Here is a 288,358-nt window from a genome sequence, read left to right as displayed (position 1 = left end):
AGACTAGCCGTGCATATGCAACTGAGATAGTTCACACCAATAAACTTGATGGCGTTAGATTATTGCCAAAATGAAAAACATTGTGTCCTTTTATCTTTAGATGACCTGAGTTCAGTCATGATGATTAGCCTAAGCACTACGAGAGATTAAAGAAATCAGAGTCTATAAACATCAAGCTTTGGGTTATTTAAGAGCTAAAACCGTTAAACTGTCAAAACTGTGTGAGTTTCCTCGGTGTCGAGCGGGTTGGCTGAGGGCCACTGGGGCTTTCCATCCACCTCCATCTTTAGAAAAGGGTCTACTCATGGAGCGCCCGTCCACCTCCATCTTTAGAAAAGGGTCTACTCATGGAGCGCCCGTCCACCTCCATCTTTAGAAAAGGGTCTACTCATGGAGCGCCCGCCCACCTCCATCTTTAGAAAAGGGTCTACTCATGGAGCGCCCGCCAATCTCCATCTTTAGAAAAGGGTCTAATCATGGGCGCCTGTCTACTTCCATCTTTAGAAAAGGGTCTAATCATGGGCGCCTGCCCACTTCCATCTTTAGAAAAGGGTCTACTCATGGAGCGCCCGTCCACCTCCATCTTTAGAAAAGGGTCTACTCATGGAGCGCCCGTCCACCTCCATCTTTAGAAAAGGGTCTACTCATGGAGCGCCCGTCCACCTCCATCTTTAGAAAAGGGTCTACTCATGGAGCGCCCGTCCACCTCCATCTTTAGAAAAGGGTCTACTCATGGAGCGCCCGTCCACTTCCATCTTTAGAAAAGGGTCTACTCATGGAGCGCCTGTCCACTTCCATCTTTAGAAAAGGGTATACTTATGGAGCGCCTGTCCACTTCCATCTTTAGAAAAGGGTCTACTCATGGAGCGCCTGTCCACTTCACATGGTTAAACAGTTTTTGAAGATCTTCTTGTTTTCCTATGACTACACGGAAGACACCGCTATACATAGTTGTCCAGCTCTAAGTAGTCCACGCACTACACGGATACAAATAGTTGTTATACCAAAAGATATTTTTAATCTGCATACTTATATCAGTTGCACAAATTCTTTGAAATGACTTATTCTTGCTGTTTCAAACGTCAAGGTGTCTGTGAAGTGGGCAGTGTAAATCAATTTCTGTTTAAATATAAAAATCGTTTGTGCACGATGTTTGATTCTTTGACATAAACAATAATTTTCAAATGTACAGTCAACTGCACGCAGTGCAGCATCAACATTTTTGAATAACCCGGTGCCAATATTTGTGCTTCGTTTGAGCGTGTTTGTGCAAGCATTCGTGCTTCATTGCAGAAGTCAAAAATAATTTCGAAGCACTGCCGACTTTACACGAGCCGTACATTTTCAAAATTTGTAAACAAACCCGCTGCCAATGTTTGTGCTCCATTTTTTTCACGTTAGTAAACGCCATCTTGACGTTTGTGCTCGATTCCTTGACGCTTGACAAATAATTTTCAAAATTACAACCAACTTCATACGAGCAGAGCAACTGAGTTAGTGAGAATTCTCAAATGTTTTAAAAATTCAAAGATAAACAACCAAATAAATACATATTGTCTTTCACCTCACATGCCATTTAAACAAAACAATTTCGGTAACGATACTCTCGACATCTATAGGATTAACCTTAACTTAAAACGAATCAATATATTTTAGACCCTTAAATATTGACCAGCTCTTTGTCTTCCATTTGTTTAAATTGAAAATAAACTAAGAATTCAAGCAATTCATATATTTTATAAAAGTTATGTTACAATTAATCGAGAATATTTTGAGATAATTCACCTGCAATACAGGTCAAGGCGTTTGGTACAATATTATCCTGGGCTTTAATTTTTTTTACTCTTTCGCAGGATTGTGGGGGGGAGGAGGTTAGTGAATTATGTCTTCCTTGCATTGCGTAATACGTATTGTGTAATGTCACACAATAAATGTATTACTGTTAGTATACGATGGCATGTGTTTTCAGAGGGGGATTTGAAGATTTGCCCCCCCCCCCACCAACCATGTAGACTTAACCTTGGTAGGTACAGCGTTGGGTAGACGCGACGTCGCCACGCTAAGCTTGTAATAACACTAAAATAAAATAGGTTGAACTGTCAACATTGAAGTTACGGTTCTTATAGTTGCAGTTATTGTTTTTTTACTATAAAATACGAGATGTCACAGCATTTATAAACTGGTTAATTACTAAAAATCACGAAAAGAACGTCGAAAATTGTTATTTATTACAAGTAATTGTTTCACGTATTTTTAACTTTTGGAATAATTAATTTTTAATTTTTTACCGAAATTTGCCGCTCCTACAATTCTGCCGCCCTGGCTAACCTAACCTAACCTAACCCATGGGCCTAACCTTGGCCCATTCAGCCCATATGTATTTAAAATGTAGTTAAAACCATAAGTGACTTAACATCTGCTGATTCATAGCCTCTTAAACATTAAAATTCTACATTAAATAATGTAATATATAGTTTAAATATAGTGTAGTTCATTAACGGATAAGATCACTATAATTTTGGTTAAAATTAGTAAACCAAATAATCTAGTTGGAAATCTTAAAAAAACAACAATTAGATTGCCTGATAAATATGTAAATTGTTAATCTTCTTATAAAGACTAGATGAGTTTCTGTATATGAATGTCCAAATATAAAAAACTACATATCCTGATATTTTTAACTTTTTGTCAAATCTTACTATTATTAATTTCACACGTTATTCTACGTTACTTAGTTGCTCCAAACAAAGTTTAAGTTGTGACATCGACACATTGTGTCGTTACTAATCTGTTTACAACGGGTGTTCCACAGATGCAAGATCCTACAGTTTACTAATGATCGGTGTAGTTGGTAACGTATCATAACTAACATTACAATTAATGTTACATACATTATTTAAATTTAAGAACTAAAACACACTGGACACAAAATAATAAGCATGATAATGATCTTTCAATATATTATTTAAATATATTCACAAACAATGAGAACTTTTATGTAAATGTAAATCCATTAATAGTAAGTAGAGACACAACAAATGTTATATTTATTACAAATCATCAGAAACGGCGAAAAAGGCTAGACACCAATTTCAATATCTCGTTACATGCAAATTGGTTCAAACTCTGATTTAGGCTATCCGGAAGTTTAATTAATATCATCACTATATCCACCGATCACTACATCACGTTGATGTGATGTGCGTGTGTTTTAGTGTAGTGTGTGGTGTGTTTGGTTAGGTCAGGGAATGTTGGTTTAAATTGGACGCTCTAAAATTTGTATATAAAGTTTGCACAAAAGTCCTTCGCAAACTTCTGGCAAATCTCCAAGTAGTATACCGGAAGAACGAAGTTGCTCACCAGTAAAAGCTTCTGATGTGCTTGTAAACTGGACTTCCCCTATTTTAAATGATATAACAAATAAATATCGGTACTCGGGTTTTTTTGTCTGTAAGAGGCGAACCTCATGTGTAATTTCCATATTTTTTTTGTATGGAAAACCATCATATGTTACACACGTAGGCCTATACCAAAAGAGGTTGCCTTTAAACATGATTGGGTATGAAGTCCTCGTATTTACTGAGAAATTCTCAAGTATCGTGTGTGGAACAGATTCCGTTGTTAGACCGGATAAATATTCCTTATTATGCTCTTTTTCCAAGTGGTCCACTAAATCTTTGACACAACCTTTCCATTCACACTCTTTCATTTTACACGCTGTTGGTCTGAACTGACAAAACCACTCGTGGTCCTGCTGAAACATAATGATAGGACAACCCCTTTCAGTAAAAGGGCATAGTTTAGGTAGGCACTCCAGCAGTTGATTCACCAGAGTGGAAGTTTGCAGAACAAACGCCTTGGCACAAATAGGACATACTGTTATACCGTATCTACAGGTACTGCAGACCCCGTGTCCATTCTGGCAAAGAGTGTGTTGAACATCTAGTGAATCGAAACAGACGGGGCATTCTGTTAACATTTGCAGTTTTCGGACAAAATTTCGTATTTCATCCTGAAAAATACAATATAACAATATTACTACAGTTTTACAGGTGACAATATACAGAGTGTCTCAGATGTCTACAGAGGTTCAGCTTGAGCGGGTTCCTCAATAAATGTGCATTTATTTACATTTGTTTATAACAATTTAAACTCTTCTTCGGACATGATGAGCCGAAGCAGATGGTTCCGTGTTCGAATATCAGAAATTTCATATGCACATTATGTTGTCCACATTTTTAGAGCTCCTTTCATCGTATACGTATGTACAAAGAAAAAACTTAACTACTTATATTCTTTTCAAAATGGTGGTCAAAGGTCTAAAGAAAATGGTGTACTTTTAGCTTTTTATTGCCACCTCTGTGATGTGAACCCATAAAAATATAAATTATGTATCGATATATTTAAAAATAGAAGGTTTCCAATAATACTTTGCATAGCCTTATTTCAAACTTTTTCACCACTGTAATATATTTTTTGAAAATTTAAAAATAGTGATAAGGAGAGTGATTTCTGCCACATCAAATTAAAGACCGTGCAAAACCGAACAATATTCACATTTATAGATTTTTTTACCTCTAACCATTACAACATTGTGGAAAATAAACTATATAGATAACTAGTGGAAGTCTGCAGTAGTCTGGCAATTACCAAAAGCCTGGAAAAGAGACCAAAAATTATACTCAAATATAACAAAAATACTTTCAAACATTTGCTACGTTGACTTCAACAATACGCTTGAATGGGCTGACATTATTATTTCTTATCATTACAACAATGGGTTACAAATTCAATTTAACGCGTTCTTTCAAAACTTAATTTGCCAGTTTGTTGCAAAAATAGTGCCCAGAAAAATTGAATTCAAAGTCCAAAAATGTTTGTACCTAACCAGTGGCGTAGCTACACCCGGTGCGGGAGCTAGTGGTGTCACCCCATCGAAAGTAAAAAGCAATAAATTTTATATGGCAAAGGTCATGGATAATTTATTATTTATAATATTGAAGAAATAGCAAAACAGTAATAACTAAGACAGAAAAGGAATTTGTTAAGGCCATGTCACACTGCCGTGGCGTCGCGTCCGTCCATCCATACATAGTATGAACGTCCGCGTATGCCGCGACGGTCTCGAATCCCGTCAAACTAACTACCAGACACGGGTCCGCGTCCGCGGCCAACGCCACGTCTTTCTAGGAGTTGCTTATGCATTTCAACTACTTTGAATTTGTTTAGTTATACACTGATAGTGGAATTAATAGTTTGTTATAGCTCTAAAAAATTAATCTATTGTTCTGGAGCGTATTCATTAATAATTATTATTATCAAAAATTTTATTTTCATTATTACATGCAGTACTATTTCTATTATGAACTTAGTAATTAGGGCATTTAATACTTTGATATACCTCTTTAAAACTATTGGTTTTTATATATAAGATGCACTTGAAAGAATTATTTTGTAATTTTTGTGTTGGTGTTTTCAGTTTTGTAATAAGTCTTTATGTTTTTAAAATAAGGCGTATTTAATTTTGTTATAGATCAAACATAATATGAAAAATAACAAATAAAATGATTGCATATAAACATGACACCAGATATTCATTAACACTAGAACTGGCGGTCATTTAGGCTGTTTTAGAGCTTCGCGCAAGGGTTTTTTAAACAAATTATTAAAAATATAAAATAAAAGGAGTAGGCAGTGGCAAGAGCGCGCGGTGCCCCGGTGAGGGGGTTGGGGAGGTGCTTTATGCGCATGCGCGAGCCTTCGTAGCATCGCCGACGTCGGCCAAGGATCGCTCCAGCCGCATAGCGCAGCAGACGGTGGCCGACGCGACGAACGTTGCGCCACGTCGGTTATGTCAGTGTGACTTGTCCTATTTGACAACATGGTTAGCGATTATTTTAAAAATCCATCTGCAGATGGACGGACGCGACGCCACGGCAGTGTAACATGGCCTTTATACACTTATAATTACTTCTGTCTAGCTTTGACAGCTGTAAACCCAGCAATAACTTCATAGAAATTTATATTTTGTATTGCCTCGTGTCCGATGGCTAATATACCAAGACTGCTAAGCCGCGATTGGGTCATTGTTGCCCGAAAATAGTTTTTCATTAATTTTAATTTACTGAAACTCCTCTCACATGAAGCCAGGGACAGGCAAACCGTCAGAACAATTATAGTGCTATCATAAGATTTGGAAGAGATTCTGTAAAATCCCATTCTACAATAAACTTTAAAAAATCTAGACACCCAATCTTTTATCACTATAGAATAATACACGTTTAACAATTCACGCCAACCAAACACAACACACTTTACGAAACAAATGAGAAATGTTGCAATTGAAACGTCAAAGATCGCGAGTATGGGACGGGAGACTCTTTTGCGGGAATCCCCGAATTATACGTAGAGCTGAGCTAGTGTTTAGTGGAGGAATCCCCAAAAGAGACATTTTTGTGCTAGCGATTCATTTTTAGTTTGATTGTAGATTGTTCTTAAAGGTGAGAGACCGGGTGGGTGCCACCCCAAAAAAGGTGACACCCGGTGCGGCCCGCCCCCGCCGCCCCTCTTTGCTACGCCACTGAACCTAACGTCAAATGCTCGATGGGCATGCCTAGGTATAGCTGAATCCTGTTGAATCCACAAACATACCGTAACAAGTCTTTCCCATTGAGCCCCCAGCAATGGAATTTCCTAAATTAGCATGTGCATGTCCTCTCGAGGTGTTTTTGTCTTTCAGCAGGGCCCAGAGATAACAGCCAACACAATTATTGGGATCAGGTGATCTAAGACGTCCATTTCCCCCATCCGCTCCCCCTTCTCACCCACCGCGTTAACACTTCCCCTATCATCTAAGCTTTTAGACATTAGCTTTTGGGCATTTTTATATTTTCTTAAAGTAACTTTTACAATGGTGAAAAATGTTTGTAAAATACAGCTATATCTGGTATTGATAGTATACTTCTAACATGACGTATCGAAAAATCATTACTTTTATCACAGGACTGACAATAAAAAAACAAAATTGCTGTTTTATATAAACTATAGATCACCACTCATTTTGAAAATAATAAAGGTAATTAAATTTGTTCTTTCCCAAAACGTTTAGAGTGCAATGGCCTTTAACATTATGTACAACATAAACATAACATATGTTTGTGTTTCAATGTTTTGAGATTCGAAAATGAAACCTTCTGATGTTTGGACAACCATATTTGAAAATATTAAAAAAAATATTTTAGGGTCCAATTAGTGAGAAATACATTTAAATTTTCTACAGTTATCCCTTTGACTACTAGATATCTGAGACGGTCTGGAACACCCTTTATGTGAAAGATCGTGTTGGTAGACATACTTATAAGAACAATTTTAACAAAGAAACAATATTACAAATACACAAATGCATATTTTTAGTACAATAACATTATAACAGTTATATCTAATGTAATATTTGCTTAAATTATTAAAATATAAAATATCTTAAGGGATTAAATTTAAAGATAAATTCTATTTATCGTTATCTTAAAACATCAGAAGCAGTTCACATTCGTTACTAAGAGGAATATTTCATATCTGGCACAATAGCGTACATTTATCTAAAATTTCAAAACCCATCCAAACAGACTTAAATTAAATTAACACATCAGAAACAATCCAATGTCGTTACTAAGAGTTATATTAAATATAATCCAAAAGATTATACGAGAACAGAAAGTACGAGCCTGTACACTGGAACAAATGTTGCGTGAATCTCAAGAGCTGCCACTTTTATTTAATACAAACGTACAACATACGTATTTACCTAATACAACCTGTTCAAATAATTTGTGACGATAGTAATCTTGGATCTGATTCTTTTCTATATCTTGCTATCAATTCGTCCTTTAGACACAGCTGGTTTGTTCTAGCTGCGATTATAACATTTATTATTATTGTTATTTAAAATGTATTAATTTACTCATAATGTGCTTTAGTTTGGGGTTTAGGTTATGGCAAACTATGCAGATTAAGGAACATTTCCCTTCTTCAGAGAAAGATTGGCTCAGCCAGAGTAATATCAAAGCCACACTCGCCGGTTGGCCGGATAAACGAAATCCGATTTCTGTTAGTCTGAGTGCATGGTAACTATCGAACGACTTCAGCTAGACAGTTAACATCTGTTGTGAAACTTTACTTCTACATCGGTATTGGAAATAGCACATATCCTCGAGAGAGCCAGCGAACTCCGTTGTAAAGTAAAAACTGTTTGTATTCATTTGCATTTGCTCACAAAGCTGAGTAAAGATGCGAGAGATTAAAGGTCGGGATTTAATATAACTTAGGACCTTCATGACTTTATTAATGTTGCTTTGAGGTTTTCTGGCATTTCTTTCACTGCCAGTGCTTCTCCATGGGGAAAAAAGTGCATCCATGTAATGTTGGCAGCGACAGACGACGCGAGCAAGAGACCAGTCTCAAACTAACACAATGCTGCCAACCCAAGCCATTTGATGAAATAAAACATGTAACGTATCAATAACATCATGGGCAGTACCATGAAGATCTTTATGCAACACGTCACATATTCATCTTTCAAATCTTAACAAAAGCCAATAAAATGATGTTTGCCTGTTTTATTAATACGTCAATTAATTTTCGACTTTAGAATACGAACTGGCTCGATGATGGTAGATTGTTGTTATCCTAAACTGTAATAGTTAGATTGAAAAGAGAATAGAGGTTACCTTTTTTTAATTGTGGCAACTTCAGCTGTTTTGAAAGAAGAGGGAGAACTCCAGATCGAAGAGATAAGTTTATCAAGTGTCAGCAAATATTTGAGCAACGTTTTACTTTTTACTTTTTTTTAACGCTGACACGTTATTGAAATTAACAAATCATAACAGAGCGTTGGTACACGCACATGTCGAGGATAACAACAACTTTGTTGTCTCTAAAACACGCTTAACAACTAAACCTACTAAAACTAATTATAAAAACTAGCTTTGTTGATTTTTCAGAGCAGATCTGTTGTGAAGTGTATTTTTTAGTTGGTTGGTTTAGCTCGAAAATTACACGCAACATGGTTGTTGTGATGTATATCCCAACGCTTTGGTATGATTCGTTTATTTTCACATAGCGTGTAGTTTATGTGTTAGGTTAGTTATCCACCTGAGGAAATGATCAGATTGCAGATCTCGAAATGTAGCGTTCATGATTTTTTTCTATCACTGAACGATGATATACATGTCCCGAAAAAATCATGTTTCCTTCACGGTCCTTCCATTGTTAAAAGACAAACTTTAAACAAAGAGATGTTGTTGAAGTAATTCAATTAGCATGTGTAGTGTAGAGCTCATCAGCAACCTTTGTGGCATCGTTGGCTTGAATTCTACCAACGGGTAGCTCAATTTTATGCCGTGTAGTAAATTTGTATTGTTTATGACACATGCAGTTTTCGATACTTTTTTTGTCTTGAGCAGTGTTTTGGTGACGTAATCTTTGGCAGTTAAGATCACTGTTCTATAAATTCGTTTATAATTTTTTTTTAAAGGAGTTTGAATTCTTAATTTTTTGGTGCGTATACATATTAATCTCTCTCACTTGAAACAAAGAATCCTTAGGTACTCAATTTGCAATTTTCGATTCCATTATTTGGCTGTATTTTAATGATAGGACAACTTATGTTCAAATGAAAATTAAAATGTTCTTCAAAACGTCTTCAAACTCAACATGATCTTTAAAATTTAGAAACTTCCAACTCTTATTTTGATAGCAGGGAGTTTTAAAGTGCGGTATTTGCGCACACGCGTTCCTTGGTGGTGTACGTTTAAAGTCCAGCTAATTAACTAAAGAAGGCCAGCTAATTCACTTAGGCAGATGAAGCTACAAAATTTAACGTTCTTCTGGCTAGCTGCTATCGGATTCCAAAGTGTACAATTTTCACCAAAAAGATAAAGACATATACAAAGTAACGCGTTTGTGTGAATTGTTATATTATAAAAACTAGCTGGCCACCAATACAAAATTATACAAGTATTAAAGTTTAAGATTATTGTAAAGTTAGACTACGAAATAGGGTTTCTTCTGTCTAGGTTCAATGATGTCAGGATCCATTCCAAGGACATGATGTCTAGAGAGAAAATGTACAGAATCCTTATTATGTGGGGGACTTAACCAATATAGTATAAAGCAGAATTTGAATACGAACTTAGGTTGAAGATGAACTCTAAATAGAATGTCTTCCATGGCATGTTAATTTTAATTATTAGAAATAGAATATGGATAATATTGTGTCAAATTTCAAAGCTAAGTTTCAGTTTTGCAACGAATGCCAAGTATACCTCCCGTATTCGAAATTCCGATCAAATCTTCATTGAACGATAGATAAAACATAAAAATACGAGCTAGATTATTTATGAAAATACAATCCATAACGATAGATTAAGATAATATAGTGTAAGCGTAACAAAAATCTGGATTTTCATAACTTTCTGTAAGAGTGTCAATATTGTGTCATATGATTTAGTAAGGCCATTATAATAACGTTTCATGGTAATCTAGGTATCAGCTGATTTTTTTAAATGTGTGTTTCCCGTGCCTGTACAGTATTATATTAATAAGTGTTTGTGTCACTAGACGGAGCCTGTACACCCACATACAGTACTATTCTGTGCTCTAACCTCTAGTATGTGTCTAGTATCTACGTATTTCAACACACCACTCAAACAACATTAACACACTTTCAACATCAACATCGTCGAACTACACACCAAAAAACCGTGTAAGTAATATATTGGGGACAGCAAGGCAAACTTGGCAGAAAAACGTTCAAGGAACGTCAGTAAAATCCCTCAGTTAGTCATGCAGCATTATAGAACTCACTCATGTCTATGTAGAACTAAATTTTCATGCTAAATTCAAAATCTAAAGGTGTTACATACTAAAATTCTAAATAAAATCTGTACTTAATATTTTGATTTTCTCATGCCAATCCATAAGACTGATGTAAAAATGTTGGCTACGCTCAGCCAAATCCTCTAAAGTGACATGCACCACCATCTAATTCTATGTTGCCTACATAGAAATAAAGCTTCATGCAAAATGTAAACCCCACAGGTCAGATCGTTCTCAATTAATTGTGCAGATAGACAGACATACAGAAACTATATTTTTCAGCCTGTCGAGTGATGGACTTCGCTAACGCTCAGCTGAATAGAGTATTGTAAGCCACATCTAAAAAATTGACTATCGAGGTTTTCTTGGATTCAAATAAATGGTATATTGGTGCAAAGCAATTTGTATTTCATTAAAAGGTATTAAACACGGCTTATGTTAGTCTAATAACACTAAGATTAAAATTGTTAGTAAAGATTTAAAAATAATTAACAATGATACGCACTTTAAATCATACTGACAGCTTTAGAACACTAATGGTTTGATATCAGACTTTAACACTAAATTTATCATTACTCAGTCATGAATCATCAGAATCATTAATTTCAATTTCTACTATTTTAATATTATAATTTAGATACAGTTTATCTTCCAAAAGCCTGTCCAACATGGCATCTGGAATCATAACTCCGGCCTCGCTGCTCTCAAGAGCTAACTTGTCGGCACACGTGTCGGTTATGGACATTGAAGTGCTTGTAAACTCTATGTCTCCTTTATTAAAGGACGTGATGAAAAAGTAGAGGTGTGTGGGTTTTCTTGTCGGTAAATAGTAGAACTTTTGTGTTATAAATTTTCCTGTGGGGTTTCTGTGGAAAATAATCCAAAACAAGTTATTTTTGAAAAGTAACATTTCAGAAGTGGAGTCTTCTGTTTTTGTTACATAAAAACATCCTGACAAATGTACAGGGTTTTGAAAATTATACAAAATTTGATGTTTCTGTTCATAGTGAACAAGTAAATCCTTCACTGAACCTATCCACTTGCAGTTACTATGTCTGCACTCGGTTTGTCTGAACTCACAATATTCTTCGTGTCCTTCCTCAGGCAGAATCGCACTGCAACCTGTACGAATAAAAGGACAAGGTTTAGGAAGACGGTCTAGCAGTTGATTCATCAGAGTAGGTTTAGACAGGACGAACTGTTCCTTACACAGCGGACACATGTTGAGTTTAGACGTGCAAGAACTACAGACGGCGTGTCCATTCCTGCACTGGCTGTGTGCCACATCTAATGGATAGAAACAAACTGGGCATTCTGCTAACTTTTGGAGTTCCAGGAGTCTAATACCCACTTCTCGTAATTTCTCTTCAAGTCCGTCCTGAAAAACCAAGTAATTGTTTCAACCACTCAGCAAGTACTGAGATGTACTGTTAAAGTTGAGTTTTGTTGCATAACTTAAAGCTTGCCCAGAAACATGTGTTGATAAGTTTGACTATCAAGAGGCCGCATGATACCGTGTGTTGTGGAAATAAAAACATGTTTTAACACGTGTTACAAGCTACGAGTACATCACGTCAAGTGAAATGTCAGACTTCGCTGAGGTCGCTTGCACTCTCAGATCTATAGCTCATTTCATTCTCAAGATATACTGCGGTTGGCTATAGTCAGACAACTGTATGGAAAAGAAATGTTTACATCCCCTCGGTAAAAAAGAGAGAAATTGTTTCAGCCTACGGAACAACATTCAACCAAATTCCAAGGTTGCACATGTAACATCATAGAACTCATTCTTGTCTAAATGAATTTTCAGGAAACATTTCAAATCCACAGATACAATCTACAACGTATCCACAGATACGGGTACTACAACGCGAGAGTGCGCTTAACTAAAGTAGTCTTGTCACTAACTATTTTAACATTGACTATTTCCCTTTTTGATAAAAAAGTTTACAATGTTAAAATCTCATATTATTTTGCTAAGTTAGTTTACATATTTATCTATTCTGCTATTACCTCGTTTCCATCATGAATACCCAGAAGACCAATGTAAAATATTCGCTCAGTCAAATCCAATGGAGTGACATGAACCATCATCGAACTCAGTGTTGCCTATATAGAAATGAAGATAATGATGCAACACGAAGCCTATAGGGTGTAAATTACTCTTATCAAACTGCACCCTTCCTACTTGGTCACTAAGTACCGTTACGAAATAAACTTGGTATCAGAATGTTCATCTGAAAGTAACCCATATTTCGCTAACTCTATACATTTGCCATAAAATCACCTGATTTTTAGTTACTAGAGTTTCAAAATTTAATATGGCCACCATTTTCAGACTCACAAATCTGATACATTATATTTCTCAAACAATTTTCAAAACAAGTCCGTATTAGACTAAAAATTTTGTAAAGTTGCATTTTATACTTTTAAAGATTATATTCTTTTCATAAAAGAACACAGACACAGACAGAAGTTAAACTAAGCCAAGATATGACTATACTTACCTATGACATTTCTGACTTATTTTGACCTGAGAAAATGAAATGGTGGTTTGATAGTCATTTCAGGACACTGTATAGGCCACTTCGTTTTCGATGGGCGGAAAGTAAAATTTTTCCATCCCCTCGACTGCTCAGCGGAAAGGAAATACAATTGCAACCTCTAAAAGATCTAATGCCACAACTTACTTGTTAATATTGTACTTATGAACATTTCCTAGAAAGGCGTTTATCATTGATTGCATAACTTCAGAGAGCCATTGTTCGTTTGATAGTGACTGTCGAGTGTCATATTGCTTGTAAGGATATATGATACTATTTAAAGAGAAGTAAAAGGTCACTCTAATTTGGCATAGGAAATAAATAATTCAAACTGAAAGTGCTCCTATAAGCGCAAAAACCTGAAATAAGAACTACTCACAATCATGCATAATCTCTGATACTGAAAAATGTATACCTGATATATGCTGAATGAAACATTTTCTCGGGCTGGATATATCCAGCACTATATCATGATTTTTTACTACTTCTGTTTCAAAAATAGTGGACTCTATTGTATTTACTTTCACTATGAAAACTATGGACTTTGATTTGGGGATTACTCCACATTGGTTTAAAATAGTTCAAGTATTACTGAAATGATGAGAGCTATTCAATCAAATACACAAAATGTTGCAGAGAAATTGCGGGCAAAGCTGTGTTTAAGTGCTTGCATTTATTGATTTATAACAAAGACGAAAAAAGACTTTTTGATGCCCAATATGTGGACTGGTCAGGAGATCACTTATCAATTGTCCGTGGTCAGTTGTCAATGGTAGAAGATTACTGGTCAATTGTTAGTGCTTAGAGATCTCTGGTCAGTTGTCAGTGGTTGGAGGTCACAGGTCAGTTGTCAATGGTTGGATGTCACTAGTCACTTATTGGAGGTCACAGGTCAGTTGTCAATGGTTGGAAGTCTCTGTTAAGTTGTCAGTGGTTGGAGGTGTCTAGTCAGTTTTTAGTGATTGGAGGTCACAGGTCAATTGTTAGAGGTCTCTGGTCAGTTGCCAGTGGTTGGAGGTCTCTGTTCAGTCTTTAGTGATCGGAGGTCACAGGTCAGTTGTCAATGGTTGGAGGTCTGTGGTCAGTGGTTGGAGGTCACTAGTCAGTTGTCAATGGTTGGAGGTCACTAATCAGTTGTCAATGGTTGCAAGTCTCTATTCAATTGTAAATGGTTGGAGCTCTCTGGTCGGTCTTTAATGATTGGAGGTCACAGGTCAATTGTTAGAGGTCTCTGGTCAGTTGCCAGTGGTTGGAGGTCTCTGTTCAGTCTTTAGTGATCGGAGGTCACAGGTCAGTTGTCAATGGTTGGAGGTCTGTGGTCAGTGGTTGGAGGTCACTAGTCAGTTGTCAATTGATGGAAGTCTCTGTTCAGTTATAAGTGGTTGGAGGTCTCTGGTCGGTCTTTAATGATTGGAGGTCACAGGTAAGTTGTCAATGGTTAGAGGTCTCTGGTCAGTTGCTAGTGGTTGGAGGTCTCTGGTCAGTAGTCAATAGTTGGAGGTCACAGGTCAGTTGTCAATGGTTAGAGGTCTCTGGTCAGTTGCTAGTGGTTGGAGGTATTTGGTTAGTTTTTAGTGATTGGAGGTCACAAGTCAGTTGTCAATGGTTAGAGGTCTGTGGTCAGTTGTCTGTGGTCAGTTGTCTGTAGTTGGAGGTCTCTGGCTAGTCTTTAGTGATTGGAGGTCACAGGTCAGTTGTCAATGGTTGGATGTCACTAGTCATTTGTCAATGTTTGGACATCTCTAGTCAGTTGTCAGTGGTTGATTATTGCAAGAATCCTATTATAACGTATATTTTAGTTTTGTTTATTATAGTTAGTTTTAGGTCTATTAAACTCAAGTTTTAGAAGTGCAGCCCCATTTTTGTTCCGGTATGATTCGTCTATTTAAGCTACATTATAGTGATGTGTTAAGTTATTTCTTTACTCAAGAAAGATGTCGGGTAGAAAATATCGAAACGTAGTTTTTCTATCACTGAATTATGGAACACCTCCGTGTTCTATACCCTGTTACCTTCACAAATTTTCCCTTTTGGTAATTTATGTTATGGGATCTGTAAGCCAAGGCCTTAAAATTGGATGTATTGCACAAATTTTTAATTAGTTTCCTCTTAACACTTTGAGACGATGAGAAGGACAGCGGGTTCTGGTTCTACAAAAGAAAGCAATTCGAATTCTTGCGGGACTGACTCCTCAAGACTCATGCCGTCAGGCATTTGGAGAACTAGCGATCTTGACAGCTGTCTCACTCTACATCTGCGAGACCATCTGCTTCACAATAGCTCAGAAACCTGACCAGCTAGGTGACACACACAACTATGACACCAGAAACGCCTGTGACTATGCCCTCCCCACACACCACCTGACCCTATTTGAAAAGAAACCTACATACATGGGGAGAAAACTTTTCAATCAACTTCCAGAGGACCTCAAGAGACGCAGAGATGAGAAGTACTTCAAGACAGCACTCAAGGCCTGGCTGCTGCAGAAACCATATTACACCCTAGAAGAATTTTTAAATACCTGATTGTACAACTAAATTATATTGACACAATTCTGTACTCCATGTATACGAATAAAGATTTCTGTATTCTGTATTCTGTACATAAAAAGAAAGTATGTGTACTCATTATCCAAACAACAAAACTAATGGGTTTTACTCAGCCATAGGCCCAAAAATTGACTGGTGCATTGTATTTTCTGGCTTTGCCTATGTAGAAAACACCTACTCTAAAGCCACGCCTTGGATTAATGCTCAAAAAGCCCATAAGCTGGGGGGGGGGTGGGGGGGGGGGGGGGTGGGGGGGGGGGGGGGTGGGGGGGGGGGGGGGGGGGGGGGGGGGGGGGGGGGGGGGGGGGGGGGGGGGGGGGGGTCTCTGCCCACCACATACTTGCGCAAGCGCTCTCTTTTGGAACATAACAGAATGTAATTTCTGAGTGCTGTTTTCTCGAAGCAAGTGATAATAAACATTCCTCTAGTAATTTTGAATTTTCAGTGATTGACCCCAATATCATTTTTTTCATTTTAGGTTATATAGAACAGTAACTACTAAAAAAATAACATTATTTCGTTTTAGCTTTGATTTTCAATCGGTAGATCAAGAGCTTTCCTTGGTTTAAGAATATTTTACATACGGGCTGCTTTAGGCCTGTGTAATAAGTTCCTCCGCATGAGATACTGTTTGGTGTAATCGATTCCAAGAAACTGGAGAGACAATTGAAAAAGATACGGGGCAGCCTTCCAACATTTATCAAAATTATGTATCTGAATTTTATAGCCATTACTTCTGAAATTAAACAGAGATGAGTTCATTCAAGATACCTTAATAGATGGTTTAACAATCAACTCAAATTCGTGAAGACCTTTATAAAACCACCTTTATCCAATAACCCCAGACAGTTCCCGAAGATGTACAAACTTTTGCTTCTTCTGAAATCTGGAGAATGTAATGTGAAAATTTTATGATTACAAGACAGGGCACCTACTGCTGAGACGTGGCCTTTTTTGATAATCATCATAAAAGTAATGTACAAAAAAATAACATCTTTACAAAGCAATATTTTAGGGCATATATTGCTTATTAAACTGGGAAATATACGCATAGATTAAAGAAACCCTTTTTACAATACACTTACTAACCATTTTGTACTTCTTATAAAGGCAATAGCTAAGAAATATTTTAAGTTGAGACTATACCATTTTTCAAAGAAATTCAATGAATCAATACACAAAACCAAACTTAGAAATTATCTCTTGAAAACAGTAACGTTCATGGGGCAATTAAATAGTTGGTTCATTGAATTTTAAACTGTTCAAGTTTTTCAATTGTATTGTAGTTTTTTGTCTTTTGTTTTGTTTGTCATCATGGTTGGAAATGGTCACCTAAAAACAAATCTATTTCTATATTTTCTTTCTTTTTAGCGCAATTTTAATTGAAAAAGGTCAATAAACTAACATTTTATAATATATGACTTAAAACTTCCCTCCTCTTCTCAACTGAGTATTACAGATTAGTTACAATTACTTGTAAACGTACAACATTTAAGTAATTTTCCATACTTTATTATAATTAGTCTATAAATCTTACTTATTGCCTTACTAATTGTATAATAAATGTTTACAGTCTTAACAAAATATTTTATTAAACCTTTATACACTTTGTTACAACATGTAAACATAGATATTGTGTTTTGGGATATTTTGAGCTGAAGGATTATAAGGTTTAAAGTCATGTTTCCCTCATCTAATAATTTACCCGCATATACAAACTTTGCTCATATTATAGTATATATGCAAACAATAAATAGCAAATAAACTCTTAGTTGTAGGCCTACTTGTTTAGAGTATTGACTCAGATTGAATTCCTTCATTAATTACATAACTTATGTGATTTTATTTGAAGTAATTACTGTAAACAAGTACAAATAAAAGCGTGTTTCTACCCACTTTTTATAATAAGCTATAATGTACGATACGAGGAAACAGATGGCCCGGCACCGGACCGCACGGAGCGTTGAGCTCCAAGCGGTCGCGGCAACTCGTAAACCTAACGTCTCACAAACAATAACTTTCTGGCCAAACCATAAGAGCTAATTAAAAAAGAAAATATGTTCTGAAAACTTCAACTATTCAACAACATTTTCCACCGTTTTTAAACTTGCCTGACCAAAAAAAAAACGGCAACAGTAGCAGCCGACTAACTTTTTTATGTCAAGTTTTAAAATGTAAACATAATTCTCGACTTTATTTAATTATTTAAATTGCAAAACTAAATTTTCTAAACATTTGAATGGTACCAAAGGCATCCATAGCTTATTGACTTCACTCATACAAAGTTTCAAAGTATTTTCTTTATTCTAAGTAGGGTAGATCACGAGTTGATTGAAACGGGAGAACTGAATTTTTTACACTAATCGGAGCGTAGTTTTGAGTTTCTATCCCACGAAAACATGGCGGACCTGGCTTCACCTGCCCCAATGTTGGCAAGATAGGCATAGCCCATCTATTTGGTCTTATTGTAATTTATGTATATACATAACATAACTCAAAGCAAAACATTATTACAAAACCAGGATAATTGGTTTAAATTAGGTTATATGTATCAAGGGTTATTCATATACAAAAAAATCACGTTTGCGCGATCGGTATTTGAGTAACGCCGATCTACAAACGTAAACCCAGAAAATTGCAAATTATAAAAAACTCGAATTAGGTTATCTATGTTCGATCATTACAACAAAAAATGTGATCAGTTGATAACTTACGGCGAGACCAGATTATCGTTCGATTTTCGAACCTGATTCTTTCTTGAAGATTCGAGATTTGGCTTCGACACCACTATTTATTTTCATAATCCCATAAAACTCATTCTTTAAACAAAAAATATCTTTAAACAAGTAATAATGCGTGACTTTTGTGGGACTTCCGTAGACACCCTGCAAGAATAACCGATCAATTTCCCCGCTCTATCTCGAAATTTCCTGACTTCCATATTAAATTCCCGGTATTCCCAATTTTCCCGGTCGCTAGACATCCTGATGATACAGGATACATGGTTCCCTTCAGAAACATCTGATGAAGATGGGTGTAAGCCAGATTGATGAAGGCTTTGTCTCGATCTATAATCAGGACGTAGCTAGCGGGGAGCCAAAGGGGTCCGGATTTCCCCCCCCCCCAATTTTCAATGACTTTTTTAGTAAAGTATTATTATTATTTAAACAATTCAGTATTACTGGCATGTACTGCTGAAAGATCGTTCTCAACAAAGAAACAGGTCAATAACTTTTTAAGGAATAAAATGTGGCCTTACTCTCTGTCCACTACGGGAAAATATCAGTTTGCCCCAAACGTTTCCCTACTTTTTGGTCTATAAAGGAACATGTTAAAATCTGTTGCTGGAGGATATATCAATAAGGATATCTCAGGACTGAGCAGCTGGCTGGTAAACCGACGTTTCTACTCTTTGGAAGAGGTGTAAAGTACAACAAAATTCACATTGAGTGACAGACATCAATAAAGAACCTCAAGACCCTTTTTGAACATTTAATATTGTTTGTATAATCTCTTATTACTTGATACTTGGTAGCCCTTCAGATGTTTCTTAAGCTTCCCAAGCTCAAGATTTCGCACGTACTCCGGAAGGGTATTAAAAAGGTTAAGAGCTGAAGTAGGGAAGCTCCTCTGCGTCACAGCGAGCCTACATCGAGGCACATCCAGCTGGCAGGCCCCACAAGTACGGTGACCATGCACCTGGCTCCTTCTGTAAAATGAATCAATGTTGTCCTGTATGTAAAGGAGGGAGTCAAGGACATACTGGCCATGCACTGCGAGAATTCCCAGATGCTTAAAGATGGGCCTACAGTGATCCAGGTGGCCAGCACTGGCTATCACCCTAACAGCCTTTTTTTGTAGTAGCAGGATGTCGCCGCTAGCGGAAGAATGCCCCCAAAGGAGGAGTCCGTACATTATAAGACTGTGGAAAAGGGGACAGTGGTATGCCATTAGTAAAAACTCCTCAGTCACATTGTATCTCAGTTTGCGGAGCAGGCAGACCACTCTAGACAGTCTTAAGCATACCTTGGAGACGTGAGCATTCCAACTTAGTCTAAAATCCAGCCAGAACCCCAGCAGCTTTACAGCTCCCCCCCGTCTGCCCAAAATCTCCGCGCTTCAGTCTGCAAAGAAGGGTTTTATCATAATTTAATTTTAACTTATTGTCTGCAAACTAAGTCTTGGCAGTACGTAGCAATTCATCAGCCTCCCTAAGTACCACCTCAGGGTCACTAGCTCTTGAGATCAGGGTAGTGTCATCAGCAAATAGAAGTGTACATCCGTTTAAATACAGGTCATTTACCAGGATTAGGAGCAATAAGGGCCCCAGAACGGAACCCTGTGATACTCCGTGCTTCAATTTCCCAAGAGAGACGATCTGGGATCTATTTGTGAGATAGCTGGTAATAGTACTCAAAGCCAAACCTTGGACCCCAAGTGAGTTTAACTTCCTAATGAGGATATCATGAGGCACAATGTCGAACGCCTTGCTAAGGTCACAGAGGGAGAGGGATGTAGTTTCGTTGGCCTCAAAAGCGTCTGAAATTCTTTCCACAAGAGAGAGTAGGGCAGTTGTTGTGGAGCGGCCTCTACGGAAACCATGCTGGGCATCTAGAAGAAGGATATTTGCTTCCAATAAGGAGGTGAGCTGATATTTTATTACAATCTCAATTACCTCAGACATCGCTAGAAGAATCGATATCGGTCGATAGTTGCACATCTGAGCCGCACACAGCCTTTCTTGTAGATTGGCACTGTTCTGGCCACCTTCAGTTTATCCGGAAACATTCCATGCTCAAGACAACCATTTATTACCTGTGAAAGTGGCCTAGCAATAATGTCAATGACTCCCTTTAGAATTGAGCAGGATACGCCATAAACATCTTGGGTCCTAGAATTCCTAAATCTTGAGACAATTTTAACGATTTGACAAGGGCTTACCACATTCCAGTCGACAAGTCTTGGGCGGTCTTGATGATCATGCACTGTGGCGGCCACTGAGTTGGAAGTAACCACTGGAAGATTTAAAATTATTTCCTCCACCGAGTCAACAAAAAAGTTATTAAATTCATCTGGCCCATATTCAGGTAAATCCACAGGTTTCTTGGTACAATGTATATTGATTATGTCCCAAACGGCTTTACAAATGTTAGAGGATGACTTTATCAACTTGACATTGTGCTTCTTTTTAACCTCACTCACCCTTTTTTTTCTATACAACCCATTAACTCTTATATAAGTTCTATAATACTTGTCAGCCTCGTTAGGTACCTTGGTAGATTTATAGAGGTCATATAGAAGTACTACATAGGACTTCAGCCTACGGAGCTCATCATCATACCAAGACCTGTCTCTAAAAACATTTGTATTCCCCACTTTGGACATTTTTGGCCTATTTGTGGTTGAAAGGATAAAACCAAATCAAACTTAAAAACAAAGGTTTCTATTAGAGAATCAAAAGCAGCCACTGGTGTGTTACCTACAATCACTTCGTCGCAATCCACAGATTCCAGCTCCCTACGAAAAAGTGGCAGAAGTTCATCCCCAACTACTCTTTTCCTGAAAATGTACTTGACATGCCAAGAAGGTGAAGGTGGTGTACTTACCAGGCAATTTTCAATTTTCATTGCGACAGCTGCATGATCTGCGACCATGGTATTGACCACTCCAACAGAATAATTCCACGAATCCAGATCCGTTACAATGTGTTTTGTACTAGATTACAAAAAACTTATGTATGACACCATTACTTTTCATCAGAAATATGTAAATGAATAAATGTCTATGGTTTAATTAATCATAACGGTTTATATATTCTTCAACAGCATTACATTTCATGACTTTTCATGGAGCTAACTCAAAATCCAACAATTTGCCATGAACAGTTACCCTAAAAATAAAATAAAATAACACACTGCAACAATACAAAACTTTATTTAATTTTACAATACAAAGCACTAACGTTACAATAAAATAAAATAAAAGAACAAACATGAAAAGTTGTATTATTTTTAAGAAAGTCAACAGCTGTACAGCTATACAACATACTATACACATACGACATAACATTAATTGTTGGACTCCATTGACTTCTTCAACTTCCGATATCTCTCGACGAGGTCCACAGATGGACTTTCGTTTGAAGGAAAGAGGAGTGGCCTCTACGGCTGGCAGTGGAGTTGACACTGTCTCTTTTGGTCCACTTGTCACAAAGCTTACCTCAGAGAGGGGTGACAGATCTTCAATCTGTAATCACACATGCTCAGGTCAGTATTGGGACAACACCAACATTTATAATGTATTCGATACAAAAAGTCTGGCAATGTAAAAAAGATAGACAGTTAAACTAAACACAAATAATTAAATCTGTAAAGCTCAAAATATACAATTCACAATATTAAGGATACGACAAGGAGTGCTCGCACCAAACCACCCTTGGGTAATTTGATAGGTCTAATCTACTGCGGGAGATTACTGTTGGAGTTGGTGGGGTTCCCTAAGAGTCAAAGGTTCTTACCAGCCTAGACATAAGGGTGCCACCCCTGCCTACTTTGAATAGAGGCTTGTTCAGAGCTGTCTTCTCCTTCTTCCGAGGGGACATGACTGAGATTAATGTCCTAAATTCTTCCTTTTGAATCTCGACAGGATGCGGCCCTTACCCCCAACCTTAACCATCCAGCGAATATCCTACCACTCCAGAAGCCTCACAAAGGTCCTTTTAGGACTAGGTGCAATTTGAAGCTTCTTGTTCTATTAGAAGTAAGTTACACAAAAAGATTATAGTAACATTGGATTTAAAAAATGTAATACTACTGTATATTGAAGAAACCAGTGTGTTAACTTTCACAGAGTACTGCCTTGTTTTTAAAATTTAATTAATCTCCATAAAGCATATGTTCAACTATGAGTATGGTAATAAACATCAGAGTGTTGGAGCTTACCTCTTCCAGTTTTCGGCCCCTGTGGGGAGCTGTCCGTACAGAGATTTCCGGCAAGTGAGTGCAGGGGTGGAGGTGGCGGAGACCGTTGAGTGGCGAGGCAATGTTCCTACTTGGCTGGGACGGTGGGGTAATGTAGCCAGGTGGGGGCGGCGGGGCAATGTAGCCAGGTGGGTTGGAATACGGGACTGGGAAATGCTGTGGCGGGTGCTTCGCTTTATGCTGGAAGCTACACCCGGATGCCGGAACCCCTTGGAGGAAGGAGTGTCGAAAATCGACACCTGGGACCTTTTCCACTTGACAGAGCACACAACCCTCCTGTGGCTCTTCTTCTTCCTCACTATATCCGACCACCGCCTTCGTTTATCTTTCCAAACAAAATAAAACACATAATAAATGTAGTTATAATCATTTTCTCACACACTACTACAGGAGCTCGGTCACCAAATGCTTTGCTTATGAAAGATAGACTCAAGTAAATTTCAAATTAATAGCCAAAGCGGAGACTAGGCTGTATGGAGGGTAGTTACTTTATTCTCACCCAAAGTTCTATATAAACATTTACAGTGCGAGAGCAAGCACCATCATAGACCAACACAATGCTATTGATGCACATTTCATGGCTCTTATTGTGTATTGCACAAATTTTCTAAGCAACTCTCTTAAAAAATCTATTGTTAAACAGTTTTAAAAAAACCACTAAGAAAACAAAAATGTCCCAAAAACATATAATGCACATGATGAAAAAACAAAAACACTTTTTTTTTAAACGGTTGGTAAACATTTGCTATAATTCCATTGAGTGCTGTTTAGATATCCAAAATGTATGTATAATCTACCTTCAACCTAATCAAGGAGGACAAACATTTTTATAATAGAAGTTGAGTCCATCATTAGACAGTCCCAGAAATACTGAGTAACTTCAAACTATTACACAAACTAACTGGCTTTTTCAATAGGAACATTACTTTTTTCTGAATACCAAAATATTATTCTACGATTTTTCATACCTTCAGTGCAGCAATATACATTTTAAGTATACCAAATTAATAGGAATCCAGGATAGTGGCTAGATACATCAATATGTAGGCTTATAGTCCTGTATGTTCAAAGAGAATCCTTTATAACCTTATAGATAATCTTTAGAATTATATTTCCTTAAAAAGTAGTTTGTAATAAGTCTTGTAATAATCCGGTGGTGATTAACCCTATCAGTACTACTTATTTTACCTCCTCCTGCACGACATACGAGGGTCGTCCACAAAGTAACCTCCGTTTTGAAATAAAAAATAAACTAGTTGAGATACAAAAATTGTATTATATAAATGTAAAAAACTGCAGCTTTTCTCTACTTTTCTACATATTCAGCATACAAATTCAAGCACTTATCATATCTTTTAACAGTTTTTTAAATTCCATCTTTAAAAAAATCTGCCGCCTGAGAACTAGCCAACATGTTACAGCGTTTTGAAGCTCTTCATCACTTCGCAAACCTCTGAGATGCAAGCCACCGCTTCATGTACGGGAAAAGATGGAAATCACTGGGAGCCAAATCCGGGCTGGAAGGGGGTGGTGGTCAAAAAACGTCCCATTTGAACTTTTTCAAAAGTTCTGTAGTTCTTTGAGCTGTATGAGGGCGGGCGTTGTCATGGACAAACACAACACCAGATGTCAGAAGACCACGACGCTTGTTTTGAATCGCTCGTCGTAGCCGTTTTAAGGTTTCACAGTAAGCTGCAGCTGTAATGGTCGTACCACGCTCCATTAATTTAAACGAGCAAGATGCCCTTAGCATCCCAAAAAACTGTAGCCATCAATTTTCTCGCTGAAAAAGATTGGCGAGCTTTCTTCGGCTTGCTAGGCGAAGCGGTATGACCCCATTGCATTGACGGACTACACTTTCGCTCATAATGTTTGGGCCACACACCGCACTCAATTCACGATGAATTTCAGCTGCTGTGTAACTTTTCGACCACAGAAATCTTATTACACCACGCACTTCACACTTGGCGGGTTTTTCTATCACGGCGCTCATGTTTTTACGTTGTACCAAAAGAAACGCGCGATCGCACGATGCTCCTCCCTTGCACAGCTAGAAGCGTACTGAACGGCTGCGCACACCGATGTGAGAATGGCGGCGCTAACCCCCACTACTTATCGCGCCAGGCCCCAAAACGGCGGTTACTTTATGGACGACCCTCGTATAAGGACTATCCAGAAAGTATTACGTTTCGCTCTGCAGCCGCTAGAGGCAGAAATATTGCTGCAATTTTGATGTCAGGGCATTTTCTCCGTTCAGTGGCTATCCAGCTGTGATAGTGAGAGGTTACTGTCCTTGTTGTTCTACAATAGCAGTTTAAAATGTGTGATGCAATTGAAAATCCCACCAGTTGTGAAGTGCGGTCGGTAATACGGTTTTTGTTGGCTAAGCACAATAAACCAATTGAGATTTATTGCCAACTCCGTGAAGTTTATGGGAATGATGTGATTACTGAAGTGGAGTGAGTCAGTGGTGCATTACGTTTAAAAATGGTCAAACTAATGTGCATGATGATGAACAAAGTAGATATCCAAGTATTGTGACCGATGAATTTATCTCTAAAGTTGATGAGAAGGATTAAAGAAGACTGCCGATTCACAATCACAGAAATCTCACTTAGTTTTTTTCAAGGCGTTTATTACACAACATTGTTACGCAACAGTTAGATTACCATAAATGTTGTGCAAAATGGTAAATCTTAATAGAAACACTTAAAAACTAGCGTATGGCTACTTTAATGACATTTTTGAACACTTACGAAAAAGATAGTAACTCGCTGCTCGATCGAATTATAGGAGAAGAGGCTTGGGTAAAATATGTTATTTATGTAACGAAATTACAGTCTATGGAGTGGGTGCTATGATGACGACGTGGAACTGCGGGAGGGTGTGACTACCTGGTTTGAAGTCTCAGGCAGCAGAATTTTATAATACTGGAATTTAAAAACTAGTTCATCGCTATAAGTGCCTAAATTGTTATTTGCAAAACCATTCTTCATTTAATTTTAATACTAGTTAACTTATTTTAATTAATGTGTAACAACTGATGAGGTTTTCAGTATCAGGCAATAATGTTAAGAGTGTCAATTTTACTGTATACAGTACTGTATATACTTTCATATTTAGCTCAAAATTATTTCACTAATAATACACTGTTATATATTATTGTTATGAGTGTTTTTCATCATCTGACTCCGTAGAAGTTCAACTATTCTATCAATCGCTAGGTAATTGGATACAATGTATTCATCTGTGGCCAGTGGTATAAAGATGATCATGTAACCGTAATGATACCTTTTTTGACAGCTGATGGAGGTTTGCAGGGCGAAATGGGTTTAGCAAACTGAAGTGTAGGGGGGGCTCTCAGGTACTTGAAGTGGTCCGGAGCTTGTTTCTGCTTGATGTATGCATCTATAATATAAAAACAAACTTAACATAAACATTAACACTGATAACTATTTTTTAATTTTTAAGTAACTATTTTAACAAGTTCACAACAACGGCTTAGTTTTGGACTTTCTTATTTGCTGTTGAACTTTTCAATAATAATGGTAAAAAATCGTAATCATTTTTTTCATGCTAAATGTAAAGAATAATGAAGAAAAGTATGTACACTTCGCAATTTTGCACAAAAAATTATTTTTAATATGTTTTTTTCAATGTTTCTCCTTGTATCCCAAAGGGTACATACAAAATTAAAAAAATATGCACCCAGCAGAGTACACGATAGTCTAAGGTCTATATTTAAGCACAGGATCACATTTAATAAACCACCAAGACAGGCAAATAATAGAAACGCAATAAGAAAATGCATCCCCATCGGGCGCACAAAGCAATTTATGAAAGTCCGGTGTGTACCCAATTAGGTACATAATGGCAGTTGTGAAAGATCACGTGTATCCAATGGGATATAGGGTATAAAATACAGGTGCATCGTCAAAGACAAAAAATATGAACTAACCTAAAGCTAAAATACATTTTGTATATTAATTTGCACTTACAACAGATAATTTAATAAACATAAATAAAAAAGATTAAAATATTAAAACCTTTTAAAAATGGGAGTGTGCAGCAGATCAGTTTCAGTTATCAAGCAGGTACTCACCCAAGGAGTAATATGCCTCCTTCACCAGCTTATCCTTTACAGCCTTTAACATTTGTTTTCAATTAAGACACGCAAAATGGAGAGGTATTCCATTAAACATTTTTAAAGGCAAATATGATGGGCTTTTTTCAAATAAGGAGATTATGGTGGGAATAACTGACATTTTGAATTGTTCCTTGTATTAAAGTGGTGTGTGGAAGGTAAACTCATTATACAAGGCAGACCTATCGCACACCAACTTTATGATGTCATAAACATATATTCCTGTTAGTGTCAATACCTCAAACTGTCTAAATAATGGTCGAAAACAAGAACGTTTTTTTTTAGCAATGTTCTAATTATACTCTACTGTGCAACCAATATTTGTTAATAATTTTTTTTGTGCACCCCCGACAACTATTCTGTATCGTAAAAAAAGATTCTATACAGGCATAATATACTGCTTTGCATTTTTTTAAAGATTTGCAGTGTGACAATGCTGAGAGCATAACATAAGAGTACATAATTTATTAACTAATAGTTTATATGGTGATTCCATTTTATGTTTTGATCAAAATGGAGTCCAAGAAATTTGTGGGATTCAACAAAGTTAAGCCCTGATATGTTTGAGTGATTTGATGAATGTTTAATGTGACTCTACACATAACACAGCTATGGTAGGTAGGGTTGATTCAATTGAATGTTGAGTTTAGCTCCAGTTCACCTTCCTATTAGTGCAGCGTCTGGTATCTGACGCTGTCTCAGACTTGACTCCTGGAAATCTGGAGTCATGTTCGTCTCAAGAGATCCAAAGAAAGTCGACAACGAAGAAGCGCAAAACGCAACATTTACATCGCTTTGACATCAGAGGCACAAATAAATAGGTGAAGTGGAAGTCTCATTGTCTCATCAGGTACACAACTGAGTGCACTACGATGTGATAGACACGATCTCTAAGAACGGTGGAGCAATTGAGTTTTCTACACATAATGTAGCTATGGTAGGAATGGTCGATTCAATTGAATCTTCTTTGGATCTCTTCAGACAAACATGACTCCAGGTTCCAAGAGTCAAGTCTGAAATAGCGTCAGATACCAGGCACTGCAACAATAAAAGGAAGGTGTTCATTCCTTTTATTGTTGCATAACCTATTATTTTTCCAAAAGTGTTTAAAAGTCACAGCATGTTGACTTACATACAATGGGTCGCAGTTTGCTGATGACTCTTCTGCTCTGATTGCAACACGTGTCTAAGGCAGCGGTCAGGTTGATAGCCCGCGCCTGCAGTTCACGGTACTGCTTCAGGAGCTCCTGAACTTCGGGGAGCAGTGAGGACGTGGTAGGAGTTTCCGAAACCATGCCCGCCGCCCACGCTTGCCCCGCCTTCAGCACCGCCGCCAGTCTCACATCTCCACTGCTGTTGTACACAGGGGAGGCCACCATCTGTGAGATGTGTCATTTATTTCAAAAAAGTCGGAAAAATTAAAAACATCATCTTTATTTAAAGTTTTAGTTAAAAACAACCAACACATTATGATTGTCACACACAAAATTCATGGAATCTTAAAATTCGTGGGGGGGGACATGAAAATTTTCAGTCATCTCTCACAATTTTTTAACTTTCCTGAAGTAGCATCTTAATTGTTTGTTTTTTGAATAACTTTGATCAAAACTTGACTGAAGTGTCAACAAATACAGAAATTACAATAACAGTAAAATTATAAAATTGTGATTAATAGATATTTTTATCTTTGCTTCAAATGCCTTTTACTTGATTTGAAACATGATAATTAAATTTAACACCCCTAAACAATAACATAATGTCCAATAGCTGATGCCATTTGCAATAGCAAGGAAAGACTGTTGAACTAAATATGCAATTTCGCCTCTATCACACTGTCGCAGATTGAGCCATTACTCAATTCAGACACTAAACAATATCAAAACTACTAATAGATTTGGTTCAAAAGACGAATAATAAATTTACAATTTTTGTATTTTTTGTACAATGCAATGTATATTGTTAACGGCAATTAAATGATTTGACACCAGACATACCTCAGCGAGTGCAGGGGAGATTGCTAGCTTCGTACCGTCCAGACACAGATCCTCGGAAGTCTTGGCAGCTGCTGCCTTCCTCCGCTTGCACTCAGCAGTCAGGTCCCTCAGCTGAACCAGCCGTCCAGCTTGCTTTTTCAGCTCTGCCACTTTCTCGTTTGTCCTCGCGTTCCAATCTGTCACAGGTAACCATTACTATTGGTGAGCCAGTATAATGGAAAGTTAGAGTAAAACCTGTTAGTTGTATTGTTCATTTTTTGTAGGCATTAAAAAAATATTCAAAGGTTCAAGATTCAAAAAGACTTTATTCGTGAAATGCAAATCACGAATAAAGTATGTTTGTATGTTTGTTTGTGTGTTGTATGTTTGTTTTTCATGTACAAGAATAGTGTCAAGTAAAACATAATAAGAATACTGTCAAATAAAAACACAAATTTGCTGTTGAAAATAATGAATAAAGTGCTAGGTTCAGCAGGTAAGAATTATTTCATTTCATTTTTTTAAAGTTTTGTTTACTTTTTTTTAAATCTCATTTAAGCCTCAGCGTCAGCTGTGCCGGCTTCAAAGTGCACTGCTTTTTTATTATTATTATTACATGTGATTGGACCTCTCAGGGATTTGAACCCGTGATTTTGTTTACTTATCACTCTTGGTAGGTTTTTAAAGAACTTATGTCCCATAAAATCAGTTTTCTTTTTGAAAAATTCAAGATTATGTTGTGGGCCATTTCTTTTATGCCTTGTGTTGTATCGATAACTATTAACTAGAATTGGAGTGTTGTTTTCTTCTTGTTTCGCATTAAGAACTGTTTCATAAATATATAAACTGTATACCTTTAAAATTCCATTTTCTGTAAATAATTTCTTAACGGAGTCAGTCTTTTTAAGTCTATCTACGGATAACCCGTAGAGCTCTCTTTTGTGGGACTAGTAACCTATCCAGATTCTTTTTTGTTATTGCACCATATATGCTTATTCCATATAAGTGTGAATGCACTAGAGAAAAATATACGGATCGTAAAGTTTGTAAACTACAAACCCTTGACAATTGTCTCAGTGCATAAATACTGGAAGACATTTTATGAATAATATGGTCAACATGTTTATTCCAGGAAAGGCTTTCATCACTTAACCAAACACAAAGTTCTCAAACACTTTAATCGAAAAATTCAAGGAGCCAGAAAGATCAAGACAAAATGTTGATCAATACCAAACATTTTAAATAGTAGGTCACAGTTTTTCCACTAGACAAGGAACTGAGGAAATCTCTACTGCACTTAAATCTAAAAGGTTTTCTGGGCGGCTTCCAGATTAACAGAATACTCAGGATTGATGTGTGGAGCTGATCCGGAAGGCTAGCCCTATTCCAGACTTTACTAAAGGATAAATTTTCAATTGAAAATAAAAAAGTGACTAAATTTATTTCACCTACAAGTCAATCAAAATGAGGATGAAAGAGTGTTATCTAATCCAACATAACCTCAAAGATGACCTGTTGAGAAAGTAACTTGAGATACTACAACTTCCAGAATCACCATATTGACTATATCAACGTGCTGTATCATTATGTACGATATATATAATTATAGGTGAGCAAGTAGAAATAATCACATTACATTACACCACAACACCGCCACAATAACTCCTTCAAAATTACTGCACCACAAGATCTATTATATTATAGTACATCAACTTGGGACCTTTATACTTAATTGAACTTTGAATTGATCCACGACAAGAGGCACTCTAATGTGGTTATATTAAACGTAACAGAACATTGAAACTGCACACTACCTTCACAACACCACCACAAAAATTGAAAAAAAAAAAAAACTAAAATTATCTGTATTCAAACCAATTAAAACCACCTTTTACAATAAAAAAAATTCTAACCCTTTCCTAGGGGTGAGGTTCAACGAGTGTTTAGACTGGAGTGAGCAAGTTTGCGTAAGATTGAGTCAAGACTAGCAAAGTGTATTTTTGTCTTACGCAATCTCAGAAGGCTAAAAAAACTTGACTCTAATGAAATTGGCCTACATTGCTTGCTCGAGTCACACATCTCTTACTCTATAGTATTGTGAGATGCGTCTAAATCAAAACTACCAAATTTTTGTCTGGTAGAAGAAGGCACTCAGATGTGTCTTTCAAGTGCCTCCTCAGACGCATTGTAAAGATCTTTTTTAAATGGGATTTTACAGTGCCAAGCCTTTACATTTTTGAAGTCTGTTTACATAAAATTTTACACAATGGAATATGTAAACAACACCCATACACAAAACACCAGACATAAAAATGCGTTTTACTGTTTCCCACAGGCTAAACATTTATGAAAAAAAGCCTAAATATGCCAGTTTAAAAATTTGTCAAACACTGCATATTGAAATTCAATCAATTGAAGGGCCAAAGAAATCCAAATACAGTTAACAAATTTTTTCTCGTGAAAAATTGCTGTTATAGTTTAAAAGAAATTTTTGATAAAGCTAACCTAGGTGCCACCATGCCCCTACCATCCTTCCGCAGCCCTAAGGTGGAAAAAAAAATGTCCGCTAAGGCATTTTGACATGTCCAACATCGCTCAGATCAACTTTGCTCTACCAAGTAAGTACCATTTTTAAACAAGACACGACTCAACCAACATTGAGCAAGTTAACTTCTACCACTACTACGAGACCTATCACAAAATAGCTTAACCAACGAAGGTGTCAAATTATTACATAACCAATCAGATCTACTACAAATAGCACCCTCAACATGGTGCTAGGCTTATATTCTTCCATCAATAAATTTGATTTACAGAATAATATGTGATTCTACCTAATGCATTAAACCCCTCGAAGAAAATGTTATTAATTCATGATACTGTAGAGTTTATGTAAAATACCAATTTACCTTTCATTGCATCAGCATTTTCAATATCGATAAGCTGCTCTTTAATCTCATCATCTACGTCTAGACTTGCGACATGGTTCTTCAACTGGTTGGTCGCTACCAGGTTTTTGGAGCACAATTTCTCAACATGGCTTTCTAAATTCCTGGAATAAAACCATAAATCGTCAAGGTTTTAGTTGTGTCAGCAATAGAGTTTATTCAAAAGTTTGATGATTATCATTATTTGCAATTATTTTAACTTCTACGTTAAATATGTGGTTCAATTAAATGAAATATGTCTTTATTATTGAGGTGAAGTTAGGACTTAGTCCTGTCTTCCACTTAACCACTAAACACTTAAAATAATGGTGTAATAAGTAAACTTGAAATTTGGAATCGATAAGAATCACTTCCAGTTCGAAATGTGTTTATCGTGGCTCCCCTTACAAAACCAGAAGGAAAACAAGAAATGTATAAACTTGCATTTCTCTTATCAAAGTGATGTGATTTAGCCACATTACTTGGCTATAAGAACTTCCTCTCATCATTATCGTCTCAATGGTGAGAGAAAACTGTTAATACAACTCTTCTTCAGATTTTCAGGTCTATATCACCGTGTAAGTCAAACATTTCCCAAAAGTGGTGCCACAGCTATTAACAGTCGTATACAGCTGAAAACATTCCCCAGTCAAAAAAAAGGACAGATCTTGTTTTTAACTATAAACTTGATCTATTATTTGTAAAGTAACCCTAAGGGCACAAAAAAATCAGCATTCTTTTAGATTATAAATTTCTTTTTTCAAAGTGGAATTTGTATTCTGTTTCTCGAAAGAAGAAATAATAAACAAAAAAAATTGTTTTAAAAAAAGCTCTACAGGTACTGGTGGTAGTGTTCTAGGCGTATGTGTAAGTGCATAGTACGACTATATCCGCATGCCGTGCCATGATAATCAGACGAAAAGACGATACAACAGTAGCACTGGCAATAGCACAATAATTTACTTTTTGCACGTCATTTATTCTTGTTTGCTTCCCAGTGGCCATAAATTAATACAATATGCATTCTTACACATTCGCGGAACTTCCATGTATGTTGGGAGAGCTGATGATTAAGAGATAGCGCAGGTTCAAATCCGGTCTGTTGGCAGTAGCACTTTTTATCAGTACCATCGACCTCGTACTGTATCGTCTCTCCCCCTTATTCTGTTTGATAAGATCCTCGCACAGGCCAATGGTCCAAGAGGATGGGCAGAATAAGACTTAAAAGGGAATAATAACTAAAATAAAACAGTATAAATATTTCTGTATGCCACGATTAGCGCGATTTCAATGGTATGAACATATTCATAACTAGAAGACGGCACTAACTGCATGAGTGGAAGTGCAGTGTCCAGGTATTCTGTCACTTGCTGCAGATTGCACTGAGCTTCCTGATGAGCGCCTTTCACGATTTTTAACTTCACCATATTGTCCTTTGGCAACTTGGATGGACGAAACTTTGGCAAGAGCTCTTCCATTTCTTGAGGACCTAAAAATAATAAAACAATTTTTAGTTTCAAGTTTGTTTTTGACGATGGAAAAACTTTGAAGGAAAACGGATTTTTTCGGACATTTGCCATCATTCCGTGACATATAAAAACTATGTTTCGAGATCTGCAATCTGATCTCTTCTTCAGGTAAATAACTAACCTAACACATAATTGCAATCTAGATTAAAATAAACCAAATCATACCAGAGCGTTGTGACAGGCATAAGTCAGGAATCACAACCACCATGTTGTGTGTCAACTCCACTAACTCTAAAACATGCACTTAATAAATACAAAACACAACACTAATTATTAAAACTGAACTACAGGATACAGGTCACAATAGGTCTGCATTCACTGACTAATCACCTATTGAAGAAGAGATCAGATTGCAGATCTTGAAACGTAGATTTACTGATATTTTGTATTACTGAACAATGGCAAATGTCTGGGAAAATCCAGTTTCCTTGACAGTTGATTCAATCAATTGATCACGTAATTGCTTAATAAAATCACCAATATTGACTATATTAATGCCACAAAGGCCTTCTAGTCTGAAAATGGTTAATCAAAACATTTGCATTAAGTTACACAATAAATAAAAAACTAAGGAAAGCAAGCTCCAAAGGAAATTTGAGTTATTCTAGCTATTCTAGAAATATAAATTTCTATTAGTATACAAAATTTGATGATAGCAAACTTATGACCCTTTACACTGGCTCAAAGCAACATGAAACTGGCATGTACAATAATGCTTCAGTAACAGAATGGTGATGGTGCACCACTTCCATTTAGACCTACATAACTCATATTATAATGAGGGTTATAGCGGAAATAGTGTCACACATTGTGTCAGTTTTAATAGTATCTCATTCTTGCTGAAAAACTTAGAAAAGTTGATGAGATTGATTTATACGATGCTAAATTTAATGGCAAAATTAACTCATTTGCAGACAACACAGTGCTGTGTTACACTGGGGATGCTTGGGATGAGGTTCAGTTAAACATTAAGTTTGAATCTTCAATATATTCAATGGCAATTTTCAAAAAATAATATAATATTGTCTTGAGAAGACCAAACATTTAAATTTTAGCCTAAGGGGTGAGTCGAAATTCCAAAGTAAAATAGTTTATAATTATGTATTCTGAGAAATTACAAAATTATTTAGAATTTATTTTAGATCCATTGCAGGCATCTAATTGTAATTAGAAGACTGTGTGGACACAGAACATTATTTTTCGCTATTTTGTTACAGCAAGAATAAGACCCTATTGTAACTCTAGAGACTAACACAGACATAGAGTGCATTTGAGAACTTTAAGTAATTCATCATAACAGCCAACATTTTTATACTGACAGTAAAAGATAACTTTTTTATTATTAACTTAATTCTTAAATTTCACTTCATCCAGCTAAGGAGTGGTCGTATTTGATCATCTCTTCGCTGTATGATTGACAATGATCATCTTACGAAAAAAAGAGACTTACTTGACAATCTCGTCAATTCTAACCATACGGCGAAGGAGGACAACTTGTACATGAACTGAAGGAAGTGCAAACCCCCAGGAAAATGCAACCTGGAAGCTTGAATCTCTGGAATATCAGCTTGTGGATATTTCTGGAAACAGAATAAAACCAATTACCTTTTATAAAAAAACTGTGTTTCAACTCTATGTTTTTCATACAAACATATTTACTACTATTATCTATTGTCTACTACTATGATTAATATAGCCAACCAGACTAACCCAAAATAGAGGTTGTACGTTTGAAACGAATATTAAAATTACACATTAAACGTCACTTTCTAGCATTAGCAACCTATACAAAATTGTTCCTGGCTATTTTTGGGAGAATGTGTTGTGTCCCCATTCCATAGACTGCTTTGTATGGGCGGTACTTTGGTACTATCCGGAGACCACCATTTTTTAAACAATTTGTTTCACTGTGGACCTAAAAGTCTATATTATTAGAAAGAACACAACTTATTTTACTTACTGCAAAAATTACAAGTCATTATGACGATCGGTTCTGGTTTTCTGCCTCCCGAAATGAAACGATTTTGGCGAGAACGGGCCACTCTGTCTCTATCTATTGTTTGTTACTAAACTATACATACAGTACATACGTATTAAAAATACAGTATACAAATTTAAAATCAACATTCACGAGCTCTCACATCATCTGAACTTGAATTTAGGTACTATCACAAGGGATGTTCTTTTTTCACCACAAGTGTGGGATAGCGCCGATAGGTAGGCTACTTTCCCGACCTTATGCTGTGACGATCTGGGACGTGATCTGACGTCAGAGAAGTGGGAAGATCTAGGAGATGATATCTAAGGTTGAGGTATCTTAAAATGGTCTTATTTTGCTAAAACTGACAGATCATAAGACTTCAAATGATGAAGGTCTATTAAAATTTGGTTTTTATATATTTAAAACTATGATCTATGTTCTATTCAAAAGGTGTAGACGTATATCGGAAGGTAGGTCGTCCTTGTTTTATCCAAACATAGGTTACATGTAAGACTATTTGTGGTTAGATTAGATTAGATTACTTGTCGTTAGGTTATTAGATTACTGTGTTAAGCTGTGTTAGCTATTGTGTCTCTAATGACTGGTTAATGTAATTAATTTATTACTTTGCCTAGTGAATTTGGTCATTAGGCATTATAACCAAAAACTATACATAATGACTGATTAATCACAACTTCTGTAATACATATTATTAATGTAAAACAATTCTTACTGAATTGATCATTTTGATGAATTTGACGAACTTGTTGCGGAATTCACTCCTCAAGGACTTATCTTCAAGGAGAGGCCATGGAATGGTCTTGTTACATTCCACAGGATCCAGAATCAAGAGCAGTGCGTGTGCCACTTTCTCAAACTTGGACTGATTGGGCTGCCGGAACATTCCCTGGACATATCCCGAATTACACATACTTTGAGACTAATCTACTGCTTCACTCCACAAAAGATTTTTCTCGTTTTGTTTCATTTCATCACTTCTTAACACAATACTGCCAATATGCTATCCATGGAAATAGTGTATGATGGTGTTTTGTTATATTATCATGATGTACGGACTAACTAGTACACATGAGTCACATTTTTTTACATCTTTTGGCCCAAAGGTACAAATTAATTTTAATTTTATCAATTTATGTGTGTAATCAATCCATAACATCTTCAGCATTTACAGGCTAATTGAACTATTGTATTAATGATTTTGTATGCGTGGAAATGTCAATTTACTAATCGAATCTGAGCAAATATCAATCCAACGTTAGACTGAAAACGTTCATAAATCCCAAGTCTGGCCAGAAAATAACTCAGGTTACCAACTGAACATAATAAGGCTGAAAGGAGGGTGAGGGGAACCTCACAGAAATCACCGTCAATCACACATTCAATTTTGCGCTCTCTGACAGTGGATTTTAGTGATGTGATGTGTTGACTAGGGAAGTACTGAGTCTAATGTGCTAGGATCACTACGATCTAATTTGTGATCGAAAATAAAAACAACTGTTTTTAATGTTATAAAACATTGGATCGTGACTTTGTCTACTGTGTATAAAGTTTCTGAATGGTCCAGGTGATTTAAATAAATAGTTGAGCAGATATTAATGATGACGCTCGCTCTAGTACACCAGCAAAATCAGGCAATACAATTGAGCAAAACCTGTGTTTTATAAATAATAAATAAACCAAAATTACTATTTTGACCTACAAATTCTACAATATAGAAAAAAAATCATTTTAGAACCTAATAAAGTCCAACTCGACTATGCTTTGTCTGTCAAGACGGTTTGGGCCAAGCCCAATCCCTACCTTGGGCTCCAAAGCATCAGAATCTAGCATCATTATTTTGTGCTGTGCTGTACATGCAAACAAAAATAGTGTCAATACATCAATTTAAAAGTGCATTTTAATGTACAATTGCAATAACACAAAGTAATTGTAACTTAACAGTGACGATTGTCTCTTATGTAGTAGAAAACTCAGTAAAACATTTTCCCCTAGCAATCCAATGAATTTTTGCTAGTATTATTATTCTTTTTTGATCTGCAGAGATTTATTATGAAATCATTTACAAAAGTAAGTTATTTCAATTATAATAATTTTTTTTAATTTTAACACAAGAACTCTTCCAACAAGTATAGTATTCCCTAAGCAAGAGATGCTCTTTAACCATTCTCCTACAGTTCTTTTATGAATATTGCTAGTAACTTCAAATGGCAAGTTATTTAAAAATTTTTAACCTATGTGGATTGCTTTTTTATTGTAAAAACTCAAATTGTGTTGGGCTAAATTTCACTCTACAATTTCAATTTCAATCATTTTATTGTCGTAGACATGTATTACATGTATGACAAAAGTCAGTAGTACATTATTAATACTTAACATATTTATAAAAATACAATATTTGTATAAAAGTCAAGTTGAATAAGAACTAATTTTACATTAGATAATAAAAGAATACAAATGATTAATAAATTAGAGTTTAGGCTAGAAACTCCCCAACTGAATAAAAACAACCCTCTAATAGGTATTCTTTCAGTTGTTTTTTAAACATTGTTTTTGTTACATTTTTTAAATGACTGAGGAGCCTCCAAAACAACCTAGCCCCTGAATTTTGAGGCAGTCCACCCGCCAGAGCCGAGCGATGTTGGGTTTGTCGCAGGTCTACTCGGGCTCGCGTGTTGTGGTCATGTATAGCAGCTCCATCTACTACATTTGCACAATGAAACCTGATAAATGATGGTCTCGTAAATATACAAAGATGGAAAGGTCAAAATGCTGTGCTCTTTAAAGGCATTTCTGCATGAACTTCTGCGAGATATGCCAGCCACAACACGTACAATTTGTTTCTGTAAAACGAAAACCCTTTTTAGTAAGTACTGAGGTGCCGAGCCCCAAACAAGAAGTCCATACTGCAACCGTGACTCTACCGAACCAAAATATATTAGTTTTAATAACAGAACATGACGATATTTTGCAAACTGGAACATCAGGTAGGACGATGTAAAGAAAGAGGCAGACACAGAGTTTATGTGGGATCGCCAAGTCAAGTCATCGTCCACCTGAAGTCCCAAATATTTTACTGATAATTGGTGTTCTATTTTTTTTCTTTGTTTATTTCAACACATGGAGGCTGAAGATGATTATTTTTTGAAAATTCTGTAAATTGTGTTTTTTCGAAATTAAGATGTAAATTCAGATTGTTTAGAAATTGATCACAATGTCTAGTATTATAGGAGTGGACATTGCTCCAAAGGATTTCAGGTTGTGTTTTAACACAAAACTGTTCTCTCCAGGATACATCGGCTATAAGACTGTTAAAATATCCATAAAATATATTTGTTACATCTGTTTCGTAACTAATGCACTGAAGTAAATTCTTCAGTAGTATAAAAAGGCTGACCTGCAAAATAGTCTTTCAATCTTTTCTTAAACTGTTTAAATCACTTTCAAATTTAATAATAGTTTATAACTTGAATAGAAAATACTGTCCAACGTAAGTCGGCTTTTCTATAAGTTCGATAATTAGCCTCTTTATTATAATCAGAGTTCGATTCCATGCATTATTATAATGATGTGATGCGCTGATTCCTCTCTTTGATTGTTGTGTCATCTTGAAATGTAATACAGTTCGGTATACATACAGTGATGATGCTAAGATCAGCAATTTCATCCTTAACAGTGTCATCCCATTTAAGTTTTAACATAATTCAAAATCTATTGCTTTTTTCTGTGCTACCAATAGGTTACTTGATTCAGATTTCTTTTAGTAAAGGCACCATAAAGGGACATGCCATAAGCTACATTGGACTGAATTAATGAAAAATATATAATCTTAAGTGTTTGTTGATTGCAGATCAGAGACATTTTCCACTGAGCAAAGATTCCATATGAATCTCATTTAACACTTTCTCTTAATATTTAACCTTTCCAGCGTTATTGACGCGGATCCGCGGAGGGCCACTACAAGCTCAAAAACGTCATTGCCGTGGATCCGCGTTTTTTGCATTCTTTATTTTCTTACTGCTATGTTAGTTGAATATTTTGCTGCTAGATGGTTCTAGTAGTCAGGCGACATACAGACGGGTTGCCCCGCCTCGAATTCTGTTACAATGGGAGTGGAGTGGCAGTTGCTTCTAATTGGCCAAACACTGTCTAGCGGGCGTGGCCCCGTGCCTTTCACAAAGTCATTGACGGGAGCTCCCGTCAAGGCATCTAGCCAGTTAGTTAGTGGGAAGCGTCCGGTACACGCATATGTATTTTGGTTATCGCTAATTTTCTGTTGTGTCCTATTATTTTTAAAGTAAATTATTCGTATTATATACAGCAGTTTCCAGTATTTATTTAGTGTTTTTTTACCATTATTCGTATGAATGGCGAATCCAGACGATTCGGAATTTGAAGATTCAGTAATTTTGAGCAATTACTTGGTCAGACCCCAAACTTTTTTCATATTTTACTACGGTCATAAGGATGTTATTAGAAAGCAAAAAACATAATTCAAGCCCCGCAAGGCTGTCCTACAAGTTGCCGAGTGATAAGAAGGTTCAAAGTCCACGCGATAACAGTGGCTTGCGGGAGACGCGCGAAATGCCAGTTGTGACAGCCCGCCACCAAATAAACACTCTTTGTCTACTTTTGTATTTTTCTAATTTTATTGGTTTGTAATATAGTATATGTTTATCTATAAAAACTGTGTTTCATTCCCATACGTACTGAATAAATAAAAAAATATTGGTGACAACTACACTGCTATTCTACGATATTCTCAAAAGTTAAAAATTAGCCTAGGAAATCCAAAAAGGGCTAAACAAATTTTATTCACCGTTACATAACTCTATTTTGACATACAGAAAGGAAAAAAAATTTAACTTTACACATTGGAAAATTTTAAAAAATTGTAACTTTATCAAAGATCAGGTCTAATTTTTCATGACGCTTTTAAAGGGTTAAAATTGAATGCACTTCATTCATGTTTTTTAATCAAGTATTGCCATGTTTTTACTATTAAACTTTAAAAAAATTATTATATTATTTTTTTAATGAATTAATTAAGTTACATTCAACCTATGAGTAAATTTTAGTACTGACCTCTTCAAAATCAATTTTGTGTCCGCTGTCTCGAAGACACTCCAAGTTGATGTGAATTAATTCATGCAGCTTCTCAGCAGTAGCCATGTTTTTTATCTGTGTAACACGCATTAAAAAAGTATTTAAATAGCAGTACTCAGTTTCTTTTAGTCTTCTTTCGAGAGAGTTGTAATTTTAGTTCTTATGTTTGCATGGTTGGCCATAACTACATCTAAGTTTTAAACCAAAACTATAAATGATATACATCTGCCTCTAAAGATGAATTGGAGTGAGCAGAGCAGTGTCGGTTGAAGCTTAACCAACAACCAGTGTTGCCTTCTTTATTATAGATTGCCAGTTTTTTGACAATTTGATGCTATTTTGTTTGTTGAATTTATTTTATTTCTCGATTATTTCTAAGTTTTCGAGCATATTATTCTTGGATAATTAATAGTACGAAATGTTTGCAAGGTTTTGTTTTGTCTAAATTACAAAAATAAAACTAGCCCTTTTTGAAAGGTGTAAAAAAAGTCCCACACAGGCTTGATAATTCCCAAACGATTACAGGTAAAGCAATAAAACTTGGTACATCATTACTGCACCTATAAATCTACTTTTTTAAGTAACTACTTGTTTTTTGTCATGTCAGTGGGATGGCCCGTTAGGAGTCAGAAGAAAATCTTAAACGAAAACTTAGGTCGAGTAATATATCAAATTAAAGGTCTATATTAGTAGAGTATAATGCCGTAAATCTGATTCACATCCAATTTAATGGATGGTCTACAAGGAGTTGGGCAAAATAATTTAATGCAAGCAAAGCTCAAGGTGTACATATTTTTGACATCAACCAAACAAAGCCTCGTAATTTTAACTGACTAAGACAAAGAATACTTCAAAAATATCATATATTCCTCCACTTGCTCTACAAAATTCTGTAAATAGTTTTGATGTACGTCTTTCTAACTTTTAGCTTTCAGAACGTATTTCTGATGGTAAAGAAGTCTTAGGTACTAACTAATAATAAATTAGCTAATCAGTATCCATTTATTATATCAAAAGGTATAATTTTGCAATATCATCTATCTATTAATATTGATATAAAAGCCAGTCTGGTTATCATACTCTACCCATTTTGGTAGCAGGTTATTGAAAAATAAGGGTATTTTTTGTCATCTGGCACTACAAGGCTGGCCTAAGTTTCCCTATTTATTATTGTTATGTATAGGCTAGTAGTTTTATTTTAGTTGTACAGATCTTGTACTTACATTATAAATGAGTTTTCCAACTTGGGAATGAATAATTAAATGAAGGCTACTTTCTTAACCAATACAAAAAGGTTAAGTATAAATAAGTTAACCTATTTTAAAATAACAACAAATTGTATCAATAACAATAAATGCTCTGTTCTGTTCTCAGATTCTATGCTCACTTCACATGATTCAAGGTATCCCGCACACTGTATTTAGCTGTACAGTACTGATTTTATAATAATCTAGGCCTATCGGCTTGTTGTTAGGCCTAATCAACGTCAAATAAAATAAAGTGTTCCATTTCATATAAGTAGACTTATCATAACCACACTACACCACAATAACTGAAAAAGATATGAATTGAAATTGATAGGTTGAAATGATAGAATTGGAGGGATAATTGTTTTTATTTGATCTGCTAAAAGCAGGCTTAGAGTAACTCGTACAGCCTCAAGGTAGCTTGTTATTGGTTTTTGTTTTCAATCACAAGTAGTTGTCTCAAAACCTGGACCATACAATATAAGAAGAAATGTTAGTCACAACAGTTTTGTTCCTATCAATGTGTGTGGGTTAGTATGAGATTTTTGGATACTATGAGTGTTTACGGACTTAAAGATAAAGGGCATCTTTTCGTCAGGGGCTAGGGGCGTTTCTGGCATTTCCTAGACGTAAAAGAAACACTGCGGTAGGAAGAGCCCAGGTTTGAAAGACATCAATGTAAAAATTTATATTTATTGCGCTGTCACATCTATTTATTTGTTGCTCATAATTTCTCTATGTATGTCAATATCTGTATCTTTGGGGATATCTACAAGCGTATTTGTCCATCTTTTTTAATAATATTAGCTACAATTTTAAGACAATATTGCCTAAAGAAAAAAAATTAAATGGGTATTCTAAAATTGAATGGTCCAGAGTTTCATTCTGGGCCCTAGTACACTTTAAGCAAAATGATGTACAGTGTCTGATTTAAAACTGTTTACTAATCTTTACATTTGCATCTAAACCTTAATCGGTTTGTCATAATAATATAGTTGTTATTCCATTTCAAGTGTCGAAACTAAGGAACAGCAATATTACAATTGCTAATAACTTGATTGAAGACTTTAGGAGCAATTAGTAAAAATTTTAAAATATATTGAAAAGTTTATTGACTTTTAGTACTATGCTAATAACTTGTTTATACTAAGTTGCTATATTAAAGGGTTGTTATGTTTTTTTAAATGCTCTTTTTTATACTATTTTGGGCTGATCTAAAGACTTTAATCAGTGGTACATTCATATCTTTTATTATGATACCATCTTCTTTTGAACTTTTTGCTAGTCTATCCATGTACTCATTATAAATAATATCACAATGGCTAGGTACTCAGTGTATACAAACTTCTTTTTTTACTATTTACTATGTCATAAATAATTTCAGATGAATTGTTTTCAACCCATTTTGACCGGCCTTGTTGTATTGAATCAATATCCTTGATGGCTGCTTGAGAGTCTTTGCATATAAGAATTTTGTTCTAATTTAAATGTCTCACATACTTAATATTCCTATAAATTCAACATAATAATTGAGGAAAAAAACTGATTAATTTAAAATTGGATATTTTCGGTTAGAGCTATAACAAGGAATTTCATTTTCTAATAAGCTAAACAGTATACGCCAGTCTGAGAGTGTAAGATGAAAATTCAACACTGATAAATAGAATGTCCAATTCATTTAATTCTTTTAGTCAATTTAAGTTTATATAAAATTTACAAAACTAGTCATATGACAATAAACTAATTCCCGATAGGAACAAGTATGTTAAATCTCGTATTTACTGACTTTTATTATTGAATCATTACAAACAATGCAACTGGAAGTAAAAACCAGATTATTTTGTATATATATTGTTTTACCAATAATAACCAATTAGCTGAAATTCATGCCACATTCACAGTTTCACACGAACTGCGCAGTTAGGCCACGGCCACCTTGAAGTGTTATCACGTGACAGTATCACATACTCAAAGTTGAACATTTTATGTTACAATTGAATATCGTATACAGTCGGCGGTGGCTATCGTTTTGTCAAGATTGGTATCGTTTTGTTTTTCGAAAATTTACAAAATTCGGAGTTCAGTTAATGTTTGGTTTGAAAGTTTATAATCCTGATCATTATCTAGACAAAATCCCCAGTTCAGCAATTGATATTTGATTTATAAACGCTATGTTGTCATTCTAGAGTGTTTTATCGTAGTTGCCAAAACACTAGGTTTCTCTTTTCAGGGAGTGTTTTTGTATTTACTTCGTAATTTAACCTTCAACAGTTGAGTAGGTTTTTCAACGGTTTCATAGGTTCATTTGTTTATGATTTTAGCCGTTGAACTAATTAGTGAAATTGAACATGATACCTTTACTTTTGTATGTTAACTACATTACGATGTGAAATAAATTGTACAAATATCAGATTTCATGCTACACAGCTCTGCTCATCCTTCAAGTATTCCTCAATAATGTCCAGGTTGGTTTTTACAGTATAAAGTGTACTTTATATAAAGTGCCATTATTGTGTTTGATCTTCAGTTAAGAATAAATTTCATACAACCCTTTGATTTCTTGAGCTCATAGAGAATGTTTTCGTCCATCTAACCAAATGTAAGCCTTAGTGTTGACCTAATGTGTAAGTTTATTTAAATTGTAAGGCCACCACCACAATCGAATCATTGATATTCATGATAATCTAAACTACAAAATCCAAAATGTGAAATAGAATTGTGTTATTTAAATATTTTATTTTTCATTTGTTGTTGACTGGTAGGCTAACTTACGGATGTTTGTTTTGATATCAATTAATTATGTGCTTGTTTGTAAGTAATACGTAGCTCCTAGTCATTCATCAGTTTATGCATGTTAGCCACCACTTGTAAATTTTTCATTGTATATTTTTTGATGTATTGGGTTTCTCCCGTTGAAATAAATAAATAAATATTTAGATAAACAGGGCAGAGTACGATAAGCAGACCCGGTTTTTATATCGCTTATTGCAATCATTGATAAATTAATCATAACTAAAATCAAATGATAAGATTGATGTGAGGAAAAATGATATTTAAATAGTAAATAAAAAACGTTTTGTTATTGGTTGATTTTATCTATAGGTAGGCTATAATAATTAAATATTGTTTGAAATTGCTATATAAAAAAACTGAGTCCGCTTATCGCACTGTACCCTATAAACTTAAAGCATAGTGTAATTGGAAGTTTTATTTTTTGTTATACTTATTGTGATTTATCTTTTTTCATTATAATTAATATCTGTATTTATTATAAATTGATTAAACTCTGTAAAAGGTGGCTTTGCCATGGAAAATAAATTAAATTAAAGGGTAGGGTATGATAAGTGGACCCGATTTCTTATATCGAAATTGGCAAACGATATTATATACTTAATCACAACCATCGATATAATTAATCGATACTGATTAATTATTTGGTAATTATCATATAAACGGCCGGAGCGGCAAAATACGAGTTTTGCGTTATTAACTTATTGGAATTGTCCTATAGAACAAAAAAAAATATAAAGGTTTGATGGGGTGGAAATGAGAAATAACGAAGTTGTAAAACATAAAAAATGGAACAACTGTTCACGCTGCGCGGAGTAATATTTCCATGTTGTACATCGACCATTTTGTGACCATGATTCAACCTCGTGATGACGTCATCGAAGGGTCGCCATCTTTGCAAACGTAAATGAAAAATAATAGCCTACTGAAATGAGCAGAATTTTGATCAAAATGAACAATGTTTTTCTTAATTTTGAGCAACAAATGAATTACTTGTTATCGAAATGAGACAAGTGCCTCCAGCCATCAGCGTGGGGCAGCACCGAAAGGTCAATTAAAGAAAACATCCCTCGAGATAGTACCTATCAGTAAAATATAAAATTCTAGAGGGGCTGATCAGAAATATAAATTGAAATGTAATGCAAAGGCAATTATGTAAAGTTAAAAAACTTAATAAATCATGAAAAACTCAAATACAAATATATAGACGGATATTAACAGAGAACACTTACCATTAGTGTGTTGGCGGATATAACTGAGCAGCAGCAACAAAAAAGTGGATTTTTAAAAATTGCAACATTTAAAACTTCTTTTTTTACTAATTTTTCTAATTTTCCTATCGCAACGAAACAACAAAGTCTCCCGGTTTAAAAACAACACGCGACCGCCCGCACGACGAACAAATACACTCATTATTAAAAATTCCATGTTCAATTAAAAAGGAAATAATTTCGTTTCGGTTAAAACGTAAACTCTTTACGTGCCCTACTAAAACACTCCGACACACACAATTCACTAGGGTTGGTCTAGTGCAGCGGTTCCCAAAAGGTGGTCCGCGGACCCCTAGGGGTCCGCAAAGCTCGTTAAGGGGGTCCGCAGCGAGGTGGTATAAAATAAAAATAAAACTTTCTATTAAAAGTTATTCTATAATTTAGATTTTTTTAAAGTGTTAAAATATAACACTAAACAGATATTTTAGGTATGCGAGTAAATACGATCAGCGTAGTTTGTAAGTCCATAATGTGAACTGTGACAAGCTTATAGAGACATCATTACTGGGCGAGTGACGGAGCGATAGTACGAGAGTGAGCGGCGAATGACGCTGATATACATTTCCCCACTCCAGCGAAACCGCTCCTAACCGGTTTGTCAGCCATGGCATTGACCCTGCTCCCCACTACGCGCCGTCGCCGACACTCGCAGTCGCTCACGTGATCTCTCAGAATAGATTCAGTTGTACTGTGTTGTACGTTCAGTGGTACTCAGTGTTGTTGTCTGTTGATAATTGCATTTATGTAACAACAGTTTATTTAATAATAGTTGGTCGGTTTAGTTTAGTGTTTAGTAGCCAAAAGTAACAATGGATCATTGGTTAATTAGTGCCAAATTAAAAAGGCCAATATCTGACGTGGAAAAGGAAGAGCATCCTTCATGTAGTACTGCTATGGTCGATGAAGTGCCCAGCTGTGAACAGCCCTGTACTAGCTTAAGAAGCGTGAGTAAAAAAAATTAGGTACCAGTAAAAAAATAAGAAAAATACAATAATGAATATTTGGAATTAGGTTTTACATATATTGGTACTGAAGATAATCCAAAGCCACAGTGCGTTATTTGTTTAGAAGTTTTGTCAAATGAAGGCATGAAACCTGCTAAATTGCGACGTCCTGAATCTAAAACTAAGTCAGCAGAGTTTTTCAACCTAAGGCTAAACGCGAGATAAAAAAAATCTAAAAATATAATTAAAAAAGGTATTGTAGGTCTAAATGTCAATGAAAATGCAACATTAGCTTCTTGCCAGGTTGCTGAGCTTATTGCAACTTCTGGCAAGGCACACACAATAGCAGAAGAACTTATTATCCCTGCTGCTGTAAAAATGTGCAGAATTGTGCTTGGAGATCAAGCAGCTAAAATGATCAGCCTCAATTCCATTATCGAACAATACAGTTCAAAGGCGAATAACAGATATGTCTGAAAATATCCAATACAATTTATTTATGAAAATATCTAATAGCGACATGTTTGCCTTGCAAATAGATGAAAGCACGGATATATCCAAGAAAGCTACTATGCTAGTTTTTGTCAGATTTATTTTCGAACATCAATGTTATGAAGATTTTTTGTTCTCTTGTGAACTTATGCATACAAAAGGTGAAGATATTTTTAATGCTATTGATAAGTTTTTTCCCAACACAATATTAAGTGGGATAAATGTGTTTCTATTACAAGTGATGGTGCTGGAGCTATGTCTGGCTACAAAACAGGATTATTGGGCATATTACAAAAAGTCGCACCACATGTCCAATGGACTCATTGTTGCATCCACAGGGAAGCACTGGCAGCGAAAAATATGGCAGTAACACTTAAGACTACCTGTGATGAAGTTGTTAAGATAATTAATTTCATTAAATCACGCCCCCTACAATCCAGGCTGTTTGAAGCGTTTATGCAGAGACATGCAGAGTGAGCATATTCAGCTCTTGTTACACACCGAGACTAGGTGGCTCCCTCGGGGAAAGGTACTTGAGCGGTTTTTTGAACTCAGAGATGAGGTTCGTGTTTTTCTCCTGGAAACACAATTTTCTAATCAACTGAACGATTTTAATTGGCTATGTAAGGTTGCTTACCTATCAGATATTTTTGGACACTTAAATGAATTAAATTTAAGTTTGCAAGGATTTTATGTGGATATATTCAGAGTGGAGGACAAGATTGCAGCAATGAAACAAAAATTTGAACTTTGGTCCAGAAGAGTTGAAAAAAAAATCATTTACAAACTTCCGATTACTACTACAAATGTTTTTTTAGAATCTAACCAGGAGCAGTTTATCAGAAAATGTCAGAGAAGAAATATCGGCCAACCTTAAGACTTTAGCAACATCATTGGAAAGAGTATTTTCCAGAACCAGATTCTAAGAACAGTTGGATAAGAGATCCCTTTACTACTATGGACATTGAAGAACTAAATTTAATTGAAAAAGAACAAGACCAACTCATTGATTTATCAAGCAAAGGCACCCTTAAAAAGTACCTACAAAGGACGAAACACTCATGGAGTTTTGGTTGATAGTGCAGCGAGACCACAAGGAGTTAGCTTTTTAAAGCCTTAAAACATTTAATACAATTTTGAACAACATACAAATGTGAACAGGCGTTCTCCACATTATGCTATATGAAAAACAAATATCGGAATCGTCTCAATGTGCATGACGATTTTCGTTTAAAGGTCTCAAACTTGTGACCTGATATGAAAGAAATTTCTGGACAAAAAAGATAGATTTCATCTTTCACACTAGGACTAATCAAAATCATATAAAAAAGTGAAAAAAATCTTTTAAACAATTCATAATATTATAAAATTAAATTGATAACAATTTAAATTATGTAAAATAAAATTATGTAATGTAAAATAAAATTTCCATCTTTTTTAAATTTAATGTGTGCCCACTTATTTGTTTCCTAGCTAGGCAAACGAACGTTTTTGGCATTTCTTTTAATACTTAAAAAAAAAATATTGGACAATAATGTAAACACAAGAGTGCAATAATTACTTTTCAGTTTATGCTGTATCCATCGTTGGTATATATCCAGTAAGTATAAATAATATAAATATATTACAAGTACATTATGATTATATATATATATATATATATATATATAATATATATATATATATATAGGCCTACATATATCCGTTTGTTTAAGTTATTAATAAATTACCCACTTACCATACATTCAAAATTACCTTTAGGGGTCCCCAATGGTTTGAGTTATTTTCAGGGGGGTCCTCAACTCGTTAGAATTTGGGAACCGCTGGTCTAGTGGGTGGATGATTCATGATTGTAACGCATTCACTCATTCCAATCTAGATTATTTAAGTTATATAGTTAAAAAATAATTAATCAGTATCGGTTGATTATATTTCGGTGGTTATGATCAAGTAATATCGTTTGCCAATTTTGATATGAAAAAACCGGGTCCGCTTATCGTACCGCTACCCATTAAAAAATGGCAGTTAATTTTAGAAAACTACACGACATTGGTTTGAAAGATGATAAGACATGTTTTTTCGTGACTTCAACATGTTGGACTTGTACCGAAAAAACACATTATGTGAAATTTGTGGAAAGAAACAACTGTGGGTAGGGTACGATAAGTGGAACCCGGTTTTTTTTATATCAAAGAATGTAGTTATCGATACCTAATATTCGCATCTCAAATCCTAGACTACCAATCAATATAAAAGTATCTATAGTCTTCAATAACAATCATATGTTTTAAATTAAAATATGAATTTAATATTTACAGTGATCAACCAAATAACCGAAATTAGGAAAAACTGAAGATGACCATATTTGCTCCTTTTACAGTTACAGTTGTGGGTAGGGTACGATTAATTACATTAGGTATGGATGATTACATTCTTTGATATAAAAAACCGGGTCCGCTTATCGTACCCTACCCAAATGAAATTCAAACAAAGTAAAGATCATTTGTATGGTATTTGAGTAATAGTCCCAAATACAATGGCGAAGCAAACGTGTTATTTTGTCTCACATAACTTAGTAAAAAATAGTAAAAAGTTTATAGTTTTCTTATAGTTATAGTTACATTTTATTAATGTACATAGCCTACATAGCTTTTTGTTCTTCATTAAATAATAATTCATCATGATTTTTATAAAGACCTGTCAGGTCCTTAGTAAAGTAAGATTGAATAAAATTCAAACAATATATGCTTTTTAGGCTACTAAAAATATTGATATTTTTACATTATTATTTTGTTGTTGTTGTAAAAATATATTTTTATTATTTTAGTTGAAATTTGGGAAGGAGTTAGCACAACTAACAGTGATCAAATAATGGTAGCAATTCTGAGATTTGAAGTTTGAAATAGTATTAGCTTTTTGATGCCCGTGAAACAGTTGTAAGTTTACATTGGTTCAAATGACCATGCAATACCAAATGCAACTCAGCTTCTACCTACCAATGGACGGCTGAACATTTTAAATTTCTCTCACAGTTGTTTGTGTGAAGAGCTTTTGATTTTTTCTCATTTACATATGATAAAAAAAATTCCTCTGTTCAGTCCTGTGAACATAAAAATTACCCTCAATGTAGGAAATAATTTTTTTAATTAAAGATAAATTATTGTTGTTACCATCAGGTAAAAAGCATCAAATATGTAAAAAAAATATAATTTCTTTAAATAGTCTAAGATTTTAACTTTTCTCATTATTTTGTAACATAATTTTTATAATACCTGTACCTTCTAATCTTTGTACTGTTCATTTTCAGTGTATCCCCCAGTAAAATGGGAACAATGGCCGGAGCTGAAAGTGAAAAGTCTGAAAACCTCACCCTCCCCGGTTCTGAGTCAGTGGAGGATGATCCAGGATGAGGAAAACGGAAAACACGATTGATATTCCTGTTTTACAGAATGGTAACTCCTCTCCTCGGCCTGCACTAAAAGAAAGCAGAAAGCCGTTGAGGTTTGTTGATTGTAAGTGAAGTTGTAATTGTTTAATTTGAAGTATGTTAGATATTATTGTTATGTTATTAACACAACATTACAGGGTTATCTTCATATTAGTATAATGAAAAGTCAACTTAAACCCTTTTTTTGAATGTTTTCATTGCCATACACGTGTTTTGGTATTCAACCATCATCAGTGTACATTAACCTCTCTTGAAGTGTTCGCGCTAGCGTATGCATTTATATATTTTGTTTTTATAATTTTTATGCTTAGAAAACTTAAATCTTTTGTAAGCGTTAGATGTGTTGAAAGCTGTTTACTTTGCCCATATTCAAAGTCATTTATCTTACGGAATTATTTGTGTGGGGGCATTTTGGTAATGTAAGAAGACTATTTTTATTACAGAAGAGAGCAGATAGAGTAATGTTTAATGTCAGTAGTAGGACGCACTGTAAGCCATTGTTTAAGCAACTTGGTATTTTAACTATTATTTCTCCTATACATTTTAGACTATTTATTATATATCAAAACTAATTTAGATACAATTCCTACAAATAATTCTATTTATAGTCATTTTACCAGACAAAACAATTTCCTTAGAGTTAAATCAGTGCAATTTACAAACAACTATAAACAGTGTTTGTGAATTTGGTCTGAGGCTTTATAATATGCATAACAATGTTAAAATCGCTTCAATGTAAAACATTTTAAAAATGAAATTAGATCTATTTTATGTAATATTTGTGTATACAATGTCGAAGAATTTGTTAATTTCTTAAAAACAAAAAATGTTTAGGTAGATGTTTGTGTATGTGAACATATTTTATATTTGTATTTTATAGTATGCTGTACGCAAATGATGCTCATGACACTATTCTCTGAAATATTTGTACAGTTTATGAATAAAACAAGTACCATTGAAATTGTAATAAAATTGTTCAAATAATTGATTTTCAGTAAAGATTTTATAACTACAATGGTTTTTTTTATTTGACTTTAAAAATTGTCAACAAACGCCATTTTGGTAAAGAAAATAACACAATTAAAAAAAATGTCCTCTTATTTATTGAAACCATTTTGCGAAATTCGGTTTCTTTAGCTTAACTAGTTTTAGAGATTATTGATTTTTTAATAAAAAATAAAAATGGTGGCTAGCAGCTAAATGAGATTATTTCTCGGCTTATATTTATGACATTTTTTGCTTGGTATGATAAATAATATCACCCACAGAGGTTTGTGACACTTGTGAACCCTTAAAAAAAAAAAAAAAAATAGTGATGAATTTAAATTCTCTGATTTTTTATGATATATATATATTATATATATGATGGCAAAAAAATGAACATTGTTATATCAGTGTGTTATATAACTAATGCAAGTAGAAAAAAATTTCAAATCGTGCTTTTTCATAAAAATATATAAAAAATGTAGTAATATATATAAAGTAAGTAAATATGTATAGTAAATATATAAAGAATGTGTTACAATAAAAATTTGTTTTAGTTCTGAGCTAAACAAAACTTGGTTTTATTTTGCCTATATTCGGCCATCCATGAAGAGTTAACATTAATATTGGAATATCGATTATTTTGGTCAAAATGATTAACAAAGGTTTTTTGTTTTTAGAAATAAAATTTAAAAATTGTCCTTATTAAATGTGACTTATTTTACTTCACAGAAATTTACTTTGTTCTAGATAAAAAATTAAACAGGGGTATTTCTCGAGCGACAGATAACGTGAACCTTGTATCGCAAGTGCGGTGTGAACTCGTCTTGGACAACATTGAACAGGACTTTCTTCATTGAAACAACCTATCCACACATTCACTCTGCCCAACTTCAATGTGTACCCAGGTAATCGGGCAATGTACAGTATATTAGCAGACAGTTTAATTCTACTTCATTCAATTGCTTTGTTCCTTTTTAGATTTTGTTTAAAAGAAAATTTGTGAGAAACAAATTTTTGTGGAGTCTGTAAGAGGAGTGGACTATATCAAAGAAATATAAAAAAAATAATTTAAAATGAATATTTTGGTGTGAGTAGCACTAACTAACCTTCATAGAGACTGGAAGTGGCGGAGAGTGCACCCTTTCATGGAAGCAAGGCTGAAATGAAGAGGCGATGACTAAAAATACTTGCGTTGTAATTCATTGTTCTAAGTCCAATATAAAAATGCAAATAGAAAAATAAATTCCTGACTGATAAGTATGTGAGCGGTAAGTAAGCGTGCTATGCACATGGATAGCGGAACGGGAATAACCGATTTGCATTGATAAGATGTGGGGGGGGGGGGGGGTGGGGGGGGGGGGGGGTGGGGGGGGGGGGGGGTGGGGGGGGGGGGGGGTGGGGGGGGGGGGGGGTGGGGGGGGGGGGGGGTGGGATTATCCTCAGCTCACGCTGTAATGAAGACAGTAGCAGCTACAATATAACAACTTACAGCTTACCTGAGCTCCTTATTTTGGTGTCCGCCTAATCACTTCCGTTATTAGAGACGTGAGATTATCCTCAGCTCACGCTGTAATGAAGACAGTAGCAGCTACAATATAACAACTTAACAGCTTACCTGAGCTCCTTATTTTGGTGTCCGCCTAATCACTTCCGTTATTAGAGACGTGAGATTATCCTCAGCTCACGCTGTAATGAAGACAGTAGCAGCTACAATATAACAACTAACAGCTTACCTGAGCTCCTTATTTTGGTGTCCGCCTAATCACTTCCGTTATTAGAGACGTGAGATTATCCTCAGCTCACGCTGTAATGAAGACAGTAGCAGCTACAATATAACAACTAACAGCTTACCTGAGCTCCTTATTTTGGTGTCCGCCTAATCACTTCAGTTATTAGAGACGTGAGATTATCCTCAGCTCACGCTGTAATGAAGACAGTAGCAGCTACAATATAACAACTAACAGCTTACCTGAGCTCCTTATTCAGGTGTCCGCCTAATCGCTTCCGCTTATTAGAGACGTGGAATTATCCTCATCTCACGATGTAATGAAGACAGTAGCAGCTACAATATAACAACTAACAGCTTACCTGAGCTCCTTATTTTGGTGTCCGCCTAATCACTTCAGTTATTAGAGACGTGAGATTTATCCTCATCTCACGCTGTAATGAAGACAGTAGCAGCTACAATATAACAACTAACAGCTTACCTGAGCTCCTTATTTTGGTGTCCGCCTAATCGCTTCCGTTATTAGAGACGTGAGATTATCCTCAGCTCATCTCACGATGTAATGAAGACAGTAGCAGCTACAATATAACAACTTACAGCTTACCTGAGCTCCTTATTTTGGTGTCCGCCTAATCACTTTAGTTATTAGAGACGTGAGATTATCCTCAGCTCACGCTGTAATGAAGACAGTAGCAGCTACAATATAACAACTTACAGCTTACCTGAGCTCCTTATTCAGGTGTCCGCCTAATCGCTTCCGTTATTAGAGACGTGAGATTATCCTCAGCTCACGCTGTAATGAAGACAGTAGCAGCTACAATATAACAACTTACAGCTTACCTGAGCTCCTTATTCAGGTGTCCGCCTAATCACTTCCGTTATTAGAGACGTGAGATTATCCTCAGCTCACGCTGTAATGAAGACAGTAGCAGCTACAATATAACAACTTACAGCTTACCTGAGCTCCTTATTCAGGTGTCCGCCTAATCACTTCAGTTATTAGAGACGTGAGATTATCCTCAGCTCACGCTGTAATGAAGACAGTAGCAGCTACAATATAACAACTTACAGCTTACCTGAGCTCCTTATTCAGGTGTCCGCCTAATCGCTTCCGTTATTAGAGACGTGGAATTATCCTCATCTCACGATGTAATGAAGACAGTAGCAGCTACAATATAAACAACTAACAGCTTACCTGAGCTCCTTATTTTGGTGTCCGCCTAATCACTTCAGTTATTAGAGACGTGAGATTATCCTCATCTCACGCTGTAATGAAGACAGTAGCAGCTACAATATAACAACTTACAGCTTACCTGAGCTCCTTATTCAGGTGTCCGCCTAATCGCTTCCGTTATTAGAGACGTGAGATTATCCTCAGCTCACGCTGTAATGAAGACAGTAGCAGCTACAATATAACAACTTACAGCTTACCTGAGCTCCTTATTTTGGTGTCCGCCTAATCACTTCCGTTATTAGAGACGTGAGATTATCCTCAGCTCACGCTGTAATGAAGACAGTAGCAGCTACAATATAACAACTTACAGCTTACCTGAGCTCCTTATTCAGGTGTCCGCCTAATCGCTTCCGTTATTAGAGACGTGAGATTATCCTCAGCTCACGCTGTAATGAAGACAGTAGCAGCTACAATATAACAACTTACAGCTTACCTGAGCTCCTTATTCAGGTGTCCGCCTAATCACTTCCGTTATTAGAGACGTGAGATTATCCTCAGCTCACGCTGTAATGAAGACAGTAGCAGCTACAATATAACAACTTACAGCTTACCTGAGCTCCTTATTCAGGTGTCCGCCTAATCACTTCCGTTATTAGAGACGTGAGATTATCCTCAGCTCACGCTGTAATGAAGACAGTAGCAGCTACAATATAACAACTTACAGCTTACCTGAGCTCCTTATTTTGGTGTCCGCCTAATCACTTCCGTTATTAGAGACGTGAGATTATCCTCAGCTCACGCTGTAATGAAGACAGTAGCAGCTACAATATAACAACTTACAGCTTACCTGAGCTCCTTATTTTGGTGTCCGCCTAATCACTTCAGTTATTAGAGACGTGAGATTATCCTCAGCTCACGCTGTAATGAAGACAGTAGCAGCTACAATATAACAACTAACAGCTTACCTGAGCTCCTTATTTTGGTGTCCGCCTAATCACTTCCGTTATTAGAGACGTGAGATTATCCTCAGCTCACGCTGTAATGAAGACAGTAGCAGCTACAATATAACAACTTACAGCTTACCTGAGCTCCTTATTTTGGTGTCCGCCTAATCACTTCCGTTATTAGAGACGTGAGATTATCCTCAGCTCACGCTGTAATGAAGACAGTAGCAGCTACAATATAACAACTTACAGCTTACCTGAGCTCCTTATTTTGGTGTCCGCCTAATCACTTCAGTTATTAGAGACGTGAGATTATCCTCAGCTCACGCTGTAATGAAGACAGTAGCAGCTACAATATAACAACTAACAGCTTACCTGAGCTCCTTATTTTGGTGTCCGCCTAATCACTTCAGTTATTAGAGACGTGAGATTATCCTCAGCTCACGCTGTAATGAAGACAGTAGCAGCTACAATATAACAACTTAACAGCTTACCTGAGCTCCTTATTTTGGTGTCCGCCTAATCACTTCCGTTATTAGAGACGTGAGATTATCCTCAGCTCACGCTGTAATGAAGACAGTAGCAGCTACAATATAACAACTTACAGCTTACCTGAGCTCCTTATTTTGGTGTCCGCCTAATCACTTCCGTTATTAGAGACGTGAGATTATCCTCAGCTCACGCTGTAATGAAGACAGTAGCAGCTACAATATAACAACTTACAGCTTACCTGAGCTCCTTATTTTGGTGTCCGCCTAATCACTTCCGTTATTAGAGACGTGAGATTATCCTCAGCTCACGCTGTAATGAAGACAGTAGCAGCTACAATATAACAACTTACAGCTTACCTGAGCTCCTTATTTTGGTGTCCGCCTAATCACTTCCGTTATTAGAGACGTGAGATTATCCTCAGCTCACGCTGTAATGAAGACAGTAGCAGCTACAATATAACAACTTACAGCTTACCTGAGCTCCTTATTTTGGTGTCCGCCTAATCACTTCCGTTATTAGAGACGTGAGATTATCCTCAGCTCACGCTGTAATGAAGACAGTAGCAGCTACAATATAACAACTAACAGCTTACCTGAGCTCCTTATTTTGGTGTCCGCCTAATCACTTCCGTTATTAGAGACGTGAGATTATCCTCAGCTCACGCTGTAATGAAGACAGTAGCAGCTACAATATAACAACTAACAGCTTACCTGAGCTCCTTATTTTGGTGTCCGCCTAATCACTTCCGTTATTAGAGACGTGAGATTATCCTCAGCTCACGCTGTAATGAAGACAGTAGCAGCTACAATATAACAACTAACAGCTTACCTGAGCTCCTTATTTTGGTGTCCGCCTAATCACTTCCGTTATTAGAGACGTGAGATTATCCTCAGCTCACGCTGTAATGAAGACAGTAGCAGCTACAATATAACAACTAACAGCTTACCTGAGCTCCTTATTCAGGTGTCCGCCTAATCACTTCAGTTATTAGAGACGTGAGATTATCCTCAGCTCACGCTGTAATGAAGACAGTAGCAGCTACAATATAACAACTAACAGCTTACCTGAGCTCCTTATTCAGGTGTCCGCCTAATCGCTTCCGCTGTTAGAGACGTGGAATTATCCTCATCTCACGATGTAATGAAGACAGTAGCAGCTACAATATAACAACTAACAGCTTACCTGAGCTCCTTATTTTGGTGTCCGCCTAATCACTTCAGTTATTAGAGACGTGAGATTATCCTCATCTCACGTTGTAATGAAGACAGTAGCAGCTACAATATAACAACTAACAGCTTACCTGAGCTCCTTATTCAGGTGTCCGCCTAATCGCTTCCGCTGTTAGAGACGTGGAATTATCCTCATCTCACGATGTAATGAAGACAGTAGCAGCTACAATATAACAACTTACAGCTTACCTGAGCTCCTTATTTTGGTGTCCGCCTAATCACTTTAGTTATTAGAGACGTGAGATTATCCTCAGCTCACGCTGTACTGAAGACAGTAGCAGCTACAATATAACAACTTACAGCTTACCTGAGCTCCTTATTCAGGTGTCCGCCTAATCGCTTCCGTTATTAGAGACGTGAGATTATCCTCAGCTCACGCTGTAATGAAGACAGTAGCAGCTACAATATAACAACTAACAGCTTACCTGAGCTCCTTATTCAGGTGTCCGCCTAATCGCTTCCGTTATTACAGACGTGAGATTATCCTCAGCTCACGCTGTAATGAAGACTGTAGCAGCTACAATATAACAACTTACAGCTTACCTGAGCTCCTTATTCAGGTGTCCGCCTAATCACTTCCGTTATTAGAGACGTGAGATTATCCTCAGCTCACGCTGTAATGAAGACAGTAGCAGCTACAATATAACATCTTACAGCTTACCTGAGCTCCTTATTCAGGTGTCCGCCTAATCACTTCCGTTATTAGAGACGTGAGATTATCCTCAGCTCACGCTGTAATGAAGACAGTAGCAGCTACAATATAACAACTTACAGCTTACCTGAGCTCCTTATTCAGGTGTCCGCCTAATCACTTCCGTTATTAGAGACGTGAGATTATCCTCAGCTCACGCTGTAATGAAGACAGTAGCAGCTACAATATAACAACTTAACAGCTTACCTGAGCTCCTTATTTTGGTGTCCGCCTAATCACTTCCGTTATTAGAGACGTGAGATTATCCTCAGCTCACGCTGTAATGAAGACAGTAGCAGCTACAATATAACAACTAACAGCTTACCTGAGCTCCTTATTTTGGTGTCCGCCTAATCACTTCCGTTATTAGAGACGTGAGATTATCCTCAGCTCACGCTGTAATGAAGACAGTAGCAGCTACAATATAACAACTTACAGCTTACCTGAGCTCCTTATTTTGGTGTCCGCCTAATCACTTCAGTTATTAGAGACGTGAGATTATCCTCAGCTCACGCTGTAATGAAGACAGTAGCAGCTACAATATAACAACTTACAGCTTACCTGAGCTCCTTATTTTGGTGTCCGCCTAATCACTTCCGTTATTAGAGACGTGAGATTATCCTCAGCTCACGCTGTAATGAAGACAGTAGCAGCTACAATATAACAACTTACAGCTTACCTGAGCTCCTTATTTTGGTGTCCGCCTAATCACTTCCGTTATTAGAGACGTGAGATTATCCTCAGCTCACGCTGTAATGAAGACAGTAGCAGCTACAATATAACAACTTACAGCTTACCTGAGCTCCTTATTTTGGTGTCCGCCTAATCACTTCCGTTATTAGAGACGTGAGATTATCCTCAGCTCACGCTGTAATGAAGACAGTAGCAGCTACAATATAACAACTTACAGCTTACCTGAGCTCCTTATTTTGGTGTCCGCCTAATCACTTCAGTTATTAGAGACGTGAGATTATCCTCAGCTCACGCTGTAATGAAGACAGTAGCAGCTACAATATAACAACTAACAGCTTACCTGAGCTCCTTATTTTGGTGTCCGCCTAATCACTTCAGTTATTAGAGACGTGAGATTATCCTCAGCTCACGCTGTAATGAAGACAGTAGCAGCTACAATATAACAACTTACAGCTTACCTGAGCTCCTTATTTTGGTGTCCGCCTAATCACTTCCGTTATTAGAGACGTGAGATTATCCTCAGCTCACGCTGTAATGAAGACAGTAGCAGCTACAATATAACAACTTACAGCTTACCTGAGCTCCTTATTTTGGTGTCCGCCTAATCACTTCAGTTATTAGAGACGTGAGATTATCCTCAGCTCACGCTGTAATGAAGACAGTAGCAGCTACAATATAACAACTAACAGCTTACCTGAGCTCCTTATTTTGGTGTCCGCCTAATCACTTCAGTTATTAGAGACGTGAGATTATCCTCAGCTCACGCTGTAATGAAGACAGTAGCAGCTACAATATAACAACTAACAGCTTACCTGAGCTCCTTATTTTGGTGTCCGCCTAATCACTTCCGTTATTAGAGACGTGAGATTATCCTCAGCTCACGCTGTAATGAAGACAGTAGCAGCTACAATATAACAACTTACAGCTTACCTGAGCTCCTTATTTTGGTGTCCGCCTAATCACTTCCGTTATTAGAGACGTGAGATTATCCTCAGCTCACGCTGTAATGAAGACAGTAGCAGCTACAATATAACAACTTACAGCTTACCTGAGCTCCTTATTTTGGTGTCCGCCTAATCACTTCCGTTATTAGAGACGTGAGATTATCCTCAGCTCACGCTGTAATGAAGACAGTAGCAGCTACAATATAACAACTTACAGCTTACCTGAGCTCCTTATTTTGGTGTCCGCCTAATCACTTCCGTTATTAGAGACGTGAGATTATCCTCAGCTCACGCTGTAATGAAGACAGTAGCAGCTACAATATAACAACTTACAGCTTACCTGAGCTCCTTATTTTGGTGTCCGCCTAATCACTTCAGTTATTAGAGACGTGAGATTATCCTCAGCTCACGCTGTAATGAAGACAGTAGCAGCTACAATATAACAACTTACAGCTTACCTGAGCTCTTTATTCAGGTGTCCGCCTAATCGCTTCCGTTATTAGAGACGTGAGATTATCCTCAGCTCACGCTGTAATGAAGACAGTAGCAGCTACAATATAACAACTTACAGCTTACCTGAGCTCCTTATTCAGGTGTCCGCCTAATCGCTTCCGTTATTAGAGACGTGAGATTATCTTCAGCTCACGCTGTAATGAAGACAGTAGCAGCTACAATATAACAACTTACAGCTTACCTGAGCTCCTTATTCAGGTGTCCGCCTAATCGCTTCCGTTATTAGAGACGTGAGATTATCCTCAGCTCACGCTGTAATGAAGACAGTAGCAGCTACAATATAACAACTTACAGCTTACCTGAGCTCCTTATTTTGGTGTCCGCCTAATCACTTCCGTTATTAGAGACGTGAGATTATCCTCAGCTCACGCTGTAATGAAGACAGTAGCAGCTACAATATAACAACTAACAGCTTGCTTGAGCTCTCCATTTGGGTTCCTGCCCAATCGCTTCTGTTGTGATTGACTTAAGATTGTTCTGTCAGCTACTTTTGCTATAACTTTTAGAATAAACTGCTTATATAAATCATGTTAAATATATTTTATTGATATTTATATTCGTACTTGTTAAGAGCTCCACAGGTATACAAGATCTTTCTTGGTTTTTAAAACTTAGAACTCAGTTGCCTGAATAAGTTACAGACTCTAATGAATAGTGTATATTTTTCAAATAACTATTGAAACGACATATATAATTATCTACAAATATAATTTTTATTTCTTCAGTTTCACGACAAACGAGATCTGAAAATCCCGATATATATTTCAAATATGCGTTGTCAACAATAAAACAGAAAATAAAACTATTTTTTCTATTCCTGTTCTGTTGTCAGACATAACTTTCTTGATATAAATAACTATCATAAAGTGAAGAACAAACACATTCTTCAATATTCACACCGAACTATACGAGCCGCAGTGTGCTCTGGATGAGTGGCGGAAAATACTTCTAAATCGGTAATCTCCGGCGAGTTGTGATGGTTGTAAATCAGTGATCAGGCAGGATAGATTCACTTGTTTATATTCCAACACCCAATGTGTTCCATCAAGGGGAATCCGATCAGGGGAGTGATCGCCAGTATTAAACGTCAAATCCCATCCACTCGCTAACTCTAACGTGACAAGTCTAGTCTACAAAGCTATACAATGAGTTTTACGTATCTAAGATGAAATATGACAACATACTCTAAATTATTTTGACTTTTTTACCATATTAAAAAAAATTGGAATGGAAATCGTCAATTGAATTAAATAAAAGTATATAAACTAAGAAGAAATGTGAAAAGACTCGTTTTAATTTGCTTTATTTTGTTAATTTTGATACAATAACTGCTAAGAAAGTTTGAAATAATTATACAAATATCTCTTCAAAATGCCGGTATACAATTTTAATATTCATTTCATAATTATATTAACATTCATTCAATCTTGATTTGATGGGAAGTCCTTTTACTTAATTCGTTAATAAAAATAATCAGTAGCATCACATATAATGTATTTCAAAATAACGATGCTATAGGTTATGTCATCAGTGATGAGAATAAATGGCCTGAACAATTCTCAAAGTAAAAGCGTGGTCTGTGCTGTTTTATATTCGGTCCACGGATGTCCTCAATACTAACTCAACAGCGGGATTATCCGAGTTCAAAATGAAATTTTGATTACGTCACCGGATATGGAAACCTTGATATACATATAATCCATGAGACCGCGTGACCTGTATGTGGATAAGCTACTGTTTCCACTCTACTAGTGGTACAATCTTACTTGTGGTACTGTTTAAAATGCATTATACAATTTTATATTTATATTCTAAGTATTTTAGATCACCGCATATCATATAAACAATGCTAGATTAATTCATTTATTAGTAGATTTTTATTGAGGCTTCATTTTTAAAGTTTAAATCGATTGTAAGATAAATTCTCCAAGACCCTATATCAATGAATACTATTGTAAGGGAATGAAAGATAATAATTGATCAAAGAATAGCCGTTCACCTGACAGTCCAAACTGGAAATATTTTTTCACGTTATTTCGATGTTTGGACATTTTAAGTTTTACAGATTCAGTGATACAAATGATTTTCATTACTATCACATAATCAACAGTTATAAATAGAAATAAAATTAGGATTAAAATATGAGTGTTACACTAGGCAGTAAAAAATCGATTCCTTGCGTGTATATTCTGCAAATGATGGTTTGTTACAGGAAACTTTGTATCATTTTACATTAAACCTTCAAATAAACAGTTAATGGAATCTCTCGATTGATAATGTTGTAATTAAGACAGTCGAAATTCCCATTTTAATTAGAGTTGAAGCTATAGTGAATTGTGTAACATTCAATGGTTTGTTACAAGAAACCGTATCCGTTTACACCGCCCCTTCTAAAAACTGTTACTCAATTATCTAAATTGCTGTTTGGAAGGGGTCCAGTAATCAAGCCTGTCCGAGCTCGAATTGCAAGGAGGGTGGAAGTTAGAGTGTATTGTATCTCACTGACTGGTGTACATTGTACCTCCAAATAACAGTTACTCGATTCCCTCAATTAAGGATTGGGAGTGGACCAGTAATCAAGCCAGTATGAGCACGGATTGTAAGGAGGGTGGAAGTTAGAATGTATTGTATCGATTTGGATGGTGTACATTGTACCACCAACTAACAGTTACTCCATTCCCTCAATTAAGGATTGGGAGTGGTCCAGTAATCAAGCCATTTGGAGCTCGGCTTGCAAGGAGGGTGGAAGTTAGAGTGTATTGTATCGATTTGGATGGTGTACATTGTACCACCAACTAACAGTTACTCGATTCCCTCAATTAAGGATTGAGAGTGGTCCAGTAATAAAGCCATTTGGAGCTCGGCTTGCAAGGAGGGTGGAAGTTAGAGTGTACATTCATGTTTAACTCACATCGCATGCGCTTGTATACGTACATCAGACTCTCTGAGTAGAGACAACATCCTATCAATAGTAATATTGAAACTATTAATAGTTTGTTTCTGTTGGTAACACGATTGAACCTTATTATATTCATGTTTTACTCACATCACATGTGCTTGTATGTGTACATCAGGCTCTCTGAGTAGAGACAACATCCTATCAATAGTAATATTGAAACTATTAATAGTTTTATTCCGTTGGTAACACGATTGAACCTTATTATATTCATGTTTTACTCACATCACATGTGCTTGTATGTGTACATCAGGCTCTCTGAGTAGAGACAGCATCCTATCAATAGTAATATTGAAACTATTAATAGTTTGGTTCCGTTGGTAACACGATTGAACCTTATTACATTCATGTTTCACTCACATCACATGTGCTTGTATGCGTACACTAGACTCTCTGAGTAGAGACAACATCCTATCAATAGTAATATTGAAACTATTAATAGTTTGTTTCTGTTGGTAACACGATTGAACCTTATTATATTCATGTTTTACTTAAATCACATGTGCTTGTATGCGTACACCAGACTCTCTGAGTAGAGACAACATCCTATCAATAGTAATATTGAAACTATTAATAGGTTTATTCCGTTGGTAACACGATTGAACCTTATTATATTCATGTTTTACTCACATCACATGTGCTTGTATGTGTACATCAGGCTCTCTGAGTAGAGACAGCATCCTATCAATAGTAATATTGAAACTATTAATAGTTTGGTTCCGTTGGTAACACGATTGAACCTTATTACATTCATGTTTCACCCACATCACATGTGCTTGTATGCGTACACTAGACTCTCTGAGTAGAGACAACATCCTATCAATAGTAATATTGAAACTATTAATAGTTTGGTTCCGTTGGTAACACGATTGAACCTTATTACATTCATGTTTCACTCACATCACATGTGCTTGTATGCGTACACTAGACTCTCTGAGTAGAGACAACATCCTATCAATAGTAATATTGAAACTATTAATAGTTTGGTTCCGTTGGTAACACGATTGAACCTTATTATATTCATGTTTTACTTAAATCACATGTGCTTGTATGTGTACATCAGGCTCTCTGAGTAGAGACAGCATCCTATCAATAGTAATATTGAAACTATTAATAGTTTGTTTCTGTTGGTAACACGATTGAACCTTATTATATTCATGTTTTACTCACATCACATGTGCTTGTATGTAAACATCAGGCTCTCTGAGTAGAGACAGCATCCTATCAATAGTAATATTGAAACTATTAATAGTTTGTTTCTGTTGGTAACACGATTGAACCTTATTATATTCATGTTTTACTTAAATCACATATGCTTGTATGCGTACACCAGACTCTCTGAGTAGAGACAACATCCTATCAATAGTAATATTGAAACTATTAATAGCTTGTTTCTGTTGGTAACACAATTGAACCTTATTATATTCATGTTTTACTCACATCACATGTGCTTGTATGCGTACACTAGACTCTCTGAGTAGAGACAACATCCTATCAATAGTAATATTGAAACTATTAATAGTTTGTTTCTGTTGGTAACACGATTGAACCTTATTATATTCATGTTTTACTCACATCACATGTGCTTGTATGTGTACATCAGGCTCTCTGAGTAGAGACAGCATCCTATCAATAGTAATATTGAAACTATTAATAGTTTGGTTCCGTTGGTAACACGATTGAACCTTATTACATTCATGTTTCACTCACATCACATGTGCTTGTATGCGTACACTAGACTCTCTGAGTAGAGACAACATCCTATCAATAGTAATATTGAAACTATTAATAGTTTGGTTCCGTTGGTAACACGATTGAACCTTATTACATTCATGTTTCACTCACATCACATGTGCTTGTATGCGTACACTAGACTCTCTGAGTAGAGACAGCATCCTATCAATAGTAATATTGAAACTATTAATAGTTTGTTTCCGTTGGTAACACGATTGAACCTTATTATATTCATGTTTTACTTAAATCACATGTGCTTGTATGTGTACATCAGGCTCTCTGAGTAGAGACAGCATCCTATGAATAGTAATATTGAAACTATTAATAGTTTGTTTCTGTTGGTAACACGATTGAACCTTATTATATTCATGTTTTACTCACATCACATGTGCTTGTATGTGTACATCAGGCTCTCTGAGTAGAGACAGCATCCTATCAATAGTAATATTGAAACTATTAATAGTTTGTTTCTGTTGGTAACACGATTGAACCTTATTATATTCATGTTTTACTTAAATCACATGTGCTTGTATGTGTACACCAGACTCTCTGAGTAGAGACAACATCCTATCAATAGTAATATTGAAACTATTAATAGTTTGTTTCTGTTGGTAACACGATTGAACCTTATTATATTCATGTTTTACTTAAATCACATGTGCTTGTATGTGTACACCAGACTCTCTGAGTAGAGACAACATCCTATCAATAGTAATATTGAAACTATTAATAGTTTGTTTCTGTTGGTAACACGATTGAACCTTATTATATTCATGTTTTACTTAAATCACATGTGCTTGTATGTGTACACCAGACTCTCTGAGTAGAGACAACATCCTATCAATAGTAATATTGAAACTATTAATAGTTTGTTTCTGTTGGTAACACGATTGAACCTTATTATATTCATGTTTTACTTAAATCACATGTGCTTGTATGTGTACACCAGACTCTCTGAGTAGAGACAGCATCCTATCAATAGTAATATTGAAACTATTAATAGTTTGTTTCTGTTGGTAACACGATTGAACCTTATTATATTCATGTTTTACTTAAATCACATGTGCTTGTATGCGTACACCAGACTCTCTGAGTAGAGACAACATCCTATCAATAGTAATATTGAAACTATTAATAGTTTGTTTCTGTTGGTAACACGATTGAACCTTATTATATTCATGTTTTACTCACATCACATGTGCTTGTATGTGTACATCAGGCTCTCTGAGTAGAGACAGCATCCTATCAATAGTAATATTGAAACTATTAATAGTTTGGTTCCGTTGGTAACACGATTGAACCTTATTACATTCATGTTTCACTCACATCACATGTGCTTGTATGCGTACACTAGACTCTCTGAGTAGAGACAACATCCTATCAATAGTAATATTGAAACTATTAATAGTTTGGTTCCGTTGGTAACACGATTGAACCTTATTACATTCATGTTTCACTCACATCACATGTGCTTGTATGCGTACACTAGACTCTCTGAGTAGAGACAACATCCTATCAATAGTAATATTGAAACTATTAATAGTTTGTTTCTGTTGGTAACACGATTGAACCTTATTATATTCATGTTTTACTTAAATCACATGTGCTTGTATGCGTACACCAGACTCTCTGAGTAGAGACAGCATCCTATCAATAGTAATATTGAAACTATTAATAGTTTGTTTCTGTTGGTAACACGATTGAACCTTATTATATTCATGTTTTACTTAAATCACATGTGCTTGTATGCGTACACCAGACTCTCTGAGTAGAGACAGCATCCTATCAATAGTAATATTGAAACTATTAATAGTTTGTTTCCGTTGGTAACACGATTGAACCTTATTATATTCATGTTTTACTCACATCACATGTGCTTGTATGTGTACATCAGGCTCTCTGAGTAGAGACAGCATCCTATCAATAGTAATATTGAAACTATTAATAGTTTGTTTCCGTTGGTAACACGATTGAACCTTATTATATTCATGTTTTACTTAAATCACATGTGCTTGTATGCGTACACCAGACTCTCTGAGTAGAGACAGCATCCTATCAATAGTAATATTGAAACTATTAATAGTTTGTTTCCGTTGGTAACACGATTGAACCTTATTATATTCATGTTTTACTCACATCACATGTGCTTGTATGTGTACATCAGGCTCTCTGAGTAGAGACAGCATCCTATCAATAGTAATATTGAAACTATTAATAGTTTGTTTCTGTTGGTAACACGATTGAACCTTATTATATTCATGTTTTACTTAAATCACATGTGCTTGTATGCGTACACCAGACTCTCTGAGTAGAGACAGCATCCTATCAATAGTAATATTGAAACTATTAATAGTTTGTTTCTGTTGGTAACACGATTGAACCTTATTATATTCATGTTTTACTCACATCACATGTGCTTGTATGCGTACACCAGACTCTCTGAGTAGAGACAGCATCCTATCAATAGTAATATTGAAACTATTAATAGTTTGTTTCTGTTGGTAACACGATTGAACCTTATTATATTCATGTTTTACTTAAATCACATGTGCTTGTATGCGTACACCAGACTCTCTGAGTAGAGACAACATCCTATCAATAGTAATATTGAAACTATTAATAGTTTTTTAAAACTTAAGTACCTATAACATTCTCTATTGATGTGTAAAATGTGAGGGCAATGAGCACACACACAGTTATCCTAAAAAAACTAGACATGGCAATTATTGAAATATTTATCTACAATCGTCTTGTAAATGTCAACTATGTGATCATTAATGATATGAATTCACAGAGGATTCTATAGAACGAAATGAGGATACTATACTGGGATATATTTAACACATTCCATCCCTCGAGTTTAATTTATTATAATAGGCTTCAGGATTAAGCATCTCAAAAATATTCTAGACTGTGTAAAACTATTACAAAGTGTTATTGAAACTGCGTTATTTAGCGTGGTGTTTAATAATATCCTAAATATATGCTGTCACTGCTGTTGAGGCCTTTACTCATAGCTTATAGAAACTGAAATGGGAAAAAGAGAACACTGTGTGTGTGTGTGTGTGTGTGTGTGTGTGTGTGTGTGTGTGTGTGTGTGTGTGTGTGTGTGTGTGTGTGTGTTTTATTATAGAAATAATGTAATTATCTAAGAACGATGTCCAACCATGTTTAGAAAAGACTACGTTTGGCCGGTTGTTCTAATATACAACAAGGAGTACTTTTGTTATTCTGGGGCGATCCGCTCCAAGAAAACAATTATTGGGAAGTCTGAAGAACCAAACCACTCTCCTGACTTCTTCAGAGTGGATCTAGTTGTATGAACTGAAAACTTTTACTTCTCAGACTTTTGTAAATACTATTATTTCTTACTGCATACCTCAACACTTTATACAGTATATTACTGTTATTGTTCCTTTTGTAGATCAGTCTTTACTATGAATTGGTTAAATAAACTTTCAGAGATATTATGTATGATAACTGTTTGGACCATTCCAGGGTCATTGTTAGTCGCGTAGGCTATATACTGTTATTTTAGTAATACATGTAGTTGTAGAATCAAAATATATGTAATATATTTAGACACAGTTTATGGTTTTCTAAAACTACATAAAATTTCCCATCATATGTAAACCATAGATTTATAAATTTGGATATAACACAAGCTTTGAAACACATTTTATACTTTGCTGTTTGAAAATTTTTTCGCAAAAGTTTTGAGTATTGACAAAATGAAACTTTTTTCGACTCTTAAAAAAAAAAGTTATGGAATTTATTTTACTACTGCTGTATAGTTTACTTCATTCTGAGTAATAAAATATGCAATATAACATGTATTGAAGTAAAACTGTATTAGTAAAACTTTTATTAGCAAACTCTTACATATACACCCTATTTTCACAATTTATGCGCATCGCTGCTTTTTGTTATATAGTGTTATTATAGTTTCATAAATTTGTATAATGCTTATGTGTTTCTGAAACTAGAATAAATTTGACACAAAATGGCTATCTCACTTTTATATTTTTCTTACTATAACTTGGTTTGCTAGGTATGGTCCCCCCAAATTAAAAAAAAATGTAAATTTTGAATTTCATGGAAAAAAAACATTTTTAGTAAACATTTTTTTAAGGCCAAATTTAAATACCAATATTATTATATGTTTGATTATGAACACAAAAATATATACTTCTATATATATTACTTTTAATTTATATTTGTAATAAATTTTTTTTAACCCTTGCACGAGGCTAGAAAACATGCCGCCACTACTGGAAAAAAATGACCGCCAGTTGGAGGGTTAAATGATAGCCCCCAAATGAAATATGAAGTAGTATAATACATAACAAAGATCCTCCAATACAAAAACTTTCAGAGATATTCTGTTTATTAAAGATTTTTACAGTCGTTAAAACTTAAATAATAGCACACAAATGAAATATGAAGTAGTATAATACATAACAAAGATCCTCCAATACAAAAACTTTCAGAGATATTCTGTTTATTAAAGATTTTTTACAGTCGTTAAAACTTAAATAATAGCCCCCAAATGAAATGAGAAGTAGTATAATACATAACAAAGATCCTCCAATACAAAAACTTTCAGATATATTCTGTTTATTAAAGATTTTTACAGTCGTTAAAACTTAAATAGTAGCCCCCAAATGAAATATGAAGTAGTATAATACATAACAAAGATCATCCAATACAAAAACATTCAGAGATATTCTGTTTATTAAAGATTTTTACAGTCGTTAAAAACTTAAATAATAGCCCACAAATGAAATATGAAGTAGTATAATACATAACAAAGATCTTCAAATACAAAAACTTTCAGAGATATTCTGTTTATTAAAGATTTTTACAGTCGTTAAAACTTAAATAATAGCCCCCAAATGAAATATGAAGTAGTATAATACATAACAAAGATCCTCCAATACAAAAACTTTCAGAGATATTCTGTTTATTAAAGATTTTTACAGTCGTTAAAACTTAAATAATAGCCCCCAAATGAAATGAGAAGTAGTATAATACATAAAAAAGATCCTCCAATACAAAAACTTTCAGATATATTCTGTTTATTAAAGATTTTTACAGTCGTTAAAACTTAAATATTAGCCCCCAAATGAAATATGAAGTAGTATAATACATAACAAAGATCATCCAATACAAAAACATTCAGAGATATTCTGTTTATTAAAGATTTTTACAGTCGTTAAAACTTAAATAATAGCCCCCAAATGAAATATGAAGTAGTATAATACATAACAAAGATCATCCAATACAAAAACATTCAGAGATATTCTGTTTATTAAAGATTTTTACAGTCGTTAAAACTTAAATAATAGCCCCCAAATGAAATATGAAGTAGTATAATACATAACAGATCCTCCAATACAAAAACTTTCAGAGATATTCTGTTTATTAAAGATTTTTACAGTCGTTAAAACTTAAATAATAGCCCCCAAATGAAATGAGAAGTAGTATAATACATAAAAAAGATCCTCCAATACAAAAACTTTCAGATATATTCTGTTTATTAAAGATTTTTACAGTCGTTAAAACTTAAATAGTAGCCCCCAAATGAAATATGAAGTAGTATAATACATAACAAAGATCATCCAATACAGAAACAGCTGTTTGTGACAATGATCACTGCCTGTAATATCTAGGAGTAATCGCCTTTGTGTAGTGCTACACTCTGACTCTGCCTCAGTGTAGTTCTGAATTATTACAGTTAACAGCTGTTTGTGACAATGTTCACTGCCTGTAATCTCTCAGAGCTATCGCCTTTGTGTAGTGCTACACTCTGACTCTGCCTCAGTGTAGTTCTGAATTATTACAGTTAACAGCTGTTTGTGACAATGCTCACTGCCTGTAATCTCTCAGAGCTATCGCCTTTGTGTAGTGCTACACTGACTCTGCCTCAGTGTAGTTCTGAATTATTACAGTTAACAGCTGTTTGAGACAATGCTCACTGCCTGTAATCTCTCAGAGCTATCGCCTTTGTGTAGTGCTACACTCTGACTCTGCCTCAGTGTAGTTCTGAATTATTACAGTTAACAGCTGTTTGAGACAATGCTCACTGCCTGTAATCTCTCAGAGCTATCGCCTTTGTGTAGTGCTACACTCTGACTCTGCCTCAGTGTAGTTCTGAATTATTACAGTTAACAGCTGTTTGTGACAATGCTCACTGCCTGTAATCTCTCAGAGCTATCGCCTTTGTGTAGTGCTACACTCTGACTCTGCCTCAGTGTAGTTCTGAATTATTACAGTTAACAGCTGTTTGAGACAATGCTCACTGCCTGTAATCTCTCAGAGCTATCGCCTTTGTGTAGTGCTACACTCTGACTCTGCCTCAGTGTAGTTCTGAATTATTACAGTTAACAGCTGTTTGAGACAATGCTCACTGCCTGTAATCTCTCAGAGCTATCGCCTTTGTGTAGTGCTACACTCTGACTCTGCCTCAGTGTAGTTCTGAATTATTACAGTTAACAGCTGTTTGTGACAATGCTCACTGCCTGTAATCTCTCAGAGCTATCGCCTTTGTGTAGTGCTACACTCTGACTCTGCCTCAGTGTAGTTCTGAATTATTATAGTTAACAGCTACGTGTGACAATGTTTACTGCCTGTAACCTCTCAGAGTAATCGCTTTTGTGTAGTGCTACACTCTGACTCTGCCTCAGTGTAGTTCTGAATTATTACAGTTAACAGCTGTTTGTGACAATGTTCACTGCCTGTAATCTCTCAGAGTAATCGCCTTTGTGTAGTGCTACACTCTGACTCTGCCTCAGTGTAGTTCTGAATTATTACAGTTAACAGCTGTTTGTGACAATGTTCACTGCCTGTAATCTCTCAGAGTAATCGCCTTTGTGTAGTGCTACACTCTGACTCTGCCTCAGTGTAGTTCTGAATTATTACAGTTAACAGCTGTTTGTGACAATGTTCACTGCTTGTAATCTCTCAGAGTAATCGCCTTTGTGTAGTGCTACACTCTGACTCTGCCTCAGTGTAGTTCTGAATTATTACAGTTAACAGCTGTTTGTGACAATGTTCACTGCCTGTAATCTCTCAGAGTAATCGCCTTTGTGTAGTGCTACACTCTGACTCTGCCTCAGTGTAGTTCTTAATTATTACAGTTAACAGCTGTTTGTGACAATGCTCACTGTCTGTAATGAGTCTGCGTTATATACACATTGCGTTATGTTTAAAATCTGTTATATTTTGTGCATTGTCAACAAAGTGATGATTTATATTGTAACTTATTTTGCATCTGTTATCTTCTGTATAGTTGCCTAGTGAAGTACGCTTGGAATCCTGAAGGTGTAAAATTCTAATGACGACAAGTTTAGTGTAGTTTAGAATGTAACATATTTAAACTTGGAAACACAGGCTGTGTAAGACATTCACAATGACCGCAGCGCCCATCCATCAGCGACCTAAGTCATTTTATTAGGGATATTTTTTAGCACGTAAATCTTATGAAATGTTTTATTAACAAAAATCATTGTACATTTTAGTTTTTTCGTATTACTGTTCGTATTTTACACGCATTTCAATGTTTGTAATGGTTGAATGGCAATAAATCACTCTTATTTTATTTTATTCGTTGAATAAATAAAAAGTGTACTTTCTATACTTTCCATATCACTTGGTAACAACCCCAATCGAAGCGATTTGTGGAATAACAATACTAGGATTCACTATGTCATGATTGCAATCCTGTGTGTCCTTTTTTGTTTTGTTTTTACGAAAACTTTGGTTTAAAGTATTGTGTGTTATAAAATCGGTTCTAACGTTTTACCTTCTATCTACTCTTCTAATTTTCTCCTATAATTCCATCACATTTTGCTTGTTCGTTTACAAAAGCTGTGTTTACAATATAAAATATAGTTGCAATAGAGAATAAATAGGCGAGACAAACATAGTGTTACGATGTTAAATATCCAGAAAATCCTGCTTTCCTCACTAACCTCAGAATTGACCATCAAATATCACTCTATACATTAACGCAGACTACGGAGTAGGTATAGTTGAAACTAACGAAGAGGCTGTTGTCAAGTTGTTGCAGTAAATCGGTTATTTTACATACATGAAAGAATGTTTATTTTAGTCGTTTATCTCTTCAATTACACACCTAAGATATAAAGTAATTCAAACGAGCAGAAGCATGGGGATAGTAATGAATTGTTAAATTACACTAACTCTGATCTATCACGATAAGTAAAGATCATTATTGTATTAACGCGTGGTCCCGAGACTGCAAAACTACTTTTTATGACCAGAGAAAGAATCTGTATTACAACTGTTCGTCAACGCCATGAATGAATAGAATTGTTAAGGAGGAGGAAATCCTGCTCATTCTCAGCAGATTAAGGATTCATTATCTTCTCTTAATTAGATTTGGCTCAATCCTTAGATAGATTATTTTAATCCTTTTTTAAATTGTTTTATTTTTTATATATTTCACATAAGAATCTATATCTAAAATGTTCATAGTTGTGTATATTATCACTGGATGGAGCGATTGTACGTAAATGTATCACATTCCGTGTAAACTGAAGGTAATTATGAAACTCTCTTGTCAATCTTGTCTTGTCTCTTGACTGGTGACTGTACTACAACATTTATACAAAATTATTAGGTGAACTTTTATCGTGTCTTTTTATGAAGAAGTTTTTATTCAATCCTTATTTGCAAATTTAAAGATCGGTTTGAATGAAAATTATTTACGGTTCAAACCTCTACCACCTGTTATAAGAACTAGATAAACGTTTTAAGATCGGGGCAGAGTTGCTTTTCGCGCGACAGATCTTACAATACCCCTCCCTATCTTGTAACTCAGCTACCATTGATTTCATTATAAAATTGAAACATCATATGAAAATAAATTATAATTAGCTTAAGCTTTCGCCTTAATTTACAAATTATGAAAACACTCTGTGTCCATTGTAACTGTTTCTCCATTTATATCCCAAAAACCGCTAAATTTACATGAAACTAGCTGTTACCCGCGGCTTCGCACGCAATTTCCTGTTAAAAACTGACAATTTCCTGAAAATCATATATTCACGTATGATTTTCCTATGACATTTCAAACGCTTCTGAGATAATTGATAGTCACTAAAAGTATTCCAATCTCCTGATTCATTTTATATTTACGTTTTTTAAAAACAGTGTTTTTGGACCCTGAAGTCGTAGAGTGAAACAGTTTTTATTTGAACCCTCCAACATTCCATGATAATTTATTAAATTGCTCCGACGATTTGAGTAACAATTGAACTATTTTTGGCTAGTGTGGAGGAATCCTTAAACCGAAGACAATAGCAATTAATAATATAATGCATAGTGATGGCTATATAGTGCATAGTGATATACGGCATTCTGTGCAGTTTAGAATAGGAATTAAGCTTCTCTTAGATATACAGGGTGTTCTGAAAAAAGGTGCCCATAAGTCAGGGCGTGATTCCTCACATCAAAATAAGAAAAAAAGGTCTAATTAACATAGGTCCGAAAATGCTTAGTTACCAAGTTATACAGGGTGAAAGATTTCGTCTGAATTTCAGTTCCCCTGCTGCAACGAAGCCCTACGGGTATTTGTTGGCTGTTAATTAAGATGTACAATTTAGCGTACTTTATGTAAAATGAACTAAAAAATTGAATAAAACCATTTCCAGACCTGTAGCTACAGTAATTTTTAAGATATGTGACGAAATACGCGAAACTTGGTCCCGAAAAACAAGTTACATTTAGGTTTGAAGCAGATTTACTATGTTAAATGTACAATAAACACAAAATATTTTTTCACGGTACTTGTAGAAAATTTAATTTCGAAGAGAAAGATGTAAAATAAGTCTATAATAGACAAACGCAAACTTTAAAAAATAATCCTTAATTACATACAAAACGCATGAAAAATAGACAAAATCTGTTAAGCTCTCTACAAATGTAATATTGAAATTAAAACAGCTGTTTTATTAAAACAAATTAATGAGTTACTATTATTTTTTATCAAGTAAATATTTTTAACAATCATACATTATCATACATAAAAAAGTTATCTGAATTATCATTCAACAAAAAAGTTACACTTGTCCTAAAAAACTAACCACGTCACAGTAGATGTTCAAAATGTTTCCCCTCATTCAAAATACAAGCATCCAGCCGTCTTCTCATAGACTGCCGAACTCTTTCGAAGATCCCAGGTGTCTCACGTATCCTTTGAATCCCGTTAACAATCCTTATTCGCAACTCTTCTATGGTATCCACAGGCGAGTCGTAGACAAGCGTCTTTAAATGTCCCCATAAGAAAAAGTCTAGAGGATTGAGGTCAGGTGACCTTGCAGGCCATGCTACTGGGGCTCCTCGACCAATCCATCTGTTTGGATATGCTTCATTTAAAAATTCTCTTACTTGTAATGTGTAATGAGCTGGAGCTCCATCCTGCATGAACCACATGTTGTTGCGTGTGTATAGTGGCACATCTTCGAGTAACTCATTCAGATTAGTCGTCAAGAAATGTAAATAATTTTCACCATTGAGCGTATCAGGTAAAAAACTAATAAAAATTTTATCACCCAGAATAGCAGCCCATACGTTTATAGAAAACTGATATTGGTGACGGTTCTCTGAAATAGCACGTGGATTTTCAATTGCCCACATGTGAGTATTGTGGGTGTTAAGAATAGCCATTCTTGAAAATTTTGCTTCATCAGTAAAGATAATGTAATTTAAAAAATTTGGATTTCTGCACCTTTGGATAAGCCATTGGCATAGCTGAACACGAGAAAAGTAATCTCGAGGCAAAAGAGCCTGGACCCTTTGATAGTGATAAGAATGCAACTGCTGCTCGTGTAAAATCTTCCAGACAATTGAATTACTAACACCGAAATCCAAGGCTAGTTCTCTAGTACTTCTTCCAGGATGATTCTCTATTTCGTCCAACACGCCCTCCTCCAATTCAGCTGTACACGTTGTACGTGGCCGTCCTGATCTACCAACTTTTCCAGATTTAAAGGTTCCCGTCTCGCTTAGCCTTCTATGAATGGAAGAAAACATTTTATGAGTCGGTAACTGTCTATGAGGAAAATGTTCCTGATAGAGTCGTCTAGCCTGACGACTGTTGCAATGTGCAAGACCGTACATTAAATGCATGTCTGCCATTTCACCATTAGTGTACATAATATTCATATTACCTGCCATGATGAATAAGATATTATTAGCTATCAAAAATTAACTTCAACGGCACTCGCACTAACTTGTATTAAAGTACAGATCAACACACGCACTTAATGAGCAATGGAAAAATAGCTGCTTGTAATGTTTATTTAAATTATTATAAACAATGTTACATTGTTAAAACATATGTTTTAAATAGAAATTATTTTGTTTCTCAAATCAAATATTTTAATAAAACAGCTGTTTTAATTTCAATATTACATTTGTAGAGAGCTTAACAGATTTTGTCTATTTTTCATGCGTTTTGTATGTAATTAAGGATTATTTTTTAAAGTTTGCGTTTGTCTATTATAGACTTATTTTACATCTTTCTCTTCGAAATTAAATTTTCTACAAGTACCGTGAAAAAATATTTTGTGTTTATTGTACATTTAACATAGTAAATCTGCTTCAAACCTAAATGTAACTTGTTTTTCGGGACCAAGTTTCGCGTATTTCGTCACATATCTTAAAAATTACTGTAGCTACAGGTCTGGAAACGGTTTTATTCAATTTTTCAGTTCATTTTACATAAAGTACGCTAAATTGTACATCTTAATTAACAGCCAACAAATACCCGTAGGGCTTCGTTGCAGCAGGGGAACTGAAATTCAGACGAAATCTTTCACCCTGTATAACTTGGTAACTAAGCATTTTCGGACCTATGTTAATTAGACCTTTTTTTCTTATTTTGATGTGAGGAATCACGCCCTGACTTATGGGCACCTTTTTTCAGAACACCCTGTATATGTTGGTGTCCATGTTACTTTTATGCTTACGCTTTGCATTCAAGAGTATAAATACCAACACTTTTCTAATAGTACTTAAATGGATTAAACATATTATTGCGTTGTAATATTACAATGTTTACATAGAAAAATTTATTACTTTATGACAGGTTTTTTTTATAAATAAAATGTATTTGGTGCAATGCATTTCTTATGGGAATTTTCACAACTTGATCACCAGCCCTGATGTCGTAGAGAAAAGTCATTCCTCCGTTGATACATAATTCAGAACACTTCCTTTACATAGGTGTCTCGATAAACTATTTTGATAATAAAGAATCAAGTTCCGTCTGTTTAATTAAATTTACTTTCTTATTTAGAGTACCATTGTAGAGTTTTCCTTGTGCTCCGATCAAGAACATATACACCAACGGAAACCAACTTCGATCATAAAGCGTCTTCTTTCGGCTTTTTTAATTTACTTTCGATCAAACTTTTTCAAGTTACTGTTAGTTTGCCTCTTTCTTCCGATCAAGAAAATAAATAACTGGTACTACTTAAACCTTACTGTGGTCAAAAAAAGTCAGGTCCGTCTGATTGGTCTAGTTTATTTATTCGATCTATAGAATATTTTATACATATGTTGGTTTTAAAGACCTCATTGGGTAAAAAAGAGTCTACTACCAGCACTTGTAATCTACCTCCGGTCTAAGTCATTTCAAGTGTTGTAGTTACATTTTTATCCCAATGCCGAAAGTGTATTATACAGCTAAACCGTGTCTGCGATCAATATGAGCCCGTTCCGGTCGTTTAAATTGTCTCCCGGTCCAATCTATTTACGGTTCCACAATTGAATTATGCTGTTGCACTGACCAAGAAAATGATCACATTTGTTGGTTTTAGAATTTAACTTAGATTAATATCTGGTGCTGAAGTGATTTTGATGTTTTCACTGATCAAGAAATGTGTATTAGGGTATATGGTTCTGGTATAAGGGGAAGAGTGTGTTATCCATTGACGTTGCATTAACCACAGTAAAAATGCCATACACGATGTCAAGGAAGCTAACCAGATTCGATTACTTTATGTGGAAACATGCACATCTTTGTACAGTAATGTAGTTTTTATTACAGGGTTTAAATAGTATTGTCATTGCATTAGATGGTTATTGATTATTGGTGCAATCAAAATTTAAAATTAGACAATAACTTCGTCTTTGCAATATGCATTACACTACTGATCAAGCACTTTGCAATAACTTAACATTTTTTAACATTGAAATGTAAACAAATATTTCTGTCTCTTTGATGAAGATCAGCTGATGAACAACAGCTGTTAAGTATCAGTTCACATTGTATTACGTGTCGTAGGGCAGTCTGGCGAATCCTATGTAAAACAACAAAAAATTATTTTTAAATATAGAGTTAATTAAATAAATAATTGAAATTGGAACGAATTGTAAGTCTAAACATTCTCGCATCCATGCCATTTTCCAATGTGCAATCTATACATTAGTTATAGAACACTTTATATTTCCCTGCAATGTTTAGTATAAAACAACATTCTACTAAACCTTTATTCATTACCATTGTCAACTTAATTTACTGCTTTAGGAGCCACAGCCTACTATTTGTTTTAATTATACGTTTTGACATGTTTAACATCCATTGTGAAATATCAAATTTAAACATGGAAAAAACCTTACTGCTTTAAATTGCACTATTACATACCCAGATTTAGTAATAAAATCTTGGTGTAATTCAACAATTTTGTAAACATAAATACAAAAATGTAATACTATGAAAATAATGACCACCATAGCCGATAACCAAGTCAAGTGATCGGAACGGCGTTGTATTGCTTGATCAACTGCAAATACGAGTAAACATAACTTTAAAAATCGCTACAATACATAAATATCTACTTTTCGATGCAGATGTCGTATTTTTATATGTACATCGGAGAGAAGAGAGTCGAGCAGTACTGGTGGTTGTACGATATTACAAGTCAAGTGATCGGAACGGCGTTGTATTGCTTGATCCACTGCAAATACGAGTAAACATAACTTTAAAAATCGCTACAACACATAAATATCTACTTTTCGATGCAGATGTCGTATTTTTATATGTACATCGGAGAGAAGAGAGTCGAGCAGTACTGGTGGTTGTACGGTATTACAAGTCAAGTGATCGGAACGGCGTTGTATTGCTTGATCCACTGCAAATACGAGTAAACATAACTTTAAAAATCGCTACAATACATAAATATCTACTTTTCGATGCAGATGTCGTATTTTTATGTGTACATCGGAGAGAAGAGAGTCGAGCAGTACTGGTGGTTGTACGATATTACAAGTCAAGTGATCGGAACGGCGTTGTATTGCTTGATCCACTGCAAATACGAGTAAACATAACTTTAAAAATCGCTACAACACATAAATATCTACTTTTCGATGCAGATGTCGTATTTTTATATGTACATCGGAGAGAAGAGAGTCGAGCAGTACTGGTGGTTGTACGATATTACAAGTCAAGTGATCGGAACGGCGTTGTATTGCTTGATCCACTGCAAATACGAGTAAACATAACTTTAAAAATCGCTACAATACATAAATATCTACTTTTCGATGCAGATGTCGTATTTTTATATGTACATCGGAGAGAAGAGAGTCGAGCAGTACTGGTGGTTGTACGATATTACAAGTCAAGTGATCGGAACGGCGTTGTATTGCTTGATCCACTGCAAATACAAGTAAACATAACTTTAAAAATCGCTACAACACATAAACATCTACTTTTCGATGCAGATGTATTTTTATATGTACATCGGAGAGAAGAGAGTCGTAAATGAGAGCATAGGTCGAGCAGTACTGGTGGTTGTACGGTATTACAAGTCAAGTGATCGGAACGGCGTTGTATTGCTTGATCCACTGCAAATACGAGTAAACATAACTTTAAAAATCGCTACAACACATAAATATCTACTTTTCGATGCAAATGTCGTATTTTTATATGTACATCGGAGAGAAGAGATTCGAGCAGTACTGGTGGTTGTACGATATTACAAGTCAAGTGATCGGAACGGCGTTGTATTGCTTGATCCACTGCAAATACGAGTAAACATAACTTTAAAAATCGCTACAATACATAAATATCTACTTTTCGATGCAGATGTCGTATTTTTATATGTACATCGGAGAGAAGAGAGTCGAGCAGTACTGGTGGTTGTACGATATTACAAGTCAAGTGATCGGAACGGCGTTGTATTGCTTGATCCACTGCAAATACGAGTAAACATAACTTTAAAAATCGCTACAACACATAAACATCTACTTTTCGATGCAGATGTCGTATTTTTATATGTACATCGGAGAGAAGAGAGTCGTAAATGAGAGCATAGGTCGAGCAGTACTGGTGGTTGTACGGTATTACAAGTCAAGTGATCGGAACGGCGTTGTATTGCTTGATCCACTGCAAATACGAGTAAACATAACTTTAAAAATCGCTACAACACATAAACATCTACTTTTCGATGCAGATGTCGTATTTTTATATGTACATCGGAGAGAAGAGAGTCGTAAATGAGAGCATAGGTCGAGCAGTACTGGTGGTTGTACGGTATTACAAGTCAAGTGATCGGAACGGCGTTGTATTGCTTGATCCACTGCAAATTCGAGTAAACATAACTTTAAAAATCGCTACAACACATAAATATCTACTTTTCGATGCAGATTTCGTATTTTTATATGTACATCGGATGGAAGAGAGTCGTAAATGAGAGCATAGGTCGAGCAGTACTGGTGGTTGTACGATATTACAAGTCAAGTGATCGGAACGGCGTTGTATTGCTTGATCCACTGCAAATACAAGTAAACATAACTTTAAAAATCGCTACAACACATAAACATCTACTTTTCGATGCAGATGTCGTATTTTTATATGTACATCGGAGAGAAGAGAGTCGTAAATGAGAGCATAGGTCGAGCAGTACTGGTGGTTGTACGGTATTACAAGTCAAGTGATCGGAACGGCGTTGTATTGCTTGATCCACTGCAAATTCGAGTAAACATAACTTTAAAAATCGCTACAACACATAAATATCTACTTTTCGATGCAGATGTCGTATTTTTATATGTACATCGGAGAGAAGAGAGTCGTAAATGAGAGCATAGGTCGAGCAGTACTGGTGGTTGTACGGTATTACAAGTCAAGTGATCGGAACGGCGTTGTATTGCTTGATCCACTGCAAATTCGAGTAAACATAACTTTAAAAATCGCTACAACACATAAATATCTACTTTTCGATGCAGATGTCGTATTTTTATATGTACATCGGAGAGAAGAGAGTCGAGCAGTACTGTTGGTTGTACGGTTCAATCCATACAAAATGGCGGGTCATAGTGTTCCCTATAGCCGGTGTTCGACTGTTGTGGCAAAGTTAGAGGAAAACAACGAAGCAACGTGTTTGTAGCTGAAGTCCCCAAAATCACTTACAATTGTATACTTTAAACTTTTTAATATGACATTTATTAATTTAAACTTCGTCGTATGTATATGTACAGGGTGGCCACACATTACTTTATCAAACTGCACTATAACATTTGCCAGGTCAATGTAGGTAGGAAGATTGAGTTGACTTTAATTAATAGATCAACTCATTAAATACAAAAAATAATACCGAAATTTTCTCATGGGTATCCAAGATGACAGGTAGTAAAATGTGGAATAAACAAACTGATTGTAGTGTAATGTTAATCATATAACTATTTTCGGTAACTTGCGAACACATGTTTGGAGTTTTCTCATGGGTATCCAAGATGACAAGTAGTAAAATGTAGAATAAACAAACTGATTGTAGTGTAATGTTAATCATATAACTATTTTCGGTAACTTGCGAACACATGTTTGGAGTTTTCTCATGGGTATCCAAGATGACAAGTAGTAAAATGTGGAATAAACAAACTGATTGTAGTGTAATGTTAATCATATAACTATTTTCGGTAACTTGCGAACACATGTTTGGAGTTTTCTCATGGGTATCCAAGATGACAAGTAGTAAAATGTGGAATAAACAAACTGATTGTAGTGTAATGTTAATCATATAACTATTTTCGGTAACTTGCGAACACATGTTTGGAGTTTTCTCATGGGTATCCAAGATGACAAGTAGTAAAATGTGGAATAAACAAACTGATTGTAGTGTAATGTTAATCATATAACTATTTTCGGTAACTTGCGAACACATGTTTGGAGTTTTCTCATGGGTATCCAAGATGACAAGTAGTAAAATGTGGAATAAACAAACTGATTGTAGTGTAATGTTAATCATATAACTATTTTCGGTAACTTGCGAACACATGTTTGGAGTTTTCTCATGGGTATCCAAGATGACAAGTAGTAAAATGTGGAATAAACAAACTGATTGTAGTGTAATGTTAATCATATAACTATTTTCGGTAACTTGCGAACACATGTTTGGATTTTTCTCATGGGTATCCAAGATGACAAGTAGTAAAATGTGGAATAAACAAACTGATTGTAGTGTAATGTTAATCATATAACTATTTTCGGTAACTTGCGAACACATGTTTGGAGTTTTCTCATGGGTATCCAAGATGACAAGTAGTAAAATGTGGAATAAACAAACTGATTGTAGTGTAATGTTAATCATATAACTATTTTCGGTAACTTGCGAACACATGTTTGGAGTTTTCTCATGGGTATCCAAGATGACAAGTAGTAAAATGTGGAATAAACAAACTGATTGTAGTGTAATGTTAATCATATAACTATTTTCGGTAACTTGCGAACACATGTTTGGAGTTTTCTCATGGGTATCCAAGATGACAAGTAGTAAAATGTGGAATAAACAAACTGATTGTAGTGTAATGTTAATCATATAACTATTTTCGGTAACTTGCGAACACATGTTTGGAGTTTTTCTCATGGGTATCCAAGATGACAAGTAGTAAAATGTGGAATAAACAAACTGATTGTAGTGTAATGTTAATCATATAACTATTTTCGGTAACTTGCGAACACATGTTTGGAGTTTTCTCATGGGTATCCAAGATGACAAGTAGTAAAATGTGGAATAAACAAACTGATTGTAGTGTAATGTTAATCATATAACTATTTTCGGTAACTTGCGAACACATGTTTGGAGTTTTCTCATGGGTATCCAAGATGACAAGTAGTAAAATGTGGAATAAACAAACTGATTGTAGTGTAATGTTAATCATATAACTATTTTCGGTAACTTGCGAACACATGTTTGGATTTTTCTCATGGGTATCCAAGATGACAAGTAGTAAAATGTGGAATAAACAAACTGATTGTAGTGTAATGTTAATCATATAACTATTTTCGGTAACTTGCGAACACATGTTTGGAGTTTTCTCATGGGTATCCAAGATGACAAGTAGTAAAATGTGGAATAAACAAACTGATTGTAGTGTAATGTTAATCATATAACTATTTTCGGTAACTTGCGAACACATGTTTGGATTTTTCTCATGGGTATCCAAGATGACAAGTAGTAAAATGTGGAATAAACAAACTGATTGTAGTGTAATGTTAATCATATAACTATTTTCGGTAACTTGCGAACACATGTTTGGATTTTTCTCATGGGTATCCAAGATGACAGGTAGTAAAATGTGGAATAAACAAACTGATTGTAGTGTAATGTTAATCATATAACTATTTTCGGTAACTTGCGAACACATGTTTGGAGTTTTCTCATGGGTATCCAAGATGACAAGTAGTAAAATGTGGAATAAACAAACTGATTGTAGTGTAATGTTAATCATATAACTATTTTCGGTAACTTGCGAACACATGTTTGGAGTTTTCTCATGGGTATCCAAGATGACAAGTAGTAAAATGTGGAATAAACAAACTGATTGTAGTGTAATGTTAATCATATAACTATTTTCGGTAACTTGCGAACACATGTTTGGAGTTTTCTCATGGGTATCCAAGATGACAAGTAGTAAAATGTGGAATAAACAAACTGATTGTAGTGTAATGTTAATCATATAACTATTTTCGGTAACTTGCGAACACATGTTTGGATTTTTCTCATGGGTATCCAAGATGACAAGTAGTAAAATGTGGAATAAACAAACTGATTGTAGTGTAATGTTAATCATATAACTATTTTCGGTAACTTGCGAACACATGTTTGGATTTTTCTCATGGGTATCCAAGATGACAAGTAGTAAAATGTGGAATAAACAAACTGATTGTAGTGTAATGTTAATCATATAACTATTTTCGGTAACTTGCGAACACATGTTTGGAGTTTTCTCATGGGTATCCAAGATGACAAGTAGTAAAATGTGGAATAAACAAACTGATTGTAGTGTAATGTTAATCATATAACTATTTTCGGTAACTTGCGAACACATGTTTGGATTTTTCTCATGGGTATCCAAGATGACAAGTAGTAAAATGTGGAATAAACAAACTGATTGTAGTGTAATGTTAATCATATAACTATTTTCGGTAACTTGCGAACACATGTTTGGAGTTTTCTCATGGGTATCCAAGATGACAAGTAGTAAAATGTGGAATAAACAAACTGATTGTAGTGTAATGTTAATCATATAACTATTTTCGGTAACTTGCGAACACATGTTTGGAGTTTTCTCATGGGTATCCAAGATGACAAGTAGTAAAATGTGGAATAAACAAACTGATTGTAGTGTAATGTTAATCATATAACTATTTTCGGTAACTTGCGAACACATGTTTGGAGTTTTCTCATGGGTATCCAAGATGACAAGTAGTAAAATGTGGAATAAACAAACTGATTGTAGTGTAATGTTAATCATATAACTATTTTCGGTAACTTGCGAACACATGTTTGGATTTTTCTCATGGGTATCCAAGATGACAAGTAGTAAAATGTGGAATAAACAAACTGATTGTAGTGTAATGTTAATCATATAACTATTTTCGGTAACTTGCGAACACATGTTTGGAGTTTTCTCATGGGTATCCAAGATGACAAGTAGTAAAATGTGGAATAAACAAACTGATTGTAGTGTAATGTTAATCATATAACTATTTTCGGTAACTTGCGAACACATGTTTGGATTTTTCGGTGTCATAAAATGTGAAACATCAATACTTCACGTTTTATATTGCTAGGGATACGCAAAGTGGTTTGATTTACTAATTTGAAAACTCCAAACTCGTTCTTAAATTTAATGGGTCTATTTTGTATATCTTCTATAACAGCCATCACAAACATCGGTCTTTATCAATGAACTTGTGTTATGTCTGGATATGTTATAGGTATAAAACTACTCGAGTATTTTTCTGTTTTCCTCGCTTACGTTTGCTGCACCTTTTAATTAATTAAAATCATAATTTAAAACACATTACGAATAGTAAACTACTTATATGTATATTTCTAAATAATGAAGCGAAAGAACCAAAAACCTATCATCTTTCAGGATTAACAGTTTTTGTTTGAAGAACGTATCTAGAGAAAGAAAGAGTGTATTGCAAACGAACGAATATTTATTTGCAGAAGCCCAGGTAAATAAACTCTTTGTTTGAGGAGAAAAACAAAGTCCAGAAGAGTAAAAATACACGGTGAGTTTTCCCTTTAGGAATATTTACAATTATGAAACTTTTTCAGCCGTCCTCTGACCTTCTTCTTTATTAATTGCACTCCACGTTCATTTCATATTTTAGCTTCAGGAAACATTACATACCAGCCAAGATTAGTCAGCCAAGTATTTCATTTTGTAATGTTTTGTGTACTAGAAAATGTATTATAAACATGTTTCACGAGTAGAGGGAAATTTAATTTTACGTATATAATATAATACTTTGTTATTGTTCACAGATATTACAATGCTTTAAACATAGTTTTTATGAATAAAAATGCTATTTTTAAAATAACATTTATGTACTGTACATATATTGTAAAAGTGAGAGACTTTATGAACAATAAAATAATTCTGACAAGTTATAACATTTACCATTCGTGAGAAAATATTACAACATGGATTTTATGAGACAAAGTTTAGGATAGTGCATTATATATCCTGGCCAAGAATTAAATAATTTTAGGTCCACAATATATTTATGATTTTTTAAATAGCTTTAATCTATGTTTGAGAATTTATTACGCAATTCATTTTGTTTCTTGGGCTATACTGATGGGAAAAAAGAGAAACAAGGTTTTATTATTTACAACATCGAAATGGTTTTCACAGAGGTTACAGTCAAGATTCTCTTTCGCCGTGAATATCCTGTACATCTTTTTCTTTGGCATAGGCCGTAGATAATCCTAAGCGCCCTTTTCTTAAGTACAAACACTCTTGCCAAGGAGGATTCTGAAGGCGCCACTCATAATGTGAGTCCATAGAGGAGAATCTGTTAAATCTGGTAGAAACATACTATCTTCAACATTTACTTGTTTATAAACATTGGATAAATATTGAAGGCTGTAGGACGCCTCGAAAAGCCTAATCCAGTCCCGACAGCTTGAGAATATTCCACCATAGCTCAAAATTAATTGAGGGCTCAAAAGGGCTTCTTATGCCTACACCTTAGCCTAGTAAAATGAGACATTCTCTACTTTGCTTTTATAGCATTTAAACCTTGTAGTTGTTATTACTAACTTTTTTCAAGACTTCTGTGAATTTAAAGGCCAATTACAAACGTGCTGTCGCAGTGTACTTTCACTAAAAAATTATTTTTAATCTTCAATTTCATATTTGAAGCGTTTTCTTAGCTACATAAACGAATCTGTGAAGTGTTACACTTTCGTCCTAATCTACATTAAATTTTCTACTCACAATATTTTAAAAGTACATTTTTACAAACCATTAATAAATAAGGTTCATTAATTGCTTTGAAAGTTTACAATAAAATTAAAAATAGTAATAACTTTCAACGTAAAGAAAAGTGAATGTTCAAATGTCAAATATTTTATAAGTGTTAATATTAAAAACAAATGTGTATACTCACAAAAGATATGTTTGGCATCAATTTATGTAAATAAAATAATCCTTAAATCAACGCCTGACCTTATATAATACAGCGTTAGAAGTGTTCCAATGAGATCTGCTTGGGTAGTTGGAAATTAGTTTACACGTTTTAATGTAAACTACTTAAACTTGTAAGTAACAAGTAACAAGATGTTGATCTTGATTCGGCAACTTGTTATTTCTCAAACTTAGCAGATTCACTTAAGCCATTCCTGTTTAAGTCTTGAAGTTTATTTAGTCAATTCCGTCTGCTTTATAAAATTGTTTCGTTTGATCTGATATTTTTCTGTAGGTGCGAGAAAGTAAAATTTGTATAACCATCATGTTTATAGTCTACAAAACCGATATAAATACAAACAGTAATGAGTGATTATGAACATAAACTAATTAGTTATTCCAGAACTCTTGCTCTACCTTGTAACATGGTTCCTCATTGGACAAATTAACCACTAATTAATCACTAGCTGTTTCCCGCGGCTTCGCACGCTTTTCGTAAGCTTTGCCCGTGTATTTGCACTTCTAGTTCAAGTCAGTAATATTTCAACGCCGATGTAGAGTTTGCCTTGTTGCCACGATCAAGAAAATCTGTGTATGTTTATAGCCATTGTACACGCTTTACAGTACTATAAAGTGGTCTAATACTTAAGGTTCAATCTTAAAAACAAATATACGTCACAACTTAGCGCCTTCAAATAGTGTTTGGCTATTTAACATACGTAGCTATCTTGTAATTGCGTTTTTTAGAATGTGCAGGCACTTTGAAAACACATTTTTGCAGCGCCGCCCGGTGGCGAGTTACATCAATGGGAATGTCATATAAACCTTCTGCGTGGAAAAATACATATATACCCTACATACAAATTTTCATAATGATCGGTCAAATAGTTTCACGATTCCATAAAGGACAAACACACAAACATTCATTTATATATATATATATATATATATATATATATATATATATATATATATATATATATATATGTACAAGGTGTTTGAAAAGTCTGAGTACGGCTTAATATTTTACAAACCATAGCAGATAACATCTATAAACTTTGCAAAGTGTCATATGGCTATGTAAACTATTTTTCCTTGCTATTACCATGACATGCCAACCATGGGGGGACGGCCCACGGAGGAAAAACATGGAAATCTTAAATTAAAGACTTATTTGAAAGAGTTCACTTAGTAGAGTTGAATGCCGCAAACCGCATCTCAAAAGGTTCATCCAATCAGAAATGGCGGGTTGTTTTAGGTAAACATTGTGAAGTAAATTATGCGCTGCCATTTCTGACTGGATCGTCGTATTCTGATGCGGTAGGCAGCGTTTCACTCTACTAACTAATGGTTTCACTGGTTAGTATTTAGAACAGTATCTTAGAACAAAGTACTTACTTATTAATAATTTGCAACTAACCTTTTATTTACAATAAATGTTCAAATTGTTCTCTCATTGCAGTTTGACAGTAAGCCAGCCGGTTGAAGTAGCCATCCATAACATTGCGTAGTATTTCAGGAGGTATTTCTGCTGCTTCATGTAATAGTCGTTTATGTCATAAGGCTTAATTTCATAAACTTTATTTTTTAAACATCCCCAAAATAAGTAATCTAAAGGTTAAAGGTCTGGGGATCTAACATGCCATTCTATTTTTCCTCTCCGACCTATCCGCCGTTCTGGAAATGTTTGGTCCAAAAGATCACGTACGTTTACCGCATAATGAGGGGGCGCTCCATCTTGTTGGAACCAAACAGAATCAAAATTTAATCCCAAATTTCGGATAGCTGCAATAATTCTGTCTACCAACAAGTTGCGGTAAGTATCCCCATTTAGATTTCTATCGATAATAAAAGGATCGATTACATTGGATCCTATCAGGCCCGACCAAACATTCACTTTTTGTGGATGTTGGGTGTGAGCTTCTCTCATCCAGTGAGGGTTTGTATCTGACCAGTACCGACAGTTATGTCGGTTGAGATTTCCATTTAACAAAAAAACTTACTTCGTCTGAAAAAACAATGTTGTTAACGAAATTCGGGTATGTATCTAACTTTTGCATCACTGTATCGCGGTATTCGATACGTCTATCAAAATCGTCCTCGGATAGTTCATGTAGCCTACAAGATGAACCATGTAAGGGTGGTAATCGTTAGAATTTAAAATTTTCCATACAGAATCCTATATGGAATTTCTCCTTGTACTAATGTTATACTCAGTAGCAAGATTCCTGGTAGTCGAATGTGGCTCTTCAATGACTGTTACAAGTACGTCGGTAGCCATGTCCTCATTAGTCGCTGTTTTAGGTCTGCCACTGCGACGAAGATCTTTTACAGTTACATTTTCTTCGAAACGGCGGACGGTGGTGACAACACCATTTTGTGAAATAGGTGGAATAAATCTGCTACGGTTTAGTAAGAGCGCTTGAGGTCACCATTTCTCCTCATAATGAGTATATTTCTCTTTCTGTACTAACTTGAAATTCAACAATTTTAAACTAGAAACAACTAATACTGTACGCGCACTCACAAAAAATCTGTAAGAACTGAGAACTGACAATGTGATTTCCCGTAACAGGAATTATTAGATGTAGGACTTTGTTTGTTGTTAATAACAACCTGAAATGATAAGGAGGGAAAACCCAGGTCATTTTGTCTAACATTAGAAAGTGACAGCATCCATGAATGGAACCATTTACAATAGTAAACATCCAAGTTCCTCTTCAAAAAATTAGTTTAAACATTTAAAAATGTTAAAGTGGATAATATTAATACTTAAGTTCTACCATTGTTCTTTGTTGGCGAAATATTTAACTTACCACTTAATTTTTTAATTAAAATTTTTTGTTATGTTTTATAAATACTAATCAGTGAAACCATTGGTTAGTAGAGTGAAACGCCGCCTACTGCATCAGAATACGACGATCCAGTCAGAAATAGCAGGGCCGTACCCAGACTTTTCAAACACCTTGTATATAGATAGATAGATAATGTGATAAAATAAGTAATCTGTTGGTGAGTTTGTGCTTCAAGTAAACTAATGGTAGATAGTAGTTGATATTCACATTCACGGCCATGGACTCTACATGTTTCACGTGCGTTTCCAGATGACCTCCGTTTTCAGGCTAAAAGTTCAATGATACTTAAAATATATTTGTTCCACAATTACCTAATTTTATACCAGTAATTATTGATGAAAAATCGGGATTCAAACCCGATAAAAGTAAGGGCTCTGTTGTGTGATGGTACCGGCAAGTAACAGAGTCGTGTGATCTAGCCCTGAACTGGGAGTTTGAGATCTCAAACTTATATCGGAGAAGATATGAAATAGTTTTCCAAAATTCCAAGAGTAAGATTGCAACTCGTACATTTCAAGTGAAGATTCACAAACCTTATATTGGCCGGTTTTGTATTTTAATAAGAAAACAAACACAAACAACCCCCGACAGGAGTAGGATTCCAGGGATTTTACACCTCATTTATTGTATTATCACGAAAACTAATAGCCTCGCCTTTGTAATGGCGATCTGGCTTAAACAAAATGAAGAAAGTTTGAAGAAAGATTAAGCCTGAAAGTAATTACGAGCCATTTACGGCTTAAAGGATTTCCGAAAGAAACAAAGTAAGTGGACCTCCATTTATCTTCTCCAGTTGTCAATTCACCCAGAAATTGTAAGCCAATCGATTGCACCACTGCTATTATTGCAAACTGTATGTTTTACTAAACACACTTCTCTGTTTAAATCACACAAGTCTTTACATACATTATTACATTTACTTCAAGCAATATCAGAACTTACATCTTCTTTGTGTTATATTTTTTTAATGATATATAATATTTTATTTCCCTGTTTCTTCTTTATTTTAATGGTCAAAAGGGTTGGATTTAAATTCCGTTTTCGTTAGTAATATGGGTGTAAAACCTCGCAGAAACCTTTATAGGTTAACAACACAAAATATAATAGCGTCAAGAATGAATAAGACTACTTACATGAATAAACTAATGAATGAATAGAGTAATACATGAATAAACGCATGTCGTTATACAAATCGATAAAATTGTTAACAACTCAAACGTCTTAAAAATTCTCCGACGCTGCTGCTATGTCACCCCGTCAAAAGACATCTATTGGGTATCTTCACAAAAGAACGTGTTATTTAAAGTTTAATGTCCTTCGGCATTGCATTGTAGAGCTAGCCACCGTTAAATATTAAGTGGTTATCAAAATTGTAGTTTTATGTTTGGTAAGAATTATGTTATGTTCTATGAAGTTTGTAGCAAAGATTTGTCTGCAAAGGAATAACGTGTCTGATTTATATGTACGTATTTCACAGCGTAAAGGATGTACAGTATATTGAAGGAAAACTTAAATACTGTACTATATTGTTGGAAAAGAGGCTTGCAGAAAAAATACGAGGTTTCTTAAAAATTTTAAGAATTGCTCTCAATATGAACTTAGTCCGTACACACTCATGACTCCAAATCTCAACTACATAGGTTAAAATTGGGTGTATTGTTCCATAATATGCTGTACAAATTACATCCAACTTTGAGAGTGCAGCCAGATATTTTAAAACAAAGATTCTACTTCTTAGTCTTACAAACATCATCAATGTGCTCGCTGGAGTTCAAATTTGTATCAATAATGACCCCAATAAATCCCGAAGAAAGGCAAATATTGACTTTTCAATGCCAATTAAGAATGTAATATGATTGTGCAAGCTTGAATCCCTTATTTTAAAATCTTTTGAAGTTTTCCATTGTTTACAATCAAGTGATTTTTATTAAACCAAAAACCTGCAGTTGTTACGTATGAAACACGAGATCTTTAACTCGCTTAAAGATCTCGTGTTTCATACGCAACAACTGCAGGTTTTGGATATAACGAAAAATAAATATCATCTGCGAAGAGATAAATTTTGCCTTTATTTACAGTTTTAAGAAAGTTGTTGATAAATTGTGAGAAAAGGATTGGACCAAGAACTGATCCCTGAGATACTCGTTATATTCGATAATGATTATGATCACGCCCATCATGAAGAGCCATGTCCAACACCTACCCCTAAAATAGATATGGACCCATAAATAAGAAAATCCTGTTAGGCCAAGACCATATTATGTACCTAAAGGGATTTTGTGGTCTATTATATTGAAGGCTCTGGTTAAGTCAAAGAACACTTCTATAGTCAAAAGACCTAAATCTAGGGAATTAACTATAGAAGACAAAAATGTTTGGATAGCATATTCTGTTGTGAATTTATTTTTAGAAACCCCGAATTGATTAGGTGATATTATTTTACTCACCTTCATGAAAACCATATTAGTCCAGTAAGAAAAACGTCTTTGAAAATCTTAGAGCGTTGACAATTGTTGAAATCAATTAGTAATTATTCTAATCGGTCATGCCTATGTTAAAGATGAATGTACTGAATGGCTATGCGATTAAAGACGGATTAGTTATAGATCCACAATCCATAGCCAAGGTCTTGCTATAGCTTAGGTTTGCTTAGAGCACTTCCACCTGTTTTTTATTTGCCAAATAGTTTTTGTTTATTACAGAAATTGCTGATTTTATTCAACACACCATCAGGTTGCTTGACGATAAGCTTGTTTATAATCACGCCTTTTTTGTATTCGATTCGAAATGGATGGTAGTTATCAAGATATGTTTTACTTCTGAACGAAATATTTGAAGATGTATTATACATTTCAGTATACCAGAACCAAGACTAGATTTAAAACCCGAACAAGTAATTCACCTTCTCACAAACTATAAATTAATGATGTACTATTTATAAACATTTGAAGAGCTGAGCTTCAATTACTTCGCATACGACAAGTTGACCAACGAACAGTGAGACTGGACCAATGTTATACCTAAAACGTAAAAATATTCACGTTCATAAATCAGAGGCCTACGCTTAGGTAACGAAAATCGAGTAAACTCCTCCACAAGTAGTCAGCTGATGTCAATAATCCTTACCCAAACTATTAATTCTGTTTTTGGAAATGTTGAAACACTCTTGATACAGAAAACACAACATGTGGGCACTCATATTAACCTATTAACAACACTAGTTTCTAAATTGAAATAAACCATTTTCAGTTGTTAGACATAACAAAAAATCAATTATTCGTAACAACTTATAAGCCTGGTATATTATTGGTACCTGATACTTATTTCATGGATATCACTTATTTTAAAAGCCCTCTTGTTTTTCATGTTGCTCTTCAAATAACCCTGATAACACTGCTTACAGTGGTTCTGTAATTCTACTACTAAACAGTATTATACATTATCAACTTCCAAGTTACCAGTTTGGTTACCTTCAGGCTGCAAGTATTGTGGTAGATTATTAGACTGGCCTTTATCTATAGCTATATCATACTTTCCGCTAAGACATAACACTGCTTACAGTGGTTCTGTAATTCTACTACTACTAAACAGTATTATACATTATCAACTTCCAAGTTACCAGTTTGGTTACCTTCAGGCTGCAAGTATTGTGGTAGATTATTAGACTGGCCTTTATCTATAGCTATATCATACTTTCCGCTAAGACATAACACTGCGAGTCCAAAATTGAATGAGTTTCTTCACCTCTTTGTGTCCTCCTTTTATTTCTGGGGGAGACTACAATGCTAAACACCAGATATGGGGATAAAAACTCGACATCATACAAACATTAATGCTTTTAACTACTTTAAATAATATTCACTTTATGTAAACTATTATCACTCGTAAAGTATTTTAACGTCCTCACAAAAATAAAAGTTTTAAGTATTGGTTTGTGCTTTAAATGTAATTAATTGAATGGGTTCCTTTATAGTCTAAAAAGAATCACCCCAGACTTTTGACAACAAGGTCAGCAATTAAGACATGTTTCGAAACATTTATGACCAATTGACAAATTTAAATACGTATTACCTTAACCAAACGCTACAAAATCTGTAATAAGAGTTATGTAATAGCTATAATAAACTAAGGGGATTAAAAAAAGAAACTTGCGAGTAAATATTCGACCAAAAACATAATTATAGAAATATGACAAAATCAATGACAACTACCTGACTTAAATACCTAACGTAGCACGTGACATCATTAATAAATACAAAATTTTCCTAATTATATTATGTTACTGTAACTGACAATTTCAGTTTAAGATCATACATGTTCTTTGAAAATACAGTGATACATTTTAATAGGTTTGCCAGGTACTGTTAATTAATAAATTTGATAATTTTATATACAAAATTCTCGTGTCACAATGTTAGTTTACCTTACTGCATCGAAATGGCTTTACCGACTTTTACCAAATTTATATGTATATTCAGTAGGTCTGAGAATTGACTACTATCTATTTTTCATACCTCGAAGTGTTCAGGGTGGTCCACCAATTAAATTTAGATTACAATTTTAAAAGCGCCTGCATATTGGAAACTGTAAATACGTGACATTTACATTTGTTGTATTGCCAAACACTATTTCAAGGCACTAAGTTAAGATTTATATTTGTGTTTAAAATAAAGTATCTATAGTTGAACTTAAAGTTTGAATTTTGACCAATTTATAATAAAGTACATGTACGTGTACCATTTTAATTTTGTTGTTTTTCGCAGGACACCTCAGCCAATGAAAAATTATAAATTTTCTATCAATTAATTTTTAAATATAGCAGCAATTACCATCATCAAGAAATTTGATTATTTATTAAACGTTACTTGAATAATTATTGTGTGTCTGTAAAAATTAACTTGATCTTTTATTCAACCATAAACTATTCAAAAGACTACTCTGAAATTTGACATGGAGATTCTTAAGGTCCCTGGGATGAATATATGCATATTCTTATTTCTAAAATCCCTCCGGGCTACGCCCCTCTGGTCTTTAAAGTAGCAACATAATGCCTCTGAAGTTCTAAAATATTAAGTATAGTCTGTTTAAAACTGCTTTAGTATTGGGACAGTCGGGCAGTGGGGATGGTGGGGCTGACAGTGTTGCCAAATTGTTGCCGCCGAGAACGAAACCTACCACGCCACATATAAACAGTAAACAGCTGATTTGTCCCTCGCCACTCATGAATGGTTTTACGCTCATTCTTCCCATAAGAATATGAATGGGAAATTTATTAAAACATATATAATGATCGTCACATTATTTATTGGTATTCATTTTGCTCATATAGGCCTATGCTAAATATTGAGAAATTGTATGTACAGCTGTCTTGTCTTCTGCATTTAGATACGCAAAAATATAAACAATACAAAAGTTGGTGAAAATTGAGACAAAAATTAATTATTCTTGAGAAATACCGTTTTAGCCTAATACTGAAAATTGTCTTACAAAATGTACAAAACTTAACATAGGCATTACAGGTTTTATTTGGCCGTACATCACTGATAAAAACTATTTAAACCAATTACATGAATGAAAATGGGTAATAATAATCAAAACAACCAAAAAATTTATACCAACGGGAGTTTTTGCCATTAGCATTTAAAAGCTGACAGCTGTTAAAAAGTGGCACGGATCTTGAATATTTTTTAGTATATTACTTATAACTTCAACTATAACTTTAATCTTAATACTTTAAACTTAAAATCTTGGCCTCCGTAATTTAGTAAAAAATCCCAGTTTTAAAAAAACTGTTGGAATTCTATAAGAAAATAGTTTTATGGAAATGAATTAATATTTTCAATCAATTTAAATAGTAGTGGAAGTATAATAATATATAGGTGAAAACAAAACGCACTTTTTGTTAAATATAGATGTACTTGTGTACTTTATTAGATACCAACATACCACTACATCACACTTATTACAAACGGTAATCTTAAATTTCAATATTCTGAAAAGTTCAATACATTTTCTTCAATAGGAGAAAGCGGAAAACTCCGCTTAACGATATGTCCATATCACCTTCTTCCAATAACTCAAACTCCTGGGTGATGTCGTCTACGAAGCAGGCTCCGTCATTGTTTTCTGACTCCTCGTCGCTGTCCTCGTCGTCTTCATCGGCTTCGGTGATAGAGATTATCATATGTTCTACATCCTGCTCGATGATGCCTTCTTTGTTCCATGCTTCATCAATGACTTTCTTAGTGTGCTCCACGACTTTCTTCCATTCAGCAGAGGTAACATTTTTCGATTGCCTCCATAGTTAACCTTTTTGTTTCTGTAATGGTGAACAATTTATTGTTCCTCGCGGACGTACCCCTTAACCTGAGCCCAGATTAATTCAATGCTATTGAAATGACAGTGGTAGGGTGGCAGTCGAACAACCTTGTGGCCAGCTTTTCGAGCTAAATCATCAATTATTATTTAAGTGGGATTTGGGGGTTTATTTTGAATTATTAGCTCTAAAAGCTCCGCCTTTGTCATCTCTTCTTCGAACGTAATGTGATGTCGCTGAAGCCATTCCTGCATCTCAGCCTTTTTTTTGATGATTTATTCGGAACTTTATCCAATAGTTGCGAGTGGTAGGACGCATTGTCCATTAAAATTGTAGATGGAGTACTGAGTTGTGGAAGCAGCGTGTCCTTGAACCAGGCTTGAAAAGTGACACTGTCCATTTCTTCGTGGTAGTCTCCAGTACCCCCCAGATTTAAATAGTAAAGCAACATCCCGGGATAAATCCATTGCTACTCCCGGCATGGAGGAGGATCAGCCTTTCTCCCTTGCCTATAGGTGGCAGCCATCGTTCCCGTTGTGGAACCATCAGACCAGCCTTTTGTTGGGCAGTGGCCCGCATTTACCCATGTCTCATCAATCCATACAATACTTTCAAAATTTGCTTTCTTGATTTTTTCGAAGGAACTGGCAACGCTTAGCTACAATGTAATTTCTCTCCAGTAAGAGATTCTTCTTTTATTGATTTTTTTCATATTTAACCAATTTCACCAAGAAGCGTTCGTAATGAAGATCTGCTGCCACGAAATAAGTCTGCATCCCTCAGAGAGATATGTAGCTTGTTTAAAGTAGGGTGTTCTTTTCTGGCATAGTAATTATAAATATGCCGTCGGATTGCATCTTGTTGGAAAGTAATCAATTCTGGTCACTCTCCTAGCAATATTTTCTTTTTTTATTAGGAGTCCCTTAATTTTACACATACTCCTTCGCTGATTTTACTTGCTTTTTCCTTGCAAATACTGACTACAGTGTTTTTGTTTATGCACAGTGCAGCTGCGGCTCTATCCACTGCTTTATTAAGAGGCAGTAAGGGGCCCTTGTTTTCTTTTTCAGAAATAAAGTACTGTCTTACATTAAAGACTAACTCACGAGTTTGGCTTCTTAAAGGAGCCCTTGTCCAACTTTCTTGTAGGGAGTAGTGCGTTTTTCATGTATTCTAGGACGCCCTCTCTTCTTCCGCGGTTCTTTCTTGCACATCCATCAAAAACTTTACAGTAAATAATAAAAGATGAAATTCTGCTTATAAGTTCTAAAAATAATTCACTAAACTTTACTTAATAAAGCTAAACATCACTGAATTAGTGGCTAAAAATTGAAGTTTTTTATTAACTTAATTGCACAGTTTAGTAAATAAATAACTCAACCACTCTTAAAGTTTAAACGGACACACGGAGCTTGTAGGCTGTTGTTGACGGCGCGGCTATTCAAGAGACACTGAACAGCCCTTGTAAACTTTCACTAAATTTGGCAACACCGCGGCAGACTACCCCGGTCATTGGCCTAGCCAATTCGCAGGTAGCCTACGTCAAACGCCTCCCAGTACTGAAGCAGTTTAAATCAGACTATAAAAGAGCATTTCTAATGTTGTCAACTGTTCTGTGTAAACATTGTTTATTATTTTAAATCTGTTTAGATTTATAGTGAGTTAAAATATTTTTAACGTCGTTTTAGATTTCAGTGATTAGGCAAGTACTTATCTATTTTACAAAATATCCCAAAACTAAATAAGATGGTCGGAATTTGACACCGAAGACTCCCTTTGAAGCAGTTGGCAAGGACTATGCAAGATGAAAATTCGCGGGACTGTGCTTTTGAACTAATATACTAATTCCAGCTCTAAATGTTCTAAAATAATAAACAAATTTTTCATTTAAATGGAAACAAACGCGTAGTGTAATTGTTAACGTGTAATTGTTAGCTGTGCGTTTTAATCAAATATCAAGTATTAGATCTAAAAGATAATGTTGCTATCTAACAAAGTAAATTAGAATAGCCATAAATATAAACTTTTTTAACGTATTTTCTTGATCTTGGGAAGAAGGGAAATTCAATATTGGCGTCGGAAATAAAATTCGTCGGAAATAATATTTGATTAGTATAATATATACCAATATCTTCCATTTTTATAATGTTAACATTTCAATATCATTTGCTGAGCCATTAATTTATATAGGCATGTAATAAAAATTGGTCATACAAAATGCTAAAACATTGGTGCAAAAATAAAATTTATTTTCAATTTCTGCATAGTTGTATTTTATACGAAGACCTGTTAGTCGACTTTTAAATGCTCTTCTTGTATGGACTGCATCTTGTTTAAAGGTTTGTAATATTTTGGTGTGTAATTCACAATAGAGTGTTTTAAGAAAATACAAAGAAGTCTTCGGTTAAGTGTTCAAAATAAATCGTAAGCAATTTCCAATAAAAATAGTCTAAACTCTTACAGACAACTAGCCACTGTTGTACTTCACAATTTTCTGAAAATGTATAATACTTGATATTACACAACCCGGCATGGTAGAGTATTGTTCACGTACAAAATAAATAATATAAACCACCTTAAACTGCGAGTGACAACACGGCTAGCAAGTAACAGTGCGGTGAATCCATCACGCGCCTGCAAATAATAAGCTGCAAACCAACAGTACATGAGCAACGGCACGTTACTTCTCTCCATCGTGGTAAGCAAAATTTACATATTTTCCTCAGTCGTTATTTCACCGGTAAAAAAGTAAAAATTGGTGATACAGAATGGTACAAAAATATGGTGTAGTTTATTTTAATTTAAGTTCTTTTTTTCAAAAACGTAGATATGTGAGCCGACTTTTAAATGGTTAATAACTTTTTCAGTGCTTAGTACAAAATTTAATTTTTGTGGTACAAAAAAAGGAAACATTCTGACAGTGTTTATACATTTTTCGTGATGGTTAGCTCACAGTTGAAATAGGTAAAAACGTTGTCTACGCATGTTGAAGACCTTGTGATTTTGGTAATTGCTTTTATATTATTTGTAATTAACCCGTATGTTCTTACTGCAGAAGGACTTATCTTCTTTAAAAATTTTAATGTTAAACTCGCCACAAAAAATATTTTCTCCTTTTACTCGATTTATTTTTATGGCACTCTTGGATTAGAGATTACGAAATCAAAATCTCCCCTCTTTGGCAGTCAGTAAGTAAAGATAAGAATAAAAAACTTTATTTTTAGAGCAATTTCAGCTTTGGAAACTTTAAACTTCCTTTTATGCATTAATAATTACTTCGTTGTTTAATACCTACGTTGTAGCAAATATTTACTCACTAATATGCACCAGCCACATCTTACTTTTATTCCCTAAATATCCTAATACAAACAGACCAATGTAAATAATTTTGTTTGTTAACCAGTACTTTGTTAAAAATTGTGGTTTCTTACAGTCGTGGATAATCCGTCTCACAATGTTTGTATTCCACATTGAGATGTGTAGCAGTTATGCGGGTTTAGATTAATGCTTTTACTGTAAGTAAGTCAGCAACATATTTTAAATATAACACTGAGTCTAAAATGAGTTCTTTGAGACAACCAATTTTATTGATTGTCCAATCCTGAAAAAAAGATTTGCCCTCTTCAGTACTTTTATCCACTTGGATCTACTGTTACGATAGGACTAGAATATACTCAGAGGAGTAGGCACTACAGAAATAGTAAGGCTATATTTTTTTAAAGAATGTTCATTATACCAAAATCTTTGACAGATCGCACAAAATTGAGGCTGCAGTTTTCTTTTTACAACTGTTCTATATTACACCGGTAAAGTAAGTAATTACATATAATGTCAATACATTCTCTGTGAAATCCAATTGTTATAGATTATTTTATTTTAATTTATAAAAGGTGACAGCCTCTTTATAGGAACAATTGAAGACGATTAGAATATACTGGTGTTCGTTAACCAGCATTTCAATTATGAATTGTTGTATTATTTTGTATGTTTCCAATAACCATGATATCATATTATAGAACGAATGAATAATGAATAATGAATAATGATTTAATGAATTAAGTTATTGTTGAACTCTGAAAAAGTTAGAAATGGTGAAAAGTATCACACGTCTAAAATTGTCACTTTCCTTAAAAATTTTTTTCTGATTCATTTTAACACTATTTAATCAATCAGGAAGTGATTAGAATGATGCACCTCCCACATGGCGTAATGGTACTTCACAACATCCGTTACTCTCCTTGTACAAGCAATGCATCGCTATTAGTCTGCAGAAACATATTTTCAACAATTGACTAAAATAATCTATGTAAGAAAGAAAGTAAAATTTTAAAATGGGCCAATCTTTAGAAAACCATGAGGTACCGGTATATGTTTATGCTGTGAGCAGTAATTCCAGAAATATGGCTTTTCTCACAATCACAGATAATCCTTTACACAATATTTTTTCACCTCAACAATTTACCCTTAAAATTGTTAGTGACTTCGGTGAGGCACCACTTTCAGTCGGTGTGCTTGTGGTGTTTTGTCTCCGATCTTGCTTATGCCCATTAGCTCTCATGAGATTCTGGATGTGAGATTTCTTATCTACGTAAACCAATCGCTACACCTAAAACAGAACAAAATTCAACAAATACATACGATTCAGATGGCACAACCTTGTCTCCGATCTTGCTTATGCCCATTAGCTCTCATGAGATTCTGGATGTGAGATTTCTTATCTACGTAAACCAATCGCTACACCTAAAACAGACAAAAATTCAACAAATACATACGATTCAGATGGCACAACCTTGTCTCCGATCTTGCTTATGCCCATTAGCTCTCATGAGATTCTGGATGTGAGATTTCTTATCTACGTAAACCAATCGCTACACCTAAAACAGACAAAAATTCAACAACTACATACGATTCAGATGGCACAACCTTGTCTCTGATCAAAACTGATACGGTACGAAACTGGTAAAAGAACTTGATATTTCGAGGTACAATGTTAACCACAACCACTACTACCTATCTATGTTCCACGGTCACGGTACATATTTTCGTGTGCATTTTATTACCCTAGATTGTGTAGGAACTAACTGTCAATCCTGTCTGAGTTGGCGTATAAAAATAGGAGTTCACTAAACTGTGGTTCACGTATCATCCTCAACACCTCTAGAATTAAGTATAAAATACGGAGAATTGTATTCTAAGCTATTTCTAGAAATGTGTGTTTGGCGGGGGACTTCCCCATCGATAACAAGAAACAAAACTGCTAGTTCTTGAGAAATGCCAAACTCTTTGGGGACAATACAAGTGCGGCTTGTCAGCTTCCTAAGCCCCTCACGGTTCAACAGGTTATAACAATATCGTTTAGTAGATGCAAGCGATTTCTAAACTTCCTGGAAGGTCTGGGCTCATGTGAGACTGGTGAGAGAACTCATACCTACGTGCTAGAGGTTGTGCAGCGGCCTTCCACCATACCGGGAAAGGGCTGAAAATGATAACATTGTAGTAATAGTAAGTCTACCAGCGGAGCTGATTTTTCTTCTCTGTCATGGTCTCTGCGCAGTATTTGTCTGTAAATTCTCTCTCTAACAAAATTTCTTTCATCGTTAAATAATCAAAAAGTATTTAAATTTTATATTGAACATTTGTATTTGTCAACTGATAACTTAGAAATCTTATTGGTTAACAGTACAAAATACTGCATAACAGCGTTAGGAATTAATAGGATCACTTATTCTAAATAAATAAGCACATGATGGCATACAAATCAATAAAAGAATTTACAGTACACGTTTTAATAACCTATCAATATGGCGAACATAATAGAAATCTTACGACAATATGGTAACGCCTCAAAATAAGTTTTTTTTTACTTTCTTCTCAAAGGAAGTTATGTCATTTTAATGCCTATTTCCCTCTGGCCGTGTTTTTTAGAGCTTGACACTGTTAAATGATAAGTGGTTCTAAAATTTAAGTTTTATGTTTGACAATGATTATGAAGTTTCTTCTACGACGGTTGTAGCAATGATTTGTCTGTAGAGAAAAGAATTTAGACAGATTTTGTATGTACGTAATTTGACCGCGTTAAGGATGTACTCGTATATTGATAGAAAGGTTAATATACTGTGTTGTTGAAAAAGAGGCTTGCAGAAAGAAAGACATGGTTTCCTTAAACAAATTAACGAATAGCTCTCTTTTAGAGCCTAAATATGAACTTAGTCCGTACACATTCGTGACCCCAAATCTTAACTGCATCATTACATCCAACTTTGAGAACGCAGCCAGACGTTTTAATTGACATATATAAATATATATTTTAATGAAATATGGCTGAGCGTTACTGAAGCCTATCAGTTAGGAAGCTGACACGATTTCATTTTTTCTGGCAAGGGAATATAAAACTGTCATTTCTGTGTGATTGTCTGCCTGTAGTCTTATAGACTTAAGAATTTCGATGCAATCTCAGTGAAGCATGTTAAGTGTAATGTGGCGTGGTGTACCCCTGCCTTGTATTCGCAATACAAAGCAGTAACAATGCAATAATTATATATCCAATATAAATATTCATATTTTAACTACAGTTATTTATATTATAATTAAGAAAAAAAATTAATACTGAATTTTGCTCTAATTTTAGGATTTAATTTCATTGTAAAAGTCCTGTAGGGAAAGTATTTGATGTATGCTCAAAAGTTTTGTTACTTAAAATCACTGATACGTGGTATATTGAGCCTTCAATAATAATAGATGCTCTGAGCCGCATAATCGACCCTGGCGCGCCGCGCCGCTCTGGTCAGGTCGCTAGAGGCTGGGCTTCTTTTGGCGTATTGTAACAATAACAATAGAAACTGACCGTCGTCGGCGTGGTTTACTATCTCGGGTGGGATGACAATAAATCTACCTGAACTAACATTCTAACAATCGGTGCCAAATAAAGACACCGCCGAGAAGAGAAAGAGTGCGGCGACGGTGTTACGATCCCTCCAGTGAATACATAAAGAGGCATGTGGTAGCGACAGTGCAGTACCTATTGCAGTAATTAGATGAAGGCAACAACATTAATTTTTAGAGAGTAACCCGTACTTTGTAGAGGCGAATTTTTTTATATACACGCTCTCCAAATAAACTGCAATTTAAAGCCATGAGGAATGGGATATTATTTTCAAACTGTTTTGGATAGAATAGATGCAATTTGATTCTCATGAAACTGTGTTAACGTTCAGATTTAAATACGCAAGTAAATGTAACATTACTGAGCAATTAGGTGCGCAAATTTGAAAAAACTTTATTAACTCCACGTGACAGTTAGATGAAGAATGGATCCAAAAAAAGCATGAAACCTGTTAAAGATTTAGAAAAAAAATGAAAAACCTTAAACCTACTAAACAGGAAACTTAAGGATAAGATAAGAGGCGTGGGATGCACAAAAACACCCACTTCTTATACAATAGAAGTTTTATTTTTATTTTTATTTCAACGGCATAACCATTTCAACAAATATGTTTCAATTTTATCTAGATGCATAACAATTGACCAAAGAAACTTATTAGTAGACAAAAACAAAAACAATAGAATATGCAACCAGTAAACAAAACAATAGATACATAATGAAACAAATAGATATGAATTGTAAGATGCATAACAAGAAAGTATAAATAGATAACAAATAATGTGTAACAATAAATAGATAAATATTATAACAATAACAAAGAAAGATGCTTAACAAGAACGATGCAAAACAAGAAATGAACTATGACGTAGGTAACAATTTTGACAAACAATAATAAAATAAAAGACTGAGACACAACACAGGCAGGGTAGGTGTAGAGACAAGCCATTAATAATAAACAGCTATAGTGATGCAAGCCGGCTTTTGATTGCAGATTTGGATGCGATAAAGATGTCGAGGGTGGATGGAATGTTGATCCCTAGCCGCTGAATCCTCAGCATTGGGCCATTTGCTGCATCAGAGGAGGAAGCTGCGACATTGGTGAAAGAATTCATGGCTCTGGTTCCAAACGATGCCTTGAAGTTGATTTTTTCTAGAAGGTCAGGCAGTCCAACTCAGCGTTGATCAAACGGTAGAGAAACATCACACCCTGAATGAGTGATGGTATGTTCAGGAAAGTAGCAATATCTTGTATGGGGACCTCTGTGTATCTATAACCAAGACGAACCCCAACAAGTCGCAAGAAACGTCTCTGTATCTTCTCAATATCATCCACAAGGAAGTGCTGGTGCGGTGACCAAACGACGCTGCAGTACTCGAGATGGGGTCTGACATGTGCATAGTACAAAATCTTCCATGAGTGAATGTCGTTAAAGGGCTTGGTGAGTCTCAGTATCAAGCCCAAGTTGCGAGCAGCCTTATTGCATATATTCCTGATGTGAAGTTCCCAAGATAGATTAGATGATAAAGTCACACCAAGATTCTTGACAGATAAGCTTCTATGAAGTGCATGACCTCTGATTGAGTAGGTGTGTAAGACTGGAGACTTATTGCGGTTGAAAGTGATGCAGCTGGACTTGTCAAGGTTGAGAGTCATTGAGTTAGCTTGAGACCATACATCTACTTGTGTGAGATCGTTCTGAAGGAGTACAGCATCTTCAAGTTCTGAGTAAACAAGTTTAAAATAAAAATACGATACAATTATTTCATTGTGAATAGATCGTAATAACACTTGTTTAATGAAAACCGCATTGGATGTCAATTATGATTAATTGTATTAACATTAGTTTTCCTCAGTTGACACTTTTATGTTAAGTGTGAAATTCCTTCAGCCAACCAAAAGCGAAGTATCTTAACTAGCGCTCTTATGGGTGCAGTACCCGCTAGCGCACATAACTGAAGTAGAAGAAATAAATAATGGCCCATTAATGATCGGGCCTGATAAGTGCACTCTAATCTATCCGTATTACAGAATTACGGAATCCAATAATTCATAAGTGCTTTTCAACATATTGTGTGATTTCTTGCGAGAGGCTTGAGTAAGCTCAAAATTACTATTTTTTGTCCATTTACGGATTACAATTAAAGTGGAAAGAGTACGAATGTTTCTTCTAGGAAATGTTAAAAAGGAACAAAAGAGTTTGTAAATAAATAAATAAATATATAGTAGGCTAATTGTAATTGTATCGTAAATCTGTATATTCGTAGCATTAGAGATCAGTAAGACTAAATTATTTTCATAATATGTATTACATAAATATTTCTGTAATATAAGTGTAATATTTCTTACATAAATATAAGTGTTTAAAATTGTAAACCAAACATATGGTCATATATGGTCTTAAACGGAATATGTCAGTTACATTACTATAATATAATTAGGAAACTTTTGTATTTATTATTAATGATGTCCGTGCTATGTTAGGTATTGTCAGGTAATTGTTATTGATTTTGTCATATTTCTATAATGATGTTTTTGGTTGAATATTTACTCACAAGATTCTTTTTTAATCCCCTTAGTTTATTATAGCTATTACATAACTCTTATTACAGATTTTGTAGCGTAATTATTAATTTATTTACTACCAATTAAGGATCCACATTATGTATAATATGTTGCTTTTGCCCTATTAATTTGAATACATTCCAATAGCACAAAAAATATATTTACTGTCGTTTTAAGCCTATATGCAAAATATGATGAAATTATTACATTTTATTCGTTGTGCACCATCTCACATTTTGTAAAGTGTCTTTGGAGTTATAAAGAAAGTTCAATACTAATATAATTAATTCGATATAATTTCTATTTTTGCAGATATATTCGGATATGAAACGACTCATTAATTCATAATAGATAAGAAATCAGAACCGTTCCAAACTAAGGTCGCTATCAGACAGACGCATGTTCAGGGTTTGTCGGCACTGCTTGGCTCTGACCAGTCGACGAATTTTCGGGATTTATCGGTACTGCTCGGCTCTGCTCGGCTCTGCCCCCACTCTTTCTCTCCGCCGGTTGCCATTTAGCCGCTGCATTCTGCTTGAGAAGCTCGTGATGTAAGTTAGTTGTGGACGTTCTGTTGTTTGAAAAAGTGAGGTTAAGAACCAGATCTTTGTCAATAACAAATAAAATGGAGTTGTGATTAGTAATTACTGGCATTTTAGACATTTCTTCAATAATATTGTTATTTTTAAAAGTTGTAATAAACCATACTATGGCTGTTCCACCAGAATTTGGCCCTGATTCAGGAGGAAGACTAAAAGTAAGTAATAATCCAGACTACATTTGTTTATTTGTTTTATTTCTGAAAAACATTTTTACCGAAGTGTGAAAGCTAATAAATCTAACTTTATTACTCCTTTTAGTTTTTTCCCAATAGGAGTTATTTATAACTTAAGAATATGAATAAGTAACCTATAAGTATAACATATATTGAGGTATAATTTTCTCTATTCAATATCTATCATTCCTCTCTAAGTATTTTTCTGGGCTGAATCAGTTTCAGTAAATGATTAGCCATTTCACAATATTCATTTTTTTTAGGGAAAATGCGTTTAATAAGTTTAGGAAAGCCTGAAAATAAAATAATATCTTAAAGGAAACTAACTAGTTGAACAGGCTGACAGCTGTGCCTTTGGTCATTAGCACAGGGAAGAACCTACCCCAACCTTCCATAGCACCATAAGCCTAGGGGGGGGCTGCAGTAAGCGGCTACCACCATAATCGAATCATCAATATTCATGATTATCTAAAGTACTAAAACCATAAATGTGGAACTGAATTAGGATGTATTTCAATTTATTACAGTACAGTTCATCTGTTTTTATGGGTAGGGTACGATAAGCGGACCCGGTTTTTTTATATCGAAATTGCCAAATGATATTACTTAATCATAACCACCGATATAATCAATCGATATTGATTAATTATTTTGAAACAAATAACTTAAATAATCTATATCAACAGCTGTAAACACTTTCAAATAATACACGTAAGGTAATATTTCAATTTTACATATAAGTATCATTTGATTATTAAAAATGGCAGTCAATTTTAGAAAACTACACGACATTGCTTTGAAAGATGATAAGACATGTTTTACGTGGCTTCAACATGTTGGACTCGTACCGAAAAATCCATTATGTGAAATTTGTGGGAAAGAAGTAACTGTGAGAGGAGTAAATATGGTCGTCTTCAGTTTTCCTAATTTTGCTTATAATAATTTATTTCATTACTGTAAATATTAAATCCATATTTTAATTTAAAACATATGATTGTTATTGAAGACTATAGATACTTTTATATCGATTGATAGTCAAGGATTTGAGATGCGAATATTAGGTATCGATGATTACATTCTTCGATATAAAAAAACCGGGTCCGCATATCTTCGCCTACCCGTTTTTATATCTAAGAGAAGTAGAAATTATGTAGGTTACTTGTGTTTATAAAATGTAACATCCAAAACAGTATAACGTTTAGTTAGTTTTTACTATTTTGAGGAATATACGTGTATGACTGCTTCTAACACAAATAACACATGTACATTGCAATTGTACTTGCAGTCATTGCTCAAATGCAATAAAAATGAGGTACTTTGGGATTATACCGACCACACCAGTATGAAGAACACAAAAATAGAAATTTATAGAAACAAACATGATAGAACGAAAAAACAACTCTTCAATTACAAAATTACAAACTTACAAGCATTTCCAGGTATTGTGATCGGTATTGTTGTCGCTGTTATCTTATCATTCTCGAGAATCCTGATTACGGCAGGCCGCGCGGCATCACGTGATTTGCACGGTACATCATTGCCTTTCCATTACAATTCAATTTATATTTCTGATTAGCCCCTCTAGAATTTGATATTTTACTGATAGGTACTATCTCGAGGGATGTTTTTCTTTCGTCGACATCAGCGCGGGGCAGCACCAAAGGTGCTGCCCCGCGCTGATGGCCGGAGGCACTCGCATTTTGGGTGGCGGAATGTGATCAAGAATAAAAACAAGTTTTGAGTGTTTTTTTTAATAAAAAGTTTAGTTTGGTAAATGTTTGTTTTTGTTGAATTTTTGTGTTTGGAGAAATGTAGAGGTAAAACACGGAAGTACAACAAAGCGATGCACCAGCTGAACGGGCGGCGAGACTCTGCAATCACGTTATCTACTAGACGCTCGACTTTGACCTCTGTCTGAGGATGGGGAGGTGTTTGCGATAAGACAATTCCTGTTTTATATTGACGAAATATTGTTCTACGCTAATCTAGTAATCAGTAGAAACGAAATGTGAAATAACGATTCATGTCTGGGTGTGGTCGGTATAATCCCAAAGTACCAAAAATGATTTTACGTTTTTTGAATCAATTTGGAACAAAATTGAATAACAGTACGTTAAAAGAGCTGATAGCAACTAATTGTAAATAATTATAATTAAAATGTTTTTATATATTTGATTGTTTAGGAATTTCTAATTGATAAATATGTATCCTTATATTCAGTTGTGGTTGTGGCTGCTTACTATACTGCAGCCCCTAGGGGGTAGAGTACAATAAGCGGATCCGGTCTTCATATTGATTTGTATAATCATCGATACTCAATATTCGTATATCGAATACGAGTCTATCTATCACATCAACATTTCCATATTCGTAATAACAATTATATTTGATATTAAAATAATTAATATAGTTACAATCTCATAAATATTAAAGGAACTATAAAGATCAAACAAGCAACTAGAACTGGAAATAGGAAAAAGTCATATAATAACAAAATGATAAAAATAACAGAAAATATGAAATATGTAACTATTTGTATTTTTTCTCCTGAGTAGGAATGATTAAATACTTTTAAGAAGTTATTGAAAGCATCCTCTCTAGAAAACCATACTTCTCTTATCTGTACAAATACACAACTGCAGGCAGGTCGGCTGACATGCCACTTTTTAAACTTTGTTTCACAGTTCTCCAAGAGCTTTCGACTGTCTGTTATTTTCTATAAAAGATAAAACATTTATTATATGAAGAAGTATTTATACAATTTAATTATCGTTCAAGATCAGTTGGTTATATCGATAGTTGTGTAATTAAGTAATATCGTTTGTCAATATCGATATAAAAACCGGGTCCGCTTATCGTACTCTATTCAGTCTAGGTGCTTCCCCATACTGATGTTGAGAAACGTAAAATATCACTCAAGATAGGGTTGCACTTTACTGTAGCCATATCAGCTATAGGCCTAATAATCTCAAACCACTTTTATCAATTTCTTAAAATACCGGTAGTATGTTTTCATTCCCAGAAAGAATTTTTAGGCGGTCTCATAACTGCACAATAACTGATAGGCCTAATATGTTTGAAATTTTAGGGGTACTTTAGTATTATCCGGAGGCCACTATATTGGATGAGTTTTATTTATAGAGGACCAAAATAAACTTCATTATATATTACTAGTATACTTATTAGTCCTTTTTTCATAATGAATCGAAAAATACCCAATGAGTCATACTTCCTGTCAGCAAATCGTCTCTAAATAGGCCTAGACGAGCAACCCTTCAAGTAGGCCTAGACGCACAAATCACCTGTCATCTGCTGTTCTTTTAGTTTTTGTTTTAATTGATTGTCGTGCATTTGATTAATTTATAATTTCATCATGAATAATTATCTTTGCCTCTGGGATTTACCTCAAATTGATGAGGAAATTTTTTTTATTGGCAGAATACATGCAGCAATCGGCAGGAGTGGGGATGCATTCAACTCAATTCTCGTCGGCATAGCTTCCTGATGGGAAGTAGAATACAATAACCGTTCGTTGTAATGACTTGTAAATTTCAAAACAGGTTAAATAAAGTCTGTTCTTTTTAATATTGCAATTCAATTTGGTCACCGATAAGGAAAACACATTCAAAAATAGTGGCCTTCGGATAATACCAAAGTACCATTATCTAGAATAGTCCAACAATCTAGGGTACCAAGGGGAATCTGGGTTCCTGGGTGAGGGAATAACAAACTAAGGAGGGGTAGGAAGGAAAGGGGGAATAAACAACCCCAACACAGGCCAACAAAGTAGAAGAAATAGGCTAACGAAATAGAAGAAATGGTAGAGGTCTGAGCATTTTTGCAACAGTTTCTCCCTCTATTTTAACGTTTATTTCATCGTCCTCTCCTCGTTTCTAGATATTTTTCCAACTTTTTCTAACTATATCTATCTTGCGCATATCGTAGATAGCTATAGTTATTTTTAGCTATTTTGTGGTTAGGCAGAATTTTCTGCGTTTTAAATTCCAAAATAAAAAGATGTTGTGCTTTGTGTCCTGGTGTCACCATTAGCCATTTTGTGTTCACTTCTTCAGTTAAGTTTGGTTTTCCTGGTTCTCTGAACAATAGAGTTATTTTCAACGAGTGGTGAAGTAATACAACCAGTGATATATAACTGGAGTGGATGTTCTATTATGTTTTTAGACAGCAATGAATAATTCTGAGTTTTTAACAGGTTTTCTTTGTGTGATACATGTGGTGGCCATTGTCCTCTAGCTGAGGATACACTGTTATTTCGTTGCTTTCTCAGAGCAGCCGAGAAGTTGTATCCTCCTCTTCGTTGAATATTTTATAATTTTCTATTATTTTATTTATTCTTGTATTGACTAGTTGGCCTCCGGCTAGGCCACTTTTCTAACATCAGATTATGATTAAAGAATTTTGGATATAGCAGAAAGAGGCACTCATGTGATCTGAGCTCGACTTTAGGCAATAGCTCGAGGATGTTTTTCTTTTTAGCCAGCAGTGCAGGGCGGTCTATACTCGTAGAAGAATAGAGTATAGACAGAGCCAGCAAACATTGTAACGGTTAACAAGCCTCCTACACAGCCAGGACCTACTGTTCTGAAATCAACTTCTCGTAGAAGAATAGAGTATAGACAGAGCCAGCAAATATTGTAACAGTTAACAAGCCTCCTACACAGCCAGGACTTACTGTTCTGACATCAACTTCTCGTAGAAGAATAGAGTATAGACAGAGCCAGCAAACATTGTAACAGTTAACAAGCCTCCTACACAGCCAGGACCTACTGTTCTGACATCAACTTCTCGTAGAAGAATAGAGTATAGACAGAGCCAGCAAATATTGTAACAGTTAACAAGCCTCCTACACAGCCAGGACCTACTGTTCTGACATCAACTTCTCGTAGAAGAATAGAGTATAGACAGAGCCAGCAAACATTGTAACAGTTAACAAGCCTCCTACACAGCCAGGACCTACTGTTCTGACATCAACTTCTCGTAGAAGAATAGAGTATAGACAGAGCCAGCAAATATTGTACAGTGAACTAGCAGCCTACACAGCCAGGACCTACTGTTCTGACATCAACTTCTTGTAGAAGATTAGAGTATAGACAGAGCCAGCAAACATTGTAACAGTTAACAAGCCTCCTACACAGCCAGGACCTACTGTTCTGACATCAACTTCTCGTAGAAGAATAGAGTATAGACAGAGCCAGCAAATATTGTACAGTGAACTAGCAGCCTACACAGCCAGGACCTACTGTTCTGACATCAACTTCTTGTAGAAGATTAGAGCATAGACAGAGCCAGCAAACATTGTAACGGTTAACAAGCCTCCTACACAGCCAGGACCTACTGTTCTGACATCAACTTCTCGTAGAAGAATAGAGTATAGACAGAGCCAGCAAACATTGTAACAGTTAACAAGCCTCCTACACAGCCAGGACCTACTGTTCTGACATCAACTTCTCGTAGAAGAATAGAGTATAGACAGAGCCAGCAAATATTGTAACAGTGAACAAGCAGCCTACACAGCCAGGACCTACTGTTCTGACATCAACTTCTTGTAGAAGATTAGAGCATAGACAGAGCCAGCAAACATTGTAACGGTTAACAAGCCTCCTACACAGCCAGGACCTACTGTTCTGACATCAACTTCTCGTAGAAGAATAGAGTATAGACAGAGCCAGCAAATATTGTACAGTGAACTAGCAGCCTACACAGCCAGGACCTACTGTTCTGACATCAACTTCTTGTAGAAGAATAGAGTATAGACAGAGCCAACAAATATTGTAACAGTGAATTAGCAGCCTACACAGCCAGGACCTACTGTTCTGACATCAACTTCTTGTAGAAGTACCATCTATTCAACAAAAGCATTGATTTTAACGAGTGCTGAAAATTTTTAACAGTCCGACTATTTTTTCAGGGAGTGACTATTGTGAAACCCATAGTTTACGGAAATATTGCACGTTACTTCGGGGAGAAGCGCAAGGAGGATGGCCACACCCACCAGTGGACAGTCTATGTGAAACCTTACCTCAACGAGGACATGTCGTCTTATGTCAAGAAAGTGCACTTCAAGCTGCACGAGAGCTACGCTAACCCCAACCGAGTGGTGACCAAGCCACCATACGAAGTCACCGAGACTGGCTGGGGAGAGTTTGAAATTGTCATCAAGATTTATTTTCATGACCCAAATGAACGTCCGGTAAGTTATTAAATACATTACTTGTTCTTATAAATGCATGACAAATACGTTCATTGGCTGTTATGGCTGGAAAGACAACACTAGTAATGTTGTTTCCTGATCATTACTATGTGCTTGACCTACTTGTGTGCAAGAAATATTTGTTTCTTTTAGTAGGGTTAATGTAAATAAATAGTAACATCAACTCAGATATTTCTTGATATTGTATGAGCATCATTAAGAGATTGTGTGCATACTGATCTTACAGACTCCACACTGTGTATTGTATTTGCCGTTAATTTATTTAATTTACTAACAAACATCAACTGAAATCAAATCACATTTTTTTATTATATGTAAGTAAAAATAAAAAAGGTGTATATTATTTGTAAGTGCAGTCTTATGTTTTTAAAATAGGCAGCCGCTTTAGTAATAAATAGTTATTTACTCGTACCTTTATAGTGGATCTTTTTGAGTTATTGTAGGACATGTAAAAAAGACAATTTTGTATGTCATGATTAGTTCTTTAACATATCAGAACAACTGTTAAGAAGTATATATAAATTCTTTAATACAAGCATAAATGAAGACGAAAACAATAATGTGAGATAATTAGAATGTTGGAAACTGACAAATATTGACTTGTAGAAAACAATAATGTGAGATAATTAGAATGTTGTAAACTGACAAATATTGACTTGTAGAAAACAATAATGTGAGATAATTAGAATGTTGTAAACTGACAAATATTGACTTGTAGAAAACAATAATGTGAGATAATTAGAATGTTGTAAACTGACAAATATTGACTTGTAGAAAACAATAATGTGAGATAATTAGAATGTTGGAAACTGACAAATATTGACTTGTAGAAAACAATAATGTGAGATAATTAGAACGTTGGAAACTGACAAATATTGACTTGTACAGGTGACCCTGTACCACATTCTGAAGCTGTTCCAATCTGCGGCCGATGTGAGCTTGGGCCGTAAGACACTTGTGTCTGAGTTCTACGAGGAGATGGTGTTCCAAGATCCCACAGCCTTCATGCAGCACTTGCTGACGACAACACGCCAGATCACTATGGGCCCTTGGAAACATGATACTGACTGTAAGTAACTGAGAAACTTCCATTAGACACATCAGTAATACAAATACAGTACTCCATACCGAATATGTGTTATAAGCAATTACAATTAACACATAATCATGATTTTAAAATTTATTTAATAAAATAAAAGTTTCTGAAGTGAAACATTTACAAGTTTGAGACTAATTCCTATTTATAATGCAGGTAAGGAGCTACCACCTCACATTGTAAACATTTTTTCTTTAATGTATGTTATTCAATCAATTTATTGTTTTAAGACTTTACAAGTCTTACTTACTCTTACTCCCAGGGCCATTTATATCGGAGGTGATATTTAGCCGCACCAACAAAGCTCCTCCATCTTGAACGGTCCTCCGCATCTTCCTCTGAAGCGCCCACCTTCTCCATATCAGCCTTCACCTGGTTCCACCATCTCACTTTCGGTCTCCCACGGGGTCGTCTTCCTTCTGGGTTACCGTACATTACCCTCCTCAGTTTGCATTTCTCTTCTCTTCTCAAAACATGGCCTGCCCAACGGAGTCTTCTGCACTTTATTTCTCCTATTACATCCGTACTATTGTAGAGCTCCCTGATTTCTCTATTATGTTTTCTTCTCCATACCCCTTGTTCATATAATGGCCCATAAATTTTACGTAAAATTCTATTCTCGAAAACTAGAAGCTTTTTCTCATTTTTCTTATTTAGCCTCCACGTTTCGGATCCGTACAAAAGCACTGGACATATAATTGTTTTGTATATTCTAGTTTTAGTTTTGTGAGAGAGAGATTTGGTTGAAAGTATCCTATTGCATGCATATACACATCTATTTGCCGAGTGGATCCTATTTTGTATCTCTGGTTCATCTGTGTTTTTATTTGATATTGTGACCCCAAGGTACTTAAAGTTCTCCACTTGTTCGAAAACATGCCCATCAATTTGTAGGGGTCCTCCTCTTTGATTTTGATTCCTTCTAAAGTGCATATATTTAGTTTTTGCATCATTCGTCTTCAACCCCACTTTCTCTGCCTCACTCATAAATAGTCCAGTTAGTGACCTCAAATCATCTACATTTTCTGCAAATATGACAACATCATCTGCAAAAGCCAGGATGTTTAGTTTAGCTCCAACTTCCACCCCTAAATCCCTCTCTGCTACACTCTGAAGTGCTTCTTCCATGGCAATATTAAATAAGATTGGAGAAAGACCATCTCCTTGCCTGACTCCTGAGTTTATCCCAAAAGGTACACAGTCCCGACCATTAATTCTTACTGAGCCTCTTGACTCTGTGACACTCATCTTAACTAAGTTTATTAATTTTCTCGGGATGCCAAATTTATCTAGTTGTGTCCACAACTCCTTTCTAGCTAAGTCTAGATATACTTATAAATATAGATATACTATAAATTAAATATAAACTATTACATTTCAAATTTATACTTTTTATAATTTGATAATTTTTGTATATCACGGTGTAAAAAGAGTTGTTAAAAAAATGCCATCAATTAGTTAAAATAAATTACTTCAATTAAATGACAATTAAAAGATTTAAAACCATGGAATTAATCAACAAAACTAAAATATTCAGCAATTAATAAAATATTTATAAATAAACTAACAATAACAACAGGAGGTTATAGACTAATTTAAAAATAACACGAAAAAATCGGGCATAAAGAGTTGAAACAAACAACATCTCTCATACAGCAATTTAACTAACTCCGAAAAAACTCCTGAAGGCTGTAAAAAGGATTAACCAGTAACACCTATAACGCTTCTTTCTGAAAATTGAGTCAGGATATTTATCAACCAATGGTATTAATTTATTGAAAACTTTTAGTGAAATTATTTTGTGACTGTTCATGGTTTTACTGAGACGGTTAAATTCAATTACCAAATTATTTTGATTCCCGATATTGTAGTTATGAATATTGGATCTGAAGTCTAATTTATCTGGGTTTTTCCATAATATACACTACCAAATCAAAAATATACAAATTTATTACCGTAGGTTTTCCTGAGCTATGAAAAGGGGCCTACAGTGGTCTAATGGCAATGGATCTACTATTGGCAATGGATAATTTGAAAGTATAACAGATTTTCATACATTTACCAATGTTAATATTACAAAAATATAACACTGTTGTATACAAAACACAAACACACTATGGCTTTGAGATCACACCACCTTGCATGCTATACAATAAAACTCCGCTTATCCCAGAGACAATGTTATAAATAATGTTACAATAAGTTATAAATAACAACAAACATGTTGGATTTTGAAGACAGTATTGTATATGTGCCAAAGTCGTATTTAAACGTAATTACAAACAGTTATTATATAATATACAGTAATATAGAAAATTTCAAAAAATCTTTGATTGATTTTTGCGCTAACCTCTTTCCCCTTTCGGATGCCGCGATTTAGCACAGGAATGAGACACTTTATGGGTGATATCGTCTGTGTGGCTCTTCAGGTTCTTACGGATTGTCATCACTAGTTCCATTTGAACATCTTCATTGCACCACACACAGATGTCTTCATTTTCTATCTGCTGATCATAAGGAAGCTTCAGACAGGCTTTCATTGTTTTGCTAATAACATTTTCTTTATGCTTTGGCAAATTATAAAGTTTTCTCCACGATTTTTGAAGTGTTAGATTGCTAACTGCATCCCAAGCCGTTGCGATCCAAAAAACTGCATCTTTGATTATTACTTCTTTCAGAGTTCCTGTAACACTCCTCCCATCGTCTAGACATGATATAATAGTCTGGAGAAGTCTACATCTGTAGTTTATTATTCATGTTCTCAAGAACTGATTGATCTAGAGGCTGTAGTAGCGAGGTCACATTAGGGGTAAAAACATGGCTTTAATATCACCACTACAAAGCTATTCCTCATCAGGGTGTGAAGGTGCATTGTCCATCAATAGGATTGCTTTTCGGGGAAGGTTTCTTTTTCTTTTAAATGCCTTGAAAACAGGCACAAACTCTTTAAAAAAACCATTCCTTAACAAAACTAGTTGTTCGCTATGCATTTTTTTGTTTCAGTTCATGGTGGCCAAACAGTAAACATTGATGTGTTTAAAAGCCCTGGGTTTCAAGATTCAAGATCTTTATTGGTCTTTAAACACATTCAATAGTGCAATGGACTTCGTCAAGTTACTAAAATATTCTAAACTAAAACACTAAACTAAAACTAAAAACAAACTACTCAGATTCTACCTACTCAATCCAGCCTACCAGCAAATATATAGATCTATACAATTAATAACAATAATAACCAAACAATCAACAGATCTATATAAATTAACAATAATAAATAACTATTAACACATTTAACATGGATAAAATTTTAAAACTCAACAATATTAAAACTAAATAAATAATAAATAACTGAATAAATAAATACATTGAGAGACAAAATTTAAAAAATTATTCATTTATGTATATACAGATAAGTTAATAAATTAAAACACATACTATATCACGAATAAATAAAACAAATACAAACAATACAAACAAACAATTACGGTTTATAATTTAACAAATCAATGGGACACACAACGAATATTAATTTTAAAAGCATAAACATGTAATATCGCTGCTTAAGAAATCTGAGACTGAGTAATAAACATTATTCTTGAACCAGTTCTCTAATACTCTCTTAAAATTGTTTAAAGGTACAATCCATGCATTTTGTGGTAATTTGTTAAACAGTTTAATTTTCATAAAAATATGGCTACCTCTAGTTTTTTCTAATCTTACTTGAGGGAGATCTAAAAAATACTTCCTCCTCGTATTATACCCATGTACTTGTTCCCTAATTGTAAAGCTGGGGAGGACTTCTTTTACACTTACTGAACAACAGTAAATATAAAGATTTGGCAGTGTCAGATTGTTTGTAAAGATTGTTTGTGGGCCTTTCCAATCTGTAGAGATCTCAGTTTAAATATTCCTGATGAATTGGAGCATGCTAAGATTGTGACACGCTCTTTTCTCTTCTTAAATCCTTGGGCAGATTTTTCAGTTTTAGCCGCCAAAGTTATAGTCGGCAGCATACGAAAATTGAGCCCAGTCTCATCGCAATTAGACAATTGGTCAGATGTCGGACCAGACTTCAAAGAACTTCTGCCAAATTATTTTGAAATTCTGAAATTTCTGAAGAATCTACCAATAATGTTTCACCAACAATATTCAACTGCCTAATACCGTTTCGTTTTTTCCACCCGTCTAATCATCCATAGCTGGCTGTAAAACTTCCATAGCCATTCTTAAACATTTTATGAAATTCAATTGCCATTGCTTGTATTATTACGCCGGTTGTACTTTTCCTCTGGTAGTGGAAATATTTATGAACCTAATAGAGAAGATCTTTCTAATGACAATAGAGATGAACATGACAGTGAATTTGATTGTACATAACCTAACATAGGTCTAGATCTTCCTGGACCATCCAATGTTAGGCCTAATCCTAACATGTCATAGTCCAAATAAAACAAGTCCTAGTGTGTCTACCAAAAACACTTCAGTTTCTACTTATATAGGCCTTAGATGGATAAATATTTTCCCACCTGAACCAAATAGCAAACACCATTTTTAGTCTGGGATTTTTGTACCGGATCTCAAAACTCTCCAGTCCCATATTTTACTTTTAGCAATTCTTTACAAACGCTATTTGGCGTCTCATTGCAAGGGAAACTGATAAATATGCAGGAAAACCGTACATGACACCAGGGAATCAGGGGGAATGAAGAGACAAGTAGGCTTCACAGTTGGGTGGATGTGACAATCCAAGAAATGAAAAAAATGTATTGGCATTCTTATCAATATGGTAACTACATCAAGAAATAGTATTGAAAATTATTGGGATACAACTCCTTATCAGCACATTAATTTTTATCCAAAAACCATGACTTTGACATGTTTTCAACTTCAAACCCACTGGTAAAACATTTTGACCATGATCCTTAGAACAAAGTAAGAGAATGATGAGCTAAATAAAAATTTCACTACACATTTTATGCCTAAATAGAACATATTTATAGACGAGAGTCTGATTGGGATGAAAAATAGGACTTCATATATCCAGTACCTACCTAACCATAGGCATAACCATGCGAGACACTGCCGTTTCGGCTTGTAAAATTTTGAAGTTCCTTCTAATCTTCTATTCACAAACTTACCTTTTAGAATTGAAGGTAACAGTGGAACTCTTATGTGTAGCTGAGCACCTGATTTGCAATCTTCGGTATTTCTATGATGATGGTGAGTTTCCCCAAAATGACATTGTTTTGAGCGTTTTGTTGAATTGTGGAAATTATAAATTGTGCACCTTATTTCATATTTCTGCGCAACAGCCTTTTTGAAGCTTCAGTGTGGCAATAGACGTGCCTATAGGAAAAAATGCTGGAGAGGGCAACTAACTTCGAGGTTCAGAATCCTTGTCAATCGTTAAATTATTAATCAGCAGATAATTTTTTAATAATCTAATGTTATTTTGTATATTATATTGTAGTATATTTTTATTTTGATAGTTATTTGTACTACGAAGCTTTTAGGACGTTTAACAAAAGAGTCTGTGATGAATGTTAATGTAGTAATGCAGAAACCTTCTCTATAATATTCTGTTCATAGATGATCCAGTCAGTATAGTGACTAAAGTTTGAAATTATGACAGTTATGTTCTGTATGCATTATAAGCTGGCAGTTTTATATTTTAATTCTCTGGTTCACAAGCTATTTAGACACTTTTAGACTTTCTGTACATTAGCATTAGATTAAAATAATAAATAGATTTTATTTCTTTCAGTTGAAGAGAAAAAGGACATGACATTAGCGAATATAATTGCGGCTGAGAACAAAATTCGTCCTGAAATAACGGAGCTGAAAGAGCGACTGAAATTGGCAGAAGAAACTATTTCAAAGTTCAAAGCAGAAATAGCTGCAGCCTCAGTAGGCGCATCATCTGTCACATAGTTTTTAATAATACACATTGTATTTATAGGGTTAAATAAAATATTGTTTTATATTTTCATGTTTGGTTATTTACATGTTTTGTACATATAAGCTTACATTAGAGGCCCATCTCAGAATCTGTTTATTCTGTCCAAAGCACAACCTAAAGTTATTAGAGGCAACTTAGTAATAAATGGTATAATTTAATATGCAACCAATAATAGCGTTTTCTGTTGCTGGATTGTGTTGGAGTATATATATATATATGTAATTTGAGTTTACTCCCAGACAGATAGTTTATATAGAGTATTTAGGCTATGTTTGATGTAGTTTTTAAAAAATTTTCTCACATCTCAGAATACTCAAGATATCCTTTTAACCCATTCACTCCGGCAAAAAGCATAATAAGGATTAGATGCAGACGTTTTTCATAATTTAGACCTCCTAAGAATAAAAGTTCACATCAGCCTGACACAAGTCATCAGTGTTGGCTATAGACAATAGACAATAGGTTTTATTTGTACATTCTTAGAGAATTACAATTGCGTCAAAACAAAAGTATAATTCAGGGATAATGCATTTATAGTTTTATGTGTCAAGATTCTATTGAGTTTTCTAATTTAAGAACTCTTCAATTGTGTACAATGGATGATGCAGCAACCATCTTCTTAGCTCTCTCTTCATGGCATCGCTACTGCTGTGTGATTTTATGTATTCAGGAAGGACATTAAAAAGCTTGGATACCATGTACAATGGCTTCTCTGAAAACAGTGCAGTTCTGTGTACTTACTGCTAAGGTAAAATCTGCAGCCCAGCGGGTTTTGTGTGTGTTCAGGTCTCTACCCTTGTCAAGTTTTTATTGTATGCGTACATTATCACTTGAAGTATGTATAGAGACACCACAGTGATTATGTGGAGCTCAATAAAGGCATACCTACAAGTTTCTATAGCCTGTAGACCAGCTAAAATGCGGATACACTTTTTTTAAGAATAAGGGTTCTTTGTAGATTTGCTTCATTAGAGTTGGCCCATGCTGAAAGACAGTAGCTGAGGTGAGACTCAAAAACGGCATAGTAAGCAGTAGTTGCTGTTTTTATATCACTTATTGACTTAATTCTCTTTACAACATAAAGTCCTGTGGCCAGCTTTTTGCAGAGATTGTCAACATTTATAGTCCATTTTAGGCTGTTGTTAGGTAGTAATACCGAAGTATTTTGCTTCATTCGATGATTCAATGTTCAAGGTGGTGCAGCACTCCCACCTCCTCTTTTCTGCAACCCATGACGAGCTGCTTACATTTACTCTCATTTACCACTAGATTGTTGTTATAGCAGTACTGAACAGCCATCTCCATTGCTACATGGACTGAGACTTCTAGGCTACCAGGTGTGGAGTCACTGAGGAGGACTGCTGTATCGTCCGCATACATTATGGTTATTGAATATTCTTCCAAGTATTTAGGGAGGTCGTTAGTAAATAAAATAAAAAGGATAGGCCCTAAGATGGATCCTTGTGGTACATCTCTTAAGACTGGAAGCGGTTTGGATCTCACTGTTCGAGACCAACAAAATTTAATTTGTTGGTTTAATGTTAGGGTCAGCTGAGTACTTTGAATTTTTACACACAAGTTGCACAAACCGTGTACCATCAAACCCATGTTAGGAGTTTCTCCTTATTAAAATGTCTCCTGTCTTTAGATCAATTATGTCATAATTATGTTTGGAATTAGTGATTGCTTCTTTCATATCTTGACTAGATAATGCATTTTTGTTTATGTCGTTAGATTTATAGAATTGTGAGAATAAGGAGCTTTCAGATTTCTGCCACACGTTCCTTTGTTCTGTCATTGAAGCTTTAGAGTTTGATATTGATCCAGTAGGTTTACTAGTGTCTGCTGTAGTGTGTGATTCACTAGAAGAGTGGAAAGAATGTGTTGGTTTCCTCTAATTAACGTAGATATTTGAGTTGTTTGTTGTTATTTTGGATATTTTTCTCTGATACTTAAAGTAGTTGTTTAACGCAGAATCTATGTTTCTTTTTACTGCCCTTTCTCGTTTGTAAAGTCTGAATCTATGCATGTAAGCATTGCAGTTAAATTGAAGTAAAACCAGCAGCAATTCTCCAATGGTGACATTTATTGGGCGTATTGGCAGCCATGAGTGTTCAATATCCAGTGAGATCAAGAGTGGGTATTTAATGCAATCATTTACAATACAATACAAATACAATACAAATGATCTTTATTGACATAAACATGGAGTACAGTCATGGCGTCAAGAGTTTTTAAATTTGAGTTGTGTGGTCATCAGTGAGAAGGTCTTCCTATCTGCAGGCATTCTTCAACAGAGTAGAACTCCTTGTCCAACAGCCAGTCAAGAAGAGCTTCTTTAAAGTTCCTGTTGCTTTTTTGTTCTTTCAGCGTTGGTGGAAGGATGTTGAAGAGTCTAGCCCCGATATAGGACGGTTTTTTTTTCATAGGCAGTCAGGTGATGTGCTGGGAGTCTGTAGTTAGCTCTGTTCCTAGTGTTATAAGGATGTGTATCCAAGAATTGGACGAGTCCTTTGTTAACTGCATAGGTTATTACCTCACCAATGTACAGGTTGGCAACTGTCTGCAGTTTCAGTCTCTTAAACATCCCTCTACAAGAGTCCCGAAAAACCCAATTCAGCCATTATTCTTATTGCCTTTTTTCTGAAGGAGCAGTACCCTGTGTAGATTTCGCAGAGATGAAAACCCCCATACAGTCAGCCCATAGCGCATTTGGGACTCAAATAGTGCAAAGTAAGCTGTTCTTGAGGTTTCTGTGTTGCTGATTTGTTTGAGTCGCTTAATTACATATAGGGCAGTGCTAAGTTTTTTGCACAGTTGGTCTACGTGGGGTTTCCAATTGAGGTCACCGTCTAGGGTTATCCCAAGGTATTTAGCCTCTTTATATGTTGAGACATTGGGTAGCTCGAGGGCACTCCTTCTTTGTGGGCCAAAGAAAAGCTGCTGTGTCTTCTCTTCGTTCAGAACAAGGTCATTTTCCTGACTATACTGTTTGGCTATACAGGCAGCAATGTAGGCTTTAATTTCCAGCTCTTTAACATTCTTGTGCGACACAATGAGGGCAGTGTCGTCAGCATAGAGGAATATTTCACAGTTGTCCTGTAGCGTGGATACGATGTCATTAGTGTATAAAATAAATAGTACAGGGCCAAGCACAGATCCCTGTGGGACTCCTCTTGTTATCTGTGCTTGTGTGGATCTAAATTTTTGACACCTATTGTTGACTACTTGAGTTATTTCAGTCATTTGTGTTCTTCCACTGAGGTAGCTCTGGAACCACTGATGTGCTACTCCTCTTATTCCTAGAGCTTTCAGTTTTTCTAGGAGATGTTTGTGGCTCAGGCTGTCAAAAGCTTTATTAAAGTCAAGTAAGATACCAGTTGTTGTGGCCCCTTCTTCAGATGCATCAATGATAGTTTCCACTAAATCAATTATGGCTGTAATGGTGGACTTGCCTCTCCTAAAGCCATGTTGGCGGTTGGTTAGAAGACTGTTGTTTTCTAGAATTTACAACTTCTATGAATTTAAATAATTTTGATTTCCAATTATTTTGGCCTGATGAGTGATATATAACAAAGAAAAGTTTCCCTCAAAGTGTGATTGTTACAAAACAGTTATATGAACATTCATTTGATTTGGCTCTATTTAATATCTGAGTAAGTAGGGCTAAGGGCAATGAAGGTACACAGCTTATTTGTGTCTGTCGTACAATACCAATCCGCATGCTTTTTCCCAGTCGGAGATCACGGAGTTTCGTCTGGAATAAAAGTAAAACTTTTTACTTTCATCCATGGAGTTTAGGAAAGACAAAAGGCCAGTGTTTGAACTAACTGCAGTTCTTTTGATAACTTTCCTACTGATAATTTTGAGGTGTATCAATATCCTCATCATCACATAACTCCTGTTTATCTAAAATACTTAAGGGTACACTGTCTAATTTAATAACTTGATTTGAATTGATTTCTGGTATCGATTCCATGCAAGGCTCTGGTATTTGTGCATTTTGGAGACACTGCAAAATGATTCATCTTCTTTGTTGAATTCTGTTTGGATTTTCTGGTCTTTTTTGTCTGTTTGTTTATGTTTGCAAAATGTTCAGGTTTCATTGTTTTCTAGGGCTTCTAATCTATCCATCATATTTTTTAAACAGTTTTCAAACTTTTGTGCTTTATCTGTGTCCCAGATAGTAATGAAGTGTAAATATCTGTTTGACATTCTTTATTATTCATAATTTTTACATCTTTGTTCTTAATGTTCTACAGCGAGTGCTGCCCCGCGTGGGCTGATAGCAACGTATGAAAAACAAAACCTTGAGGTGTACCTGTCAGTAAAAGTTAAATGTCAATGGTCTGATCATGAATGCCTCTGTCCTTACTACAGGAAACGCTACTTGAAAAAAAAAAAAACAAATATTGTAAACTGACCTAACCATAACTTCCTACTTCCAACCTTGCAAGAACAGTAGTTCCACTTTAAATGTTCTAAAATTCATTATTTGTCATTGTAATAACCTCAAAACCTTATATTGTTTTGTTCAGAAAGCAATAGGTTAAAAATGTGAATCTTGTTTCCAGTGTGAAGAAAAATAAGTTTGAAAATAATGCATACAGATTTAATCAAACTTTGAACAAACCAATAATTAGTGTAAAAAACAAATATAAGTTTAATAAATAATCAAAACTATCATAACCATAATCTGTTTCTATTACTAACATGTCATGTGGTAACTTCCGATTACATAAAAAAAGCTTTTTTTGATTTGAAAATAACACAATTACACAACAAATTCTGTAAAAACACAATTACCAATTAAAGAGGAAACAATTAATTTCCTAATATTTTAACTGTTTACGAAATTTTTAGTCAAACAGGTAAAAAACTATCCAAACTAATTAACTATTAGAATGAATGCCCACGATTGAATAATACAGTAGAAGCCATTGTTGAAGAGACGCACGGATGGTAGAAGGTAGCTAAACTGTTCTAAATGTCAGAAATAATGCACAAATTGTTCACATTATACAAAAAAAACTAACTTTCACAGACAACATTCACTAACACACACCCACTAAATCCCTTTTGTTTCAGGCTGTACAGCGAAATAGTATTTAAACCTAAACTAATCACCTACATATTTTTTACTGACTAGAAACTTATTATAAAACAATTATTTTTTAACAGAATTTGTAGAACACAATGTAAACACAAACCAGTAACAATAAACAACAGAGCAGACACAATATGCAACAAAGCTGATTTGAGCCACTTACTTCGTTCCTGAATAAGAAAAACATTTTCTGTGAAGGCAAAAATAAAGAATGCAATGTCCTCTTTGTAACAATATGAAATATTGCTGCAAGTTCACGTGAATCCACTTTGTATGTTTAACCAGTATATCCCACTAATATTATAAATGCGAAAGTTTGAATGTTTGGAGGTTTGTCCTCGAATCATGCTGAAACTGCTATACGGATTGTGCTGAAATTTGGAACAGGTATAGCTTTTGGTTTGAATTAACATTTAGAGTGCTTTTTACCACCCATAACACATTCATTTCACCAAATAAAGTCGAATAATAATAATAATAATAATTTATTTGCCGTTAAGCAGTGAAGCATTGTCAAAGTCATAATTCACATGTATACATACAAGCATGTCAAGTACAACTAAGTCTAATTAAAATTATCACTATACATAACAATTCAAAACTTGAATAATATTAATTCAAAAGTCTATGATATTCAAATTAAAAAATTCGTCAATGGAATAAAAGGGATTATTTATCAGCCATTTATACAACTTTTATTGTAAAGAAGGTTTTCTCAGGATATTTAATGATTAAGTTTTGTAATTTATTATATATTTTTAGTGAGATGACAATGTGGCTATTCAATGTTTTAGTCAATCTACAAGAATTAATGTTTGACTGGTTTTTAGATCTTGTGTCATACTTATGACTGCTTGGTTTAAGCAAGAATTCGAATTGAAAAATTAGTTTGTTTACATTCGAATGTTATGATAAGAACAAAACGTACTTTGACAGCTATAGTTCGACAAACTTTCTGAAATATCTGTTTACATTTGAATTTTATCAATAATAAATAAACAGTGATTCAAGATTCAAGATATTTTATTGTCATTAAGCACAATACATATTATGCAATAGACAAAGTCAACATATTATATAGCCTACTTTAATCTAATCTTTAATTCTAGGCACAGTTATAGGACAAAATACAGTATTGCCAGCTAGAAACTAAATAACAATAATATAAATGTGAATTAAAAACAATAAAATTACAATTAAATAATTTAAAAATCTATACACAATATGTGCTAACAATCCTAATCTTACATTAACAATAGATTAAAAACTTAATGAGCTAATATCACAGGCTAGCTAATCTTCAACAGTGTAAAAAGCTTTTATTTTTCAGCCACTTTGCAATGGAAACTTTAAAAATTATTAAGTGTAACATTCCATGCTTTCTCTGGTAATTTATATTAAAATAATTTTATACTGAAAAATATCTGGCTATTTTTGGTCTTTTCGAGTCTGACTGGGGGGGTAGATCGAGTAAATACTTTTTTTCTTGTGCAGTGTGTATGAACATCTTGTCTATTTATGAAACTATTCAAATTTTCTTTTACATCAAGTAATGAGCAGTAGATGTATAAACTTGGCAAGGTCATAATTTGAAGTTCTTTGAAAAAAAGGTGAACAAGATTCTTGTTTAGAAACATTTTTTAAAATCCTAATAGCTTTTTTTTTTGCCATAAAAATATTTTTTTGGCACTGGAACTGTTTTTCCCCAAAGAGTCACACCATACCTCAAGTGTGAGTGGAAAAATGCATAATAAGCAGTTATCAACATCTCCTGAGTAACAGTATTCCTTAGTTTACATAATAGGTATATAACTCTAGATAGTTTAGTACATAAATAATTAACATGATGTTGCCAGCTTAATTTACTATCTAGGATAACACCCAATAACTTAACAGAATCATTACTGTATTTAGTATTATTGTGTAGAGATAATGTTAAATATTCAGTTTTATTATGATTCACTGCCAACCCATTTGCTTTAAACCATTCTAGAGCTAATTTAAATGAACGTTCTTGATCAGATTTTAAGGTTTGTGAGTCTTTATTACAGTTTAAAAGAGTAGTAATCATCCGCGTACAAAACAGAATTACAAGGTAGGCTAGATGAAAAATCATTGATTGCAACAATAAACAGAAAAGGTCCCAAAACAGAGCCTTGCGGAACTCCCAATTTCACTGTTCTGAAATTGGACTTGTTCTCCCCTTGGACAACCATCTGTTTCCTGTCAGATAAATAAGATGACAATAATTGTAATGCTTTATGTTTTTATGCCATAACTAAACAACTATTTTAACAACAACTCATGATTAATACAGTCAAACGCTTTACTTAAATCTATCAATGTTGCAGATGATATAATCTTTTTCTCAAAAATTATTTAAAATGTTTTCCACAATTTTTCCTATTGCTTTCACAGTGTTTGATTTTTTTTATAAATCCATATTGTTCTTTACAGAGCAAATTGTTTTGAGAAAAGAAAATCATACAATTGGTCTTTTAAACAACACTCAAAAATCTTACTCAGTATGGGAACCAAAGAAATGGGACGGTAACTAGCAGGATCTGCCTTGCTGCCCTTCTTATATACTGGTACTACTTTGGAACATTTCAGTTGCTTTTAGGAAAAATCCCTCAGATAACATCCAGTTGAATAGAAATGTCAATGGTTTTACTATGTAGGGTATAATATCCTTGATGATTTTATTAGAAAACCCAAAAATAATCTTCGCTTTTTGATCCACTCAACTTAGATACATATTTTATAATTTCAAATTCAGTTATTACATTTAATTGGAATGTTTTACTAGCATTATTAAATCTAGATAAATAATTACTCAAAAGCTCAATAGCAGTGTCAAAATTATTTATGCTTCAAATGTGGTAGTACTAACTATATTTATAAAATAATCATTAAAGTCATCAGGCTTTATTAATTCTTCAACGCTTTCTTTCTTACAATGAATTTCCTTTTTTATTATATACTCCAAGCAGCTTTACATTTATTTGGAGCTCTCATAATATATCTGTCAGTGGCTAATCGTTTTTCTTCCTTAATTCTATTTTTATACATCTTGATCGGTAGTGTAATGCAGATAGTAAATAAAACATTAATATATAAATTTTACTCCAGATTGCGCCAGTGACGAATTAAAATCATCTAATGCATTAAATACTGTTATAAAACTAACCTTAATGAACAAATTTATGAATGTTTTCCCATAAGTTACTTTAAACTGGTGGGCTTCCTTGACATTGTGATATTACATTTTAACAATTTGACTTACGGAAAAACAGAGAAATGAATACTAACATTCCTTAACGATTCATTCTTTCCCTGGCTACAGTCCAAAAAACAAGTGTAACGCAAAACTCTAATAACGATTATTTTGGAATGATGTATAACCTTAATAAGGATTTCCCCCTAGGTCGTAATAGGCTTTTCAGTCCTAGCAAACTCTACTATGTCAACACGATTTTGACCAAATAGATTTCCGAGAACTAGATAATCGAACGTATAGAAAATTTGATCGAGGCAATATGGCAAGCTAAACTGTGACATAGTAGGTAAATGAATTTAAATGGTCTTAAGTAGGCACTATTTTAACCGAAGTAGGCATCTCGGTCCTACGTAAGTATATATATATATATATATATATATTTCTTCTTCGTCAGAACAAGGCAAACTTTACTATAGTACTGGAAATATCTTAGACCTGAAATATATGACAAGGACTGGAAATATACGCTTTTTGACCGAAATAAGTTTCCGAGACCTGTGTGATCTGAGATTTGTGTTTTCTTGTTCGGAATGACAAGGCAGATTCACCTGTGACGTTATGTATATAATTAATTAGAACCAGAAATGCTCCCACACGTGCCAAACATGATATAATAATTAAGTTAAACTCTGATTCTATTTACCACGAACTTAAATAATATCTACCTAATGTATGCCTACTTACGTTTTGAAATTTTTATAGCACTCCCATCATATTACATCATAATTGCTTTTACTAAGTAATATAAGGACTTTGGTTCTAAGATTGTGTGCGAAGCCGCGGGTAACAGCTAGTTCAGTTTATAATTATTATTTATTAAGCCATGCATTTTCACACAAAAGGAAACAGAGTCAAGAATATTGGAAAGGGTTAATACAGTTAAATATGTAATAAAGTGATTGGTAATTTTAAGAATTGCAGGAAGTTTTAATTTCTGAAATGAAATGCATTTCCACAAAATAACCCTTACAGTACTTGTCCTATAAAAGGGATGAATAATTCATTATTATCTATCATTAAAATATCAAAAATGTTTTATTTGTCTTGAGAATTGATGATTGCATTTACTCTCACTTCTCTTATACGTTTAAGTTTCAGCCAGTTACTGGTCTTATATTTGTGATGAGAAGTGTCAGCAAACTATTAAATCTGAGTTTCACAGAGTGTATCATTTCATACGTACATTCATTATATGGTTGATACACTTCGCGTTTACAGTCTGTCCACAAAGTCATGTCACACTTTTAAATACCTTTATTTACACACAAGAATGAGATTATCATAGAATTAAACAGTTTACCTGAGCTCAATATGAGCACCATGAATCTCCCTGCAGATGTCCAAGTGAACTTTGATCAGGACTTCTGGGGTTATGAACTTTATGACAGTGCATACTTGCAGATGAGTGAAAGGTAGCCAATGTGGTTTATAACATTTTAATCCAGCTCATTTTCATACAGACTAACAACAGCAAAGTCATACCTCTTTAATTTGTCATCTGGCTTCAAAGTGTACAAATATACAAACTTTCAGTGAGTTCTTCGCTGTTTCTGTTCCCTACTGATGAGACTGAGTTAAAGAATGTTGTTCTATCCTTAAAGCCAAGTAGTTCTGTAGGTTTTGACGAAGTATCGTCCAAACTTCTGAAGCAATGTATAGATTTACTTACAAAGCCACTAGTTCATTTGATAAATTTTTCTTTATTGTCTGGTTCATTTCCTTCACTTCTAAAAGTTGCGATTGTAAAGCCTCTTTATAAAAAGGCTAGCAATGAGCAGTGTAACAACTATAGGCCGATCTCAATTCTCTCCACATTTTCAAAGGTGTTTGAAAAAATTTTTTCAATTAGACTTTTATCACACTTTGACAAGCACAATATTTTGTTCCGTAATCAGTTTGGGTTTCAGAAACAAAAAGGTACTCTTGACGCAATGTTCTGTTTTATTGACAAAGTAGTTACTGCTCTAGATAAAAAAATGTGTGTTATGGGCCTTTTCGTCGATTTAAGCAAAGCGTTTGATTTAGTTGACCATTCGTTACTGTTAAGTAAACTACAGAGGCTGGGCGTCAGAGGTGAAGCTCATGATTGGATAGCATCGTATCTTTGCGGTCGATCTCAGCGAGTTGAAATCAGCTTTGTGGACAGCCAGGGTATTTTAAGAAGAAAGTGTTCAAATGATCTGGTCATTAAAATGGGAGTCCCCCAAGGGTCCGTGTTAGGTCCTCTTCTCTTCTTGGTATTTATTAACGATATTAGACATTGCACCAAAAAGTCAGATATTTGTATTTTTGCCGATGATACATCTCTTTTGGTCACAGCTCACAATCAAGTGGATTTAGAGATCAATGGTTTTGTTGAATCCAATGCTCTTCTTCAATGGTTTACCTCAAATGGCATGATTGTGAACACAGACAAGACCCATATTCTGAATTTCACACTTAGACGTAGTTTTGTGGACAACTTACAGGTAATGCTAGGGGAGTGCATGGTATCATGTGTGGACTCAGTGAGCTTCTTAGGTCTTCAACTTGACTGCAACCTGACATTTGAATTGCATATCAATAAAATAGTAAAAAAACTAAGTTCGTGTTTGTTTGCATTGAGAAAATTGGCTTCTTTCGCTAATTCACAACTACTACTAACTTTGTACTATGGCTGCTTTTATTCTCATCTTGTTTACGCAGTTCCCATTTGGGGAAGGAACTGCAGAACCAATTTCATTTTTAAATTGCAGAAGCAAGCTTTGCGGATTATTTTTGGGCTAAGTAGGCATCAATCTTGTAGAAATGTATTTAAAAACAACAACATTCTTACTTTCCCATGCATATTTATTTATGAATCTTTGGTTTTTTTAAAAAAGAATGAATACTTTATGACACTAGCTAACACAAATTCAGATTATTCACTTAGAACCCGGCTTAACATTCCAGTTCCAAAAACATTCTACTTCTTTTTTTCAAAAACACGTAACTTACAACTGCATTAAACTTTTCAACTCACTTCCAGATGCTTTAAAGGTGGATTGTTCTTTAACCTTGTTCAAAAATAACTTAAAACAGTTCCTCATCGACGGTTCCTTTTACAGTGTCCAGGATTTTTTGCATAAATTGTAAATAGTAGACTAAATATAGTTTTGTTTTTTTTCTTTGATGTATACTTAGCATAACATGTAACACTGTATAAGTTAGTTAAGCTAGCCCTGTGTGTATACTTTAGTGACGTTGCTAATGCATGAAAATGTTATTTTGAGCAATAAAGGATTTTGATTGATTGATTGATTGATATACAAACTTTATGACAATGCATACTTGCAGATGAGTGAAAGGTAGCCAATGTGGTTTATAACATTTTAATCCAGCTCATTTTCATACAGACTAACAACAGCAAAGTCATACCTCTTTAATTTGTCATCTGGCTTCAAATTGTACAAATATACAAACTTTATGACAATGCATACTTGCAGATGAGTGAAAGGTAGCCAATGTGGTTTATAACATTTTAATCCAGCTCATTTTCATACAGACTAACAACAGCAAAGTCATACCTCTTTAATTTGTCATCTGGCTTCAAAGTGTGCAATATAGTTAAAGTTTATTACCATCAAATTTAAGAATTTTCCTTAAAACTTTGTAAACTGTACATTTAGGGATATTTATACACCCATGTTTTCGCACAGACCTTTCTGGACTGTTACAAAACTGTTTTGAATGTTCTCGACGGTTTCATCTCCTGTTTTGAAACCTACCTGTCCCATCGCTAAAGGCTGCGTCTCTCGGAGAGACTCATTTAACACCCAATGATACTCCCATTGCACTGAAATCAGAAGTAAACTTTTCTAGCCACAAAACACACTGACCTTTTCTTTGCAAATTTGGCTGATGACGCTTTTCGTAAAAACATTACCACATATACCAAGTTGAAATAGTTATGCAACAAGTTTGACACAAATTGGAAACACTTGTTCCTTTCGGCCAAAGTTGTCAGACGACTGTGTGTAACTGGTTTACAACTCACTATGTTACACTTACAGTTATACCCACAGGGAAATAAACAAGTTTGACACAAATTGGAAACACTTGTTCCTTTCGGCCAAAGTTGTCAGACGACTGTGTGTAACTGGTTTACAACTCACTATGTTACACTTACAGTTATACCCACAGGGAAATAAACAACAAGTTTGACACAAATTGGAAACACTTGTTCCTTTCGGCCAAAGTTGTCAGACGACTGTGTGTAACTGGTTTACAACTCACTATGTTACACTTACAGTTATACCCACAGGGAAATAAACAACAAGTTTGACACAAATTGGAAACACTTGTTCCTTTCGGCCAAAGTTGTCAGACGACTGTGTGTAACTGGTTTACAACTCACTATGTTACACTTACAGTTATACCCACAGGGAAATAAACAACAAGTTTGACACAAATTGGAAACACTTGTTCCTTTCGGCCAAAGTTGTCATACGACTGTGTGTAACTGGTTTACAACTCACTATGTTACACTTACAGTTATACCCACAGGGAAATAAACAACAAGTTTGACACAAATTGGAAACACTTGTTCCTTTCGGCCAAAGTTGTCATACGACTGTGTGTAACTGGTTTACAACTCACTATGTTACACTTACAGTTATACCCACAGGGAAATAAACAACAAGTTTGACACAAATTGGAAACACTTGTTCCTTTCGGCCAAAGTTGTCAGACGACTGTGTGTAACTGGTTTACAACTCACTATGTTACACTTACAGTTATACCCACAGGGAAATAAACAACAAGTTTGACACAAATTGGAAACACTTGTTCCTTTCGGCCAAAGTTGTCATACGACTGTGTGTAACTGGTTTACAACTCACTATGTTACACTTACAGTTATACCCACAGGGAAATAAACAACAAGTTTGACACAAATTGGAAACACTTGTTCCTTTCGGCCAAAGTTGTCAGACGACTGTGTGTAACTGGTTTACAACTCACTATGTTACACTTACAGTTATACCCACAGGGAAATAAACAACAAGTTTGACACAAATTGGAAACACTTGTTCCTTTCGGCCAAAGTTGTCAGACGACTGTGTGTAACTGGTTTACAACTCACTATGTTACACTTACAGTTATACCCACAGGGAAATAAACAACAAGTTTGACACAAATTGGAAACACTTGTTCCTTTCGGCCAAAGTTGTCAGACGACTGTGTGTAACTGGTTTACAACTCACTATGTTACACTTACAGTTATACCCACAGGGAAATAAACAACAAGTTTGACACAAATTGGAAACACTTGTTCCTTTCGGCCAAAGTTGTCAGACGACTGTGTGTAACTGGTTTACAACTCACTATGTTACACTTACAGTTATACCCACAGGGAAATAAACAACAAGTTTGACACAAATTGGAAACACTTGTTCCTTTCGGCCAAAGTTGTCAGACGACTGTGTGTAACTGGTTTACAACTCACTATGTTACACTTACAGTTATACCCACAGGGAAATAAACAACAAGTTTGACACAAATTGGAAACACTTGTTCCTTTCGGCCAAAGTTGTCAGACGACTGTGTGTAACTGGTTTACAACTCACTATGTTACACTTACAGTTATACCCACAGGGAAATAAACAACAAGTTTGACACAAATTGGAAACACTTGTTCCTTTCGGCCAAAGTTGTCATACGACTGTGTGTAACTGGTTTACAACTCACTATGTTACACTTACAGTTATACCCACAGGGAAATAAACAACAAGTTTGACACAAATTGGAAACACTTGTTCCTTTCGGCCAAAGTTGTCAGACGACTGTGTGTAACTGGTTTACAACTCACTATGTTACACTTACAGTTATACCCACAGGGAAATAAACAACAAGTTTGACACAAATTGGAAACACTTGTTCCTTTCGGCCAAAGTTGTCATACGACTGTGTGTAACTGGTTTACAACTCACTATGTTACACTTACAGTTATACCCACAGGGAAATAAACAACAAGTTTGACACAAATTGGAAACACTTGTTCCTTTCGGCCAAAGTTGTCAGACGACTGTGTGTAACTGGTTTACAACTCACTATGTTACACTTACAGTTATACCCACAGGGAAATAAACAACAAGTTTGGATGATAAGTCTTTATTTTTATCTCCATATTGTCTCATATGCTATTAAAACGTATGAAATACTCAAACCAACACAGCTTCGTTCTTCATTGACATGTAGCAATCATTTGCAAAACTAATTGGAACAATTACACAAGAGTGGGGTGAATTCAATCAGAGGTACCGTTTATTAGTACGAATTTGCTGATTATGCGTAAAATGACGAGTTAATACTTAAGTGTAACACAAAAATTGACTCAGTTACAACTTACTGACAAGTTAATTAAGGGAAAAGAAATACACAAGTAATGACCCAATCACTAATTAAAGGTACAATAAAATACGTTTTAAGCTAAATTAATACTAAATCACAGGGGTGTTAACAAATTAAAACTTAAGCAAGCATTAAGATTGGGTAGTTGCACTAAAATTAACAAAGAATTAAGAAAACTAATGCATGATACCAAGGAAACAATGATAATTTAAATTCTTTAACAAAACATGTTACACAACTATTGGTTTGCAGCCAATAGTGTTTATGCAACATTCATTTTAAAATTTATCTTCTTAGTTTCTAATTTAACTAAAAAAAATAAAGCTAACTAATTTGGAAGCACTCTACCATGAACATAAATAACCTTGCGATGCAATGCTTTTAAGAACCAGTCTACAAGAGCGTGCAGTCACACCCTCAAGAATTATTGATAAGTAGTATAAACATTTCTTAGAAAACAATTTTTAACACAATATTTTATCTAATTTTTGTACAAATTTCCTCTAACACTCTGCCTGTTCTCTATGCCTTATTTTTATGATTAAAAATTCTAAAAACTACAGAACTTAAGAGTCAATTGTAAAGAATACTCAGTAACTGTCAGGCCACAGGTAGAGTGCCCCCTCAAAGGTATGATTAAATGGTTGAACCAGAGTCAACACAGTTTTAATTGACAATAGACGCACAAGTACTAGCCACTATTGCTTGGTGATAAAATAATTCTGTACAAAAATAAACATAATTCACACTACATGATTTCATGTCACATAAAACAAATATGTCATATATATATATATACTTTGAACAGTTTAACATGTCCCTCATTTATTACTATAAATTTAAATTGGTCAATAAATTAAACATAGTTGATTTATTTAGAATTTCTCGTGGATAAACAAAATCTGTGATAAGTTATTTTGTTAGTAACATGGGATTTTGAAAACACAGGCAGCAATTTACTTTTAAGAATATTGGTGATTCCTTATTAAATTAAATTTTATATGCTTTGTTTTAAAAAATACAACTAAACGACAATGTTATGATATAATTAAATTAAAGCATCAGTTTTTTTTTAATTAATAAAATATTTTAATGGACACATGAAAAACATGACATAATTATTTCTTTCCTATGTATAAAACTGATTTCATTGGTAATTTTTTCCCCTAAAAAATAAGAATAATTGGACACGACACACAAATCTGCTACACAAAGGTGTTGTACCAATCTGTTAGTAAGTCCCTGATGTATTGTGATATTTTATAATTTATATTGTGTAAAAGATTGGCACTATTTAGTAAAATACGTGTTTTTATGTGCTTCTTTTAAAAACCAGTAGACCCTCAAGGGAATTTTTCAAGATATAAGGCTGCTGACTGTCCTATCCACTAGGAATAAAATTTACAATAAAACAAAAGATTATATTTCCAATTAAAAAAGTATAGCATATCTAAAACAATGAATACCAGCTATTAACCGATTTCATAGAGAACAAATAAAACATTTGATTATCCACTGACATGTTTTCTCTGCTATAAACAGAATACATCCTGGCCTTGTTGTTTACATTATGTTGTATCACTGTGTTTTATTATGTGAATACAATCCAAGAAATATTCAACCAAATAAATAAATATTCCATCAACTGTAAATAAATTCTGAACATGGTACACAATTTTGTCGCATATTCCAACTGACTCCTTTTTTTACTGCATTTAAAACATTTAAGTCTTTTGTATTTCTTAGATTTTACAATCAGGTAATTAAAATAAGAAAATATTTCAATATTTACTTGTTAGTTCATAATAGTGATATGTCAGTTCCTAAAATCAATTTCCGGTTCTAAATTTTGAGTTGTACGTTCAGAACCAACAAATGTCACTCAGTCGGATATAAATAAACTATTATACATCCTGTATGTGTCATACATATTATTAAATTTATGTATTGTTTTTATAGCCAATTTGCTATATTCTGAGAACAAAATGTTCATTAAAAGGAGACAATGTATTTTTTGCTTAAAGTTGGTGTTTAACAATGGAAGGATTTTCTTCTGACATTTGTCATTATTCAATGATACAAGAGAAAGAGGCAATTTAATTGTTACTCTGGCAAGGAAAGTCTAATAGTTCAAAGAAAAATATTTAGTTAAAATCAAAATTTTTAAAACTGGAACAATTTTTAATTGAGGAGCAAAACTAGTCAAACGAATAGAGACTAAACTGACACATCACTCGTATGTTGAATTTTATTCTAACACCTTTAACCACTATGAAGTAAATTATTGGAGACAAAATCACATACAAAAAATTAACAACAAATCAATATAGCTTTAATGTGTTACATGAGATCTTCAATTTATACAATGGTAAAACAAGTAGCAATAAGATTCCATAGGAAATACTGTCGTGAAACAGGATATTACCTCTTCAAGATAAACTAAAATATACATTTTTGACAATTAATTATAAACTAACTAAAATTCATCACAAATTAAATTTACATTAGTTTTCTTGAATACACTAAGATTGTTATATAATCAAATAATGGTACAGCAAATAAATATATTAATATCTATACAAAACAAGAATAAACATTACAAAGCTGCTTTCACCTTTTATTGTGGCACATCAACCGAATACTTTACAACAAAGTACAATGATAAAAATTACAATTCCGTTTAAAGGATGCCAAGAGTCAAACAGAGAAGAGTGCACAGAGAGAAATTAACTCTTTTAGCTACATTTTAATGAACTAGTAATTTATTTTGACAATTAGCATCAAATAAACCAGAAATGACAAGTTGTCAATCAAACACAGAGATTATGTACACAGAGATCATCGTCTACAGTGACTTGCACTTCCTGCCATTCAAGATTCTGGTTTATTCCCGCAGCATCCAAGGCACGGGAGTACTCAAGTGATATGGTTACGTTCAGGGCGAGACGCCAATAGAAAATAACGGAATCTCGGTACGTTCACACTCAACACAAACTCAATCGCATCTCGAGTACTGAAATCCGCAAATAATTTTGGGGAAGTACACGTGTTATGTGCTTCGGGGCAAATGTGCGGCCAAAACCGGTATAAAAACACGAAATATTTCTAGCAAAATACTAATTTCTAACCTATGTGGCAGTTCTACGTTTGGTCTGGAAACCATGACAAAAACTAGTTACAAAAACACATAATAAATAACCGCACAAAGTTTACAATTGAAACGCCGATCCCACGTGAACGGTTAACAAAAACACGTATTCTCCACAATCCAGTCTTTCGAATTAACGTTATTTGAACTGATCGTTAGAAAATTTGTCTTTTAAAGTGAAAACACGAAACGGAGGATTACCAGACCACGGTTCTCTACATTAAAACGTGTAAGATAAAATCACTTACGCTAAAAATCACTGACAAACAACAACATTCCGTAGACTACACACTTGTAAAAATGTAAACAATCTAAATATGACGGACACCAATAATCGATGGATGGCTCTAAATGGACTCTAGTCTTAACTTATATGGACTTTGTAAGATGGAAGTGTGGAGACAAGGGCATTAGATTCCTGACTTTCCAACCAACTACATGTATCAAGTTTTTTTTTTTACTTTTTTTGGTCAATACAACAACGACTGATGGATGGACAAATGTAGCAATGAAACGTTTTCCATACGTATCTGAGTACAGTTCCTCGGACGGAATAGATACTTGGACTTGTCCTATATTCCCAGACTAAAGTAATTTTGGCTGTGACATATTGACGGAGACAATTTGTCTTGTCCTGTGACTGTACCGGGTGTCGTTAGTTGGAAAGTCAGTGGACCCTGGACAGGGGGCGGATAAGGCACAAGAACAGATTACCGTGTGTTGAACTCTGGCAAGGGTTTGACAAATCCTTCAGTGAAGGCATGATGGACACAACTGCACACGAACCTGTACTGGCTCTGAAACAGAAAATATTAATATTTAAATCTCTTCTTACAAATATTCTCATGGCAATATAAGACTAAAATTTATAATATAGATCCTCATAACATTTTAAATAGCAATATGAAAACTAAGACAAGCATAATTTTTGAAAAAATATTTAATACAGAACACAAATCAAAGTTACAATTGTATTATATACATTTAACATCTGTTTACATCCGGTTCATATGTGTATATTGTTGTTTATTACTTACTTAGAGGTTAATGTACACTGATGATGGTTGAATACCGAATCACGTGTATGGCAACAAAATAATTATAAAAAAAGGGTTTTAGTTGACATTATACTAAGACTAAAAATGTTTGGATTTTTCATGTTGTACATGTAGTAGACATCTCTTTGCATGAAACCGTACCTTAGGTATCAAAAATTGAAATCTAAATGGTTCTGCTACATTGTTTATTTAAAAGTAAATCAAATTTTAAATAAAAAAGTAAGAAAAAGGAAAAGAAAGAAAACATTAGAATATTCAAGAAAATTCTACAGACTTAGGTTAGAATTGTATGGACAGGTTGAAATGTGTTAGGCAACGGATCAGCTGTTCTAAGTCCTACATTATAGTTTTGGTTCACCAACAGATGTTTTATATATATTATAAGTGAGAGAACCTTGCCAGAAAGGTTGGGTGTTGGACCAATAAGAGGGCATGGAAATTACGTAATCTAGGAGGAAATTCCAAAGGTTTTTTTTTTGTTTTAGTAATAGGATTGAGTTGGTCACTTTGTATTGTGTGTTCAAGTGGGAAAAACTGTTGGTGTGAGGAGAATAGCAGTTACAGAAGTACAAGGGAGCTTATGACACTTCTTTAGTTATCCAGATACATACAAATATTTTTTGTGAAAAGTTAATTTAAAATATAATATTAGAATAACATGATTTTCACTCAAAGAAACCTGTGAAGCTCATCTTCTCATATCTGCTTCAAGTTTCAAAAGAACTAAATATTACATTTATTTTATTTTAACTACTGGTATTCTTTAACAAACTAGTTTTATTTCATGAATTTATTATTTAAGTTTAAACAACTTAATTCAATAAAAAGATTTCTGATAAATACTGTGTTACTAAATGTTCTACATCGTTACTCAATTGCAGTAGTAAACAAATTATCGACTGGAATATCACTTAAAACAAAATTTATAGCTATCAGGACTACTATAGACAGTCACACCATACTTATTATTTAAAAGCCACAAGTGTAGAGTACGTACCGGTGTCTGTATCATCATGGCACGCTGGTCCCGCATCTGGCGCACGATGTCTAGTGGGTAGACAGGTTGGTTGGCTTCAATGAGGCACAGCGCAGTCTCGGCCAGTATCAGCACACCGGTACGCCCGATACCGGCAGAACAGTGCACCACAGCGGGCTCCACCATGCCGGCCCTGTACCGTCGTACCGCCGCAACAAACGCCAGGAACCCTCCCAGAGAGTCTGGCACACCATGGTCCGGCCAACACAGGTACTGCATATGAGTTACATCCCGCTCCTCACCACTCTATATGACATGTAAGACATCAGCATGCAGCTTTAGCACATAATATACAATACACCATGCCGGCCCGGTACCGTCGTACCGCCGCAACAAACACCAGGAACCCTCCCAGAGAGTCTGGCACACCATGGTCCGGCCAACACAGGTACTGCATATGAGTTACATCCCGCTCCTCACCACTCTATATGACATGTAAGACATCAGCATGCAGCTTTAGCACATAATATACAATACACCATGCCGGCCCGGTACCGTCGTACCACCGCAACAAACGCCAGGAACCCTCCCAGAGAGTCTGGCACACCATGGTCCGGCCAACACAGGTACTGCATATGAGTTACATCCCGCTCCTCACCACTCTATATGACATGTAAGACATCAGCATGCAGCTTTAGCACATAAATATACAATACACCATGCCGGCCCGGTACCGTCGTACCGCCGCAACAAACGCCAGGAACCCTCCCAGAGAGTCTGGCACACCATGGTCCGGCCAACACAGGTACTGCATATGAGTTACATCCCGCTCCTCACCACTCTATATGACATGTAAGACATCAGCATGCAGCTTTAGCATATAATATACAATACACCATGCCGGCCCGGTACCGTCGTACCGCCGCAACAAACACCAGGAACCCTCCCAGAGAGTCTGGCACACCATGGTCCGGCGAACACAGGTACTGCATATGAGTTACATCCCGCTCCTCACCACTCTATATGACATGGAAGACATCAGCATGCAGCTTTAGCACATAATATACAATACACCATGCCGGCCCGGTACCGTCGTACCGCCGCAACAAACACCAGGAACCCTCCCAGAGAGTCTGGCACACCATGGTCCGGCGAACACAGGTACTGCATATGAGTTACATCCCGCTCCTCACCACTCTATATGACATGGAAGACATCAGCATGCAGCTTTAGCACATAATATACAATACACCATGCCGGCCCGGTACCGTCGTACCCCCGCAACTAATTCCATGACAATTTCCATTGTTTTACAATAGAACAATATTTTTAGAGGATTGGAATCTGCCCCATTCATCAGGGGCCAAAATCTTAATGCGTATTTTTTGTTTTGGTTTTCTGTCTTAGCTATGACTATGATCCAATTCAACGTTTCTTACTTCTTTTAGTCCATCTTTACTTGAGCACAAACTCTTTAATCAACAAAAATAGTTTGTAACTCATTCTATGACTTTTTTACAATGGAATTGATTGTTTGGAAATGAACGTTAGTTAAAGAAGCCATATATCTGAGTGTGGTGCCTGATAAAAGGCTGACAAGTGACAACTGCATCAAGCAGTGATTGCTGTCTATATCAGCAGACAGTTCTGTAATAAGTAGAGCCTGGGTATGAGGCCCAAGATAATTGTCTGGCTCTACAAAACCATTGTGATGCCACTGATCGCCTATGACTGTATTGTCTGGAGGCCAGATATGGAGGAAAAACACTTTAGTGGAGTCATGTGCTCCAGTCCCATGGCACCTCTGGAAGCCTTGTATGGGCTACGTTCACATTTTCAAGTGAATAGTGAGGTAAGAGATGTGGTGGTCAGACTGTTTCAAGGGACAAATACAAGGAAGTCAACTTAAAGCCAAGGAATGTGCATATGAATACAACCAATAATTTGAAAACCCACATATGCTCATATATTGGTCGGAAACAATGCAGCTTTAATCACTCTTTCCAGGTGATCATACCAGAGCATCAAGAAAAGCAATATGGTGGATGAGGCCTCTTTTGAGAAGAGATCACAGATCTGCCACTCAGATGGATCAAGGAGAAAATACTGGGTGGGGGGGGGTTAAAAGACCAAACGTCCAAGTCTCTTAGGCCCTGGGTTCCTTCCCATCAGTCTTTTAAGCAGAAATCCTCACAATACATCTGTGTGCCGAGATCAACTTATCTAGGAAACAGAAGGTTACTAAGAGCTATATCCTCTCCAGCTGCAGTTTGTGTCCTTACCTGAAGGTCCCGGAGCAGGAACTCCCTGAGGACAAAGCTGCCAGTGGCGTCCGCCTCCTCCTTGCTACAGGACAGGTGCAGGCGAGGGCACAACTCCAGGGTCTCCCCTAGCGTGGGCCAGTACTTGTGACACTTGGTGCGACCCCGCTCCACCAGGGTCGTCACCATCACCACCAGAGTACTGCCCTGCTCCTCCACCATCTGCCAGAAGTCCTGCACCGTCGTACTCAGTGGTCCTGCAGTCACAAGAGATAACTCATCCAATGCTATTACTTGAGGCATGGTAAAGGAAAGTGCTAGGATTGCCATCTGTAAAGTGAGTCCATATGAATGATTTATCTCCTGTGTAACTGATATAATCAAAGGTAGAGCTAGTACAGTAGACACCCCCACAGAGGTCAGGTGCAAAAATGAGGAGCCAATGGATACATTGTTTAAATCCACATTCACAATGTACGAGAGGGTGGCTTCTATGATGGCAATGCCCGAGTACTTGCTGTTCAAAAGATATTTGGAAAAACTTGCTTTGATATATAAATAAAACAAATATATTCAAATTAGATGAGATGTAACAAAACTAGATTTATTAAATATTCTAAATTTCAATGTTTTAATATCTTTCAAGTACATAAAAAAATAAACAATATAGGACTATAGGAATAAATAGTAAAAAAACGTATGATTACACAAATTTTAAAAAGAAAATATTTTTTGAAATTTTTATCAAAAATAGATGTTGTTAAATTTTAAATAAATTATAACACTAAATTGAATTCTTAAATTAATTGAAATTAAATTGTCAACCAATACAATTGTTTAGTTTAAATTTTAGTAAGAGTCCGTTATATTTAAATTGATACGTAGGCTATTGTTATATCACAAGGATAAATTTGTTTTATAGGTTTATGTTCTTAGTAATTCTCAAAACTTTAGTCATGGTTGAGATGATTTATGGCTAATGACTTATTGGAAAACAGGAATCGGTCACGTTCACCCATAGAGAATGTAAAGTTTGCCCAATGAATCGAACTTGAACTTAAATACAAATTTCAAGATGATGCAATGATTACAAAAACGAGTAATGGAGCACGCTTTCATAAGGAACTGCTTTGAGCCAAGCAATAAAAACTGCACTAGGTAAAGTATGTGACATCACCATAATGGAACTAGTAGAGGGGGGATTTAAGTAAAAAAGGCATAAAAATTATTTAAAAATATATGTATAACAGCAGTCCATCTTGTTTGAACTACAGTAATTAAACGTTTTACTTTGAACTAGGGCTATATACGAATAAATTATTTGAAAGTAGATTTATTCAGATTTTTTCCAACGCTCAGGTGTGGTCAAGTTGTTAGGAGCAACTATTACAGACCAAAATCATCAGCCGACTTGTCTGAAGAATTGTGTGTAGGGGGCTTAGTGACATGTGATTAACACTGCCCTAGACAACCATTACACAGTCACACGCACTGTCTATGGATTCCCTGTAAACAATTCACAGGCCATCGCAGTCTGAGTGAGTAGATCAGAGGAGGGTGTATGACGGACTGCGCTATGGGATTAATCTAACATATAGGTTAATATATAGGTGATTGAGGTTGTAAAGATTGATAAATATTGTATTACGAGGGTAATTCGGAAAGTAAGGTCCGATTCGAGTTAACCAGACAAACAGTAAGCGAGCAGCGAAATACACATGTGCCCTGACTCCCGGCATGCATTGCGCGCAGAACGACGCCATTTTCAGTGAAATCGTTGTAGTCTGCTGTTGTCTGTGCCTTTTTAAAATTTTTAAAACTTTTGAACGTCCCGCCGACTGTGAAATACGGTCTGTGATACGGTTTTTGACAGCAAGGAACGTTTCAGCAGCGGATATTCATCGACAGATAAGTGAAGTGTACGGTCCAAATGCAATGAGTGACAGCAAAGTGCGGAAGTGGGTGAGAGCTTTTAAAGATGTATGAGAAAATGTCCATGACGAACCACGATCTGGTCGGCCGTTAGTGATCACCGAAGATTTGGTGAAAGCCGTCAATGAAAAAATTTGTGAAGATCGGTGATTCACTGTTTCTCCATTAGCAATAGAATTTCCAAACGGAGTATAACCACATCGTTTAAAATTGTTTCTGAAATTGTGGATTTTCGCAAATTATGCTCACGTTGGGTTCCCAGGCTGCTTACTGAGGAATACAAAAAAAGAAGAATGGGTATTGTTCTTGAATTTTTGATCCAATATCATCAGGAAGGTGATAACCTTTTAGACCACATTGTGACGGGTGACGAGACATGGGTTTCCCACATAGCCCCAGAAACGAAACGCCAGTCGATGGAGTGGCGTCACTCGATGTCACCGGTTAAAGTGAAAGCAAAACAAACATTGTCCACATGCAAGGTTATGGCGACAGTGTTTTGGGATAGACGTGGGATATTTCTAGTCGAGTTCATGGAGCGAGGAACAACAATAAATGCGGCCACTTATTGCAACACTCCTAACCTTAGACGAGACATACAGAACAAGCGACGTGGCCTATTGACAGCTGGAGTTTCGTTACTGCATGACAATGCCAGACCCCACTCTGCCAACCAAACCCAAAATCTCATCAAATCGTTTGGTTGGAAACAGCTAGAACACCCGCCATAAAACCCAGACTTGGCGCCAAGCGACTTCCACTTGTTTTCGTTACATAAAAGAGTTCCTAGGCGGGAAGCGCTTCGACACTGATGACGAGGTGAAACAAGCAATACAAGACTGGTTATCGTCGCAGGCGGCCGACTTCTATGACACCAGCATTCAAAAACTTGTAGATCGTTAGGACAAGTGTTTAAACAAAAGTGAAAATTATGTAGAAAAATAGTGATTGATGTCAGGAATCAAATAAAACAAGTTTAAAAAAAAATCTGTTGTGATTTTTTTTAAATAAGAAAACGGACCTTACGGACCTTACTTTCCGAATTACCCTCGTATTAGTAGTTGTTTTATTGTCTTTAATAGGGCATCAAAAATGGCTGGCTGTTCTCTCATCAATATCCACCTCTGGGTATACATGCTGGGACTGGCTTTGCCACGTGTTAGGACGTGTCATGTCGATATTCTTTTAACATCTACCAGTAACATTGGTCCGGGGTAATCTACAAGGTGGTTACCCCAACTGGGATTGTAATATCTAGCCTTACAACTTTATATTTGTAATAATGGAGTGTTGATGTAATCATGCTGTTTGATCACTTACCCTGTGTGGCTATGTATCTGTTGATGATGCCACTGCCAGGGATCTCCATGTTGACGTAGTTGGCGTTGATGTAGTCTCCACCACTGCCACCGGCCAGAATCACTCTCGTCACATCGTCTGAAACAAACATCATCATTGCAACTCATCCCAGTAATTTGTGTAAAACACTTCCAATAAGGATTATCACACACCTGCAGAAGCACTGTTAAGATCTCTCTACATCTGGGAAGTCATACCACATGTTGAAAAAAGAAACTTACCAGAGTATTATGACTATAATATGGTTTCCACCTAATCTCCCTCTGAAGACTATGCCTGCAGTGACTATGTTGTTAAACATTTATTTCAATATTAAATTAACTGCTTTGAAATAACCGGGCACAGACATTACTAATTTGAATATAACAACCTGTATGTAGTGGTGTGTAGCCAGTGTTACTTGAGACTTCTCACCACAATCACGTACGTCAACTCCTTTACCAAATTAATTGGGACCAGAAGAAGTAATTTAGATAAAAAAAAAGGATAATCTTAGGATAAAACAAAAGGACAATAGAATAGATAATAAGGAACTTATTTATTTAAGGTCAATTATGTAGCCAATTTATTATTTCATTTACAAACTAACTGTAAAGAAAACAAAAACGAATGTTGTTTACTGTTTCATAAAAATTAACTAATTGTAAAATTTATTTCTGAATTAGCATGAAACATGCAGTAGACATAAACTCAATAATACAAACACTAACTAGTACAAAATGATCTAAAGAATACAGGTCCACAGTATGTCTGCACGCAATAAACAACCACTGACAAATGACCAGTGGTAATAAAAAATGGCAATAAAAAATGGCAATCGTCAAAAAGAAGGCGGGCAAATCACGATATTAATTTTTTATGGCTTCATTCTGGACGAACTAGGTCATTTGTAAGTGGTCGATTGCTCAGTCCAGACCTGTTGTGTGACTTACAGTCTTTAATTCTGTTTATAAAATAATAATAATTAGTGTTTGTTTTGTTAAGTTCATGTCTTAAAGATTGTGTGCATGGCGTTAACACGAACATGTATGTTTTGAGTCTTGACTTATGTGTGCAACAATGCTGTAGCACGATTTGTTGATTTTAACCTAGATTGTACTTGTGTGTTGAGTTAGTGCAGTCCACCTGAGGAATAGATCAAGTTGCAATTTTCAATATATAATTTGACAAAAGTAAAAAAAATTATTGCTTCTTGTTACAAAAATATTATTTCTTTTTAAAAATATAAAAAAGATTATTTTTGTAAAGGAAGTTTTTGATATTTTGAATTGTCATTACATTAGAATCCATTTCATCTGCGATAAGAATAAAAATAAAAAGAATTTTAAGAATTTAAAATAACATAAAATATAATTTTTATGTAAGTTTCATCAAACACTTGTATATGGAGACAACTCACAAGGCGATATGTCCCGGTAGCGGTTCTTCGACAGGTTCTCAGGCCTCTTGGCGTCGGCCGTGGAGAGCCCCGGCTTCTTGCGGTAGAGTTTGTCGAACTGAGCGAGGAGTGAGCCGCTAGCCAGTCCGTCGGCCAGCAGGAGCATGGACTGTGCCAGTGCATCAGAACCGTGATGGTGCGGTGTGTCCGTGTCCGGCACGTACTGGTATGCGGGTTCCTCTTCTAGACTCGCCGCCTCGTACACTGCTGCAACCACAACACTCTCACTCAGGGTCTTGTTCTGACAAGCCAGGAATCTAAACCAAGTACTTAAAGAGCAAGTGAATATTTTCATGGCCTTCAAAATTACTACCATTTAAAAATACTTTGCAAACTTCAGAGAACTCATTTGAATAAAAATTGATTAAAACTTCAAAAAAACAAGTTTAATAAGATCTAAAATGGTGGAATCACACCTTATGATAGACAGTCCTCAAATGAAGAATACATGGTGGTCCAGGCCCGGAGGGTTCCACTAATTTGAGGGGCCACATCTCTCTCCTCATCAATCTCCACTTACAACTAGACCGTCTGCCCACAGACGGAAAGGTGCCTTTAATAAAGCCTAAGAAACTCACATAAAAATTTGGATTATATACTTCCTTCATAATACCTTCTCCTTCAGGAAATCCTCCCAACCATCTTGTTTAACCCTCCTAGTGATGAATATGTTTATTATGAATGATAGGTGCATTTGGAGTGTTTCGCTGTGTTTATTAAAAATTAATAAAAATTATTCATTTTATTGAAAATACCATATATTATATACCAAAATATTCATAAAAACATAAAGAACGATTTTAAAGTAAATAAAACTACTTTCCTTTGTACATATCCCTTAAAACTTGCTCAAAAATTAAAAAAAACTGTTTTTTGAAAAAAAAAACTTTTTACCACAAAAACCACATAGTATAAAACTCACTAAACAAAGATTTGAAGATAACAAGTTTTTTCTAAATTTCATGAAGGTAAATAATATATACAGTTTTCGCACAATATTTTACTTGAAAAAACTATTATGATGGAAATATTATACACTATGTATATGGAAGAAACCCTTGCATTCAATCCGAGGCACTACTACTATCATGCTTTCTCTTCCTCCCTTGATACTTTGGTCTCCAAAAATGATCCAATTTATGGAAACACTCTCTATGAACACCAGAATTGCATCCTGGACACTAGAATCGCGATCTTCCCCTTTTTTTGTGTGGCCACATACAACACATAGCCGCTCTTGTCTTCCTGGTAAGCGTTGGAGGGAATGGCCTGCACCAGGATTTGAATTATAATCATCGGGGAAATTGTCTGCACTGATATCACTGTCACTCATTTGTTCTTCTTAATCATTTCTAATATCTTCTCAATGTAAAACATCCGCCATTTCGAATGTATTACGATCAGAATAAACGAAATAACACCGGTAAACACGCCGACACAAGTCATAGGTTAGCGACTGCGAGTAAAACACAAACAACGTCGTAACAAATACCAGCTATTTGTTTATTCTTTTAACAATTCATCTGAAGACAGATCTAGAGAAAAGAGAAGATGTTTCTGTACACAATGCAGTAAATAGCAGCCGAATTTAACCGAAAATAGCCGAGCAGCGATGACGATTTCGAAGGCATGTTTGAACGTCGACGCATCGACATCTATCATTCATATTAAACGAATGAACGTCTTCTATCACTAAGAGGGTTAACACTTAAACACAGAGACTCATAGTTATTCAGTTTAAAAAGCTGTTGTTTCAGGATATTTATCTTCCAAGAAAATGTCTCTCATTCATTCAAAAGGGACGATCCCAAACACTGAAGCAAGTCAAGAGCTTTTTGTGCTCTCCATCGAGTATAAAACGGGTTCAGTACATTCAAGTCAGTTTAAGGAACTGTTACCATAACAGAATCCATCAGCAATGTGCTAACTCTTTCATCAGACTACAACTCACAAGATCAGGTCCTGCGAGGTAACAGATAGGACCAGTTAGCAATGTGCTAACTCTTTCATCAGACTATAAGTCACAAGATCAGGTCCTGCGAGGTAACAGATAGGACCAGTTAGCAATGTGCTAACTCTTTCATCAGACTATAAGTCACAAGATCAGGTCCTGCGAGGTTAACAGATAGGACCAGTTAGCAATGTGCTAACACTCTCTTCAGACTATAAGTCACAAGATCAGGTCAGGTCCTGCGAGGTAACAGATAGGACCAGTTAGCAATGTGCTAACTCTTTCATCAGACTATAACTCACAAGATCAGGTCCTGCGAGGTAACAGAGAGGACCAGTTAGCAATGTGCTAACTCTTTCATCAGACTATAAGTCACAAGATCAGGTCCTGCGAGGTAACAGATAGGACCAGTTAGCAATGTGCTAACTCTTTCATCAGACTATAAGTCACAAGATCAGGTCCTGCGAGGTAACAGATAGGACCAGTTAGCAATGTGCTAACTCTTTCATCAGACTATAAGTCACAAGATCAGGTCCTGCGAGGTAACAGATAGGACCAGTTAGCAATGTGCTAACTCTTTCATCAGACTATAAGTCACAAGATCAGGTCCTGCGAGGTAACAGATAGGACCAGTTAGCAATGTGCTAACTCTTTCATCAGACTATGAGTAACAAGATCAGGCCACTGTGGGGTAACAGAGAGGACCAGTTAGCAATGTGCTAACACTCTCTTCAGACTATAAGTCACAAGATCAGGTCCTGCGAGGTAACAGAGAGGACCAGTTAGCAATGTGCTAACTCTTTCATCAGACTATAAGTCACAAGATCAGGTCCTGCGAGGTAACAGATAGGACCAGTTAGCAATGTGCTAACTCTTTCATCAGACTATAACTCACAAGATCAGGTCCTGCGAGGTAACAGAGAGGACCAGTTTGCAATGTGCTAACTCTTTCATCAGACTATAAGTCACAAGATCAGGTCCTGCGAGGTAACAGATAGGACCAGTTAGCAATGTGCTAACACTCTCTTCAGACTATAAGTCACAAGATCAGGTCCTGCGAGGTAACAGAGAGGACCAGTTAGCAATGTGCTAACTCTTTCATCAGACTATGAGTAACAAGATCAGGCCACTGTGGGGTAACAGAGAGGACCAGTTAGCAATGTGCTAACACTCTCTTCAGACTATAACTCACAAGATCAGGTCACTGTGGGGTAACAGAGAGGACCAGTTAGCAATGTGCTAACACTCTCTTCAGACTATAACTCACAAGATCAGGTCACTGTGGGGTAACAGAGAGGACCAGTTAGGAATGTGCTAACACTCTCTTCAGACTATAACTCACAAGAACAGGTCACTGTGGGGTAACAGAGAGGACCAGTTAGCAATGTGCTAACACTCTCTTCAGACTATAACTCACAAGATCAGGTCACTGTGGAGTAACAGAGAGGACCAGTTAGCAATGTGCTAACACTCTCTTCAGACTATAACTCACAAGATCAGGTCACTGTGGGGTAACAGAGAGGACCAGTTAGCAATGTGCTAACACTCTCATCAGACTATAATTCACAAGATCAGGTCCTGCGAAGGTAACATATAAGACCAATTAGCAATGAGTTAACACTCAAAATTTTAAATTGGATCAAATCCGTATTATATTTGTTTGAATATAATAATCACAATTCAAAGCTTTTTCAACTACAGAAAATAATGTTTTGAAACAAATCTAATAAGAGTACTATAATAGGGAAATAAAACAACTAGCTCTATGAACACTGAGAATAAAGTTCTATTAGTGGAACACTCCATCCTTGGTTGTTTATGATTCATTTGCAATTATTTAAGTAAAGAAGAAGAAACAGTAACAAACTGGTCTTTTTTATTGAGTGTCTGTTAGGTAAATTTTGGGTCGCAAGTTAGATATTTGTCATTTGTAAAATTATTTATACAATTCATTACCCATGTTAATTTACCATTATTGAATCAACTCAACCGTTTTAAGTATCAATAAAATATATTTATGAAGATGTTTTATAACTACTTCATGATATTCTAACACAAGCTACAATCAATAATTAATTTGTGATAATAAACTAGCAGAGTAGAACATTACCATTAGGCCTGACAGTGAGGACCAACTCTCCCATGTGCGAGTCCCTGGCAGCTCGTATCAGGCTGACTACATGGTCATGGACCATCCGACTGACATCCACTCCATTAATCAGCAACACCTGCACAGCACACCACATCATGACCTAGAGTAATACATGTGAGCAATACCATTAGGCCTGACAGTGAGGACCAACTCTCCCATGTGCGAGTCCCTGGCAGCTCGTATCAGGCTGACTACATGGTCATGGACCATCCAACTGACATCCACTCCATTAATCAGCAACACCTGCACAGCACACCACATCATGACCCAGGGTAATACATGTGAGCAATACCATTAGGCCTGACAGTGAGGACCAACTCTCCCATGTGCAAGTCCCTGGCAGCTCGTATCAGGCTGACTACATGGTCATGGACCATCCAACTGACATCCACTCCATTAATCAGCAACACCTGCACAGCACACCACATCATGACCCAGGGTAATACATGTGAGCAATACCATTAGGCCTGACAGTGAGGACCAACTCTCCCATGTGCAAGTCCCTGGCAGCTCGTATCAGGCTGACTACATGGTCATGGACCATCCGACTGACATCCACTCCATTAATCAGCAACACCTGCACAGCACACCACATCATGAACTAGGGTAATACATGTGAGCAATACCATTAGGCCTGACAGTGAGGACCAACTCTCCCATGTGCAAGTCCCTGGCAGCTCGTATAAGGCTGACTACATGGTCATGGACCATCCAACTGACATCCACTCCATTAATCAGCAACACCTGCACAGCACACCACATCATGACCTAGGGTAATACATGTGAGCAATACCATTAGGCCTGACAGTGAGGACCAACTCTCCCATGTGCAAGTCCCTGGCAGCTCGTATAAGGCTGACTACATGGTTATGGACCATCCGACTGACATCCACTCCATTAATCAGCAACACCTGCACAGCACACCACATCATGACCTAGGGTAATACATGTGAGCAATACCATTAGGCCTGACAGTGAGGACCAACTCTCCCATGTGCAAGTCCCTGGCAGCTCGTATCAGGCTGACTACATGGTCATGGACCATCCTACTGACATCCACTCCATTAATCAGCAACACCTGCACAGCACACCACATCATGACCTAGGGTAATACATGTGAGCAATACCATTAGGCCTGACAGTGAGGACCAACTCTCCCATGTGCAAGTCCCTGGCAGCTCGTATAAGGCTGACTACATGGTCTGGACCATCCGACTGACATCCACTCCATTAATCAGCAACACCTGCACAGCACACCACATCATGACCTAGAGTAATACATGTGAGCAATACCATTAGGCCTGACAGTGAGTGTTAGTACCTACAGGCAGTGTTGGTACCTGGTCTCCCTCGCTGAGCTTGGGGTAGCAAGTGTCTGCTGGCATGTTGGGTGCTACCCTGGACACCAGGATGGGCATATTCAGGTCACATCCACCCTTCACGTTGAATCTGATCCTGCCTTGCTCGTAACCTTACTATTACATGCGACGAAATTCATATAATGCAGACAATAATGGTACCTGGTCTCCCTCGCTGAGCTTGGGGTAGCAAGTGTCCGCTGGTGTGTTGGGTGCAACCCTGGACACCAGGATGGGCATGTTCAGGTCACATCCACCCTTCACGTTGAAGCCGAACCTGCCTTGCTCGTCGGGCCACATTCGGATGGACACCAGTCCCTCCTCCACCTACAGAGCCAGAGATTGTGTTAAGGCAATTTGCTCAACTAGAGATTTTCCTTTAATGGAAAATCTTCTCAACAGCACTTTGTGATTAATTTGAATAACGATCTCTCAGAATATACTAATTCAAATTATAATTATAAAATTTTTCTCTATGAAAAGAATATTACAAGTACTATACAATCTGACAAAGTTTATGATTCACAGGAAATTGTGTGTGATCAAATTGCCACATGTACTTTTTCAAGTAAATAAATAAGAAAATGTCTTTTTACATCAAAGAAAATGTACAACAAAGTAAAAGAACAAGATGCAAAATGGAACTTGAAATATAGATTGATTAAATGTATTAATGATTTTAAATATTCATCAAAATATTTCACTGCGGATGATCGAAAACTTTTAGCTTAAAGGGATTTTTAACCAGAATAAACTGTTTTACGGAGGTACTTCCTACATTGAGTTTGACAAGGAAGACATTCACAAGAATGGAATAAACATCATTGACGAATTCAGCTTAATAAGATATAAACTATTGTGATTACTTTTAGAATATTTTTATTATTCATCACTTAAGCATGAGGAATGTAAATGTAACAAGGCAGATTCACCTGGACTGCAGGCAACTGTTCGCTGTACAAAGGGTCGTCGTCTGCGTACGTGATGGCACGAGCTGGCCCAGGCGTGAACGCGGCGTGAGGCTCCTCCACTCTCTCTAGGAAACCTCCTTCCCTACAACACAACTGCTGTGTTCAATACAATTTATCTCAATGACTTCTGACTAGATCATGCCAGAGAGATCTCCTGAACTATCACAGTAAAGTGCCTCCTCAAAGTGTTAGGTTAACAAATAAAGATTCGTTAGCTTTTTGCCAGAAGTCATTTTTTGACTGTGAAAATCAATGTTACATGTTATGTTATGAGTGTTCTAAATGTATTGACGGTATTATGCTCTTATATTCCTTTTCTGCATTACCATTGCCAGGATAGTTGCTATCCTCAGTGTGACCAACACTTACTCGTCTGATATGTGTGTGGTCTGCTCCCCCCAAGCTCTCCTAGGCTCTCGGGCACCCACAGAGGTCACCTTGTGGTCATGAGGCCTGGACGACCTCAGGGCAGGAGCACTGGCCGGCTTCACCCCAGGCACTGGCACCTGCACAACCTCCTGTTAGTGATGAGTCATCACAGATCACTTTCGCACCAGAAAACATGATTGAGCTTGAGTAATGAGTCCTAGTTAGCTAATAGATACAGTAAATATGTTTGGAGGATACGAGATAGTACAGCTAGCTACAAATACAATCTGAGAGTGGAGCACAATTTACTGTTCTCCTTGCATTTAAATCATTCTACATCGTATTTTGATTGCTAAGATCATCACTCCTGATTTTTACCCTTGGAAGTGAACACAATAAGGGTACAAATATTGAGTCTGGCATTTTCTTGAAAAAAATTTTTATTCACAATGATTTACTTCCTCTATCATTGAGGACTACAAATGCATGAATGATATTCAAGAAAACCCATAAATTTGTTGTTACTGTTTTCTAACTAAAACCAAAACGTTGATTTTGTGCACGCTATAATCCAAGAGGACAGACACTGAACTTACTTCATGATTGAAGTTTCTTTATGGATTAAATCCGCAGCAGTAAGAATAATATTGCACTAGTTTATAAAGTCAAAAAATGTTCTTGGGGGGTATGTCACGATTTGACAGATGAGCAAAAAACTGAGCATGTGAGAATAAACCAGCAGACCTTTCAACTGCGTAATAATGGTGTTCATCAGATAACTTCAAAAATTGTCACTGATGATGTGACCCACATATCATTTTATGACGTTCCAACTCGAGCAGAGAGTTGTGAAAGTGTGTTTAAGACAATCCACCCCACACAATTGTCAAGAAACAACAATCGGTGAAGAGAGTAATGAACATTGTTTTCTTCAGGACTACGGGACGAATGAAGGCTATTAAGCTGGAGACTATCAAAGACTATCAAAGCAAGTTGGTACACTAAACAGTGCTTGCCAGAAGTTCTTCAGGACTTAAACATTAAGGGTTTATTTTTATAACAAAGCAATGCCTCTTCTCACACTACTAAGAGTTTTTGGCCGAAATGCATAAAAAAACTCCCCCCCCCCTTATTCACTTGATCTCACCATGTGCAACTTCTGGTTATTCATCAATGTGAAGAAACATTTGCACGCCTCATTGTATTTTTTTTCTGAAGCCAAAATTTATGATGAATTCATAAATATTTTTACTCCATTTCAAAAATTGAATGACATGAGTGCTTTCAATGAGGAAAAATCCGATTTCAAAAATGCATTGATAGCCTCTTGTCTATGTATAAATCAAAAATTGAGTGACAGAGTGCTTTCAATTAGGATAAATCCGATTTCAAAAATGCATTGAAAACCTCTTGTATGTGTAGAAATCGAAAATTGAGTGACAGAGTGCTTTCAATGAGGAGAAATTCGATTTAAAAAATGCATTGAAAGCCTCTTGTATGTGTAGAAATTAAGTTTCATGAAATAATTTTCGAGAACTTGTCACATAATACATGCATATTTTACAAGGGTACTAGAATGCAAGAGTGGTTGAAATTAAGTTTTGTCATTAACTTTTAACGTTGACTTCCACACTATTGAAATTTAAAATGCTAAAATCTCATACAATTGTGCTCAGTTTGATAAAAAAATAAGAATAAGAATAAGAATAAATTTATTTTCTCAGGATAACATAAATACATACAGTAGTTACAGAGCGTGGAAAAAAAAAAAAACAAAACAAAACAAAAACTCTCCAAGGTCTGACCTTAATGAAGAAAAAAAATATCAAATTATACAAACTAAAAAAAAACCTTTGTCCAAATTGTTAAGTCTTAACTACTATGTACATTACAGCAACTACAATATGAATGTTAATTAAAGTATACATCAGATAAAAGCTAACAAAATACACAACTAGAGGAAGAAAAACTAATAACATTTTTTAATATGTACATATAAAACAATATTTTAAATCCTGAGAAAATTTAGGGCCTCCAAGGCAAGCCTGTTTAGAGGACACCGTGTAATTATATTATTAAAAACTAAAAAAAATAAAAAGTTCAGACAGTTAAATTTAAAAAAGAAAAAAGTCCCTATAAGCTATTTTATTGAAATTTTGTAATCATGTGTAAGATAATACATGCTACTGGAAATCTATTTCAGGGTAAATTTTGTGGACCATGCTTGGAAAAATTAATGAAAAATTTAATTCATTTTATTCCTGAACCTCAATTAAAACCTTCAATGTCGCAGAAAGAAAACAACCATTGTTTTAATGTCTTCAAAAAACAGAATTTTGACTTTTTAAATTTTATTTCATTAGGAATTTTGTTAAATATTCTTGGGGCAAAAAAAAAAGTAAGTTTTAGTAAAAAATGTTTTTTGTGGTTTAGGTGTTCTAAAGTTATTTTGCATTGCGAAGTTTAAACCTATACTCATTAATGTCAACATCCGGTAGGTTTCCACTCTTATCGTAGAACAACTTTAAAGTTTTGTACACAAACATAAATCTTAGAGGTAAAATATTAAGGCTGACAAATAGAGGGAATGAGGTTTCAGTTTTAGGTTTGTTTACTATAATTCTAATAAAATGTTTTTGAAGTTTCAAAATAGGCTGTAGCTTTGTCTTGTAAGTGCCTCCCCAACACGAAATACCATAGTCTAACCGACTGTTTACCAATGAAAAATAAAAAAAGACGTAATATCTCTTTGTCACAAAAATTCCTCAGAAAATAAAAAACTCGTAAATAATTTTTTAATTTAGATTTCAATACTAATATGTGGTTATTCCAGTTTAATTCTCTGTCTAACACTACGCCTAGATATTTAACTTCACTTGCTTCTGCAACCGGTTTACAAGATAAATTGCAAAATAGAATTATTGCAAAGACAATTAAAACATTTATAAATAATTGCACCGGCGTCAAAAAGGCACTTGACCTCTTAAACTAAAATTAATATAACTTGTCTTCTCAGGGCTAAGAACCATTCTGTTTTTACAAAACCACCACTTTAGCGCTTTGAGATCAACATTCATAGCAAGCTCTATATCACCCCAGCTGGAGCTGGAATAACACAAAGCAGTGTCGTCAGCAAAACAAGTTATACTACCCTGAAGACTAGCATTACAAAGATCATTGATGTAAATTAAGAAAAGAGTAGGGCCTAAAACTGATCCTTGAGGTACACCACACTTAATTTCACCCATTGCACTGAAAACTCCATTAATTTTTACACACTGTCTTCTAGATTTTAAATAATCTTGAAACCAATTTAAAAACAACTCCCCTTATCCCCACAGTCAAACATTTTTCCCCAATAATATTCCGTGATCAACAGTGTCAAAGGCTTTTTTTATGTCCAAAAACAGCCCACTAACATGTTTGTTTTGGTCAAGTCCCTCAATATATAATCCAATGAAATTTAAAAGTGTAGTTTCGGTGCTCACGCCCTCTCTGAACCCATACTGATTGCGACTAAAAAACTCCGTCAAAGTGAGGAAATTAATCAATTTTTCGCTTCATAATTTTCTCTAAGACCTTAGATATGGTAGAAACCAAAGAGATAGGGGCGGAAGTTGCTACAAATTGTTGAGGGGCCTTTCTTGTGAATCGGAATAACAACTGCTGACTTCAATTTTTCCGGAAAAACTCCTGTTTGAAAACTTAAATTTACTATAAATAAAAGAACATAACAAATTTTAGGAAATGTGTGTTTAATTAAAGTTGAAACTAATTCCGTCTAATCCGGGAGACTTGCCATTCTTTAATGAGTTGACAGCGTCTTGCAGGTCCTGTAAGGAGTACAGGTTCCAGAAACATAGAACGCATTTCGTTATATTCTTAGGGAATGACCCGGCATAAGGCAAAAATTCACAACTTGTCGGTTCTTCAATACTGTCGGCTAAAGCTATCAACAACCGTTAGGAAATAGTTGTTGAATTTATCAGCTATTATTTTAGGATCTCTAGTAATTTCATTTTGTCCTATTTCAATGAATAATCCATTTGTTTACTTTTTTTGACCAGTTATTTCATTTAAAATATTCCAAGTTTGTTTTGGGTTTACCTTTGCTTTTTTCAAAACAGATTTTTATAATAAGCATTTTTTAGATCTTTTTATGTCTTTGTTCAGTTTATTTCGAAAGCGAATGAAAAAAATATTAAACCTGTCACCTTGTTGGTTTCTGTGCTTTTTAAAATCTCTTAAACAGTTTATTTCTAAATATGATACGCTTACAGATTCCATCGTTGATCCAAGGGTTTCAACTTAACAACATTTATTTCTTAGTTCAATTTCAGCTTTACTTGCACTAATCGCAACTTGCAACAAATCATAAAACTTATCAAAAGCATCAGATGCGTTTTCTGTTCCATACACTTGTGCCCAGTCAGTTTGGTCGAGAACATCGTTAAGATATTTATAGTTGATGCGGTATTGTTTACTTGTGCTATCAGCTGTTCGAGGATCGGTGTGAGGAGGGGCGCCCCCCCTCAACCCACCCCCACACGGCTGTCAGCGAGTGGTCGGTTATGTGAGCATGCTCTACCGCAGCACTGATCATTGTCTTGTCTTTGCAGGCAAGTTTAACATAAACATGATCAATGCATGTCTCAGAACGCTCTGCAATTCTTGTAGGCTCATTGATCATCGACTCAAATCCATGACTAGCCATCAACATTTCGTAATCGTCTACTGCACTACTATTGATTAGTAAATTAATGTTCATGTCACCAATTATACAAGCACTTCTTTTTAATTTTAGTTCATTTTCTAAAAATGTTTGTAGCTCAGATAAAAACGCAGGAATAGAATGTATTTGTCCTGCTATTTTCTTGTTGCTATCATGGCTAACCATAAGACTGACCATGTAAAGACTGGGGTGTTGCCTACATAGAAATGAAGCATCACGCACTTTGATTGTGCAGACAGACAGGAGGATACTGAGGTTGACACTTACGGTCTGACGGACCTGCCGCTTGGTGGGGGAGCGGACGAATGTGCGGTCCATGGTCCGGTGAGAGGTACGGGAGTCCTCCAGCGTCTGGCACTGTGTCCTGCCGGAGTAGGAGAACTTGGAGCCTAAGGAGAGGAAGCGACGACCACGTGACGTCTGTGGCGAGTGAAGCCGGAAGAACGTGTGATGTTCTACGCAGGATTTCCACAGGTTCTTACATGACCGGTACGTCAGGACATTGAACCCCAACAGCGTATCGTAGTTTTCACTCTGGAGGCAATCACAATTATACAAGGTTGGTACAATATTATAACAAATTCATGAGAATTCATACATACAAACATTGGAGTATGAAAATCACAAAATTTCTTCTGATGGATCTAAGTATTTAAACTTACGCATCACTATTCCAACAGAAAATATCCAAATAGGATAAAATGTTTTCTGGTGGAATAGACCTGTCACGGGGAGGTCTTCAGTAAAACTACTATTTCAGTAAACTATCACATCACTGAAATATATTTTTTTCCAAGTTTGATGGTTGTTAGTTCTGATAGAGGAAAGTCTGATCAAACTTTTATGGCATATGTTAAATCTCTACAGTTGTTACTCCTGGACTTTAGACACATCCATTCCGAATGGATATTTTAGAAACATGTCACTTATGATGGAACCACAACTTTTGGTACATCAATTAATAACAAATAACAATCTATCTTAATAGTAAATCTAAAATATGATAAGCTTTTTAATTAAAATGTATTTAGATTTAGTTTGTTGATTTACAATCATAAAATTTTATTATAACAAATGAATTAACATGTTTGCTGCAGGCGGTAACTCTGGTTACCACTGCTATGCTGCGCTAGGAGCGGGCAGTAAATATGGTTACCACTGCTATGCTGCGCTAGGAGCGGGCGGTAACTCTGGTTACCACTGCTATGCTGCGCTAGGAGCGGGCAGTAAATATGGTTACCACTGCTATGCTGCGCTAGGAGCGGGCGGTAACTCTGGTTACCACTGCTATGCTGCGCTAGGAGCGGGCAGTAAATATGGTTACCACTGCTATGCTGCGCTAGGAGCGGGCAGTAACTCTGGTTACCACTGCTATGCTGCGCTAGGAGCGGGCAGTAAATATGGTTTACCACTGCTATGCTGCGCTAGGAGCGGGCGGTAACTCTGGTTACCACTGCTATGCTGCGCTAGGAGCGGGCAGTAAGTATGGTTACCACAGAGCCTTTGTTCTGAAATGAGGTCAGTGTGCGGCCAGCACTCGAGCTATCACAATGCTGTATTTCTCGTTCCTTAGGAGGTACTTTTCCCGCATTTTTATGCACATCGTTTTCACATTAGACTTTTTCATTATTTTTACTGTTTTTTTTAATTTTTGTACTAGTTTTTTTAGATTGTACAACACAATGGATCTTCCCCCGGGACCAAGTGGTGTACAACAACCATGTTCTAGGCATATTTGTAAATAATAAACGACTTTTGAGTGGGTTGGTTAGGATGTATATACTACCCATTTGTATCAATATTTTATTTTAGTAAACTTATTTCTTCTTTTTTCTTACATTTTTATAAACTTATGTACTACAATATTTTTTGTAAACTACAATCATTTCAAGTAAGCATTTAAATATATTTTGTTATAATTACTCACCACATATTTGTAAATAATAACTAAATTTGAGTGAGTTAGTGGAGATGTGTAAAAACTTTTTCACATTTTTATAAACTTTTACATTAATTATGGTTTACACATTTACAAATAAATATTGTTTATGTTTGTCTACATAAATAAAATACAGTTCACTTAGCTACGATGTATTCATTTGGAATATTCCCACTGCCATAAAAGGGCGTTCCTTAGTGCGAGTGGTAACTAGAGTTACCAGCTGGCAAGGAAGACTGTCCTTAGCAGCTCGAGGTAACCACAGTTACTGTATTCCCAAAATGGTAGAGTGATAATTTTTGTGACTAATGAGTAATTTTCATATATTTTTATCATATTTCATCCAAAAGTAAGTAAAAATATATTTAAAATATTTCAGCATGTACGGAACTCTATATAGGGATTTTTACCAGAGAACATGTTAATATTAACATTATACAGCATCAAGATAATATATCTATCAAGGAATATATTTCATTCAACATTAAATTTCCTGCTTTGTATCCTTGGTGGAAGTAGGTGGGTTTTACTTCAATAAATAAGGATCCTACAGTAAAAATTGAGAAAATTATAAAACAGACACTAAAAAATCATGAAAATGAACTAGGAAAACCTCTTATTGCTAAGAAATGATGAAATCCATAGTAATTCTTCCTGCTGATAAGGGTTAAAGTTACAGTTTATCTTGGACAAGGAAGAGTATGATAGTAAAAATTAATAAATTAGTTAACTGTGATGAATATACTTCAAGAAATAAGGATCCTACAGTAAAAATTGAGAAAATTATAAAAACAGACACTAAAAAAATCATGAAAATGAACTAGGAAAACCTCTTATTGCTAAGAAATGATGAATCCATAGTAATTCTTCCTGCTGATAAGGGTTAAAAGTTACAGTTATCTTGGACAAGAAGAGTATGATAGTAAAATTAATAAATTTAGTTAACTGTGATGAATATACTTTCAAGAAATAAGGATCCTACAGTAAAAATTGAGGAAAATTATAAAACAGACACTAAAAAATCATGAAAATGAACTAGGAAAACCTCTTATTGTAAAATTAAGCCCTCAATATTCAAAGCCACCACATTTGTATGGGACTACCGAAAATTCACAAAGATTTAATTCCTCTTAGACCAATTAGTAAGTTCCATTGACTCTCCTGTATCAAAGTTATCAAAATTTTTGTTACCTATTATTAGTCCATTATTTGGACAAGCTAATTCTTACATCAAGAAATTCAGAAGATTTTATCAATAAAATAAAAAATATTAATATTGATTACAATGATATTATGGTCAGCTACGACGTAAATAGTCTGTTTACAAATGTACCTGTCTCTGAAGCTTTGTGTCTGATTAGACAACGACTTTCTAATGATAACAACTTCAGTATGAGAACAACATTATCGATTAACTGTGTAATGGAACTTCTTACTGTATGTGTTAGCCACAACTATTTTCAGTTAAAAGATAGATTTTACAATCAAGTATCCGGTTTACCTATGGGTGGTGTTCTCAGCCCAATAATTAGCAACATAATTTATGGACCACTTTGAAGACATTGCTTTTGAAAATTGGAGTATTAAAACCCAAAATTTGGTTACGGTATGTTGATGATGTCTTTTGTGTATGGGAAAATAAAATTAACATCCAAGACGAATTTTTAAAACACATTCAATTCAATTAGACCATCGATAAAATTCACTATTGAAAATGAGGTTAACAGTGAAATTCCATTTCTCTTGATATTTTGATAACAAAAACAAAAGAAAACACAATTAAAACAACATTATTTTACAAGAAGACTTTCAGTGGACAGTACCTTAATTATAATTCAAATCATCCTCAACATGTAAAAATTGGATTAGTACAAAGTTTGTTCCAGAAGATTAATCATTTGATAACTGATAACGAAGATAAAATTTCAGGAGAAAATTATACTACAGAACTTTTGATTAAAAACAACTACCCTCCGTCAATTATTGAACGAGCTAAGGCTAAAAACAAAAATTTGCAAGCAAATTACCAAAAAAGACAATCCTAAATATCTCACTACCATAACTATTCCTTATGTAAAAAGGAACATCAGAAAAAAATTCGTAAGATAAATTATAAATTTAACATCCGCACTGTTTTTAAGTCCGAAAATAATATAAGAAGCTATTTAACAAAATTAAAACCGAAAAACAAACATCAAGAAACCAAGAATGTGATATATAAAATTGACTGTGGTTGCAACAAGACGTATATATCGGCCAAACATCAAGACCTGTGGAAATTAGGGTAAAAGAACATATTTATAATTATAAAAAAGAAAACGTTGAAAAAATCTTAAATTAGTTGAACATGCAGTAAAAGAAAAACCATCATATAAAATTTTGAATCGTCTAGTGTAGTGTTTAAAGAATCTTCCTGGACTAAAAGAAATAAAATTGAAAGTGCGTGTGTATGACAGTTTTAAAAGATAATTGTATTTCCAACCTTTTGTAAAATTTCAGTGATATTTTTATACCATTAGTAAAAAAAGAAATCCATTCCAAAATTATGAATTGCAAACCATATTTTTTCTACATAATTCTTTTATAATTTATTAGTTTTTGGTCTTTACAGTTAGTTTTAAATTTTATTCTTTTTTATCCATATGTTTATTCTATTTTACACATATGTTGTTTTCTGTAAACAATTGTAAAAACTGATGATGCCTTAACCGGCGAAAGCGCTATTTTTAATAAATTTATTGTGGAAGTATCTAAGAAATGTCTTTTCAATTAAATTTCCTCCCAAGACACAAATCTATTTTCACTCATACCAGAGTTTCTATAAGCAATTTTTTTTCTTTAATATAAAGATATTTAAAAAGTACATACTTCATAATAAAAACTCAAAACTTTACGGATTCACATTAATCATGTCTTTAAAATGATTTTTCTCATATAATTCTAATTTAAGAATCAAGATAGTTTCAGACTAGCAAAGTCTTACTTAGATAAACTTTACACCGAGCTGTCTTGTTGAATATTTCAACTTCGATACACACCTGTTCTCGCCTCAGCTGGATGAAAAACTGTTTCCTTTTGAACGAAATCTTTACAATCTTCCCCCACGAGAAGACGTTGATTCGTATGCTGTTCTGGAAGACGACCAGGCCAACTGCCGTGACGCCCAACTGGAGCTCCTTCCCCCCCACATCCTGCAGCGAGAACAGCCACTTTACAGTCATGTACCACACAAGCATTTATTTCCACATGCTACACACGAGTGAACACCCCTTTGTACTGAATAAAATACTTTTTAATAAATAAATAAACCATACTGCTGTGTTAGCATTTGTTCTTGTCGAAACATGTGGAGCGAAACCTTGCAAGAAGCTCACTCTTCACTTACTGATGACCTCCATATTTTATTAATTTTCAATATCGACAACAAAACTAAAACTCTAAACAAAACCAGAAATCACATCATCAACTGTAAGTAGAAAAAAGTAGGACATAGCTGAATAAAAATATAACAACACACACAGTTTAGAAACAAAATTACATCGAGTAAAAGAGTATTCTACCGTATGTTGTAGATATTACTGAGAAAACTTTACTTGAATTTCAACATTGAAGGTCAATAGAAATAAATTCTGGCGTGCACAGAGTCCACAGCAATGTTCGCACAATATCCGACATGCAAAACTGTGCATGCCAACATTTTAGGGCATGAAACTGGCAGGTACAAATGCACACGTGAGCAGGAAAGGAATTCATTATTGATTTTAAAAATAATGTTTTCTATATTCTTCAAGCCTTTTAAAGATAATTCACAAAATATACTAAAATTTCTTAATGTATATATATTATAGTGTACTGTTTTACTTCTGAAAACAATAAAATATTTCAGAAAATGTATTAAAGTACAAATATTTATATTATCAATAGAGGAATGAAACATACATCTAAAAAGAGAAACGTAAATGTGTAACTACTTCCACAAAAAACTAAATTGTGTATATTTTCAAAGAATGTTTAATTTTCATAGTACAACACAGTAGATGTGGAGATGTGTAAAACAGTTCACTTCTGTACTCACCCTGGCTTTGTGAAGGTCCACACCGTACATGTCCAGTCGTTTGGCATGGTCCAGGAAGTTGAACTCCGCGTCCGCTGGCGTCTGACCCCTATCATACAGTGCACTCTCATTATACAATATTCACTGATAAATATCAAATGTGAGTACATCTGGATGTTGACAAAACTGTATAAATAATTTTTAATAATTAATCTTGCAAAACCATACAATTCTTATTTTTTTACACAAAACTATACTTTAAGGCCAAATCAATAATGGGTTGTCAGTTCATGAACGGTTTAGGTCTTTTTGTACCCTAAACTATTTTGTTTTGTTGAATGTTTTGCTATTAAAGAGGTTTTAGAGTTTAGATATAGCCTATTTTATGCAAGAACAGTTATTTCTGGTTTTTTAAAAAATTTTTATACACTGTCCATTGTCATTTCCACTATCCGAGTTCGTGTCATCATTAGGTAAATAGAGCCCACTGTCTATTTGTGAGTTGTATATTGCCAAGGTATGGTAAACACCAGAAATAAAATACTCCAGACAAGTGACATGTATCAACATGCGGTAGCTGTCTGCACTGTGCGACTACAGGGAACTCATCAAGGTACTAACACTCCAGACAAGTGACATGTATCAACATGCGGTAGCTGTCTGCACTGTGCGACTACAGGGAACTCATCAAGGTACTAACACTCCAGACAAGTGACATGTATCAACATGCGGTAGCTGTCTGCACTGTGCGACTACAGGGAACTCATCAAGGTACTAACACTCCAGACAAGTGACATGTATCAACATGCGGTAGCTGTCTGCACTGTGCGACTACAGGGAACTCATCAAGGTACTAACACTCCAGACAAGTGACATGTATCAACATGCGGTAGCTGTCTGCACTGTGCGACTACAGGGAACTCATCAAGGTACTAACACTCCAGACAAGTGACATGTATCAACATGCGGTAGCTGTCTGCACTGTGCGACTACAGGGAACTCATCAAGGTACTAACACTCCAGACAAGTGACATGTATCAACATGCGGTAGCTGTCTGCACTGTGCGACTACAGGGAACTCATCAAGGTACTAACACTCCAGACAAGTGACATGTATCAACATGCGGTAGCTGTCTGCACTGTGCGACTACAGGGAACTCATCAAGGTACTAACACTCCAGACAAGTGACATGTATCAACATGCGGTAGCTGTCTGCACTGTGCGACTACAGGGAACTCATCAAGGTACTAACACTCCAGACAAGTGACATGTATCAACATGCGGTAGCTGTCTGCACTGTGCGACTACAGGGAACTCATCAAGGTACTAACACTCCAGACAAGTGACATGTATCAACATGCGGTAGCTGTCTGCACTGTGCGACTACAGGGAACTCATCAATGTACTAACACTCCAGACAAGTGACATGTATCAACATGCGGTAGCTGTCTGCACTGTGCGACTACAGGGAACTCATCAAGGTACTAACACTCATGACAAGTGACATGTATCAACATGCGGTAGCTGTCTGCACTGTGCGACTACAGGGAACTCATCAAGGTACTAACACTCCAGACAAGTGACATGTATCAACATGCGGTAGCTGTCTGCACTGTGCGACTACAGGGAACTCATCAAGGTACTAACACTCCAGACAAGTGACATGTATCAACATGCGGTAGCTGTCTGCACTGTGCGACTACAAGGAACTCATCAAGGTACTAACACTCCAGACAAGTGACATGTATCAACATGCGGTAGCTGTCTGCACTGTGCGACTACAGGGAACTCATCAAGGTACTAACACTCATGACAGAGGACCAAGGAAGTGCTGATTTCTAGTTGAAAAGACCAGAACACGTTTTCGTGATGCGCAGTTGTCATATAAATACTTCTTTTGCAATGTCATGGCAGATCATAGAATAAAACAGGAAAAGTATAACGATGCGTAGTATTATATCAGTACCACACTTTTATGCAACTGCTATGAACATAATATTACATCAAAACCGTGAAGAGGTTAGAGTACTAGACAAAAATAAATGCTGAAACACAGCAGAGAATTTCTTCTTTAACCTTTTACTTAGCATATACCCATTTAGCTACGTCGTCCTGACTATGTATTCTCTCAGTAATATTACACACTCACTATATACTGCCTTTAACTTTTGAAGTTTACAACTATAAAAGTTTTACAAGATTTTGATTGCTACATAATTGGGTGTCTCAGGTAATAAGGGTATTTTTTTAATAAAATGAAAATTGAATCACTGCTGATACGGTTTAAGCCACTTTTACCATTTATTTTGGATACAAATATTAAAACTAAAAATATTCTTAAATCTTTTTTTATAAACTTTTTTATTTTAACCAACATAAATTATAGTTATAAATAATGCTATGATTTATTGGGAAAAAATTCATCAAAATTTCAAAACCTGAAAAACAGATATATTTTCCACCCACACATGTAAGCTTTTTAAGAGGATACAGATGAACATTTATCTAATATCGATTTTTTATCTGAGGGATCAGATAGCAAACTAAAATTGTAAAATGAATATTTTAAAATTTAATAAGGAAATATTAATATTTCCAAGTAAATCCAAACCATAATTTTTGAGCCATAACAATGATACTACTGTCTTACTTGTGGAGCTTGTGCAGTTCCGCTATCTTCTTTTCCATCTCTTCCGTCTGGTTGGGAACCAACTGCAGACCGGAGAGATACCGGGGCCCGTGTTCCTCAGGGCTGTAGTCTCCCAGCTCAGCTGAGGGCAGGTCACAGGTTCAGTGTAACAACTTTACTTTACAACTACCTGAGGTACAAGCTGAGCAGGGTTAGTAAAGAATAACAACTTCTGTTATAAACAACAAGAGAGCAATGTTGTATCTAACTGCAGACCGGAGAGATACCAGGGCCCATGTTCCTCAGGGCTGTAGTCTCCCAGCTCAGCTGAGGGCAGGTCACAGGTTCAGTGTAACAACTTTACATTACAACTACCTGAGGTACAAGCTGAGCAGGGTTAGTAAAGAATAACAACTTCTGTTATAAACAACAAGAGAGCAATGTTGTATCTAACTGCAGACCGGAGAGATACCAGGGGCCCGTGTTCCTCAGGGCTGTAGTCTCCCAGCTCAGCTGAGGGCAGGTCACAGCTGAGGGCAGGTCACAGGTTTCAGTGTAACAACTTTACTTACAACTGAGGTACAAGCTGAGCAGGGTTAGTAAAGAATAACAACTTCTGTTATAAACAAATACAGTGCTATGTTGTATCTAACTGCAGACTGGAGAGATACCAAGGCCCATGTTCCTCAGGGCTGTAGTCTCCCAGCTCAGCTGAGGGCAGGTCACAGGTTCAGTGTAACAACTTTACATTACAACTACCTGAGGTACAAGCTGAGCAGGGTTAGTAAAGAATAACAACTTCTGTTATAAACAAATACAGTGCAATGTTGTATCTAACTGCAGACCAGAGAGATACCAGGGCCCATGTTCCTCAGGGCTGTAGTCTCCCAGCTCAGCTGAGGGCAGGTCACAGGTTCAGTGTAACAACTTTACATTACAACTACCTGAGGTACAAGCTGAGCAGGGTTAGTAAAGAATAACAACTTCTGTTATAAAACAACATACAGAGCAATGTTGTATCTAACTGCAGACCGAAGAGATCCGGGGCCCATGTTCCTCAGGGCTGTAGTCTCCCAGCTCAGCTGCGGGCAGGTCACAGGTTCAGTGTAACAACTTTACATTACAACTACCTGAGGTACAAGCTGAGCAGGGTTAGTAAAGAATAACAACTTCTGTTATAAATAACAAGAGAGCAATTTTGTATCTAACTGCAGACCGGAGAGATACCAGGGCCCATGTTCCTCAGGGCTGTAGTCTCCCAGCTCAGCAAAAGACTAAAACTGAAAACATCCGAGGTAGCGAGATTTGTCCATTGTATTTCTCATGCCCACTAGACAAACTATCTGTAAAATCATTTATACATTTTAAGTAACTTGTAGTGTACCACCGGTGGGCGGTGGCACACTAAAAAATCCTGTTTACATCAATACTGATAAAAAATGTATTACAGTTAGAGCATTCAAAATGTTTGACTTTATTTTTAAGTGTATTTTACAACTATTTCAGTAAAAATATTAGTTGGAATAAGTTTGTAAGTTTCAGGTACAACTTTATGTGATTAGATGAAGACGATTTTTGCTATGTTTTTAATGTGTTAAGAGGCATTATCAAAGAGGATGTACCACATGACAATGCTGTTTAGCGTAAACATTTATAATTTTCAGACAGTATGATGTTGTTCCAGCCCACTTGGTAGTTTTATCATATAAACACATGTGTTAAAGAGAAGAGAGCTAAATACAAAATAATTCATGAACAGAAAGAAAGGAATCTGTGGTTTAACGGTGCTCATTCAACTACTGCGAGATTCTATTTCAGGTTACACCAAAGTAACACTGTTTAACACGTTCACCCCGACATGCGCCACCGTTGGCGCATGCTCAAAAATTCCAACATCAATATTTCTCAATGTTCTAATAACATAGACTACTCTAAACCACGACGTCAGTATTATTCATGAGGAACGGTTTTATTCGCAGATTATTATTCTATAATGTTATATAATATGTATGAATCAATATTTATCATATTTAATTCACATTAAAGTATGCGCCACCAGTGGCGCATGTCGTCCTGTGGTGAAAAAAAAGTACTTTCCCAGATGACGTGTGGTGGCGCACTCTATTAGTGACAGAAAATAGTGCTTGTAGAGCTTCTATGGCAGCCGTGTGCGACACTTGCCGGAACTACTTATAGCGCTCTATTAGCAACAATACGAATCAGACCTTCTTTATAAGCCGCATTACCTGTCTTCTTGTCGTAGAGATTGTTCTGTGTTGCTGTGAGTTCATTTTTATTTTAGAAAATGGATGAATCAGACATCGATGATGACTTTAGTGATCGTTCTTTGACCAATTTTTCAGTTAGTGGCAGTGAATATATGCCATCAGATGAGGAAAGTGATGTAACAAGTGCAGAGGAGTTGAATGAAGAAAATGGCGTTGTTAGTGATTTAGATGAATTGGAATTGATGGAAGTAGATGAGGAATATCAAAGGGTTAGAGAGGGGAGTGGAGACGAAGAAGGCAATAATAATGAAAATGTAAGTGACCCTGTACAAGATGTAGTTTATAAGGTTCATTGTGGATATGTAGAAAATAAGTTAAGAGTAGATAGAACCAAAATTGGCAAGCAGATCATATCCATTCACAGGAAATGCAGGATTAAAAACTGTTGGCCAATTTAATTTAAATGATCCATTTGAAATTTAAAAACAGTTCCTAGATGATACATTACTGAACTTGATTGTTTTAGAAACTAACAGGTATGCACACCAGTACCTTGCTTCAAAACCTGTCAAAAAAGCGTTCAGCAACGGCTAGATGGGTTGATTGTACAACTGAAGAAAAATTTGTTGGTGTACTGATGATCATGGGCATATGACCATTGCCTCAAAGACAAATGTACTGGTTAAACAATCCCATGTACCAAAATAGTGTCATCAAGAAAACTATGAGCAGAGACAGATTTGACTGCCTCCTAAAATTTCCAAAATAATGAGGAACCCGCAACTGAAGAGCCTTGGTTGTGGAAAACAAAGAAACTGCTCAATCATTTAAATGCAAAATTTGAAAGTCTGGTAACACCAGAAGAGTCACTAGTTATTGACGAGGTCTATAGTTCCATGGAGAGGTCGTTTAATTTTTAAATAAAATTTGCCAAAAAAGGCTCATAAATATGGAGTCAACATTTACAAGATTTGCACCACTGATAGGTATACAGGGTGGTTATATATTATTGTACACATTTTAAGATTTAATAAATAAATAACCAATCAACTTAAAAACATGGAAATTGTTTTATTAAATACCAAATTTAAAACAGTTTTATTACCAATGAAGGACAAAAAGATTACTGTTACTCATACTTTTACAAGGAAACTAAACTAATTCCACGTGCTCTCCGAGGTTTGCACGCAAAGTTTGTAGTCTAAATTCAACCTCACATCATGTGTTTCTGAGCATTGCTGGAGTTATGCTTCCAATAACCTCTCGAACTCTATTCTTGAGGTCCTAAATATCTTGAACTTTTTTGGCGAATACTCTGTCCTTGACATAGCCCAACAAAAAAAGTCTAAGGGTGTAATGTCTGGGGAACGTGGAGGCCAAGGAATTGGACCATCCCGTCCAATCCAACGACCAGGAAATGTGTCATTTAGGTAGTGACGTACTATCTTACCCCAGTGTGAAGGGGCACCATCTTGCTGCCAGTAAACATTTGGTTGTCTATGCTCAATTTGCGGTATTGCAAAAGTTCAAGCATGTCGAGGTATACCTCTTTAGTGACTGTCGGTTCTGCGAAGAAAAAGGGTCCTATCACTTCATCTATAGCCAATGCACACCAAACGTTTATTTTAAGGCTGTCTCTTTCTTGTTCTCGAACATTATGAGGATTTTCAGTACCCCAAATCCTACAATTGTGTCTATTCACCTTACCAGAAATATAAAAGGTTGCTTCATCAGAAAAAATTACTTTTTTCAAGAAATTGCTTTCTCCAATGTTTATTGTTTGTTCTTCGAGGTCAAGTAATCTAACAGCAAAATCGTAGCATCGAGGTTTATCGTTAGGTTTTAGTTCATGTAATAACTGAATTTTGTATGGATGGAGCTTAAGGTGTTTGTGCAAAATTTTTAAGACTGTTGATCGAGGTAATCCTAATTCCAAACTTGCACGCCGAGTAGACTTACCAGGGCTCCTCGTAAACAATTCTCTTACTTGATCAACAATAGCTTCAGAAACTGGAGGTCTACCAGCACCTTTTCTATGTTGGACACTTCCCGTCTGTTAAAACTGCCTATACCAGCGTTTTATAGAATTGTTACTCGGAGGATTGCGGCCATACTCTAAACAAAACCTTCTTTGAACAGTTATTACAGATCTGCTTTCATGAAACCAAAGAACATACCTTGCTTTTTCTTGCACACTAGCCATTTTGATACTGAGGTTAGTTTAGTGTTTGTTTAGTCAACTGTAATTAACAGCTGGTGTGGAAAGATCCATTGTTGACCAGCTGAATATATCACAACACAAGTCATTAAGAAGAATCATACCTTACACCCACAGTTTAAGTGACATTTTTACTTTCTTTTTATAACTACTTTTTATAATTATTGTAATGTGTACAATTATTAATTTTCAGTCAGTATATAAAACTGTTTTAAATTTACAATTTAATAAAACAATTCCCATGTTTTTAAGTTGATTGGTTATTTATTTATTCCATCTTAAAATGTGTACAATAATTTATAACCACCCTGTACTTTAAACGCAAAAATGTATGCCGGAAATTCAGACGTAATTGCAATAGAGAGACATGCAGGTAAAATTGTCTTGTATTTGATGGAATCATTTCTAAATGAGGGCAGAACACTGTTTGCAGATAACTTTTACAACTCCACAAGGTTGGCCAACACTCTGCTTGAGAAGAAAACATGTGTTTGTGGCACTCTTCGAAGTGACCAGAAAGGCAATCCAAAAGAAGTCACAAGCAAAAAATTACCCAAAGGTGAAGTAATTTGTCAAGAAAACAGGACAGGAGTAAAAGTACTTAAATGGCATGACAAAAGGCCTGTACTGATGATAACCACTCGCCCTGAAGACGTTTCTACTATAGTGGCAAGCAAAAAAACAACAAAAAAAGGAGAAGTTGTCATGAAACCATCATGTGTTATGGTGTACAATGCAGCAAAAAAGGGGTGGACTTTTGAGATCAGATGTCCTCTTATTACACTCCTATCAGAAAGACTCTCATTTGGGTACAAAAAAGTTGCACTGGATCCTCTCCTAGGTACTTGTGTAGTGAATGTACTAGTACTACATAACAAGTACTCCTTAAACCAACAAAATTGTTGTATGCTCACTTTCAGAGAAAAAATACTTCGAAATCTCCTTGAAGGAGAAAATGTTGGAGCTCTTGTCCAAACACCCCAAGATGGCAGGCAAGGTGCCAGTAAATTAAAACATGGACTCTGAAAGCGTGAAGGGACCGCAAGAGAAACCAAGTAAAATATTTCATTTTAATTTTATATAAAATTATAATATATCTACACTGCGTCTTATAACAACAATAACACTACATACTAGTTTAGATCTAAACAAAGGGACCTTAGTTTTCGTCAATTTACCTGCATGTTTATCAATTTAGTTCAATAAATTAGTAATCTGAATGTTTGCTATAAGTTTATTTCAATATGGCTTCCCATATATTTGATAAAAATATAACTAAATACGTTTTACAAAAGTACAAACATCCAATTAGATCTATTCTTTACAGAAAACGGTGTGTCAGCTGCTACAGCAAAATGAAGGAAGAAAGGGGGGCCAAAGCAGCAAGGACGTACTCAAAATGTGTTTAAACTTACTGCAAAGGGTGCAATGAGACTCCTACAATGTGCTTAGAGTGTTTTAACTCCAACACTAAATTGAACACCATTCGTAATAGGAAAGCTAATGTTTAATTAAAATATCTTGAGTTTCAAATTTATTGTTTTGTATTTTTTTCCACTGAAAAAGGTCTCTATCAAAACCCGACATGCGCCACCGATGGAGCACAATGTAAAAGGTTCCATGTACCGACAAAGTTATCTAAAACAAGTTGTAAAACCACGGCTTGGTTTAAAACCGAACTAAAATGCTGTATAAGAGTGTGCCACGGGTGGCGCACGTCGGGGTTTTGAGTGGGGAAAATATTGATCCATTAATCCCGTCGGGGTGAAGGTGTTAAAACAAAAATTCTTGTCTTCATTTAACTTTTATTTCACTTTTATTTGGATAAATATTACAAAGCATTACAAAGATAAAATGTGCATAATGTGTAAGCATTTATTCCAAACACAGGAATTAAAAGTAAGGCTAACGTGGGACTGATGGACAGAAATATATATCTTGAATTATAACGGGATGTAAATATATCTTGAAAACTTACGTTAGGTAATTATTAAATGGTTGTTTTTTATATTTTAAAATAGTATGTGGCAATTCTTTAACACAAAAAAGTTTTCTATTTTGTATTAATTTTAAATATATTTTTTACATTTCATTATACTACAATAATAAGAGCCTTCTAAATATTAAAGTAATAAATATTTATACATTTTCATATTACCATTTATAATCTATAGAAAGTGATGCCAATGAAACGTGGAACCGAGTATACTCACATTGCACGGTGTAACTGGCCAAGAGGCAGGCGGTACTGGGAGGTAGCAGCAGTCGGCCTTGCAAGATATCCTTGCGTATCTGCAAGTAGAAATGGTACCTGGTGTACTCCTCTTGCAGCTTGCTGGGGTCTGACACGTAAAACTTGACACAGAAGTAGAGGTTGCCATTGCCTGCATCATTAACAAATGTAATGTCAATTATGGGTTGTTGGATATGTTTCCTTAAGTCTGAATTTTAGTCCACACATAATAAATTATTTGAACAAAAAATATCGAAGAGACATATTTCAAATAAATTACACCTACCTAAATTTTGTAACTAAATTGCACTGATCAGGAGTAAAAGAATGAGATGGATGGGCCATGTTGCCCGTAGGGGAGAAGATAAAATGATAAAGAAGGTGTGGCGAGGGGAACCAGAGGGAGTGAGGCCATTGGGCAGACCTAGGATGCGATGGAGAGATCAGGTGGAGAAGGATTTAAGAACGATTGGCGCTACACTGGAAGTGGGTCAAGATAGAGGAAGTAAGAGAGACATTGTTGGCGAGGTCAAAAACCATCTGGGTTTCGAGTGGCCACAGGAGTAAGAGTAAGTAAGTAAATTTTGTAACAGCCAAATATGAAATTTCAGTTCACATAGTTATGAATCTCAAGTTGTTTGATTGATATACAGTACCTTGTAGACTAAGTTGCTAATTGGTTTATTTTTGCTTAACAGGAGTCTTTGAACAACACTTTATACCTATTTTCAAATTAAATAAACAACCGACTAAAATTTAATTATTGTACTTTATACCGTTTTAACCTGAAAACATGAAGCTAGGTGGAATATTCACAACCTAGTAAAATACAACTGTCTGCGACAATCAGTGAGCAGTCAGCTGAGGTCAATTGCAATTTCTCAATCACAGACTGACCAAATACAAATTCAAAGCTTTACAAACTAATGTATTTAAATGCAATACATCTTTGTATACAAATCCGTGGAATTTCAAAGCATTTGGCAAATTAGGTGGCTAGAAAAATAATAAAAAGTGTACCCCAGTACTATATGGACGTTGGGAGTTGACACCATTTTTACAATGCCCTTATTATAGGAGAGGTTAAAAGGGTTAACATTGAACTACGAGGACACTTGGCACATCAAAGCACACAAGACAACCACACTTTACACAACACAATACGTCTTATTGGTGTTACCTGACATTCAAACTTACTTTGTATTATTACAACACTAACTAGGGTTAACATTGATGAACTACAAGGACACTTGGCATATCAAAGCACACAAGACAACCACACTTTACACAACACAATACGTCTTATTGGTGTTACCTGACATTCAAACTTACTTTGTATTATTACAACACTAACTAGGATTAACATTGATGAACTACAAGGACACTTGGCACATCAAAGCACACAAGACAACCACACTTTACACAACACAATACGTCTTATTGGTGTTACCTGATATTCAAACTTACTTTGTATTATTACAACACTAACTAGGGTTAACATTGATGAACTACAAGGACACTTGGCACCTCAAAGCACACAAGACAACCACACTTTACACAACACAATACGTCTTATTGGTGTTACCTGATATTCAAACTTACTTTGTATTATTACAACACTAACTAGGGTTAACATTGATGAACTACAAGGACACTTGGCACATCAAAGCACACAAGACAACCACACTTTACACAACACAATACGTCTTATTGGTGTTACCTGATATTCAAACTTACTTTGTATTATTACAACACTAACTAGGGTTAACATTGATGAACTACAAGGACACTTGGCACATCAAAGCACACAAGACAACCACACTTTACACAACACAATACGTCTTATTGGTGTTACCTGACATTCAAACTTACTTTGTATTATTACAACACTAACTAGGGTTAACATTGATGAACTACAAGGACACTTGGCACATCAAAGCACACAAGACAACCACACTTTACACAACACAATACGTCTTATTGGTGTTACCTGACATTCAAACTTACTTTGTATTATTACAACACTAACTAGGGTTAACATTGATGAACTACAAGGACACTTGGCACATCAAAGCACACAAGACAACCACACGTTTACACAACACAATACGTCTTATTGGTGTTACCTGACATTCAAACTTACTTTGTATTATTACAACACTAACTAGGGTTAACATTGATGAACTACAAGGACACTTGGCACCTCAAAGCACACAAGACAACCACACTTTACACAACACAATACGTCTTATTGGTGTTACCTGACATTCAAACTTACTTTGTATTATTACAACACTAACTAGGGTTAACATTGATGAACTACAAGGACACTTGGCACATCAAAGCACACAAGACAACCACACTTTACACAACACAATACGTCTTATTGGTGTTACCTGACATTCAAACTTACTTTGTATTATTACAACACTAACTAGGGTTAACATTGATGAACTACAAGGACACTTGGCACATCAAAGCACACAAGACAACCACACTTTACACAACACAATACGTCTTATTGGTGTTACCTGACATTCAAACTTACTTTGTATTATTACAACACTAACTAAGGTTAACATTGATGAACTACAAGGACACTTGGCACCTCAAAGCACACAAGACAACCACACTTTACACAACACAATACGTCTTATTGGTGTTACCTGACATTCAAACTTACTTTGTATTATTACAACACTAACTAGGGTTAACATTGATGAACTACAATGACACTTAGCACATCAAAGCACACAAGACAACCACACTTTACACAACACAACATATCTTATTGGTGTTACCTTATATTCAAACTTACTTTGTATTATTACAACACTAACTAGGATTAACACTGATGAACTACAAGGACACTTGGCACCTCAAACCAAACAAGACAACCACACTTTACACAACACAATACGTCTTATTGGTGTTACCTGATATTCAAACTTACTTTGTATTATTACAACACTAACTAGGGTTAACATTGATGAACTACAAGGACACTTGGCACCTCAAAGCACACAAGACAACCACACTTTACACAACACAATACGTCTTATTGGTGTTACCTGATATTCAAACTTACTTTGTATTATTACAACACTAACTAGGGTTAACATTGATGAACTACAAGGACACTTGGCACCTCAAAGCACACAAGACAACCACACTTTACACAACACAATACGTCTTATTGGTGTTACCTGATATTCAAACTTACTTTGTATTATTACAACACTAACTAGGGTTAACATTGATGAACTACAAGGACACTTGGCACATCAAAGCACACAAGACAACCACACTTTACACAACACAATACGTCTTATTGGTGTTACCTGATATTCAAACTTACTTTGTATTATTACAACACTAACTAGGGTTAACATTGGTGAACTACAAGGACACTTGGCACCTCAAAGCACACAAGACAACCACACTTTACACAACACAATACGTCTTATTGGTGTTACCTGATATTCAAACTTACTTTGTATTATTACAACACTAACTAGGGTTAACATTGATGAACTACAAGGACACTTGGCACCTCAAAGCACACAAGACAACCACAATTTACACAACACAATACGTCTTATTGGTGTTACCTGATATTCAAACTTACTTTGTATTATTACAACACTAACTAGGGTTAACATTGGTGAACTACAAGGACACTTGGCACCTCAAAGCACACAAGACAACCACACTTTACACAACACAATACGTCTTATTGGTGTTACCTGACATTCAAACTTACTTTGTATTATTACAACACTAACTAGGGTTAACATTGGTGAACTACAAGGACACTTGGCACCTCAAAGCACACAAGACAACCACACTTTACACAACACAATACGTCTTATTGGTGTTACCTGACATTCAAACTTACTTTGTATTATTACAACACTAACTAGGGTTAACATTGATGAACTACAAGGACACTTGGCACCTCAAAGCACACAAGACAACCACACTTTACACAACACAATACGTCTTATTGGTGTTACCTGATATTCAAACTTACTTTGTATTATTACAACACTAACTAGGGTTAACATTGGTGAACTACAAGGACACTTGGCACATCAAAGCACACAAGACAACCACACTTTACACAACACAATACGTCTTATTGGTGTTACCTGACATTCAAACTTACTTTGTATTATTACAACACTAACTAGGGTTAACATTGATGAACTACAAGGACACTTGGCACCTCAAAGCACACAAGACAACCACACTTTACACAACACAATACGTCTTATTGGTGTTACCTGACATTCAAACTTACTTTGTATTATTACAACACTAACTAGGGTTAACATTGATGAACTACAAGGACACTTGGCACCTCAAAGCACACAAGACAACCACACTTTACACAACACAATATATCTTATTGGTGTTACCTGATATTCAAACTTACTTTGTATTATTACAACACTAACTAGGGTTAACATTGGTGAACTACAAGGACACTTGGCACCTCAAAGCACACAAGACAACCACACTTTACACAACACAATACGTCTTATTGGTGTTACCTGACATTCAAACTTACTTTGTATTATTACAACACTAACTAGGATTAACATTGATGAACTACAAGGACACTTGGCACATCAAAGCACACAAGACAACCACACTTTACACAACACAATACGTCTTATTGGTGTTACCTGACATTCAAACTTACTTTGTATTATTACAACACTAACTAGGGTTAACATTGGTGAACTACAAGGACACTTGGCACCTCAAAGCACACAAGACAACCACACTTTACACAACACAATACGTCTTATTGGTGTTACCTGACATTCAAACTTACTTTGTATTATTACAACACTAACTAGGGTTAACATTGGTGAACTACAAGGACACTTGGCACCTCAAAGCACACAAGACAACCACACTTTACACAACACAATACGTCTTATTGGTGTTACCTGACATTCAAACTTACTTTGTATTATTACAACACTAACTAGGGTTAACATTGATGAACTACAAGGACACTTGGCACCTCAAAGCACACAAGACAACCACACTTTACACAACACAATACGTCTTATTGGTGTTACCTGACATTCAAACTTACTTTGTATTATTACAACACTAACTAGGGTTAACATTGATGAACTACAAGGACACTTGGCACCTCAAAGCACACAAGACAACCACACTTTACACAACACAATACGTCTTATTGGTGTTACCTGACATTCAAACTTACTTTGTATTATTACAACACTAACTAGGGTTAACATTGATGAACTACAAGGACACTTGGCACCTCAAAGCACACAAGACAACCACACTTTACACAACACAATATATCTTATTGGTGTTACCTGATATTCAAACTTACTTTGTATTATTACAACACTAACTAGGGTTAACATTGGTGAACTACAAGGACACTTGGCACCTCAAAGCACACAAGACAACCACACTTTACACAACACAATACGTCTTATTGGTGTTACCTGACATTCAAACTTACTTTGTATTATTACAACACTAACTAGGATTAACATTGATGAACTACAAGGACACTTGGCACATCAAAGCACACAAGACAACCACACTTTACACAACACAATACGTCTTATTGGTGTTACCTGACATTCAAACTTACTTTGTATTATTACAACACTAACTAGGGTTAACATTGATGAACTACAAGGACACTTGGCACCTCAAAGCACACAAGACAACCACACTTTACACAACACAATACGTCTTATTGGTGTTACCTGACATTCAAACTTACTTTGTATTATTACAACACTAACTAGGATTAACATTGATGAACTACAAGGACACTTGGCACATCAAAGCACACAAGACAACCACACTTTACACAACACAATACGTCTTATTGGTGTTACCTGACATTCAAACTTACTTTGTATTATTACAACACTAACTAGGGTTAACATTGATGAACTACAAGGACACTTGGCACCTCAAAGCACACAAGACAACCACACTTTACACAACACAATACGTCTTATTGGTGTTACCTGACATTCAAACTTACTTTGTATTATTACAACACTAACTAGGGTTAACATTGATGAACTACAAGGACACTTGGCACCTCAAAGCACACAAGACAACCACACTTTACACAACACAATATATCTTATTGGTGTTACCTGATATTCAAACTTACTTTGTATTATTACAACACTAACTAGGGTTAACATTGGTGAACTACAAGGACACTTGGCACCTCAAAGCACACAAGACAACCACACTTTACACAACACAATACGTCTTATTGGTGTTACCTGATATTCAAACTTACTTTGTATTATTACAACACTAACTAGGGTTAACATTGATGAACTACAAGGACACTTGGCACCTCAAAGCACACAAGACAACCACACTTTACACAACACAATACGTCTTATTGGTGTTACCTGACATTCAAACTTACTTTGTATTATTACAACTTTAACTAGGGTTAACATTGGTGAACTACAAGGACACTTGGCACCTCAAAGCACACAAGACAACCACACTTTACACAACACAATATACGTCTTATTGGTGTTACCTGATATTCAAACTTACTTTGTATTATTACAACACTAACTAGGGTTAACATTGGTGAACTACAAGGACACTTGGCACCTCAAAGCACACAAGACAACCACACTTTACACAACACAATACGTCTTATTGGTGTTACCTGATATTCAAATTTACTTTGTATTATTACAACACTAACTAGGGTTAACATTGATGAACTACAAGGACACTTGGCACCTCAAAGCACACAAGACAACCACACTTTACACAACACAATACGTCTTATTGGTGTTACCTGATATTCAAATTTACTTTGTATTAGTTGTTATTACATGTCTGTTGAGTCAACTATTTGTTCTTGTGAGTAAAATAATTTTTTACTTCAAATATCACAACACTAACTACATGTAGCATATTGCTTCCCCTCTCAATTAATCAATACACTGTAGATTACAAGATGGGTGGGTTACAGATAAGACAGTGGGTTTTAAGAGGGAGAATGTCTACATGTTTGTACTTCCTCATAGCACATCTCAAGTCAAATGGAGCCATCCACATCAGCCTAAAATGTCAAATTGCGTAAAAGCCAAATTTTAAAATGATTGACGATAAACTAAACGAGGAAAAAACCTACGTTTACATCTCTGACTCTTAACCCTTTGAGTGCCAAGACCATATATTGAGTTATGGAACTTTTTGCAACAGATGTTATATTCAGGGGTATGTCTAAAAATGCCAGACCCGGAAATCCCAGTTGTGTAGCAACTTAGTAAAACATTTTTTTAACAGGATTATTTCCATAGAAACTTATCATGCTGTAGATCAAAATGCTTGGTTTTAATTGGGCTATTCTTTTATTAGTAAATTTTCTTACAGTTTATTTTTTATATATATATATTTTTAACACAAAACAAAAAAATTTTCTTTTTTAACATTTTTTTAAAGTTTTATTGCAGTTTTCACAAATAAAAAAAAACATTTTTACCATGGAAAACACTTTCTTTTCTAAGGAAATATTACTAATAAAAAATGTGCAAAATTTCATAGTGTTATGTTCAAAACCGGGACAAAAAAAATTTTATTTTAGACCAAAACAGTTTGGAAAAAATACACACATAGCCTCATCATATACATTTGTGTGTAATCTAAATGAAAACTTATAAAATTTACTCACCACATACAGTATTTCTTTTGCTCAAGAATGAAAGAATGAAATTTCAGTTCAAAATCTTCACTAAATGTTTATATACAATTATTTATATACACTATTCACAACAGTTTGTCTTCACTTCACTTGCATTTGTGCTTTGGGAAGCAGGTGCCATGACAGCCTTCCCCACAGATGGTGCAAACTGTTCTAGACCTCTTCCTTCCTGTTTTGAAATCAGGCCCCCTCATTGTACATACAAAACAAGTCTTTTCTTTTTTTCCGGGCAATTTTTCTAATCCCATTTTTCTTTTGTCACCCTCTACATTTACAGTTTTACCTTGCTGTGCTACCCATTCATCTGAAATACTTTCAATGATTTGCACAGTATACTGGTATCTAGAAAGAGGTTTCCTGTTGTTTTGGACACAATTTTCCCTATATATAATGTAGGAATTTATTACCATTCTTGCAAAAAGATTAAAAACAACCTTTTTCCAATACTTAACTGTTCGTCTTTCGTCAAGGTAAGAATAGAGCATCATGTCGAATGTGTCTATCCCACCCATGTGCTTATTGTAATCTAGTATGATGGATGGTTTGTTTTCAACTGTTACCCTGCCATGCCTCCTTTTGGTATGTACAATATCTTTTATCTCAGCTTTTGAGGACAGCAAAACAACTGGTTTTTTTTGTGATGCTTGTTGTCTATAGGCCAGTGTCACTATGTTTCCTTGATGGTAGTACTTCTTCTGGCCAACTTGAAACTTTTCTTTGATTCCATCAGGCAAGCCTTTTTTATTCTTCCTTACTGTGCCAGTAAAAAAGATTTATTCCTCATACAATTTTTTGACCAGCGGAATACTAGAAAAAAAATTGTCTGTAAAAACATGAAACCCTTTCTGTAAATAATTACAAGCACGAAGAAGAGAAGTGACAACCGAATAGCCAAGACCATTTTTCTTTACCTCATCAGATGGAGATGTGTTCTTCTTACCCTGATAGCAAAATAAGCTCATGCAGTAATTAGATACAGAGTCACACAACACCCATAACTTTATTCCCCACCTATGGTGGTGCTTATTGGGGAGGTATTGTGTGATTCCGGTTTGACTTTTCGTCCCAATTAGAGATTCGTCGACTGACAACTGTTCATGGGCTGTATAAAAGAATTTAAATAGCCTATTACAGTGCTCAATTAAGGGTTTGAACTTTTGAGTGGGGTCGTAACCTGGTTGGTTGGCTTTAGGTAGTTTTTCATTGTCAACAATGTGAAAGAAACTAAGCAAAATTTGAAATCTATTTCGTGTGAACATCTTACTAAACCATGGAGTTGCTTGTGAGTCACTAGTTGACCAATAAGAGGGGATAGTTGGTTTCCTAATCAGGCCCATATTTAAAACAGCAGCAATAAAAGCCTTCATTTCCAAAATGTTCACGGGGATCCAGCTGTGCCTACGACTACCAGGTGAGTCATTGTCTGCAAAAGACGAAATTGTCTGGTTAGCATACCTGTTGGTTTCAACCACAAACATAGTCAAAAGTGTTTCTGTAAAAAATAGTGTAAAATAGTCAATGGGCTTAGAGTCAACAGGTGGGCAATGTCTAGGTCCTGGAGATTCAACATAAGAAAAATCATGAGTGAAGTTACTGCGGCTCTCTTCGTTTATACTAAGCCAAATGTCATTGTCTGTAGGCCCGTCGGCATCATCATCCGATTCAGAGGTACTGGATAACACACTCCTATCAATGATTCTACTTAAGTTAGGTCTAGGCCTAACCTGTGTTCCTGACGTACTAGGCCTAGGTCTAGAAACATCAAAGTCACTCTCTGAGGATTGACCTGTATGTACATTTTTTTGTGGCTCATACAATGGATCGGCATCACTATCATCACTAAATAAATCACTAAGATCGTCTTCTGAGGTTAATAAATTACCATCAGATACATCACCATCAAGTTCTCTGTCCACCTCACTTGATCTAAGGTTCTCAGGATCCATTATTCAGCCATTTGAAAACTACTTAAGTGTTTTACACACTAATAATAAACACTACACGCACAATTCAAACGATTGTAGCACAAATCGTAATAATTACGCTATTAGAATTCAAGCAACAATGTTTCAAAAGAAACAACACACTAGCACGCGGTTCTGCATTCGTCGTCTGCCACGCTACTCAGCTAGTCAGCTGTCGGCAGCGCTGTGATGGACATTGTTTTTTTTTTAGATTCTCTTCTGGATTGGATTTTTTGTTTCCAAACACCACAGAAAATTAAAGGCATATTATTGGAAATACAATTTATTACGTCGAAACATAAAAATACCGAAAAATATAAACAAAGGATCTTAAAATAGTTGGTGGCGAAGATTCGTCACCATGGCATTTCTCGCATATACAACTGGTGGCGAAAAGTCGTCACCGTGGCATTTCTTGCATTTATCATTGGTGACGAAATTTCGTCACCGTGGCACTCAAAGGGTTAATAACTGTTAAGAATTACTAATTTTTTTATGCTCATGAATAATATATAGAATATGTGATGATCGGCCATCACAAAAGCTTACATGTCCCATATCCGGCTAAGTAAAACCTAAAAATATTCTAACACTACAAAGTATAAACTAATGTTTATTCACTCCAATAGCTAAGAAAATACTTAATGTCGACATTCTAAGAATATTCTAAAGCTAGTAAATACCTACACTTTTTTGCATATAAAAACCTAAAATAATCTTAAATACAGAGTGGTTACTTCAAGCAAACACTAGTTTTTATCATTCACTTACCCCTGACACTACAACAACTCTTACCAGTCATGACATGTAGAACTAAGATTTGTCCAATACGAGTACAAAAAAACGTAAAGTAACAAATAGATTTACTCACCTCTTAGTTGCTTTTTCACTGGTTTCACAGGATCAAGCCATCGCTACAACAAAAGAAATTACAAAATCAAATTAAAAACTGTATACAATAAAGTACTCTTATATTACCGTTTATTTCAAAAGTATTACAACTTATATTACTTTTTAATTTTCAGAGAACTTCACAAAGTCAGTTTTATATAGTTAACCCTCCATCAGGCGCTTAAAATTAGAAACACCATCAGGCGCTCACGGAGGTTTCCTCCAGGTTAGCGAATAATGGATATCATAGTCGTTTAAACTGTTTTTATTTGTTTAAATATTCATACTGGTTTAATTACAATGTAATATATTCATTTTTAGAAATTAAATATAAATTACTCCCTTATGTAATAAATGTTCCAAATAAGAAATTCAAAATCTTAAAAAAATGTTATTGTATAATAACAACATGATTTATTTTAAGGAATAATGCAATTAATTGTAAAAATGTTTAACCTACTGTAATAATATATGGAAATTAACTTAGTTTTTAACTTCTTACAAAAACAAATTACTTCAATTCTTGAGATATTATACAATTATGGTAATGTCAATTATTACTCTAAAATCAAAATTTATTCTTTACTAAATTTTTTTTTAAACACTACACAAAGTTTAAAAACATTTTCCTTCTAGTTCTTAACGACAATGTTCACTCCATAAACAGTACTGAAATGTTCCCTAGCACACGGGTAATGTACTGACAAGTATCTCGTCTTCATTCTCCATTTCACAAAATTCAAATAAAATATATTGTAAAACTTAAAAAGAAACCATCACAGGTCACACACATTTAGGCGCACACGGATTATTACTCCATAAAAACTAAACACTATAAGGCGCTCACGGAGATTTCATCCAAGCACTACAAACACAACATCGGGCGCTCACGGAGGAATCGTCCAGTCTCGCACGGAAGTAGACCTCATACTGACAGATTTTGACAAAGATAAGCGGGAGGCTATTGTTTCGCTTCCCCGAAAGATGCTCGTGAAGTAGACTGCGGGAAACGACTACCAACATCAGAAAAGTAGTACTATTTTTAATAATAAAAATTACACGGAGGAAAACTCCGTTTAGCGCCCGATGTAGGGTTAAAAAGCATTCTATACCTGTACAGCTGTATTTTAGTGTTCCTAGTATAATGAGCCATTTTTTAGTGTATTATTAAGTGCATATTTTCAATGCATTTTTCTCCATTTGATTAAAAATTAACAATTAAAAGTCATATTTTTCAGGGGGAAAAGTACTACAACTTTTAAATACATTATAAATTACTTAGTTACATAGATAAATCAATTATAAAAATGTCGTTGTATGATACTTAAACCATGATATATGTTTTAGATTTGTAATGACAATAATTACTCCTTTACTTGATGTTGGATATAGGACAAATTAAGCTTTAGGCTGTTCTGCTAAAATTGTGTTTGCCGATGAATTATTTATATGTTATTATATAGGTTATTATATTATTAATACACTACCACTAAAGTTTCTGTTTCTTGTTTCATTAAATTTAAGCTACAATGTTATTAGCTTCTTCTGGTGCCAGTATTTCACAGACAGAAACACTAAACACTTGCAGTACCACTCATACGGTTCTTTCAGGTTACCAAGATGGTTTCTGGCAAAGGATGAGTGGATGTGTTTTGTGTTATTATTATAATTAGTTGTCACTACTTATAGTTTCTGTGTAGTAATTAGATTAATATTATTAAACGAGTATTGCTATTTGTTACACCACATCAGTTGAGTACTGCTCAACACAATAATAAACCAATGAAAGTTGAGAACATTTGTCATGATAAGTAAGAGGATGAATGACAAGTGTTTAACACAGGAACAAGTGAACATCAGTTGAGTACTGCTCAACACAATAATAAACCAATGAAAGTTGAGAACATTCGTCATGATAAGTAAGAGGATGAATGACAAGTGTTTAACACAGGAACAAGTGAACATCAGTTGAGTACTGCTCAACACAATAATAAACCAATGAAAGTTGAGAACATTCGTCATGATAAGTAAGAGGATGAATGACAAGTGTTTAACACAGGAACAAGTGAACATCAGTTGAGTACTGCTCAACACAATAATAAACCAATGAAAGTTGAGAACATTCGTCATGATAAGTAAGAGGATATAAGCCTTGGACTCACCATGAGGTCAGAGTTGGGAGGGCTGGGCAGAACACCATTCTCTGAGAACTGAAGTCCAAAGTAGTCCTTCTCTATGAGCTCCAGGTGCTGGAACACACATTCCAGCAGCACTTGGCCCTTGGCTCGTTTCTGCAACATTAACACAAATTACAACCTGCTTACAATAATTGGCTGACTGACCTTCCATAACCTTCCTTTATGGTACATACTTTATTGGAGCTGACTACACAACTCAGAATCAGAATCAATCTTTATTGTTACATCAACGTTTATACATAGCATTGCTATAGAAACAGGTAACATTGTCATAAGTTAATGTAATAATGATACATACACATATACATTCATAATATGCACATCACCACTCACATATACATATAAACATATACACATAAACATACATATAAGAGGTCAAGACAGCGTAACAACTTTAATGTAATCTATGTTAAAATACAATTTTAAAATTCAGGATCCATAAAATACTCATCAATACTATAATAGTTTTTTCCAACCAAAAATCTGTTAGTTTACTTTTAAATGTTTTTGAATTGATTAAATGTTTGTATTGTAAAACTTATTGTAAAGTTTTTTTGCCGTGTGTATATTGGAGTTTTTTCTACCAGACGCAGTCGATGTATGGGATATTGAAAATTTGCTTTAAATATTGTATTGTAATTATAATCAAAGTTATCACTTGATAAGCTTTCAAAGTTTGATTGTACTGTTAGTAGGGTTTTCAGAATGTATAAATTTGGAAGTGATAAGAATTTTAATTCTTTAAACAGAGGTTTGCAAGAAGTTCTAAATGATGAAAAGGTCATTAATCTTATAATTTTTTTTTTATCTTAAAAACTTTATCGAAGACAGAAGATGACCCCCAAAATTCAATACCATATTGAATTATTGAAAAAAAGAAAGAGTAGTAAATTATTATTCTAGTTTCCAAATTAATTGAATTTCGTAACACTAGCATTTGATAACATGCCGAGTTCAATCTTCTAATAATATTTTCAATACATTTTTTCCAAGAAAAGTTTATATCCAGATCAATACCTAAAAATTGTACGCTATCACATAATTTTATTTGCTGGCCGTGGAAAATCACATCCTTATTATAGCCCTCCTTTAATTGTGCTGTTCGAAAAAACTCAAAATTTAATAGTTGAGTTTTCTCTTTATTTAATTTCAATCCGTTAACCTCAAACCAGTATGCCAATTCATAAAAAGCTTGATTTAATTTATTTTCCATTTGAAAGTGAGAGTCGGCTTTAACAACTGCGGTTGTGTCATCTGCATTTAATATAATTTTTGGTGAAACATTTTTAGGTAAATCATTAACGTACAGAAGAAAAAGTAGAGGTCCCAAAATAGACCCTTGAGGAACGCCCACTTTAATTTCTTCCCAACGAGTTATAGATTTTACACTATTTAAAAAAATTATGGTTCTTTCAAATCGATTAACTAAATAAGATTCAATCCACAGAATTGATCTATTTGAAAAACTGTACAGTTTAAGGTTTTTTAAAAGGATATTATGGTTCACACAATCAAAAGCCTTGGACAAATCACAGAACACACCCATGGTTCTCTGTGACCCATCCAAAGCCCAAGACACCTCATTTACAAGTTTATTAATGGCCCCTAATGTACTGTGACCCCTCCTAAAGCCGAATTGATCACAAGTCAAAATTGAATTAGATTCTAAAAAATTTGTAATTTGGTTTAGTGCTAATTTTTCAAATACTTTAGAAAATGATGGCAGTATTGAAATTGAACGGTAATTATCTGGATTTTGTTTTTGCCCTTTTTTATAGAGTGGTTTGAATTCAGCCCATTTTAATTTTTTTGGAAAACTACAATTTTTGAATGATTGATTAATTAAAACTGATAAAGGAACAGCTATACCATACATTACATGTTTCATTACGTCCAGAGGTATTTCATCCCACCCAGATGATTTTTTTTATTTTTTTATGATTTTATCACTTTAACAACATCATCTGATGACGCATTACCAAAATTAAACTTAAAAAATTGACATTCAAGATAAGTTTGTGCCTCTTGCCAAGTTTAGAGCCTCTTGTTCACAAGGTCGAGCCATAATTTCTTTGGCCAATTCTGCAAATTTTTTGTTGAAGAATTGTGCATTTCCTTTCCATTTTTAACAACCCTACCACTATCCAACACAACATCAGGAAAATTGTTGACAGATTTCTTACATCCAAGCTCAGATTTAACTACATGCCAAGCAGCTTTATTCAGAATCTTTTATGAAATTAGATTTATACATTTGCTTTGATTTATTACAGACATTTTTGAAAATTTGTTTATAATTTTTTAGATAATTTATAAAATTTAGATTGTTTGACTGTTTGGCTAGTTTACAAATCTCCCTCTTTTTAATGCTTGAAATTTGAATTCCTTTTGTTATCCTTTTTTATTTTTTAAATTTTTTGGTTTTGTTAGCAGAGAATTTTAATGGAAATGATTCTTCAAATATTTTGAAAGCAATTAAAGAAATTAGAACAGTTGTCAGCAAAAGTAAAATTGTTTGAAACATTCCACTTAGTGTCTTTTAATCCACTGCTAAATCTATAAAGAGCTTTTTTTAGAAAAAATCCGTCTTTTTACTCTAAGCTTAATATTGTCACTATCAGAAATAAGATACTTATAAATATCTAAAAAGACTGCCCTGTGATCCGACAAACCCAACTACTGTATAGTACGAGACACATCACTGCAAGCATGGTCATATGGGCAGTTACCGAACCTCACTTCCCCCTCACCTTGCGGCGTTGCCACATTGATACATCAGCTGATTCTCAGTACGACGTGACACGATATCTCACTTCGTCTCGGTTATTTACATACGTTTTGTTCTTCGGATTTTGATTATTCTGCATGTTTCAATTTTGTTATTATTTTTTGTTCATGTTCTATGTTGTAGTGTACATACGTGTTAATTTAAATCGTGAATGTAAAGGATTCAGGAAGATAGATGAATGGTAAAGATTGGCAGTAACGATTGTTACGATTCAATTCGATCGATTATCGCAACACTAGTTATTCTTCAGTTACAGTTGGCAACATCACGCCACAACCCAGACTTGCATTTATATGTCTCATACTATAGTATATATTATAGGAAGCAATAACCATTCTCTCTAACTATTCCCTCAAACAATGTTGTATTAACTGAGTATACAGACTAGAGAAATCTGCCATACAAATGATAAAAGGCAAAAACTGATGATTGATATTCTCATTACATAACCAACCCATTAATATTACTGCTAATAATTTATGATTGATGACCGTTTTAACCATAAACAAATACAGATATGGTTTTTAAATCTCCATTTTAAACTTTCGAACGGCACTAGGTTTTTTTCAGTGGTTTTGAATGACAGGCTTTGAAAAGCCCAAAAAAAGGTAGATTTTGATCACGTCTCAGTTTTTCTAAACAATGTGGCTAAAAAACTATTAAAGCTAAAGAGCTCAAATTTTGAAATGCTGTTTAATTTTATATATCACATGACTATGCTTTATATAGTTTGAATGCTTTTTAATCCCTCGTAGAACTGTTTTTAACCCTTTAGACGCCAACGCCCAAGGCTGCCGCCCAACCCATCATGCTAGCACCCGAACCAACTGTACTAGCCAAAACCGCCAGCCCTGTTTTGACGTTTTTGTAACCTATTACGCTTTGCTCTGTATTATCCTTAGTTTTTATGTTAATTGAATTTTTATTTGTAGGAAATTATATGCGCTATCAAATAGAGTTATTATAAATAGCATTTAGAATGGAACTACATTGTTTATGATGTGGTAATGCCTAACCAAAACATATGTTTACATAAAAATTTCACTTCAGGCCAAAATATCGGTACGAAAAAAAATATTTTTACCCATCGGTGATATTTTTAATCCTTACAGATATTATATCTAAGACTGCTCACAAAAATTCAGAACTGAAAGTTGAAAAATAGTTTCATAAAAAATACTTTTAATTAGTGTTGATATTAGAAAAAATGTACTATAACTAGAATTAATTTTACAGTAGGAAATACGTTTGTACATACTTACATAGTATTAAAATTAGAGCATCTTCTCAATAATATAAGTCTATATCATAGATTTTCTTCAAAAAGTAAGAAAAATCTTTGTCAACACAATAATTATTTACAAATATATATACATTTGTCCCCGTCACTTCTAACATGTGTGCTTAGGGAAACACAATGGGTGGACACTAAACTGAACAAAATTGATTACAGATAGTCTTATTTACTTCTAAAATAGTCCTAAACAGTTTAAACAGACTTTTCAAGTTAAAAAATAACTTTTAAAAGATGTTTTTCTCGAACAGCTGATCAATCGGACGTTGGCGCTTTTCGCCCGGACCTTGGCGGTCCGATCGATCGAACGTTGGCGTTTTTCGACTAGACTTCGACGATCCGATCAACCGGACGTTGGCATCCAAAGGGTTAAATCCCTACAAGAACTATTTTTAAATGAACTCAAAATAGGTCCCCTTCAATTAATATATATTATTTAATATATATAATTATATTAATGTAATGAAAGTAACTAAAACCCTTTAAAATAAAACTTTTTATTACATCAACGTGTTTCGGTTTTTAACCATCAGTGTAAATTAACCTCTAAATAAATAAATAAATAATAAACAATTAGATACACACATGTGGACCTTTTAAACATATGTTAAATTTAAATGACTGTTGTAATTTTCTTATAAGTAATCTGTATTTAATATTTAAATTTTTTCAAAAATTGGATTTGTCTTATTTTTCAGATTACTATTTAAAATGTTATGAGGCTCTTTATTATAATTTAGATAAATATGTAATTCTTCTTTTGTGTTTAATTTCTCTCCTTTCCTTTCGATATCTAAAATTTCCATGTTCTTTTCAATATTTGTGTAGTTATGGTCAGTCTCCAATAAGTGTTCAGCAAAATTTTATTTTATTGTAGACATGTTGTTTGTTTTTAAAGCTTGTATGTGTTCTTTAAACCTTTTATTAAAATTTCTTCCAGTTTGCCCAATATAATAGCTTTCACAGTCACTACAGTTAATTTTATATACTCCAGATTGTTTGTATAATTCCTGTTTGTCATCATTTTGGTTCACTTTGTTTTCAATAAGTTTAAATGTATTATTTCTTGTTTAGTGACTGATGGAGAATTTTGAATTTTGAAAGGTTTTTCGAACAGCTTTGTTTAATTTAGTATTGAATGGTACACATATAATTTACACTGTAACTGACTACATACTAACAAAAGTTTAGAATGGAATGTAAATAAGTTTTTATTTTAAAAAATATTCTGTTACTGGAATACACACCGGTTTGGTGTGAGCAGTATGTTAAATAAGGTATTGTGTTCTGCAAAGTTAGGTATATGAAATGATTTACTTTCACTAGTCAATGTATTTTATCTGCTTAGTTATACTCCTAAATGACATAAGAAAGAATTTTTATGTATCTTGATAATAAATGTTTTAATATAGTGCTAATCTTGAATCCTTGAAAGCTTTTATTGCAATATACTTTTTTTCTTACGTTGAACAATGGTGTTTCCTGGCATCTCTAATACAAATCTTGGCATACACCTGTTAAGTGTAAAATGTTTACTTTATACCTCAAAGGCTATATACCAGCCTCTAAGAATTTTCATTTGCTACTGTCACAAAACAAGAAGTGTCCCATATATCAACATATATCCCAAACCAGCCGGTCATACTTGGTACACTGATATTACACATCTTGACTGAAATGAGATGTTGCAAAGAACTACCACTTGACTTCAACCCCAAAAATTCCTTTATGCAAACATGAATATAGAAATGTTGAAAAATTCTTTTAATGTGTAGCATTGCCATCAGAAAAGTGATCAGGAGTGATCTTTTTAAGAGGATAATGCAAAGTCTGCTTCCAGATTTCTAGGTTTTCTTCTGGAAAGGACAAAATACAAGTGTGTTGTGTTCCAAGTAATCTGATATGAAAACATATTGAAGATGTAATAAATAGTGAAGGGATGTAGGGTAGCTTAACTGGTTTTCCAGAGAACTATTCCAGAAAAAAACTTAGAAATCTGGAAGCAGACTAAGCATTTTCCTCTAAAAAAGATCACTTCCTTCTCTGATGGCAATGCCACTCAGTTACAAAAGACTCAAAACATTTCTATAATCATGTCAAATGGAATAGAATGCCACAAATTTGAGCTCTTTAGCTGTAATAATTAGCTACGTTGTTTAGAAAATACTGAGAAATGACCTTAAACTACCTTTTTGTGGGTTTTTAAAAGCCTATCATTCAAAACCAAAAGGCAGCAAAATGTAAAATTTTGCATTTTTACTAGTCTTGGTAGGTATAACCACCATACAAAAAAATCATCAAAACCTGAGAGATCAAGATCCAAAATTATATTTGACATGGAATGACCCTATAAACTCATAACATAAGATGCTGTGATTAACTTATTATCCTTTTCTATGTATTTAAACCCAAAATTGCAACCTTTCCTGTTATTACTAGCACCACACAAATTTCAGTTTATAATTCATATTTCATGCCCAATAAAATTATACACAACTAGACTAATTAATCAATTTTAACATTCTCTTTAGTTTTACAATAAACCACTTTCAAAATAAAATGTTAATTCTAACCAATCTGCAGCTACATATTTAAAATGGGCATGTAGTACCTACTACATACTATCATTAAGAATATCTGTCCAAGAATGATAATTAAAAGCCAACAAACAATAAAGACAAAGACACACCTCAAGGTGGAAGCAGTGTTCAGTGTCGTCCAGGAAGACGACGTTAGCGCTGAGAGTCTTGAGTCGATCGCGTGCCAGCTCCGATGCTCGAACGTTATACGTGCCACTCGAGCCTCCCAGCGCTCGCCGTGACACGCTCTCAATCATCCTGCTCACAAATACATAGTGTTACTAATCTGAGTCTTGCGTAGATTGCGTGTCAGCTCCGATGCTCAAACATTTAAAAACAACTATCAATAGCAAGAAACATGAGTATTATTAGTTATTTATTTATTGATTACATCTGGGAATGAAGTGAAAGAAACTTTCAATAAGAAAATAAACTTTATCAAAATAATTAGTACTTTATTGCTAAAACCTAGAACATTACCAATATTAAGGGGATGGCTTTAGATGTATTTAGCTGTTACTTAAAAAATTTATCTCAATATTCAGCGTTCGAAAAAGATATAGCTCTGTGTAAAGTCATAACCTGTGGAGTCCCACAAGGCTTTATGTTGGGGTCATTGCTGTTTTTAATTGCAATGAGTGATCTGAATCTGCAAATATTATTTTATACACTGATGATAACACTATAGTAACTACAAATAAAGATTATAACAAACTCTTAAAAGGCTATAAGTTGAACATTTAATCTTATAGAGAACTGGCTTACTGCTAATAACTTAATTCTAAGTAGTGATAAAACAACTTCTGTAATATTTAGCCTCAGATAAGATCCTAACAAGATACAAGATATATTTCTAAAACTTTTAGGTTTCCCTTTTGATCCTAATTTAAATTAGTATCAGCCAATTGAAGGGGATAAAAGTAAACTTAGTACAAGTGTGTTTGCAATTACACATTTTATGTGGTGAACTTGAGGAGAAAGCTCTTATACAATCTTACTTTAGTCTTTCTCACAGTCATTTAACATATATTTTGATTGCTTGGGGCTCTTCTCATACAAATGAAGTATTCATCATACAAAAAAATGCTATCAGAATTTTGGAAGGAAACAATAAATATTATAGTTGCAGAAAACTATTCAAATGCTTCAAAATGTTGACATTCTCTTTATATATACAACAATGCCTACTTTACTGCCGTGCTAACTTAGATAAATTAAACCTAAGGAAAATGTTTACAATTGTAACAATATTAACCTACTTCAAACTAGACTAGCTAAGACCGACAAAAGCCCAATGATGATGGCTATTAGACTATATAATAAGTTACCATTAGATATAATAATGCTAAGTGATAAGGAATTCAAAACTAAACTAAATTATTTTCTTTGAAAAAGGTTGTTTTATCCTGGAAGATTACATCTTAAAACTATTGACGAAGCAAGACTTTTAGAATATTCACTCTTTTACAAAAGTCGTAACATTTTATTGACGTGCCAACGTATTTGTGTGAAATATTTTCTGACAGAATAAAATTCTTATTCTTATTCTATTGTTTAGTTATGTTTGTAATATGGAAAAAATATTTTAAAATATTTAAAATTAGCATCTAGTGGTTCAATAATTTTTTCTAGTACATGTATATAATTATATAAAAATAGAGAAAATATAGAACTTAGCCTGTCTTTTTAAATATGAACTCATTTTAATATGCCATAACTAATAAATAATACAAAACCATCTAAACTGATGTAATATTATAAATTCAGTTAAATGGCATTATCTATTTCATATAGAACCAGGCAGTCAACATTTCAAAAAGGTTTAATATACGTACAATACTTTGTGCTATTCTTTTTAAATGTTCTATTATTATTATGCACACTCACACTGGATACACCAATGTATTGCCTGCTTGCTGTTTAGTCTCACACTGGATACACCAATGTATTGCTGTTGAGTCTATCTCAATATCTGCTATGTAGTAGCAACTATTATTACAAATGACAATGGATTTATTCAAAAAGTTGCATTTCAACAAATCATACTAAACCTATGATTTACCATACCACTTCAATAATATTTTGAATCGACATTTTCAGAAAATATTAATATGGTCAAAAAAACTTTGTTATATTTACTACTTTGCCAGAATTTGACTCTACAAGTTGGAGAAGGATCTTCCAACAATTAAATTTAATTCACAAAAATGAGTACATTACACTAGATGATTAAAATAGATTACAAACACTAAATATAGTTTATAATTGACAATGGATGATGACTCGAAAGAAAGACATTTTTGTGACATCTACCACTGTTAATGCTAATACTAACAATGACAAATGTCCAAAAACCTGTCATCCCTACAAGATTTTGTATGGTAGCACTAAAATAATCGCAGCACAGAAATTTTTAAATTTACTGCACAAAATTAAAATTTACGCCACACAATCCTCAAATGGGCGCAAATTTTTCTCTTTTGTACGGCAAAAAGTGTAGTTTAGTGGTATAATCTACAGGGGTAAAGTTAAAATAGCTCTTCTATGTTTGTCTAATAATTAGTGAACAACATAATAACAGTATTGTCCAAGACTGATGTGCTACTCACACGAGTCAACAGATCAGTGTTTCACATCATACAGCCACACATCAACTGAACTCAGCCTTCAGACGACTAAGAATATTTTACCAAGTTGACACAATGTTTATCAAGCAAACTGCGAGTTTACCCAGTGACTTTTCAAGGTGACGAGAAAATTTATGTTGTCTGCCAGGAGAATATTTTGTAGCACTATCTGAACATATATCCCCCACCCAAGTGAGCCAGTTTATGGTGCTGACCGCATTTACACCATCTTACTTCCCTATCTCTTTCTTATCAGAGTTATCAGGGATTAGAAGGTAAGTCTCAGGCAGTGTTCGGTGTGTTTACTGATAGCAGATACAGTATCACATTTATAGGCACTGTCAACTCAACCAGGATAGCAAACATATATTGGTCTTTCAACAGATGAAATCTTAAAAACATTTTGGAAAACTTATCTCATGAGATAGATCCTTTATTTCCTCCCAAAATAACAGAAAAAGAAAGGATTGTTTTGTAATAAAAGAGTTGTTAGTTTTTTCAACAGGATGAAACAAAAATAAAAAATTAATTATATCAAAAGCTTGACTACTAGGTTTTTTCACCAATTTTGCAATATGTATAGTTTGCTAAAACTCTCAAGTTACTTATGAAAGTAAAATGTATGGTTTTATTTTTTTAAGTTTTTCAAAAATGTATTTTAAATTCTACATTTTTCCATACTGGTTTTATGATTCTACTTTACAATTTTAACCATTAGTTAGCCATTATTCAAAGTTTTTAGTCAGAGAAATTTGAAACTGCTGTACTTCTAATAATCTAATGGTATGATTTTTATTACATTTGACATGTATGACAGTCATGCCTAATGTGGTAAATGACAGGCCAGCCAATCCACCCACACTTTACTTTAAACTGGTTCCTCATTTTAATAAAAGACGTCACTTCCACCTACAAAGCACAAGGCAGGAACACTAAAATGAACTATTTTGTGGTTTGCCATTCAAACATTCACAGAGGGTATTAACTGTGTATGTTGTAAAATTACTGTTTATAAATTAAACAACTCATTAGGATAGATTTAATAAAACATGTACAATGTAGTTGTGATTCATGTTTACTCGTTTGCATTCTAATTTTATATAATGTTACATTTGCGCTAGGATCAAACCAGAAATCTAAAAGTCAAAATAATGAGGAGTCTACTAAATAAGTAATTTTTTTGAATACTTACAAAAGCCTTTCTTAAATTAAATAAAACATCACTTAAGTTACTATTACTAAGTCGTCAATCATGACTCAGTCAGTGAATCATGAATTGTTTGTGAAAAACAAATTTTCTCAATAAAAGCTTGCAAATTTGTATTAAATTTCTACCATTTAATGCCTATCAGATAGATAACAAGTATTCACCCCAGCACATTTCAAACAACATACATAGCTGTAATACTGGCTGTCATCTTGAAACAATGCATTGAAATTAATTTAAAACTGATTGATACCAAAATTTCCAATAGCTTACAAACCCGTTCAATGCATACTAATTACAATTCAGTCAAATGATAAAACTGTGAATCTTGCAACTTCATACTACATGAGGCAAGCTAACAAACTTATCCGTGGAATATGTAGGTATTATTCTTTTACAATTTTGAATTAGACAATTTCTTTATTAACATATTCTTTGAGAACAGTTACACGTCAAATGGTCAATAAATAAAATTATAATAAATTTCAGCAATTCACTGGAGCAAGTCCATAAACTCATCCTCTGAGTAGAACGGCCGTTCCAGAAGCCATGCTGTGAGTTGCCTCTTGAAGTTTTTTGGCTGTTCTCTCTTGAGGTGCTCTGGAAGGTTGTTGTAATAGAGGGCACCTTTGTAAGATGGTTTTTGCTCGAACAGGCTCAGGCGATGCTGTGGGATGGTGAAGTTTGCTGCGTGTCTGGTGTTGTGCTGATGTAGGTCTCGGTGTCTTGGCTGTGTTGTTGTAATTGTGTGAATGATGACTTCCCTTATATAAAGTGATACTATTGTGAGTATTTTTAGGTCCTTAAATGACTCCCTGCAGCTGTCCCTGTAGTTTAAGTTGGCTATGCATCTAATTGCTCTTTTTTGCTTTACAAGTAATTTATCTAAATTGCCCTTTGACGCCCCTCCCCATGCTGCAATACCATATCTGAGGTGCGATTCAAAAAGGACATAGTAAAGAACTCTGGCCACGTCTGGACTGCATACTTGCTTAATTCTTCTTATGGTGTACAGGCTAGTGGATAATTTCTTGTTAAGCTGATCGAGTCAATTATGATGCCTAGGTATTTTGTAGAAGTTTGTATCTGTAGTCCGGGTAGTGATACATTTGTGTTGTTGCGCTTAGTGCTGAATGTCATTTGTACGGTTTTGTTCTCATTTAGGACCAGGTCATTGGAGGAGCAGTAGAGTTTCGTTCTGTAGAAGCGCATGCTGGTTGTTTGTTCTAGCCTTTCTGTTGTTCTGTCAGCGAAAGTGAGTACTGTGTCGTCAGCATACATTATATTGTGGCCTGCTTCACCTATCCATCCAGGCAGGTCATTAACAAAGAGGATGAATAGGACTGGCCCCAGTACTGACCCCTGCGGCACTCCTCTTCTTATACTGGTGGCTTTGGAAAGTGTCTTGTGTTTGGTGTTGTCCTTTGTGTAGGCTATTTCCACATGCTGTGTCCTATTGGAAAGGTAGCTCTTGAACAATTCCGCCGCCATTCCTCCTACACCCAGCCCTTGTAGTTTGGAGATAAGTTGTTCATGGTTCAGGCAGTCGAACGCCTTACTGAAATCAAGGAAGAGGCTTGTGGCAGTGCATCCTTCTTCAAGTTGGTCTAAGATATATTCAGTAAGTTGGATTATGGCAGTGATTGTCGATCTTGCCTTTGCAGAAACCATGTTGCTGATTGTTGAGGAGATTATGTTGTTGTAGATGGTGTATGAGTTGGGTGAGCGCTATTTTTTCTATTATTTTCGAGAATGTTGAAATTAAGGATATTGGCCTGTAACTGTTTCTTTCTGTGGTTGGTCCACTTTTATATTTCAGGTAGACTTTTGATATTTTTAATTTATCTGGAAAAATGCCTTGTGAGAGTGATTTATTTATCAGTTCTGTTAGGGGTGGTGATATTTCATTTTTACAATTTTTGATCATTTTAGCTGATATTTCGTCAATTCTGGATGAGGTTTTTGGCTTTAATGACTGGATGGTTGTTTGAACTTCGTCTAGTGTAACCCGCCTAAATTGAAAAACATGATTTGTTGCTGGTAGGAAATCTGGTATGGTGTTATTTATTGTGTTGTCAAAATCTTTAAGTGTCCTTTCAGCAATTGTTGAAAAAAAATCATTGAAATGGTTTGAAACTTCTGTTGGGTCGTCTATTATTTTATTGTCTATTTGGAGGTTGATGTGGTTTTCCTTGTTTGGTTTGGATTCTCTTTCTCGGTTTATTGTTTGCCACAGAGCTCTAGACTTGTTTTCTGCCCTGTTGATATAGGCAGTGGAGTGTTCTTTCCGGAGCTGCTTGAGATGTTGGTCATATTCCTTTTTACTTGCAGCTGTTTTATCTTTGTCCTCAGGTTGCCCCGATAGTTGTTCCTTTCCTAGGTCTTTGACATTTGTGTCTATGAATAAGTTATAAATTACAATAGTTATTGTAGTTACAGTCACAGGCACATGTTATATTCCAAAAGCCCACATATACAGGTATATCAGACCACCTGTATCAAAACAAACTAATTGAAAGAGAATCTGAATCATCACGGAATTTGAAGTTGATTACAATCAATCTTGAATAAAATTATTATATTGAATAATAATGGAACTGTAAATTCCTCTCGAGCAATTTGGCACTTTTCAGAATTCTATGATTATGTGAGAATGGTAAAATATACAATCTAATATGTTAAGGATACATTGAATGCTATATTTTAAGTAGGCTATTCATTTTCTTAAATATTTCTTGCTAAATTTTTTGACGATTATCTTTGGAATTGACAAAAATATAAAATATTTTGTTACATGTATAGTTATATAATTATAAATATTATAATACTTACAAATATAAAATAAATGAGTATGTATTAAAAACATGTAAAACTCTTCCAACCATGGTTCAAAAATTGCATATTGTCACCATTCAAAATTTAAATAACCCAAATATTCAAAGCAATTGATTGCTGCTTTTAATTAACGAACAAATAGGATAAAAGAACAGAAAATGTTTGTAAATTATTTCCACAATATTTCTAAAATGTGTTTGATTTTTATGTAAACCTATGATCATCTATTATTCATAGCCCAAAAAGCTGTTCTGAGAGCAATGGTTGGTGCAAACTTTAGAGAGAGCTGCCGACCACTATTTAAAAAATCTAAAATACTCACACTACCAGGTTTATATATTTTTGAACTGTTGGACTTAGTCCATAAAAATCCAAACATATTTGACCAATACAAAAATCAACATAATCATAATACTAGACACAAAACTCTTCTTGCCTTTCCAATACATAAAACTTCTTTATTTGAAAAAAGTCCATACATACATATGGGAATTCGGTTATATAATTGTTTACCTTTATTACTAAAAGAGCTTAAAAATAATAATTTTTAAAATGATATTAAAAACCTCCTCATAGAAAAGGCTTACTACAGTGTAAATGAAATGCAGAAAGATTTTTCAAATAATATAACTAATCAATTTTAAAATCCCAACCCATGTAATTATTTATTATTACACCATTCTATCACTTCAGACTATGTAAAATAAGGATGATTTATTATTTGGTATAGACATAATACTATATAGACAATTCATGCAGTACGTACTGCAACGCTTGTAGTTTAGTTATACTTTTAAAAAACTTGACCATGCACCTGTTTGTATTACTTATGTAATTATTCAAATGTCAATGTGCAATAAATACTTTGATTTGAATTTGATCTAAATTAAACATATGATTTTTATATAAACCTAGATGGTCTAAATTATTTTGCCAGTATTTTAGAGTTTGTAATACTACTACAGTTGTATACTCTGAAACATTGATTCAATCCCCACTGTTACATGCGGTACGGTACGGCACAGTGGGGACGTGAGAGTGTCCCTTCAGTAATGAGAGTTGCGCTCACTTAACTCATCGTTGAGGTTGGAGGACCCTAAAGCCCTTGCAGCCCTATGGCCCTTCCCTTCCCACATCACACTGGTTACATCTTACTTTGTCTTTCTTATTTCATCCCGCCTTCTATACAATACCTTACTCCAAACTGAATTAGCCTGTCTAACTTCACTAATTGATTCTCTACAAATTATTCGTTTATTTTACTTTTTATTACATTCACATTTAATTTATTTTTAATTCTATTATAAATAACACAATAACTGATTTATTTTTTAAAATGAAATCAAAATGCTTTTACAGTGAATTTAAACGTAAAACAAATTATTTTCTTGTGTCTAAACCCTTTTTTGCACTTAGTACAAGACTATTGCTTTTAAAGTGACAGGATATTATGGATGTGAAAGGAATTTATATATAAATTATATAAACATATATATATATATATATATATATATATATATGTGTGTGTGTGTGTGTGTGTTTTTCAAACTTTATGCACACAGAAGGAATTTTGGAAATTATACAGCAAAGATAAAATGGACAAAGTTATGCGTAATAACAAGACCAACAAATTAATATGGTCAAGTTGATTATTGGTTTTTGACAACATTTTCAAACCGTAGAGCTTTTTTATTATTCGCTTGATGTTTATTTTTTTTTTAATAATAAATTACGATACAATTTGAAACTAACATGCTATTTGGGTAATAAATAATTTAAAAATTGTCAGTAACTGTCATTTTATGTGTGCGTATGTGCATGTGTGTGTGTGTGTGTGTGTGTGTGTGTGTGTGTGTGTGTGTGTGTGTGTGTGTGTGTGTGTGTGCGCGCGTGCGTGCAGATAGAGATAGGGTGAACAAAAGATGATTCTGTTTAGTTCTATGTAAATATTTACAAATATTCTATATACAGCTGACTGGAAACTTGTTGTTGTTATCACAATGTAATAAAGAACTTGTACATAGTCACTGATTAAAACTACATAACTAAGCTTATTCTAAAACATTACTTTTGATACAAATTCTATTGATATAAAAACGTTATAAAACATAACAAACATTGATTAGATCCCAAGCTTAAACCCTATTACATTTATTTTTTACATTTTTTTTGTTATGTTATTAATTATTGGTTTGAGTTATCTTTGTTTCTTTTATTAATCAATGTGTTTCTGATGAAGGATTCTAGGAACCCAAAATTCAAACACGAACACTGATATTTCTGTCTTTTCATAACTTCGACTTACTTGCAACTCATATATATTTATATATTGATAAGTACAAATCTCTAACACAGTTTTTTATGCTTTCATTGACTTTTAATACTAACAAAGCTTTAACAAAGTAATTAGTCTACAATAAGCACTAACTTAATGACCGATTCTGAACACATAATGGGAGATACTCCTTAATAGTGGCTAGATGATAAATTGACAAAAATTACCAACACCAGTTGAAATTAATGTAACTACAGCATTTGTGACAAACTGACCACGTGGCAGGTCACACACTTCTACACAAAGGTTATACTCAGTTAAACTGATCAAGTTTACAGTTTACAGTTTACAGTTTCTTAAACTCTAATACAGTTTCTCATTTAACATTTTCTTAAACCCTTCACTAGTTGATATAACCCACAGGGATGGAATTTTAATTTTGTTAAAGCCTTTAACGATGTTTTGCCTGAGTGGTCCAGTTGTCTTTGAACCTGTAATGGCAACTCTTGTTACTGTCTCCTTCACAATGGCAATTCAGAAAAACATTATCTATTAATTAATAGCTGCATGATAGAATTTATTGTAACTAATATTATCTGCAGAGTATTTTCCACATAACTGTAGTTCTATAGTGTTACTTCAAAATTTGGCTCCACCTCATGTAGTAAACCAATTACTTTCAATTGAAATTTAAAATGTGTTTCTCGTTATTTTAAACCGTTTTTATATTGTTTAGTTACTGAGTTTGTTTTATTTACAGAAACAGAAGGCTACATCTAAATATCAGTAGTATTAAGTAACTGATAATTAGATAATGATTTTTATTTACTTTTTTACAACTGTCATAACAAGATCATCATTACTGCATTTCAAAATTATTATAATTAATATTTCTAATTTATTCATAGTATTAGACATTAATTTGAGGGTAACAATTTGAAGTTCAAAATGTTAATTAATCCACATTTAAATAACACTTGATTCTTTTAACAATCTGAAAAAAAATCACCATAAATATCTCCAACAATTGTAAACATTAAGACAGTAAATGCCAGAACAATAACCACAGTATACAGTCAGAGACAGACCAGACCAAACACCTGCAAAGTCCGAAGTGCACAACGACAGGAAGTCGCATGACACAACTATGCCATTAGCCTGGTTCAGCAAGTCCACACACAAGCTTATCACAACCAGCTGATAACTGTGGCTACCTCTCTCTGGCAGCTTATCTCTCAGCCTACACTTCTTGACCTCTTTGCCAACCAAGAGGCATCTCTCGTCAATCAGCTTCTTGTTCACAATCTGTTAATTGCTTCAATAAATATTATTTTTCGAAAACACGAGAAACTAAAAATTGCTCTGCAATCAAGTTTTTGCAATTTATCATGTAGGGAGTATCACACCATAGATTTACTGTAACCTTTAGTAAACAATGTTAAATAGTGAATTATTGAACATTTCTAAACTGAATTTCTTAATTTGCTAAACTATTTCTTGTAGAGACTATAAAGATTACTTTTAGTTTATGTGTTGTGGAAATGACCAACTGATACTAATCCCAGATTTAGTCATGTCAGATTTTTTTTATATTGCACAGTTTACCAATCCACCAGAATATGATTATTGACGCTATTCAATATAATACCAGCTCAGTAAATAATGAATTCTCCTAAAATCTATAATTGCAAATTAAAACTGAAATTATCTATTAAGTTTTGAAGATGATAGCTATAAAGGTTTCCAGTTTTCTAGTACTTTAACCATACAATTGTATGGACTCTCAAATAAAAATGAAATTAATAAAATGGAATACATTATTTAAAAAATTTTGAACTATAAAAACCAACTAATTCAAATTTATTCTTTCTTAAGACATGGATATTTTGAAATGCTGTTGTTTTTTTTTTACAACATGGCCCCACAATAATAACCAGATTTTTAAGTTCATCTCTTTAAAATAATATGCCAATTTTCTGATATAAGGTTTTACTCACATATCCCGTTTCCAAATTATGTTTCCTAAGATTTATTTAATTACCTAACTTGTTTCTTTTCATCATTTTTTATTCTTAGCTATACATACAAAATCCAAATACCACTGATTGACTAATCACAAAATTTTTGAAACTACAGAACGGATTTACATGGTACTTTATACACATGTTTGTATTATCTTATAAGTGCTCACTAAAAATAGTCTTGAAAATTTCATAGCTTAACCAAGGAAATCTGTGAAAACTTCGGCTTTTAATGATCATTTTTATTACATTCAGAAATGTTAAAACATTAACATTACCATTAACCCTTTCAGAGCCAGGAGCAAATATGAGATGTTGGAAAATGTTTTCACATCTCATATCCCCTTGTGACTAGTCAAAAGTGCCAGGCTAAAATTGGCGATTTTGCAGTCTCTTAGATTAAAATTTATAAGTTTTCATAAAACTTAGAGAATTACCTAAAAGTTGTACCAAATTACTCGTATAGATATATCAACAAAAAAATATATAGATGTAGTTTTAAGTCATTTAAATTTTTTTTTTATGTTTTAATACATTACATAAAAATTTTTTATTTTTTTAACTTTTTTTGCAAATAACTAAAAAAGGAAAAATAATTTTACTGTGGGAAGCTGTTTTATTATATTATACATTTAGAAAGGAACAACCATACAACATTTTGTGTTATTTCTCTCATAAATAAATTTTTTATGACACATTTTGTATAAATACGCATAATTGTACTTCGCAACATTTTATAAGTGTTAAAGCAACTGACTCTTACATTGCAAGAAACTTAAAATAAATATTCACATTATGGATGTGCCAGTAAACATGATGATTGTAGGATCCATAAACAGTTTCAATACAGTTAAAAAACACTATTTACCAAGAAATATTTACACAGTTTTATTTGAAATTTATTTACACTTTTTCTATTTACAAATGTGATATTTACAATTTCACTCCCGTGAGATCAAAAATTTTCATTCATTGTAACAACTACACACAATAGCTAAGCACGTAACAACTAAAACTACTAATATTTACAACCACAAAATAAAATAATAAAGAAGAATCCAGCATACAATAATACGATTACACTGAAGCATAAAGAATAAACAACGAAAGATCGAGTCAGCTGATAATGTCACGTGACAATTACGAAATAAAAATGCATAGACCTCCAAAATAAAAATAATATTCATATTAATTATCTACAAATATACCGGGGAATAAAAAAACATAAAACTTTAATCATTTGACATTGTATTTATTGAAGAAAACAACGAATATCAAGGAGATAATATATTGCCGCCTGGCACTTTTCAGATACAATCTATGGCAGCAATATATTGATTGCTTCCTGGCCCAGAAAGGGTTAAGATCCCACATGACTCTTTAGATATGTTCAACATCAAGTTTTTTGCATGTTTCCAATTAATGTTTCCATTGCATGTTAACCAATCACAAGAACTCGTGGAAAACAATGATATCTCTCAAAATTTTTTAATTCAACAGTCTTAGATCTGTTTGTTCTAAATTTTAATTTATTTATATACAAACAACAATGTTACGAAATGCAGTGTTTGCCTCTTTAAGCTTGTAATGGTCTCTAAATGTAATACAAATTTTGTCAAAGTGAATTTTTATTTATTTTTTTAAAGAAAAAATATTTGGATTTATACTAACTATTAAGTACGGTAGGTCTGTTTTATTAGACCACACCCAATGTTCAAAACATACCAGTGTTTAAGTCACAACTCAGAACCCTACCAGATGTGTCACCATGTGTTCCCCATGTGTACATGTTACACTGTACAAGGACTTTCTCGACTGAATGTCACATTTATGAATGTATTGGCCCTTATTTCTGCTCCTGGCCTCTCTGGATAAATTCAAATATAGAAAACCAAACAAAATATACAATAAATCTGGAAACAATGTATTTTTGTACAGTTCTCATATCTGATGTACATGGTTTTTTATTAATATAACAGGCATAGATCAACAACTCATAACTAGGCTGAGTTTAGTTTGTACAATATAACAGGCATAGAACAACAACTCATAACTAGGCTGAGTTTAGTTTTAGTCCGGTAAAATAAGGATGCAACCTCGGAATAAAAGATAATAAGCTAAAAATTTGCATACGTATTTATTTTGATGGTATAAAACTTACAACCAAGAAGAAGTACTTAACTCCATAAAGTCCTTAAAAACAAAATCGTCAGCCAGCTTTGATGAAATATCCTCAAAGATAATAAAAGCATGTAGGAATGAGCTAGCCCATCCTTTAGCCAACATAATCAACAAATCCTTTGCTCAAGGAATTTTCCCAAGCATGCTGAAAAGCGCTAAAGTCTACCCAAAGTTCAAAGGAGGGGAAACGAACAAACAAGAAAATTATAGGCCTATATCAGTTCTACCTACCTTCTCTAAACTTGTTGAAAAAATAGCGCTTGCAAGATTGATGCATTACTTGATTACCAACAATCTATTGCCAGAAGAACAGCATGGATTTATAGCAGGACGACGCTCCACATTAACTGCTATCACAAGCATCACTGAATCCCTCATAAAAAACCTTAGAACGAGGAGATACAGCTTCTGCCATCTTTTTGGATTACAGTAAGGCTTTTGACAGCTTAAACCATGATATATTGTTACATAAGATGGAAAATATTGGCATTAGAGCAAATGCATTAAAATGGTTTAAGAGCTAGTGTCAAGAGGAGTCCCACAAGGATCTATCCTAGGACCGATACTCTTCATTATATATGTTAGTGATCTGCCTAGCTACCTTCGTGGTTACTGCGGGTCACTTATGTATGCAGATGATACAGTACTCCTCCTCCAGAACCAAACACCTGAAACCCTGGAGATAGAATCTTACATCGCAATCAGCATGGCCCAAGAGTACTGCTATGCTAATGATCTGGTCCTCAATGAGAGTAAGAGTCAGCAGATCTTCCTTGGAAGAAAAAGAAATGAGGTAGCTGAAATACCAGAGCTAAACAGAGTGCAACAGGCTAAATACCTTGGAGTGATCATAGATGATAAACTGTCATGGAACTCTCATGTCGACCAACTTTGCATAAAATTAAGCTCTTCAATATATGTCTTGAGAAGACTTAAGCAGGTGACCCATGCCAACACGGCTAAAACAGCATACTATGCTCTGTTTGAGAGCCATCTGCGATATGGTCTGGCTGTTTGGGGAAGCTCCTCCAAAGGAAATCTTAAAAGAGTTTTGGTACTCCAGAAGAAGGCTATACGTATTCTCTGCAATCTTGGACCACAGGATTCCTGCAGGAACTCATTTAGAAATCTTAACATCCTTACGGTAGTCGGACTCTTTATCATGGAGGCAGTTACCTATGCAAGTAATCAAAAGCTGGCAAGAGGAGCTGACACCCACAACTTTGCAACAAGAAGAGCCAACAATTATGCTTTGCCTGTCCATCGGCTAAACATCTATGAGAAACAACCATCCTACATAGGTGCAAAATACTGGAACATTCTCCCAGATGAAGTCAAGGCACACACTAATCATCAACTAAGGAAGAGCGTCTACAAGTGGCTGCTGAAAACGCCCCTTCTACAGTCTGGAGGAGTTTGAATCTGGCAGCAATGAACTTGATTAGTTTAAATTGACCTAATTTGTTGAATTCTTTAATTATTGTTCTTTTTAATGTAGAATTTCACTTAATGACAAACAAAAGTGATTAGGTTAAGATTGACTCATTACTGTTCTCAATGAATATGTAATAAAGATTTATGACTATGACTATGACTATGACTACCTCAAAAGTCTCATATAATCACGTGTACGCGACTTAAGATATTTAAGGTCAAAGGTCACGAAAATCAGTTTTTTTGCAAATATCTTGTTTTCCTTACGCTAAATGACTTTGAAGGTAGTTAGAGAAATTGCAGAACGGACAATTCTCTTCAACTTTTGTCTGAAGTAATGTTATGTACGTTGAACCCTTTTTGAGATACAGCGCAAAGAGTAGGGCACCGCTTACCTGTATATACGATAATGCGAGGTCAGCCAGCAGAATACAATAAATAAATTAGTTATATTGTTAATTATTCACTTGCTATTATTATTATTACTTAATACTATTATTATTATTATCATTATTATTATTAAATTTTTATTATTATTTATTATTTAATATACCATATTTATAGATATTAATTATAAATACTATCTTATTCTCTAAATAATACTTATTTTATTTTTACCAAACATACAATATTAAAAGAAATATTTCAAATGAATTTTAATTATATATTTATTTATTGATCCAATAACCAATTCATTAAAATTATAAATATAAAATTTTTTTATTATTAACGATTAATATTTTTGTTTTAATTTTCTTCTTGTTCATCGTCTTCTTCTTCTTCTTCCTCTGGCTGTTCAATATCGGATTCATTATCATCATTCTCGTTTACTAAAGTATCAGAATAGAAAGATTCAAGAATATCAGGTGCATATTCACTTTCTTCATTGAAATCATCTGAAGTTGATGAAGCGTTGAGGCATGATTGTCCATTACACTACCCACAAATTAAAGTGCATCGCAATCCTGATTTCCTGCATCCGCAATTAGAACCACAACCTTTCTTGCAATTGCAAAATATTGTATTCAGCAGTTCTTTTGGTGCTGGTGATAATAATGTTGTTATTGGTTCCAGGAGTTCATTTTGCAGTACCCAGCCGAATTCCTGGGGTTCTAAATCATTTCCCAACCGAATTTGGGTCTGATAATAGACATGAATAATATGCTGACAAGCTGCTGTACTTGAAGGTGGAAGACTTGATAACTGCACTGGTTTGTTGAGTCTTGTTGATTTGATGAACTGGGTGTATCAAAAAGAGTCTATATCGTCTTCTGATTTCGGAGCATTATACGTTGCTAAGAAAATACGTACTCCATTTTAAAATAATTCTTGTACAGAGCAGTTTTTATGTTTAAATAGTTGAGTTCATTGATTTATTTAAATTGTGATTTTGTTCAAACATTTTAATAAACGATATTTTAGCTTTTTTATAAAGCGCAGAAGTCGTATCACATCCACTAAACGCATGTAAAAATAATATGTTTCTTAGAATGAGGGTATTTATCAAAACTTTTCGATGAATACAGTTTTGTCTCCACATTACCCTTACCCATTTTTTTTTTTTTTTTTTTTTTTTTTTTTTTTTTTTTTTTTTTTTTAAATCTTGTTGATGTGATTGAGCACGTCCTATCAAGATAACTAGCAACTCAATATCTTCTCCCACAAAGACAGAAGTTTTTTTTTAAGTTCAGACTCTGCAATAACTGTTTCTACAATGAATACATCAGCATCATCTCTGGCTTGTTTTGTAGTGATATTAACAGTTTTTAATTTGTTGATAAGCATGTCTATAAATATTTTTTTATTAGATGAATTCGATATCAATCTTTCTTGGCTGATTGGCACCTCCAGTGTTTTATCAAAGCGGAGTTCGTAAAATTTTGAAACGCCAGCAGTTCTTCTTAATTGTTTCATTGCTTTAATGTTCTTAGTGTAGTACTTGATACTTGATACTTTTGTTTCCGCAGGAAGTTGGCCCATTTTAGGGCTTCTGCAGGTCCAAAACTGCCCTGTATAGGAGGGACAGTGTTTAGGGTAGGGTGGGGTGTTCCAGCCCTTTACAATGATCAAAAAATTGTTCCATGCAATAGAAGGATTGATCTATTAGGAAATTTTTTAGCTCACTCTTGAATTTTTTGTTACAATTGATTGTTCTTATTATTAGTGGTAAAACTTGATAAATAGTCCAGAGAAATTTGGTTTTTTTCAAAAAGAGTAAGCCTATGTTGCATTGAGAAATTGTTCTTAAATCTAGTATTGTAATTATGACTATTGTTTATAAATTCTAAGTTTTGAGATTTTATGTACCAGGCACATTCATAAATATATAGACATGGAACTGTTAATATTTTTAGGTTTTTGAAGTGATCACTACAATGTGAGCGGGGAGGCAGGCCCAACATGGCTCTGATGGCCTTTTTTTGCCAAGTAAAAATTCGTTTGAGATTTGAGGCTGAGCCCCCCCACAGGATGATTGAGTAAGAGATGTGAGACTCGAACAAACAGTGGTATACAGTTTTTTCCAATTGGTTGTTTTTGAGTTTTGCAAGGTTTCGAAGGACAAAAACGCCTTTGGCTAATTTGCTTTCAATTTTGACCAACTGTTCATTCCAGTCTAACCCATCATCCAATATCACCCCCAGCAGTTCTGCTGATTTTGTGACATCCATCTCCCTGTCACCTATGCACAAGCTAGGAGTCCAGGAATTTTTTGAATTTTTCTTTTGTTTTGTTTGGATGCAGATGCATTTTGTTTTTTTTTTGATTGAGTTTGAGGTGGTTTGTTTCAAAAAATTGGGCTAGATTGTTTGCTTTGATGAAGGATTCTAATTCCAGGACTCCACAATCTCTGTGCCTGGTAACCAGGGTAGTGTCATCAGCGAACATGTAAAGATTTTCCACTGGAATCTTACTGGTTATGTTGTTTACATAAACCAGGAAAAGCAAAGGGCCCAGGATTGAACCTTGTGGCACGCCATTTCGGATCAAACTGGGTCGTGAAAGTGTGGATTTAATTTTGAATTTGGTTGTGCTGAGAACCTCCACTACCTGATCTGATTGCAGATCTGTCAACGGCCAGGGTCACTTATTTTGCCCTATTTGAGTCTGTTGTGAGGTATGGTTTGATAATATGGGGAGGGTCAAGTATAGGAAATATGACTAAAGTTCTAAAACTTCAAAAGAAAGCGGTAAGAATATTGGCAGGTCTAAATCATCTTGACTCGTGCAGAAGTGCTTTCAAAGACCTTGGAATTCAGACAGTGGTGGCTCTTTACATTCAACAAACCATTCTACATGTATTTAACACTGATTACAATAGACTGGGCGAAATTCATTCATATGGAACCCGCAATGTGACAGACTTCGTCTTACAACCTCATCGACTCACCATGACTACCAAGAAGCCATCTTATGCAGGTGCAAAATTTTACAATCTCCTACCAAGACACCTCAAAAGTATAACAAGAGAGTCAGCGTTGAAGAGGAATCTCAGTGCATGGCTTGCTGACAGGACTTTTTACTCCATCGAGGAATTTTTAAACTGGACATGACATTTTTATCTTGATCTATGTTTTTAAACTAGATAAAATTTTTACATACATATTGACACATATTCTGTACTCGATGTATATGAATAAAGTTCTCTTTGATTTGATTTGATTTGATCTGATACCTATTGGTCAAGTATGAGGTTAGCCATGCGATGGCAGAATTTTGAACGCCCAGTGCTGATAATTTCTTCAATAAAATGACCGCATTGACACAGTCGAAGGCCTTCGATAGGTCAGCAAAACAGCCGAATACCGTCTCACCAGCCTCGACCGCATCAATGCAACCATTTACAAAATCAATTAAGGCCAGTTTGGTTGATTTGGATTTTTTGAAGCCATACTGCCTCTCCACCAGGAGTTTATTTTCCTCCAGGTAGAGAGTCAGCTGGTCACAGATTACCCTCTCAATGATTTTGGATACTGCCGGAAGCAGCGATACCGGACGATAGTTGCAGACATCGGACTCATCACCCTTCTTTTTGAAAAGAGGCCTCACCTTGGCCACCTTGCAGGCATCCGGGAAGGTGCAGCTGTTTATGGAGGCATTCACCAACTCCACAAGGGGTTTAGTCAGTTCCTTTTGACAGAATTTAGTAGCCTTCATACATAGACCATCCACTCCGGCCGATGTTTTCGGTTTGAGGTTTGAAAAAAGTTTTTTTAGTATTCTATTATCTATGGGCCTGAAAGATTCTAGTTTTGTGTTAGGGTCTATGTTTGGACCGTCATTGTCATCAGAGCAATAGTTTAAATTTTCATTTATTTGGTCTGCAATGTTTATGAAGTAATTGTTAAAAAATTCTCCGATCTGCTTTGGGTGATTTATTTTTTTGTTTCCATTAATTATTTCAATATTTGTTATCTTATCAGTGCTCTTTCCTCTAAAATTATTTACAACATTCCAGGATTCCTTTTGTTTGTTGTCAGATTCATTTATTATTTTGTTAAACCATTCTGCTTTTGTTGACTTGATTCTTAATCTGTAAGTCTCAAGGGCTGAATTGTATTTCTGTCTGTTTTCTGAATTTTTGTTTATTTTCCATTTATTAAACAATTCATATATTCAAGTAACCACTGCCAATAATGTAGACAAAATGGTTATCAAATTTAATGCTTTACTTACTAATTTATTTGATAAACATGCCCCAATCATAACTAAAAGAGTAACCAAAGCCCCCTCTCCATGGATGAATGATTTCATAAGAAATTTGCAAAAGCAAAGGGATTCCGCCTTCAGAAAAGCTAAACGTTCTAAATCCACTCAAGATTGGGAGGCATATAAACGTCTTAGGAATCACACGCAGCAGCAAATACGTAACGCCAAAGTTAGATTTTACCACACAACACTTTCAGAGCCTCAGTCCACTAAATCACTGTGGAGTAAAATCAAAGACCTTGGTGTGGGTAAATCCAATATCAGTCCACCTGTTCCGTTTGACCTCAATATTATAAATGATTACTTTATTAATATCCCTGTTAATATATCTGCAGCTAGCGATTATATTGCTGAGCTGGAGGCTGCTCCTCGGGAGGCTGCTGGCTGCCAGTTTTCTTTCACACCTGTGAGTGAGGCTGATGTGCTTGCTGCTTTCGCAAGGATGACCAGCAACGCAGTTGGGGCTGACAACATACCTTTGCGCTTTCTGAAAGATACATTGCCAATCACCCTTCCTGTTTTAGTAGTCATTTTCAATTATTCTTTAAATTCCTCTGTCTTTCCCTTAACCTGGAAGCATGCTCTAGTTCGTCCGTTGAGAAAAGTGTCTAATCCGCAATCCCCTTCTGACCTACGTCCAATCAGTATTCTCCCTTGTCTCTCCAAATGCCTTGAAAGAGTGGTACATCAACAAATTTCATCTTATCTGAATACCTATAACATCTTATCTAAATACCAGTCTGGATTCAGGCCTAATCACAGCACCACCACAACCCTAATTAAAATCACCGATGATATCAGATTGGCAATGGACAAGAGACTAATCACCATTTTACTGCTTTTTGACTTTTCCAAAGCCTTCGACTGTGTTTATTACCCCCTTCTCCTCATCAAATTGAAGAAGTATGGTTTCTCTGATGAGTGTGTTAACTGGGTCAAATCGTATCTTACTGGGCGACAGCAATGTGTCAAAGAAAGGGAAAAAATATCTGAATGGAAAGCCGTAACACGGGGTGTTCCACAGGGCTCTGTTCTTGGACCCCTATTGTTCTCAATTTATATTAATGACGTCACATCTATTATAAGGCACTCTAAGTTTCATCTTTATGCCGATGATTTACAAATTTACGTACACTGTTCGCCTGATGAATTGAGCACATTAATGGTTCTACTCAATCAAGACATTGAATCAATTGCTTGTTGGGCAAATAAACATGGGCTGAAATTAAATGAAGACAAAACGCAGGCAATGGTATTGGGAAACCCAAGATTAATCGACCGTTTGGACTTCAACGTTGCACCAAAACTTGAACTCAATAACCACGTACTAAATTTTCAAAACAAATTAAAAAATCTTGGTCTTACTATGAGCTCAAGTCTTAAGTGGAATGACCAGGTTACGATAACGTGTAATAGAGTATTTGCTGGCATTCACAGTTTAAAGCGTTTTGCTTTATATCTACCATTCAGTGTCAAGGTTATGCTGGTTAAAACTCTCATACTGCCACACTTCAACTACTGTGACGCTGTGATCAGTGACATGACTGTTGAGCTTTCGGACAGGCTTCAACGTGCTCAAAACTATTGTATCAGATTTATTTTCAATCTCAGACGTTATGAGCATGTGACTCCATTTTTCAAACAGCTATCGCTTCTGAAACTTCAACAACTTCGCCAACTTCACATTCTTTCAACTCTACATTCAGTTATCAGAAACAAGTCACCTGTTTACCTGTCCGAAAATTTCAAATTTATTTCCGATATAAGTGAGCGACCTACGAGAAGGGGATCCACGTTACTCTCAATTCCTGTTCATCGATCGAACTTCTTCAGTAGGTCGTTCACTGTTCAGGCATGTCGCCTCTGGAACTCTCTTCCTGATGATATTCGTATTATAGAAGGTCGGGCTCGTTTTGGGGCGGGGGTCAGGGACTTGTTGCTGGGCGGTCTGTAGGGGTGGCGGATGGCGGTGCTCGTGGCGTGCTTGTGGTCAGGCTGTGTGTTTGAGAGAATGAATGTAGCAATAACAAGAAACTATTTAAAAGTAAATTGTTAATTTAAGTTTTAATTTATCTTTGTTTAAAAATGTTCTACATATTCAGCTGATAAATTTGATTTTTAATTATTACATAGTAGTATATAGTTTGGTTAAATTTAAATTTAAAATGGAATTTGTTATAGTTTTAAGGTCATTAAATGTAAATATGTATATATATATATATATATATCTGTATATTATGTGAGGTTGAGTGGTAGAGAGGGCTAAATAGCCCTAACTCCGCCTCTTGAATAAAGGCATATTTCATTTCATTTCATATGCCCTGTTCTTTAAATTGCTTATTTCATTGTTCATCCATTTAATTCTGTGATTTTCTTTTATGGTAACTTCTTTTAAAGGGCAGGCTATATTGTAGTGGTATGCAAAAGTTTTGATAAAAGCTCCATATTTGTCATTTATATTTAGGGCGTTATAAAAATCTCTCCAATCTTCATTTCTCAGTCTAAGTTTTAATTCATCTAGGTTATTCTGTTTCATGCTTCTTATTTGTTTTTTAGTTTTACAATTTTTCCCTTTGTGAGTATCAATATTTAGTGATATGGCATGGTGATCAGATAGGAGTGGTTTGATTACTTCGTTTTTGTGTTTTTCAAAATTTGTAATGAAGTTGTCGATACAAGTGGCAGAGGTATCAGTTTCTCTGGTGGCCTCTTTTACAGTTAGATTTAAGCCAAAACTTGTTAAACTATTTTTAAAATCTAATATGGTTTTATTTTCACACAATATATTCAGGTTGAAATCACCACCTAGTATTATATTGTTCTCTTTTGGTGTTAATTTAGAGAGGTAAAGTGTTAATTTGTTTTGGAATATGTCAATGTTTCCATCAGGGCTCCTATATAGGATGCCAATAATGGTTTTCTTATCATCTACTTCGGTTATTATTTCACAGCATTCAAAATTCTTGTTCTCAGATAATTTATTGCCAATGCTGGTTATTTTTAGAACTTTTAGTTTAGACTGATTTTGCTTATAGATTGCAACTCCTCCCATTCTCATCCCTTCCCTGCAAAAACTGTTTTGCAAAGTGTAATTTTGTATTTTCAACATGTTTAATTTAAAATCTTCAAGACCATGCTCAGAGACTAAGAAAAAATCAGGTTTATTGTCATCCAAAAATATTTCAGTTTGTGTTATTTTTTCAAGAATGCCCCTTATGTTTAGGTGAATTACTTTACAGGACCCTGTTATATTGTTAGATGAAGCTTTTTTCCCCAATTTAGCCTTCTGTCCCGTCGTGGGATATATCGGCTTGTGGTTATCTATGTGTTTTCCAGGGTCATGTCTATTTTTGCGTTTTTTTCATCCAGTGCTTTTTTTGGACTGACTAGTGAGAGATAGTTGATTATTAGGTCGTTTAGGACATCCTTGCCCGTTTTATTAAGGTGTAGGCCATGTCTAGTAAAGCAAGTCCTATCTAACATTGAATTTATGTTTAGGAACGCCCAGTTATTTAGTTTACATTTATGTTGTATGATTTCGTTTTGTTTTTTTATTACTTCATTTTTGTCCGGGCTGTCGAATCTGTAGGGTGTTTCGACCCACAGCACCCTTCCCTTGAGCCCTTCCACAAGATTGTCCAACCCGGAGCCCAGTTCCAAGTTTGTTTGGTTTGAAATGGCATTTGACCCCCCAACCATGAGTACAAAATCAGAGTCCCCTGCCTGTTTGGTTACCTCACCCGCTCGGTCTATCATGGACATGAAAGAAGTACCAGGTTGCACATTTTCCAAAATTTGAAATTTATCCCCAATTTTTGACCCTCTCAGCCGGTCACCACAGCTCCTCCCATGACTGTCTGAAACCAACCTAACCACACATTCCGGCCGGCGAGCCCTCCCAGCATTCGCACTAGCTACACCCCTATGCCCCTTAACCTCCCTCCACTCGTTCAAACCGCCATTCACTCCCTCCTCAGTCATGTCCATGACTACTTGCCTCAGTCTCGTTAACTCTACTTCCTTAAGACCAAGATCCTCTAATAAGGTTTCTTTTTCCAATAACAAAGTTTTGTTTTGAGTTTTTAGATCATTGATTTTCTTTTCATTGTCCCTAAGAAGGCCTATTACATCAAGATTTTTTAAGCTTAAATTTAAATTGTGGTAGTATTCTATGCAAATAGGACAGACCCAGTAGTCATTTTTCCTAATGTTAACAAAAAGTGTTTTTTTTAGTTTGCTACATGCTTTGTCTGCATGGAACCACTTACAGCATATGTCAAAGGCTATTGAGTCGGTTTTGTTTTCATCAATGGGCTCTCTACATTTACAACAGGTTTCAACAATCATTTTCTTGATGAGCTTAAGTAACTTTAAATAACTTAAAAACTAGCCTAGCGTTGGGTAGCTTTTTGTCAATTAGTAGTAAGTTAACAACGAGAATGTCTAGACTAACTTATTGTATGAGTGGCCAGATAGGCCTAGTCTTATATTAGTCCAAATTTGATCAAAAGCTTTAATTGTGTGATTTGAATTCCTAAAACTAACTATGTAGGTAAGTGGCCAGATAGGCCTAGTCCTAAATTAGTCCTAATGTAACTATACAACAATCAGGGATTTATGCTGTTCAAGAGTCAGCTAAGTTCCTGGAACAATTTTAATGTTGTGATTTTTTGAAATGAAAATGATTAATGTTGTTAATTTAGAAAAGATTTGACCAATTGGGTTTTTAATTTTGAACAAGTTCGGCCCTCCCGGTTCAGAGTGATGTGGGTTTCAGCTGGTGTGTATGGATATAAAATGGAAGTTTTAAGGTTTCGAGGTTGAAGAAAGATATTTCCAAGCAAAAGGAAGGCAGTTTTAGTTGTACTTGCGTGACCTGCAGTTATCCAGAATTGAATTTCTTCATTAATGTGGTACGAACTTCTTCATAATCTATATCTTGACTGAGCACGTTTTTATATGTTTTGTCGAAAATTTTAGTAAAAAGCAGAAATTTATTGTTCAGAATGTAGATTTGTTTATATAATACTGAATCAAACTGAAAAAGTAGCACTTATTTACTGATTTATCAGGATTTTTGCGGATTTTAATTGAAGAGTAAAAAATTTGCAGCCGCCACACACAACAGTCGTCCCGGAAGTTCATTAGAAGTACATTAGGTACATTAGTCTGAGTAACCATCAAATACAACAACGATACTTGACCCATAATGTGTTTGTAAATATTTGACGTATTTATTCAAAATATCAAAGATAGTATCATCTTTATTCCATACAACGGGATGCAATAGAAATCCACCATCGATGATATATGTTGTAGTGGTTTCATCTAGTTCAATATCAACAAAAGTCATGTTTTTATATAGTGCTGATTTTGTTGTTTTTATCATGCCATTATTATCAAATAAAGATGGCTTAACTCATACTGTAAAAATAAAATAAGTATTATTTAGAGAATAAGATAGTATTTATAATTAATATCTATAAATATGGTATATTAAATAATAAATAATAATAAAAATGTAATAATAATAGTATTAAGTAATAATAATAAAAGGAGGTGAATAATTAACAATACAACTCATTTATTTATTGTATTCTGCTGGCTGACCTCGCATTATCATATATACAGGTAAGCGGTGCCCTACTCTTTGCGCTGTATCTCAAAAAGGGTTCAACGTACATAACATTACTTTAGACAAAAGTTGAAGATAATTTTCCGTTCTACAATTTCTCTAACCACCTTCAAAGTCATTAGCATAAGGGAAACGAGATATTTGCAAAAAAAACTGATTTTCGTGACCTTTGACCTTAAATATCTTAAGTCGCATACACGTGATTATATGAGACTTTTGAGGTAAGTTTTATACCATCAAAATAAAGACGTATGCAAATTTTTAGCTTATTATCTTTCATTCCGAGGTTGCATACTTATTTTACTGAGTTATTTGTACAAATAACAGGCATAGAGCAACAACTCATAACTAGGCTGAGTTTAGTTTGTACAATGTAACAGGAATAGAGCAACAACTCATAACTAGGCTGAGTTTAGTTTGTATAATTCTGGGAAGATAAAACATTTTCAAACCAATTAGAGAACAAACATTTCAAACAAAATCTAGGCAAGATATAATATTGCTCACACAAAATAAATTCTAACTAATCTAAGCAGAACACTATTCTTCATCCTTTCCTGGAAAATCATAATTACTATATTACACACACACACACACACACACACACACACACACACACACACACACACAAACGTGCGAGTGTGTGTGTGTGTGCACGCACATGCACACATACAGACACAGAGACAGAGAGAGAGACACATACATTCATTTAAGATTTAAATTAGATTCACATTCTCAAAACACAAAAGCCAGCTCTTAATTAAATTTAAAATTATAGCCATTAGTAGCCATTTATTTATATAAAACTATTGCTATTTTATTATGCAAGTTAATATTTTTGTTATTTCCCACTGAGAATCTTTTATCTATTACTAGATCATACAGTCGATGTTGATTAACTATCTAACTATTGTCTTTTATGTGTTGGCTAGTCTTGTATTAGTATAACTAGGCTTTTCTTTGTTTTGATATATATTTTTAACAAAAACTATTGTTTTTAATAAATTCAAAAACATAAATAATGTATGTCACTTTTGAAAAAGTTAAAATGAATGCAGCTATCATGAAAGCTGAATCTAAAATGTGCATATGCTCCTATTGGGATTCAATCAATTGCCTGGTACAGATCCAGAAGTGTTGACCAATCACTGGAGATTGATGGGTAGGCAAGCTTGATAGTGGAAGATTGACGTTTCCTGCGTACAATATTTAAGTCAGTGACTTGGCTGTAGATTTGATCCTGTTTGCATATTATGTAGGAATAAGAAAACTTTCTCTTTAAAATACAATATAAAATACCCTTATTTAATGGGTAGGCCTATATTTAACTTTTATCACAGAATTTTATTCTGATTTGGATAATTGACAGTTATATTTATTAAACAAATTTTTTTAATCCGTTTTGTGAAACTGAGAACCTGCATAACCTGCACTCAATGCTTAGGCAATAAATCCTATAGAGAACTAAGCACGGTCTGAGGCTAACTGGGGTTGTTACAATATAAATCACATAGAATCATGAGGAAATATAATATAAACTATATAACATATAACAGACTTGTCCTTAGCAAAATTAAATTTGAGCATTTCAATACAAGACAATTACACATAGAAAATTGATATAAACACAGACTTCTAAGCCATTTACAGATACAGCTGTGGTTACTGACAAAGCTAAATAAAAATTGGTAAAAAAAGTTTAGGAAGAATACCCTTACTATTCATAAAGAGGTAACATTTTGATATTGGAGATGTCAATTTTGAAAACAATAAGATAGTATTTATTAGTACTAGTGGCTCAGATACATATCATGTGGAACAGCCAAGTAATACTCTTTGATTTCAATTTATTTCCAAGAGAAATGAGAACTAGGAATTCAAAACATTAATCCTTTCAGGACTAAACAGATCCATCACTGGCTTCTGTTTATGTTTTAATCTATTTTGAGATTGTAAATCTCCATTGTTCTGATATCTGTTAGCACCTCTTCTCTCTTGAGAGTAAACAGTGAAACTAGTGTTTCTGTAACCTATTGTATGTTGATGCCAGCAGTCTGACAGGCCCTAAAGTACACAAAACTGTGAGTAAACTGCCCTATTTACACATCACATATTATTCACTAACTAATATTTGTTATTTTCTCAGTTTTATTTTAATTTATTATACCCTAAATATCTCTAAGTTTTATTTTGTATGTGATTTGAAAAGTTTTAACATTAAAGTTTTTTAATATGTTTAAAGTAAATTCTCATAAGCTTAGCAAAAATGAATTAAAAACCGTTTATGATAGACTTGTATATAATCATTTTTTAATCGTATAGTACAATATCATCAAAGAGATGGTATAGTCTGGTTTATAACCATATAAATTCAACATTTAACAATATTTTTTTGTTCTCTTAAAAACTTATAAATAACACAGATTGCCCAGTCCCTTTCAGCAGGTCCATGTCTCAAATCCCTCGGTTAAAACAGTGGTCACAATAAAAAGATGCAAACTTTTCAATGTGTCATCAATATTTACTAAGGTTCCAGCAGAGTTTGGACTTCTCCCAAAACCTTTATGTGAAACTCACTACCTGAAGAAACATTGAAAATGATTAAAAAGATGTTTCAATTTAAATAATTATGACTCAATCTGAGGGTTCTAAAAGTGCTCAAAAATTGCTTTGTACGAAAACAGGCCAGCTCCTATACATGTATCTTGGCACTGCATGGAACTTCAATCAATGTTTCTCAGACAAAATCATTTTTAGATACTGAGGATGTGAAAGCTAGCCCACATGTGCTTCCTTGATTAATCTTTTAACAAAAATGGTTTGGCTTGCTCCGCAATCTATTTTCACTCACAGTCACATGAAAGAGTATTAACCATTAACATTCTTTCAGAGTACAATCTTTTATTCACAAAAATATTAATGTTGCTCACTAAATTAGTTTGCCAACTCACATAGAAGCTCCACTAGAAATTAAGTTTAGATATACAAAAATTATATTGTAGATTATAATAACTTACTAGGTTACTAGTAACTTACTAATATTTAAGTAGAAGTAGGTCACGGTAATTTAGGTCTACAAAGTAAAAATTATACCAAATTTTTTAACCCAAAATGCTTACCTCTATCATGCGATCAGCTTCACTAGTACAGTCGAGTCATCGGGCCTGAAACATAACTCAGTGTCCATACATTACGTATTTACAGTACATTGTTAAATACAGTACTGCTACACTGAACAGAACTAGCTACACAGTTTAATGTTAGAAGAAGCTCTGGTTTAGGTCTAGCTAACATTTACAGTACATTGTTAAATATAGTACTGCTACACTGAACAGAACTAGCTACACAGTTTAATGTTAGAAGAAGCTCTGGTTTAGATCTAGCTAACATTTACAGTACATTGTTAAACACAGTACTGCTACACTGAACAGAACTAGCTACACAGTTTAATGTTAGAAGAAGCTCTGGTTTGGATCTAGCTAACATTTACAGTACATTGTTAAATACAGTACTGCTACACTGAACAGAACTAGCTGCACAGTTTAATGTTAGAAGAAGCTCTGGTTTAGATCTAGCTAACATTTACAGTACATTGTTAAACACAGTACTGCTATACTGAACAGAACTAGCTGCAAAGTTTAATGTTAGAAGAAGCTCTGGTTTGGATCTAGCTAACATTTACAGTACATTGTTAAATACAGTACTGCTACACTGAACAGAACTAGCTGCACAGTTTAATGTTAGAAGAAGCTCTGGTTTAGATCTAGCTAACATTTACAGTACATTGTTAAACACAGTACTGCTATACTGAACAGAACTAGCTACACAGTTTAATGTTAGAAAAAGCTCTGGTTTAGATCTAGCTAACATCTACAGTAAATTGTTAAACACAGTACTGCTACACTGAACAGAATTAGCTACACAGTTTAATGTTAGAAGAAGCTCTGGTTTGGATCTAGCTAACATTTACAGTACATTGTTAAATACAGTACTGCTACACTGAACAGAACTAGCTACACAGTTTAATGTTAGAAGAAGCTCTGGTTTAGATCTAGCTAGCATTTACAGTAGGCACTCTATAACCACCCTTAGAATTAATCACTCATCGGTTTAACTGTTGTTAGTCCAAGAAGTGGGTCACTTTTAGCGATAACAACAAACATAAGTCAGTATAAATCCAGGTTTTTAGTGTCTTAGTTCTGACTTACAATTCCATACAATACTCAAAATTCCTTGTGAACCTTTCTATGAGTGTACTGTATTTCATATACTCATATAATGTTCTAACCACATGTGAATTGTGGCATATAAATTTGTTTTCTTTTTCTAAACAGCTTCCCCAGTGATTGAACTGTTTCTTGGAGCGGCTAGTTATAGTGTCGTTTACAGTGCAAAGTGTTATATTTCAGTTATTTTTTTAATACTATGATCAAAGTTTTGTTTTAATGTAAAATTTTAAGTTGATATTATTAGTTTAGGCATAAATAAAATATTACAAACATACATAAAAATTTGTTAATCTTTGTGTTTAGAGATGGCTTAATTAATATAGTGTTAACATAAGGTTAACTAGATAAGGTTAAAAATTGTACTCAAATTGTTTTATTTCTTGAAAATACACTGCAGTTTATAAAACTTTTTCTATACTCTGCTCTACAACTAGGCTAACTTAATTCACACGATGAGTAGAGTGAAACATAAATATCAATAGCTAGAAATAAACAGGTCAATATATTTTATAGCTACCTAGATTTTGAATAGGCTAGTAGTCATTGTAATTTGAAAATAAACAGACTTTCGCTTCCAACTAGTAACAGTCGGTCCTATAGGTCATCAGTTAACAATATCTAAACTGCATTTGGATGGTAATTTTTTTCTGCATTTGATTAGTTTATATTTCCAGTATTTTGACCATTAATTATGTCTCTGTCAAAAACTACATTAATACAGCCTACAATTTTCTAAGGAAAATTAAAAATACAATAATTTAATTACGCTATAAGCTTTCAAAATTGTATTAAAATGAGGCTATACTTTTATATGTAAAATAAATGTATTTGCTTCACATTATAAGAAATAACTAAACTTTATTTAAACTATGTCAGAGCAGCTTGCTTCTGCAGGTACTAATGCCATCAAAACTGTATTCATTAATTAAAAAATTATAGTTTGTTTGATTCTAAAATAGTACATGATTTTCAATATATTCATAATACCAAATTTTCCATGTTCAAAAAATCTTCTCAAGTGCGTTTTTTGCAACCTCGTGTTTGCTCTGACTTTTCTTATAGCAAGACACTATTATAGATTTCCACCTTTAATTCTGGTTTTCATCTCATCACTAAAACTGGACACTTTGAATTTAATCATTTAATAATTTAAATCATTCTTCAATAGAAAAAATACATTTTGAGACAATAATAGCATGTTCATCGTCATTGTTTTTGACAATGTCACTAGCTTACTCAGTGTATAAATAAAAGGGTAGACTTTAATAAGCAGCCTACACTCTCTATTCAGTTGTTTTTATTAAATGGTTCATGGTTGTTTTTATCCCAACATGATTTATTTGACAAAACATGTTATTCCTACTTATTAGTTACAGCATGTAAACATTAAACAGCAAGAAGTAACTAATTTGTTAAGAATTTGAAAATGACGATGAATATGAGAAAATTATGTAATAAATTTCTAGTTATACATGTAGGTTTGGCTACTGCCTTCACAAAAGCAGTTGCTCACTGCTACCCGTGCAATCTATAAATATTGTAACGTATTTCTGATGTGTATATCTAGGCTGCAGTTAGATTTCTTATTATGTAATGTTATTGTTAAATTTGTTATTAAAAATTGTAATGCATTATTCTTGTTTCAAACGATTAATATAAGCTATAATATAATTTGCATAATATATAAAACAGTTTGACTACAACAAACTAATGAGTGTAAGCCACTTATTAAAGTCTACCCTTTTATTTATACACAGAGTAAGCTAGTGACATTGTCAAGAACAATGGCGATGAACATGCAATTATTGTCTCCCCAAATAAAATAAAAACAGCGGTAATTCTAAGCAATATATGGGTCAACCTCGATTTTTCTCATATTACAATATAATGTTCCAATAGTCAATTAGGAAAGGAAATGACTAGAATTTCTTGCTGGAAAGCAGTTATAGGGAGCAGGCAACCGCGAGAATTACCTATTAGTGATCAGGGGCACTGACGTGATCTGGGCTTCAAATTTGGAACTACTCGAGTTAATTTTTTTTTCTAAAAGAGCAAGCAGCGCGAAGCGCTGCGCAGCGGGCAAGCATCGTGCGTGATCTTCGTATATACTGAATTGATTCAGGCCAAAGGAATGACACAGATTCCTTTACCAGATTTTTACGGAGATTTTGTATTGGGCGGATTATATTGGTTTACTTTGCTTTCCAGCATGTAATTATGTGTTTAAAATTGTTTTACATACATTACCTACATTATATTGTAATATGTAATAACAATTTATCAGAAATTTTTAATAAAAAAAAGGATCACGCACGATGCCTGCCCGCTTCGCGCTGCTTGCTCTTTTAGAAAAAAAAATTAACTCGAGTAGTTCCAAATTTGAAGCCCAGATCACGTCAGTTCCCCTGATCACTAATAGGTAACTCTAAGCAATATATGACCGTCTGGCGGTTGCCTGCTCCCTATAACTGCTTTCCGGCAAGAAATTCTAGTCATTTCCTTTTCTAATTGACTATTGGAACATTATATTGTAATATGAGAAAAATCGAGGTTGACCCATATATTGCTTAGAATTACCAAAACAGCTGGTAATGACTATGCCTAATTATGAATATTTATAATCGTGATCGATTGTGGTGGTGGCCGCTTATTATACTGCAGCCATTGAGGTTTCATGTAGACTTAACTTATTGTCGTGTAGGCCGCTTATTAAAGTCTCTCCGAGGTTTCTCAGCCATTCACAATCTAACCCTATGACATTCCAATTTGTTATTTACAGGTTCTTTATGGGATTTGTTTTGTCGACCTATCAGTAGAGGAAGGCACCAAAGATGAGAGGCATAGATATCAAGGGTAGGGTACGATAAGCGGACCCGGTTTTTATATCGAAATTGCCAACCGATATTACTTAATCATAACCATCGATATAATCAATCGATAATAATAAATTATTTTGTACAATTATCTTAAATGATCTATATCAACAGCTGTAAAGACTTTCAAATAATACACGTAAGGTAATATTTCAATTTACATAAGTAACATTTGGTTATTAAGAATAGCAGTCAATTTTAGGAAACTACACAACATTGCTTTGAAAGATGATAAGACATGTTTTCCGTGGCTTCAACATGTTGGACTAGTACCGATAAACCCATTATGTGAAATTTGTGGGAAAGAAACAAATGTAACTGTGAGAGGAGCAAATATGGTCGTCTTCAGTTTTCCTAATTTTGGCTATAATAATTTGCTTGATCACTGTTAATATTACATTCACATTAATTTAAACATGTGTTTGCTATTAGGGACTATAGACACTTTGGTACCAGTAAGATTAAACGCCGGGGCGGCAAATCACGAATTTGACGTTACCAACGTATTCTGCTCACCCTCCTGAACAAAAAATATATATAGTACTAGGGGGTGCAAATGACAAATAACATGATTTTAGGGGGTATATTGATAAGTGGTAAAGTTTCTAATGTTTTAATGTTCAGTTTGTGTGCTGTGTCTGGATAATCTGTTTACTTGAATATTATCTGCGGCCGGGACTGATAGCAGCCTGATAGCATACCTGTTATCTGAGTTGTCCGGGGCATAGGTCAGTTCTACACAAGATATCGTGTTCAGTAGGTCGGATTGAGTGAGTGAGTTTACAATGATGAATCAACCATCCACTAGTTCAACCAACCCTAGTGAATTGTGTGTGTCGGAGTGTTTCGTAGGGCACGTAAAGAGCTTACGTTTTAACCGAAACGAAATTATCTCTTTTTTAATAGAACAGGGCATTTTTAAAAATGAGTGTATTTGTTCGTCGTGCGGTCGAGTGGTGTTTTTAAACCGGGAGACTGTGTCGTTTCGTTGTGATAGACCACTTTTTTGTTGCTGCTGTTTAGCTATATCCGCCAACACACTAATGGTAAGTGTTCTCTGTTAATATCCATCTATATATTTGAGTTTTTCATGATTTATTTAGTTTTTAAACTTTACATAATTGCCTTTGCATTACATTTCAATTTATATTTTTGATCAGCCCCTCTAGAATTTTATATTTTACTGATAGGTACTATCTCGAGGGATGTTTTTCTTTTATTGACATCAGCGCGGGGCAGCACCGAAGGTGCTGCCGAAGCCCGCGCTGATGGCCGGAGGCACTCGTAATTAATTTTTTTCTCGAAATTAAGAAAAACATTATTAATTTTGATCAAAATTCTGCTCATTTCTGTAATTTCTCATTTACGTTTGCAAAGATGGCGGCGCAACCGATGACGTCATCACGAGGTTCAATCATTGGCCACAAAAGGTCACGTGACGCTAGACGTGGATGTAGAACATGGAGATATTACTGGAAAGTTATTTAATTTTTTATTTTCTAGAACTTCGTTATTTCTCATTTCCACCCCATCAAACCTTATACTTTTTTTATATAGGACGATTCCAATAAGTTAAAAACGCAAAACTCGTATTTTTCCGCCCCGGCGGTTAATATGATATTTACCGACACTTTAATATCGATTGATAGTCTAGGATTTGAGATGCGAATATTAGGTATCGTCGATGATTACATTCTTCGATATAAAAAACCGGGTCCGCTTATCGTACCCTACCCTTACTTACTACTAGTTTCTTATCCGGGCATTTATTTTACTTCTTTACACACTAGGCCTAGTAGTTTTTTGTTGCTTACCTATTAACTATAGGCTACCTTATAAGTATTTTCCACTTGGAAAATCAAGAAAAAATGTGGAGTGGGTAAAGTAAATAACACCACATAATAATCTTAAAAACAAACTGACAATTATTGACAAAAGGCAACTCAGTCTAGACTTAGCCTAAGACTATATTGAACTACCATTGGACAAATAAAGTGGGATAACCTTAACAGCCAACTTTAATGACAACCATATTTTAAAGGAAACCCCCATTATTAAACCCAGTTTGGATTTAAAACATGGTAAAAGATCTACGATATTTCTATTCTTATTCAAGACTACTATACACATTTGAGATCTGTCATAAATAAGCAAATCAATAACAAGGGCAAATTAAGTACATTATAGCCTACAATCAAAAACTCACTATGAAATTCGTAACTTAATTCTTGAAGATCGTTTAACACCACTAGTTAAAAAAAGTATCCACTTCTAATAATACTTAGACACAAGCATAATAAATAAACCCGTTAGATAACAAACAACACAACAACAACAACGAGAAAATTGAGCAAGACTACAAGTACTACAGCGCAACGATAGCAATAACAGGGAAACAGGCTAAGCAACCAAGAATTCAGCAAGCATACGACGTATTTTTTTATTTTTTTCTGATGGCATTTGACACAGGCTAAGTGTGAAACCAAATCCACCGAGTCCAAAACACATTTCCATCATTTAATTTTGTTTGTTTATTTTAGATCATTAATATTATTGTGATTGTCAACGCATATCAAATAGTGACGTAACTACCAAAATATTATTTATATCCATACAAAAGTTCCATACTTTTGTACTAATTTAGCCTCCATGGCTAAATTAGTAAGACAAGAAGATCAGCGTCGTCGTTACTCCCGGTCACCTCTAACAATTGTTTTCCTCTTTTGTTCCATAGATTATTTGACCAGTATTATTGTAGAATAATAACCATATATGTCATATTTTGGAAGCCCATTCTTGATGAAAGTTTTTATCATATGCTATAAGTAGAAATCCCCTTGCATATTCCGAACTCTTGCCCCCACCAAGACACAGCACTATAAACATTTTCAAATAATTTAAATACTTTTTTATTGGATTTTTAAATTTATACACGTATTTTAAATTAAATTAGGAAAAGGTTTGTAGAGTAATAACTGCAAATCAAGTAATTTTTGTAAATTAGAAAAATGTGCTTTAACTAACCAAAAGGAAAAAGTTGAGTATTAAGACACCAGGAAATACAAAGTATTAAAGCTTGAAACAGTCACTCCGAATCAGTTCAAAATATTGATGGAATGCTTATTTAATTAAAATGTATATTTGCTTTACTTTAATGAAGTCTTTAGTAAAACCTTTGAAGTGACTCATCAGATTGATATAACTATTAACAATATTTGCAGAGCTTCCAAAATTTGATGTAAAATATTGTTAGTACAAGTATTTACAAGAAATAAAAGTCTATTCTAAAAACTAAGGCTATAAATCTCTAGGAGAGATAAGAGTCCGAATCTTAGTATCATGTAAAACACTACTATTGTACTTGACAGCAACACTATGTATTCCACATAAACTTTGTATTATGGGAAATATATGTTATCTTTTAATTTCACTTCTTAAAATAATTAGATTAATTTTTTAATTTTGATTTAAAATCATTTAAAATTAACATCTTACTTCCACAGCTAGGCTAAACAATTTTAAGGAAGCCCTAGGTTGTAATACAGATTGGAATTTTTTAATAAAATTGTGGATATAAATATAACTTGTGGGTTTTTTTAAATATACTGAAAATGATTAAAAAATTAACTTGGTTCCCACCTGAAATTAAACTGATAAGGTCATATATGTTAATTTGATACGATAAATGGAACTACAGTTAAAGTTTAGATGATAATGATTTAATAATATTAAAAAATTATGCATTAGGGTTATTTTTAAGGCAAAAAATCTATAAACAATTCTCTCATCTAAACTTCCAAAATAAATGTAAAATGGCATGGTAGGTTGTCAGAAATGAGGCAGAGAGATTTATATCTAAAAGTAAAAATATTATAAAGTCCAAATATTTTAAAGACATTTTGTAAATGCACCTATTCAGCTTAGCCTGAACTCCATATCGTATGGTAAAACACAGCAGTATGCTTAATACATTTTCTGGGCCCAATAACATTTTTACAAATGATTTTAAGTGGAAAGTGTTGAATATAACAGTAACAGCTGTGGTTATGGGCCTAAGCTCTTTACTAAGTGAGGATTTTAATGGCCTGTATAATTTTGTGTTAAAAAGATACGGTAGTTGATGAAATTTTAGAGCCCTTACACACCTTACTGACTTTTAACTGTAGGAGAATATCCAGATTGCCTTAAATATGGTAAGGTTATTCCTATTAAAAAAAGTTCAAAAGGAATTGCCAGAAAATTATCATCCTACTACAATTATACCGATCCTTAGTACAATAATTAAATTTAGTATGTTTAAACAATTATACAAATGTTATGTTGTAAACAACCTATTGTATACAAGTCAGTTTGGGTTTAGGCCTAATCACTCAACCACTATGACTGTTGAATATATATCAAGTGAAATGATAAATGGATTAGAAAATAGGTTCTGCCTTTACTGTCCTAATAAAGGGTGTTTGGTGTTATAAAACACTCTATCCTTTTAAGTAAACTGGATTATCATGGAGTAAGAAAGAAAGAGTTAAGATTAATTAAAAGTTACCTGCTACATAGAAAGCAAATGCTGGTCACTGTTAAAAATGTTTCATCCAAGTATCAAAGGGTTGTTGCATGTGTACAACAGGGCTATGTGCTTGACCTCTTTTTATTTTTATTAATGATTTTAATTTGAGTGTTCCATTAATGTCCATAATTTATGCAGATGACACAACCATTCTCTGTTCTAATGCTGTTTTTGTACACTCAAATCTCTCTTCAACGAGCTAAAAACTAGTACTCTGCTAAAAATAAATTATGACAAGACTGATTGTATAATTTTTAGGCATAGAAACAACTTAGATCTGAGTGATACCAGATTTAGACAATATCTTTTAACACTTAATATAAGATGGGCTACGACATAATATAATAGCTACAGTTATCAACAATTTAGAATATTCAATGTTACCATTGGGTATAACAGATTTGTCTATAAACAAGTGCAAACTAGTTTCAACTTGGTTAAAACCCAAAGCCTTTTACTCAATTGATGAGTATATGGAAAGTAATATTCTTGACTAGTCTAAGAAATTAATGTAGACCAAAGACTTTTTAATATTTATTTTAATTGTTATTTTATCATTAATTTTTAACATTCCTAGACATTCACACTAGACATTTTTTTGACATCATACTCTGTAAGTAATTGATTACCTCCAAATTGATGCTCCTGGTCTTCTTAGTGAGGTTTCCACTCCTCAAAACTAATTACTTCCAAATAGAGACTTTTCTCCACTAATATCAATCATTATAATAAATGTGCTCAGGGATTTTTTTGCTTCAGTGTATATTTCCTTGAATATTTATATATTTATTATATTACTGTATATTGTAAATCAACACTGTTCCATTTGATATTTCTTATTGAATGTTAATGTTTTGTATCTATCTATCATTACTGTTTTCATAATATATTCTTATTTATTATGACTGAACTTTGTACACTGACTTTGCCATTGAAAAAATTAAGTATTTCTGTACTCATGTGCTAAAATAAATTCAAAAGTAACAGTTTGGCCAAAAATAATTTCTATTAATAAATCAGCTGGTATTTATAAATTTGTAACCTATCAAAAATCCTAAAGAATTTAAAGTTATTTTTGAATAAATTTCCTGTTTTATGTCTACATAAAATTAATACTAAATAGATTCTACAAACACAGTAGAAAATACACCGATTTCATGATGGCGGCATTCAGGGAAACAAGCTAGAGAAACTATTAGGAGACAATTGATGGCAAATGAAATAAAAAGAAATAATGCCAAAAAACTTTACAATGCTTTAGAACAAAGAAATCTTGATCATTCAAAGTCATCGTTGGAAGGAAAGTTTGACCACCTTTCTTATTCGTACTCATGTGTTAAAGCATTTAAAGATAATAAAGCAATAATTGGAAATTTGGCAGCTCTACATGAGGCTCAATATCAAGGTTTAGAACATCAGCCTGCTCTATACACCCTATCTGGTGAGAGAGAGAGACCGATCTGTCAGCCCTTCTACTTCAGCAGCAACCCCGAGTCTGACGCTCAGACTGACTACGGAGAGAATGTTTACGCTATCGAGTCACTTCACTTCAACCAATCCCCGGTAAACCAGAGACCTGAATCTGAAGTGTCCTCTGAACAGGAATTCTTCAACAAAAAACTATTCCTACAATGGCTCAAGTATCAGTTTAAATACATCAACTCTCTGTGGCCGTATATCAAAGAAAGTGTTTTGCCAAAGGTCTGCCGGAGAAATCAAAAAATGAAAATGGAAATGCTGCTTAACCAAATGGACGAGGAAACCAAGCACAAACTGAAAGACTATGTAAACAAGCTGAATTTGACCATTCAAGAACGACACAGTTTGTGTAATGAATCGATTATTGAAATTGATATCACACCATTAATGACAGACCCCAGCCAGTTGCAAGCCTTTCTAACGTTTTTAAACACTATAGAGTCTAATAAATCGAAAGGTTTTAGAGAAGACGACCAGTATTGCCCGAAAACCTGTGAACCATTTGGAAATAAGGTCGCAGTTGAGGATAATTTGGTTGTTGATAAAGTACTTCAAGGACATAGTTTATTCCAAACAAACAAAAATGGAACACTTCAACTCCAAAGAGGAATCAATGAGATGGGTATTTATGACAGACATAATGATAGCAAAAGAAAAACTAGATTTGAAAATCCCTCTGTAGAGCATCTGACTTTTTTAACACACACTGGACATAGAGGAACAGTGAACAAGAATAACACAGATAAAGAATATGAATTAGGATGTTCAAACCTTGATTACTCCGAAAACAATTGGTTTAACTGTGAGAAAATGTACAATCGTGACAGTAACAGAATGAATTCTATTCTAGATGCAACACAAAGACCCAGACTGAAATCAACAATTACAACAAAACAACGTATTTACAAACACCAACATGATAACATAGAGAAAGGAATCACGAGAAACTATAATACAAACCTTGTGAAAAATGTTCTTTGCACTGAGACAAGTTTTGCAAATTATCCAGGATATAACCGCACAAACCGAATTGAAGCAAATGGATCTCCAGGTAAAAATTATTCCTGCAAATGTTTATTACATCAGACACGTGAAGATTACAACAGATATAGGGAACAATGTTTGTTTGGCAAGGGAGATGAAGAGAGTTATAATTTATTAAAATATGTGGCTGATAGTAAACTCAACTCAAAATACAAAATAGGTCAGTCACACAACTCCAAAAATAATAGCATGTACTTTGGAATTGAAAGTGAGGAAGAGCCTCAAAAAGAAAATGTTTTCCAGAAATTCAAACATAATGAGGAGGGAAAACTATTAGTTAAACAGAGTAATACTAACTTAGCAAGGACAAGTAACAGTCTTCCTTTCATTTATCCTGCAAATCCCATCAAAACAGGTGATAATTATAAATTGTGCCCAAAAAAAGTAATAGTCAATTCACCCAAAAAGGATAAGTTGCGCAAAAAGAATTTTTCAAATAAAAACTTATTTAATGAAAAAAGCGCAGAAGTAGAACAGGTAATACAAATGTTCACAAAAAAAACTGCAACTAATGATGCTATGAGTCATCTTACAAGTTATGACTCTAGTGAAAAAGATTCACAAGCTCCTAATGAATTTAGGGTTGTCCGTGTAGAAGATATTGAGAAATTACTTTGTGCCATCAACTACAGTACTGACAATTTTTGTGATGAAAAATGGATGAAGCCAAACAAAAACAGAGGAATGAAGGATGTTAACAGAAAGCGTGAACAATTCTCAGTGAACGCTTGCTATGAGAGTTTGAACTATAGCATAAACTCATTTGCTTGGAACAAAAATAACTCAGAAAAGGAAAGTATCTCAACTTCGTGCTCCCAACCAAACAACAGTTCACCCAGCAGCTACGCTCACAGTAATAAACATACAGATAGCTTCAGCTTTTGTAGTTCATACTGTCACTCAGAACAATCTGGAAAAAGTGAAAAGTATACAAAGCATACTGAAACTAACAAAAAACAAAGTAATAATGAACATGAAGTAATTAAATATAAAGACAACCACGATTTCATGGAAAATCATCAAGAAGAAGAAAACTGTAATATTGGTTGGTGTAAACCAATTAAAACTGCAAATTTGTGTGAACAAACTACAAAACAAAACAGAGGAAAACGCCAAAACGCTAATTGCAAAGTAGTCCTAAATAATAAAATTGATGGTGATGAGGAAGATACATTTTTCGTGAAGGATAAACAAGGGTATGATACTTTTGATTTAAATAAATACTCATTCATAGATCCTACATTAAAAGTAAGGAGTCAGATTAAAATTAATAAAAGCAAATTTAGCGAAGATAACTCAACAAATCAATCTTTAAAACCTCAAAATATGCGCATGGTTATAAAAATAAATCCAGAAATACAGGCTGAAAAAGATTTTAACTCGACAAAAATGCCTAAAAAACACCTAAAATTAAATTCATTTACACCAAAAAAATTATATAGGAGTATATCTTCTATTTTCAAGAGAAATGGTGAACGTCTCAGTGATACAAACCAACTTAATATGAGAAAAGTTCCGACTAAATGGAATACAAACTCTGACAAAGAGAGGAAAATAGTAAATGGGAATAATACTGTGGACTATTCCCCGAGACAACAAGATTGTTGTACTGCCACATCTGGAGCTAGCACTGCTTCTTCTAACATGCTTAGTACTGATACTTTGATACTAGCAAATCTTGAGAAATTGTTTTTGGAAGTACAGAATCATCGTGATAAAATTAATTTGATACAAGAATACTTGCATCAACAGTTAAATTGAGATTTTAAATTAAATAAAGATAGTTTCAGAATCTTTCGTACTATCTCTTTTTTATTATTATCTTAATTGATCAGTAAACAGATTAACTTTTTAGTTTCATTGTGGACTGTAATAAACATATACATAACAAGTTCTGTAATGACTCCTGTTACTGTACAAGGGGAAAATTGAGAATACAAGACTCTTGCATCTGTGATTTTACATCTGAGAACTGTTCTGTGTGGTTTTACATTAAATGTTATACGATGATAGGTAAATCCAAAAAATATTCCAAATTCAAGATGTTTCAAGGCTGGATATTGAATAAGTAATTTACAAGTATACACTAAACATCATCATGGACCAGAGAGAGGCTCCCCATGTACTGAGGTTTATATTTTTCAATTTTTATGTACCCCTAGAGGTAGAGTTTTAAAGCAAATTTAAACCTTCTAAGTTAACTAATTTGAAACTTGACGGGTACACAGACGGACACACACAACTCTGCTTTCTTCATCAACTGTTGGAAGAAATGCCACTAAACATTCCACCAATTAAACTTAGTATCTGCTAGTTTTTAATATATGAATACTTTTAATGTGCACAACTGTAAATTTTATGATAAATAATTTAGAGAAAAATCTCTTTGTACATTTGTGCGCAAGGAGTCACAAACAGAATCAATTGAATCTGCAAATAAATAAAAACTGCATTATCGAGTAACAAACTTCTATTGATCTTCAGGTGGCAGATGAACATAAGGCTGCCATTCTAATAATAAGCAAACAGTTGTATAAGTATATTTGAGTTTTACAATGCCCATATAACTCCATATAACTCTTTGTTTAAAGTTAAATAAAGCAATATTTATGATTAAAAAACTGTCTAAATTCTGCAATGAAAAAGCTCATAAAATGATAAATTATGCATTCTTTTACTCTAAGTTGGTTTATGGTATTGAAATATGAGGAAATATATTTGAAAAGAACATTAATAAAATTGTATTAATACAAAGAAGCAGTAGATTATATTTCTGGTATTGGCCATAAGGATTCATGTCAACAAAAATTTCAAAAACTTCATATTATGACAGTCCCTTGTTTAGTTGTGTATGAACTGTTGCTTTATATGGCTACATCAAACAACCTAACATATAAAAACATCCACCAATATAACACAAGGGGCGCAAACAATACTGTAACCAAAAAACTGACTTCCAAACAATTTTCATTACCAACATTATCTCTTGGACCAAAATTATGGAATGTACTGCCAAGTAGATTGAGATCACTGCCATTTGGTATTTTCAAAAGACAAATTGGCTTTTTTCCTTTTGAAACACCCATTTTATGTGTTTTTTGGAATTAATCAATTATTGTTGATCTTAGGAAATTCTTGTATCTGTGTTGTACTTAGTTTAATTAATTAATTGGTTTGAATTGATTTGTTATTTATTTAATGTATTGCTTCTTTTAAGATCTGGACGGACTGGAGGATTGCATTGCTCTTAGCATTGAAGTGTACAATGTGACAGTATATGACAAATTGCCATGTAATCTTTACCAGTAATAAATGAATATCATTACTATGTAAAGCAGTAAGTTACATATTATCGCACTGTTATCCAGACAAAAAAGAAAGCAAGTTAACAGAAACTTTTGAACTACCATACATTAGATATATGCTCTGTTCATGTAATCTTTACCAGTAATAAATTAATATCATTACTATGTAAAGCAGTAAGTTACATATTATCGCACTGTTATCCAGACAAAAAAGAAAGCAAGTTAACAGAAACTTTTGAACTACCATACATTAGATATATGCTCTGTTCATGTAATCTTTACCAGTAATAAATTAATATCATTACTATGTAAAGCAGTAAGTTACATATTATCGCACTGTTATCCAGACAAAAAAGAAAGCAAGTTAACAGAAACTTTTGAACTACCATACATTAGATATATGCTCTGTTCATGTAATCTTTACCAGTAATAAATTAATATCATTACTATGTAAAGCAGTAAATTACATATTATCGCACTGTTATCCAGACAAAAAAGAATGCAAGTTAACAGAAACTTTTGAACTACCATACATTAGATATATGCTCTGTTCATACCCTTTTTAATCAGTAATCTAAATAAAAATAACTTAACTGCGTGCATTAATTAGAGTCTGTGCACCAATTGAAATGTCCACAGATTGTACACTAAAAATATAAATAAAAATAAGAATTCATGCAGGTGTTGAAACTAAATACTAGCCAATATTTTGTAAATAGCTACATCTAAGAAAATAAAGATTTGACTAAGAACTACAAATCCGTATTTATGACTTTAAGTCCCTGCACTAATTAATGTATAATGGCCATACACTAAAAATAAATACTACTAGGCATACAAGTAGAGATTTAAACAAAATACTAGGCTACACTTTGTAAAAGGATACATATAACAATAAAAAACAATATGACTAAGAACTACTACTGTTATCAGATTGCTCTAATTGAAGCCAGGCATCAATTGGAACTATATTGGGCAATGCACTAAAAAAATAATAAAATAAACAAATGCACAAATGAAAACAAACTAATTTAAATATACAAGCAGGAGGGAAAGGTCAGATACAAAATATTCTGTTAAGCTGTAGAAAGGAGTGTCTTCTGTACCAGGAGCTGTCTACAGTTTGAGGACTTTAGCTGTGCGCGTGACCTTGAGTGTGTGGCGATCGGTGGGAGGGGTGGCGGGGTAGCATTATGCGCTGCATCCCAAAAACATTTCCTGTGACTCATGTGTAAAACCCTCCTTTCAGGAATCATATTGGCCCAAATAACTCATCACTCTCGCTAAAATCAGTCTGTTTTGTGACAGCTGATTGTGGTGGAATTAAATAATAAGAGAAAATCAAATAATAGGACTTACCCTTGTTTTTCAGTTATTATAGTGTTGTTTCAAGTATTTTTGAAAATAACGTATTTGTCAATACTAATCTGCAAATCGAAATCGTGAGTTTAGTCGTTAAAGAGATTGTTGCGCCTTCATCTCAGCGGCTAGCACGTAAACGCAACCCGCCACACAGATTGTAACCAGAAATAATTTGAAATCTTGTGTAACCTAAATCTATTCACATGAACGTCTAGGCATTACCTTTGTACACCTTCATTAGTGATGTGGTCAGATTCTTTATTGATTACTGGCAGACATTGGTAGACATATACATTGTGCACTGTGCCTCACTTAGTACCCTAAGGGCTTTATTCTGTAACCGGAGGACTACACTGGCAGAGTGTCCCAAAGCCTGGTACCATACAAAATGTGGGAGTGGAAAAGGCAAAGAAAACTTTACAAACTCAAAGGTCATTCTGCTTTAAGCTTTCTAAGCACAAAAATTACTCTACTTAGCTTACCACATTGCGCATCAACATGCTTATCCCAAACAAGCTTCGAATCAAGATTAAAGCCAAGCAACTTTTCCTCCTTACATTAGCACCATTGTTGCACAAACTAAAAGTAATCGCATGAGTCTTATCCTGGTTTAGGCACAATATGTTATGACTGAACCAATATGAGGCACATGTAAAAAGTTCTTAACAAGAGTTTCTGCGGTTGCACAGCCCTCAATTGTTACCCGCAGAGTTGAGTCATCGGCATACAACAGAGTATGATCTGTTACATTTTAATAAATATCATTAATAAAAATTATAAACATAAATAGCCTTAGAATCGAGCCCTGCGGCACTCCGTGTTCAACAACCAGGGAGTTTGAAGTTGTACCATCCCAGTTTAAAGATTGTTTCCTGTGATGTAAGTAAGATTTTCAGGGCACAATCTCATATATAGTACTTTTTCAGCTTCTCCATGAGGAGCTTGTACGACACGCAGTCGAAGGCAAGTGAAAGGTCCAATAGCAGTACAGCAGTAGAACTCCATGCATCAATGCCCTCAATCAAAAACCCCCACTTTTAATTCTTCAAAAGAATTAAGAATGGCTTGAAGAAGTGAGTCCACCACTTCGACAGTAGATCTATGCCTTCTGAAGCCAAACTGTGCTGGTACCAAGAGGTGATGTGACTCAAAAATGTTGAAGAGCTGCTCCAGCATGACAGATTCAATGACCTTGGCAGAAATAGGGATTAGAGATATAGGTCTGAAACTTGAAACCTCGTTTTGTGGATCCTTCTTGTAGATGGGGACCTACCTTCAAAACCTCAGGGAAAACCCCTTCAGGCAGACACAAGTTTATTAAGTCAGAACAGGAGTCTTTGACAAAAGCACCCTTGGGCCAGAAACCAGCTTTTAGAACAGTTTCAAAGTAATTTTCAGCAACACTTACTTTAAAACTGGAGTAGACCAAATACCTAGTTTGAACTTTCTCACACTTGATACCACCAATACTGTTCTGCCTCATATCATCTTTAATTTTATTTGTAGTAGTGCCTGAAGAACACCTAGATAAAAATACGTGGGGACTTTAGCCGGTGACACTGCAGGTTAAACTAAAATATTTAAGCTTTGTATGAGAACAACAAAGTAACTTCATCTGATGTGTTGATAAGTTACTGGAAAATGTCAGACGATTAATCTTTATAATATACACGGTTTACTAATTTGTTTATTCTGTGGGTTTCTTGTTGCCAACAAGGTTACCCACAGGATGTAGAGATAGCAGATTTACACCTGGGAGTTTCACACCGAATGTCAACTTGTTCGCTAGTTATCGTGCTTATGTACAGACAGACAGAAATAAGATTTCGTTCATCACAAACTTGTCAATAGAGGCTCCGCTGTGTGCTCAGCCAATAAGTGACTTACATGACACCAATATGAATTTATGCTATTGGTAACTAAAAACTTGTGATAGAAGCTGCTATTCTAACTCCTTTATTTAGTCAAATATTTGGTTTATACAAAAATACAGGATTTTTAATTTTCAGTAACAAAAAGTGTAAATAAGACGTAATTTTGTAAGGGCCATCCTGATTTCACTTTTATTTTAATATCTTCTTCATGGATCATCATGAGGAAGACTATTTTTTAAGTAATCTTATTTTTGCATTTAGGCAAAGTTAGACCTCTCTAATCTGGGAGCCAAAGCCTCTAGCCACATTTCCTATCTCCATTCACTTTGTATTTAGCTGTAATTACTGTTTACATTTTTAATTTATATGTTTTAACCCCAAACATTTTTTTAAATTTCAGGGTTGAACTTTAATTTAAAAAATTTTTATGTTTAGTGATTAAATTGTTACATGTTTAAATAAAATTACAGAATAAACTTCATTTAAAAATAATCTTATGTAATAACATGAGTTGGACTTATTTTGAGTCAGACTTTTTCGTTATTTTTAATTTCTGAACACCAGATGTGAACTTGACATGTTTGTAGAGAGATAAAACTCTCTACAATGTTTCAAGAAGCAGCTTCTTATGTAATAACATGAGTTGGACTTATTTTGAGTCAGACTTTTTCGTTATTTTTAATTTCTGAACACCAGATGTGAACTTGACATGTTTGTAGAGAGATAAAACTCTCTACAATGTTTCAAGAAGCAGCTTCTTATGTAATAACATGAGTTGGACTTATTTATCGTTATTTTTAATTTCTGAACACCAGATGTATGTTCAGGTGTGAACTTGACATGTTTGTAGAGAGATAAAACTCTCTACAATGTTTCAAGAAGCAGCTTCTTATGTAATAACATGAGTTGGACTTATTTTGAGTCAGACTTTTTCGTTATTTTTAATTTCTGAACACCAGATGTGAACTTGACATGTTTGTAGAGAGATAAAACTCTCTACAATGTTTCAAGAAGCAGCTTCTTATGTAATAACATGAGTTGGACTTATTTATCGTTATTTTTAATTTCTGAACACCAGATGTATGTTCAGGTGTGAACTTGACATGTTTGTAGAGAGATAAAACTCTCTACAATGTTTCAAGAAGCAGCTTCTTATGTAATAACATGAGTTGGACTTATTTTTCGTTATTTTTAATTTCTGAACACCAGATGTATGTTCAGGTGTGAACTTGGCATGTTTGTAGAGAGATAAAACTCTCTACAATGTTTCAAGAAGCAGCTTCTTATGGGAAATTCTTATAGCTGCCTTAAAGAACCCTAGTGATGACTGTTTACATATTTGCCATATTAGTGTTACATTAATATGTCTGAGAAATATATAGAATTATAGATTTTGAAAAGTGTTGTTATTTTATATATAACTATATGCCCACTGGGTGACTGTTCACGTATTCGCCATTCAAATAATTCATACAACTGTCAGTGAAATTTTTGTCACAATTAATATTTTCTGGTTTAATTGGTTTCTTAAAACCTTTCCCACATTGATCAATCAAACAAACCATACTAAATAATTACTTAAAAATAAATCAGTTTCTTGAGACTAAAGACAGAGTTATTAAAAAACAGCATCCATTAATATACATGCGACGTGAAGAATGGGCATGACGCTCGAATCTAGGATGAGTCATGCCTTTTCCCTTCCCTTGGCAGCGGACTGTCTGCAGCCAGCCCGAGTATATTAAACACTGATGGTGTTTAGTTGCTTTACCATCACACAGACTTTATTTACTAAGATTTATGTAAAATAAGCATCGCTGCTCTAATCCAAATGGTGATAGATCAGTGACTTTCCGAGCTTGTAAGGAGAAAGTGATAGAGACCAACAGGAGTTCCATTGGATCTGTATATATGAGCAATGAGGTTACAACTTAACTAAACACAACCTAATAAAAAACGCTTAAGGTTAAATGTTAATAATACACAGGATAATGTACAAAGAGAATAATAGAATCAATAAAAAAATACATTTATTCATAAATAATAAAACTTTGATAAAAGGAAACAATGTTAAAAAATTGTGTGGACAATTAAAAGACAGTGACAGGATCCCAAGCGTACTTCTCTTGTATTACAAGCAGAGAGATTGCGTAGATGTTTTCTCTGGACAGGGAGAAGTCCAGCTGAGTGTTACTGTGGATATACTCCGGGGTCACAGACTTGGGGATAACAGCTGAAACAACAACAGTGCACAATACTGGACTATCAGTGTGCTAATTTATCCTATACACAGAACTGGGAATTACAGTTAAAACTGCTAAGTAAGTTGTTGTATGACCATAGAGTAGAGGTCTTCACTAGACAACCTACAGGTACACAGCAGCTGGACCCAACAAACCCCAACTAATCACACTACTGACTGTCAGGGGCAATATACTATAGTTGGATTGACATGTGTAAAACCCATCATGTGTGAGGAATTTATAGACCGTTTCAGATTTAAAGTGTCTGGGATGTTTAACCTCTGAATTATTAACTTTTTAGAGTTGTATATTGTTTCCCTATATAATAATGATAAATTTAGAATTTTTTAACATAAATTGTCAACAAATAATCTAATTTTGTGGCAATACGTCAAGCTGCCTTGAAGGAGATCTATAAAAACCTAAGACAAACCTAAGTAATTGCATTACTTTTATTCTTGACACCTACGCAATCTCCAAGTCTGTATCGGCACAGAAAAAGACAGTAAGGTATTGAATAAGCTTAAATTTAAATGAAGTTTTTGTAAAAACAGCAATTCCTCCCCATTTAAATACAGTTCTTTGGTAAGATCTAGAAATTTCTGAATTTCAAAGTATTGTAGTATTCATCATTGAATTGTAATGGACACTCAAACATTGAAAGATAGATGTACCTTGAAAAAAAAATCTTCTTGATCTGTAATAAGAAAGTTGTAAACAATAGTAAGCAATTTTTCAATACTGGTAAAATCGGTTTGTGTGATACGAGAATATCCAAGTCAGGTACTGACATGGACGCTCGGAACATGCACTCATACTGAGCTGTAGTTCTAGAACAAGACCAGAAAAAAATTTTAACAACCATAAAACTCAAACTAAATACTTGGATTCACCCAAATCCAATCTAAGGTTAAAATTTTAACAAACATTCAAATTGGCTCAGAGAAATCTTAAAGAACTTAACAATAACTTCTAAAATGAATACTTAGTAAAGAAGGTTACCATAGCCTACGTGTAGAGCCCATCGTAGGAGAATCTGGGCAGGTGTCACTTTAATTTTTTCAGCAATTTTCTCTACCACTGGATCTGTCAACAACGCTTTGTTGTGAGAGCCCCCTAGTGAGCTGTAGGCCTGGAGCAGGATTCGGTATTTGTGGCAGAGAGTGTACATCTCATCCGGCTGTCTGTAGTGTGGATGGAACTCCACCTGCATAGAACACAATGGTAAGGTTACCATAGCCTACATGCCGAGCCCATCGCAGGAGAATCTGGGCAGGTGTCACTTTAATTTTTTGCAGCAATTTTCTCTACCACAGGATCTGTCAACAACGCTTTGTTGTGAGAGCCCCCTAGTGAGCTGTAGGCCTGGAGCAGGATTCGGTATTTGTGGCAGAGAGTGTACATCTCATCCGGCTGTCTGTAGTGTGGATGGAACTCCACCTGCATAGAACACAATGGTAAGGTTACCATAGCCTACATGCCGAGCCCATCGCAGGAGAATCTGGGCAGGTGTCACTTTTAATTTTTTGCAGCAATTTTCTCTACCACAGGATCTGTCAACAACGCTTTGTTGTGAGAGCCCCCTAGTGAGCTGTAGGCCTGGAGCAGGATTCGGTACTTTGTGGCAGAGAGTGTACATTTCATCCGGCTGACTGTAGGATTTGTACAACTGTACTAACTGTACAATTTGTGGATGGAACTCCAACTGCATAGTACGAGGGTAATTCGGAAAGTAAGGTCCGTTTTTTTATTTAAAAAATACCACAACAGATTTTTTCAAACAAACTTGTTTTATTTAATTCCTGACATCAATCACTATTTTTCTACATAATTTCCACTTTTGTTTAAACACTTGTCATAACGATCTACAAGTTTTTGAATGCCGGTGTCATAGAAGTCGGCCGCCTGCGACGATAACCAGTCTTGTACTGCTTGTTTCATCTTGTCATCAGTATCGAAGCGCTTCCCGAGGAACTCTTTTAGGTAGCGAAACAAGTGGAAGTCGCTCTGCGCCAAGTCTGGGCTTTATGGGCTGTATTTTAGCTGTTTCCAACCAAACGATTTGATGAGATTTTGGGTTTGGTTGGCAAAGTGGGATCTGGCATTGTCATGCAGCAACGAAACTCCAGCTGTCAATAGGCCACGTTGCTTGTTCTGTATTGCTCGTCTAAGGTTAGTCAGAGTGTTGCAATAAGTGGCCGCATTTATTGTTGTTCCTCGCTCCATGAACTCGACTAGCAATATCCCACATCTATCCCAAAACACTGTTGCCATAACCTTGCGTGTGGACAATGTTTGTTTTGGTTTCACTTTAACCGGTGATGTCGAGTGACGCCACTCCATCGACTGGCGTTTCGTTTCTGGGGTTATGTGGGAAACCCATGTCTCATCACCCGTCACAATGTGGTCTAAAAGGTTATCACCTTCCTGATGATATTGGATCAAAAATTCAAGAGCAATACCCATTCTTCTTTTTTTGTGTTCCTCAGTAAGCAGCCTGGGAACCCAACTTGAGCACAATTTGCGAAAATCCAAAATTTCAGAAACAATTTTAAACAATGTGGTTCTACTCACGTTTGGAAATTATATAGCTAATGAAGAAACAGTGAATCGCTGATCTTCACGAATTTTTTAATCGACGGCTTTCACCAAATCTTCGGTGATCACTGATGGCCGACCAGATCGTGGTTCGTCATGGACATTTTCCCGTCCATCTTTAAAAGCTCTCACCCACTTCCGCACTTTGCTGTTACTCATTGCATTTGGACCGTACACTTCACTTATCTGTCGATGAATATCTGCTGCTGAAACGTTCCTTGCTGTCAAAAACCGTATCACAGACCGTATTTCACAGTCGGCGGGACGTTCAATAGTTTTAAACATTTTAAAAAGGCACAGACAACAGCAGACTACAACGATTTCACTGCAAATGGCGTCGTTCTGCGCGCAATGCATGCCGGGAGTCAGGGCGCATGCGCATTTCGCTTACTGTTTGTCTGGTTAACGCGAATCGGACATTACTTTCCGAATTACCCTCGTACACCCAGTGGCTTCGCGATGTTCTTATTTCCTTAAATCTAAATTGGTCTGTGAATTCTCCTACACAAGCGACCGCTACAACGAGCACTTCCATCGACAATGATATTACTAACATTCCGAGCACAACAGTTTCTGTTGTGGACACGGCTAGCTCTGATCATTTTGCACTGGAGGCCTTGGTTCGTGGGTGCAAGCTGGGTATTCAAAGTATGAAACTTAAAACCATGAGGTCAGTCAAACATCAAAATATATGCTTGCTGAATAAATTCCTGAGTAATGAGTCTTGGGCATTTTTCGACGAGTTGAAAGTGTCGATGACATGTATCAGGCATTCAGCAATTGCTTTAACTATTATTTGGATATTGCTTGTCCTTTCCAAAAAATTAAAATTAACCTCAAACAAAAACGAAACTCCTGGTTGACCAAAGGAATACTTGTATCTCGAGAAAAGCTTAAATTCTTTCATAAAATATTCACTCAAACTCAAAATGAAAATTTCAAAAACTTTTTCAGAACATACCGGAGAATTTACAGAAAGGTCTTACGGGCTGCCAAGGCCTATGATGTCAATAGAGCCCTAGACACCTGTGAAAACTTTTCAAAAACAGCCTGGAAAATTATAAACAATCTGTCTCGAGATACAAGTTTGAAAAAAACATACTAAATCAATTGCTATAACAATTGGAGACAAAATTGTTCAAAATAAATCACAAATTGCCAATGAATTTAATAAATAATTCTCTTCTGTCGGTTTGGTTAATCTGTCGCTCAGAGAACAACAACTTTGCGAAAAATGTTAGAATTCCAGTTGCATCCATGGCCTTGGCCCCTGTGTGTGTGGAGGAGGTGGCGCGTGTTGTGCAGATGCTGAACCCAAAGAAATCATGTGACTCCAATGGAGTATCGGTGTGGTTTATCAAAAGCTGCTTTAGGCATATTTTGAGACCACTAACAAAACTGATCAATCTCTCATTTGACACTGGAAATTTTCCATCTCTTTTAAAAAACCGCTAGTCATTCCAATCTTCAAAAGGGACGACCCCTGCTTAAAAAGCAACTACCGTCCTATTTCGATCCTACCAGTGTTCAGCAAACTCTTTGAAAAGGACTTCTATGAAAGAATCATAAGCTTTCTAGAAGACAACGAAATTCTGAACCCTGAACAATTTGGATTTAGAAAAAACAAGTCCACAATTGATGCAGTAAATAATCTTGTAGAAAATGTTGTCGATGGTTTGGAGAGACGAGAGTACATGCTTAGCGTATTTCTCGACCTTTCCAAAGCTTCTGACTGCGTACACCATGAGACACTGTTGTACCAGTTAGATAAATGTGGCGTCCGGGGCCTCCTGCACTTATGGCTCACTTCTTACCTAAAGGATGAAAACCTTTTGGAGGAAACTAATTCCATGACGTTTTTGGGAATGCTCCTTAATAGAGGACTGACCTGGAACGATCATGTAGATAACGTATGTGCTAAAGCTTCCTCAGGCATATTTACATTGCAAAAACTAGCAATGTTCTGTTCCCCAAGAGTCTGAAAGATGGCTTATTATGGCCTTATCTATGCACATTTAGCGTATGGAATAAGATTCTGGGGAGGTTGTTCCAAAAGCAAAATGGAGCGAGTTTTTAAACTCCAAAAAAAGCTGTAAGAGAAATTGGAAAGTTAAACTATATTTCTGAGGTGATCATGTACTGCTTCTCCCAAGTGTGTATTGGTTCGTGGCAGGGAAGTTCACCAATATGAAACCAGAGGCAGGGACAACTTCAGAACACAGCAACACAGACTGACGTTGTCTCAACACCTCCCGCAACAAGTTGGTGTCAGACTAATCAACAGGCTCCCTGAAAATGTGAAAAACTCAAACAACACATATCAATTTAAAACTCATCTCAAGCGCCTTCTGGTGTCTAAAGCGTTCTACTCTGTTGAAGAATTCATGATGAGCCGCTGGGAAATTTAAAAATCAAAATTCAACAGCTGGATCTGATGTCGGAATGGATGTGTCTGTATGGATGTAATGTATATCTGACTGATTGAAAACATGTACATGGTTTTTTTTTACAATATGTGTTAAAGTTGACGATTGCAATACAATGTCAGAAATTGTTTAAATGCAATAAAGATATTATTATTATTATTACACAATGGTAAGGTTACCACAGACCAGTGCTCACAAAACCACAAAAATCCCTAATGTCTGACGCAGAAATGGAAACCACGACTCCAAGGCCAACTCCCTATTCCAAGAGTAGAGTCTTGGATCACACAGCTATCCTGACTTGATGTCTTTGTTGTGCAGAAAGCTCACTTACGATTTCGCTCCAGCAGCACTCACTTTGAAAAAGTAGGAAAAAGTTATCATAGAGCCTTTTATTACCTTCTGTGCACATAATTATATACAGCAAAAAGTGGCAAGAATCATGCTATATTCAACAATGTGTACATATTGTGTCCACCATGGCAAAAAATCACTGTGCATTAATAGTCATTAAAATTGACATAGGGATAATAGCGATAAATTCGATTTACTGCTGTATGTATTCTTTGTAATTAAAGACTTGGTAAAATTATCATTCAGTTTTCATGGCTTAATTTTTAAGTAAGTAAAAAATATCAATAAAAGATGCGAGAAAAATCATTTATTGATGGTTTAAATACTATACTTTAGGATAATAATTTGTTAAATTTTATATAAATACTTAGTGTAATGAATAGTTTCTCTGCTATTAGTGCTATTGGCTGTTCAGACCTGGTTGACAGCAGGAGGGACTCCAGTGGCCTTGATGATCTGGTCCAAGTGTTTGGGTGTGAAGTTGCTAACTCCGATGGCTCTTAGCACTCCTCGACCTCTGTCATGGAGTTGCACCATGGTCTTCCAGGCTTCCAGGCGGAACTTTGCGTTGTCAGGACTGCTGGCTTCCAAACCTTCAGCAAAAGTTAACAAGACAACTGGGTTTCAGAACATAACTTGAATCTGACACGAAAGCCAGATATTTCAGAACAGACTGCCCTTGCCTCAGCAATCTGACAGTTTGCGCATTCAAACGAGTTGGCAGTGGCAGACGTAAAATAATAAAATCTGCTCAATGAAATCAGAGTTAACAATTCAGGGTTTTAAGTATAGGTTTACAAATTGACATCCCTAAGATAATTACTTCAAGAGCACCATAACGTTTGCGAAGATTTTTATCCACTTGGTCAAGAATTAAAGTTAAAATGGTAATTTAATAAACAATTTTTTTCTAAATAATTCTAAAATTCTCATTACATAATAAAAAACAATGGTCTTGTAACTATCTTGTATGAGCATTTAGTCTAAATCAGATAACAAATTTCCGACTTATGAATTTTCCAAGGTGCAGTTTGGTTAAAAAGCACCAAGAAGTGTTTCTCTTTTTTACAGTATCAAAATAAAACTGGAAGTTATTGACTATAAATTATTTACTTGATATACTTAAATGGAGAAAAAAAACACGTTTTAATGAAACTCCTGTTATTGTAACTCTACTAGTTGGTTTGTAGTTAACTTTTGAACTTGTACATCTATATTTATTTTCTATTATTTTAGTCTCTTTAAAGCTTAATATACTTTTGTAAACGTTTAAAAAAATGTTAAGGCTTCCAAAAATAAGATTTTGGAAGATATTTTTGGGAAATACCTCCTCATTTGACATGAATCGTTATCCACCAAGGCACTTTTTTAAAGTCTGGTAATGGTAAACTTATACCACAATTGTAGCATCTGAAACTGCACATAAGCATTGTCTTATGGAAGTGTAATTTTTCTTTTTTTAATTTTCTCCATTAAACCAGTGCAATAACAACATATAACTCTCTTTAGTAATTGTCGTTTATTTTTCTAAGTACTCAAAGTAAACTACTCAGTGTGCAGCCCAAAATACCGCACCAATAACTTTACCAGCAGATTTAACCGACTTTGCCTACTTTGGAACCTGTTTCCCTTAAAAAAACCCCACTATTTTGATAGTTCTTTTGTCTTAGTGTATCCACGTTATGAATCAGTACAGAAACTCACTCATCATGATTCTATCGTAAAGTGCAAAGTCGGCCTCAGAGTCGACCATGCGATGTATTTAGTCTACTATGGAAGCAAACGCAGCAACTATCTAGCCTACATTCTTCACAGCCAATTTTTCGTGTTAAATTGAACGCATTGGTGAGGAGGAAACACCTGTGGCCAACTATTTCACACACTGTTTCATTTATCTAATTGTACTCAGTTACAAATAGAGGAGAAGATTTACCAGGAACTTTATCCAACTCAGCTTGGATCTTCTGTGTTTAACTTTTTTGTTTTCCAATAAACAAATGGTGCTACTTCAATGGAGTACTAGAACAAAACAACAAGGATATATCTGAAACACTGGATTCTAGTGAGAGTGTTATTTAACTGATGACAAACCTGTTTCAATGCTTTATACCTGGATTTATTGAAAAAACTCTCATACATTTCCTGCTGCTTCCGAAAGCTTAAGTCTGAGGGTCATTCTGCCCCAGCCAATCATCTGTTTTCTCCTATTGGAATGTTGGTACGAGTAATTTACCAATCACTACACTAATGTTTCACTTGCCTTGGGCACCGGGCCAGTGGATGAGGTACAGGTCCAGGTACGAGACCCCCAGGAGAGTTAGAGACTTGTTGACAGCGGCACGCAACCGAGGTTCTGGCAAGTCCTGCGGAGCTGCAACACCACAACATTCAGATTACAATTGAATAGCATAACTAAGATACAAACTTAGACTGACAGAGCGAACAGGTACAAGTGTGCTCTTCAATATTTTGTATAAACTTAGTGGTTTTTTGGAACTGCCGAGGAAGTGTTTTATATCAAAGTGTAGTGTTTACAACCAGCTTCAAGTGTATGTGAGTAGTTTTAATAAAATTTGTGAATTAAATAAGATAAGGACATTTTAATCAAAGTTTCTTCATGGAAATGCAAGAATGTTAATTGAATACAGATAAAGAATTATCAGAGATAAGACATCCTGACCTCTGGACTGTAGATAACCGAGCTCTGGACTGTAAACTGAGCTGAGCTGGGAGGGGCCTGAACAGGTATCACTGCCAACTGTCAACTACACCCAACTTTGTTTACAAACAAACTCACATCCTTGGAAGGGAACTATTTATTCTACCACTAGCTTTAATAATTTCATACAGTTATTGTATTTGCTATTTATTTATTTATTATTATTTATTTTTTAACTGTGTTTAAATATGACAAATAAAAAACAATTTTTTTGTGGGAAGTGTACAAGGGACATAAAGAAAGCTAAGTCCATATTATGTAGGGGAGCATGCTCTAAATGGTTTCATTTTAAATGTACTTCCTTAAGTAATGATGACTACAACAACATCTACAAAACCAAAGAAAAATGGTACTGTGAGTCATGCTTATCTTCTGATATAGCTGAAGAGCTTGACTTGGAAACAAGTTTAATAGAAATAGATGTTACTCAGGAACTCGAGAATCAAATGGAAATCATAAACACCTTGAATGAGGATTTGAGGCAAGCACAGGAAGAAATACAAAAACTCAAAAAACCATAGTGTACAGTTAGAATCCTTAGTTTTGCAAAAAGAAGAAACTATAATAAATTTAGAGAGAAAAATAAAGGAACAAAATCTTATAATTAAGGAGCCTCATGGGCCAAGTTTAACAACACGAGATAGAGAAAAATTACATGTTAGTCTTCCACTGGTTCATTCAACTCCAGAAAAAAGGTACACCAGAGTTGGAAAAAGAGCATGGAGCTCTAAAAAAAACCAAAATGTTGCTCCTCCATCAGTTGCAAACACTAAGAAATGTACAAAATTATATGAAAAAAGCTATATAAATCACAAAATTCAAATTTTAATATAGTAACGCAAAACCGTTTTGAAGTTCTTTTATCTCAAGAAGAGGATGAAAAAGAAGGTGAACTAAAAGAAAACACTTCTGATGATGAGAGACCTGGCAAAAATAAGATTCTCCTCTGCGCTGATAGTCATGGTCGAAATTTAGCCTGGCATCTGAACAACATACACTCCCTAACTGAATATGAAGCGGTGGGTTTTATAAATCCCGGGGGGAGATCAAAGCAAATTTTGAAGAAAAAGAATATTGAAGGGGAAAATTTAAACAAAAAAGACATTTTGGTACTCATGTGTGGGTCAAATGACATTGCTGGAAATGAGGCGGAAGAGGCTCTGTCAAACATATCTGACACATTGGACAACACACAAAAAACACTAATGTCGTTCTGGTTGATCTGCCGATGCGATACGACTTGGTAAACTGGTCTTGTGTGAATCGAGCTGTATCGAGGACTAATCTGCGCTTGAAGGAGTTAGGCCAGAAATACTCACACGCTACAGTGGTTGATGTGAGTAAAGCAGAGAGACACTTCCATACTCGTCACGGCCAACATCTCAACACCCGAGGGAAACAGTGGTTAGCAAAGCTGATAGCTGAAAAAATTCAACAAATCACAAAAAGTGAGGCAGAGACAGTTCCAGCAACTCAGCAGTCAGGACAGCAAGTAGAAGAAGATCTTTCCTCTTCAAGAAGTACTGCGTCGGAAAACTGCCAACCCTTGCAGCTGGGCAAGCACCCAGATCGGACTACAGCGACAATAAATCCTTAAATATTTTTCATTTAAACATTCGATCCATTAGAAATAAGTTAGATTTGTTAGATTTATTTTTAAGTAGTTTGAATTGTCATATTGTAACACTAAGTGAGCACTGGCTTTATACTGAGGAAGCCTCCATGTATGTTCCATATGGTTTTAAGATAGGAAATATTAGTTGTAGGAAAATGTCACTAGGTGGAGGAAGTGTTATATTTGTCAAGCAGGATGTTGATTTCAAGATTATTGATGTGGATAGTTTTTGTATCGAAAGAACCTTTGAAGCGACAGCAGTGATTCTGTCTAGGGAAAACCTTGCCATAGTTACAGCTTACAGACCACCAGATTCTAATATAGACATTTTTCTTAATTCTTTGGACACACTTTTAACTTTTCTGTACAAAAAATATAAAAATTCAAAAATTGTTTTAACAGCAGATTTTAACATAAATATTGTAAAGGAATCATATGAAACAAATTCATTTTTAAATGTTTTAAGATCTCGTAACCTGTACTGTCTGAATCAAGAAGCAACTAGAGGTAAAGCATGTATAGACAATATTGCCACAAATGTATCTAGAGAACATGTTGACTGTATAGTTGTAGAACCTCACTTATCGGATCACGCAGGGATTTTGGCAAAGTTTGGTTGTTTTAACCCAAAATTAAATGGTAATAAGGAAGTAAAATATGTTAGAAACCTTTCATATAATGCCACTTTAAATCTTAGGGAAAATTTAAAAGCTGTAGACTGGTCACATATTGGCAATTTTTCAGAGGTTGATCAAGCCTGTGATTACTTTATTGCTAATGTGACAAACTCTCTCAATGAGTTTTGTAAAGTGAAGCAGATTAAAACTAACGCTTTGAAAACCCCACACCATAAATGGTTTACATCAGAGTTAAGAAAATTTAGAGAGTTTGTGGTTGGCCTTTATGATAGGTTCAAAAGTAGCAAGGGTACACTTAATGAAAATTACCATAAGAAGGAATATTTTAGGAGCTTTAAAAGAGTACAGGTCCAAAATTAAGCAAGAAAAAATAAAGTCAAATGAAAACTATATACAAAATGCCACAAATAAATGTAAAGCAGCCTGGAATGTAATAAAAGCAGAAACTAACTCTGGCAATAACAATAAGTATGATCAGGCAGCAGGCATTCAATGTGATACATTTAATGACTATTTTGTTAATTTAGTAAGTAACCTAGACATAGGTAGTGGTTTAAACACTGGTGTATTGGAAAACAATGCAATAGAACTTACAAATAATTACGTCTTGAATTCTAATAGGGCAATAGAGATCTTTTAGTTGGAAAAAAATTGTAGATAGTGACATTTTAAAATTGGTATCAAACTTGAGCTCATCAAGGAGCGAGGACTATTACGGGATATCTAACAAAGTGGTAAAGGACATCATAGACATAATTTTAAGACCTCTCACCTTTATTTTTAATATGATTCTGGTGGGGGGTGGGGGGGGGGGGGGGTGGGGGGGGGGGGGGGTGGGGGGGGGGGGGGGTGGGGGGGGGGGGGGGTGGGGGGGGGGGGGGGTGGGGGGGGGGGGAGTATAGGTTATATCTGACAATGTCATCTGTTTTTATAGCTGTGCTATATTATCATGAAACGTTTGTGACAATAAAGATTTATTTATTAATTATTATTATTATTATTAGGGAAAATAATGATGTAGACAGTAAATTACGCTGGACTATTGTGTTAGTTACATACGCACAACATTACCTACAGTTGTTTATCTCAGTCAAGAAATGTTGATAACATCACATTAAACATTTTTCCATTCTAATTTATATTACGGTATTACTCTCTGGGGAAATAGTGCAAGTTCAAAAAAGATTTTATTTAGCAGAAGAGCATTTGAGTTATGAAGAATGTGTCTAAGCTAGATTCTTGCTTACCAATATTTACAGAATTTCAAATTATGGCTTTGCCTTAGTTTATATATTTACTCTCTATTAATCTCTAAGTTTAATAAAATTTAGACACCTTTACAAATAGACAAAACATACACTTGTCCTATACACGGAAGAAGAACTATTTGCTAGATCTACCATCGATTAGATTAGATGAAACCTAAAAACAGTCAAGTGTTTTTAAGAATATAACTTCTCAATACATTACCAGAAAAAGCATGTGATGCCACATTAAGAAAATTTATGGTTGCTCGAAAAAAGTTGTTGAAAACCTAATCTTTTTACTCTGTAAATGACACATGGCTTAATTTCCTACATCGTTCTTAGTTTTTGCATTAATTCAGTTTTTAGATAATTGCGTAGTTTAATGTATACATTTTTGTTGTTTTGTAAAACGTCCTACTAGTGCTTTTTAGTGGATACTATTACCATTTTCTCTTCTGCCATTAAAACACATGGCATATATTATATTATACAAATAATATGCTTTGCAATTTGTTGACTTTGTTTATTGCATGGTCTATTTACTATTCTGAACAAACAACAAAAATATCCTATATCTTGTATCTCAGGGTTCAGTTTTGCAAACTTTAAAACAGCCCTAGACCAAAAACATTTTCAATAACTGAATTTAAAATTCTGGTAGAAGAAATGAATACTCAAACCACTTACTTAAAGAAAGCATAATTGAAAAGAACATTTTGACTGATACGACAGAAAAACAAAATACTATGGCAACAAATCTGGCTTTCATTTAATAATAACACCAACCTAGATTTTTAAAACACAAAAAACATTTGAAAGGACTGAAACAAGCTAAACTGGAAATTGAAAATTTGAATATTGTAATAGCTACACTACGTAAAGCTGACACAATGATTCTTTAAAATAAAAAAATCTTCTTGATGAAATTTTTAAAGTAGAAAGAAGTCTAGGACAAAAATGTCTTAAATGTTTCCCTTCATCTTGAGAAAATTGGGACATGGTAGATTATTTTAAAACAAAATAACATTGATATTAAAACATTTTTAATAGTTTTTTTTTTTTAATTTGTTGACTTATGAGACTATTGCTCACCCTTGGTAAGAACCTCAAATTAATAATAGTCTAATAACTCTACACTTTCCAAGTGGTATACATCGGAATTAGCCAAAACAAGAAATGAAATTCTTGCATTATTCACAAAAAATTTGAATTTAAGGGGGTCAGAACAAACTCAGACAGCTTATGTATATATTCAACATAAAACAATGTATTGCAATGAATTAATGCTAGCAAAAAGAGTTGCAGTTAAACAGTATATTAGTAAAGCTCCTAACCAATGCAGGGATGCTTAGAAAAGTGATTAATAATGCACATTCACCTACACACAGTCAAGATGTAAATTTGGATCTTGATGAATTCAACCAGTATTTCATAAACTTAACTAAAGAGCTTAATGAAGGAATTCCCCTCCCTCCCCACCATAGTCCTGATTACTTTCTACAAGAACAAATGATTGATAAAAATTCATTTGCTTCGCTAAAAGTTACAGCCGAGGATGTTATAAAAGCTGTGTCAAAATTCTCAATTTCAAAAGCTATGGACTACTATTGGTTGTAAAATTTCATTATTAAACATACTATTGATTGTATAAGTGAACCCCTAGCGTTAATTTGACATAATTGCAAAAATTAAGGATCTTTTTCACCTTTACTAGGTGTCAAAAGTCATTCCAGTGTAAAATATTGTTGTACATAACTATCGTCTAATCTCGATCATCCCCATAATATCTAGAATATTTTAATCAATTATATACAACCAGCTGAATGGCTATTTTGAGTTTCATAATTTAATTTCAAATAGTCAATATGGTTTCCGCCAGGGAAGATCTACAACTTAAGCTATATTAAACATAATTGATCATACTCTAGAAAAGGATTCCTCTTAGTTTGTTTTACGTGACCTCAGAGAGTAAAATATTTACTTTGGAAACTCAAAAATTGTGTTCGATCTGAGTATTTGAGATTAGCTTACTTTGGGCTTTTTTCAGTCCCAAAATATATGTGGATATTTTATGGTCTACTTGTATGGGGTCATTCTTCACATGTTATCAACATTCTTGTGCTACAGAAAAAGGCTGTCCGTAATACTGAAAGACCCAACCCACTTGAACACTGCAAACCTCTGTTTGTACAATTAAAAATTTCCACAATAGTAAATCTTTATATTTTTCTAGTTTTATTGTATACAAAATCTAATTTAGATATTTTTTAAACAAGACAGGAGATCTATCAATACAACACTAGGGGAATGAATAAGATTGATAAATCGCCTCACAGACTAACCAAAACTAAAAGCTCGTTTCCAATTAAACTTTATTCATTTTTTTTAATAAGCTGCCTGATAATGCAAGACTTTTTCCCTTTAAATATTAAAAAAGTTATATGATTGGCTAGTGAAAAAACCTTTGTACAGCAATGAGGAATTCATGAATTGCCATATAGACGTTTGTTACGTTTTAATTTATAACTAACTATAATTACTTTTTGTTTGCCACTACATTACTTAAATTTTATATGGACTTTTCACAACACTTTTGTATAACGTAACTATTTTTAGCTCTTATAATGTATGCATTGTACATTTATGCATTTAAAATTACGTCCTATTTCTGTAAACAGATCAATGGAATAAATGATTCTTATTTCACAGAATAACCAATATATATCTGCATTTATCTCAATACTAAACAAATCAGTCCAGTATGCACAGTTTACATGTATTAGTACCTCAGATTGGCCTTCATCACTCTCTTCTTTAATTTGGCTTTGATGAATATCTTCAATCTCTTCTGAAACAATTTCAACCTTCATGTCATCTGATGGGTACTTGCAATCTTCAAGGTAGACCTGAAACACAACAAGGCTATTAAACCATGTGAAATGTGATTCTTCAAACAGGATTGATACATTTAGACTTGACTGTGCACTATATGGTTAATCTACCAAAACAGCAACTGAAATTGCAGATCTTTTAGAGAAAAGGGCAGAGATACCACATGCAGGAACAGTGTTAAAAAAATGTCATGTATTGAGCTTCATGTACAGGGATTAAAATAGGGTTGTCTCCTAGAACTATATTTTGTTTTCAAACTTCTCGGTGTCCTAGAAACATTAAATTTAACACATACATGAGGTATGCACTCAACAGACAAATAAAAACATTTCATGAAGATAAATCACCCATAGGGGTTGAAAAACTGTTACAACCCTAGTAGAACTATACTCTTGTTTATCAATAACTTACAAAGGAAATTAAAAGCATTTTTATAAAGATCGGCCGACCGCATGGTTATAAAAAGGGTTGCAACACCTAGAAACCCCATATTTTTTTAACTTCCCGCTGTACTAGAAAGGTAAAAATGAGAACCACCAAAAATACCTAAGGCCAGAAGTAGATTACAATGGACAGAAAGTCACTGTTTGACTGAAGTAGACTTTAGAGACAAATAAATGTATCTATAAACTTTCTTGATTAGGACAACAAGGCAAATGCTACTATGGCACTGGAAATTCCTTAGATGGGAAGTAGATTATTATGAATGAAGTAGACTTTTTTTACTGTATCTGACGTATTGTGTATATATTTTCTTGATTGGGACAACAATACAAACGCTAGTGGGGCATCAGAAATACCCCAAACCAAAGGTAGATTAAAATGACCTAAAGTAAATGCTTTTTGACTGAAGTTGACTTTGCAGACCAATGCATGTATATACTTTGTTTATCGGGTCAAACTCTACAGGGTCATTGGGAATAACTTAGATGGGAAGAATATTACAAGGACTGAAAGTAGACACTTTTTTATTAAAGTAGGCTTACTAAAGAAGGCTACTCAGACTAAGTATGAAAATATTGTTTTGATCGTTTCAACAAGGCAAACCCTATTGTCGCATGTGAAGTATAATTGATTCAAACTAGGAATGCTTATATACGAAACTAAACATAAAATAAGAGCCAGTGCCAATTTTGATCAACTTTTGAATAAGAATAATCTGAACATCTCACACATGAACAACTCAACAAAAACAATAAAATATAAACTCTAAAACATGTGTACTTTTGATTCAAAATTACAGAGGACTCACACTAAGATAACTACGGACTTAGTATGTCTCCTCTATGGCCTAAAATAGTTCAAGTGTTAGTGAAATTATTATAGCCATTCATTCTAATATTAAGGAATGTTGTAAAGAAATCCGTGTATTTCATTGGTACTCTCACTCACAGGTAAAAAATGCTTCACTCACAGAATTCAGGGTCGCAAAACATTGCTCTTCAAATTAAAGTCAAATTATTGAAAAATGGATCAAGAGATTGGAATGTTTACCAGTGATCATGGCTTTTTTTTCAAAAGTGTTTCATTATATCATTTAATAAAAGATATGTCTACGACTTGCTTATATTCAATACAAAATTGCGTGTAAAGCCGCAGTAGTAGTATTGAAAGAATTGTAACGAGCGAGGTCTACCAATACATACCTCATTGTAGTCTCCTATGGGGAAATCAAGTAGAATATCCCTGAAACAGGAATAAACCTATTTGTGTACTCTGTATTGGCAAACAGGCTACACTACATAATGAAAAATTTATTTTAATTTAGATTTGTTTAAGATCTGTTCCATACCCCCGGAGTGTTGTGCCCCCCAATGCCAAGGCTTAGTTACGCCACTGCTCTGACAGACAGTCTCGGATATGAGACTGATGATAAATAAGTTCTAAAAGTAAGTGAAAATGCTGCTTTAGGAACGGTATATTTACAATGAAGGAGAGTTCCTGTCTCGCTATACACTGTGCTTTATTTTTATGTTAGCTACTACAGTAAGCTACTTTTATTGCACGACTTGCATTGGCATTAATATGCAATATATAACTGTCAAACAATAAAGAACCTTTTGAGTTTGAACGGTTTTATGCTTCTCCCACTTCCCTTAACTGTTCACATTAAAAAACTAAATTAAGTGAGTTAAATATACACAGGAAGCTGGTCAAGCAGCTCTGTCACATCCAGTATTTAGGGATTTACATTCAGAGATGTTAGAGACACATTTATATAACCAGCCCCACTTATGCAACAGGAAATTATATCTCCCATGCTGTCCTGAAACATGTGTCTTGGCATGGGTATGGGAAACTAAAAAGAAACAATAAAGTTTCTGAAGAAAAATGGTCCCACACCTGTTGTCAATAGTATTCAAGGTTAAAATTTAGTTCGCATTCATACGTGGTTTCTGGAGTGCAAAATTTCTCCCAATTAAGGTACACACCTGTTAACAGGGAAGACTTCCCTTGCAGCCAGCACGAGCTGTATTTTACACAGCACATCCAGTCTGTGGAGGTGAGGGGGCTATTCCACTGAGTGCAACCTATGTCCCAATTCAGGTACACACCTGTTAACAGGGAAGGCTTCCCTTGCAGCCAGCACGAGCTGTATTTTACACAGCACATCCAGTCTGTGGAGGTGAGGGGGCTATTCCACTGAGTGCAACCTATGTCCCAATTCAGGTACACACCTGTTAACAGGGAAGGCTTCCCTTGCAGCCAGCACGAGCTGTAATTTTACACAGCACATCCAGTCTGTGGAGGTGAGGGGGCTATTCCACTGAGTGCAACCTATGTCCCAATTCAGGTACACACCTGTTAACAGGGAAGGCTTCCCTTGCAGCCAGCACAAGCTGTATTTTACACAGTACATCCAGTCTGTGGAGGTGAGGGGGCTATTCCCACTGAGTGCAACCTATGTCCCAATTCAGGTACACACCTGTTAACCGGGAAGGCTTCCCTTGCAGCCAGCACGAGCTGTATTTTACACAGCACATCCAGTCTGTGGAGGTGAGGGGGCTATTCCACTGAGTGCAACCTATGTCCCAATTCAGGTACACACCTGTTAACAGGGAAGGGCTTCCCTTGCAGCCAGCACGAGCTGTATTTTACACAGCACATCCAGTCTGTGGAGGTGAGGGGGCTATTCCACTGAGTGCAACCTATGTCCCAATTCAGGTACACATCTGTTAACAGGGAAGGCTTCCCTTGCAGCCAGCACGAGCTGTATTTTACACAGCACATCCAGTCTGTGGAGGTGAGGGGGCTATTCCACTGAGTGCAACCTATGTCCCAATTCAGGTACACACCTGTTAAAAGGGAAGGCTTCCCTTGCAGCCAGCACGAGCTGTATTTTACACAGCACATCCAGTCTGTGGAGGTGAGTGGGCTATTCCACTGAGTGCAACCTATGTCCCAATTCAGGTACACACCTGTTAAAAGGGAAGGCTTCCCTTGCAGCCAGCACGAGCTGTATTTTACACAGCACATCCAGTCTGTGGAGGTGAGGGGGCTATTCCACTGAGTGCAACCTATGTCCCAATTCAGGTACACACCTGTTAACAGGGAAGGCTTCCCTTGCAGCCAGCACGAGCTGTATTTTACACAGCACATCCAGTCTGTGGAGGTGAGGGGCTATTCCACTGAGTGCAACCTATGTCCCCAATTCAGGTACACACCTGTTAACAGGGAAGGCTTTCCCTTGCAGCCAGCACAAGCTGTATTTTACACAGTACATCCAGTCTGTGGAGGTGAGGGGGCTATTCCACTGAGTGCAATCTATGTCCCAATTCAGGTACACACCTGTTAACCGGGAAGGCTTCCCTTGCAGCCAGCACGAGCTGTATTTTACACAGCACATCCAGTCTGTGGAGGTGAGGGGGCTATTCCACTGAGTGCAACCTATGTCCCAATTCAGGTACACACCTGTTAACAGGGAAGGCTTCCCTTGCAGCCAGCACGAGCTGTATTTTTACACAGCACATCCAGTCTGTGGAGGTGAGGGGGATTTTTGTATTTAATATTATAATTTTAATATTCCCACTGATGCAACCTATGTCCCAATTCAGGTACACACCTGTTAAAAAGAGAAGGCTTCCCTTGCAGCCAGCACGAGCTGTATTTTACATAGCACATCCAGTCTGTGGAGGTAAGGGGGCTATTCCACTGAGTGCAACCTATGTCCCAATTCAGGTACACACCTGTTAACAGGGAAGGCTTCCCTTGCAGCCAGCACGAGCTGTATTTTACATAGCACATCCAGTCAGTGGAGGTGAGGGGGGATATTCCACTGAGTGCAACCTATGTCCCAATTCAGGTACATACATGTTAATAGGGAAGGCTTCCCTTGCAGCATGCATGAGCTGTATTTTACACAGCACATCCAGTTTTTGGAGGTGAGGGGGCTATTCCACTGAGTGCAACCTATGTCCCAATTCAGGTACACACCTGTTAATAGGGGAGGCTTCCCTTGCAGCAAGCATGAGCTGTATTTTACATACACAGCACATCCAGTCTGTGATGGTGAGGGGGCTATTCCACTGAGCGCGGATAACTACCATGTTAAAGTAGTTTTAATATTGCTCAATTAAAGTCTGCATGGTGTTGTTCAATTTCACATTGACTTGAGGGAAGTATGTGTTTATTAGTCCATAAAGACTAATAGACTAAAAGAATTTACACACTAGTGAGACATGTCCATTAATCGACCACTTCTCACTTCACAGCTCCAGTAAATGATGAATAGACATAAGTGAAGGTTAACACTTATTGCAAGACAAGTGATGGGTTTGTGTCCTCCTCCAAGAAGCGCTGTGTGATGGTGTGCAGCATCAGACACTTGTCACTTCACAGCTCTAGTAAATGATGATAAGACATAAGTGAAGGTTAACACTTACTGCTAGACAAGTGATGGGTTTGTGTCCTCCTCCAAGAAGCGCTGTGATGGTGTGCAGCATCAGACACTTGTCACTTCGCAGCTCTAGTAAATGATGATAAGACATATGTGAAGGTTAACACTTACTGCAAGACAAGTGATGGGTTTGTGTCCTCCTCCAAGAAGCGCTGTGTGATGGTGTGCAGCATCAGACACTTGTCACTTTGCAGCTCTAGTAAATGATGATAAGACATAAGTGAAGGTTAACACTTACTGCAAGACAAGTGATGGGTTTGTGTCCTCCTCCAAGAAGCGCTGTGTGATGGTGTGCAGCATCAGACACTTGTCACTTCGCAGCTCTAGTAAATGATGATAAGACATAAGTGAAGGTTAACACTTACTGCAAGACAAGTGATGGGTTTGTGTCTTCCTCCAAGAAGCGCTGTGTGATGGTGTGCAGCATCAGACACTTGTCCCTATAGCTCCAGTCCGCCGGGTGGCAGTGACTACCACTGTCCAGTAGAGGGGAGCCCAGCTCCGGACCCATAGTGGCGGTCACCCCACAATCCGCTCTCACACAACATTCAAACTGCCTGTAACATCATCACATACTACTGGGATCACAAATAGGGAAGCAGCACGAATATTTTCATATCGAATGGTTCTTAATCTAAGTATGCTCTAATCCTAATTTTACAAAACAAGTGCTTCTACATTTTATTTGTTTGTGTTGCAACATATGTTTTTAATTTTAACTTATATAACTTTTAACAGTTTAGGTTTAAAATTTTTAATTATGTTATATTTTGCATGTTTGAAATATTTTAAGCATCATACAATTTTCAACATATCATTGCGATAGGCAAAATTTGTAAAATTACTATGGAACATTATGCTACACCACTACATGTCTTGAAAACCAACCATCTATTCTTACAGGTTGTAGCGTACACTTTTATACAGTAAAAATATACTGAGTGTCCCAAAAGTTTTTAATGAATTTTAAAGTTATCCCCTTTTCCCAAAAACCTTTTAGGTGAAGTTATGCAGCAACTCCATTGTATGGTTCCCTCATTTTGAAGCCCCTGAAAATAGAATATGAATGGTAAAAATGGTCTCTAAGTTGAGTCCATCCAACAAAGTGTCTAGTTGAAATTAGTAGTACTTATTTTTCTACCTACTTTCCCAAAATTTTTACTTACCACTTCAAACCCCATTTTCTAAGGAGGGTGAAGTTGTATAACAGTAACTCCATTGTAGAACTCTCTCATATTGAAGGACTTTACAAAAACAAATAAATAGTGATTATTAAAAGTATCTGATTTGGCGTCATCCGGTACAGCATCCTTTTGAAGTTATAATTTTAATACCGTTATTTAATCAGTAACCATTTTAAACAGAGTGATCAGTGGTTTTCTATGTATCTTTGTTTTGTCTCATATGACCATGTACAGGTATTAGTGATAGGTATCAACTAAAAAATCACTTTATGGTAGAACCACTTTTAATATTATAAAGCTGTAATTTCAGTATTTAATTTTCATATATTGATACAATCAGAAAAAGTGTACAAAATTATGTTAATATACATGTATAGAAATTGTAAATACTTTGTGAGCGTCTAAAAGCTGTTTTCATAAAACAATTATTCTAGATTCACTTTATTATAGATATATAAACGTGAGATTGGTAGCATTGGAAAGGCTAACTTTTGCTCTTCCATGTTTATATAAAATCTAAACGTGACATGACATAATTTGTGTATTTATACCGTTAGCTCAACATAGAATTTGTACATTAAACAAAAATCTTTGTAATAACTCACAATGAAATTGTCTTCATTTTGTACATATTCCACATTGCTGTAGGACTAATGGCAATTATTCTGAGTGGATAACTTATTTGTAAAAAAAAAAACTTGTATGACCAATTTTTTCCTTTACATTGCGTACATTAAGATAATGGTAAAAAATTTACTATTTAGCAAATTTCATTCTAGATTTCATGCATTCAAAACGTTAATTTGTTATGAATTTTAAAAAAAAGTTTGCAGTAGGCCAAAGTAGACTTGGAACTATATATAACTTTTTAACTGGTAGACCCAGGGTTAATTTAAAGTATCACGATAAATTAATTTGTGGTCATTATGTTTAAAATCCTTGTTCCTTCCTAATCCCCTCCCCTCAATTTTAAAATATGCTGTCCTATTTTATATACTCCATTAACTTTGGATAGCATAAAGAACAAATTGCATAATGCTTTTAAATTTACAAGAATTCAGAAACGTTTACCTTTTATACAAGCAAGTAGAAAACTCCTTGCATATGTAATAAAACCCCTTTCCGTCGTGGAACACAAGATGATTGTTCCCAATCCCTGGTAGTGCCTCTGAAGGTGGTAACTGATCATTCGGTCTTCCCATCTCAGCTCGGCCTACAATGAAACACGGATTAGACCAGTAAATTGATAATGGAGCATATGAACATATGAAACTGACTATAAGAGCTACTTTGCTACCCTTGAACTTTGTAATTCCAAAATAACTAGAGTTGTTCCTTTGGCTAAGAGGAATCTGGTTATGGCAGAGTACAATAAGTGGACCCGGGTTTTATACATCGCTTACAATAATCATCGATACTTCATATATAATAACAGAACTATCAATCAGTATCAATGTATCTAAAACCTAAACAAAAGTGATGTTTATCAAATTAAGAGAATTAATTCAATATTTATAAAATGACACAGTCTCACAAATAATAAAGAACCATAACCATAAATAGTCAGGATAGATAAGAGGCTAACAGGAAAAATGTCATTAATCATCATACACTACCCTGTACAAGTTCAAAAATGTTTTTGTAATTTGTACAAATAACAAAGAGCGATATTTTTACTTTAATAGTCCAAAACAAACACAGACTATTATTTTATCAAACCTAACTACGAAAAACTATACACAATTAATTACTATATAAGCACTAACAACGTCAATTGTCAAACTGACATTAAATAGGTTATAAATAAACAACGGGATGAACGGACAAACAAAATTAAATTCATGTTGCTTTTAAGAAAAGCTTAATACTTGACGCATGCAACTTTATAACACACTTAGATAGGTACTGACTGAATATAAAGTAAATTAACGAACTCCCCTTAAAGTGAATTATAGAAAATAGTAAATACTCGCTGTATATTATTAAATAGATTATAAAAAATACTTTCCTCTAATTTAATATAATATAATCCGAATTAGCTCATGGAAAAATCAATATTCTATCTAAGATTCTACCACCCAAATCACAAAATGAATTAGTAAGTCTGGTAAATTAATAAAAGGAGTACCATTATACATAAACCTGTTTATTCATAAATCTGTTGATCCTAAATACACTCAACGTTTGTTATACAAATTTGTACAATATTAAAAAGGTTCGGAACTCTGAACCCAACTGTATATACTAGTGATCTGAAATTTCATAAATCCAAATCAGTTCATGATTATTCCGTTAATAATCTACTTGGTGGTTTTTTTTAAGGAATAATGCAATAAGTGTTTAATTAAGAAACCAACACCTCATGAACATTGATTTATCTGCTGTTGTGTGTACTAATGAAGATGTAGAAAACATTTTAAATACCTTTTTTTAAAACATATTTTTATAAAACTTCATTATTGTCATTGGTTCTATACATTCATTTGACAGCAGTATTATTAGAAACAGAAGCTTAAAGTTTTGTAGTGGAACAGCATTTCCGCTGTTCTTAATACAGAAGAAATATCGTTTCAAATGATAAATCATGTGGTCAACACAGCTGCATTATCAGAAACCAGGTTTGATCTTTTTTTAAATTATTATTTTAAAATACGATGTTATAAGGGATGGTAGAGTAGATAAGACATGGGGTGGAGCAGCTCTCTTTGTTTTCTTTTTTTCCTCTTTTTTAAGCCTCAGCTTTAAGCTATGACGGCTTCATTGAACACTGGCTATTCATGTTTATTCATGATGGGCCCTCCCCGGGATTTTAACCCGTGATCTCTCAGTTAGAGAGCCGAGACTATATCCATTAGTCTACGGAGGAGGACGGAGCAGCTCTCCTCCATGATAAATTACAACACGGTGCATTATATTGGATATAAATATTCCTCAATAGTTTCATTACCGGTACAATAAAGTAAATGTGTTGAGGATACGATTTTACGAGCATTATTAGAACATTATTAACATATATAACATATTATTACATTTTCAATTTGGGCACCACAACCTCATCGAGTTAGTATAATAATGCTTGGGATGAGGTTTTTACCAACTTCATAATAACATAATTATTATACTGGTAGATTGTAATGCTTATCATATGTGTTGGGGCAATGTTAGTAATGACTAAAGGAAATAAACTAATGAATTTCATTAAATTCTGTGGACTTGTCTCCTGTATTTTAACATTCCAAAATCTACTTTTTATATTGGATATCCCCTAAGAAAGAGTGCAACTCATGTCTCAATAGTCTCCATAGCTACTATATCTAATTAGAAAGTTTTCAGTCACTGGAGTTTAATTCAACATATTCACATAGTTATTAAACTTGGATGTCCCTATTTGGCAATAGTGTCAGTAATGATCGACGTCAGCTTCGATAGTGTTTTAAAAACAAAATTGGGATTTATTCTCAAAAATAGTTGACGATCTATTAGAACAGGTTATGGTAGTAACAGATCTCATGCTATGTCAATTTTAACCATTTTTTTTTTAAGCAACTAATGAACCTATACCTCTCTCTACATTTCAAAGTTCAGTGTTTTTACCTTGTCCATTGTGGAAGACTTGTTCCGAGTATATTGCGAAAAGAAAATTGTCACTCTTATAATACCATACAGGGATCATAATATAATTGTAAATTATACTAATTACAAGTTCTTTATTCGCAAAAATATGCTACAAATAATGAGAAAATTGCTATTTTGACTATGAAACAAAATTCATTCAAGCTTTCAAATTTGATTAATTGATTAACATCTATGTCAGCGCGTATTGTTGCATTGTTCACGTACGGTATTTTTATTACATCGAAAATTGCACAGGAAAACAATGTATTATACAACGAATTCAAAAAAGGTATGTTGGTTGATTTTGGAAATTCTGATACTGATTCAAACACGCCACCTGTTCTTAAAATAAATATAAAATAAAAATATATCTTTTTCCTTACTTGCCTTACATTTTATATTCAGTTTGTCTGGATTTCAGGTCGTAATGGAATTATAGGAAATAAACTAGCAGACTTTGCAGCAAAACATGCTAGTACCGGCGATAGTTTTAATTTTAAATTTTATTTTGACTTCAGAAGTTGTTTCAATGTTTGAGCTAAAGAACTGTGGTAAAAAGAATGGACTTTTTAATCACAATTAGTAAGACAATTGTTTCATTTTGTTAATCTGGCTTATGCACGCTCTTCTATGGTTCACATCGGTAAGAAGAAATAGAAGATATATAACTTTTCAGATTAAGGATAGATCACATACATTGTAATAGTAATTTATATATTATTAAGATTATACAATGACCACTTTGTGAGGGCGGGGAAGAAGGTAAAAACATTCACCGTTTACTTACGGTACTTTACATTCACCATTAAAGACATTGGAACGTATAATTGTCTTTGAGGCTTCAAAAGCAATGCTGAAGTGCCAAATCTGGAATAGGGGGAAATTTGTAAATATGTTTTAACAAAAAATTCAACATGAAAGTTATCATATTCCTGGTAATGAATATAAGTAGCATGTCTGATATCAGGCAAATACATCGTGGTTTTTAATTGTTTTTCTTTGTCAATTTTCTATTAATAAGATTTATTTCATCTGTTTAGTTTTATCAAATTAATTCACTTTGCCATTAATATTGTAGTTCATTAATACAAACGAGGGGTGGCTTTAGGAGAATTTGATTTATGGAAGTGATTTGGGGTAATGAGTGTGAAGAAACCAGTCGCGTCTTTAAACTTCAGAAGAGGGTTATTAGAGTTGTTTTTGGATTACAAGGAAGGCAATCATGTAGAGGTTCCGTACTTTTCAAAGGAATGATATGTTTTCATTTCCTTCCTTGTACATATTTAGCTGCCTGATGTTTTGTTCATAAAAACCCTCATATTTCCCTAATAAAGCCTCTCATTGAGCAACAATAAATCCTTTGCCCTGCAGGTCCCAGCTCATCTTTTTATGAGTGTCAATGCTTATTTTCATGCATTACATTGTTCAATAAGCTGCCACAGCCGGTGCAAAGAATATTAAATATTGAATAAATAAAAATAATGCTAGTTAAAAAAAAGAATATTGTACTATAAATGACTTTTGAGAATACGATCTCTAAGTTAAATTTAATATAAAGTCAATTATTATCATGTTAACTGTAATATTCTTGGTTTAGACCTTATTGTATTAAATGACACTTGTCACGCATGTACAAAATGTTTACGTCAATAAAACATTTTGATTGATTGATTTAGTTAGGTTTGGGTTAGGGGTAATATGATGGTTTACTGTTGGCTACAATGCCATAGACACACATGCTGAGCTGACGAGCTCCTCCCGTTTGTTTTCAATGGGGTGATCGTGACAGGCGGAGAGAAAAAGTGGGGATGGAGGGGCCCCTCCTGCCAACTAGAGATAGCCCGCGTATTAGAATAGTGGAATAAGCAGTCCGCGCGTTCTCGCTCTGTACTACTCTGAATTTAATAGAGCCTGGTGGTGTAATATGTATATGTATGTATATGTATAAATGTAATATATATATTACATTTTTCAAAGCTGGATGCTGCAGGATGCAGCGCAATTAAATTTATTTCATTGCACCGTGATTTTACAACGTAATTAATGGCAGGCAATTACTCTTGTCTACATACAAATAAACCAATACAACGGAGTATCGAAATACCAAAAAAGACGTAAGGAAGTCTAATGTAACAAAGTAACTTCGTTACATTCAGTGGCGCAGCTATAAAACATTCGAGGGTGGATTAAACATCCAGGAGGATTAAAAAGAGCCCTACTTAGCATAGTAGTTAAAGAATTTATCTTCAGGGTCTCCAAACACAAAATCAACAATTATGTTGAGTTTTTTAATTGCATCTTTCGTATTAAAATGTAAACCAATAAAATTGTTTCGTAACATTATATTTGGTTCATTGCATTTTCCAACTGCCTTAATCAAATAAATATAATTTGTAGGTTACATTACTATAATTTCCATGTACTATAGATCAGATCAGCATTATAATCGCGTACGCCAGACGACACAAAATGACACTTATCAGGCTTGGTCGAAGTTGCATGCACAATTTCAAGTCTATAGCTTATTTCTCATTCTCTATATATCCAACAAACAGACAGAGAAATATATTGCTATTGCTATACATTATAATATGTTGCTTTTGTCCTATTAATTTGAATATATTCCAATATCACAAAAAGATAACTGGATATGGTTATAATTTATATTTATGGCATTTTATGTATACTGAATTAGCTTTAGACTTTGAAAATTATATAATGTGTTTTTTATTCAAATTTGTTTTATTAAAGCTTAGTTTAAATGGGTAGATTTATCGTATTTGAATTTATTTGTTAATTTCATTTGCTTGAGTGTTGTTTTCTTTTGTTTTTCTAAGAAAGTTGGAGCCTCTACACAGGCAGTTCCTTGCCTTTTGAGGTCCTATTTTGTTTTCTTGAATTTTGTTTATTGATGTACCCTAGCTGTATTAAAATAAAAAAAGACATGTTCATATTTCTTTAATAAAAAAAAGTAAACATTGTTTTATTTTTATTCTCATGTCAATTGTGTCTACAACTAAGGAGCAATGTTTGTGTTTGTGCTTAAGGTATAAATGATGTTTATATAATTTTACTATTGTACATATTTTTCAAGAAAATAAATAATTTTTCTATTCTATTCTAGATTATGACATTTTATTCGTTGTGCACCATCTCACATTTTGTAAAGTATCTTTGGAGTTATAAAGAAAGTTCAATATTAATATAATTAATTCGATATAATTTCTATGTTTTTGCAGATATGTTCGGATATAAAACGACTCATTAATTCGGATATAAAACGACTCATTAATTCGGATATAAAAACGACTCATTAATTCGTAAGATAATAGAAATCAGAACCGTTCCGAACTGAGGTCGCTATCAGCCGCATGTACAGGGTTTGTCAGGAATGTTCGGGATTTATCGGTGCTGCTCGGCTCTGCCCCCACTCTTTCTCTCCGCCTGTCACGATCACCCCATTGAACACAAACGGGAGGAGCTCGTTGCTGAGCTGCGTTATATGTTAGGTTATGGCTGTTTATTGTTGTAATAGTTTCACATGGAGAGAGTATAGAGTTTTAGATTTTTGAGTTTACTGTAATACACCATCAATTCAATTACACTAGAAAATCGTTCACTGTCACAGTTGTGATTTTATTATTTGATATTTGTAAGCTAGAAGAAGCAGTTTTGTGCATAAATAAATTAGATCTTTTGACAAAAATTAAGAATGGTAAGTGACTAAAAGCAAGTAAACAAAATTGTTTTATTATAAGATAATATACATATACTTATTACTGGTCTAAGTTTACAAACCAACAGTGAAAGGGTTGCCTATATAATTAAATCTCACTGTTTTAGTATGTTCTATTTCAATGTTTTAGTATCTGTCAATTCACCACCTGGAGCCTGTTATAAAAGTTTGGTATTTATTCAGTTTAGGAGACACCCATTTTTTTGTAAAAAATTTGTTGATAACTTCTATAGCCGAGCATGTAACTCATTGTAGACAGGTTGGCTTTCGGGTAGGGTGGTCATCCCTCAGGTGGTTGTTCATCCCTCAGGATAGGTAACTTAGTTGGCCCTCCAATTTAACAGTCAGTTAGGTGGGTTTTTAATATAAACAGTTAGATATGGTCAATTATGCTATCTAATGTTATATGTAACAAACAAACCAATGTAGCCTAATAGGCCTATTTAATTATTACCATTTAAAGGATAAACATTTCGCATAGAATGGACTGACGGAAATAATGCATGTTCATCACCACTGTATTTGTGGCCATTACTCAAATACGACACAAATGATGGGTAGACTAGTAAGGAGCCTACACTCGTTTTTTCAGTTGTTTTTAATGAATTGTTCGATGTTTTTATCCGAAAGCATAATTCAATATTTTAATTCATATTACTTAGCATATGATTTCGCCCAATTACACATAGCAGTTGAAATGTAAACAATGAACAGCAGAAAGTAACTAACATTTTGAGACTGAAAATGGCGATGAATATGAGGAAAAGGTAATTATCATATTAACCGCCGGGGCGGAAAAATACGAGTTTTGCGTTCTTAACTTATTGGATTCGTCCTATATAAAAAAAAGTATAAGGTTTGATGGGGTGGAAATGAGAAATAACGAAGTTCTAGAAAATAAAAAATTAAATAACTTTCCAGTAATATCTCCATGTTCTACATCCACGTCTAGCGTCACGTGACCTTTTGTGGCCAATGATTGAACCTCGTGATGACGTCATCGGTTGCGCCGCCATCTTTGCAAACGTAAATGAGAAATTACAGAAATGAGCAGAATTTTGATCAAAATTAATAATGTTTTTCTTAATTTCGAGAAAAAAATTAATTACGAGTGCCTCCGGCCATCAGCGCGGGGCAGCACCTTCGGTGCTGCCCCGCGCTGATGTCAATAAAAGAAAAACATCCCTCGAGATAGTACCTATCAGTAAAATATAAAATTCTAGAGGGGCTGATCAAAAATATAAATTGAAATGTAATGCAAAGGCAATTATGTAAAGTTTAAAAAGTAAATAAATCATGAAAAACTCAAATATATAGATGGATATTAACAGAGAACAACTTACCATTAGTGTGTTGGCGGATATAGCTAAACGGCAGCAACAAAAAAGTGGTCTATCACAACGAAACGACACAGTCTCCCGGTTTAAAAACACCACTCGACCGCACGACGAACAAATACACTCATTTTAAAAAATGCCCTGTTCTATTAAAAAAGAGATAATTTCGTTTCGGTTAAAACGTAAGCTCTTTACGTGCCCTACGAAACACTCCGACACACACAATTCACTAGGGTTGGTTGAACTAGTGGATGGTTGATTCATCATTGTAAACTCACTCACTCAATCCGACCTACTGAACACGATATCTTGTGTAGAACTGACCTATGCCCCGGACAACTCAGATAACAGGTATGCTATCAGGCTGCTATCAGTCCCGGCCGCAGATAATATTCAAGTAAACAGATTATCCAGACACAGCACACAAACTGAACATTAAAACATTAGAAACTTTACCACTTATCAATATACCCCCTAAAATCATGTTATTTGTCATTTGCACCCCCTAGTACTATATATATTTTTTGTTCAGGAGGGTGAGCAGAATACGTTGGTAACGTCAAATTCGTGATTTGCCGCCCCGGCGTTTAATCTTACTGGTACCGAGGAAAATATGTGAGATATTTCTCACGAGATTAGTTGAAGTGGCTTCAACATATACGTTTAGCTCCTGGTAACCCATGTGGTGCTTATTATATTGCAGCCGGTAAAATTCAAGTTATTAGGTCTATTAATTTTTCACCTCTTTTTAAAACATCAAAATATGTGGTATTAATGGCAGTTTAAATAGTGAGCTATCAGTGAGGGCTGTGACAAAACCATGTAATCACTGTGGACTAGCTGGTCAGATACTCGTGACCTTGACAAGCACAATGACATTACACTGACAGACCCAAGTTTATTGGATTCTTTTAAAAAAGGTTTCACTTCAACACTTAAAAACTATACCAGTATACATGAATTTATCTGTTACAGTGCTTACCATTATTCATAAATGTCAAGGAACTTTTTTGTTTTGTTTAATGTGATGATTAAATAAAATCTTATTGTGCACTTTTATTTGAATGATTAAGAAAATGTACAGCATAACCTCAAAAACAACTCAAGTTGTTCACTGCAATATAGGCTAATAGATGGCCAGCAACACAATCAGATGATGATTACCGAATGATATGGAATCATCGATATTCATGACCATCCAAAAGATTGAAAGCAAAATGTTGGACCAAATATAACAGCCTAACAGATATTTCAATGAACTGGTTTGGCTAGTTTTCAATCTTAGGAATTAATGTAGGCCTCTAAATATTAATATAATTTACAAATTAAAACATAATATATAATTACAACAAAACAGTAATATTTACTTATCATATATATTTTCAAGGATAAACATGACTGCTTGTGAAACAAAGAAGACAATATGTACACCACCGTTCTTGCCACCATTAGTCAATAACAAAACACATGATTTTAATTTTGAATTTATTTCCAATCACGTTGTACTTTGAATAAATTTGATCGTTGATATCGTGAGATGAATTACGTTTCAGGCTTTAAAAATGTTAATATTGAAAAGCTATACTTTAATATGTAAAAGAAATGGGTTTTGTTTCAGATTACATAAAGTCTGCTTGAGCAGCATAGTACTTACAATTAATTAGCCAATCTGAAATAGTATTTCTGCAGATACTGATGCTGTAAAAACTATATTCATTAAATGTCATAGTTTGTTTGATTTAAACTAAAATAGTACATGATTTTCGGTATAATCATAATACCAAATTTAGAATGTTAAAAAGGTTTTCTTAGGTGCGTTTTTTATGACGTGTTCTTACTTTTCTTGTAGCAAAACACTATTTGATTTCCACCTTTAATTTTAGTTTCATCTCAAGATTACCTAGGATTTAAGGAGCTAGCTTCTTTTCTTACAGCCATTTAAAACATTGCTCAGAGACATTTGAGCCAATATTTGCATATTCATCGGCAAAAACAAAATGACAGCTGGTAATGACGTCATTAGTCTAATTAAAGAAAACTGGCAATGATTATTTATGAATATCTATAGGTAAAATGTTGTATTCAATAGTATTGATATTTAAAATCAATAACATCTGATTGTGTTGGTGGCCGCTTATTATACTGTAGCTAAGTTGTTCGATGAGGTAATACAAGTTAACGTATTTAGTATAAAATCACTTTATTGTTCTGTACTCATCTAGAACAAACAAATAAGTCATGGAGTGGTATTCATATATTTTAATTAATTGAATTCATGTATTCCAGCCGAAGAACAAGAAGAAGTGGATTGATAAGAAAAATGCTGTCACTTTTCATCTGGTTCACCGCAGTCAACAGGATCCTCTTGCCGCAGACGAGACTGCCCCGCAGAAAGTTTTGCTGCCAGCCAATCCTTCCCAAGTGAGTCTCCCACTATGATAATAATATTACTGTTTCACCAGCTGAATATACTGTACGTAGTTTTCTACTTTCAGATATAGAAAATATACTACTTAAGTTTTACTATACTGGTATAATATTTTTACACAACTTAGAGGAAAGTGAACTTCTGACTTGTTTATAATTGTTCAATAGAATCAGTGAGTAAAGTAAAAACTGGCATCACATGCCAGGGAAATAGGCTAATGGATGTCCATGATTTATACATCTTTATTCACAAAAATCAATATCTTTTTATGAGGGGTTACTTGCTCAGTATGTCTGGTGTTTGTGGAGGTAGAAGATCTCTCTCTCTCTTTCTGTCTGCTTTGACTGGTAAAGGTCTACTCTGAAATCAATGATATTGAGCACCTTCTTATTGAGCTTAAGCCCTGCAAATACACCTCATGGCTCCTAGTAGCTTGTTACATCCCTCCTCAGCAGCCTCCCTCCAGATACAATAGTTTGTTACAGTCAATAGAGGCACTAATGTCAACGGGGCGAAGATTCGATGAGGTGGTTGTCGTGGGTGATTTCAACCTTCCCGGGATTGATTGGAATGGTTTGTCAACTGGTACGCATTCCCCAGCGTCAAGAGTGGTACGGTCACTGATGGACTTGTTTCAGCTTTACCAAATCAATCAAATCTATAACAGCAGAGACGTCATGTTGGACCTGATTCTGAGTTCTAATAAAGATATTAATGTATCACTGGAGAGCGATAATCTGCTGCCGGTTGAGGAGAGACACCACCCACCCTTATCCTTTGAGATCCACTACCGACATATCAACCAATCTCATTTATTCAAAAGACAGATATATGATCTGAAAAGGTGTAACCTTATGAATGTTCATCGCTCGTTGTTAACTACTGACTTTCATGCAATACTGTCCAACTCAGACCTTAACAGGGCAACAAATTCCTTTATCTCTACAGTTTCCAATATAGTAAAGGCTAACTCGCCAGTAAGAAGAATTGGCTACTCTCCGTTTCCTAAATGGTTTTCACCTTATTTAAAAAACTTAATAATAACAAAAAAATGTTTACATAAAAAATACAAGCACTTTCCGTCAGCATCTAATTATTCCAGATTCGCTAATATAAGAGCAAGGTGTAGGGTCTTGGCTGCCTGGGATTATCGCCAGCATATACAAAGGGTGGAAGCTGGAATCCCCAACAATTTCCGTTTATTTTGGAGTCATGTCAATTCCACAAGAAAATCTTCCTCTGTGCCCTCTCAGATTGTTCACAATGGAGTCGTTGCTGAGGAGCCTCTTGCGATGTGTGAAGCATTCAAGGACTTCTTCTCCTCGGTTTTCACGAAGCCTACGGAGGTCTTTGTTCCAAGCGGATATTACCATCTCGGTGACGGAGTTGCTTATGAGTTCACCCCTGAAGAAGTATTGGAGAAGCTTAGAAACCTTGATGACAAAAAGGGCTGGGGCCCTGATGGGATTCCACCAGGGGTACTCAAGTACAGCAGAAGCATCTTGGCCATTCCAGTTTGCCACATATTTAATACTTCACTTGCGATGGGAATTTTTCCTGAGGCGTTCAAAGCAGCCTACGTGGTCCCCATTCATAAATCAGGACCTACTGACATCACCTCAAATTACAGGCCCATTTCCATTCTCTCAGCGATATCCAAAGTTTTTGAGGATCTATTTCTTGATCGAATAAGATTTAGGATTGCTCAGTTAACCTGTCCTCAGCAACACGGTTTCTCACCAGGAAGGTCGACTCTATCAAACTTAATGGTACTCCAGACTCAGGTGCAGAATGCTTTTGATAATGGCAAACAGCTGGATACAATATATTTAGACTTTTCCAAGGCCTTTGACACTGTTGACCATGCCTTATTACTCAAGAAAATCTCTGCGCTTGGTTTCGATGACATTTCAGTTCGTTGGCTGTCGAGTTACCTTTCTGAGCGCAGGCTTGCAGTGAAGTTTGCTGGCTCAATATCCTCTGAGTTTATCTCACTTTCCGGTGTTCCCCAGGGCTCTATCATTGGACCTTATCTCTTCGCACTCTTTATAAACGATCTTCCTCTGAATATCAACAGTGACTGCCTATTGTTTGCGGACGATGTCAAGTTATACTCACAGATTACTCATGTTGCGGATTGTGAATCACTTCAAGATAGTCTTCATGGCGTATATGAATGGTGCTTAATAAACAAAATGTCACTAAACGCCAAGAAATGTCAAGCCATATCATTTCACCGTTGCACTTCGCCTATAATATACAATTACTTGTTGCAAGGAGAAACCATCGCTAGAGTAAATTAAGTGAGAGATTTGGGAATTACTCTGACACAGAATTTTAGCCCTGAGGCTCACGTTCATAATATTTGCTCGAAGGCAAACAGAATGCTTGGTTTTATCTCCCGTTTTTCTAAACATATAACAAATATGGTAGCCCTGAGGACAATATACTGTGCCCTGGTACGCCAGATTCTGGAATATGGATCGACTGTTTGGAATCCACACCAAAAGTACCTTTGTGATGATCTTGAACGAGTTCAGCGTCGTTTCATCCGTTTGGTGGGTGTCAGAAATGGATACCAATACCAACAAGTACCAATTGATGATATGTACGCCAGACTTAAACTGGAACATCTTGATACTCGCAGGACTGTAGCCGACTTAGTGGTTCTCCATAAGTTGGTGAACGGTGAGATGGTTTTCCCGGACGTCCTTCAACTCCTCAATTTCAAGACACCATCCAGCACTCGTTCCAATGACCTCTTCATCAGGCAACACTATGGCACAAACTATGCAGCAAACAGCACGGTGGCTCGCCTGCAGAGGGCCGGCAACAACCTGCCTATAACTGTCGACCTGTTCCATGATGGCGTGAGATCATTGAAGTGGAAAGTGAAAGGTGCAGTGCTGCCAACGTAAATGCCTCCACTTAATGTCTATGTTTGTTCATTTTCTCGGTTTATTGTATGTCATAGTTTGTCTATTTACCATTGTTATTTTTACTGTCTGCTCTTTTGAAACACTGTTACGAATAGCCCTGTTATATTATTTTATAGTTTATTATGTTTTTTGTGTTGTTACTGTTATTAAGTTATTTCTGTTATTATGTTATTTCTATTGTTATAGTTTATTTATTGTTGCGTTCTTTCATTATGGTATTGTTTAGTTTTTAAAACATTTAAATACGTTTTTATTCTAGCATATATCATGCCTTGCATTGGAGTATTATGTAATATTTCCTTTCAGTCATTCACATGTTTTTGTTGAGGTAATTTTTTGGTTTAGGTTAAGTTGTAATTATTGATCTTGAACTATGGATCTTGAATGTAAAAATGGAGTATGTCCGTTGGAAATAAATAAATAAATAAATAAAAATAAAAAAGCAGGACCACTCTTCACAGGCCATACCTTCATGGATCCTGGTTTTTAGGGTCTTGGCTGAAGGAACTCCCTTTTAACCTCTTTCCCGTCCTGAATATCCTGTCATTCGAGAATCGGTGCAAAATGTCTGTTATTATATTTAAGTATTAAAAGTAATATATTAAATATTATTACCCAGGGGAGTTTACTTCTGGCTGTTTATACCTTCCAGTTGAACCTACAAAGGGTACAAAAACCGATGTGTCACCTATAACTGAGCAACATATGGATGTGTAGAACTGGCACATCATGAACCGCAAATGTCCAGATTCTGGGGTACAAGGGTATTTTGATAGGTCTAGTCCATTGTTGAAGTTTGTGGGGTTCCCTAAGAGTCAAAGGTTCTTGCTAGCCTAGGCATAAGGGCATGCCACCCTTGGAATGGAGAGGCTGGTTCAGAGCTGGCTTCCCCTTCTTCCAAGGGGACATGACTGAGATTAATGCCCTAAATTCTTCCTCATGGATCTCTACAGGAGTCAGCCCTACCCCCAACCTTACCCATTCAGAATATCCTGTCACTCCAGAAGCAGCACAAATGCCCTTTTATGACTAGGTGCAATTCCTAAGCTTCTTGGCCTAAGAGAACATAAAGAATCTGTTATGAGAATTTACTTCACTGAACACAAAGTTTGTGGAAGGAAAATGTTGTAAATAGAAGGGGGAGGTAAGAAGTACACAGGTACCAATAATGCTGCTGAGCTGAGGTACCAATAATTCATCTAAACTCACAAATAAATGGTTGAATATCAACTCAGTCTACTGTTGTGTAGGTGAATTTCAGCTAGTAAAGATCCTAAAGGCTCCCTTGATAAAATGCTAGTCATAATTTCTTTTAGCATCCAACTATTATGTAATTCCAAACTGGATGTACAAGAACACCGTGCAAAATCATGTACTGTACAAAATGATCGTGTTAGAGAAGATGGTTATGTTGATTTCAAAACATATAATTTTAGAAACAGAACCAGCCTTAGTGATTGCTCATACATGTTCTCCTTCAATGAATAATAAACAACTTGGTACATGCTTTTTCTTTGATAGGGAATATACTACTGCATTCAACTAGATTTTATGAGCTATGAAACAGACTAACACTTTGCATCAAATTTATTACTATGAATATGTTCGTATTTGGGATTTAGAGCAAAGTACAAAGTCTTAATATTGTCTGTACAAGCTACAAAGTGCAGTGGAACCTTTTTTCTTAATTAAATACATTTTGCACCTGGAAGGTGGAAAATTATTAATGACTAATAAGAAAACTCTATAAGGGACATTTATTTTTGCCTATTTACTTGAACACAGTACTAATAACTTAAGAAAGATTTTAATGATTAGGGTGATCTATTGATGATATAGGTGATATCTACCTATGCACTATTCAAGGTGATAACTGTAGGCTTCAGATTGTGTCTTTGCTTATTAAAAGAGATGTTGTTCCAGACAAAATGTAAGAAAAACAAAGAAGAGGAAACAAAATATGGCATTTACTTTGACGATGACTACGACTACCTGCAACACTTACGAGAAGCCAATTCTACCGTCGCCCACTGGGAGGAGACTCCTGCTAAACCTGTCAAGGTAATTACTTTCACTAATTCCTTCAAGTAGATGAAACAGTACTGCAAACAACGCGGATTGAATATATTAACATTCTGAAATATTGAAAGTTGCTTGTCTCATAATTTATTTTTGATTGTAGGAGAGAAATATTAAGCTGCCATCCTCTGTTTTTGCATCAGAAATTGAAGAAGATGTCGGTCTTCTCAATCGGGCTGCTCCAAAATCAGGTAAACTGATAAAAATCTTTCTAAAACAACTTTAAATCTGAGTACCAAGTGATTAAGAATTTTCCAAAGTCCAAAAAAGGAGAATATTCTGAATCATTTAATGTTGAATCTTTTTATCGAAATGTACATGTCAAAGATAGCATCAAATACATTGATAGTGCCCAGTGAGTGATTTACTTGAGTACTGTAGGTCTCTGCCTGGATCTGGACCCTGACGTTGTCGCTGCCATGGACGAGGACTTTGACTTTGATGACCCAGATAATATGTTGGACGATGATTTCGTGCTGAAGGCTAATGCTTCTGGAGATGAAATGTAAGTGAACTTTGCCATTGTTTGTAATTCTGCCTGAGATCTACCTGCCTGTCACAAAATGGTGGTTGGATAGTAAGATTAATTTATTTAATAGATAAATGATTTTATCTTTTGTTTTCCATCTGATTTTAAAATCAAATTGTAATGTTGGAATACAATAAGTTTTAACCTTTTTATGGTAACAAATATTATACAGATTTTGTGGAAATATTTTATACATATATTTATTTTTGGTTTTATTAAGTCATAGATCATGTAGTAACATGCTTAAATTGTTTATTACAAATAAACACTGGACAGTAAAAAGTGTAAAATATTTGGAAAATCTGATTAGCAAGTATAACATAGAGCGTTATACGTAATGTAGTTCAACACAAAACGTACAATGTAGAAGTTGGGTTAATATGTAACTACAACTAATGCATAGATAAATTGGACATGGATGGTTATGTTTTTGAGTTACTGAATAGTGAGAATATTATATGTTTAATGCTGAGATATTAGAAAGTTTATTTTGAAAAATGCTGTGATTTCTATTCACAATAAACACTTGAACCATTTGGAGATTGTCCCATGACTTAAAATTGTAATATAATTTTAATGATATTTGCAAAGATATATTGGATAAGTATTACTTCCTTTTGTTATTCATAGCGGTAAAATTTGAATGTGAAAAACCTTTCTTTATTTTAATTTAGATAACTACAAATGTAACATTGCATCCAGGAGAATTAAATCTCATTACGCTATGGTATGGAAACTCCTGTTTTTTATTAGTGTCTAAATAAATGGTTTTCCACTCTGAAAATTGTTAATATTATAAAAAAAACTTCATTTATACAATCTTCTTGGGTTTATAAATGATACTAACTAGAAGTTCAATATAAACTTTAAGTTAATATCATTCATAAAACCATGATATTTCCTTTGTTATCAGTATGGTTTTTTTTGAAATATTTTATCAAAAACTTGGTATAAAATAAATATAAACCATTAGTTTTGTAGATTTTGATTTATTGGAAGTTTACTGGTAAGGGTTTAATTATTTACTTTCATTTACAAATAGTTAATAAGCCATCCGTGTTGCTCCATGTTTAAAAAAAATAAATAAAAATATCTGTGTATGTAATAAATAAATTTTTCCTTGTGGAAAACAATGTATGTAAAACCTGTGTTGGTAGTACATGTTGTACACAACCGATAATCAACCGTTGCTCACAGATTCTCAGACGAAGATGACGATTATGAGGACATGAGTGGCGAAGATGAGGACACAGTCAGTTCGAGGATGGGAGGTCGCAGTGAGGATGAACTCGATGATGATCTAGCCAGTCTGGACCAAGAGGAGACCAAGTCACGGTTCACAGAGTTCTCCATGTCGAGTTCGGTGGTGCCTCGGAATGATCAGCTCACGCTGTTGGATGACCGGTTTGAAAAGGTGATTTAAAGTTCCAACTTTATCAATCAAAACTGTTATAATATATATAAATATAAAATAAAAATAAATTATTGTTTTTATGTGTAAGTAAAAACCTTAAAAATGTTATTTTACTATACACCATTTAAGCTTTCTGGTTTACACCATGTTGTATTGTTTTAACGTAATATGATGACTGAAAATAACTATACACAGTGAGGCCGAACCATTACAACTATTTTGGTGCAGTGTGAACCGAAAACTGATGTCGCCACCATCCACATGAGTTTAAGAACTACATTTGTTATTGTGTTGGTTTCAGAATTTGTATGATGTCTTTGAAAATATTATGACAATAATTAATCTGTTGTATTGATTTCATAATGTAGGAGTAGTTGACAAATGTATGAGTCCACCAGGTATGAGAATCTTTGTTTGAAGTTCATTATTGACTGTGGATAATTTGAAAACAGAACATGATTGTTTGGACAATTACTGTGAATGTTTTTAAAAACCGACTATGACATGTTAAAAACTAGCGATTGCTCTCTACTTAGATATAAAATTGTTAAAAAATGGTTAATTCTACATGAATAAGCAGAGATGGTGTAACAAAATTAACAGATTAAACAAAAATTAGTTTTGAGACACTTCTAACATTCACATTTATGATAGACAGGATTTTTGTGTGTTTTCCTTCTCAGACCATCAGATGGTTCTTTGTCCACTTAAATCTTTAGAGTGACATTTTCTGAACTATTTATTCAAGTGTTATGATGAATATGAAAAGTTTCAGATTAGGACATTATACTGTGAGAAGATCTACATTCATACTGTGATCTTGTGCTGATACTGACTAGTAGAGCTATTTTCAGATGTTTGCCGAATATGACAAGAATGAGATCGGGCCACTGGACTGTGAAGAGATCGAAGGAGACCTGAATCCTGCCAATAATCTGGTGCTTATACTGACTAGTAGAGCTGTTTTCAGATGTTTGCTGAGTATGACAAGAATGAGATCGGACCACTTGACTGTGAAGAGATCGAAGGAGACTTGAATTCTGCCAATAATCTGGTGCTTATACTGACTAGTAGAGCTGTTTTCAGATGTTTGCTGAGTATGACGAGAATGAGATCAGACCACTTGACTGTGAAGAGATCGAAGGAGACCTGAATCCTGCCAATAATCTGGTGCTTATACTGACTAGTAGAGCTGTTTTCAGATGTTTGCTGAGTATGACGAGAATGAGATCGGACCACTGGACTGTGAAGAGATCGAAGGAGACCTGAATCCTGCCAATAATCTGGTGCTTATACTGACTAGTAGAGCTGTTTTCAGATGTTTGCCGAATATGACAAGAATGAGATCGGGCCACTGGACTGTGAAGAGATCGAAGGAGACCTGAATCCTGCCAATAATCTGGTGCTGATACTGACTAGTAGAGCTATTTTCAGATGTTTGCCGAATATGACAAGAATGAGATCGGGCCACTGGACTGTGAAGAGATCGAAGGAGACCTGAATCCTGCCAATAATCTGGTGCTGATACTGACTAGTAGAGCTGTTTTCAGATGTTTTCTGAGTATGACGAGAATGAGATCAGACCACTTGACTGTGAAGAGATCGAAGGAGACCTGAATCCTGCCAATAATCTGGTGCTTATACTGACTAGTAGAGCTGTTTTCAGATGTTTGCTGAGTATGACGAGAATGAGATCGGACCACTTGACTGTGAAGAGATCGAAGGAGACCTGAATCCTGCCAATAATCTGGTGCTTATACTGACTAGTAGAGCTGTTTTCAGATGTTTGCTGAGTATGACGAGAATGAGATCGGACCACTGGACTGTGAAGAGATCGAAGGAGACCTGAATCCTGCCAATAATCTGGTGCTTATACTGACTAGTAGAGCTGTTTTCAGATGTTTTCTGAGTATGACGAGAATGAGATCAGGCCACTGGACTGCGAAGAGGTCGAAGGAAACCTGAATCCTGCCAATAATCTGGTGCTTATACTGACTAGTAGAGCTGTTTTCAGATGTTTGCTGAGTATGACGAGAATGAGATCGGACCACTGGACTGTGAAGAGATCGAAGGAGACCTGAATCCTGCCGATGATCTGGTGCTGAGACTGGCCGATGAGGTGTATGAAGAGAGATCAAAAGTATGTTGTTTGGTCCATACTGATTTTTTGTGATATTTTTGTTGTAGTAAATACACACTGGGAATTTAAAACTGTAGAAACTCGATTATAATTTATTAAATAGAAATTTATTAATGGCCACCATATTTTTTAGAAAAATATACGGGAAGTGCAAAAATGTTAAAGATCAAAGGAAACTCAAAAGGCACTAAAGCAAAAATTACTTGATATTCCCCTTTTTTCTGTAAACAAGATTTTTTAATAACAACAGTAAAATATATTGATATTAGATCATATATGTACTGAAACCCCATAGTAAGTTGTATTTTTCAATGGTGTTGAAAGTTAACATTGTTCATATTTTATTCATATTTAATAAATGAGACACTATTATGTACATTGTAAAACATGAGTAAAGGGTACTTTGATATGATTTAATACACAAGACAAGTCCATAAGCTAACCTTTTTCAATAAATAATCAATATTTTAAAGTTACAGTTATTTGTATTACTGGAATACTCTAACCTTTTTATAAGTGGAAATTGATCTGAAAGAAGATTATTCTGGGGAATATTGCAGGATCCATAACAATGAAATCAGATGATAAGAACCATGAGAAATGTTACAGCCTGTGACATCAAATTAACATGAAGGTAAGGAATGTTGCTCTGTATGATTTCATCAGCTTGATATGGATAATAAATCAAACGGACATTTCCTTTCCTGATGTTATCTTTCCAATGGCTGTGATTTGTATAGTTTTCCATACCTCCCTGAAACAACACAATTAACAAGTGTGGTCCGTGTCAGGTGCCGGATCCAGAGGCAGGCCATATAGTGTTGTCCGACACTGACAGTGAGTCCGGCCCAGAGGAGGAGAGGTTGGTACCACTGGTGGAGAAGGAGCGGTGGGACTGTGAGTCCATCCTGTCCACCTACTCCAACCTTTACAACCACCCCAAACTAATCACAGAACCTTCAGTGAGTAGATTCTACTTAATCTTCATGGGTTTGATACAGTGGTAGTAGTTACTGCATTATTACAGTTAAACATTTAGATAAAATGTGTTTCAAAAAGAAATTTCTATCATATAATTAAAAGTATGCTTTTCAGATTTAATTTGTTCTTTTGTTAGAACAAGAAATCAATTCTCAAAGTTATTTTTTTATAATAAAATAAAACACCCTTTCTATGTAATGAATTAACGATACTATGTTTTATTATCACCATTTTGTTTGTGGCTAGCAATATAGCCGCTAATAAAATAACAAAATAAATAATTATCTAACATTCAAGTGGGTTTATTTAGAAGATTTGTTAGGTTGTTAGATTAGTTATGATACTCTTTTTAACAAATATGAGTAAAGAAATATTTTTTATGTATGAAGTTTATTTTTGACGATGGAAGACTTGTGAAGGAAACAGGATTTTTCCGAACATTTGCCATTGTTAAGTGAAACAACTGGAAGAAGAGATCAGATTGCAGATCTCAAAACATAGTGTTAGTGATTTTTTGTTTCACCGGATGGAAAATGTCCGGAAAAATCTTGTTTCGTTCAATTTTTATGTAGATGGAAACTGTAAAAAGTAGTTTTTTGCTAAACGATATTTGTAACAAGATTAAGAAACAGATTGCTTGATATATTAAAAACAAATTGTTACTGTTGATGAAAAAAACACATTGTTTTCGGAAGAAAAGGGTTTGAAACTTTTTCTTGTGTGGTTTTACTATAGGTCAAACTTTGAATACCTGTAGGAGACATTTGCGAACCTGATAAAAAACATTTTTGGCCTCTAGATCGTGAGAATTAGTTATGTATAATACAATGAAATAGTCATTTGTGCTAGATGAAAATCAAACGCTCTTGAATTGAAAGCTAACATTTTCCCTAAGTAGGGGAAATCTGATGATCCAACATTATGTGTTGGTTACACAGAAGATAAATCATTCATATGGACATGTTGCGCTGAGGTCAGGGGATCATTTCAATCACATCGACGCTAGGACTGTGCCACGTAACTTTGGTTGTTTAACTAATACAATCAAAGTTGGTATTTAACAATATATTTATCAAATACTGAAATATTGTGAGAATGTTGGTTGTTCTTTCAGAGTCGCAAGATCAGAGTGAATCAACGGACAGGCATGCCAGCAGATGAGAACCGGTTGACTGCCAAGAACCTGGCAGCTCTAGGAGGTGTGGAGACCCATGGCCCCAGATCCGTAGTGTCGGCACTGTCCTCCCTGTCCGTCCGAGACAAGGGGGAGACTGCTGAGCAGAAGAGGGAGAGGAAAGCTGCTCTCAGGCAGTACAGGAGGGTGAGTCTACACATTACACAAGGTCCATACTACTTGATTACATTGTGACGCGACTAGTATTTGTACAGACAACCGCACCAACTGTAGTTCCGTGGATAAGAGCGCACTCTGTCAAGAGACTTACAAAAGAAAACAGTTCGCTAATAAATCATTTGGAAAATGAAAAATAATTTATGAAAACAAGAGCATGAGGATTCTTTATAGTGTGTAGAAAAATCGGAAGGAAACATTAAGAATGAACAAGACCACATTAAAATGTTGCAACATGAACTGACCATATTAAAGGAGGAAATAAAAACAAAAGCAGGAATTATGAATTCTCTGAAATCAGATTGCAACAAAATTTCCAAGGAGCTGTTATATAAAAATAAGGCCATAGTAAAATACGATGGAGGTAAATGTGTACCGCCAACTGTGCCATTAAGAGCTGGGAATAGTTTTGCCTGTCTCTCTAATGACTTGGGAATGTCGTTTTCATGTATTCTCCCAGAAACAAATTAACCCTATAATATTAACAAACAACTACTAACATGTCGAAGTTTGGTTCTTCAAATCATTTTGACTTTGCTGTCGCCCTACCGTGGATTGAGGAACTAATTTGGAAGTACTTTTGAATGGTGTAAATATCACTGAAACAATTGGTAAAAGCTTTTCTCATTTTCGGTGGCAAAACATTTTTGTCTTAAAAGTTAATTTACATGATACATCTGCACATCTCAATGTCAATTTCTTGAGAGCTGGTTCTGCTGGTGGCCATCTTGATTATATCATCAACATGTTGAACTTCTTGCACTTTTACGATGTTGTTTTAGTCATGGAATTATAGAAGAGGCATCATTTTAAATATATGATTAATACTAAGCAAAACACTTTTAAGTTTTTTCAAATATTTTTATACACTTCTGAAAATAATTTAATTATATTGTTTTGACAACCACAAAAAAACTAAAAAGCATTGGGCTGCATGTTAATTGTACATTTAAAATGAGACATTTCCTATAATACTATAAACAAAAATGAAGAGCATAAAAATAAACAAGGTTTAACATTGTTCTTATTGGAAGCAACTACTCCAACTTGTAGCCTATACTATATGATAGTATATTATACAGGGTGGAAAAAAAAGTATGGAAACGCTTTGACTAATTTTGTATGGCTTCACTTATACAAATTAAATTTTGTACATCACCACTTGTATTAAGAACCTAGTTTTTGAGACCAGTGGGGACATTTTATCTTTTCAGGGGGACGGCCCGTGAGGAGTCGGACGAAAATCTTAAATGTAAGCATAGGCCGAGTTTGGTATCAAATTAAAGGTCTAGTAAAGAGAAACTCATTACCGCAAACCGCACTTAAAAAGGTTGACCCTATCCAGAGTACGGGCCGTTTGAATTTCATGACAAAGAAATTTAGTAATTTTGTCTTGTGAAGTAACTAATTTACTTTCAGTAGTATGTTTTATGTCGGTTATGTAAATTTGAAAAAACAATTTCCAACAAAAAATTATTTTTTTATCTCTACATTTGTTGGATAACAGTAAATAGGGGTTTTCCTGTCTTGTCTCCTTATCAACATGAGGTCAAGGTCCAGTCCCTCCAGCCCTTTTATATCAGGCAAACATAAACTGGTTTAGGCAATACAAACAGTACTGTCACAGCAATACTCCACAGTTTTGTATTTTTAATATCAGCTTGGTTTTTAGTCTACGTTATAATTTCGTCCATGTAAGATAAAGTTGAAAGTCTTCACTAGAAGGTACTGCGATAGTTTTTTTTTTACTTAAGTGTTTACATTTTATTCTATTAGTTTTAAAAGCAATGTCACTTAGTGAGTTTGAGAGAATCTCGCTGCTTATGATGCGTGGGTATGGTTATCTAGTTCGTCCCTATGAAGAAACAGCGCATTTGTTTAATGACTTTTTTCTTGATAGACCCCCAATTAGTAAGTCAACAGTGTTTAAGACAGTAAAAAGATTTGAAGAAACTAGAACAGTCAAAGATCACGAAAGAAGTGGCAGGCCTAAATCGGCAACAAATGAACAAAAATCTTTGGATGTACTCCAAACATTTGTTGAAAATCCCAGCACCTCGGCCAGAGTGGCTGCAGAAGATCTTGATATGAGCCATAGCTCAGTGTTGAATGTTTTACACAAAAACAAGTATCACCCTTTTAAAGTAACCCTAACCCAAGAACTTGCAGAGGATGATTTTGATCGAAGGACTGAATTTTGCGAAATAATGATGAGAAAGTGTGACGAAATTCAACATTTTTTAAGTTCGATATTGTTTTCAGATGAAGCTACATTCTTTGTTAATGGACAAGTTAATAGGCATAATTGCCGTTACTGGGCCGACCATAATCCACACTGGATGATAGAAGGCCACACACAAAGGCCTCAGAAAGTGAATATGTGGGCTGGAATAATAAACAATAACATTGTAGGACCGTTTGTGATAGATGGAAATCTAACAGGCGAAATTTATTTCAATATGTTGACAAATAACATTTTGCCAGCAGTGCGTGCTCTTCTTGGGGCAAATTTTAATGCAGTATGGTTTCAGCAAGATGGAGCACCGCCCCATTACTATTTGCGGGTGCGCAATCTGTTAGATGAAGTGTTTCCTAACTGTTGGATTGGTCGCAGGGGTACCGTTGAGTGGCCGGCTAGGTCACCGGATCTTAATCCACTAGATTTCTTTTTGTGGGGCTTCTTAAAAGATAATGTGTATAAAACTAAACCAGCCAACATTGAGGAACTGACAAATCGTTTATTAGAAGAAGCAAGAAAAATTACACCCGAGATGCTTCAAAATGTGACTGCAGTAGGTTTTTACAATAGACTAGCTCATTGCCAACAAGTGTTCGGAGAGCAGTTTTGAGCACCTCATTTAAAAGGTATGGTTATTTTTTGTAATACATAGATAATTTTTAATTTAATTCTTTTGGATAATTGTGTTCCATAAGGTGTCATTTTTAGTCAGAACAGTTTACTTGAGACTGTGAAATTGCGGAGAAATAATAATTAATCAAACGTTACTTATGAAATTCAAACGGCCCGTACTCTGGATAGGGTCAACCTTTTTAAGTGCGGTTTGCGGTAATGAGTTTCTCTTTACTAGACCTTTAATTTGATACCAAACTCGGCCTATGCTTACATTTAAGATTTTCGTCCGACTCCTCACGGGCCGTCCCCCTGAAAAGATAAAATGTCCCCACTGGTCTCAAAAACTAGGTTCTTAATACAAGTGGTGATGTACAAAATTTAATTTGTATAAGTGGAGCCATACAAAATTAGCAAAAGCGTTTCCATACTTTTTTTTTCCACCCTGTATATTGTGGTTACCACCACAAAAGCATTGCAGGACTGCAGTACAAGTGCTGTTATCTACCAAATATCTTGTACATATTATTTTCCATGAAATTGTCACAACTGATGTCATAGCATTTTGTAACACAAACTGTTTCAGGATCGTCGAGTAGAGAGGAAACTGAACACTTCTGCATTCAAGGAGGAAAAGAAACGCCAGGAGAAGAACTTGCTGAACACAAGAGTCAACAATGTAGCTGTGCACTTCTAGTCCGTTAACCGTAGAAGTTCATTGAAAATTTTATATAATGAAATAAAAAAAAATTAAATTGTACATATTATTGTATGTAAAGAATGTGTTACTTATCATAGTTAGTACATCTTCTCATATGTTTTATTTAGAAATATTTTGTGAAGCCTCAAAATTACTTTTTTAACTTTCACTGCACTTTTGTATAGCAGCAAAGAAAAATATTTTTTCATAATCTCGTTTAGAAGTGTAGCCATTTCAGACCAATATTCCTAATGTATCATGATTAACGTTATATTCTTCTTTACGTTCTTCTTTGTAATACTATAATATTGTTATGTAATTTATAGTTATTAATTTCTTTAAGAAATATTGTTTGTCAGCTACCTAAGTTAAAGCATTATTTTTGTTGAATTAAAGTTTAATTTTTTCTGTGTGGTGCGCTATATATTTTGTAAATATAATATTTTATTAATGAATGCCTTATCATTTTTACCCTAAGTCATACATCACAAGTATAATTTTTAAAAGTTTTGGACTCAGTGCTTGGAACTTTATTACCTCCAAAAAGCAAACAACAAGACTCTGATAAAACCCTAATTTAGTTGGGTACATCATGATTTGCTTTTTCTGAAATATTAGCCTCTGTAATACTTTGTTTTTTTATTTTCCTTGTAAAGAAGACTTGCCAGATTTCACAGAAATTCAAATGTTTTAAGGGGAAAATGGTACATACTGATATTAAACAGTACATACAATTTTCCTTTGTATAAAAGGATGAGTTTATAAATATATAAATTGATTTATTTCGATTAAATTACATGTATTAGGCCCTGTTAAGTATAGCACTACTTATCAGCAGGGTCCCACTATAACTATGAGATTTATACAAACAAGAGTTCTAATCATAGTTTCATAAATATCTTACAAATGGTGGCACTAGTGGGGTTATTTGTTAACTCTTATGAAAATAAACTGTTATCATTAGTAGTTTAAAAAAGAAACAATACAAAACATCTTACACATTCGGACGATTCCGTACATA

General features: G+C 34.9%; 9 protein-coding genes and 1 long non-coding RNA gene across 12 annotated transcripts; 2 read left to right on the top strand and 8 right to left on the bottom strand.

Moving 5' to 3' along the window:
- Window positions 1-2,943: 2,943 nt before the first annotated feature.
- Window positions 2,944-12,270, bottom strand: LOC124367020 (putative E3 ubiquitin-protein ligase SINA-like 9). Of its 2 annotated transcripts, none has more exons than XM_046823701.1 (2): window positions 12,082-12,266; window positions 2,944-4,012 (listed from the first exon to the last, which is right to left on the bottom strand). In XM_046823701.1, the coding sequence occupies exons 1-2, from the start codon at window positions 12,157-12,159 to the stop codon at window positions 3,257-3,259; spliced, it is 834 nt and encodes a 277-aa protein (XP_046679657.1). In that variant the 5' UTR covers window positions 12,160-12,266; the 3' UTR covers window positions 2,944-3,256. The 2 variants fall into 2 exon arrangements, with proteins under 2 accessions (XP_046679657.1, XP_046679658.1); XM_046823702.1 differs by lacking the exon at window positions 2,944-4,012 and adding an exon at window positions 11,258-11,994 and having other exon boundaries at window positions 12,082-12,270.
- A 10,631-nt stretch (window positions 12,271-22,901) lies between these two features.
- On the bottom strand, window positions 22,902-42,202 carry LOC124366648. Its single transcript, XM_046823248.1, has 10 exons — window positions 41,846-42,202; window positions 40,602-40,697; window positions 36,232-36,405; window positions 34,968-35,097; window positions 33,318-33,477; window positions 31,971-32,113; window positions 29,083-29,258; window positions 28,221-28,467; window positions 26,236-26,352; window positions 22,902-23,269 (listed from the first exon to the last, which is right to left on the bottom strand). The coding sequence occupies exons 2-10, from the start codon at window positions 40,686-40,688 to the stop codon at window positions 22,902-22,904; spliced, it is 1,602 nt and encodes a 533-aa protein (XP_046679204.1). The 5' UTR covers window positions 40,689-40,697; window positions 41,846-42,202.
- A 61,853-nt stretch (window positions 42,203-104,055) lies between these two features.
- Window positions 104,056-104,559, bottom strand: LOC124366647. Its single transcript, XM_046823247.1, has one exon. The coding sequence runs from the start codon at window positions 104,557-104,559 to the stop codon at window positions 104,056-104,058; it is 504 nt and encodes a 167-aa protein (XP_046679203.1).
- Window positions 104,560-105,996: 1,437 nt separating this feature from the next.
- LOC124367019 (YEATS domain-containing protein 4-like) lies at window positions 105,997-119,554 on the top strand. The gene is made up of 4 exons (XM_046823700.1): window positions 105,997-106,225; window positions 112,173-112,454; window positions 113,364-113,544; window positions 119,336-119,554. Exons 1-4 carry the CDS (start codon window positions 106,178-106,180, stop codon window positions 119,500-119,502), a joined length of 678 nt encoding a protein of 225 aa, XP_046679656.1. The 5' UTR covers window positions 105,997-106,177; the 3' UTR covers window positions 119,503-119,554.
- A 14,476-nt stretch (window positions 119,555-134,030) lies between these two features.
- Window positions 134,031-203,254, bottom strand: LOC124367018 (tyrosine-protein phosphatase non-receptor type 4-like). Its single transcript, XM_046823699.1, has 18 exons — window positions 202,802-203,254; window positions 192,880-193,027; window positions 186,073-186,201; window positions 183,891-183,933; window positions 173,274-173,444; window positions 166,636-166,756; window positions 164,006-164,093; window positions 162,969-163,121; window positions 158,259-158,525; window positions 153,260-153,396; window positions 152,852-152,972; window positions 152,082-152,246; window positions 150,520-150,637; window positions 146,420-146,665; window positions 144,982-145,098; window positions 141,751-141,986; window positions 139,490-139,774; window positions 134,031-138,231 (listed from the first exon to the last, which is right to left on the bottom strand). The coding sequence occupies exons 1-18, from the start codon at window positions 202,849-202,851 to the stop codon at window positions 138,145-138,147; spliced, it is 2,682 nt and encodes an 893-aa protein (XP_046679655.1). The 5' UTR covers window positions 202,852-203,254; the 3' UTR covers window positions 134,031-138,144.
- On the bottom strand, window positions 151,241-152,070 carry LOC124367017 (tyrosine-protein phosphatase non-receptor type 4-like). Of its 2 annotated transcripts, none has more exons than XM_046823698.1 (2): window positions 151,902-152,070; window positions 151,241-151,639 (listed from the first exon to the last, which is right to left on the bottom strand). In XM_046823698.1, exons 1-2 carry the CDS (start codon window positions 151,977-151,979, stop codon window positions 151,490-151,492), a joined length of 228 nt encoding a protein of 75 aa, XP_046679654.1. In that variant the 5' UTR covers window positions 151,980-152,070; the 3' UTR covers window positions 151,241-151,489. The 2 variants fall into 2 exon arrangements, 1 of the variants encoding a protein (XP_046679654.1); XR_006922850.1 differs by lacking the exon at window positions 151,241-151,639 and adding an exon at window positions 151,661-151,805 and having other exon boundaries at window positions 151,902-152,017.
- Window positions 203,255-240,432: 37,178 nt separating the features above from the next.
- Window positions 240,433-248,425, bottom strand: LOC124367016 (uncharacterized oxidoreductase MSMEG_2408/MSMEI_2347-like). Its single transcript, XM_046823696.1, has 4 exons — window positions 248,306-248,425; window positions 246,463-246,638; window positions 241,670-241,874; window positions 240,433-240,657 (listed from the first exon to the last, which is right to left on the bottom strand). The coding sequence occupies exons 2-4, from the start codon at window positions 246,580-246,582 to the stop codon at window positions 240,515-240,517; spliced, it is 468 nt and encodes a 155-aa protein (XP_046679652.1). The 5' UTR covers window positions 246,583-246,638; window positions 248,306-248,425; the 3' UTR covers window positions 240,433-240,514.
- Window positions 248,426-250,540: 2,115 nt separating this feature from the next.
- LOC124366646 lies at window positions 250,541-260,591 on the bottom strand. The gene is made up of 4 exons (XM_046823246.1): window positions 260,419-260,591; window positions 256,803-256,842; window positions 254,980-255,170; window positions 250,541-250,676 (listed from the first exon to the last, which is right to left on the bottom strand). The coding sequence occupies exons 1-4, from the start codon at window positions 260,562-260,564 to the stop codon at window positions 250,541-250,543; spliced, it is 513 nt and encodes a 170-aa protein (XP_046679202.1). The 5' UTR covers window positions 260,565-260,591.
- A 6-nt stretch (window positions 260,592-260,597) lies between these two features.
- LOC124367015 lies at window positions 260,598-263,167 on the bottom strand. Its single transcript, XR_006922849.1, has 3 exons — window positions 263,004-263,167; window positions 262,309-262,450; window positions 260,598-260,610 (listed from the first exon to the last, which is right to left on the bottom strand). It is a non-coding gene; the product is annotated as an uncharacterized LOC124367015 (long non-coding RNA).
- A 5,178-nt stretch (window positions 263,168-268,345) lies between these two features.
- On the top strand, window positions 268,346-287,788 carry LOC124367014 (protein LTV1 homolog). Its single transcript, XM_046823695.1, has 10 exons — window positions 268,346-268,567; window positions 272,212-272,346; window positions 277,216-277,353; window positions 277,475-277,562; window positions 277,753-277,876; window positions 279,098-279,314; window positions 281,329-281,454; window positions 282,246-282,416; window positions 283,550-283,756; window positions 287,224-287,788. Exons 1-10 carry the CDS (start codon window positions 268,565-268,567, stop codon window positions 287,332-287,334), a joined length of 1,320 nt encoding a protein of 439 aa, XP_046679651.1. The 5' UTR covers window positions 268,346-268,564; the 3' UTR covers window positions 287,335-287,788.
- Window positions 287,789-288,358: the final 570 nt, after the last annotated feature.

This window comes from Homalodisca vitripennis, chromosome 7 (genome assembly GCF_021130785.1).
Source record: "Homalodisca vitripennis isolate AUS2020 chromosome 7, UT_GWSS_2.1, whole genome shotgun sequence".
Classification (NCBI taxonomy): domain Eukaryota; kingdom Metazoa; phylum Arthropoda; class Insecta; order Hemiptera; family Cicadellidae; genus Homalodisca; species Homalodisca vitripennis.
This window is presented reverse-complemented; position numbering and strand designations above follow the sequence as displayed.

Coding starts and splice junctions, on each gene's coding strand:
- LOC124367020 (XM_046823701.1), bottom strand. CDS start 12,159: ATGTGGCACACAGCCAGTGCAGGAATGGACACGCCGTCTGTAGTTCTT. Junction 4,013..12,081: donor ACTCAACATGTGTCCGCTGT/GTAAGGAACAGT, acceptor TGTATTTTTCAG/GATGAAATACGAAATTTTGT.
- LOC124366648 (XM_046823248.1), bottom strand. CDS start 40,688: ATGGCTACTGCTGAGAAGCTGCATGAATTAATTCACATCAACTTGGAG. Junction 35,098..36,231: donor TCATCAAAATGATCAATTCA/GTAAGAATTGTT, acceptor TTCTGTTTCCAG/AAATATCCACAAGCTGATAT. Junction 28,468..29,082: donor TCTCCCCTGCACTCGCTGAG/GTATGTCTGGTG, acceptor CACATCTCACAG/ATGGTGGCCTCCCCTGTGTA.
- LOC124366647 (XM_046823247.1), bottom strand. CDS start 104,559: ATGACTCTCAACCTTGACAAGTCCAGCTGCATCACTTTCAACCGCAAT.
- LOC124367019 (XM_046823700.1), top strand. CDS start 106,178: ATGGCTGTTCCACCAGAATTTGGCCCTGATTCAGGAGGAAGACTAAAA. Junction 106,226..112,172: donor ATTCAGGAGGAAGACTAAAA/GTAAGTAATAAT, acceptor CTATTTTTTCAG/GGAGTGACTATTGTGAAACC. Junction 112,455..113,363: donor ATGACCCAAATGAACGTCCG/GTAAGTTATTAA, acceptor TGACTTGTACAG/GTGACCCTGTACCACATTCT.
- LOC124367017 (XM_046823698.1), bottom strand. CDS start 151,979: ATGCCCATCCTGGTGTCCAGGGTAGCACCCAACATGCCAGCAGACACT. Junction 151,640..151,901: donor AGCTCAGCGAGGGAGACCAG/GTACCAACACTG, acceptor TGTGCTGTGCAG/GTGTTGCTGATTAATGGAGT.
- LOC124367018 (XM_046823699.1), bottom strand. CDS start 202,851: ATGCGACTTCCTGTCGTTGTGCACTTCGGACTTTGCAGGTGTTTGGTC. Junction 146,666..150,519: donor CCTCACTGTCAGGCCTAATG/GTAATGTTCTAC, acceptor TTGTGGTTGCAG/CAGTGTACGAGGCGGCGAGT. Junction 141,987..144,981: donor CAGATACATAGCCACACAGG/GTAAGTGATCAA, acceptor TTGTGACTGCAG/GACCACTGAGTACGACGGTG.
- LOC124367016 (XM_046823696.1), bottom strand. CDS start 246,582: ATGGTGCAACTCCATGACAGAGGTCGAGGAGTGCTAAGAGCCATCGGA. Junction 241,875..246,462: donor TCCCTCCTGCTGTCAACCAG/GTCTGAACAGCC, acceptor TGTTCTATGCAG/GTGGAGTTCCATCCACACTA. Junction 240,658..241,669: donor GGCTCTACACGTAGGCTATG/GTAACCTTCTTT, acceptor TTGTTGTTTCAG/CTGTTATCCCCAAGTCTGTG.
- LOC124366646 (XM_046823246.1), bottom strand. CDS start 260,564: ATGGGTCCGGAGCTGGGCTCCCCTCTACTGGACAGTGGTAGTCACTGC. Junction 256,843..260,418: donor AACCCATCACTTGTCTTGCA/GTAAGTGTTAAC, acceptor TTCCTGTTTCAG/GGATATTCTACTTGATTTCC. Junction 250,677..254,979: donor ATAAATGCAGATATATATTG/GTTATTCTGTGA, acceptor GTGGTCTGTAAG/CTGTAACTATGGCAAGGTTT.
- LOC124367014 (XM_046823695.1), top strand. Junction 277,354..277,474: donor CTCCTGCTAAACCTGTCAAG/GTAATTACTTTC, acceptor TTTTGATTGTAG/GAGAGAAATATTAAGCTGCC. Junction 279,315..281,328: donor TGGATGACCGGTTTGAAAAG/GTGATTTAAAGT, acceptor AGCTGTTTTCAG/ATGTTTGCTGAGTATGACGA.